Genomic DNA, 224,102 nt, shown 5'->3' on the forward strand with positions numbered 1-224,102 from the left:
AGGATAAGCCTTTCCCTGCCTTGCTGTGGGGCCCCATCCTGGGATTAGTGAGCTAATCTCCCTGCTGTTCTTACAAAGCATCAATTCCTCCTCCCTTGGAGATCAGGGTGGTCATTCCTTTTATAGCTATGATGTCATCAGCCCTGGCTTGAACCTCCCTAGTGAGGGGTGTTTGTCAACCACCGAGACCTTCTATTCCATGACTGATTCAAAAGCAACTGAATGGACTGTAGCCAAGACTGTCACTATCTGGTCTTGATCTGTTATCAACTAGATGTTGAACCTTGGGAGGTCTTCAGCTCATTTTCCCATCTGTAAATGAGATTTATGACCCCATGTAGGCATGTGCTTGTGTTCTCAGCGTCCATCTACCCCTTTCCCATTGTGAGGCAAGCTGCAATCTTCCAGGTGGGTTCTGATTTTAAAGCCCAACAGCCCCACACCACACCTCTTGCCCTCTTGGCCTCAGGAGTTTGGGCATTGCCCTGGCTGTGGTGGTCCAGGCAGAGCTACCCTTCAGACTTTCCTTTCTGCAGGAAGATTTGCTTGCCCTGTCCCCAGATGAGAATGAGGCAGTGTGTTGCCCTGGCTGATGATGTTGGCTGCCTTAACTCCTCGGAGGAAGCCAGCCTGAGACAAGGCAGATACACATGGAGGGCAGAGCCAAGAGAACTGCAGAGAAAGAGACAGAACTCTGATACATTTTAAGGCCACTCTATCATGGAATGTTTCAGTTATGTTTACAGCAAAAAATCATCATTCTTCCATGTACTTTGAGACGCATTTTCTGACACACTTGCCATCACCCATCTTCTAATAGGCAGAGACTTCTTTTAGGGTTCAAAGTGCTGGGATTCCTGATCAGAGATTGATTTGTCATTTCTGCTCAGTGACTACAGTCTTACCCTGTGTGACTCACCACTGGATGCACCCACTGTGTTTCCACAAGAAGGGAGACTAGGAATATGTTTGAAGAGTCCCCTCGTTTCCCACCTATGTCTGTAAGCTAAGAGGAGTAGGAATAGGCTATACAGCAGAAACCTAGCCACAGAAAATGGTGCAAAAGAAGAGAAGAGCAAGTTCCAACAACTCAGTTCAGGGAGCCATACACTCCCTTTCCAGCTGCTGCCAGTTTACGTTGGGTTTCTGTCTCTTGTACCCAAGATAGCTGACTCAGAAAATCATTTTATTCATCTTCGTTTCCCCAGCACCCAACACTGACTGGCACATAGTAGAATTCCAGTTAAGATGAAGACTTTACTTCCCATTATCTGGACCCTTCTACCAATTTCCCCAAACTCAATATTACATTGGTATTTTTAGTTGTCTGTTTGGAGGAGCAGATTAGGTTTTGGAAAGGTAGCTTCAGCAAATACCTACCAGGTGCCATCTATGAGTTAGGTACACTGCTAGGTGCATTCATGTATATTACTTCATTTACTATCCCAAACTGCTCTAGTTAATTTTATGCCCGCTTTCCAGGGAGAGGAACTGAGGCTCAGAGAAGTTAGGTGGAATTTTAAAGTCACACAGCTAGCCAGGTTCAGTGGTATATGCCTATAGTCCCAAAAACTTGGGAGGCTGGGGTAGGAGGATCAGTTTAGCCCAGGAGTTCAAGGCTATAGTGAGCCACGATCACATCGGTTAATAGCCACTGCACTCCAGCCTGGGCAACGTAGCAAGACTCTGTCTCAAAAATAAAGTCACAGCTGGTACTGGCAAAATCAGAAAGGAAACAAATACCTTCTTATACTCATGCTGTTGATAACAAACTTATGTTCAGTTAACAGAATACCAAAGGCCCTGAATGTCCCTTCCAACTTCCATTGTGAGAAAAGCCTCCAACACAGTCTGGCCATGAGTGTCTTTAGGGAGAGGAGAAAGTGGTCTGGTAGCTGGTAGCTATGGAGTTAGCCAGTCAGTCCTCCCCTGGAGTCAGCTTTGAGTCCATTTCAGGGAGCCCTTGGCCAGTGCTGGTGTTCAAGCCTGAAGGACCAGAGGCAAGTGTGCATCATTTGAGGGCAATGGCCATGGGTAGGGTTAAGGTAGGTGAAACCCAGTTCCCATATGAAACCAGAAGCACAAAGAGGAATTACCCAAGGGCAACTCACGTGAGCATCCTATCTCATTCTTCTTGGTTTTTCTTTTTAGACATCTTAATTTATTTTTTTAAATAGAGAAGGGATCTCACTATGTTGCTCAGGTTGGTCTCAAACTCAAGCCCAAGAGGCACAATTCTCCCGCCTTAGCCTCCTGAGTGACTGGAGTAACAGGCACACACCACTGCAGCCAGCTTTAAGTATCTTTACTGAAATATAATTTATAATTTATATACCATAAAATTTACTCATCTAAAGTGTACAATTCAATGGTTTTTAATTTATTTACTAAGTAGTTGTTACAATGATGCTACAATCTAAGTTGAGAACATTTTCATCACCCCAAAAAGAGAACTGCCTATATTAGCAGTCACTCCCAAGTTCCCCCTGAACTCCTCCTCTTACCCTTGGCAAAACTAATCTACTTTCTGTCTCTATAGATTTGCCTATTCTGGACATTTCATATGAATGGAATCATATGTGTCCTTTTGTGACTGGCTTCTTTTTCTTTTTCTTTTCTTTTTTTTTTTTTTTTTTTGAGACAGAGTCTTGCTTTGTTGCCAGGCTGGAATGTGCTGGTGTGATCTCCGCTCACTGCAACCTCCGCCTCATGGGTTCAAGCGATTCTCTTATCTCAGCCTTCCAAGTAGCTGGGATTACAGGTGCCCACCACCATGCCTGGCTAACTTTTTTGTATTTTTAGTAGAGACAGGGTTTCACCATGTTGACCAGGTTGTTTTGAACTCCTGACCTCAAGTGATCCTTGTGCCTCAGACTCCCAAACTGCTAGGATTACAGACATGAGCCACCGTGCCTGGCCGGCATAATGTTTTCAAATGCTCATGTGAGCATTCATCCATATTGTAGCATCAATCAGTACTTCGTTCCTTTTTATGGCAAAAAATAATATCCCCTTGTATAGATAGACCACCTTTTGCTTATCCCTTCATCAGATGATGGACAGTTGGGTTGTTTCCACTTTCTGGGTATTGTGAATAATTATGCTCTGAACAGAGTGTACAAGGTTGTGGGTGGTCACCTCTTCTCTTGATTTATTTATGTGTAATAAATAACTCCCCACTCTCCACCCTCATTTTCCTCCCCACATAGGTCACAACTCTAGTGTGTGTAGTGTATATCCTTCATTTTGCCGCATTTTATGAAAAACATGTATTCCTCTTTTGCCTGCGTGCATTTGTACATTTCACATACATGCTATTGTGTTTTAGCTATGATTCTGTCTTAATCTCTTCACTCAACACCGTGTTTTTAGGATCCACCCATGCTGCCAGGAGTACTCCTGATCCATTACTTCCAGCTGCCGTGTGGCCCCCAGGGGGTGGGCTGCAAGCACGTGTGCACGTCCACTCCCACAGGGATGAATGCCTCATTTCCCCCAGCTCCCTGTCACCACACACAAACCCACAATGGCCATCTCGGCATGTGTCCCCTTCAGGACCTGGGGGAGAATGTCTAGAGTTTATGTTCAGGAGTGGTTTGCTGGGTCATAGAAACATGCATACTTGAGTTGTGCTGGATTATGAATAATCTTTCCCCTGCCAGCAGGCAACAAGATTAGGGACACATGGATTCATGCATTTTACCAAGCAGAAATAATAGCTGAAATGCACTCACTATCCAGGTTGGCAAAGCTTCAGTTCAGTGCCGAGGTATACCGTGCCTACTGAAGGCTAGAGGTAGACTCCTCTTTTTATTTGTCTCACGTCACTTTGCTGTTTCTAGAGCACTGATTCCCTTTAAACATTCTGGTCTCATTAAGGGAGGTTGTTCTTTAACCCTTATGGATAAAGATTATGAAGGGAAACTACTTCCCAAGAACTTTCCTTTGTCTTGGGGTACAAAGCCCTTTGACCTGTAATGAACATTTCTGTGTTTTATGACTGGGGAGGAGATGCTGGGAAATAATTGGTTCCTAAAACACTTCCCAGCACCCAGGATCACCAAGGAGATGAAAGGAAAGGGAGAATTCAAATGATTAGCTAGGAACTTTTACCTCGGACTTCTGGTTGTTTCCTAGAGAAAATAAAATCCTCACGAGCAGAAGAGCCTGAGACATTTCTTTCTTGTGGAAACTTCCTATATTTGGGGACAATCAATCATTCCAGCAAACCTTCGGGTTATCACATCATTGTGAGTCTACTGAAGAGAAGTCATTTCTTTTTAAAGGACTCACTCAGAGTTTACCCTAGATCCCTACACCCAAGGGTGCCTCTTTTTACACAACAGATGGGCATCATCAGAAGTCTTTTGCAAAGAACCCATTTGTATGTCATGTGAATCCCTTTGTCCTCATTTTGATTTCCTAAGTTTGGATTTCTCATAATTGGCTTTTCTTAAAGTGAAAGCCATACTCCTGCTCAACAGGCTAGAGGTGAGCGTGAATTGGGCAGTGTTGGGACAGTCTGGGCAGGTCACTGTGAGCGCCTGGCTGGCGGCTGGGAGGGGAAGCAGGGCTGGGAGTGCCTCAGGCTCCCTCCAGCTGCTGCCACTCCGTTCCCCTCACCAGCTTCTGGTTTTCGAATCCCAGCTCTGTAGAGTGGCTCCTGTGGCTGGCTTTATTCGGAAGTATTTAGGACAAAAAAGGAACCCTGAATTTCACAACACTGAGCTTCATTTCTATTTATGTTCTCATAAACGCAGAGAGGGAGGAAGAGATGACATTTTTGGAGAAGTCACCAGTACTTTCTACCTCTATTTTGCTTTCTACCCAACATTTTGCTTAAGAACAGTATCATGGCAGTGGAGCCAAAGTCAACAGGTCATTGGACCTGAGAAAAGACAGGATTATGATGACAATAACAGCTGCTCTTCCTACCCAGTTCCTACTGGGCATTGTGCTAGGTGCTTTGTGTATGTTTTCACTAATCCACAGGACAGCATTGCAAGGTAAGCCTCGTCTCAACTGTGGATGAAGAAATTCAAAGTCAGAAGAAGAAAGTGACTTGGCCCATGTCACAAAGCAGAGAGTTTACCCTAAGTCTCTGGCTTTAAACATCACATTCTTCCTACTACCTCATGCTACCTGAGACCCCCACTTTCCACCCCACCAAGGCTCTCATCTTTCTCTGACTTCCTACTTCTGCTCTTCTAAGACAACTAAGCTGTGACTCAGAGCATGAGGGAAAGAGGTTTCTTGGCACCAGGAAGGGACTCAGGGCTCAGGGAGACAGTTTAGAGCCAGAATAAGCTCATTAGGTCATGAGAAAGCAGGAACGATGGGAAGACACTTCTTATTCTTGCCCTCTGATCCCACTGTCCCTGGCAGAGTGTGGCACCCTCACCTCCGCAGTGCTTCCTCAGGGGAGTAAGTTTGAAGCAGTCTGGGAAACTGGGCAGCTGAACCCCTCCTGACCCCTAAAGTCACAGTGGGGGCTGAGAAGAAGAAGAAAGACCCTGTAACTGTGGGCTCAGCAAGGGTCCAGGGATGTGTGCTGGGCTCAGGTTTTCCCTCCACCCCAACTTTGCAACAACTTGGGCTCCTGCACCTGCTGTTTGGGGCTAGTTGGCCTGAGGGGAAGAGGGGAAAGAGGGCATTTGGGCAGGGGAGGATGCAAGCCTGCCAGGAGAGCCCAGAGTGTCCTCAGCGTGGGCAGCAGGGAGTGAATGAAGGGAAGGAGAACTGCAGGGTCAAGAACCTCCCTTTCCTGGACTGGCTGCTCCACTGGATGGAGCTTGCAGGACGGTGGCACACAGGTGAGGAGGCACCATTCCTGTGGGCCACAGTGTGGCCTCTATGGACTGCAGACACACACAGAGCAGTTTTGCCCTTGGTTACCCATAGGTCATCTTAGAGCTTCCTGTTATTCTAAACATTGAAGGTGGGAACCCTGGAGCTTGAGGAAAGTGGAGACCTGGCACCAGGAATTCCAGGAATCCAAGAGCCTGTCACCTGCCATTAGGTCAGGTGCTCGTGGTAAGGGCCTGGCCAAGAGATCTTCCTTCTGCCTGTCAAGGACTTGTCCCTGACCCTGTAGGCACCCATGGCTGAAGTGCAGAGTCCTTGATCCATTACTGGATTAGCAATCACCAGAGTCAATTCCAATTAGAACAGAGAGTCTAAGTTATCTGATTGGACACAAATGAGTTAATCCTCTTGAATGAAGACCTAGCTTGGCCTCTTAGACCTGCTGTCCTGGCAATTCCAGTTTATCCAGTAAGTTTGACTTCTTTTCCAAGGAGACCCTAGAGGCACGTTCACCTTTGGTCCTCCACCTTTTCAGGGCCCCCAGCCTTCCTCCTGTCTCCCCTTCTCCCTAGTGCACCAGCATTAGAATCAGTCCAGCCAACTCTTTCCTTCCTTCCAAGTGAAATCCAAGAACTCACCTTTTCCTGAATTCTTTAAGCCACCCATATTGACCCAAGGGATGAAGCGGCAGAAACAGTGTAGTGTGTAGCAGACAGAGGGTCCACACTCCTACCCCTCAGTGATCGCTCAAGCATGTTTGCTGGTCTTAGCAGGGAGTGAGGTTGCCTACTGGACCCCAAGTCAGGAGAGAAGAGGGAGGGCCAGTAGATCAAATGTGACTGCTGACTCAGCCAGCCTCATGAGAAATATGCCACACACCCTGGTTCAGCGGGGCCCCAAGCTTGGGACATCTCCGCGGGTCTCTCCAAAGAAGGACAAGCTGGGGGAGTTGCAGGATTTGGACACCGGCCTGAGCAGAATGACAAATTCATCTTTGTGCCAACTCTCGCCCCCACAGTCAGCCAGACCTGGAACGAGACAGTCTGGGCCAGCTGTTCCACCTATTGGCGCTGACCAGCCTTCCCCACTGAGGCTAAACTTGGCAGCTTCGGCCCATAGAATTCCAACCTAGGCAGCTGCTTGAGAAACAAAGTGCTTGAGTTTGCTTTGAGCAGGGACGTTTAAAACGAGGATAAAGATAACAGGATATGAGCTATAAGCTGCTTATCACAGCTAGTTTAGGAAAAAGACCTTACCAGGACCCAACAGGCAAGAAGGGAACAGCAATTTGAGCCAGTCTTCTTGGGTCTGCAACTGGGCATATTCCATTTAAAACTTGTCCTTTCCTCTTCTGGCCCTTGGGTGCTTACAACTTGAAAGGTCTTCTCCCATTCTAAAGCCTCTGCATACCTAAAACCTAATGATTCAGCTCCCACCCTCTGGTCCCTTTTGTCTTTTCTTCCAGTACCCCAACACGTTCATTGCTTTTCTCTAAAAGTCATCCAAAGGATTCATTTACATCTCCAGGGGGCTGAAACACCAGGACAGCATTCAGCAACCTGGGAGTGGTTAGAGTTGCTAAGCAAGGTGCAGAGACAAGTCACGTTAGTCTGAGTGATGATTTTCTAGGGGTGAGGGTGATCCAAGCACAGCTGACCCTGTTTTTTCCTTTGCCAAAGGCTCCACCCTCACCCTGCCTCCTCACAGACCATATTCAGTTCCTTGCTACTGCTGCATGTTGTCTTCAGAGTCCCCGCTGGAGTCATGCTGGGTGAGGGTGGGGAGGTCAAGGTAAGCACTTCCCCAACCAAGAATCACATCTTAGTGAAGGAAGCAGCAACATGTGCGGAGAGCATAACCTCAAAGGCCAAGCCCAGCCTCTCACTGGCCTTGCCTCTCAACGTCTAAAATGAGGCAGCTGAACTGGGTGATGCAGCTAACCACACCCTCTCCTTCAGGATAAGCTCAGAAATGCTTATTTCGGCCTGGACTCTTCTCTGCCTTCCCCATGTCCCCACCCTTGCTCTGGCTTCTCTTCTGGCAGATGTGTCTTGTTTGAAAACCTTTTTTCCATAAGTATAATTCCATTGCCTCTTTTCCACCAGCAGTTCAAAACCTTCCTCTCTCATTCTGCTGCCTCTCCAAGTGCCGCGCATGTGCTCCTGGGATCCAGGTTCCATCTAGATCTGTCCTGAGGGTTTAGTGGGCCAGGATTGCACTCTGACCCTCCTTCCCCTTGGCCTAGTCAGACTTCTCTGTTTTTGTTTTACGGTTTGGCTTCTTCTTGAATCAGATGTTACCGAATGCATACGTGTGCATGCACACCCACACACCAATCCTGCATGGAAAACTCTGGTCAAAACTTTTCTTTGGCAGAGACGCAGAGCATTTCCATGGCTTGCCACTTTCCTGATTCTCTTAGCGCTGGCCCAATGCCAGATAGGAAACTTTTAGCTCTGAAGGCCGGAGAGAAGTTTGCTGTCCCAGCCTCTGAGGCCTGTCATCTTCAGCACCACCGTATTAAGACTATAGTTTAATAAAATTTGCCACTACTCACCCCAACCCCTGCAGACTTGCAGAAAGTGGAGAGCTGGCACCAAATTCCAGGAATCAATGAGGCTGTCAGGAGGTCAGGCACTCATGGTAAGGGTCATCATAAGCAAGGAGCTGAGAGGCCTCTGTCAGCCAGGCCTGGCTTCAGGTGGAGCCTCTAGACAGTTGGCTCCCCAAGTCGGAGGTCGTGTCCAAGGCCCCAAACTCTGCTTTAGTCAGGTCTACCATAATGGGAATAATTTACTCTTTTTTTTGTTTTCAGGTTAAGACTTACTGGGGTACAGTATCTTCTCTCTCAGAAGGAGAGGTTACTTTCTCAGCAGACCCCATCCAAAAAAGTCTTCTACATGGTGTGCACACTCGTATCAACAAGCAATGAAAGCAAACAAGAGAGAATGTACTAATGATAGCAAACATTTCAGTGCTTTCTAAATAACAGGCATTGTCCCAAGCTATGTATAGCTTATATATATTATATAATTAATCATTGTATATTATTCTATCATAGTTTGCATATTATATAACATATATATAGCATATATATACATATCTGTTCATTTGATCTCTTGACAATGTGCTGAACCTATTTTACAGAGGTAAAGCTTGAGGCTCTGAGCAGCTGTACACTTGCCAAAGATCTTGGCTCACTGGTTCTGGTGGGCACTACAGAGATGTTTTAAGAATGACAGCTCATCAGAGTGAGAGCCAGAGAGCCCTCTGATCCCCAGGAGGGACACATAGAGGAGCTGGAACAGAAGGAATTGGGATTTGAGTTGAGAGGGATTTGTTTCACAGTTCCCAAGAGTCTGAGTGACTTGCCCAAGTCTCATGCAGCAACTCCACGGGAGAACATGCATAGGATCCACTTCTCTTGCTAGTTCAATGCTATTTCCACCTAATTCACAGTTCTCTTGGGAAGAAGAGAAAGGAACAGAAGTTAGCCTTAACTATTTAAGGCAAGGTCTTGGAGAGATGAGAGAAAAAATTGACTCTGAGAAATGAAGAGAAAATAAGGTAAGAAAGTTACAAAAAAAGAAAAAAAAAAAAAAAGAAAGAGATAGGGGTACGACCCAAATATTGTCACTAACCAGTCTACGAGTAGGCAAGCACGTAGATGTATGTTACCCTATGAAAGCCTATGCCAGTCACCAACAACCACACACTCACCTGTTTTAGGAGCATGTTTAAGTACATATGCTGATGTTAGGGCTATAATACAATCCTTTTTTAATGGCATTTATGCATTCTAGCAAAGAGGTCTGAAAAGGTAATTTCTCCCAAACTAATCTGCATTTTTTTCTTCTTTTTTTGAGACAGAGTCTCATTCTTTCACGTAGGCTGCGATCTTGGCTCACTGCAACTTCCGCCTCCCAGGTTCAAGCAATTCTTGTGCTTTAGCTTCCTGAGTAGCTGGGATTACAGGCATGCACCACCACGTCCAGCTAATTTTTGTATTTTTAGTAGAGACAGCGTTTCACCTTGTTGCCCAGGCTCGTCTCGAACTCCTGACCTTAAGTGATCTGCCCACCTCGGCCTCCTAAAGTGCTCCGAGTACAGGTGTGAGCCACCACACCTGGCCTCAATCTTGCATTTTTTGACCTCTATTATTATTATACAGTCCCTGACTCACAACACAATTTTTTGACTTTATGATGGTGTGAAAGTGATATGCGTTCAGTAGAAACAGTATTTCAAATTTTGAATTTTGATCTTTTCCCAGGCTAGCCACATGTGCATTAAGATACTTGCTCATAATGCTGGGCTGTGGCAGCAAGTTTTGGCTCCCAGCCAGCCACTGATCACAAGGGTAAACCACCAATACTCTGCAGTGTACTGTGTTGCCAGGTGATTTTGGCCAACTGCAGGCTAGGTGTTCTCAGCACGTTTCAGGTAGGCTAGGCTATGATGTTCAGTAGGTTAGATGGCTTTTTCATGTTTTTTTTTTTTTTTTTTTTTTTTTTGAGACAGTCTCACTCTGTCGCCCAGGCTGGAGTGCAGCGGCACTGTCTCGGCTCACTGCTACCTCTGCCTCCCAGGTTCAAGTGATTCTTGTGTCTTAGCCTCCTGAGTTGCTGGGATTACAGGCACGCATCAACACACCCAGCTAATATTTGTGTTTTTAGCAGAGACAGGGTTTTGCCATGTTGGCCAGTCTGGTTTTGAACTCCTCGCCTCAAGGGATCTGCCTGCTTTGGCTTCCCAAAATGCTGGGATTACAGGCGTGAGCCAACAGTGGTTTGTTTTAAATGCATTAAAAATTTTTTTTTTTCAGACAGGGTCTTACTCTCTTGCCCAGGCTGGAGTGCAGTGGTGCCATCACGGCTCAATGCTGCCTCTACCTTCCCAGGCTCGGGTGATCCTCCCACCTCAGCCTCTTGAACAGCTGGGACTATTGCTGTGCACCACCACTTCTGGCTATTTTTTTTCTATTTTTTGAAGAGATGGGATTTTGCCATATTGCCCAGGCTGGTCTCGAACTCCTGAGTTCAAGCAATCCACCTGCCTTGGCCTTCCAAAGTGCTAGGATTACAGGCGTGAACTACCACGCCTGGCCTAAATGCATTTTTGACTTACAACATTTTCTTTTTTTTTCCTGAGATGGAGTCTCTGTCTGTTGCCCAGGCTACAGTGTAGTGGAACGATCTCGGCTCGCTGCAATCTCTGCCTCCCAGGCTCAAGCGATTCTCCTGCCTCAGCCTCCCGAATAGCTGGGATTACAGGCATGCACCACCATGCCCGGCTAATTTTGTATTTTTAGTAGAGACGGGGTTTTACCACGTTGGCCAGGCTGGTCTTGAACTCCTGACCTCGTGATCTGCCTGCCTTGGCCTCCCAAAGTGCTGGGATTACAGGTGTGAGCCACCGCGCCCGGCCGACTTACAACATTTTCAATTTATGATGGGTTTATCAGACATAAAACCCCATCCTAAGTTGAGCAGCATATGTACTGGGGGATTTTGGTTGGAGAATCTTGATGACCAAGTGTTTCAGAGGCCAGTCCCGTGGCACATTGAATGCTAGTTCTGTGGATCCAGAAAGTTAATGGACCCACCTAGCACTTTATTTCTTCCCTTGCAGTCTTCCTAATCCCCTTTCCCCCAGATGACTTCCCTCCCAGCTTCCCTAGATAACAAAAACTTCCCTTATGCCTAAGGAGTCTGGGTGAGCCCCTGCATATCTTAGGGGCTTTATTGTCTTTCCTAGCTTTAGTAGGGGAACTCACAAAGGCAGACAGACTTCTAAGCTAGCATTCTGTACTTTGGCTGGAATATTCCACAAGCTCATGGCTTTGGGCCATAAGCCCAAAGGAGTCATTTCCCAACTTCAGTATTTTGAAACATTAGATATCCTATTTCCTTACAACGTGACCGTCTTGCAGATAAGCACTGCTAGATCCTCTGCACATTCGAGTAAATCCTGTTGTGAATTGAACAGAGTAACTCCTCTTCCTTATCCGGGCAATGTTAAATGCAGGGCACAGGGAAGTTTAAGCTATGCCTCTAAGCCTCCATTCTGAGAAGCATCTTACCACCACTGTTCTAACAATGAAATGCAGTTAGGATTCAAACAGGTTTTGGATCCATGTGCACTACTGCATGTGAGAAACATCATTGAGAAATTCAAAATTGCTTTTAACTATTTGAATTCATGTAATTTAATTCCAATATGAGTGCTCAAGGACAACTGAGCACTCAGATCAGAATATCCCACCTAAGAACCACACAGTTTGTTCAAAACCACTACCCTGCTGCTGCAAGGCTGGGACTCACTGAGCCTTACTTCACCTTGGTGTTTCAATCGTGGCATGTTGTCTTGCTTAGGTCATGGGGGAAGGACAGTCTTCCTTTGGAAGCGTCTGTTTTCCTGACAAGCCTTGGTTGGCAAGAATTTTTCAGTTAACTGTAGCAGGCAGCTTTACGGGCAGGAGATACGAGTTTTGCTTTTTTTTTTTTTTAGAAAAAAGTTTGCAGTGCATGCCTGGGGCAAGGCAGGAAATGCAATTTGGTATTTGGAAACATCAGAAAATATTTCTTTGGGAGCCGTTTGTAATGTCACTTCACTGCATTGTTCTCTCTGTTCCAACTAATAAAATTATCAGTTCCAGGGTCTCGCTATCTTAAGTCCCTTTAAACCTGGTAAAGGAGACCAAATAAATACCTTCTCCTATCCTGCATTTTGTTGTCCAGATGTGACCTTGTCCCAATACCTAAAAGTGACAATGACCATTGTCATGGATGTGGAACACTGCAGTTTTTCTTCTAGTTTTCAGCATAGCTTTCAATCAAGTTTCCAACTAGGCAAGAAATAAAACAGAAAAGAAATAAAGGAGAGGTGTCTAAGCAACCAAGTCTTCCCTGGAAGAGAAGAGGAAGACGTGAGAAGTGAATAATAGGTTTATTTGCATATACACAAGAGAAGAGTTAACCGTTGCTGGGTGAGAAGGAGGTAAGGCTTCAGCAGAGGAAGGCACCTTGACAGACAAACAAGAGACTCTCAGCTTATTAAATCAAGCATAGTCACAAACTTCACTTGCCCCAAGCCAACAACTTAACTCATTTACCTGCTGTCCTAGAGAATCATTAACAAAACCAGCTGGAAAATAGAGAGAAATTATTTTATATATCTGGACCTGCCACTTAAAACTTTATGTACAGGATGCAGGAAAAAAACATAAGAGGCACTTCCAAATAGTTCTTGATCTAATCAGTGCCATCTGTCCTGCTGTTAAAAATATCTATTATGGAAGAAATTGGGTATTAAATGCGCCGTCAAAGTTGGGGCCTCAATTCTGAAAGAGTTTAGGCAAAGGTACTCTAGAAGTGGTTCCTGCCAGGTTTCCAGACCCACAACCATAGACACAAAATCTCTGGAGATGAGGGTAGAGCAGCTATAAAGCAAGCATTTCTCACCCTGCTCATGTGTGTGTCTTATGGGGCCTATCACCTGGTGAGCTGAGCCTAGGATGCTGGGAAGCCTCTGCCAAGGATGGAAGGCATACTTGCTAAAAATGATCTTTCTTGGCTTCTCAAGTTAACCAGAATAAACTCTGACTTCTCTTTTGAGTACCCAAATGAGATTAAGCCTTTTAACATGAAAAGACCAAGTTCTGCATTTGGGAACTGTAACTACCAAGTAGCTAGTTCCCAAGGGAACTTTAACTACTTCTTTTCAGGAAGATATGTGGATTGTCCTTTGAGAAGTCAGAAGAGGCTATGTGCTTATTAAAATAAAATAAATAGAATAGAATAAAATAAAGGACTGGGTGTGCTGACTCAGAAGGGGAAGAGAAACACACACTGAGTGATCGTATTTTTTTTTTTTTTGTATATAAAGGATTAAAAAATTCCAATTTAATACATTTTGGAAAAGCAAATGCAAAATGACTTGGGCTTATAAAACCAGCATTTACAATTATCTGTGAATAGTCAAAGACAAATCATAGAACCAATCTGATTACAAATCCAAAGTAATTCTAATGTTGGTTACAGAATCACTTACCCACTCCCCCAGTAAAAGTCCAGGTGTTAAGTTGTACACACCCCCATGCTACACACACTCCTTCATCTCCTTCTCAGTGTTTTCATACCCCAGCCGCATCACACACACCAGGCACATCTTCTCTTTCACAGAGCTTATCAGGATGGTATCTCCTTTTGGCTTAAACCAACCACCTTGTGTTTATAAATAACCCCCCCCCCACCCCCAGTGCCTGAATTCATCCATGTCTTCTGCCTTCATAGGCAGCCTCCCCTTGGCTCCAGTTCCAGCAGGACAGGCCTTCCTCTGAAAGGAAGGCTGGGGCAGTGAGGCCACACTAGTCAGTGTTTGGCCCTCCCTACACCAATCCCAGCTGGGCTCCTAGTTGTCTAGCACCTTTGCACTCAAGAAAGTTATATTATTTTTCTCTCTCTTCCTCATTTCTTGCCAGTATTCTGCCTTTTCATAACATTTATGCCAACAAGATATCTAGTCATTCCTAGACCTTCCTGTTTTGCACAACCCTTCATAGATAACCAAGTGACTGCAACACTGAAAATCTGTTGCTCTTTTCTCTTCTAAACCTGTATCTACCTCAATAAAACTGAGTCTTTTATGGGAACCAGAAGACTTAAGACTAATGGGAACCAGAAGTCATAAGCCAGAGACTCCTCCCGCATACCCTCTGACTCCTAATAGACCTACTCAATAAGAATCTGTTACCTTGAGATGCCTACTGCTCTGCAAAGTCTAGTGAGAACACCACAGCCTCTATCAACTGCAAGTCTGAGGGAAGATGCCAGTCCCACCAATTCTGACCAATGGTTCTGGGTTGAGTTAAATGAATATAGTACCACATTCTGCTCCTCACTAAGCTTCTTCATTAACACACCTATAACAACTACTTTAGTAGCCTGAGCACAAAGCTCTGGAAAGCTGTCTTTGCCCTTCTTTCACTATGCCTCAATCCATCGTGGGAGCCAAGGAAGCACCTGCTGGCCTTGTGAGTGCCTCTTAGGATCTAGCACCTAACTGGTTAAAGTCTGTTATCCATGACTAGCTCTATTTTATGGCCTTCATACAGTACATGTTGCAGCATTGCTCAATTTGCAAACAGTGAAATTTATCAGGAATCTATATTCTCTTGAATCTGATCTTAAGTGCTAAACCTCTCATTAGCATTAAAAATTCTCTTTTTATAGTATGTCCACATTAAATGCTCAATAAAGAAGTGTTACTTAGAGAAAACATGGAAGATTTCTTTAAGAAAGGAACCATGCTTTCCTCTCCAGCGCAGCCAATGGGCTGAAGGCCTGTTTCCATTCTCCATTCTTCCAGCATAAATCTACAACTCACTGGCAGCACAACCTGATTTAACAGGCACCCATCATCCAGACCAGAACACCTATGGCATGTAAACAGGGTGAGATGGCAAAAAGTACAAATTCATAGGTCCTTTCTGATGGAGAACTAAAAGAAAGGTCTTATGAGACAATGAGCGCACACGTGCCATTGTGCGTACACAAGAACAAGTCGAACGTCTCAACAAAGATTTACTTCCACAGAGCCTTGCGCGGCACACTACGCTCACGTCTCACTAGAAAGGAGTCACTTGGGTTGTTTTTTTTTTCCCTTTCTTAACACAGCACAAGCCAACGGCCAGCTAGACATTCAGACCCGTTGTTGAATGTTGGATAGAAGGGAGCAGCATCAGACACAAAATTTCAGGCCCTGGTTTCATGTGCCTTTAATACTTGTTTTTCCTTTCCTCTGTATTCACTAAACAAATTTTTTTTTTTTTTTTTTTGTAAGGCTACTTTTGTAGCTTTTTGTTTTCCCTTTGTATTTATCATGTTTTTAATTTCTTCTCTGAGGAGGAATTCTCTGAATCTGTGTCTTCCAATTCAATTCGGTGCCTTTTGAGGCCACTGTGGCCATGAACAGCCCTGCTACTATCTGTGGCTGGGGTGTCAGTGGGGTCCTCTCTTGTTCCAGCATTGGGGGTCTCACAGGCCATTTCAGACCCGCAACAATCTTTGTGTAGGAGTGTCCCTGTCAGGGACGAGTTATCACGGTCAGTGTCTGAGTGTCCTGGGGAAGAGTAGGCCACCACCTCCAGCTCCCCCAAGGTCTGCCCGTTATTGTGAGGGTGAGAGGGACGAGGGTGTAAGCGTCCATTATTGTGGTTGGCACAGATGGTTTCGAGGCTCCTCTCCTCACTGTCATCAGACTGGGTCCTGGGACAGTTGCCAGACCCGCTGTTGAGAGTGGAGCCAGATGCCTTGGGGACAGGAGGAGAAGGTGGCTCCTCAGCCCGACTGCTCAGGGCCTTTCCATTGAGCTTCTTGGTTTCAAAAGGGTGCTCTACAGAGCCACTATTGCCAGTGTCCTGAGAGGTACCCTCTGGCACCTCTGCCCAAGCATGGCTGCTGTGCTCATGGCCTGGGCCATTGCTGGGAGTTCTAGGAGTCTCTTCTTTAAAAGTGTCCTTGCTGCAGCCTTCAGGTGGCAGGTCCTGATTCCTCTGGGCCATTGCTACGTTTAGACAGGCTTCCTTACTGGAAGAAGGGGCTGGGTTGTCTTTGTGGCTGGTTCCTGCTCTCCCTTCATCTGCCTCCCCGGTCACCAAGGAGGTCTCTCCATCTTTGTTATTTGAGTAGGAGATATAAGAGTAGCGGAGCCACTTGTAAGCTTTATAAATTTTTCGCTCAACTGATTCTATGTCAGAAGTTGGTGATGCCCGGCTTGGTTGAATCTCTAGCGTGGAAGTGCTCCGCTCAGGGGACGAGGTTGGGGAGGAGGAGAGGTCATCCACTTTGATCTGGGGGTAATCATAGTTGTCTTCTCCAATGTAAGTGTTGGTGGGCTTGATCGGGGCACTGGGCTTGTCTTCTCGGGTTGTCTTCTGTCGGCGCCGCATGGCATTCCGCTGCCAGGTAGAGGCTCGGCGTTCATTCAGCTCCTCCTCATCCTCAGAGCTGCTAGAGCTGCTAGAACTGCTGGATTCATCTTCAGGGCTGGGTGACCGTGGCCGGGGAAAGAGATCTGTGTCTAGTTCCACCTCACAGACATTCTCCTCAGAATCGGACTCATTGGAAAGGGCCAGGAGACGTTTGTCTTGGTAGCGCCGCAGAGCAGACAGACGCTGCTGGCGAGAGGCTGCGTCCTCACACGTGGGTGTTGGTGGAGTTGAGGCTACTGCGTTTGTGGTGGTGACCCGGAGGGGCCCCAGGTGGAAGGCGTTGTCGGCAGACTCATCTACTGTGGGAGGCGGGGAGCGAGGCAGTGAGGCTGAAGATTCTGAGTCAGTGTAGCCTGAGCGCTCGCTGACCCCTGCGTGCAGTTGGAGGATAGTACTCTCACTGAGGTCACTGTCTGAGTCAGAGCTCCAGCCCTCGATCTCTCGGCGTACGAGGGAATCAAAGAAGGCCATCATCCGGGGGTCTTCCTGGACCGACTGGTTGGCGTAGTCATGCGACAGGCCACTCCCACTGTTCAGCACAAGGCTGATGTACTCTTCATGGGTATAGAGACAGCGGGAATCGTCCTCAATCCGACCATCGAGGTCTCCAGTACATCCTGGCTGCTTGTATGGGCTCCAGATCTGAACAGAAAATGAAAAACAAAAGCAACAAGGAGTAACTGGAAAGTATTCTTTCACTGGTGGTGATAAAGAACACCAAGGCAGAACTTCCCCAGACCCTCCCTGTAATTTAACTAGGACTTGCTAACCAACTTAAAAATAAGTTCTTTACCAGACTGGATCATGTGGGCTGTGTATGAAAACTGAGGCTTTTAGAATCAGATGTGGGGAAATGCATGCTCTAGAACACAGTATTTATTAGCCTAGTGTCAAGAGACCTACCTAAGTCCTGTCTCTAGGCCCAGGGTAATCACATACTTTCTCCACCAGAATCTTCCTCCCTTTTAGTTTCATCTATTAGTAGTTGGACATTATAATAATAATCCTGGAGGATAGAGGATGACTTGAAGATTGCCCAAGGTGTTAAAGACTTTCAGAAGACCGAAGCTGTGCTCAGAGAGGTACCACTTTTCCCAAATGAAAACAGACCCAGCACTCAGCCCTCTATGGTAGTTAATATCTGAGCCTATAGCTCCACTTCTGCCCAACTGCAACATTCCTATTTTTAACTAATGGGAATTGCTCACTGGAGCTTGATAAGAATAGCCAACTGCCTACACTGCAGTTCCCTCTTGGACATACAGGCACCAGTTACCCAGGAAACTGGGTTCTCTTAACCAGGGAGCTGCTGGCTTGCTCCCCAACAAGTCTGTTAGCTATAGGAGTAGGTAGGACACATGCCCCAAGGACAGGTAACTGCAGCCCCACTCATAATACCCCTCCACTCCATGGTCAGGGACATGGACTCATAGCTAAAAGGCAGCAGAGCTAGGACTCAAACTCAGGTCTGCCTGACTTAAAGGCTTAACTTTACTGTTATGCAAAATCAAGTGCAAGGTAATTAAGCTGTCACTGCAAATGAGAACGATTAGCTCCACCTGACTGCAGACTGGTTCACAGCAGCACAGAGCAGCCCAGTTACATCAGCCTGTAGTCATGGCAACTCAGATGAAATCCCAGGCAATCTTCTTGCCTGACAGGCTGGTGTCTATCTTTAGATGGCATCCAACCCAGAGAACAGTGGCCCCTTAATTCCCCATCCTTCATCTAGACCAAGACTTCATTTCCTCAAAGCTATCTAAGGACAAATGTACCTCCCTGTGGGAATTCTCCTGAGTCCCATTCCTGCCATGCTTTACTTGGCAATTCCTGAGAGGTGGTGTCTCTGCAGAGGAACCCCCAGTTCCAAAGAGGCTGAAGAAACCTTCTAGATTAGCATCTCTCCACCAGTTCCCAACTTCAACTTTGTTCCCTATCCATAACTCTAGATGTGGCTCAGATGTTCTCTCCTCTCCAGCTTCATAATCTTACCCTAGAGAGTTTCAAGGGATTGGTTTTCACTTTGGAGTGCACAAGAATCATCAGAAGAGCAATTATAATGTTGATTCCTCAGTCCCACTCTTAGAGGTTCTGATTCAGTAAGTCATGAACAGGTATCAGGACCATGCATTTTTAGCCACTCAAGGGATGAGTAAGTAGGGAGACCAACTTTTGAGAAACACTAGACTACAGTTACCATAAAATAAGTAGAATAAAATAAAGGGTTTATCTGAAGGTTTAAACACGGTCTCCAGCATGTGGCTTAAGCTATAATTACTATCTCTGCAAACAGATGTCTAAGGGAATAAAAGAGCTTGGTGGCTTAGAAAGGAAGCTGAGTGGTCCAAAAGGGAAAGCCCTTAGGATTTTTTTTTTTTTTTTTGCATCTTATTCGTAATTCTGAGCCAAATCTCTCACCTCTCCAGTTTAAAAGTGGTAAAATGTCATTAACCATGTTCTCTAATATGAAGATAAATCTATTTGTACCTCACAGAAACTCACAATTTGTTAACAAAAGTACAAAATAACAACAGTGAGATGCTGGCTTAACTCCTTACCAAGCCCATTTTTAAGTTTCAGTATATTACTACCCAGCTCCTACATTTTCCCTTCAGGAATGAAAAGTCATAACACTGAAAGTTAGTTTGCATTTGAGCTCTGGAATGTATTAAGCTGAGGTAGACTGTTCATTCCTGAAGCCTGGAGTAATGGAGTGAAATGCAGGATTAAGAGGCAGGAGTCTTGAGTGTGGGTTTCCACTGACTCCTAGTTAGTGGGTGATGCGCAGCTCCTTCCTCTGAACAGTAAATTAGATGGGTCTCATCCAATCCTAAGATTCAGAGCAAAACAAAACCTTCACTCCAGACACACAGTACAGCGCTTCAGGAGTAAGGGGAGCAGGTAGGAACCCCAGACCTGTCATTTCCTGTGGCCCTGAGCAAATGACCTCACACTTGAAAGCCTGTTTCTCATATGTGTAAATGAGAAATGATACCAAAGCCCATACCCAACACCAATAAATGTGATGTTTTCTCTTTCATTTGGCAATTGAATGCCTCAACCAGAATGTTAAAACCCACCCTCAGAGAAACTTCTGAACATTATAAGTACTGACCATCCCTATTATCTTGGTCCTAATCCTTAGTATTAATATATAAATTCCAACCATTTGTGAAATTGGTAATCTCTTTACACTGGAAAGTTAACAACTCAGAAGTGAATCAATGAAAAACCAACTTCCTGTTACATGTTAAATGTGGCAGCCGGGCGTGGTGTCTCAAGCCTGTAATCCTAGCACTTTGGGAGGCCATGGTGGGTGGATCACTTGTGGTCAGGAGTTCGAGACCAGCCTGGCCAACGTGGTAAAACCCTGTCTCTACCAAAAATACAAAAATTAGCTGGGCGTGGTGACAGGTGCCTGTAGTCCCAGCTACTCGGGAGGCTGAGGCAGGAGAATTGCTTGAACCCGGGAGGAGAAGGTTGCACTGAGCCGAGATTGCGCCATTGCACTCCAGCTTGGGAGACAAGAACGAAATCCTGTCTCAAAAAAAAAAAAAATACATATATATATATGGCTCGACATGTCTCATCATCGGGCAAAGTTCATGAGAAAGCCAGGCGTGGTGGCTCACACCTGTAATCCCAGCACTTTGGGACGCCAACGCAGGAGTATCCCTTGAGCCCAGGAATTTGAGACCAATCTGGACAACATGGCAAAACCCCGTCTCTACAAAATACAAAAATTAGCCAGGAGTGGTGGTGTACACCTGAAGTCCCAGCTACTCGGGAGCCTGAGGTGGGAGGATCACCTAAGCCTGGGGAGGTTGAGGCTGCAGTGAGCCATGATTGTGCCACTGTACTCCAGCCTGCTGGGTGACACAGTAAGATCCTGTCTCAAAAAAAAAAAAAAAAAAAAGAAAAAAGAAAAGAAGGAAAAGAAAGAAAAGAAGTGAAGAGACAAGACGAGAGATGAGACAAGTATTTTCCTCTCCATGCACAGTGAAGTTTAGCTTAAGGGGCTGCTGAGAAAAAGGATGCAGTTCAATTCTTATTCAAACATCATAAAAATGGAAAGCAATTAAGTGACAAGTGTTTGAGTTACACAAGTGATCATGATACGCTTTTATTTTTGGGAAAGGGTCTCACTCTGTCACCCACGCTGGAGTGCAGTGGCATGAACACGGCTCACTGCAGCTTCAATCCTGGACCCAAGTGATCCTCCCACCTCAGCCTCCTGAGTAACTGGGAGCACAGGCGGGCACCACCATGCCTGGCTAATTTTTAAATTTTTCGTAGAGATGGGGTTTCCCTGTGTCGTCCCTGACAACAGGGACTCTTCTCCTAGCGGAAGGTGGCAGTAAATGACAAGGACAGAGAGAAGGGGGAGTAGAGAGAGAAAAGCAGGTCTCAGGCTGGACCAGAACGTGGTGGCTAATGCTCTTTGAGCCACTGATCCTCTCAGAAATAGCAGGCAGGAAAGTGACATTTATTAAAATAGGAGTCAGGCACAGGTAATTCACAAGGCACTCCTGGGTGGTAAGGCACTGTTAGCACCCTCACTTTCCAGATGGGAGACAGAACCAAGGGTCGAGACTCAGCGGCCTTTCAGGATAATGTAAGTGCAGGGTGAGGCAGTAATTCCAATTGAGATGAGGCCAGCATGGCCATTGGTCTCATCCTTCTCCTTACCACCTCCCTTCCTGCAATTCTTAGTGCCATGCCATTCCCAGCCAGACTGTGAATGGGGATGACACCTGTGAGACAGCAAAGCTGAGGACTCCAGAGCTTTTTGCTTTCCTTCTCACTATGATCATCTGTACATACTTAATGTTTCAAAGGGCTAAATGTGCCTCCTGGTGGAAGAGGGTTCAGATCCCATGCAAACCAGGGAGCAGTGAGCTCCATAGTTCAGTCTGTACAACCTCACAGAGAAAACATTTTTTTCTCTGAGAACTTGGCTAGTTTGCAACATATGACATTTAGGGCAAGGACTTCAGTTGACTAAACAATAAATAGGGAGACTTATCACAGAAGCATCCCAGAGTGCACACTCAAACAGGAATTCCTCTTGTAAAGGAGATGCCCAAGCAGAAAGCTCTCTGAGAAAGAGAATGACGTCAACAGGCCCAGAGAGGACACGTTACAGAGTCAACCCATTAGTCATCGGCCAAAGGAGAGGGGAAAGCAATGCAAGGGACTAGGCCATTTCAATGACTGCCCTACTGAAAGGATAGAATCTAGCAGCAGAATTGGGCTGCTTGCTGCTTTCCCACCAGCATGGCAAATGTGGTGGTGACTGGGAAGAACAAAGGGCAGGGCTCTATCCTAGCTTTGCCACCAATTAGCTGTGTGACCTTGGACAGTTAATTTGTAATTTAAATCTCATCATCTGTAAAAAGAAAAAGTCAGTAAAAATGATTTCCTCATTCTAGCCCCACAGGGAAATGTGTGCTGCCATGAAAGTCAGCTCTGATCCACAGGACCAGCAAAGCCTAAATCAAGGAAGTTGGACTAAGGCCAAAAAAATACTGACCTACATGCCAATATTATATATATATATTTTTGGAGACAGAGTCTCGCTTTGTCACTCAGGCTGGAGTGCAGTGGTGCAATCTTGGCTCACTACAACCTCTGCGTCCTGGGTTCAAGCGATCCTCCTGCCTCAGCCTCCTGAGTAGCTGAGACTACAGGCACACACCACCACACCCGACTAATTTTTGTATTTTTAGTAGAGACAGGGTTTCACCATTTGGGCCAGGCTGCTCTCAAACACCTGACCTCAGCTGATCCACTTGCCTCAGCCTCCCAGAGTGTTGGGATTACAGGCGTGAGCCACCACGCCTGGCCTCTTTATTTCTGACAGCTGCCCCCTGCCATGAAGTACAACTTGATTTAGCTCTGGATAGTTATTTTTTTTAAGAACAAAAGAAAATGAAAATTATGAAATAAAATAATCACAAGTTAATTTTTATTTTTTTCTCTGAAAACTCTCAGGTTTTCAAAGTCATTTTAATAAAAAAATTGAGGAATTTTTTTTTTTTTTTTTTTAAACAGGGTCTCACTCTGTTGCCTAGGCTGGAGTGCAGTGGTGGGAACATGTTCACTGTAGCACGACCTCCTAGGTTAAAGCAATCCGTCAGCCTCAGCCTCCCAAGTAGCTAAGACCACAGGTATACACTAATTTTTAAATTTTTTGTAGAGACTGGGTCCCACTATGTTGCCCAGGCTGGTCTCAAACTCCTGGGCTCAAGTGATCCTTTTGCCCCAGCCTCCCAAAGTACTGGGATTACAGGTGTGAGCCATCACACCCAGCCAAAATCGAGGTATTTTAGCTTTTGGCAGGAACATCACCTATTCTTACTTAAAAGTCATTATCTCAGGGACCTCAAGAATTAATCATTTACCCTGAATTCTCATTTTCTCAGATGTGGAAAAAATGGTACTAGCAACTGGAATACAAGTGATGGGCAGTGGGTCATCCTTCTGTGGACACAGGCCAGGCTAGGACCCACTTTTGCAGTTATAAAAACATTTCTTGGTAGAGGTAAGTTCATTCAGCCAATGTGCAAATGATCCAAGTATTTAGTGTTCATACCCAAGTAGCCTCAATTACAACCACATGCAGTAGTTTTTGTGATATATCCTGAGACAATTTAACTATGATTCTGGCAATCAGTAGTTTTATCCATGCCATATTAGGATGGCAATTAATGCAAAGTACATACAAAGTAACTGAGGGGATAGTGGCTCTCCTAACCTCCAGATGAGGTTTGGAAAACAGAATTCATTATACTCAAGGCCAAAGGCTTTTGAAAATGTTGCAGCATACAAGGTAGTGTCTAGAAGACAACCTCTGTTTCAAAGCCTAGTGATTAGTGTAAAAAAATGGTTCCAAGCCAGGTACAGTGGTGCATGCCTGTAGTTCCAGCTACTTTGGGGGGCTCAGGCAGAAGGATTGCTTGAGCCCAGAAGTTTGAGTCCAGCTTGGGCAACACAGCAACACCCTGTCTCTAAAAAAATTTTTTAAATGAAAAACTAAATGGTTCTGAAAAGAGTATTTTAAATCACCTTTCTTTCTTCCTTTTTAAAATTTATTTATTTTTATTTTTTATTTTATTTTTTAAGATGATGTCTTGCTATGTTCTCCAGGCTGGCCTCAAACTCTTAGGCTGAAGTGATCCTCCTGCCTCAGCCTCCCAAGTAGCTGGGACTACAGGTACTGTCACTATGCTGGCATCACTTTTTAATATCAGCTTTCTAATATTTTATAATATGTTAAAATCTGAGAATTCTGATAGACCTTTAGTATGTTTAAATATGAGGTCCTACATAAATTGTTCTAGTTTCTTCTAATTATAAATTGTGAGAATTTCTCTAAAAGGACAGAAGGGGAAGGTGCCTCACCTTGATAATCTTTTCTACACCAGAAGAGCAGATCATGTAGGTGTGGGGATTAAATCGGACTTGGTTAACAATAGACCGATGCCCTTTCAGCACCATGAAGGCTCCGTTGACCACCCTACCAATGCCACCTGGGAAAACAGAAGGAAACAAAAATCAGATGATGAAATGAATGAAAGTAAATAGGTTCCAGTAATGGCAGATAAACAGCTCTGAACGGGAGCAAAGATTTTTGGATAAAAGTTGCTATGGAAAGAGAGAAGATGAAACACCTCTCAGCATATGTGCTCTTATGAAGAGCCTTTATTTAGCCTTTAAGCATTGCCCACACTCACCCACTGCAATTCCATTGTCAATGAAACCAAAGCCACTTAAAACATTTCTCAAATTTTTGATCCCCAAGATGGAAGCCAAGTGTTACCTTAGAAAAGGCCAACCATGAGCAAAATGAGACTGAACTGCTTGGGAATAGTTAGGCAGCTGAATCAAGGACATGCAGAACCAGAAGCATATGACTTAAATGTACAAAAAACATCTCTAATCCATTTGCCCTCCGTGTCTATGATGAAGACAGCAAACAAAACAAAACAAAAAACCCCATAAAAACCAAAACCACTGGGGGAAATAATAGAGAGAATACTTTTCCCCCTGATAGCAGGGAGAATTAAGGATATAGAAAGAAAGAAAAATTTGGATCACTTTCATAATAAGCAGGGTCCAAGTAGTGAAAATTAGAATTAGAGAGTGGGCCTTAAAGATATCATGTACAGATTAAAGTCAAGAGGACATTGATAGAAAGCTGTATTTTAAGGACCATCCTGTAGGCTTCCTTCTTCAGTGAATGAGAAAAGTGCCAGAGGCCTGGAACTTGTAACATAGATAAACATGTTATCATTTATGAACTTGGGATAAATTCAAAGGTTCCACTGCACTGGTAATGGTATCATACTCATCCAGAACACATGCACATAAATTCTGATCAAGTTCCTTCTGAGCAATCAGACAACACAGTACACACAGAGAAACATGTGCCCTTGGCTAATTGGCAAAACGTGTTGCATCCAGACACAAACAAATGAGTGTTCATTTATCTACTCAAGGGATCCCCTCTTAATCCCTACGAGGAGCATGGCGCCACTAGGCCACAAAGTATCATTAGACAGTCTCTGCTCCAAGTGCCTCCTTCCACTCCCAACTCCACCTTGTTCAAACACTCACTCCAAATATTTTTCAATGTCTGTGTTTGGAGGGAAAATGACTACAACAATGTCCCTTCCCCAGAAATAATATGGCTCTAGGGGTATCTTCTGCTTTTGGCCCCCAACACAACTCTTCTTTTGTCTCATGGAAGAGATACCTCCTTATTGCCACGTACATATCTTTTTTATGACAGCAAAAGGTTCCAGACTGCACCCATCTGCTCACTCAGCCAGCTTTAGGCGCTCAATCTATTTGGTGGGTGACAAAATTTTTCTCCATATTTGACAATAATATTTGAATTGTCCAGAATGGAAAATATATTTATCATATTCATATCTCAGCCCAACATCAAGTTTGCTAATAAACCATAAAAAAAGAGAGGGACTAGGACACAGGATTAGTGGATTTTTCATGGAGAAAGAGGATGAGGAAAAGTTAGGCACTGACATAGACTGCCATGGTGGGAACCCCTAGCACTGGGTTCCTAAGGTGGGATGAAAGGGAAGCTGGGCCCAGTCAAAATGAAAATAAACTAGAGAGAATTAGGGAAGAGGGATAAATAGGAATCTAAAGAACCCAAAAATAGTTGTCTTGACAGAGAGATCCTACCATCCCCAAAAAGTTCCTTTGGGTCTATTTCTTCTTGTTAATTATGACAAGTAGCATTTCTGCTCATGGGTCTCCTCTGAATTTTACTTTTTTAACATCCTACTTCTACCTCTACTCCCACTGGGGTGGTTAAGCAAAGAAACTTTGATTTAAATCTAGTAACAGTCTCTTGTTTAATCCTACTGCCTCAAAAAAAGGGGGGGATGTAAGGGGATTTAAGTGACTTATCCCAAGTCATAAAGCTAGAAAATGGCAGAGCCAAGATTTGAACCAGAGTCTGGCTACAATGCCTAATATGCTTTCCACCATAGCAGCTGCCTTTGGAAGATGGAAGAGTTTGAATAGGAATGGAGTTAGAAGCTTACATTCAAAAGATTTAGATTTCTAAATCTTTCTGGCAGTTATTAGATAGGTGGTTTTCTTCTGAAGTTCTAAATTAAAAGGAGGGGCACTGTATTCAATGGTATCCTGAGCACAAGCTCTACAGCATTACCATAAGCCGTTTCATCACATCACTGACACTGAGTACACGATGAGAACAGAACTGGATCTGTCTTACCTACTCTTGCATACCTAGAACCTGGGGTGCAATGTCCAAAGTCCACCAGGTGCATAAATACTTGCTGAATGCATAGTGTTTGAAAAGAGAGCAATTTTAGAATAAGTATGTCAAAAGAAGACAGCCAGAAGGTCTCATATTATAAAGAATCAGCTATCATAGAACTAAAGTGCATCAACCAAATCAACCTTTCTGACTTGGAACACAATTAAAGTAACTATCAGATCTAAAGACTAATTGAAGGCTATCAATGCCTGAAAATTCAGACCATGGAAAAACTGTTTATCTTGCACTTTCATGCAATATGACCTCTTTTTTTTTTTTTTTTTCTTCTGAGATGGAGTCTTGCTGGAGTGCAGTGGCTCGATCTCGGCTCACTGCAACCTCCACCTCCCAGGTTCAAGCAATTCTCTGCCTCAGCCTCCTGAGTAGCTGGGATTACAAGTGTCCACCACCACGCCCAGCTAATTTTTGTATTTTCAGTAGAGACGGGGTTTCACCATCTTAGCCAGGCTGGCCTTGAACTCCTGACCTCATGATCCACCTGCCTCGGCCTCCCAAAGTGCTGGGATTACAGGCATGAGCCACCGCGCCCAACCCTGATTTCTCTTCTTGGTAGCAATTTTAACACAAGGCCTTTTTTGCCCTTCTTTCCACCCATGCTGGTACCTAGGAAATCTGAAAAAGAAGAGGAAACCAATAAACCCAGAGACTGATGGTGAAAATAGGTACAGGCAGAATTATAGTGGCCATTTGTTTAAGGTAACCAAGACTGTGTACAATCATAGCAATAAATAGCTTCAGAGAGGTTTTTCATAGTTTCTTTCCTGGTTCCCAGGTTTGAGATTATTGAATATAGCTGCTACTGAACAGTTTACATACAATAATTTTTTGAGATTTGTCCTAGAAATTTGTATAAGCCAGATAGCTTCTCCTTTAATTTGAAATAGCTAAAGTCAAAATGCCAATATCAGAAAGAATCAAAATTTTGAATTTGAAAATACAAAATATCAGAAAGAATCTTTCCTCTGTCATCTAATCAGACCGTGCTGGTCAATAGTAGTATCAAATTGGAAGGAGAGAGGAAGGGCATATTTTTAACCAAGAACTATATAACCCACATAATCTCCCTTCAGGGTCATCTCTTAAGACTGTGGGTAGTAGGATAAGAAGACATGCAAATATTGCTGTTAGAGCAACAGTATTGTTTACTCCAAATTTGTGGTCTGTATAAGAATGCATGAGAGAAATGTATTTCCATGCACCCAAAACAAAATAGAAGCATGGCACAGAAGATGGAAACATTAAGAAGGAATGATCATATGGATGTATATCCAATCATAGAAGCATTTCTAAAAGATCAATGCCACATAAAAATGAATTCAAAAGTAGCCATCCCTTCAAATAAAAGAAGCTACTTACTGCAATGCAAGACTTTAAAATATAGTAAGGATGATAAAAGCCAGCCAGCTTTTATGGACTACCCTTATGCCATTGCCCATAATCTACTCCTGTAATACATTTTTGTTTTCGTATGTTAAAGTTGGCATTAGTTTTTCTGGTTTTTTTCACGTTTTTTCCTTTCTTCTCTTTTTTTTAATTTTTGCTGTTTTAAATTGTCAGCATTAGAAATAAATAATTACCCATGCTATGTATTTCATCTTTGTACCATTTTCAATACTGAAGGTATAAATGAGGTAAAGATGTTTAGAGGATTCTAATTTGTTTTACGTATTTTTTGAAAATTTAACTCTATGGAAGTGCATTATCAGAAAATTGACTTTGCGTATAAGCATTGGGCATGTATATAAAAATGTTGAAACTTCCTCAATATATGGAGATGTCCTTTTTGCACATCTGGATTGATGAAAGATAAAATTTCTGAAGAGTTCAGCTCTTTTAGTGACTGCATATGTGATTGTGACCCATCATAGTTTTTGATCCATCTTGTCAAAAGACTTGTCTGTCAAAGTATTTCAGGTGATTATAGTTATAAAGCTGGGTACATGCAATTACCAACCGCATTCATATGCATTTATATTTTTCATTATTTGTCCTATTTCTTTATGATGTGTTTCATCTGCTTATAACTGTTATACCCATGCAACTGTCATTAGTATACCTGTTTATGCTTGCAAAAATAACGTTATTATTTTCTATTTTATTGCGTAAAGTGGTCTATGAAATGTTCTATTGTGTTTTTGTATGTTTAACAAATAAATCCCCATTTAAGATGCCAAAAAAAAAAAAAAAAAAAGACTGTGGGTAAGGGCCCAGGTAAGGATCAACTTCACCCCCTGGCTGCTGAACTAAGTCCTGACCGAATCGCTAATGATGGGTACCAATAAATAAAATACCACATACCCAGGAAAAAGGATCTCATTCCTGAGCTGCTATTTATAAAATCTGTATAAGCCAACAGTCATTTCTCTGGGCCATCTGCTTTGGTTGGCTTAGCCAAATGTGCTGACACTTTTTTTTTTTTTTTTTGAGATGGAGTCTCGCTCTGTTGCCCAGGCTGGAGTGCAGTGGCACAATCTCAGCTCCCTGCAACCTCCGCCTCCTGGGTTCAAGCAATTCTCCTGCCTCAGCCTTCTGACTAGCTGGGCTTACAGGTGCACACCACCATGCCCAGCTAATTTTTTTGTATTTTTAGTAGAGATGGGGTTTCACCATGTTGGTTAGGCTGGTCTCCAACTCCTGACCATAATCTGCCTGCCTTGGCCTCCCAAAGTGCTGGGATTACAGGCATGAGCCACTGCACCTGGCCAGCTGACGCTCCTTTTTAAGTTTAGTTCCTAAGTTGGGGCCAAAGTCCCCATATATTAATCTTTCTTTGATTTAGAAGAGATGGTAGCGGGGTAGGGAAGACTATAACCATATCTATTGCAAGATCTCAGAAAAGAAAATGAGAACAAGGTATCTCACAGAATTTCAGTATCAGTAATCCACTTACTACCTTAGGGGACCCCAGGATTCCAGGGGAAAACACCTTGCTCAAAATTCAGATAAAGATCTTTCTAAACGCCAAGGCCAAATGTCTCCCTAGAGAAGACTAAGGGAAATGTGTATGTCCTAATTTCCCTCCCTTCTCTACTTATGGCCCACTTACATAACATTCAGCCAGGGGTTTATTGCCTCAGGCCTTTGAAGAGCCAGAATACTATTCCCATTTCTAGTCAATTTCAGTTGCTTTTGTTTAGTGTCAAGTTCATTTGCTTCATGAAGTCCTCCAAGAATGAGTATGTTTTTGACTCAAAAACTGAAAGCAATGTGGTCAAGATTTCTTGATGTCTTGGTCTAATACCAATTTATCAATCATGCTAGGACACTGTCCTCAATACCACTTCCTATCTTCCTCTGTTCTACTTTTTCTATAGCACTTCTAACCTTTTAAACATACTACATAATTTACTATGTTTATTGTTCATTGTTTCCCCTGCTAGAACATAAGCTCCATGATTAGCAGGGCTTCTGTCTCCACTGTATCCCAAGTCTCTAGAACTGTGCCCAGCACATAGTAAGGTTTTTAATAAATATATGATGAAATTTAAAGATGTGAGTGTATTAGATGGTGGAACACAAGTACGCAGGAAAAAAGAAATCTTCACATATGGGTTCCATCACCCAATAAGTGTTTCTTTTTTTCCATCTTCCTGCAGCCAATTTCATATCTTTTTTTTTTTTTTTTTTTTGAAACAGGGTCTCACTCTGTTCCCCAGGCTGGAATGCGGTGGCATGATTTTGGCTCACTGCAACCCCCACCTCCCAGGCTCAAGCAATCCTCCTACCTCAGCCTCCCTAGTAGCTGAGACTATAGGGACATGGCGCCACACCTGGCTAATTATTTGTATTTTTTGTAGAGATGGGGTTTTGCCATGTTGCCCAGGCTGGTCTCAAACTCTTGGGCTCAAACAATCCTCCTGCCTTGGCCCCCCGAAGTGCTGGGATTACAGGTGTGAGCCACCTAATCCAGCCCAGATATTCTTTTTTTTTTAAGACGGAGTCTCACCAGGCTGGAGTGCAGTGGCGTGATCTCGGCTCACTGCAACCTTCGCCTCCCCGGTTCAAGCGATTCTCCTGCCTCAGCCTCCCGAGTAGCTGGGACTACTGGCACGCACCACCACACCCAGCTAATTTTTGTATTTTTAGTAGAGATGGGGTTTCGCCATGTTAGCCAGCATGGTCTCAATCTCTTGACCTCGTGATCTGCCTGCCTTGGCCTCCCAAAGTGCTGGGATTACAGTCGTGAGCCACTGCGCCTGGCCCAGATATTCTTTTACAGCATTTTTACTATAATGTAGTTAAGTAAGAGCAGAGAAATAAAGGGGCTGAAATCCTATCTATCCTTCAGGGTCCTTTGAAATGCTAACTGCATGAGAACTTTACCAATCTTCCCAAATCTCTTCAAGACCTCCTTCATTATCTTTTTTATGGGCCTCAGAAGCCACTTTTACATCGAGTGCATGTGTCTGTGGGTGTGCCCATGCACATCCTTTTTGTCATCTGTTATATTGGAAACTCTTTGAAGGCAAAAAATGTTCATTTTTCAGTGGCCCATAGAGCTTTACATGATGTCTTATCTGAGGATACTCAATAAATGAACAAATTGAAGTTAAAGCCCTCATCATCCTCTCTGGAATAAAGCTTGAAGTTAAAGTTATCTGCTAAAATGAGGTTTGGTAAGTAGATTTAAGACAATCTGTTTCATTCTTGACTCCACTGGTAGAATTAAGAGTTTACTCCAAGGGCCAGATGTGGTGGCTCATGCCTGTAATCCCAGCACTTTGGGAGGCTGAGGCAGGAGGATCACCTGAGGTCAGGAGTTCGAGACCAGCCTGATCAACATGGAGAAACCCTGTCTCTACTAAAAATACAAAATTAGCTGGGCGTGCTGGCACATGCCTGTAATCCCAGCTACTCAGGAGGCTGAGGCAGGAAAATAGCTTGAACCCAGGAGGCAGAGGTTGCGGTGAGCCGAGATCGTGCCATTGCACTCCAGCCTGGGCAACAAGAATGAAACTCCATCTCAAAAAAAAAAAAAAAAAGTTTACTGCAAGGCATAGACTACTTCTTTTCCTGGTACATCTAAAAAAGGTATCCAAGCCTCTTAGCATTTCAAAAAGGCCGAAGTGAACAGTTGCAGGGTCTTCCAGTCTCAAACCATAAAGAGAAGGACCATCAAGGATACTGACAATACAGACAGAGCAGTGACTGCCTCCTGGAGACCACATAACTACTTAAGAAATGAGAAAAGCCAGATGGGGACAGCCAATGCTGTCAGTACAGCTCAAAGAGCTCCACAGGCATCAATGCTTAGTTGCACAAAAAAGTCAGTTATGCTGAGTTCTTCTTTCATCATATGTGCCTCACATGTGTTTATAACCAACTACTTGCAACCAATTAAAAACAGCTGTTTCTTCCAATTACATGGGAGGAAAAAGCAGATACCTAGGCCTAAGTCACTGAGAATGAATACATGTTTAGAAAAAGAAGACAGACAGAGCACACAAACATATGCAGGCCCATAAAAATGCATTTACAGCTGTTTCCAGCCTACTTCATCAGCCTACTGCCAGTGGGGGTGGTTACAGTGACTTGGCAGTAAAACCACATGTTTTTCCCTTCCATTCAGGGAAAAATTTGTCACATAAGAGAACCCTCTTGAACTACTGATGAGTCAAGGGTAGCCTTCATGCAAGAACAACTCAATCAACCATTCCAGGTGGGTAGCAAGGAAGGACAATGTCTTGATCTCTAAGGAGTTATTAAAAGGTGAGTTTAAAAAGGGAGAAGGCCTTCTTTTTCTTCTTTTGTAGACACGGAGTCTCATTCTGTTGCTGAAGTGTGCAGCCTCAAACTCCTGGGCTCAAGCAATACTCCTGCCTCAGCCTCCTGAGCAACTGGGACTACAGGCATATGCCACCATGCCCAGTTTTCTTTCTTTTCTCTTTCTTTCTTTTGTTCTTTTGTTCTTTCTTTTTATTATTATTATTATTAGAGACACAGTCTTGCTGTGTTGCTCAGGCTGGTCTCAAACTCATGGGTTCAACTGATCTTCCTGCCTCAGCCTCCCAAAGTGCCAGGATTACAGGTACGAGCCATTGTGCCTAGCAGCAGTTAGTTTTAAAAAAAATGTTTGTGAAGACAGGGTCCCACTATGTTGCTCAAGATGGTCTCAAACTCCTGAGGCATCAAGCGATCCTCCCACCTCAGCCTCGCAAAGTGCTGGGATTACAGGCATGTGCCACTGTGCCCAGCCGAGAAGGCTTTCCTAGTGCGGAATAACAGTCATTGAGTAGCTACTAAGTACTCTCACAATAATCCTGAGAAGGTATTATTGTTGTTGGTGGTGGTATTATCCTTATTTCACAGGAGTTTGGTAAGATTAGGAAATTTTTCCAAAGCCCCCAGTTGGAAGATAAATGGATCAGGAATTTAAAGCCATTCCCAACAACTCTATCACATTATGTTTCTTTCCATAAATAAGAAGGTCTTAGAGTAAGAGGTAGCTCAGGAAAAGCAACTCGACCTGTAAAAACCCTAAAGCCCTTTCTAACGAGAATTCAGGGAAAGGCAATATAAATATTTTCAAGAGACACCTACCAACCTTCCCCACACACTGCCAAATCCATTACTTCCATACCTAACTTACTAGGGAAAAAATGCTTTGGAAATGATGGATCTACACTGATCTTACTATACATAGCAGTAACAATGTCTTATATTTGAATACACATTGTTTTCAGAAAGCTTCCAAGATTATTAAATCATCACACAATATAAGGTAGAGGTGGGAGACGTTTTATATAAGAAACTGAGGCTCAGACAAATACTATCATGTAACTTGCTAAGAATCAGACATGTAGTTAGTGGTAGTTAAGTTCAAGTTAGAGGACTTGAATCCAGGTATGATTTTAAGTCTAATGCTCCTTTCAATATGTAACACTGGCTCTATATGTAACTGCTGGTCCATTTATTTTATTTTCAGAATTACCACATAAAAACAGATGCCCTTCCTACCTACTTTAGAGGTCTTAGACATATTCCAATGGACTTTTTCTTTGCCACAGCAAAATTCCCAGTTCTAGTTCTATTCCTTCCTCTAACTTTTCTTTTTCTTTTTTTTTTTTTTGTTTTTATTTTTTGAGATGGAGTCTCCTCTGTCACCCAGGCTGGAGTGCAGCAGTGCGATTTCGGCTCAATGCAACCTCTCCCTCCCGGGTTCAAGTGATTCTTCTGCCACAGCCTCCCGAGTAGCTGGGATGATGGGTGTGCACCACTACACCTGGCTAATTTTTGAATTTTTAGTAAAGACAGTGTTTCACTGTGTTAGCCAGATTGGTCTCAAACTCCTGACTTCAAGTGATCCACCCCCCTCAGCCTCCCAAAGTGCCGGGATTACAGGCATGAGCCACTGCACCCGGCCCCTTCCTTTAAGTTTTAAAGGGATTTTTAGAATGAGTTGTTTGAAATTACTAAAAAATTGGACCTGATCTTCCCTGGTAGCAAGTTTTATAGTAGATATAGGTCTTACATCTTGAAATGATCTTGTCAGCCCACGAGGAAGTCCTATTGGAAAGACTTATATAGTATTGTTTATACAGTAAATAAATTTCATCTCTTTGGAGTTTGTATAGCAAAAAAACAAAGACTGATTAACAGTCTTCCTGAGCAGGAGTGTGCAGAAGAAAAAGATGGCCTTGACTTTGGCCCACACTCAGGACCACTCTCCATCTCGTTCTCTCAGCACTCGGCATGCACATGAAACACACAGCAGGCATCAAATAAATGCTGACTGCTTGTCATCTAGAGTCTAGTTCTGATTATGCCATTAGGTATACAATGGCAAACCAGCTTTCCCTTACTAGCCTGCCTTAGAATCATATATCCAATAGGTACACAGAGAATATGGGGGGGGGGGGGGGGCGGAGAGAGAGAGAGAATGAATGAATGAATGAATGAATGAATGTGTACGCACTTATCCTTGGCCCATGATTATTTAAGTCAAAAAGACATTAGGTTGGATTAAGAGTTTCCTGACAAGATTTTCCTCATCAAAGCATTCAAAGTTAGAACTCAAGGGATGCATCCAGCCCACAGATATCTTGTTAGGCTTGCTGAACCTTGCTAAATATTTTTTATAGCTATGCATTAATTGCCAACATTTAAAAATTGAGGTATTACATATAAAAATGAGAGGTACCAAATAGTCCTGAAGCCATGCTGAAGAGGAGGGCTGAAAACAGGGGGAGTTAAAACCATGCACGTGGCCAGGAAACCATCCTTTCCCCATATAAGCAGAAGTCTGGGGGTTGCCAATTGACACTGACCCAAAGAGGTTTTAGATTGGCAATACAAGGCACAGCTGGGGGTGTGATTAAACAAAAGTCTTCATATAGATCTGTAAGACCCACAGCCCCATTTCCCTATTTGGCTCTTAACAGCCATAGTTTAATTACCAGGCAAATACTCTCTAGGTAGGAGAATGAAGATTCCTTTTTTGGGAAACTGACTGATTTCAATAGTAGAAAGTCAACAGAGAATGTCTAATATTGAAAATCCAAAAATATTATGAGCATCTTATAGACAAAGGTAGAGAAAGGGACTGTTGTGCTTTTAAAAAATAAGCTTTATAATATTATTTGATTTAAAAATTATATAGCTGTATTACTTTGATAAAAAGAAGTACTTAATTACAAAAATAGTGGAGGTAATAAAAAAGAACAAGAAGGAAGAATAGAAAGAAAAAGAGAAGATTCATGAATAAGAAAAAATAAAAGAGGCCAGGCACAGTGATGCACACCTGTAGTCCTAGATACTTGGGAGGCTTAGGCAGGAGGATTGCTTTAGCCCAGGAGCTCAAGGCTGTATGTAGTACACTATGATTGTGCCTGTGAATAGCCACTGCACTCTAGCCTGGGCAACATAGCAAGACCCTGACTTTAAAAAAAAAAAAAGAAAAGAAAAAAAATCTGGGTATGATCTGTCAGAATAGTGGCAGAAGGGTTGAATCCCCAAATGAGTCAAGACATGCCAAAAATAATCTTACAAGATATTTTAGTTACATACAGAGCAAGATGATGATCAAAGGGACAGACTTGCTGTGATTAACGATGTAATACTGAAGAGTGATACAGAGAAAACAAACCCTCAATTACAGTGAATCCAACAACAGGGATAGTTATAAGGTCCTGTCCTTGTGCACAAAGAAGCCCAAGTACCAAGTAAAGGATGGGGATGCAGAACCAACCATAGCCCATGTGGAAAGTATTAATAGATCATGGGTTCTGTGGCCTCTAAAACAGCTTATGTGACACTGGGTGTACTTTCTGAAACACTGCATAGTGCATTTTAGAATAAAGCAGCCAAAGATTCTTATCCGGCCTGGTCAGACTAAATCTGCTAGATGTATTCAGTTAATCCATAAACGGGGCAGAACAAATTCAGGAGAGAAAATCAGTACAGCAGAGGAATTGACATAACTATTTTTTAAGGAACTACTAAATAAACTTAGGGGTACTATCTCTGGAGAACATCTAGAAGATGACATGAGAAATTCCTTATAAGAAGGGGAAGGGACACTAGGGATGCACGTGCACAGAGAAAAGTGGGAACACAGTGAGAAGGTGGCCAAGGAAAGAGACATCGAGAGAAACCAAACCTGCCAACACCTTGATCTTGGACTTCTAGCCTGCAGAACTGTGAGAAAATAAATTTCTGTTGTTTAAGCCACCCAGTCTGTGATACTTTGTTACTGCAGCTCTGGCAGACTAGATGGTCGACATCCTAAATCAGTAAAGAAAGCGGCAGGAGGCCGGGCACAGTGGCTCATGCCTATACGCCCAGCATTTTGGGAGGCCAAGGTGGGACGATCACTTAAGTTTGAGGCTACAGTGAACCAAGATCATGCCACTCCACTCCAGCCTGGGCAAGAGAGTGAGACCCTGTCTCTTACAAAAAAAAAAAAAAAAAAGCAGCAGGGAGAAGAAAAAAACCTACAATACTATTGATAATTCTTTCCTATTCTCTCTATTCAAACGTGAAAAAGATTCCAGAGAATAGTCCTGGGGAGAAGAAGGATTATCCACATTCTATTTTTAAAGTCATACTAACAAATTAAAAGCTTTTCAAGATCAGGTAAAAGATACAATTAAACCCAAAGATTACTTCTCAATGAATCAAGCTAGGATTTACAGGGGTGGGACACTTGTATCCACAACCACCTCAAGTGCTAGAACATCATTCTTTGTTCAGGTAGACTACTGCTGTTCCATTTGCTTGTGTCAAAGGTAAGCTGTTTCACTCATGCTTTCTAAATTCTAGAAGGGGAAAAGTCCTTTTGTAACTTGTTTAGTAACTAGACCACAGCAAATGTTGAGTTATGCCAAAAGTAGGCCTCAACAGGTTTTGAAAGGCAGATGTTTGGTAAGAATATTGTTAATTCAGCAACAGCCAAGAACTTCCCTAAACTCTGAGCACTACTATAGACACGTTTTGTGTAATATACTTGGCATAGTCCTCTAATTTTCCTAAAGGCCATTTTCCAGCTTAATGTCATGTATCACCTGGAACAGATGGCTATATTGAGCTGTTTGAGTATTAAAAACAGACATTTTTCTACCATTAGGTAACACTCATTGAGCACATGAAGACACTATTACCATTAGGTAACACTCATTGAGCACATGAAGACACTATTATCAAAAATGAAGAAGATTAAGAAACAAACCATCCTAAGAAAAAAAAAAAAAAACTAAGTAAAAAGAATGAAGAGGTATGATCCACAGTGTTTGAAAGCTCAGATGGCTAAAATACAAATTTATGGAAAGCTGCAGCCTTTTTTCAGAATACAATTATAGCAAATGTAAAAATATTTCTTCCTAATTTCTTTGACGTCCCGGGTCAACAAAGCCCCAGGGAAAATACCTGTCCATCAACAAAGAAAGCCTCCCTTTAGTTAACATGACCACGGAGGACAAAGGAAAGAAAGAGCCCTACTAACTGTTTGTAGAGTAATAAGCAAGAATATGAAGATGGATAATAAAAGCAAAGCATGTAAAAGCAAGACAAAAATATTCCAGGTGTGGGCTGGGTGCGGTGGCTCACACCTGTAATGCCAGCACTTTGGGAGGCTGAGGAGGGGAGATCATCTGAGGTCAGGAGTTCGACACCAGCCTGGCCAACATGGTGAAACCCCATTTCTACTAAAAATACAAAAAATTAGCCAGTGTGGTGGCATGCACCTGTAATCCCAGCTACTCAGGAGGCTGAGGCAGGAGAATCGCTTGAACCAGGGAGGCAGAGGTTGCAGTAAGCCAAGATCACACCAGTGCACTCCGGCTTGGGCAACAAGAGTGAAACTTTGTCTCAAAAAAAAAAAAAAAAAAAAAAAAATCCAGGTGTGAAATAGGAGGAGATTGGAAATAAGGGACATAAAGGAGTTCTATGAAGTCTGAAGAAAGGTTTTTAGGAGGAAAAAAAAATCTAAGCATCATTTATGTCAGATAAGGCTATGTCTGAGGGATATAGTTTAATCTGGTTTATAATTTTTATTTTTAAATTTCCTTTGGTCACAGCTTATGTTAGAAGAGAAATGTTGTCCTCTACTGCTAAAGATCTGTCCCCTCAGGGCACAGCATGCCAAAGGTCAACAGAGCCAGCAATAGCAGTACATTCATGAGAAGGATATACTCGCCTGCTTCTGGATCTGCAGGAATTCTCCACATGTACAGGTTGAAGTCATCAGAGCCTGAAAGGATATACTGTTGGAACAAAAAATATACAGATAACATTATATATTATAATATAGAATAAATACAATATATAATATAACAATAAACATATTAATTTTTTTTTTGAGATGGAGTCTTGCTCTGTTGTCCAGGCTGGAATACAGTGGTGCAATCTCAGCTCACTGCAACCTCCGACTCCTGGGCTCAAGTGATTCTCCTGCCTCAACCTCCCAAGTCGCTGGGCCTACAGGCACACGCCACCACACCCACCTAATTTTTTGTATTTTTCAGTAAAGATGGGGTTTCACCACGTTGGCCAGGCTCGTCTCAAACTCCTGAACTCAGGTGATCCGCTGGCCTTGGCCTCCCAAAGTGCTGGGATTACAGGTGTGAGTCACCACAACCGGCCTAAACATACTGATTTTTAATATATCTATCTGTACAGAGATTTCCTTTAAATAAACAAGACAAATGGGCATATATTTATAAGGCACCACACAGCAAACATCCTATTAAAAATACCTGCAAATCAAAAGGCATGTTAGCTAAAACTCAGCAACAACAACAACAAAAAATGACCTAATTCAAAAAGGGGCAAATTAGACAGCTCTCCAAAGAAATATACAAATGGCTAGTAAGTACATGAAAAGATGCTCAACATCACTAATAATTAGAAAAATGCAAATCAAAACCACAATGAAATACTATTTCACACCTATTAGGATGACTATTACCAAAAAAAAAAAAATGACAAGTATTGGCAAGGATGTGGAGAAAGTGGGAACCCTTGTGCATTGCTGGTGGGAATGACTAACGAAGGGTGCAGCTACTGTGTGAAAACAATATGGCAATTCTTCAACAAGTTAAACGTAGAACTACCATATGATGCAGCAATTACAATCCTAGGTATATATCCAAGAATTGAAAGCAGGGACTCTAAGAGATATCTGCATACCCATTTTCATAGCAGCATTATTCACAATAGCCAAAAGGTGGAAACAACCCAAGGGTCTACCGACAGATGAATGGATAAACAAAATGTGGTAATACATACAATGGAATATTATTCAGCCTTTAAAATTAAGGAAATTCTGACACATGCTACAACATGGATAAACCATGACATTATACTAAATGAAATAAGGCAGAAACAAAAAGACAGACATTGTATGACTCCATTTATATGAGGCACTTAGAGTAATAAAATTCACAGAAACAGCAAGTGGTTGCCAGGAGCTGAGAGGAGGGAGAATGAAGAGTTAGCGTTTGTTGGGGAGTTTCAGTCTGGGATGATGAAGAAGTTCTGAAGGTAGACAGTGGTGATGGCTGCACAGCAATGTGATTGTACTTAATGCCATGAACTGTGTATTTTTAAATGGTTAAAATGGTAAATCTCATGTTATGTATATTTTACCACAATTAAAAAAAATTTTAATACAGAATGTAAAAACTAGGAACTTCCCAGAGATCTTTTATGTAAGGCCAAGTATCCTGAACTTCCTTACTGCCAGCTGATATCTTTGAGCAGGAAGCCATCACTAACATAGCCATGAATTAGTGCCTGGGCATAAGCAGTGGTCTTTTATGTGGCAGCTCCAAACTGCTTGATCTCAAAAAGGACACTGTGCCAGATCTACTCTAATGTGAACTCATAAAAGCATTGTCTAACATTGTCTAACAGCAACCAGAGAGTAATTTTGAGAGTTCATTTATTTCCAACAATTAACGTAAGTGTTTTACTTTAAGGTGAGGTCAGCATTACTTCTTCCTGTCTTTTGCCCCCATCTGCTCATTTCCCTGAAAAAGAAAGGCCTACTGTTTTCCTTTTGTGTGTGTGTATGTGACAGCGTCTTGCTGTGTTGCCCATGCTAGAGTGCAGTGGCACGATCATTACTCACTGCAGTCTCGACCTCCTGGGCTCAAGTGATCCTCCTGCCTCAGCCTCCCCAGGAGATGGATCACAGGCATGCACCACGACACATAGCTTATTTATTTATTTATTTATTTATTTATTTATGAGACAGGGTCTTGCTCTGTCACCCAGGCTGGAGTGCAGTGGCACAATCATTGCTCACTGCAGCCTCGACCTCCTGGGCTCAAATGATCGTCTTGCCTTAGCCTCCCAAGTAGCTGGGACTACAGGCAGGCACCACCATACCCAGCTAATTTTTTATAGAGACAGGGGTCTCACTTCCATTGCCCAGGCTGGTCTCAAACTTCTGGGCTCAAGTGATCCTCCTGCCTCAGCCTCCCAATGTGTTGGGATTATAGGAATAGGCTACATGCCTAGCCAGGTCTAGAGTTTTCTAAAGAAAATGTCATACTTGAAAATGACATCGAATATCCCTAAAAAGTGTAAGTCCAACATACACACAACCTCCTGCCTAACATAAATTACTAAATACTGTGCAATCATTTAAAATCAATTTCCTAGCCTTCAAAACACTTGTAGGAACATGAAAAAAAAGGCAAAGACAGGTAGGTTTAAAGATGAAGAAAATGCTATCTATAGGGATTAGGTAATCAGGGCACAGTGGAAAAAGCAGTGGGCTCAGTTTCTTTATCTGCAAAATGAGAGAACTGGACTGGTGGCTCTGTGAGGCTCATTTAATTCTAAGATTCTATGATTACACTGTGAAGGAATGTTGGAGGCTGGATTAGACCTGAAAAGTCCCTAAGCTGCCAGCCCAAGTGATTTGATAAGTCACTCCACAAACATGCTCAAGACAAGGAAACTCATAAGGCCAGTCTTGTTAAACTTTAATTTAAAAGTTTCCTAAACTACAACAACAACAAAGAAAAAACAACATGATTTTAAAAATGGGCCAAGGACTTGAACAGACATTTCTCCAAAGAAGTAGAACATGGCCATATACAAATGGCCAATAAGCACATGAAAAGATGTTCAACATCACTGATCATTAGGGAAATGCAAATCAAAACAATGAGATACCACCTCATACCCATTAGAATGGTTACTATGAAAAATAAAACAAAGACCCAGAAAATAGTTCCCCCCAAAATTAAAGATAGAATTATCATATGATCCAGCAATTCCAATTCTGGGTATATATCCAAAAGTACTGAAAACAAGATTAGAGATACTTGCAACCTATGTTCATAACAGCACTGTTTATAATGGCCAAGAGGTGGAATCAATCCCCTATGTGTCCATCAACATCATTCAGCCTTAACAAGGAAGGAAATTCTGACACATGCTACAACAAGGATCAACTCTGAGGACATCACATCATGCTAACTGAAATAAGCCAGTCACAAAAAGACAAATACTGTATGATCCTACTAGAGTAGTCACGAAAATTCAGACACAAAGTAGAATGGTGGTTGCCAGGGCCTAGTGGGAGGGGAAATGGGGAGTTGATGTTTAGTGGGCACAGAGTTTCAGTTTGAGACGAAGAAGAAGTTCTAGAGATGGATGGTGGTGATGGTTACACAACAATGTAAATGTACATATATATTTAATGTACACTGTTTTTTTTTTGAGACAGAGTTTCTGCCGCCCAGGTTGGAGTGCAGTGGTGCAATCTCGGCTCACTGCAACCTCCACCTCCGGGACTCAGGCAATTTTCACGCCTCAGCCTCCCCAGCAGCTGGGACTACAGGTGGGCATCACCATTTCCTGTTACCTGTTACACGTTTAAAAGAGGCTATGAACTTCATGTGGAATTCCTGCTACCCTGCCCCCCATACCACTGCAAACTAAACAAACAAAAAATAATATTTAAAAAGAGTGAGCCCAGTGGGCTTATCAGGGGTTTTACTATTTCATCGTGAAGCATCAGTGCTTTCCTATTTGTTCGGCTGTTCATCAGGGCAAAGCCATGAGAAGGGAAAACGGGATTCCCAGACAGAATGCTGACTCAGAAGACTGCCTTAGAAGGAAGAAAACTCTCCCAGAGTTAAGGCCTGTTGGGTTTAATATGACAGCTCCTAAAATACGCAGAAAATGCATAGAATGTACAGGCTTCCTCTTAGGGATAAAGGCAACTCCTGACCTCTCTTCCTCTTGGAACTGTTCTTCCACCCACCACAAAAGAACAGCTCAGGATGATTTTTAGGGAGGGCGTCTTGCCTCGCTGCCGTCTAGTGAGGGCATTTAAGTGTTCACACACTCTGGAATCACAACTCTGTCCTGCAGAATTCATTATGGCATTTCACGGTTGTCTGCTGGATGCCTTCTAGCATTAAAAGTTGGCTGCCTGGGGGTACTGCTGACTATAAGGACGGAAATAAAAGTGAGGTCATTCCTTTATTCATTAAACAAATATTTATTGAATGTCTAATATGTGTTAGGCATTGTTCCAGGGAAGGGAAGGCAGAGTTGATCAAAAGAGACCCTGTTCCTGTCCCATGAAGCTTACATGCTATTAATGGGAAGGGGAAAATATTATAGACATACATAATGTGGGTAAAGCAAAAAAAAGTTAAACAAAAAAATACATATATATATAATGTGTCCAGTGGTAACAAATATTACAGAGGAAAATTAAACAGCAGGTTAACGCATACAGGGAGTGCTGGGGGTTGGGGTGTTCGTTTCCGTTTTACAGAGGGTGGCCACAGAAGGCCTCTTTGATAAAATGGTATTTTGAATAGAGCCCTGAAGGAAATGAGGGAGCAAGTTATGCGGATATCTGGGAGAAGAGTATTCCAGGAGAGCAGACAGAGTTCTGGCTATTTTAAAATATAAAGTAGCTATTAAGAGCTCTTTTGTCTTTTTTTTTAAGCTTTGTGGAAATAAAGACTATTTCAAGTGAGCTGAGTACAGAGATACATTTACTATCATAAGAGCAGCTAGAAAGATTCCTGTCTTCTAAAGCTATGTTGAAAGGGTCATCCCCTCCTGGACTCGGACTGGTTGGGGCCACTGAGTGGGGCCCTGCTGATGGTTAGTGCTTAAGAGGACCACCAGGACACTGCAGGTCTAGGCGGGCCATCTTACAAATATTTGCTGTGGGATACAAGGAAATATAAGCAAGAAAACAAAGACCAAACAGTGCCAGTGGCACTGTTTCACTACCAAAGGAAACAAACCCAAAGTACTTCATTGTATTAAAACTTAAGAAACACAGTAATTATTTCAATTAACCAGAAAACTGAACTTCACCTCAAGTGGTGAAATTGGAGGCACAGGTTTTTCTCTCTGTCTTTTCTTTTTTTATCTTGATGATCTAATTTCAAATAGTACCTGCTCATTCTCATCCAGGAAATCTGGTGTTTGGGGTCTGAAGCTGACCTGGAGTAAAATGCTTCTGGCCTAGATAACAGAAAGGCTCAACAGCAGATACTCCTACAAAAATAGGCAAGCTACAGAAACATAGTAGAAAAATTGGTTACCCAAAATTCCTATGTTTCATATTTTTTATTCCCTTTTATGATGTATGACTTCACAACCAACATTCATATTTAATACACTACTGTGAAAAAAACTAAAAATTACTATTCAACTTTAGAAAGGCAAAAACTAAATAAGGTGATATGAAGTTTGTGGCCAAATGGGGACATGAATATGAAAAATTCATTGCCTTCTCTAAGTTATTTTTTTTTAACGTCATTCTAAACATGACGAGGGGGAAACCACAAATTAAAAACTCACTTCATGTTCTGCTTTTGTACTAAAAAAAGGCAATAACAAATGTAAGAGCAAAAAATATATAATAAGATTTAAAAGAATATAAGAAAAAAATGAAAAACAAAAAAATGAAACTCACTTCGCACAGCCTTTTTTTATCTTATACTCTATTGAGAAGAACAGGGCGGGGCTCCAAGAGGAAGAAAGAATGTTTTAAATACTTCATTATCTAGGCAATAAAGTCCCCATTTCCCAAAACACCCTGAGTTGAGGGGGAGGTAGGAGATCCATAGACTACAATTAGATCAGAGTGGAAGATATATTTAATTTTTGTTTGGTTTTGTGGGAAATTTCAATGCTAAAATGAACATGAGTTGTGTGGATACACATTATCCATAATCTTTCCCAGCTGGCCACAAAGGTTAAAAGTTGGCCACATTCTGATTCACCTCACTTTTCATTCATTCTGTGGTCCAAGAGGGCAAGCTATTTACTGATCTGAATGTTTACTGATCTAGACATTTTAAGTAGGGTTAACCTGAGGTCAGCACATGGTGGTGTTTCATCCAATCCACTGTCAGTGTGGAGATACTAATTTGCTCGAGCATAGGAAGAGATCAACAACTCTTTCAATAGATTTCAGGAAGGAACCACCATCATGACCACCACCAAGAACAACATTGAAAAGATTACTGACTGGTATTTGTCACTGTCTCACTGACCCAAATGTCCTCTGTCAATCCATTGACCTTTATAGAAAATGTGTGTGTGTGTATTTGTGTGTATATGTGTGTTTGTGGTGCATGCTTACACAGGATTTGATCTTCTCCAACATCTGTTAATGAAGAAGGAAACATATCAATCAGTTACTATTCACTGAGTACTGATCAACTTACCCAGTTCTCTCCAAAGGCTCCTTCCATAGTAATTGATTAATGATTCTCCAGTAAATGGCATGCCTGTCTAATTAGCTGTATTGACTAGGACAGAAAAACCAGATGGCTCGCTAGCCTGATCAGTTAACAGCAGAGAGACTGCTATTTAAATTTAAATCAAACACAGCTCTTATTTTCCCCTGACCTTCTGTCAGAAGGGGAAAAACAATGTGATTGGAAACTTTGTGATATGCTCTCTAGATGACTATTTCCAGAAAAAGGTTTGCTAATTGGCATGTAATACACCTTTGATCATACTATTTATAACCAGTGCTTGCCACAAATACCAACCAAAGCAATCAGAGCAAATTTTCTTTGGAAATGGGCAAAGCCGTAGATTTATTTTATTTGTGGTAAGAGAAATTTCATTGCCTCCCAATAAAAGCATACAAATATGCATACTCATAAGATTAACACTATTTTTGCAAGTGAAGTTACATTATTCTTGCTTCTTTGAGCCATTTGCCATTTCAGCTCCATTAGGCTTCTGGAATCTTTCAGTTTATTAAAATAACTAACCTTCATGGGTTCTGTGCAGAAAAAATTCTATTAATAAAGGAATATTCCATAAAGGCAGCCAATAACAGTCAAATAATCAGCAGAAAAGGAAAAAAGTGCTGTAAATTACCAACAGCTGGTTATAACAAAGTGGCCAGCGTTACTTAAAGATGAATCTTTATTTAGCAAACCATTTTGGAAACCTGAGCAAGATGAGGGGCCATTAACAATTAGCCCCCCTCCATGGGCTTCAGTTTTTGTATGTGAGGACTGGGGAGTGAGGAGATGATAGCACTCACTTCAGTCCATATATGAGTATTTATATTCTTCATTCAAGCAAAGGTGTTCCAGCATTCTGAGGAAGTAACATTATTTTTTCTCCAAAGCCACCTCAAAAAGAGGCAAAGCTCTTCTACTAAAAGTAAAATTTCTAAGGAGGAGGATGAGACAGGTTATACTCTGTTCCCCTTCATTAACATCTACCAGGGATTTCCTAGTGGGGCCCAGACTCTTAGCCAGGAGCCATGCATTAAAGAACTGCCATGTCCTGTCACCAGATCACATCAATTCCACTTGTTCCTAAGCAGAATCCAGGTCACCTTGTGTTCCTTTACAGCTGAACGATTATAAACCAGACCATACCTAGCAGGCCTCACATACTCGAAAACCTTTTAAGCTTTTAAGTTCTAAAATTGCATCAGTAAACAGACTAAAAGACAACATAATCCAAAGGTAAAATCTTAATCCAGGATTGGTAATACCTGAGCCTCTAGGTCTCAAGAGTTCCATAAACACTTTATTATTATATGGAAAACAATGTAGATGTGTACATTTTTCTGAGATGACTGTTTCTAGCTTTTAGAGCTTCAAAAACATCCAGGATTCAAAAAGAGTTATAAATGGCTGATTTAATAAAGTTATATTCCGGAACTGAGTAGCTGTACTGTGTGGCACCGTGGTCTAGACACTACTTGGACAGGATGTCTCACCTGCTGATGAAACTCCTACACAAGAAGATCAAGAAGTGGAACCTCAAATTGTGGCAGCGGAACCTAAAGTTGCAGGGGGCCTCAAATCTGATCCTGTCCGAAACTCAAAATAGAGATGTGTCTGAAGAAACAATGGGAGGTGGAAAGGTTAAAAAATCAAAACATTCTATGAATGTGAGCTTATCAGATGCTCAAAATGGAAACGTGTCTCAAGAAGCAGTGGAAAATATAAAAGTTAAAAAATCTCCCCAGAAATCCACTGTATTAACCAATGGAGATGCAGCAATGCAGTCTCCTAATTCAGAATCAAAAAAGAAAAAGAGAAAAATGGTGAATGATGCTGAGTCTGATACAAAAAAAGCAAAAACTGAAAACAAAAGGGAATCTGAAGAAGAAAGTGCCAAGACTCCTGAAGAAACAGAAAATAATGTTAAGAAGCCAGATGATGAAGATGACAGTGAGGTGCCCAGCCTGCCCCTGGGACTGACAGGAGCTTTTGAGGATATTTCATTTGCTTCTTATGTAATCTTGTCAATGAAAACACTCTGAAGGCAATAAAAGAAATGGGTTTTACAAACATGACTGAAATTCAGCATAAAAGTATCAGACCACCTTTGGAAGGCAGGGATCTTCTTGCAGCTACAAAAACCGTCAGTGGTAAAACCCTGGCTTTTCTCATCCCTGCAGTTGAACTCATTGTTAAGTTAAATTTCATGCCCAGGAATGGAACGGGCGTCCTTATTCTCTCACCTACTAGAGAACTAGCCATGCAAACTTTTGGTGTTCTTAAGGAGCTAATGTCTCACCACATGCATACCTATGGGTTAATAATGGGTGGCAGTAATAGATCTGCTGAAGCACAGAAACTTGCTAATGGGATCAACATCATTGTGGTCACACCAGGCTGTCTGCTGGACCATATGCAGAATATCCCACAGTTTATGTGTAAAAATCTGCAGTGTCTGGTTATCAATGAAGCTGATCGTATCTTGGATGTTGAGTTTGAAGAGGAATTAAAACAAATTATTAAACTTTTGCCAACACGTAGACAGACGATGCTCTTTTCTGCCATCCAAACTTGAAAAGTTGAAGGCCTGGCAAGGATTTCTCTGAAAAAGGAGCCACTGTATGTTGGTGTTGATGATGATAAAGCTAATGCAACAGTGGATGGTCTTGAGCAGGGGTATGTTGTTTGTCCTTCTGAAAAGAGATTCCTTCTACTCTTTACATTCCTTAAGAAGAACCAAAAAAAGAAGCTTATGGCCTTCTTTTCATCTTGTATGTCCGTGAAATACCACTATGAGTTGCTGAACTACATTGATTTGCCCGTCTTGGCCATTCATGGAAAGCAAAAGCAAAATAAGCATACAACCACATTCTTCCAGTTCTGCAATGCAGATTCAGGAACACTATTGTGTACAGATGTGGCAGCAAGAGAACTGGACATTACTGAAGTCGACTAGATTGTTCAGTATGACCCTCCGGATGACCCTAAGGAATAATATTCATCGTGTGGGCAGAACAGCCAGAGACCTAAATGGGAGAGGGCATGCCTTGCTCATTTTGCACCCAGAAGAATTGGGTTTTCTTCACTACTTGAAATGATCCAAGGTTCCATTAAGGGAATTTGACTTTTCCTGGTCTTAAATTTCTGACATTCATTCTCAGCTTGAGAAATTGATTCAAAAGAACTACTTTTTTCATAAGTCAGCTCAGGAAGCATATAAATCATACATACAAGCCTACGATTCCCATTCTCTGAAACAGATCTTTAATGTTTAATAACTTAAATTTGCCTCAAGTTGCTGTCATTGGTTTCAAGGTGCCTCCCTTTGTTGATCTGAACGTCAACAGCAATGAAGGCAAGCAGAAAAAGCGAGTAGGCAGTGGTGAATTTGGCTACCAGAAAACCAAGAAAGTTGAGAAGTCCAAAATCTTTAAACATATTAGCAAGCAAACATCCAACAGCAGGCAGTTCTCTCACTGAAGACATGCCTTTCTTTCATCTTGAATAACTTTGTCCTAAAATGATTCTTTTCCTCCCTTGATTTAACAGGATTTTTGTAGCCTTTAGAATTTGGACTTTATCTAACAAGAGTATAAATTGAATTCGGTTGCAAGCACTGAACACTGTTACTTCTATCAAGTCTCTCTTTTATTTTTGGGATATAAAACAGGGTTTAATTTTCTTGGTTGCCCAAGGGCAGAGTAAGGAATATCTGATCTTTCTTGTGATGATATAATATTTTAATTTTAAATATCCCTCCCACATACACACAAATGTATGTTACTGTTTTAATTATTTTTGTACCTTTAAAAAAAAAGTTATATTCCCTCTACCTTCTCTTCACAAAACAGAAAGTCTGCCCCCTTCCTCAAAAAAAAACATTCACGCTCTAAAAAAGACATACAAGGAATTCCTCTGCTACAACATTCTGTGTTCAGTTCTTCCTCACCAGACCATATCATTGCTTGATCTCTATAACACAGTGGGCAGCATGCCTATGAGCAAGAAGGTACAGTCATAAACAAGAAACTGAGTCTAGTCCTGGTTTTGCTAACAATTCGATTTGCTGTTTCACACTACTGTTGGCCTCAGTTTCACGTGAGGATAAAACCTGTCCAATTGCACCCAAAGGTTGCTGGGAGCATTAAAATATAATAGTGGGCTGGGCATTGTGGTTCATGCCTGTAATCCCAGCACTTTGGGAGGCTGAGGCGGGTGGATCACTTGAGGTCAGGAGTTCGAGACCAGCCTGGCCAACATGGCAAAACCCTGTCTCTACTAAAAACACAAAAAATTAGCCGGGCGTGGTGGCGCGTGCCTATAATTCCAGCTACTCCAGAGGCTGAGGCACGAGAATTGCTTGAACCTGCGAGGCGCAGGTTGCAGTGAGCCTAGATGGAGCCACTGCACTCCGGCCTGGGTGACAGAGCAAGACTCCGTCTAAAAACAAACAAACAAACAACGACAGCAAAAAAACATAATAGTGGACATGAAAGTGCTTTACAAGTTAAAGGGCTAAAAATATGTAAGATATAAATGGCAAGGAGATGAAAAAAAAAAGAGTAGCCTAAAATCACAACAAATCAAAGGATGGAAACCAACGGTTGAATTTCCCCCATTAAAAGTATATCTTTATCTCAGATAAAGGAGAACATATGGCATGCCAGGCCCCAAAGTGGGCTTAATCAGGGGTGCATGGAGTTATTTAAAAAAAAAAAAAAAAAGCAAAGTTATAACTTTAGAGGGCCTCTCTGGCCTAGAGAGTACTTACTGGTGCATTCCACACCTCGGCTATACCCATATAGTATCAACACAGAGAGGTTGAGTGGTGATGTAATGTCTGAGGGAGGCCATTTATCCAAGGCCGTTTTGTTGGATTCATAGGGTGCAAGTCAGCTCTTTCCTCCAGGGAATGGGACAGGATGATTTTATGATCACAATTTTTGGGGCCTTGCCATCTATCAAGTTCAAAAAACCAGTATAAGAGATCTCAGTGCTCAGGAACTCCAGTGCTCAGCCTTTTCAAGAAAATCTTATACTTTCTCCTTTTGTGTACATCCTACTTTCAGCAAGATGTAGGGACTATTAGACCAGGCATCATATGAGACTAAAGCAAGAAATACTTTAAATGATTAGACTATCCAGTTCCAGGCAAACATGCTTGCTAGACTGAAAGACTTGCTTACCAGAAGCCTGAGCCATTCTATTGGACTCACAATCTAGGACAAGAGCCATTTAAGGAATTGTGAAAGAGAAGGAACAAGAGCCAAGTGCTGTCTTATATGTGCATGCCAGAAAAGCCAGCAGGTAGAATACTGGCATTCTTTTTTAACCCTATTAAGAGACTGGCTCACTGAGTATGTAGCGAAGTGTGTGAAGCTTAGAAGACAGAATGTACCCAGTCAGGCCTCAAGGAGAAAATAAAACAAAAATCCAAGTAGGAAGTGAAAGCAAGAAGAACCTTTGGGCTCAGGCAGCCTCCAAGAAAAGGAATGCTGTTTTACTGCCCGAGTCCGCACTATATTGCAAGACTAGAAGGTAGGCTTGCTTTAAAAAAAAAAAAAAAGGAAAAAAGTGTAAGCCTTTAGTTAAGGCTAATTGCTTCTGTTGATACCCAGCCAACCTGATGCCACTTTTGTCACCTGATCTGATGCTAGAAGTTATCAAACTTGAATAATTATAATACACTAGAAAGAAACAAACTATGTATTTGTAGCCAAAAGTGGGGAAGACAGATTGTATACAGGGCTTTGAGTGCAAATCTCAAAGAGCGTACCATCTGGCAATGTTATGTGAATGTATCTATCACAGCATCAGGCATACAGTAAATGCTCAGTAAATATATGCTCTCTTATTTTAAAAGATAGAGCGAGGAAAAAGACATGAAGTTAGGAAGCCTTCAGTAGGAAGCAAGAAAAAGGAACTTGTCTCCATGAGTTAGTGACAGACCATGGCACTAAACATGAGAAAAAACATCTTGCTGAATGAAGCACAGAGGTTTCAAACTGGTGGATCTAGAGCAGCATAGGTGTGGTGCACAGATTTGTTTCATCTATACAATAAAGTATGAATTTGTTGTAATATTTTAAAACCAAGAGACCTTACATAAAAATCTTCATTTCTGTCCTCTCTTGAAAAAAATCGGAGGCCCTGACAATAACGGGCTAAAGCTGTATAGAAGCTGACCCATTTAGATGGGATGTGGGCTCTCCACAATCCCCACCACTCCTTAATGTTTACTCCCAGCCCAATCCACTTATTTTTGCTGCCTGTCTTGCTCCTGTCCGCAACAAGTTGTGATCATTTGTACAGTGAAAAGGGGTCTCTATTGAGAGCGCAAAAATCTGGGTTCTAGCCCTGGTTTGCCTACAAACTTGTATGTGTTGTGACTTGTGACCTCTCTGAGACTCAGTTTACTCAACTGTAAAAGAAAAGATTTGTATAAAATGATCTCTAATAGCTCTATAATTAGAATTCATCCACAGTGGTGGCAATGAGCATGAGGGAGACACAAAGGAGGCTCAGATATTTCACACTTTATTCCCCAAGTATAATTTCTTGAAACGTTAATTTTATCTTGAGGCTAATGAATTACCTAGTGAACCTAGGATAGTTTAAAAAGAAGTACACATACTCTGAACAATACCTGGGTCCATCTGTACGGACTGAATAATCTCATAATTAAAAGCCAGATGACTGTCTCAGATAAATAGGATCTCTTACTGCTTTTCTTATCCATGTTCACTCCTATTATGGAAATTCTCAGATTCCTGTCTGGGATGGTTACCCAGTCTATGACTAAATGAAGAGTTCCAGAACACAGAGCCTCAGGCTGTGGGTGTTCTCAGAGCATACAGGAATGAGGTCAAATATAAAGCCCAATATAAGGAAAAGGCAGGCTTTGGAAACTAAAAGCAGAAAAAAAGATTCTGTCTAACTCATCAAAGAATATACATGTCAGTCCTGCAGGTCACACTGTAACTGTGACAATTGCTGCCTTATCCTTGAGTATGGAAAGTCAGAGCCTATAAATCACCTTTGAGACTTGTTCTAGGACTGGGACAGTAAGTCTGACCTCTTGTGCAACACTTAAAAAAAACTATAAGTTCAGTAGATTAGTTCCACTATAAATCCATTATTTAATTCATCCTCCTAATTGGATGAATTATTTAATTCATCCATCCTTCCAGGCCTCTGCAAGTTGAACAGGAAAAATCATACTTATCAATCCTGATTTACACTTAGAGAAGACTTAGGCCCCCAAAGCTAAATACCACACACTGACCAAAGTACTCAAGATTTACTTCAACAAATTTATTGTGTTCTCACTGTGTGCCAGGATTTGGAGACAAGACAATGATGAATTAGCTACATTTCTTAGTCCCTAAGGAGTCAACAAAAAAGCCAGACATAAATCTCTGTATTTTATATACCTCTAACTATTTCGGGAATATGAACAGACTTTTAAGACTTTAACTCTGTTAACTGACCCAAAGTTAGATTCAATGACTTTGTATCTTCTTTCAAGGAAAACCACTTACCCCAGCCAAAAAGAAGTCTTGTCTGTCAGAGAGAATAAAATACCTATAAAACTCTTCCCATAGGACAAGTCACAAATAATAAATTAGTCAAATCTAAACAGAGAAAAATCAAAAGCCATTCAATACTTCTATAATTATATATAAACCGAAAGTCAGAAACAGTAATATCTTTGATGTATATACCTAGAACTATCACAAAATACCTTCTGTGGCTCTGCCTATGACAACACCTGCCCCAATGCATCTGAGCAAAATGGGTAATTATAATCCAGATCACAGGTTCTCAACCAGGGGCAATCTTCCCCCCAGGGGACAATGTCTGGAGACATTTTTGGTTGCCTGGAGGATAACTTAGAATGATATTACCGGCATCTAGTAGGGAGAGGCTAGGGATACTGCTAACCATCTTATAATGCATAGGACAGCCCCACACAACAAAGAACTATCTAGCCAAAATGTTAACAATGATAAGGATGGGAAACCATGGTCTAGGTGCTTACATGTTGGCTAGAGGTCTTTGTTCTGGGTCGTCTAAGGTCCATGAAGATAGGCTTTGTTGCTAAATACAACCTTTCCCTCAGCCTCTGGTTTCTGGAAATAAAGCCTAATAAACTATTAATATCACCTTCACTGCATGCTCTATTATTCAACAAAACAAGAATTACATGCCTAAGAAGTTGATAAAAGATGGGAAATCAACAAAAGCAAGGAAAGAAGGAAAAAAGGAAGAGAGGGAGAGACTTGATTGTCATTTCCACAGCCAAAGCTAAATCAACCATTCTGCATATCTGTTCTATTGAGAGTCTGATCGCCTCTAGAAACTGTTTCTTCCCACCCAAGAAACAAATTCCCTGCAGTGCCATATAGGCATATACAAATTAAGTCATTCAGGTACTGTGGCCACCCCAAGGAGACATCACTGAGGCCACCTAGTGGTCTCCAGTATGGATCTCAGCTAAGTAGGCCCTAAGACTCCAACATGAGTATAAATTCTGAATTTTGATATATAGTCTGTATTTATAAGAGGGGAAATCTCTAGTTCAGAAAACTTAAAAGAACATTCTCATCTATCTACACGCAAGACAATTCAACAGGCATTTATTCCGCTCCTATTACATTTACTAATCCTTAAACTATGACATTAGGAAGCCTCTAGCAACCCCCATCTAGGGAGAAAAATTCTAGCTTTTACTTCAAAAAGCAAGGTCTTGCCAGTTTCTCACAGAAATTTTTCTTTTATGCCGCTTTTATATTTCTTTTGTGCCAAAAATAACTCTAAAGAGGTGGGGTACAGCATATAAGAATTGTAAGTCAAAATTTGACATAGTTGACCCAAAGATAAGAACACTAAACATTAGCAAGAGACTAAGGTTTTTCTTTTTCCCAATCTATATGTGAAGTAGTAATAAGATTTGTTGTGCTTGAGAATAAAAAATTCTATTTGTTTATTTGATCAATCTTTCCTTAGATTTGTCTTTCTTCTGATTTGTCTTTCCTCGGCTTGGTTACCCAGACCAGCCCAACTGGTCACTGACACTTCAGAACTTCTATGGCTAAGACAGAAAGGTGCAAGAAGGCCAAGTATATTCTTAAACTGCCAGCTTTAAGTCAACATCAGCATCTCCATTCCTAGTGAGACTGAGAAAAGGCTGGAAACTCACAGCTTGGGCTCTCCATTTCCAGTTGTGATGCTGGCAGTAAAAAGAAAAAGAGTCAGCATCTGGCTCCCTCTCAAACAAAGCTGCTTACCCCATTTCATCCAAGAAAAAGATGCCATCCCAAGAGGCCATTCAAGATACATGTCTCTTGGATGGTACTTAGGGTGTTTCATTCATCATTGTGTTTTATTGGTTTTTTTTTTTTTCAATGTCTCTCTCACCAGCAGGCTAATTTTCCATGGATTCCCTCTCCTTTCTTCTGAAATGGCACATTCTTAGAATCTTAAAATCTGTTCACAAACTTGGCAGAGCTAGGTGGCTCAGAACCATATTGTGGCCAGCCTTGGTTTATGGTGTGTGCCTTGTATATACCCACTGGCAGCCTTGACGAAAAAACTCACTATTATTAAGTCAGAACATCTCCAGGCACTCACTGTTTCCCCTTAATTGTTTCTACCTGACATAATGCTAATGAGAAATAAAGACCAGTATAGAAAGAACAATCAGAAAGAAAAGCATGAGTGTGAGATGCAGGAGGCAGACAGCACTTACCTGGTCACGATCTCCTGCAAAACAGCAGCTTTTCATGGTGCATGAGTTGAAGTAACCCTGATTGTCAAACTGAAACACAGGCAGGCGGGAATGGATGTCATAGAGCACAGGGGGCAGGCGTCGCCTCAGGGCCAGGAGCTGGGTCCCGTTGCTGTTGAATCGTACACTCATGGCACTTTGGAGGGACAGGTTTCCACCATAGCGCAGGAGAGAACTGGAAGGCACAAGGCACAGGAATCAGGCATGAGATAGGCTAGACAAGAGTCTGAAAAACACATGTCTTCCTAGGACCTCCTGTCAAGCTTGTATAGCTGAACTTCAGCAAAAGGATATTTCTGTGCAGTGGCTAGAATAATGAGGGTAGCAACGCTTCCTTGGTTACTTTAAAACAAGTTACTTCAATTGTCAGTTCTCTTTCTCAGTCTCTAAAAGATGAATTACCAGTAAAGTTACAAGAAAAGGATAACAAAAACATCTTGAAAGAAGAGACATATTAAAATAATGATTTTGTTTACCCAAGCTAACTGCACAACCAAAAACATACTCGTCAAGACCCTGAGAAGTGGGTTGTATCCACTCTAACTGGGTAGTCATGGACAGTGTTTAAGCAATATATTCATCCTTCATATTAGAGATACAAGAACCATCAGTAAAAACAATAGGCTGGGTGCAGTGGTTCCTGCCTTTAATCCCAGCACTTTGGGAGTCTGAGGCAGGAGGATCACTTGAGCCCAAGAGTTTGAGACCAGCCCTGGCAACATAATGAGACTTTGTCTCTACAAAAAAATAAAAAAATTAGCCAGGCATGGTGGCATGTGCCTGTAGTCCCAGCTGCTCAAGAGACTGAGGAGGGAGCGCCACTTGAGCCTAGGGGGTTGAAGCTGCAGTGAGCCATGGTCACGCCACTGCACTCCAGCCTGGGTGAGAGAACAAGACTCCATGTAAAAAAAATGAACAATAGAAACTTGTTTATAATGGATAATTTGTCAATCATAATCATTTTATTACTTAATTTTGAATTTTTAATCTGTTCACAAATAATTTTTATATTCTATGTAGCATGATTAGATAATAAGTATTAAAGATAATTCTTAAATTTAAATGCAGAGCAAGTAGCGCAACAATTAGAAAAGGAAAATGACTTGTTTTCCTTTATAATTCCCCACAAGTTTATATGTAGCTTTAAAATATACTTTGGTTAATACATAGAACTTCATTTATCTAGTTTCACTAAAGAGTACTATGTTCTGGTTCACCTAATATTCTTCTGCAGTTTCGTAAGATTCACATTTTTAAAAAAGTTTCACACAGTATGGTTCTAAATAATTTCTTCTGATGACTCAGAAGGTACTTTCAATATTATAGTGAACCAGGATGGCCATGAACATTAACAAGTATATACAGTACTAATTTTTAAAGGTTGTTGGGGGTGGTAAGTGTGATCTTTCAGGCAGTAAGGATCACTATTTTATTACAGAGGGATGACTGCTCATAGTCCATGTCAAAACCAAGTTTTATTTTGTATGTTGGGTTAATTTTTGGAGCACTGAATTATTGGCAGGAAAGTGAAGTATATATGTTGGGGACACTGTAGAAACAAGTGCCACATCAGAACTCACTCTGTCTCATGCAGACATTATTGTCATGGATAGGTAGTGACCCCAGTAGTTTTAGAGAAAAAAAGTTTATAAATTCTGGAGAATCACAGACCTGAAAAGGGCCTCAAGACGCCTATATTAGAGCCTAACAGATTTATTTGAAACATTTTAAAGAAGTTTTAATTGCATTGTACCAAGTGAAAAAAGAGCTATATATTACCAGAAGAGAGTTAATATTGAATGAAGATAACACATTTTCTTTTTTTGCCAAGAGAATGGTGGGGAAAATTAAGTGGACAAGAAAAGAGCTATCCTATCCTATGGGAAGGGAAGCTCTGAAACCACAGTACAAAGGCAGCTGCCAACCTAGCTTGGTCACAAAAATAGCCTGTACCAACACCAGCCCCAGTCAGTTCTGTGTCCCCCAAAGCAGTCTTCTCACCAAAGGAAGGAATGCTCTGGTAGTGCAGCTATATGTGGAAACAAGCCTTGGGCAAAACAACCTGTAATCCTTTTAGGACTGGAATGAAAGGAAAGAGGGAAGACTTAGAAAACCCTCCCTAGAATTCCAGACATCAAGGAGGGGCCTGGTATCCCTGCAGGCCCCAAGTAGTAATCCCTGGAGAGAAATTCCCTTATAATGGTCCTAAATACAGGCCACACTCTCTCGCATACAGAAAATGAATGACAGGACTGTTAGAGACCAGGCATTTCCTTTACAGGGTGCCCCGGCTGCGACAGGCATGTGGTGTTATCTAAACACTGAACTCAAAAACAATGAGAGGCTTTCAATCCAAGATCAGTATGGAGTGTACAAATAAACCAGCATTTGTAGGACTGACTAGGAGTTGGGGGTTGGAAACAAGAGTCAACAGAAAGAGACTTGGCCAGCCTCACCAGCCATAGCAGCAGGGGTTTGCAGCAGCTCAGGCATCCTTGAGAGGAAAGCTAGAGCCTCTGGCAAACACCCTTTCCATCTGTTAACAGGAACTTCCTCTGCCCATTCTAGTCAGGCCTGTAGAGGAGTCTGCCCAGGACAGGCATGTGGGCCATCCCAACCCCACCCAAGCTCCCTGACCCACCATCTGCAGTCTGATTACACTATAGGAATTTGGTTGTGGGCTCCAGGATAGTAACTAACTTTTCTCTTGCCCATGCTTCTGGGCAGGGAACTCTGACCTCTCACACAAAGAAAGTACAAAGGAATCTCGCTCCTAGAATGCTTAGGGGTGCTATTTAAAGAGCAGCAGCCACCAACACTGAAAACTTCATGTTTTGTCACAAAATTCCATTCCTTCCAGAGGGATGGAATGACACCTGAAATCCAGAAAGTAAGTTACATTAACTATAATTTATCAGCAGGGGTCTACAGCTGGCCACTCCTGGTGAGAATGATAAGGATGATCTGGTTTGCCAGGAAGACAAAGCTTGGAAGCAGTTTGCCCTCATAGTCAAGATACAAAGATAATGTCAAAGATTCTGGCTTCAAGTGTAAGATACATTAAAAAATGTAGATTCTCAGGATTCCCACCCCCTGCCCCCCACAATATTCTAATTCAATCTGGGAAGTGGGCCCAGGTATCTGAATTTAACCAGCAACACCAGTTAATTGTGATACAGATGACTTTCAGACCCCACTGTGAGAAACATGATTCCATTTTGGAATTTCTGGGGCTGGAGGTGGAGAGAAAACAAGGCAGAGAAAAGAGAAATTATCAAAGTCAATGAAAAGCTAACCATACAATATGGCAGTTTTTATGGTCTCATGTCTGTTCGCAGAAGGATCTCCAATTCCTCTTCAGATCAGAGTTATATTCCTGTCCTCAACGCATTCCTTGAAGAAGAAATTTCTCATTTCCTCTTGAAGAAATAGGGGTGCCTCTATACAAACAAGAATGCCTCAATCCTGACTTGTTTTCTGGACACTTACCTTGATAATGAAAATGCCACTGTCTCTATTCCTTCAGAGAAGTGGCTACCAATACGTTCAAATGAGATGAGCAATATATTGAAAGAACTAGCAAAACATGTTAACAATGAGTTCAAATAAAAATATCTTTATAAGAAAAATTAATGAAATACATCTACCCCAACCTATCTTCATCCAAGGATTTGCTATAAAACACAACAAGAACAGGTAGGAGGTGATCCAAGGTGATCCAAAAGACCTAGGACGAAAAGCAAGAACACCTCAGAACATCAGGAAAACATTCCTCACAAGTGTGGTCTCCTGTGGGGTTTATTTTGTTTTGTTTTGTTTTGTTTAAGTACACACACACACACACAAAAACCACTCAATTGGACTTCTTTATTGCTCTGGTGGGGTAAAAAGAACATTTAAAAAAGTACTTAGCCCAGGCTAAAGCCTGGGAACACAAGAGAAACAAGCCAAGGCTGTTTCCAGGGAAAGTGATTGAGAGTATCACTTCTAGCACAACATAGGGAATTGAAAAAGCTTCCAAGATCAGGCTCTGTGGACCTAGATTACTATAAATCCATGATTAACAAATCCATCTGATACACCTGGTGGTGCCAACAAGATTTTCCAAAGACCAATGGCATGAATTTCCTCATTGTTTCCATGTGAAAGTTCTATAAGACCGGTGGAATGCTTGGAGTCGAGGCACTACTATCCTAACTCACAGACATCAGAGCTGGTGTCGTATCCCAAGCAGAGAGGGAAAAGCAAGGTCCTTTCTATGGGAGAAAGTCTCTCCCCATCACAGTTTCTGATTTAAGGCAGGATGATCTATAAGGAATATGGGATGTTTTGTATTTCCTATAATACAACCCATAGAATATGACAAATCCTACAAGATACTAGAACTAGGTAAAAAGTCAGCAAGTTCAGGGAGTCACAGTCCACACTGGTCGCATTCAAGTATGTTTAGAGTCCCAATAATCCATTAACCATTTATTTTATGTGAGTTGGAAAGGGGATGAAGAACCTGGGCTTTCTCTTTTGTTTTCCTAATGCACTCCTCAGTCCCAAGACTGAAACCTCCAGAGGGAACCAGAACTGTCGGACAACCAGCCCAAGGAAGACACATTGAGATCTGTGAATGAACACATTTATTTTCCCCAGAACATGATTCACTGCCACATTTCTCTGGCTTGATATACAGATGAATTCAGTATACTTTTTGAATCTCCATAAATTTAAGTTTGACTGAAGTTGGCAGAAAGGCTTGACTAAATTTCTGTAAAGAAATCTTTATATAATCAAATGGCATATCCAGCCCTTTCATGAAGCACATATGGATGGCGGGCATTGCAGTGTTTCTCATCATTATCTTCCAGAACAGGAACATGCCCAGAGTGGATGTGTTCTAGAGCCCAGAACGCTTCAACTTTTTTGGCCCACAGGTTCCAAAAGCCCCACAGAACCAACCAAGATCTCAAAGCGAATTAAGAGACAGTATAATAACAGATTTATTATTCTGACTTTCCACAAAATAAGAGACTCAACATTTAGTCATTTGAGTTTATCAGATGGCCTGGCTTATTCAAAAACGCCCTCTACCCAAAAGCTGGTGAAATAACAATTTTTATAAACAGCCATTTAATCTTCACCTTACATAGTATCAGCCCTGACCTCACAGTGCATAAAACTGGGAAGAGTTCAATGAATAGTGGTTGGCAAGAAGGAAAAAAGCAAGGGGAAGGAGGGAGACTGAGATGGCAGTTGCTACAGCAACAGTAACAGTGCAGAAGGAGGGGGTGGGAGGATATGCAGGTAAACAGGCAGTCTCTGATGGCAAGACAAGAAGTTGGGGTGGATGCACTGAGTATTAGGTGACAAGGCCACAAAGCTAGAGGAATGCTGAAGAGGAAAGAAGAAAAGTCTGGAAAAAAATCCTAAGCAGAAGAGGGTCTGAAAACAAAAATCGTGATTTGGTACTTTCTAAAAAGAACTCTTATGCAAACAATTGAAAACAAGAGAAGAGAGAAAGGTCAAGGAAAGAATCCTTTCCTCCAACTGCTGACTGATGAGACACGATTACAGGAAAACAGCTTGTTTCATACAGGAGCCACTCATTAAGAACATGTCCAAAAACCAAAATCACCTCTAGTTGGCAATAATATGAATGCCTCAGAACAATAGCTTTAAAATTTTTTTATAGTAACCCTTCATAATAAGTACATTTTATACTGCATCCTCATATACCCACGTTAATTTAGCATAAATTCATTAAACAATAATTAGCACCTACTATATGCAATGCACTTTCTATTCTATATTTTTTATTTAAGAAATACTTGTGACCATCTAAACTGATTTCATCACCCACTGATTATTGTTATTATTATTATTATTTTTTTTTTGAGACAGGGTCTCACTTTGTCACCCAGGCTGGAGTGCAGTGGTGCAATCTTGGCTCACTGCAAGTTCCGCCTCCAGGTTCAAGCATCTCTCCTGCCTCAGCCTCCCCAGTAGCTGGGATTACAGGCAGGCACCACTATGCCTGGCTAATTTTTGTATTTTTAGTAAAGACAGGGTTTTGCCATGTTGACCAGGCTGGTCTTGAACTCTACTGACCTCAAGTGATCTGCCTGCCTCAGCCTCCCAAAGTGCTGGGATTTCAGGCATGAGCCACCACGCCCGGCCACCCACTGGATTATTGAAAGAGCTTCCTAGCTTGTCTCTGCTTTCATTTTTGGCCCATGCTTCAGTTTATCCTTAACAAAGCAGCCAGAGGAGATGCTGAACCATGAATCTAATCCTATCATTCCTTTGCTGAAAACCCTCCAGCGGCTCCCCATTTCAACTAGAGTAAAAACCAAATTCCTTACAATGCCAGCAAGGCCCTAGAAAATACCCCCTACCCTCATCCTTTATGTCTGTGACCCCACCTCCTAGGACTCTCTTCTTACCTTATTCAACTTCAACCACATGGTGCCTCTTCACTGCTCCTAGAACGTGCCAGGCATGCTTCTGCTGCAGAGCCATAGTACTTACAGATCCTGCAGCCTAGAATGTTCCTCTCTAGGTCTGAGCATGGTTCATTCATTTAGTCTTTATTCAAATATCCTCCTCAATTAGGCCTTTCCTGACACCTTATGCAGAAATACAACTTCTCCAATGCTTCCTCCATGGCCCACTTCATTTTCCTCTACTGCATCAATCATCATCTTACATACCATATATTTTTACATATTTATTTTGTTTCTTATTTGTCTTTTCCCACTAGACGATTAGCTTTTATATCTTTTGTGTATCCCATGCTTAAACGGTGCCAGACAATAATAGGCATTTGATAATCAGCTGTTGAATGAACAATCTAATAGATCATAAGCAGCAGTTTGAAAAACACTGACTTGGCCGGGCGCGGCAGCTCACGCCTGTAATCCCAGCACTTTGGGAGGCCGAGACGGGCAGATCACGAGGTCAGGAGATCAAGACCATCCTTGCTAACATGGTGAAACTCCATCTCTACTAAAAATACAAAAAAAAAAAAAAAAATTAGCCGGGCGTAGTGGCAGGCACCTGTAGTCCCAGCTACTCAGGAGGCTAAGGCAGGAGAATGGCATGAACCCAGGAGGTGGAGCTTGTAGTGAGCCGAGATCACACCACTGCACTCCAGCCTGGCCGACTGAGCAAGACTCTGTCTCCAAAAAAAAAAAAAAAAAAAAAAAGAAGAAGAAAAGAAAAACACTGACTTAAAACATTTTTAAAACAAAACTAACAGGCCTGGTGCAGTGGCTCACGCCTGTAATCCCAGCACTTTGGGAGGCCAAGGTGGGCAGATCATGAGGTCAAGAGATCGAGACCATCCTGGCCAACATGGTGAAACCCGGTCTCTACTAAAAATTTAAAAAATTAGCTGGGCGTGGTGGTGCGCTCCTGTAGTATCAGCTACTTGGGAGGCTGAGGCAGAAGAATCGCTTGAACCTGGAAGGCGGAGGTTGCAGTGAGCTGAGATTGCACCACTGCACTCCAGCCTGGCAACAGAGTGGGACTCTGTCTCAAAACACACACATACACACACACACACACACAACTAACAAAGCAAAAACAGGCTCCATCGAGATTCACATGGCTCTTAACATTTGTCTACCCACGAAACCTGATCTCGAGGGGCAAGCAGCACAATAGCATAAAATCAGATAAACAACAGGAAGCTTGGAGAGCATCTGAGTCAAAGTCCTCCTACATAGGTGCATAGGTGGAGATTTGTGGTCCACAGTGATTTGTCAATGACCATCCAGGTCTCTACATCTCACATGAAGCCATGACGTCACCATACATCCTTTAAGTGAGTCAAATTCATCCATGTGCTACATGTAAGGATCCAACAAGATAATTTAACAGGTAAACAAGTATCTTAATTATATCTTAGACTTTAAAGCAAGTTCCTGGCTGGGCATGGTGGCTCATGCCTGTAATCCCAACACTTTGGGAGGCCCAAGCAAGAGAATTGCTTGAGCTTAGGGGTTCGAGGCCAGCCTGGGCAACAAAGTGAAATCCTGTCTCTACAAAAAAACAATACAAAAATTAGCCGAGCATAGTGGCACATGCCTGTAGTCCCAGCTACTCAGAAGGCTGAGGTGGGAGGATCAACTGAGCCACTGCACTGCAGCCTGGGTGAGAGAATAAGACACTGTCTCAAAGAATAAAATAACATTAAAAAAAAAAGTTTCTGATATTTGCAGAAAAGAAGTTCAAAAGGAAAATTAATTAAGCTTTAAAAGGAAGCCAATTACAAGTTAAAAGAAAGTAGATTCATCTATCATGTTTCAGAAAGTGACCAGTGAATTCAGCAGGTATTAAATACATGTCCTACCCAATTATGTTCAAAAATAGATAGTGATATACTATACATACTGATGGATATACAGATATCAATAAGAAGATACATTAACTAGACTATAGAACTTGGGTCATTTTTATTTTCCTTATAGCTTTCATTTTATTTTCCAAGTTTTTCTACAATGAATATAAACTTCTTCTATAATCAGAAGGAAATGTCTTCTCACATATACTCCCTCTTTTAAAAAGGGTCCATGGAAGAAAGCTTTGAGAAAAGTATGAGAATAGGGAATTTAGAGAGCCTCTTAATGGAAACCTCACATAATAAACTGACCCATAGGATTCTGGTACAAATGCTAAATTTGAAATTCAGTCATTATTTTAAATCCATATAATAACACTCAAACAAAAATTTTCAAAGGACTCTGAAAATCTTAGTGTCCCTTACCATCCTTTTCAATGAGGGCAAATAATATCCCTCCTTTGGTAGATTTCTAGATACCAAACAAGTTTCCCTTGGTTAGCATTGGACATAGTCACCAAGTTAGGTCTGAAACTACACTCAGTTTTATTTCTTTCTACAGATCCACCATCCCACTTCCAAAGTATCCATAAACAAATGGGAAAGTTAAGTGATCAGAATAGAAAACAGATTCAAAACACACAAGTATTTTATGCATAATCCAGAAACATTAGCAGTGTTCTTGGAAAGTCTTCTATATATGGGCAAATTCATGGGTAAAAGAAGCCAAGATTATTATTGAGAGTATACTAAGAAGTCCCTATCTAAAATATGTGACTCCCAACACATAAAACTTAAGGTCAAACCTGGAATTACAAGATAGAAAGTTTAAACTACAAAGAATTCACTGAAGGGATTATATCAACATAGATACCCCTGAAGAAGCAACAAGTTCTTCAGTAAATTTAATTTCCAAAATGTTTTCATGTATATCATATCATCTAATCCTTAACAATAATCCTATAAAATAGACAGTGTGGGTAACATCAACCTATGTTAGTGTGGGTAACATCAACCTATGTTACACTGGAGGAGACCAAGGTCCTGAGTAATTATATGACTTGGCCCTGACCACACAATCAAGCAGCCGAAATAGAAGAAGCAAGTTTTTTCTGTTTCTTGGTTCAACAAGATTTCACAGAATATGCTGTGGAGATGGATTATTCCACCTATTAAAAAGAACAGCATCAGACTGCAATGCATCAGGGCCAGAAGGATTCATCTAAGTCATTCACTTCACACCCTTCCCTACAATTCAGTAATTCATTTATTCATGCATACTTTCATTTAAATATTTATTGAATACCTGCTATCTTAGGCACTGTGCCACGCACATGGATTCAAAGATGTTACTGTTTCCATGAACGGTGCTGTAATAAGGGGAAGATGTGCCATGAGAGGACAGAGGAAGAATAACTGCCCTCTACTGGGGAGACAGGAGTGGGAGTAGTCACAGAAGACTTCCTGGAAGAAAAACCTAAGCTGACGCAACAGAGAGTCAAAGGTTGACTCAAATTCTTAACTGGCAAAAGAAGATAAATCTGGATATGTTAATACAGTCATGCATCGCTTAATGACAGGAATATGTTCTATGAAATGTGTTGTTAGGCAATTTTGTTGTGTAAACATTATAGAGAGTATTTACACAAACCTAGAAGGTATAGCCTACTACACACCCCAGCTATGTGGTATAACCTAGGCTACAAACCTGTACAGCATGTTACTATATGTTATTATATGGAACATTGAACGCCATAGGCAACTGTAACACAATGGGTAAGTATTTGTGTATCTAAACATATCTAAACATTTAAAAGCCACAGTAAAAATACAGTATAAAAGATTTTTTAAAAAGGTACACCTGTATAGGGTATCCACCATGAACAGAGCTTGCAGGACTGGAAGCTGCTCTGGGTGAGTCTGTGAGTGAGTGATGAATGAATGTGAAGGCCTAGGATGTTACTGTACACTACCACCATAGACTATATAAATATTATACACTTAGGCTACGCTACATTTATTTAAAAATATTTTTCTTTCTGCAATAATTAACCTTAGTTTACTATAACTTTTTTTTTTTTTTTGAGACAAAGTCTCACTCTGTCACCCAGGCTGGAGTGCAGTGGTGTGATCTCGGTTCACTGCAACCTCCGCCTCCCGAGTTCAAGTGATTCTCCTGCTTCAGCCTCCTGAGCAGCTGGGATTATAGGCACATGTCACCATGCCCGGCTAATTTTTGTATTTTTAGTAGAGATAGGGTTTCACCATGTTGGCCAGGCTGGTCTCGAACTCCTGACCTCCAGTGATCCTTGCCTCAGCCTCCCAAAGTGCTGGGATTACGGGCATGAGCCACCGCGCCTTGGCCATTAGTTTACTATAACTTTTTTACTTTATAAACTTTTTTACTGTTTTAACTTTTTGACTCTTGTTATAATACTTAGCTTAAAACAGGCACATTGTGCAGCTGTACAAAAGCATTTTCCTTCTTTATATCCTTATTCTTTTTTTTTTTTTACTTTTTAAACTTTTTTTTTGTTAAAAACAAAGACACACACACGCGCGCACACATACACACACACACACACACATTAGCCTAGACCTACACAGGGTCAGGATCATCAATATCACTATCTTCTACCTTCACATTTGTTCTACTAACGTCTTCAGGGTCGATAATACACGTGGAGCTATCATCTCTTATGATAACGCCTTCTTCTGGAATACCTCCTGAAGGACCTGCCTGAAGCTGCTTTACAGTAAACTTTTTTTAGTAAGTAGGAATATACACTAAAATAACTATAAGAAACACAATAAACAGGTAAACCAGTAACACAGCTGTTTATTATCAAGTGTTACGTACTGTACATCGTTGTATGTGCTACACTTTTATACGACTGGCAGCACGGTATGTTTGTTTACACCAGCATCACCACAAACACATGAAGAATGTGTTGTGCTACAACATTACGACAGCTACATTACCAGGTGACAGGAATTTTTCAGCTCCATTATAATCTTATGGGACTTCTGTCATATATGTGAGTCCATTACTGACTGAAACATCGTTATGCAGAACACACGTGTATATGGATAAATTCTCAACACATACCCATGAGCGAAAAAGTCCAGTTGTAGAATGATTATATAGTAGCATATTATTTGTGTGAAAAACATAGAAGCATATGGAAATAATGCCATATATTTTTCTACAGGTACATGTATAAGCATATAAAAGCCAAGAAGAAGTTCTGGAAGCATATATTATAAACTCATAATACTCACTACCCCCAGGAGAAAACATGAAGGACCAGGACTAGAAGAGGTAGTCAGAGGGGGCTTTAGCCTGTGGACAGTTTTAAAAGGAGAACATTATTACCTGTTACTTGTATTTTTTTCTTTTTCTTTTGAAATAATTACAGATTCAGAGCAAGACACAAGAAATGTACAAGAATGTCCTGTGCATCCTTTACCCAGCCTCTTCCAACGTTACCACCATCTTGCATAGCCATAGTACAATATCACAACCAGGAAAATTACATTGGCACAATCCACAGAATTTATTCAGATTTTATCAGCTATGCATGCATTCATTTGTGTTGGGTGAATGTGATAACCACTATGCTATGGAAACTCACTTGTATAGCTTGTATATGTACATCATGCATAGCTTCATGTAACAATCACTGCAACTAAGATATTTATCTGTACCATCACAAGACTCCCTCATGCAACTTGTCCTCTACTCTCATCCCTAACTCCTGGCAATTAATAATCTGTACTTATCTTGAGAATTATATCATTAATGAGGATTACATAAGTGGAATTATGCAGCATGTACTCTTTTGAGATTGGCTTTTTTTCAGTCAACAAAATTTCCTTAAAGTTCATCCAAGTTGTATCAACACAGTTAGTTCCTTTTCATCACTGAGTAGTAGTCTGTGGTATGAATGTACCACATTCACCTAATGAAGGACATGTGAGTAGTTTCCAGCTTTTGGTTATAAGGAATAAAGCTGCTATGAACATTCATGTACAAGTTTCTGTATAGAAATAAATTTCACCTCTCCTAGAAATAGATCCAAGAATGAAATTGCTGGGTCATATGGTAAGCTCATCTTTAATTTATAAAGGAACTACAAACTGTTTTCCAGAGTGGCTATACCATTATATATTCCCACCAGCAATATGTGAGTGACTGAGTTTCTCCACATCTTCACCAGCATGGCTTGTATTTTAAAAAGCTAAACTAAGAAGTCTGTCAAAGTATTTCAAAACAAACACAGAGATAACTAGGCATTTTTAATTTCTTTATGGATACACACATCATCAATGAAATATTTTTGTACCCATTTAAAAAAATCAAACCTGAATTTGTTCAAGCTTCTAGATCTAATATCAATTTACGGGAAAAACCTGAGTCACAGGAACATGCTAAATTACAGTATAAGAATGCAATCAGCTTAAGCTAGAATATAAGAAATTTATAAGACAAATAATCCAGTTTCTTCAACACATAAGTTGCACGCAAAAGAAGTGAGAGATGGCCGGGTTGGGTGGCTCACGTCTATAATCCCAGCACTTTGGGAGGCCGAGGTGGGTGGATCACTTGAGGCCAGGAATTCAAGACCAGCCTGGCCAACATGATGAAACCCCACCTCTACTAAAAATACCAAAAATCAGTCGAGTGTAGCAGCGGGCGCCTGTAATCCCAGCTACTCAGGAGGCTGAGGCAGGAGAATCGCTTGAACCCAGGAGGTGGAGGTTGCAGTGAGCCAAGATTGAGCCATTGCACTCCAGCCTGGGCAACAAGAGCAAAACTCTGTCTTTAAAAAAAAAAAAAAAAAAAAAAAAAAAAGTGAGAGACAGGGGTACCTACAAACTAAAAAAGACTTAGAAGTCAAATCATCCAATTGCTTTGTAAGGATTTTGAGTCCTGCTTCACAAAAACCATTGTAACAACTAGATATGAGATGGTATTAAGGAATTATTGTTACTTTTTAGGTGGAATAATATTGTGGCTATGCTTTTTTAAATTATCTTTTTATGGAAAGCAGTTTGGTAGTTCCTCAAAAAGTTTAATATAGGATCACCATATGATCCAGTAATTCCACTCCTAGGTGTAATATACCCAAAATAATTGAAAACCCGTTCTCAAAAAAAATTTGTTCATGAATGTTAATGATAGTATCATTCACAATAGCCAGAAGATGGGACAATCCAAATGGCTATCATCAGATGAATGGATAAACAAAATGTGTATATTCATATCTGTGTAATGTATATATAATAGAATATCATTTAGCCATAAAAAGGAATGAGACACTAATACATGTGGATGAATCTCAAAAACACGATGCTAAGTGAAAGAAACCAGACAGAAGGTCACATATTGTGATGGCCAATATTAGGTGTCAACTTGACTGGACTCAGGCATGCCTACATGGCTGCTGAAGCATTGTTGCTGTGTGTGTCTGTGAGGCTGTTTCCAGAGAAGACTGTGATGTGAGTCAGTGGGCAGGGAGAAGATGACCCGCCTTTAATGTGGGCAGGCATTGTTCCAGTGTAACTAGAACAAAGCTAGCAGAAAAAGGGGGATATTCAGCTTGTTGATGTTCCTTGTTCTCTTTCCAAGCCTGATGCTTTGCTTCGTCTCCTCCTGCCCCTGGACATCAGACTGCAAGTTCTTCTGCCTTTGGACTCAGGGACTTGCACCAGTGGCCTCCTGGGGGCTCTTGGGCCTTTGGCATCAGACTGAAGCCTGTACTGTTGGCTTCCCTGGTTTTGAGGCTTTCAGACTTGAACTGACCACTCTACTGGCTTTTCCCATTCTTCAGCTTGCACATAGCCTATCATTCACCTTTATAACGGTATGAGCCAATTCTCCCTAATAAACTCTCTTTTATATATACATATATCCTATTGGTTCTGTTCCTCTGGAGAACCCTGAATAATTATACATAGTGTGAAATACCCAGAATAGGTAAATCTTATTTTTACTATTCTACTTTTATCAGTTTTTTGTTTTGTGTCACTCTTTTTGCCCAGGATGGAGTGCAATGGTTGCGATCTCAGCTCACTGCAATCTCCACCTTCCGGGTTCAAGCAATTCCCCTGCCTCAGCCCCCCGAGTAGCTGGAATTACAGGCGCCCACCACCACGCCCGGCTAATTTTGTATTTTTAGTAGAGACAGGGTTTCACTATGTTGGCCAGGCTGGTCAAACTCCTGACCTCAGGTAATCCACCCGCCTTGGCCTCCCAAAGTGCTGGGATTACAGGCGTGAGCCACTGTGCCCACCTTAACTGTTTTTTAAATTTTTATTTATTTTTAGTGATAGGGTCTCATTCTGTCACACAGGATGGAGTGCACTGGTGCAATCATGGCTCACTGCAGCCTCAACCTCCTGGGCTCAAGTGATCCTCCTGCATCTCAGCCTCTCCAGTATCTAGGACTGCAGACTCTGCCACTACCCCACCTGGCTAATTTTTAAAAGAATACTTTTGTAGAGATAGGGTGTATGTTGCCCAGGCATGTCTTGAACTCCTAGCCTCAAGCAATCCCCTTGCCTGGGGCTCCCAAATTGCTGGGATTACAGACGTGAGCCACCACACCCAGCCTACTTTTACACATATTTGAAAAAAAGTCTTACCATACAAATTTTTAAGAAGAAAAAGTCAACATTTGATTTTAAAATAAGAAAGTTGGCCAGGTGCGGTGGCTCATGCCTGTAATCCCAGCACATTGAGAGGCTGAAATGAGTGGATCACTTGAAGTCAGGAGTTCAAGACCAACCTGGCCAACATGGTGAAACCCCATCTCTACTAAAAATACAAAAAAATTAGCCGGGCATGGTGGCACATGCCTGCAGTCCCAGCTACTCGGGAGGCTGAGGCAGGAGAATCGCCTGAACCCAAGAGGTGGAAGCTGCAGTGAGCCGAGATTGCGCCACTGCATTCCAGCCTGGGTAACAGAGCAAGACTTTGTCTCAAAAAATAAATAAATAAATAAATAAATAAATAAATAAATAAATAAAAAATAAAATAACAAAGTCCATTTGATTTAGGTTTTGATATTATCTACTTCTGAATAACTGGACTTGGGGAATACGAAAGGAAGAATATGAAATGATACTTGTTTGCAGAGCTCCCCTCCATTTACCAGGCATTCCCCAGATGCTCTGGTCTGAAGCGAAGTCTCTTGTCATAAAAGATATTTGTGTCTGATGAGAAGGAATGGACGCCAGTAATCTCTGGCCTAAACCCCAAAGACCCTGGGTCTGAGTGAACTTGAGCAAATTCAACATGGACCTCTCCGATTAACCAGAGCTTCCATCTTGTAAGACCAACAAAATTGCTAAATCGCCCTGGGTATTTACTAAATAATGGCAGAATCAAAGGTCCCACCCCGAACCAACAATTCAATCGCTAGGTACGGGGTCCAGGAAGGAGTGCTTCGACAAGCTCCACAGGTGATTCTGATGCCCCTTAAAGTTTGAGAATCACTGGGTTAGGAAACCAGTGACCTGGTGCCCTCCAGTGGACAAAACTGATTCTACACCTCCACCTTGTGGCTTAAAAGCTGCAAAGCAACTTCACCAGAATATCTGGCTCTCTGCCACATATCTAATTGACGGTGGCATTCAAAGCCCAGCAAGAAACCTTACACCTCCTCTAAGGATTTATTCCTGAGATACAACATTTGGATTCATGTCATTATGCTCAGGGATTAACAGGTCCATAAACATTATAGAAAGTTAGCTTTGAAAGTATTTTCTAAAAGTTAGCTTTGACTATTTTGGGATGAGTATAACACTATATATTCATTCAATATTTACTAAGTTTCCAAAATATTCCAAGCACTGTGCTAGGCACTAGAGATTAAAGATGAATAAAACACGTACCTACCCTTAAAAATTCATAGAAAAACACAAGTAATAATACAGAGTAGGACAAATGCCTCCTTTCTGTGAAGCAGCTCCTGAGCACTGGGAAGGAAATCAAAGACAAATACTGGCCTACCTGGAGACAAGACATAGCATATGATAACTAATGATGGCAAAAGCAGCAACTGAAATGTGCAACATGAATGCCACAGATCATAAGTACTTTACAGAGATTCTGAATGGAGAGATCCTTTCCTCTAGAAGTTACGGACAGCTGCATTCATTCAACATGCACTCTGTGCCAAAATAGTGCCAGGTGCTGGGGGACATGGTGAGTAAAAGCATCTTTAAGAGAGTATGTAACAGAGAGATCTAGCAAGGAAGTTTTCCCTGATGGATTACCATTTGATCTTGGTAACTATGACGTGAACACGTAAAGAAAAATCAAGAAAACAGGAGAAAGTATCCTCTATGTGTATGTGTTTTGGGGGGTGGCGCAAAGGGAGAAGAGACGCAAGCTAAGGAGCCAGTGCAGTCAGAACCTTATGGAGAGAGGGAAATGGGTCTGAAATGGGGTAGGGATTTAAGGAATGAAAAGAGTGGCCAAGCACTAACACAGAGCAAAGATGTTTATGGCAGAGGGAGGGAGAGGCAGAAGAGGCAAATGGACTTTGAGATTTCAGCCAGGATGATTATAAGACAGACGATGACATTAATAAAAAAACAAAGAAGTTTAAGAAAGGAATACAGTGCTTGGGAGAAAGCAAGCTTTTTATTAAGGAGTTCAGAGGACAGAACACTTGCATGAGTACTGTAAACCTACGTATGGTAAAGATGGGTGAGTAGAAGACAGAAAGAAGGGAGTAGCTTAATAACCAGAAGGCATGCCCCCGACTAAAGCTAATCATTGTGACGAGCAAATCCCAGTTATCTTCAGCTTTTCTGTTGCAGTTTTCTATAATACCGCCAAAATTTCTAGGTCCACCTGACTCTTCTCGCTCTCTCTTTTGTCCCTTTAAGGCAGCTCTGTAAAGAGCCAGTGTTATTGCCACAGCCACTGGAATCGTAGGGAAGAAGATAAATACCCACTTGAAGACAACAGTGGCCTTGGATTCTTTTTTTAAATTTTAAGGTACAACATAATACAGGCCAGGCGCGGTGGCTCACACCTGTAATTCCAGCACTTTGGGAGGCCGAGGCGGGTGGATCACGAGGTCAGGAGATCGAGACCATCCTGGATAACAAGGTGAAACCCAATATCTACTAAACATACAAAAGAAATTAGCCGGGCATGGTGGCGGGAGCCTGTAGTCCCAGCTACTAAGAAGGCTGAGTCAGGAGAACGGTGTGAACCCGGGAGGCGGAGCTTGCAGTGAGTTGAGATCGCGCCACTCCAGCCTGGGAGACAGAGCAAAACTCCGTCTCAAAAAAAAAAAAAAAAAAGATACAACATAATACAGTAAAACGTGCACTAATTCTAAGGGCATTGCTCAGTAAAAATTTATATAAGTATACAACCATGAAATTGTCATCCAGATCAAGATATACAACCCCAGAAGTTTCCCTCATGCCTTCCTTAGTCAATACCTTACCCAGAGGTAACCACTATTCTGACTTCCATAACTTGCCTGTTCTTGAGCATCATGCAAATGGAATCACACAGTAGAGATTCTTTTGTATTTGAATTCTTTTATTCAATATTATGACCGTGAGATTCATCCATGTCAATGTGTATATTTATAGTTTGTTTATTTACGTTTGTGTAATATTCTATTGTATGGCTATTCCGCAGTTTATTTATCCATCTTCCATTTTCTTTTGATGGATATTTAGATTGTTCCTAGCTTTTGGCTATTATAAATAAAGCAGCTGTAAACGTTCTTGTACATGTCTTTGGTGGAAATAGGTACTCATTTCTCTTAGATATACTTAAGAGTGAGATTGCTGGGTCATGGAGTTATGGTGTTTAGCTTTAGTAGATACTGACAAATAGGTTTCCCTAATGGTTGTACCAATTTATACTCACCTAAAATGTATGAGTGTTTCAGTTGGTCCATACCCTTGTTAACACCTGATACCATAAGTCTTTTTAATTTTAAACACTCTAGGTGTATACTGACACTCATTGTGGTTTTAATTTGCACTGCTCTCATGAGTGATAAAGTTCAGTACTTTTCAAATGCTTATTGGGTATTTGGATATTTTCTTTGGTAAAGTACCTGTTCAACATTTCTGCTCATTTTTTAAATTGATTTTTTGTTTTTTACTTACTGATTTGTACTTCTTTATAAATTCTGGATATTCTTACTCAATATATGTATTATGCTTTTTTTTTTTCTGATCTGTTCTTGGCTCATCTTTTCACTTACTTTTTTTTTTTTTTTGAGACAGAGTCTCACTCTGTCACCAAGCTGGAGTGCAGTGGCGCAATCTCGGTTCACTGCAACCTCCGCCTCCTGGGTTCAAGCTATTCTCCTGCCTCAGCCTCCCGAGTAGCTGGGATTACAGGCACACAACACCACGCCCCACTAATTTTCATATTTTTTTTTAGTAGAGACGGGGTTTCACCATGTTGGCCAGGCTGGTCTCAAACTCCTGACCTCGTGATCCACCTGCCTCGGCCTCCCACAGTGCTGGGATTACAGGCGTGAGCCACTGTGCCCAGTCTTTTTCACTTACTTAATGGTGTCTTTGGCCAGGCGTGGTGGCTCACATCTGTAATCCTAGCACTTTGGTAGGATGAGACAGGAGGATTGTTTGCACCCAGGAGATCGAGACCAGCCTGGGTAACACAAAGAGACGCTGTCTCTATCAAAAACATTTTAAAATTAGCCAGGCATGATACCATAAGCCTGTGGTCTCAGCTACTTGGGAGGCTGAAGTGGGAGGACTGCTTGAGCCTTGGAGGTCAAGGCTGCAGTAGCCATGATCATGCCACTGCACTCCAGCCTGGGCAACAGACCAAGACCCTGTCTCAAAAAAAAAAAAAAAGTGGTGTCTGCTAAGCAAAAGTTCTTAATTTTAATGAAATCCAATGTGTCAATTTTTTCTTTGATGTATAGTGCTTCTGAGGTTTTGTTTAAGAAATTTAAGAAATCTTTGTCTACCCTGATGGCCTTGAATTCTGAAAGGAAGGAGGCTAATTCAGGGCAGCCTCATTCATTAAAGTTTCAACAAACATCAGAGCATGAGTGCCTTTTCCAGCCTTTGACATTAAGCCCCTGGGCTTTATTTTCCTATAATGGTACGAGAAACCCTCAAATGCAATGTGGTAGAGATTGTCTGGCTTGTTCAGAAGGCAGAGTTTCATTTAATCTGGTCTCTATAGAAGTAGGATTGGCACAGGCCCCAAAAAACAGACATTTAAGTGAGAGGTCCCCAAACCCAGAGAAGACCTAAGAGCAATTTCCCCTGATAGTAGGAACTTGCTCTCATTGCCCATTTTCAGATGTATCATTTACACGACAAGTGAAAGCACCATCTTGTAAGTCTTTACAGGGATTCTCGGCTTGCCCCAGTTTTATTATTGAGCGGGAAAAAAAACACTCTCTTTATTATCCTTGTCAAAGCAAGACGCTGTTATCTGTCATAGAACTAACAGTTCCTGACAGAAAATAAAGAGATTAGAAGGGAGAGAGGTGGTGAGTAAGCAGACAGCTAAAACCGGCAATGAAAAGGATGAGACAAGTAGAGTGAGAGCGGGGGAAACTTTTGCTTTTCCTGAATTCTCTAGACATTAGAGGATCTCAGTTCTGAAAACTGTTCAGAGGGCACTGCAACAGCCCAAGATAGATATAACTGGGACATTGGCAGTGAGAAAGGAGGTTGCCTGTGAAAACAGCAGAAATCATCTAAATGAAATAAATGAAACCTTGTCAGAACAAGCAATGTACACTTGTAAGTGTGAAATGTTCTCTTATCCAGTCACTTACACTCAAGCCTTTCCTCCCCAGTGACCACTCATCACCACTAAAATCCCTAAAGCAAAACTTTCCAACTCCAATGTCTACAGGGCCAGGCAAGTAATGTAAATGAGGGATACACCTGTATTAAGACATCAAGAAGTGGTGGGACCCTTAACTAACATCATAAAGGTTTTGGCTGACTATTGCCATATGAGAATAAAGGTCCAACAATATCAGATCTTTTGTCTTTTTCAAGAGATGTAAGAAACTGCAATTTTACTTTGTAATTTTTCAAACTCTAGTATATCAGGTAGACCAAAATATCTCTGTGGGTTGAATTTGGTCTATAGGCAGCTAGTTTACAACCTCTTTTCTAAAGTGTTGCAGCAAAATAAATAGTATATGCAGATTTCCAGGGTTATAAAAGGTAAGAAGTTTGAACAGGTTCTAGGCCATGAGACAGTGAAAAAGGGTCTAACTTTCAGGGACAGAAAGTCTAAAGGACTCAGACTTCAGAATATGACAGGTCCATACTGGAAAAATTTGAGAGGAATTCTGAAAAAGTTCTATTGTAAGGAGGCATAGATGAAAGAAAACTAGAATGTACAGGGACCCTATTGGATTTAGTAAGAGAGGGAACTGGGTGTGGTGGCTCATGCCTATAATTCCAGCTACTCGGGAGGCTGAGGCCTAGGCAACATAGTGAGATCCTGTCTCTAAAAATAAAAACTAAAAAAAAGAAAAAGAAAAACAGGGGAAAGGGGAAGGATGATATATATGTATACACACACACACACACACAAATAACACACAAGTTATTTCACCTCTCTATGCCTTGATTTTCTTATCATAAAATAAGAATAAAAGAACCTACCTCATAGGGTTATCATAAGGATTAAATGAGGTAATTATTCATATGATGGTCAATACTCAGATGGCAAGTAATGCTTAATAAATGTTAGTTATTATTTATCATTATGAGACACTGAGAGGTGAAGTAGCTTATTCAAGATCACATGCCTATTAAGGTGTACTACCTGGATTTGTAACCAAGAAGTATGGCTTCAGAGCCTACACTTCCTATACTAAACCATCAAGCTCTTCTTCCTCCCCTTACCTCACTGGGCTAGTTTCTTATTCTTAATCTGTACAATGAGGAAGTCTGATCATATTATAATTAAAGTCTTCTTTAGAGCTGACATTTTTTTTTTCTGCCAGCCGGCCCTCTAATCAGCTTATTTCAGGGCAGCAGTGGAACAAAAGTGACTCTCCTCCTATACCTTCAGGCTACCAAGTGGAGAGGTATAGTGTAGGCTTGGGGTAAGACAGGGAAATCATTCAAGCATTGACTAATACATAGGTTAAGCCAGGAAGGAGAAGGTGTTCAGGATGAGACCCTCATCACTGCTCCAAGGAGATTATCTGTTTCTAGGACAGCAGGCCCTGAATTCACCCACATGCCTGTGCAATTACAAACTAGAAGTCATTTAAAAACCTGATAAGGAACCACAACAGGTTTAAAACCTAGGGTAATCAGAACACCAAGCAACTCTTATCCTTTTGGAGTCAAGGGTCTCTACAAGAACTTGGTAAAAACTTTCTACCATCCCTAGAAAAAATATGACATGTGTTCACTCAGAAACACAAGCCACACAATTTTACCTGCAGTTATAAGGGAGTCACAAATTCCTTAAAATCTCTCCCTACACTTGAAGTATCCCTGAAAAAGTTCTTTCCTGTTCCAGGCCTGTCCTCCCATCAGATTTAGAGTTGCCCCAAAATCTAGGTTGGGGTTTCTAGGCAGCTGTGCTCAAGAGACAAATTATCTATTGCAACTCAGCATAACTAATCCTGCATGGAAAAGAAAAAGGGCGCTCTCTTCCCCCAAACCAACTTGTACTGAGGGAATTCTAACAGAAAAGATCTGTAATTTCATCCCCAAACTCCAGTGGATGCTAAGTTAAGAAGAGTTCCAAGGATATTTCATCCCCCTTTTCTGCCTGACACCCATAAAACCTTGTAGAACCTCAGAAGAGTTGAAATAAATGCAAAAACATCCTAGGCCCCATGGCACTATGCTCCTTCTTTTATTCCAAAAAGAAATTAGTCATGATTGCCAATTAGCCTTACTGGGCAACTTTTCTCCTATATGGGCTCTGAAAACCATAGGTTATCAAAGAAACTATAAAACCTTACCCATAATTGAAGAAGAACTCAAAACAAGACATCATTTTTCCCCCATAATACTAGCAATAGTTCAAGTGTTGGTGAAGGTCTGGAGATACATGCAATCTTATACACAGTTGGTAGATTTGTAAGTCAGTGCAGCCTTTGGTGGTGGGGCTACAATTTGACAGTTTTTATCAAAAATTTAAAAACATGCATCCTTTGATGCAGCAAGTCCGTACGGATATTTTTGCAAAAGTAGGCCAAGATAGATGTATAACCAGGTTAAATGTAACATTGTTTATAATGACCAAAAACTGGAAACAAGAAGCCCTGGTTGTTGGGTACATCATATAAATTGAATGCCATACAGTCATTAAAAGAAGGGGCTAGATCTGTTAGTGTTGGTATGAAAAAAGGCTCCAAAACATATTGTTAATTTAAAAAAGAAATCGAGAACAGTGAGTACTACTACATGCTTCCTTCTGTCTCAATTTTTTTAAAGGATGCATATGCATAGTAGTATATACATTAAGTTCTGGAAAGATAAGAAACTGTTCACTGTAGTTACCTCTGGAGTGACTACAGACACTAGAAAGGAGCAGAACTGTATTGATAGACAAACATTTTAAAAACATACAAGTAACAGAGATAATCTGGAGATGGAACTTTTTTCTTTTTTGTTTTTATTTTATTTTTTTCTGCATAAAACCCCCAAACCAATAAATGTCACTGTAAAAATACAATAATCATCATCACTTACAATTCTTTTAACAAGAAAGAAACTATATTTATTAGTGAGGAGACAAGTGGAAAGTGGGGGAGGGCCCATATAACGCACGGTAAGAAACTGGTGGAAGAGAATGGGAGAGAACTGGGAGAATTAAAATATCCACACTCCCCTCCTCTCTCAAGACACTGCAGACACCATGAATTACTCAAGCTTTCCACTGGAGATGAATAGCTCAGTGCCCCACTCCAGTTGCCAGCTATTCATTGCAATTATAAGTAGGAGAGATAGTAGGCTGAGAGAAGGCTGGTGTAGTTCGTCCAAATTCTGCCTTTTGTAATATGGATGAGGCAGAAAAGTTGTTCCTAAAGAGCCTGAAGTAGCAGAGAACACTGCAGATGAACACAATTGTCTTCTTGGCAGACAGCAAGCCTCCTAAAGTTCATAGTGCAAAGGCACATCAGGGGTCCTGCCACTACACACATCTCAATAGACTGTAAAAGCAAGAACCAGGTGCCTATGCAACAGAGGGGGCAGGAGAAATCTCTGCTGCCCTGAGGAAGCTTAGGGAGCCCTGCTCAATGACAGGGACACCCCTCTGGGCTACACGGATCTGCTACAATAGTTCCAACCATCTCTTACTGCCCCATGGAGAGAATCACCTAGGAGTAAAAATCATCAAGGAAGATAATCTGCTGTACTTAACTACTTCTTTCATCTGAGGCCCATGAAATAAATTATAACATCACTTAGTTTCCATGATATTCTTCTGCAACACTGCTTTACGAAGTGGGAAATTACGTCTATGCAGAATTTCCAGAGGAGCTAGCTAGCAATACACGGAAGTTTTTTAATATAGCATGGCCAACTTTATGTACAGGTGCCATAAAAAGTAGTCCCTCCCCCACGGGACTTAAGGAACATAAAAGAGCCTGCTACTCACCCCCATTCCCACATCCTTTAATGATGCCTGAGATTCCCCCATTAGTGATTCATGCCATCATTCAGGATTGTCTTAAGTATGCTCTTTTCATAGTGCCATGTGGAGAAACACATGAGGTCCTGAACACCACAGTGCAATGGCTCTTAACCTTTTGTTGTTGTCACTATAAAGGTCATTAGTCCTTTTGATAAACAGAAAATGCACTTATTTGAATATACAATATAAAATTTTCATATAATTTTGGCAGTTCAGTATTTTTTAAGCCCTCTTAGGGATCCCCTCCAACCTAGGCTTAAGAACCCCTGGCTCAGCAGCAACAAGTTTGGCAAATCTCCACCTCTACCTCCTCCCCTCCACCCACCCCACACCAAGAGCTCCTGTGCATCTGGGGAACCCTGGGTCTGAAGAGAGAAGGCAATACTAAAAGGATGCTCTGACTACTTCAGATAATTGCCTAAAACTGACCCTGTCTACAGTCCAGATTACTGTTTATGATTCCTCCTCAGCAAGGAGTACGGATTTGTCACTGTCTATTCCTTGGAAACAAGCTCTCCTGGCTTGAGAGACACTATATATCTTAAGAAATGCCCAGCAGAGATAACTGCCAAAGAGGTCCTTACAACACTTACTGGCTGGTCACATTACCTGAGAAATGAGGCAGGGGAAAGTTTTAACACCTTATGAATAAAGGGGGCTCACCTCTGAGGTTTTCGAATATCCCAGAGTCCCACTCCTTCCTTTGAATTGGCTGTGGCCAACAACCTGGGCTCCACAGGGTTAAACATGACACTATGAAAGGCTGATGGATAGTTTGCCAGGCAGAAGGGCTCTGTGGAAAGAAAAATTATAATCAGTTCACTCCAGGTACCTCTGGGCCGCCGGCAGGCAGATAATCAGGAATGTGAATACAGGTCGGAGCACTCTTTAATAACCACTCCAACGGCCTGGAGCCCCAAAACAGCACATAATCCCACCAGTCACCCCTACTCACAAGGTCCCCATGAGTCCTATACATAGCAAGGTAAACACATTTAACCACATTTTAAACTATAACACCCAGAAATACATATAGCAGCTATCAGATCTTGAGACAAAACAGAAATGGCCACTAAAAATGGGAAAATAAGCCATTTTACAGTAAGTAAAACTGAATTCCACATGAGCTGAAAAAATTCACAACCAATTACTGGTAGGATTATTATGCTTTTAATCCAATTGTATTAGTTTAAGAAAAGTTTTTAAACCACATACAGATTTGATGACGATAAAAAAAAAAAAAACAATGACAAAATTAAGACGTGGTGAAACACAATGGTGTGGTTTTTCTCTTCTGGTTCACAATGCTCCCTAACATCTAGCCAGTCTGTAATCAACTTCATCTAGAAACCCTGCATCATTTTACAAAAATTAGCAGGTTCCAAGTGAGGAAGAAACCACTTAGTTACCTAGCAGGATATACTCCTATGGGACCTGTTAGAGTAACACAAAGAAAGCACTTCTCAGTCTATGACCTCCATATGCAGTACTTCACAGGTCTCTGAGCAGGTAAAGCACTCAGTCATCTCTGTCATCAGGCAGTTCAGACAAAGGAGAATTTCACCTACCAAGCCCACAGTGACTCGACCACAGCTGCTACTTTGTGCTACCTTACCTGCCTAACCCTAAAAACAAGCTTCTCTTATAGCCTGAACCTAAATAATGAGCACAGCCCAGAATGTAAAATGTTTAGAATATAGAAAAGTTAAAAGACCCAGATCCTGCCAGACAAAGCAGGCAGGATAGTAAATTTAGGTACACAGCTGTGATCATTACAATCTGCACTAAAGGCCAGGGTGGGTATGGCAGTGGCACTAAGGCTGGTACTAGAGGAAGGGGCCTTTTGAAGTCAGGTAGAATTACAGAAATCTCTCTGTAGGAAATGAACTGAGAAGATGCATTTCCTGAAGAACTTCAGAGAAAGTCAACAAAGCAACTTCTTCATTTTACACATCAGAGAGTCAAAGGGCACATTCAGAGGAGGCACTCACACAGACAATCCCCTTTAAATAGAGTTTATTTGCCATCATTTTAAGATCCTATACACAGGTAATTTGAGATTCGGTGGTTCTTTCAACAAAATAACAAGCCTGAAACTAGGATGCAGGAAAGTGCATAACGCCCCCATTCTCTGTAAATAATCAAGAATAGTTACATGTCAGCACCACAACTTCTGCTCCTCGGGGCACTAAACACCAAGGTACAAGGGTTTATGGAGAGTCACAGGACGGTGGAGAAGGACTGGCGAAGGTGCCTCACTCCTGAGTACTTAGGTGGAGGATAAGGCCTCCAAAGACCTCTTATGCCCCCATGTGAGTGTTTCACATTTCATTTCCCTTGACATCACTTGCACATAGATACTGAGGTAATAAATCGCATCTTCAATGAATCTAACATCAAACTGTTCAACACAGTCCAACAGTCTTTTGCACAGTGACCCTACCTCCATGGGGAGATTCCCGGATGTCCCAAATGAGAACCCGGCCATCATCTGAGGAACTGGCAAAAATGTTGTCATTCACTGGGCTCACAGACAAGCCATATACTGCATCTTCATGAGCAAACACGTCCAGTGTCTCACTGCTGGGAGATAAGAGAGCAAGACAGAGGCACACACATACACACAAGCATAGTGCAGAGTCCCAGCACTTTGGTACCAAGGGTGCCATCTTTTCCATTTCTAGAAGAAAGTCAACCTAGCTAAACCCAAAAAATATTATATTTCCTGAAAGGTAGGTAGTCAACTTTCAGGTTAAAAAAAAGGTACTATTAAGGAGTCTTTTTAGAGATTTTATAATTTTTGTGCTAAATAAGCATATTTAAAAGTGACTCAATAGCTGAGTTTTGTATTTTCATTTATTACAGAATGCATCTGCTTGTGTACAGATTTGGGGGTCGTACTTGATTTTCAAAAAGCAAGGGAAAGCTTTAAAGCAGCCAAGTCTGATGCCAACAGGGTGGAAGAGGGGTCTCCTAGCAATCTGGCATGGTGATGAAGAGCATGGCTCTGAGGCCAGATAGCCTAAGTTCAGGTTTTAGTACCACCTGACCTTCTGTTATCTAACATGTCTGTACCTCCGTTTCCTGATCTAGAACGGAAATCACAATAATATCTCCTTAGAAAATGAGTGTGAGGATTAAATGAATGAATATGTACAAAGCATTTACAATGACGTCTGGCACATAGTAAGAACTCAATCAATATTAGCTATTACTGTTCTTAAATATTATGGTTCCTTCTCTTCTAAACTCTTGTTTTAAATTTTCACCTAAAAAGTATACTCTCATACCAACTTTCAAAACTTTCAAAACCCTTTTTCTTTTTTAAATCAAAACTTTACTTATTTCAAACTATTGTAGGAATATTTTTTAGAAAAGAACAGCTGGTTTCATGTTGTTTTTTTCAAAAAACAAAAACTATTTTAGTCTAAAGAGATATTTGCCTCTTCATATATGAAAAACAAAGTCAATCACCTTCACACACCACCAATCTATTTACCTTTCAACATCATGGAGGATAACTTGCTCATCATTTCCTGCCAAAGAAAAAAGCAGACATTTGATCATTCGTGCAAGGTGGCCCTTGTCCACATTACAATTTAGTATTATTAAGTTTTCAGGGAAAAAAAATATGAACAAAGCCAATGCTAATACAAATCAGAAGTGTTAACTAGAAAAAAGATTTATAGAAATAATTTAAGAAGGATAGGACATTCTTACAGAGAATTTTTTAAAAATAATGGCAGCCAAGTATAACATAGTAACAGTTCCCAACATGTATCATCCAGTGGATGATGTAAAAAAAAAAACAACTGTGGCTATAACCTGGGCAACATAGTTAGACTCAATCTCTATGAAAATAAAAATAAAAAAATTAGCCGAGTGGTGGCACACCCTTGAAGTCCCAGCTACTAAGGAGGCTGAGGTGGGAGAATCGCTTGAGGCCAGGAGTTCAAGGCTGCAGTGAGCTACGATCGCACTCCAGCCTGGGCAACAGAGAGAGACTGTCTCAAAAAAAAAAGTGGAGGGAAACAACACAAAACAAAACTGTGGCCATCAAGGAAAACACTAAATGATCATTGGCAAATCAATTCGCTAGCTTTATTTTTTTTTCTTTTTCAGCAGAACACTCGCTAATCATGAGACCTGCAATAAAATCTTTAACATTTCTATGACCTAACTTTTTAACCTACAGAATAGGGATAATAACATCATAGAGTAATTGTAAGCATAAGAGTACATCTGTAAAAGCATTCAGAATAGGGCTGATCACTTAATAAGCCCCCAATAAATGTTTGTTAGTATTTCTATCCTCATGGTCTTTTAAAAATGTTTCTTTCTTTCTTTCTTTTGAGGCAGGATCTTGCTCTGTCTTTTAAAAATTTTTCTTTCTTTCTTTTGAGACAGGATCTTGCTCTGTTGCCCAGGCTGGAGTGCAGTGGTGCAATCATGGTTCACTACAGTCTTGACCTCCTGTGCTCAAGCAATCTTCCCACCGCTGCCTCTCTAGTAGCTGGAACTACAGGCACGTGTCACTATGCCTGGCTAATTAAAAAAAAAATTTTTTTTTGTAGAGATCTAACATGTTGGGGTCTAACTATGTTGCCCAGACTGGTCTCAAACTCCTAGGCTCAAGCAATCCTCCTGCCTTGGCCTCTCAAAGTGCTGGGATTATTACAAGTGTGAGCCACCATGCCCAGCCTCATCATCTTTTATAGCATTAAAATTTGATGACTGTGATTCCAAATGATGTGAAAGTTTTAATCTTGTATTTCTCCTTATTCTATCAAAGGATATAAATTGTATTCATGATATGTGTAGTCCTGCCTTCAAATGGTTTGTATAGCAAAAAAATTAAAACCTGAATATAAGAAGACAAAACATAAAAAAAGTCCCACTCTATGCTAAAATGCACAACCAACAGTCACTTAAATAGAACGCAAAAGTAGCAGTAAAGATATGCCCCAGGGCATCTTAAACAAACGCCTGGCTGTAAATTCTATTGTGGGTACAAACCAATGAAATCAGTAAACCCATACTAATGCCTTCTAGGTATCAGGCACAGTGCTAGGTCTTGGGTATTTAAAAAGAATAAGATTCTACTCTGTCCTTGAGAACTCCAATTGGACTTGAGAACAGTCCAATTGGACAAACAACTAACAGCAACAAGAGGGTTTGCTTTGTAGCAATATGATCTAGCTATGGGGTCAATTATTTCCTTCATAAGCAGGGTGAAAGTACATGGAGAAGGAGACCTTTGAAGAGAAACTCAAATAACTCAAAACTCTTACCAATGAAAGGCTTAGGGGAATTGGTGGGGACTGGACAATTAAGGTGGAAGAACACCATGAATAAAAGGCACAAGGGCAAAATAGTACCGTGCAGTGCATTCTTAAAATGACAAATAGTTTGGTGGGCTACAGTTTATAACTCAGGGAAGGGAGGTCAGGCCAGACAGATAGATTGGGGTTTAGACTTTATTCTTCAGGCACTGTAGGCTCAATGGTTCACATGGTCCAGTCTTCATTCTTAAAAGTAAACTTGTGTATGCAATGAATTCAAAGGAGGATTAGAGAGTGGTAACAGAAATCACAGAAGGCCATTGCAAAAATCCAGGCCAAACTAACGGATGAGTATGAGAGGTTTTCAAGATAGACCTGACAGGACTTGGTGACAGACTAGATGTGTAAATGTAAGAAAGGCAGGTTTGAGGATGACTCCAAGATCATAGGTAGAATGAACCATGTGAAACTGCTACTTTTTAAAGTTGAAAATGGTTAATTGTCAGCAATTTCTTAAAGTTAAACCTAATAGCTTATATAATTGGGTGAATGGTCGTAACTGAGAAAGAAAATCCAGCAGACAAGAAGAAATTTTCACTCAGAGGACGACTAATGATCTTGGTTTTAGATCTATTGTATTTAAGTTGCTTTTGGAACACAGGTAGATATCCGGTGGGAAAATCTGCAGCTCAGAAAAGAGGTCAGAACTAGAAATGTGGGGTCAGAAGGAGTATGGTTGATGGAAGCCATCACCAAGAGGTTGGCGTGAGCACCAGCCATTCCAATTGTACTCTAACACAACACTTTTCAAACAGGAGCCATCTGTGGGTCATGACATTTATCTGAGTTATGGCCAGCATAATCTTTAAAAACGAAATCGAATAGAATAAAAAACAAAATCAGAGTGTGCCACATATAGGAAGGTTAAGTATTGTTTCAAATATGTGTGTGTGTGTGTGTGTGTGTGTGTGTGTGTCTGGGTGTGTTTCTGTGTACCAGACTGCAATGTGAAAAGTTTTCTGCCAAAGACAAATAAAGAAAAAGACAGGTGAAGAAAAGAAAAAAAAAGAGAAAAGAAAAGAGAAAAGACACACACTATCCTAATATATAATACTGCTGTAATGCAGAAAAGACAAGTTATGAGAAACCAGTAATTCCACAGCTCAATGAAATACAGGAAGAAAAATAAGGAGTTATTTTCACACTCTTTTCTCTAAAATCCCAACCACAGTGACATTCCCAAGGTAGAATCTCCCTTTTTACCTCCGGAGAACACTTTAGTGTTCCCACTGTTGAAAGCGAGGCAAAAAATGTTGGAATGGTGCTCTCCTTTCAGCTGTATGGGCTTGACCCTGGAGTGGATGGCTTGTTCCATGTGCCATAGCAGAACCCGGCGGTCATCTCCTCCTTAAGAAGGAAGTAAGAATCTGTGGTTAAAACAGCTGACATCGCAAGGCTGACAGATGGTTTTGCCAGCCTCGAATCCCATCCTTTCCAAAACTGCACCTCCCCAACTCCATAAGATTCGCATGGAGCACAAAAACCCAGGACTCTCCCTGCTTCACCATCGATAGGCACATGTTCTCTAGGCCATTCATCTCTCCCAGGAATTGAATCTAAAGCAGACATAGAAAATGAAAGGGATAAGCACTGATATTGAGACTCCAAAAGCCACCCTGTTCCTCTTTCCAGAGTTGTTTAAATATTTCTTCATTTGCTACCTAGAATCCCTTCATGGAAGTCCTTTTTCGTTTGTTTAATAGAAACAAACAAACTGAGATGACTTCCATTGCTTGCAATCAAAGAACTTTAAAGTCATATTTCTAGCATAATGGTTTTCAAAGCAATCTTCTTGACATGATCTCATTGACTGTGGGACACCATACAAATGATAACTAAGAAATCACCTGACTCTTACAGTAATAGGATCTAGACAGAATACGGCTCAGCCCAGCTCTTAACTCTGCATAACTTTGGGTCTGAGTTGGTTGTTGTTTTTTTTTTCCCATTTTTACTTTTTACTTTTACTTTTTTTGCATTGACTTTTTATAAGAAGCCTATACTATTTTCCTAATAAAAATTTAATTTACAACAGCAGCAAACCATAGCAAGCTCTACACCTCCACTTCCCTTACTCCATTCAATGAAAAATGCAGCCACAAATGATAGCACATCCATACAAGGGCATACTATAAAGCCATTAAGTTATCAGATCTATACAAGAGCTAATGCAGAAAGATGTCCAAAGATACCCGTTAAGGGGGAAAATGAGGTATAAAACAGTATGCACATCAATATCCATTTGCATAAAACAGAATTTTTAAAAGCTCCATGACAGCAGAAACCTTGTCAGTTTTGTTCACTGGGAAATACCTGGCACCTACATGAGTGCTCCAAAGAATGAACACTGACAGTATGCTTATACTCGCGTATCTATGCTTGTATTTGCATAGCCGTATCTAGATGGCTATAAAAGAAGCTGTTTATAGTGCCAACTATAACGGGTAGGCTGGTGTTGGGAGACCTTTTATGGTGGTAAAATATATATACATGTAACTTACCATTTTACCCATTTTCAAGTGTACAATTCAGCAGCATTAAGTACATTTGTGCTGTTGTACAGCCATTGCCATTATTCACCTTCAGAACTTTTTCATCATCCCAAACTGAAACGCTGTACCCAATAAACAATAACTCCTCCCAGCGCCTAGTCACTGTTATTTATTTTTGAGACGGAGTCTCGCACTATTGCCCAGGCTGGAGTATGGAGTGCAGTGGCGCAATCTCAGCTCACTGCAACCTCCACCTCCCAGGTTCAAGCGATTCTCCTGCCTCAGTCTCCCGAGTAGCTGGGATTACAGGCGCCCACCACCACGCCCAGCTAATTTTTTGTATTTTTAGTAGAGAAGGGGTTTCACTATGTTGGCCAGGCTCATCTCAAACTCCTGACCTTGTGATCCACCCACCTCAGCCTCCCAAAGTGCTGGGATTACAGGCGTGAATCACTGTGCCCGGCCAAGTAGTCACTATTCTACTTTCTGCCTCTATGGATTTGTCTACTCTAGGAACCTCATATAAGTCAAATCACACAATATTTCTCCTCCTAGGTCTGGCTCACTCCCTTAGCATAATGTCTTCAACGTGCATCCAGGTCGTGGCATCTATCAGAATTTCCTTGCTTTCTAAGGCTGAATAGTATTCCATCGTATATATATTTGTATGCATATTTTGTTTATCCACTAATCGATCGATGACCATTTGGGTTATTTCCATCTTTTGGCTATTGTGAATAATGCTGCTATGAACACAAGTGTACAAATAACTTTTTGAGTCCCTCCTTTCAATTTGGGTATATACTGTTGGAAAACTTTTACGTTTTAATTTTTACTTTATACCTTCCTATACTGCTTGACTTTTTGCCCACAGCAAAATAGAAGATTTCTTTTTTATAATAAAAAATAGAAGATACAGAAGCCAAATCATACTTATTCTCCTGCTCCTAGAAAGAAATTGTCTTTGCTACCTGAATTCCTTTGTTTCTTGAATTTCTTCTTCCTTCCATTGTCAGTCCAAATCAAGTTGTCCACCAAACTGATGCCTTAAGTGTGGCCCACAGTGTTCTCTTTATGATTGGCCTATTTCAACTATGATTTCTCTGGCCTAGGATAGTATCTAAATTATGTATTTCTTACAAATTTACCACTCTGTAAAACATCAAGCTAAGGTCATGAAAATCACGGCTTGGGTTTTTGTCACTTTATTTTAATGAAAAATGCACAAATGGTTTTCCACACTACAAACACACATAGGTATGGGCACTTTAGTTCTCTATAGTCTCCACTCCTATGGTTTTCTCCCAATACTGAGGCTGTGAGTCAGTGACTTATCACTGCTTCTGCTACTATATTTTTTTATAATTAGATAAGTATTTCTCTATACTCATGTCTCTAGCAAAAGCAAAAAGTTAATAGAGAGGCGCACATGTTTCTTCTACTTGCTCATGTTTCTGACCTAATCTCCCTTTGCCTCAGTTTCATCAAACATAAAATGGTCATCATAATAGTTCTTCTACCTCGTTGGTTTTATAGATGATAAAGCCAAGTACAAAAGAGTAATATGCCAACATCACACAATAAAGTCATTGAGCTAAGATTCAAAAGCAAGCAGCAAAGACTCTATAGCCCCGACCCTTAACCACTATTCTATACTGCCTTATTGAACAAAAAATGAACCATAACTGACAAAGCAAATTCATTCTGATGGACAGTTGAAGGGATTGTCTGCCTTAGTAGCATAACTCAAAAATGTTAAGTAAGAATAAAGGGAGCCCAGGAGTAAAAACAGAAGCTGACTTAACTCCAGCAAACTGGCCCCTGGAGTAAACTGAAGGACCAGAACAGGACTGCCTGAATTTATAAGAATTCTTGCAGTGCACAAAACTGGTAATGGCTTAATATCTAGAAGATGCAAAGAATTTCTACAAATAATTCTTAGAACTCCAATAGGAAAAGAGGCAAAGAATATAACCATTCAGAAAAGGAAACCCAAATACCAAACATATTATAGAAGATCTCAAATTCTATACGGTATCAGGGAAATGTACATTATAATTTAGACAGATTCTCACAAAGTGGCACAAGGGAATGTACAAGAAAGTTCACTGAAGCATTGGTCATAATATCAAGAAAACCTATATACAACATAAATATCTAACAATTCAGGAATGGATAAATTCCACTGGAATATAAAATAGGTGGAGTCTAAACACAATGGAACATCATACAGCAGTTAAAGTGAACAAGAAACATGTAAACAAACATGAGTAAATATTGAAAACCTAATGGTAATAAAAGCAAGTTTCAAAAGGATATGAAAGGGATAATATCAAAGCATGTATTTTTAAATATACAAAACAATACTTTATATTGTTTATGGATAAACACACATAGTAAAAGAGGCTTTTAAGTGTATCTGTAGTGTTTCTTTAAAAAAAAATACAGAAGTGATTTTAGCAAGATTGCGAGATATAAGGTTAATACACAAAAGTCCATCACTTTCCTATATACCAGCAATGAATAAGTGGAATTTGAAATATAAAATATTTAGGTATAAATTTAACAAGATTTTACAAGAGCTATATAAGAAAGATTATAAAACTCTAATGAACAAAATCAAAGAACTAAATAAATGGACAGATATTCCTTTTTTTTTTTTTAGACGGAGTTTCACTTTTTTTTTTTTTTGGCCAGGCTGGAGTGCAATGGCGCAATCTCAGCTCACTGCAACCTCTGCCTCCCAGGTTCAAGCAATTCTCCTGCCTCAGCCTCCCGAGCAGCTGGGATTACAAACGCCCACCACCACACCTGGCTCATTTTGTATTTTTAGTAGGGACGGGGTTTCACCATGTTGGCCGGGCTGGTCTTGAACTCCTGACCTCAGGTGATCTGCCCACCTAGGCCTCCCAAAGTGCTAGGATTACAAGCTTGAGCCACTGTGCCCGGCCAAGACTCAGTATTTTTAAGATATCAGTTCTTCCCAACTTCATCTATGGATTCAATGCAATCCCACTCAAATTCTCAGCAAATCATTTTATGCATATCAACAAAATGATTCTAACATTTATAGGAGAGGCAAAAGGCCCATAATAGTCAACACGATTTTGAAGAACAAAGTTGGAGAACTGACATTACCTGACTTCAGGTTACTACAAATATACAGTAATCAAGACGGTATAATACTGGCAAACAAATACACAAATAGATCAATGGACCAAAATAGAGAGGCCAAAAATAGACCCACATAAGTATAATCAACTGATCTTTGACCACGGAGCAAAGACAAAACAATGGAGCAAAAATGGTCTTTTCAAACAAATGGTGCTGAAACATCTAAATATTCACATGTATAAAAAAGAATTTAGATACAGACTTTACACCCTTCACAAAAATTAACTCAAGATTGATCATAAATCTAAATGTAAAACCAAAACTATAAAATTCCTAGAAGATAGTAGGAGAAAACCTAGATGACACCAAATGCTGGTCACGATGTGGAACAACAGGCAATCTCATTCATTGCTGGCGGGACTGCAAAATGGTACAGCCACCTTTGAAGATAGTTTGGCAGTTTCATACAAAACTAAACGTACTCTTATCATGCAATCCAGCAGTCATGCTCCTTGGTATTTAACCAAAGGAACTGAAACTTATATCTACACAAAGACCTGTACATGGATTTATTTTACAACAGCTTTATTTACAATTGCCAAAACTTGGAAGCAACCAAGATGTCCTTCAGTAGGTAAATGGATAAATCAACTGTAGTACAACCAAACAGAAACTTTTTCAGTGATAAAAAGAAATGAAATATCAAGCAGTGAAAAGACATGGAGAAACCTTAAGTACACATTACGAAATGAAAAAAGCCAATCTGAAAAGGCTACATACTGTATGACTTCAACTCTATGACACTCTGGAAAAGACAAAATCATGGAGATAACAAAAAGATCAGTAACTGCCAGGGCTTGGAGGCAGGGGTTGAATATATGGAGCAGAGAAGATTTTTAGGGCAGTAAAAATCCTCTGTATGATACTGTAATGATGGATACATGTCATTACATTTGTCCAAACCCATAGAATATACAATACCAAAAGTGAACCCTAAGGTTCATTTTTTGAACATTGGGACTCTGAGTGTTTATGATGTGTCAGTATATGTTTATCAATTTTAACAAATTTACCACTCTGGTGGAAGATGTTGACCATGGGGGAGGCTATGCAGGTGTGGGAATAAGGGGTACATGGAAAACCTCCGTACCTTTCTCTTAATTTTGCTGTGAACCTGAAACTTCTCTAAAACAAATAATGTCTTAAAAACAAAACATCATAAGTAAATCCTTCTACCAGTAATAATAATAATATTGGAAGTAAATTTAACAAATCATCAACATTTTGTCAAATCCGATTGGTATCTCTCTACTTTGTTTAAATACTTCATATTAAGGAAGTATTGTTACATCTCTTAGGTATTATAATGGCATTATGGTTATGTTAAAAAAGAAAAAAATCCTTATCAATTAGAGATGCATACTGAGGTGAGTGAAATGGAGTATGTCTGGAATTTCCTTTAAAACGTTCCAGAAAAAAAAGTAGAGGGATAGATGATTAATATGGACAATCGCTATAGATGCATACACTATACTATTCTACTTTTGTGTATGCTTGAACAATTTTTTCTTCTTTTTTTTTTGAGAGTCTCACTCTGTCACCCAGGCTGGAGTGCAGTGGCATAATCTCAGCTCACTGTAGCCTCCACCTCCCAGGTTCAACTGATTATCCTGCCTCGGCTCCCTGGGTAGCTGGGAGTACAGGCAAGCACCACCACACCCAGCTAATTTTTGTATTTTTTTTAGAGACACGGTTTCACCATGTTGCCCAGGCTGGTCTCCAACTTCTGACTTCAAGTGATCTGCCTGCCTTGGCCTCCCAAAGTGCTGGGATTACAGGCATGAGCCTGGCTGAACATTTCCATAATAAAGAGTTTTGGATTATGTTTAATGTTCATGATAGAAAAAGAAAAAAGAAAACAAGACTCTGCAGGATGGGCTGAGATACTCATGGCTCACTAAGACCTACAGCATAGTCTCTCCTGAATTGAAGCAGCTTAAGTAAAAACAGAATATTGTGCGCCTGTAGTCCCAGCTACTGGGGAGGATGAGGCAGGAGAATCGCTTGAACCCTGGAGGCGGAGGTTGCAGTGAGCAGAGATCGTGCCACAGCACTCCAGCCTGGGTGACAGAGCAAGACTCCATCTCAAAACAAACAACAACAAAAAAACCAAAAACAGAATATCTGCCAGGCCCAGTGGCTCACGCCAGCACTTCTGGAGGTCGAGGTGGGAGGATCCGTAATCCCAGTACTTTGAAAGGTTGAGGTGGGAGGATCACTTGAGCTCAGGAGTTGGAGACCAGCCTGGGCAACATAGCAAGACCTTGTCTCTACTAAAAGAAAAAAAAAAAGAGAAACCAGAATATCTATACCTTTGTGCCCAACTCAACCATTCTCAGCCTAAGGTCTCCACCCATCACCCAGACAAATAATCTTTAATGTTCATTCTAGGCATTTATAGGATGATTTCATTTTGCCTAATACTCAGTAATTCAAAATTCATGGCTATTTGTTAAATGCCTTGGGATCATTTTAAATGATGTGCCCTTAGTAACTAACATGATGATGACAGCCCAAGTCCACGGGAGATTGGAATCACTGAGGCAAAAATCATCGCTGTGATGGGGCCTGCTTCTTGACTTTGCCCTCAAGGTTAGCATCAGAAGATGTAAGCTAAACACACCCCCTTACTCCACTCAACCCCTCATTCCTTTAGGCAAGGTATTAAGAGCCCTGTGCAAAGGCACTCTTCAAGTATGCGTTGGCAGAAAAACAGCCAGCACAAATTGAGGCATAATGTAAAACCGTTATGCGGCTTTTCATCCAGCAGAGGGCGCTAAATAGCTGTGCCCAAGCCTCTGATTCAACAAAGCAAAGGAGGGCTGGTGAAGCAAGGGAAAGTCAGTTCAGACGCAAAAGCAGCTCTACAGTTGTCTCCCTTAATCACCTAGTCAGTTCAGAAAGGCAGAGATTTATTGTTTAGTTCCACAGAGAGAGACTGACCTGCAAATAATCCAAGTGAAGAATATTTAGCATCATTTCAGACCATTTAAGCCAGCCCCATGGGCCTGGCAGTTGGATGAGAATGGGGTCAGCCTCAGGAGAGGGAGCCCAGCCCCAACCTCTCTGGGGCACCAGAGGTGGAGCACAAGGACTTCTAGGGAACGCAAGGCCTTTCTTCTCAGTGCCAGTGCCAGGCAAAGACAAGCAGAGGCCAGGCCTTCTAAGCCTGGTTTCCTCACAAACAATTGCTTACCTTCAACTCATCTGAGAACCCCAAGAAAATACAACTACATACTCTGATTTTGGTTTTTTGGATTGTTTTCATTCTGCACTAAAATCACTAATTCATCAAAAAATGTACTATAATCACATTGTGGCAGCAGCTTTGTAGTTACAGAAAACCTTTATACTTAAAGAGTACCCTTTCCCAAAGGGTCCCAAGCTATAAGCAGAAACTAAGCAAGCCCTTACAACACACTATAACAAAAGTAATTATTTAACATTCTTTTTATTTTATTGCTCAGAAAAGCTGAGGTAAGGATTTGCTTTGGGTTTCCTCAAAAGCCAGCCAAGCACAGGACTTAGAAAGCAGTCTGCAATTCTGGATCGAATGCTCCTGGAACTTATCATTGTTTGAGGAGCGAAAAAATAATAATTTAAATGTCCATCAACAGAAGTCTGGTTAAAATTATTGTTTAATAAAATAAGCCAGACATAAAAGGACAAATATTGTATGATTCCACTTATATGAGGAATAGTCAAATCAGAGACAAAGTAGAATGGCAGTGGCCTGGGGCTGGGGGAAAAGAGGAATGAGGAGTTATAGTTTAATGGGTAGTTTCTCTTTTGCAAGATGAAAAATTCTAAAGATGGATGTGGTGATGTATTAATTACATGAATGTAATTAATACCACTGAACAGTAAGTACACTTAAAAATGGCTAAAATGGTAAATTTTATGTTGTATATATTTCACAATAAAAAAGTAAGAAAGTTTACTACTTATATATGTACAATGCAGCCTAAATAAATAAAAGCATGAGGCAGCTCTGTCTATACTCACATGGAACAATTTCTAAAATATAATGTATTAGTGACTGTATTAATTATTCAAAACATTCTTTTAACAAGTAACTCAATGGGATTAGATACAGAGCTTGGGGTTTCATCTTTGAGAGGCAGCAAAGATGGTGCTATAGAAGGGTACAGGAAGTGCAAGCTCTGGAATAAAAGAACTTGATTCAAATCTTGGTTTCACCATTCATGTGTCCTGGTTACTCTACTCCTCTACCCTAATTTTTTTATTGTAAAATGGAGAAAATACCCACTATTTCTCAGGTTGGTTGTGTGTGGTGAGATAATGTTTGTAAAAGCACTTAGCCCAGTGTGATATATATTAGGTGCACACAGCTCTCAAAATGTCCTTGTATCCCTAAAGTATCATCCATGAACTTGTCCTAATTTTTCAAACCTTGTTTTAGGTAGCATTAAGAATATCAATAGTATGATACAATTACACAAAAACATACACAAATTTATACATACAAAGACAGATACAAAATGGTTAGCAGAGGTCATCTCTTGCAGATAGCAATTTTACTTAATACCCTTTTATATTGCTGAAGTGTTTTCTTTTCTTTTTTTTTTTTTTTTTTTTTAACTGTGAAGCCTAAAGGAAAATCATTCAGCCTTGCTTTCTTCTCAGCCCATTTATTCCTCTTCAGTGAGTGTACTGTGTAAGACCAAACCTCCTTTTGTGTTAACCATACCTCTCCTAAGCTCCAAGAAGCTGCAGCGCATTACAGAGGCACAGTCTGTGTGACACACAGCCCAGCTACGTCAGTGGATGGAAAATAAGTCTGTTTTGTTATTTTTCCAAAGTTGAAAATAATTGATATTTGTACAGAAATTCAATCACATACATATTTCATTTTATTGTCACTTGTGAGGTAAGGATTATGTAGGCCCTTTTTCTAGACACGTATCAGAGAGATAAAATGACTTGCTAATAATCCAAAGAGCTTGGCCTGGAGCCTAAAACTAAGTTGTATCCATTCTACCAACATGCAGAGGACAGAACAGCACCTGGCATTCCAAATGAGGAATGTTCTGGTGCTTTACACAAGGAAGAAAAGCACTTTCCAGGCTTTTTTTTTTTTTTTTTTCATTTTAATGATTTTATCTATTTTTAAGTATAGAGTTTTGTGGCATTAACTACATTCACATTTTCATATTGTTGTGCAACCATCACCACATTTTATCTCCAGAACTACCCCTTCCCGCTGACAACTGCCATTCTCCCTCTGGACACCATTCACTTAGCACAATGTCTTCAAGGTTCATCCATGTTGTAGTGGGTGTCAATTTCATTCCTTTTTAAGGCTGAATAATATTTCATTGTATGTACAAACTACATTTGGTTTATCTATTCATCCACTGATGGACCCTTGAGTTGCTTCTACCTTTCAGCTATTGTGAATAATGCCACTATGAACATTAATGTACAAATATCTGTTCAAGCCTCTACTTTCAATTCTTTTGGGTATATAACCAGAAGTGAAATTGCTGGATCCATATGGTAATTCTATTTTTAACTTTTTGAGGAATTGCCATACTGTTTTCCACAGTGGCTGCCCCATTTTATATTCTCACCAACAACGTACAAGAGTTCCAATTTCTCCATATCCTTGCCAACTCTTTTTATTCTTTGCTTGTTTGGATAATAGTCATCCTAATGGGTGTGAAATGTTTGCTGGCCTTTTTAACCTTCAAATAATAGCCTAAAATAACTCTCAAGTCCTTATTAAATATCTCAAGAGCGCATCATTCTACAAACAGTTTGAGTTATCTTTCTTCATGAGTACCTACCCTGAAATTCAGTTACCATTTTTCTATTCACTCACCCCATCCAGCCCAAAAGAGTTTTCTGTAGTTTATTTATCCCCTATTGTTTTGCATTTCACTGCCTCAAGGAACTAATATCATATATAAATTTGGGAAATTTCATATTCATTCTCTCCTCAAATCACTTACGAAAACATTAAGAGCGCTAAGCTCTATTTACTCAAGCCAGCCACTTCTGTGATTAGACCTATTTTAGAGGTGGATATAATGTGGGGCAGCATAGCACAGCACAGCATTCAAAACCACAGGCTTAGTCTCCATGTAGTAAGACATAGGAAAAAATAATAAGAAAAAACCCACAGGATTAGGATACACAAACACAGGTTCAACTCTCAATGTCACCGGCTCTTACTAGCTGTGTGCCTTTAGACAGGTTACTTAACTTCTCTAAATTATAGTCCTTCCATCTGTAAAACTGAGAAAACAACACTACCTCTTTCACAGTGTTACCGTTAGGATTAATGAGATAGATGTGTGTAAAAGACCTGGCCCAGTGCCTGATACATATTAAGAGCTAGATAAATGTCAGCTAATTATTATGCTATTTGAACTCAAACAACAGCTAACATCAGTTAAGTTTACTCTGGGTCAGGGACTATCCTAAGGGTCTTATATGTAGTGGCCCTTCCAATCCTTTTAACAACCCCACGAAGTAGGAATTCACATGAAACTACAGAAAAGCTACATAATATGAAGGGGTACACAGCTACCAAGAGTCATTGTTGGGATCTGAATCTAGGTAATGTGGCTCCAGAAACCATGCTCCTTACCATGATGCAATCCAGCCTCGCAAATATGAGGCCAGCAGCAAAGTAAATGAGTCAGACTTGCCAGATTAAGTGACACACTGAAGAATATATCTGTATTTTTAAAAGATAAGCCACCATTCAGCTCTAGCCAGTTGCTGCCATAGAGAAATACAGACTCAAGGTTGCCAGATCTCCCAATTTTTGGCCCATGGATAAGTTAAGGTTGAGTGATTTGCCCAAGGTCACAAAACTGCTGTTCAATGGCACTTCCCAAATCGAAACCAGTAGGCAGGGAAGAGGGAGGGGTACAGGCAGGTCTGGAGAGATAAGAGAGGTGGTGTCACACAAATTTTGCTCTTCACTACAGAAGTAGCTATAGGGATAACATCTACAGGCATTACTTCTGCTGACACCCTGTTTTTACCTAGTACCCTTCTGCTAAAAGCTGAGTCCACTTATCTACCTATTATCTCATTTTTCCATGTCTCTAATGAGGTAAGTAGAAAAGAAACATTATCCCCATTTTAAACATGTTAAAAGTGAGGTCCTGGCTTGCCTTAGCTCCTACCTAGAAGCACTTTACATTAAATAGGAAGTATTAAGCACCAGCAACACCCTAACTGGACAGCTAGAGCCCCATAGAATGAAATGGTTTCTCCAAAATCAGATGACTAATAGCAGTGGAGTTTAATAAAGCTAGGGTTTTGAAATACTAACCCTAGCCAATGTCTCTAATTCCTGATCAGAAACAGAGAAAGAAATCCACAAACATTCAAATACCCCTTTCTCCTTACACCAGAGTCACAGAGTAGAGATGGAAGGCACCTAAGAGTTCATCTTCTAACATCCCCATTTTGCCAGTGAGGAAACTGAGGCACAAAGAGGTTAGACTCACCTGTCCAAGAGCACACCGCCAGTTACAGGCAGAGTGGGATTCAAATCCAAGATGTCTGAGTCCAAAGCCCCTGCTCTTCATAAAGTGTGGTAAACATAGGCCACTGGATGATTTTAGACAGTAGAGAAATGATTTTAATAATTACGTATTTTAAGGTGTACTAGAAAAAAACAACTAGCACATAAAACCCGTGACTTAGACTTTATAGTAATGTCAAGTTTCTTTCAAATACTGTTTATAAGGAAAGTCAACTTAGAAAAAAATGTTAATAGCACAGGTGACACTCCTTATATATAACAAAAATCAAAAATGTGGGGCTCAAACTTCTGAAATTTGGAGAACAGGCACATTTACGACCTCCTTAAGAGAGGGACTCTAAATCAGAGGCTGCAATTTGATATACACCCAGATGCAAACAGGGTTAACTAGGGAATAATCTCAAAAGGAATTAGGAGAATGTGACTGTTTTAACAAAGAAAGTTACAACCTAATGAGTTGCACTGTAATCAGTCTAAAGGAAGACTACAAAATGGCCAAAACATTAAAATATTCAGACTCACTAGTAATCAAGGCCAGTTGTACGAGAAGTCGTAATACACTTTTTAGATGATGCCAATATTCTGACTGAATTGGTTAAGATAAAATAATGCCCAGCAGTAGCCACGATGCAGTCTCATAATACATTGGTCCAAGTGTAAATAAGTTGGTTTAACCATCTTGGAGGACAATTGGGTGATAAATATCAAATGTATCTTAAAAATATAAAAAAATTCACACCCACTGACTCAGAATTCCACTTCTAAAGATTTTATTCTAAGGGAAAATATTTTTTCCCTTGGATTTAGCTACAAGGATTGTGATAAAAGCAAAAAATAAACAGAAGAAACAAGACAGAATTGGTTAAATTCTGATGTAGACACTTGAAAGGATATGATGTCATGATATCATGCTTCAGAACAGTTGTTCTCAAAGTGTGTCCCATGGACCCCAGAAGGTCTGCAAAGTCAAAATTCTTTTCGCAATAACACTACAATGTTATTTGCCTTTTTCACTGTTTGAAACTGTACTGACAATGCAAAAGCAATGGCGGGTAAAACCACTGGTGCCTTGGCGCTAGGGCAGTAACGGCAAATTGTACTATTCATCAGTTTATTCTTTAACTGCCACTCATTCACAATAAGACACAAATGCCACATTCACTCAGGAGTGCCTTGATGAAGCAGTAAAAATAATTGTATCAAATTTCAACCAGAGTACACACCTAAATACTCTGTATGACAAAACAGAAAGTACACATAAAACACTTCTGCTGCACACTGAAAAGCAATACCTATTTTGTGAAAAAGTATCTATGAGATAGTTTGCATTGTGAGCTGAACTGGCTGCTTTTTTCACAAATAACATTTTTACTTGAAATTACTGAAAAAGTATGGTTATTCAGACTTGGATATTTGGTAATATTTTCTCAAAAATGAATAAGATGAGCCTGTCACCTCAAGGAAAATAATTGGCAGTATTTGTAGCCAATGATAAAATTCAAGCTTTCAAGTAAAAATAAAAATTTTGGAAAAATTGTATTTACCATGGTGAACATAACCACTTCCCAATACATAGAGGCTTTTCTGATGAGACTGGTGGCAATGTCAACAAATGTGACTTTTTAAAATATACAATGAAATGTGTCAAGATTTGGAAAACCTGAAAAACTCAGTGAACCAGTATTTTCCAAATGATGGATGTATGATGTTATAAAACGATGCATGGGAGGAAAGACCCAAAGTTTAGGACAGATTAATGGATTTTAATGTAACAATGTAACAGGCTATGACAAATTATTCGATATGGTTTTATATTCTACATTGCAACTAATCGTTAAGAAATTTCTACTTGTTTTGATACAGTATTAAGGAAGAATATACAGTTATCTAAGACATTAACATGCTCTCCCCTTTTATAAATACTGATGTGTAAAGCTTTTTTTTTGGATACAGGGTCTTACTCTCTCACCCAGCCTGGAGTGCAGTGGGGCAATCATAGCTCACTGCAGCCTCAACCTCCCATGCTTAAGTGATCCTCCTACCTCAGCCTCCAGAGTAGTTGAGACTACAGGTGCACATCACCATGCCTGGCTAATTGTTTTCTTTTTTGTAGAGACAGGGTCTTGCTATGTTGCCCAAGCTGGTCTCGAACTCCTGGACTAGAGCAATCCTCCCGCCTCAGCCTCCCAAAGTGCTAGGATTGCAGGCATGAGCCACAGCACCCAGCCTATAATTTTCTTTATATACTTCAGCTAAACCAATATTTTGCAAGATTAAATGTGAACGCCTTTTATTATGACAGATACACACAGATTTGAGAAAATGTAACAATGACACTCTTCTTGCTATTTTTTTTTAATTTTGGAAAATATACTGTTTTTACTATTTAATGTTTTTTCACTTATGAAAACTAATATTTTTTCAGTTTGAGAACTGTTACTTTAGGACAGTGGTTTTCAACCCAGATGATGTTTCCCCCCAGGGAAAATCACCCTTGACAATATGTGACACTTTTGGTTGTCACAACTGGAAAGATGCTAATGCTAATGGCATACATTAGGTAGACGCCAGGGATGTTCCTAAATATCCTACAGTGCACGGGACAGCTCCTCATAACAAAGACTTATCCAGCCCAAAATGTCAGTAATGTTCAGGTGGAGAAACCCTGCTTTAAAAGAATATGCAATGATATATGAAAAAATATTAAGTTTTAAAATATTAATCTTAATATTACAAAATATCAGAGGTGGCCTACTTTCAATTATATGTTTAATATACATATACTAAATGTATCAAAAAGGCTACATGTTCCAAATATTAACAATGGTCATCCTGAATAAGTGGAATTACTTCTTTTTTCCTCTAAATATCTATTTTCCAAATTTCCTATAATTAATACATAATAGTTGTTTAAATTATGAATGGGAGGGAGGCCTATCTTGTAAGTACCATATGCTGATGACTTGTATGATTTCAACAGGCAATTCTCCATAGTCAAGTATGGAATTAGTGACATGTCAAAGAATAAAAGTTCCTCAAATAGAGCTGGGGGATACTAAAAACGGGTTCTTAGGCCCTCAAAACCAGTAAACTTATTAAGTTAGTGGACGATGCATTGCCAGGTACTTCCAGATCACAGATTGTCTTCATCTCCAGCCTTACCTCTTTTGCCATAGAGAACTAACCTGGATAATATGCTCTCCTGATTATATCACAAATACTCTTCATCCATTCTATGAGCAATTTCTGATTATTCTTTTTTTAGTTTTGTACATAAGAACACTGTCTGCCTGGACTTTTGCAAAATTCCTTGTATACACAAAATTAACAACATAATAAAGCTTTCTTGTCTCTTCTTTGGCAATTCTAAAAAGACTGAATCAGTGAAGGCCCTAACACTTCTAGGAATGCACACTACACCCAGCCACCTACCAGCAGATGTAAACAGAGGTGTCAACTCTGAGACTAAATCAGGGGCTAGCTGCCAAACACTCAAACTTCACTTGTTTCTCTCCAGTACAGTAAGCCCCTTTGCCCATGATTTCACTTTCTAGTTTCAGTTACCGTTAGTCAACCAGGGTCCGAAAATATTACAGTCAAGATATTTTGAGAGAGAGAGACCACATTCACATATTTATTACAGTATAATATAATAATTGTTCTACTTTATTACTATTGTTAATGTATTACTGTGCCTAATTTATAAATTAAATTTTATCATAGGTATGTATATATAAGAAAAAACATAGTATACATAGGGTTCAGTACCATCTGCAGTTGCAGGCATCCACTGTGGGGCTTGAAACTCATCCCCCACAGATGAGGGGGGACTACTGTATGTCTAAGGCAAAGCACACACTTGAGTCATCTGTGGCAGCAAGTGATATAAATGACGTATCTGTGCTAAGCCATCAACATAGTCAAGACACCTATTTAAAAAAAAAAAGGAACATAGCAATCCTCAAAGGTTCCAATTAGTCACTTAGCTTTAACTTGTAACACCAAGATACAACTGGAATTTAGATACAAGACTTGAATGGAAATTCAGCATGGGGGAAGTTGTGTAACAAGATTTTGACAGGCATCTGGATTTGCAAAGAATTCCTCCTCCTGAGTAATGTTCTTGGAAGGAAACAAAGACTTTCCAAAGTAAGGAAGTATAGCTCAGCAGGCTAAGAATTAAAACTGGAGACTCAACCAGAGTGACAGTGGGCCTCCACCCTGGAAAATCTCTACCTACTCATCTGTAAAATAATAGGGCATCACCAATTTAATCAAAACCATGTTCAGGGCAATCACACTGCTGACAGAATGTACTGGCAGAATAAACCACTTAGGAGTTTAACCCTTTACTTGAGCAAGTCCTTTTTAAATGCAGAACCTCATGACTTTCCCTATTGAGGGAAAAGGTCAGAAGACCCAGAGTTTAATCCTGATTGTACTACTCACTAGTTGTAACCTACTGAGCAAATCATTTTACCTCTTTGCTCCTTTGTTTACTTATATGTAAAATTAAAGACTTCTATTAGACAATCATTAGTCCTTTCCAGCAACAAAATTCTGTGATTCTACAGAGACATCAGAAGCCTAAGAGCACAAACGAGAGTGGTGAAAACAGGACTCCAACCAGATCACTTAAACATTTCACAACATGAAAGACATTCTAGGGCCAGGCACAGTGGCTCATATCTGTAATTCCAGCACTCTAGGAAGCTCAGGTGGGTGGATTGTTTGAGCCCAAGAGTTCAAAATCAGCCTGGGCAACATGGTAAGACCCCGTCTTTAGAAAAAATAAATTTAAAATATTAGTCAGGTGTGATGGCACGTGCTTGTAGTCCCAGCTATTCCAGAGGTTGAGGTGGGAGGATCACTTGAGCCAAGGAGGCAGAGGCTGCAGTGAACTGTGATCACACCACTGCACCCCAGCCTGGGCAACAGAGTATAATCCTGTCTCAAAAAAGGAAAGAAACAGAAAGAGAGAGAGAGAAAGAAGAAAAAAAGACAGTCTGGCCAGGTGCAGTGGTTCGCACTTGTAATCCCAACACTTTGGGAGGCAGGGTGGGAAGATCGCTTGAGGCCAGGAGTTCAAGACCAGCCTGGGCAACATAGAGACCTTGTCTCTATGAAAAAATTAAAAATTAGGTGGACATGGTGACGCACACCTATAGTATAGTCCTAGCTACTTGGGAGGCTGAGGCAGGAGGATCAATTAAGCTTAGGAGGTCGAAGCTTCAGTTAGCTATGATCATGCCACTGCACTTTAGCCTGAGCAACAGAGCAAGATTCTGTCTCACAAGAAAGAAAAGACAAAAAGAGAAAAGGAGGCTTGGGCATGGTGCCTCATGTCTGTAATCCCAGTACTTTGGGAGGCTCAGGCAGGTGAATCACTTGAGGCCAGGAGTTCGAGACCAGCTTAACCAACATGGTGAGACCCCATCTCTACCAAAAACACGAAAAAATTAGCTGGGTGTAGTGGCACAGGCCTATAATCCCAGCTACTCAGGAGGCTGAGGCAGGAGAATGGCTTGAACCCAGGAGGTGGCGGTTGCAGTGAGTGAGATCACGCCACTGCACTCCAGCCTGTCAGCACCACTGACAGAGTGAATAAGACCCTGTCTCAAAAAAAAAAAAAAAAGAAAGAAAGAAAAGAAAAGGAGGAGAAGGAAGGAAGGGAAGGAGGGAGGGAGGGAGGGAAAGGGAAAGAAAGAGAAGGAAGGAAAGAAGGGAGGAAGGGAGAGAAAGGGAAAGAAAGGAGGAAGAAAAGAGAAGACAGAGAGGCCAGGCGCAGTGGCTCACACTTGTAATCCTAGCACATGGGGAGGACGAGGGGGATTGCCTGACCTCAGGAGATCGAGACTAGCCTGGGCAACGTAGAGAAATCCCATCTCTACTAAAACTACAAAAAATTAGCTGGGCATGGTGGTGCACACCTATAATCTCAGCTACTTGGGAAGCTGAGGCACGAGAATCGCTTGAACCCGGGAGGCGGAGGTTGCAGTGAGTCAAGATAGCGCCATTGCACTCCAGCCTGGGCAACAGAATGAGACTCTGTCTAAAAAAAAAAAAAAAGAGAGAGAAGACAGGAAAGACATTCTACAGCCATATACCTGAAAAATTACAATCCCTGAAAATTCTTCTCCGGGCCACTTGAGGGGGAAAACTTTTACTCCAAATATACTCTGGTGCTGGATAGCTATCCCAAAAAATTAAGCCTATAACATTTTTTCTTGCTTATTTAATTCTTATTTATCATTCATATTTTACAGATGACTGTAACATGGTTTTAATATCAATATCACATCCACTTTTAGTTAAACACTCCTCAGAAAAAATTTCAACTCAGTGGAGAATCATTCCTCAAAATACCTTGTCTCAAAATCAACTCTACAAAGAACAACAACCCATAGGAAGACTGTAAAAACAAAAAAAAAGTACAAGTAAACAGTATAATAAGAACTATAAGATGATGTATATAGAAAGGATGGAGTAACATTAGCCTCTGGACCTGGCATGTTCATAACGGTTTCAGCCTTTTTTTTCCCTTTCAAAAGGCAAGTGACTAACTAACCACTCTGCTTCTCAGCCTCTATCTGGTACCTCAAAAGTGGCAGCGGAGTCCAGGAGCGGTAGCTCACACCTGTAATCCCAGAACTTTGGGAGGCTGAGGCAGGCAGATCACCCCCGCCTAGGGACTGAACTCTGTCAGGAGTTCAAGACCAGCCTAGCCAACACGGTGAAACCCCGTCTTTACTAAAAGTACAAAAATTAGCCAGGCATGGTGGCGGGCACCTGTAATCCCGCTGGGATTACAGGCAGAAGAATTGCTTGAACCGGGGAGGTGAAGGTTGCAGTGAGCTGAGATCATGCCACTGCACTCCAGCCTGGGCCACAGAGCGAGACTCCATCTCAAATTAAAAAAAAAAAAAAGTGGCAGTTGAAAGACCTGAAGTAGGGAGAATGGATGCTTAAAGGCTTTTCTACTAGAGGCATCCCACGGTGAATGTAAGGAGCTAAGAGACTGGGGTTTTGGTTTTACTTGCATACCAGACAGTTCAATGATTTTAAGTAGGTGACCATATAACTTATCCTTTAAACTGGGACCTTTTTTTTTCTTTTTCTTTTATTATTATACTTTAAGTTCTAGGGTACATGTGCACAACGTGCAGGTTTGTTACATATGTATACATGTGCCATGTTGGTGTGCTGCACCCTTTAACTCATCATTTACATTAGGTATATCTCCTAATGCTATCCCTCCCCCGTCCTGCCACTCCACGACAGGCCCTGGTGTGTGATGTTCCCCTTCCCTAAACTAGGACCTTTTTAAGAATGAAAGGAACACTAATATAATTACACTAGGACAATGGGGGAGCTTCAGATGTTCTCAAGTAAATCAGGATATATGATCGGCTTGGTTACAAAGGATCTCAACAGTCAACAAGGCAGGCAGGGGACGTAGAGTTACCTAATGAACCTTATTAGGTAATCTTGCCTCATCTTATCAACTGGCAGAAGCCCCAGCAGAGGCAGAAGGGAATATGGGAATCAGTCCTCCTGCCAACATTATCTCTGCTTTGTGGATCCATTATAAACCTGTCAATTTCCTCAGACGCCATTTTCTCAATGACTCCTACATAATCCCAGCCCTCTGGAATATTAACTTTCATTTTTTAAATTGGCCCTAATAGAAAACAGTACTAGAGCACATTGACTTGATCTATGAATTATCAACTCTGTATCCCGAGAGGTATATGATAGAATTTCTGGTATTCTGGCCAGGCATGGTGGCTCACATCTGTAATCCCAGCACCTTGGAAGGCCAAGGTGAGAGGATCACTTGGGCCCAGTAGTTCAAGACCAGCCTGGGCAACATAGTGAGACCCTGTCTCTAAAAAAAAAAATTTTTTTTAATTAGCTGGGCACGATGGTGCATGCCAGCAGTCCCAGCTACTCGGGAGGCTGAGGTGAGAAGATCACTTGAGCATGGAAGGTCGAAGCTACAGTGAGCCGTAACTGCCCCTGCGCTCTGGTCTGAGCAACAGAGCATGATTCTGTCTCAAAAAAAAAAAAAAAAAAAGAAAAAAAGAAAAAATCTCTGGTATTCAACAATGCAAGGAATGAATAAAGTGGCAGGGAAAGTGAACATGAAGGCATGGGAAGATCAGGTAACTAAAGTGACAAACTACTATTGTCAAGTCTTTCCCTAAATCTCTGATTTAAGAAAACTGATAGGAAGAGCAAACTGAGTCCAAGACCAGAACCAACGGAGCAACCTTCCTTTTTACCCATTCAGTGAATGGCCATTAAAGTGAAATGCCTTCTCTTCCACAGAAGCAGAGTGACGTTGTGGTGACAGAAGTAAATTTTACTTACAAGAACACTATGCTTCAAGCTCATTAAGGATTAAACAGGCTTATCATCTGGTCTAGCAGTTACACCTCCCTTTATGATACTGTGTGTGTGAAAAAGTGCTTCCAAATGACTTACTAGCGCTCTCTGGGCAAATCAGCCCATATTAGGTTTACACTTTCTTCCAAAAAGCACTTTATTCTGAAGCACAGTATTCATCTGTGGCCCAGACAGGTATTTTCTCCCCATGTATAACTATATGAGGAAAGACACCTATTTGTTGACTGAAATTCAGACAGATGTAATCATTCAGCATGACTTGGGCAGATATTAAACTCAAATTATAGGTTCAGTAAATACACATGTATTGTTTTTACTTTTAATTGGGCTAACAGACAAGAGAAACCAACTTGATAACTAGAGTATACCTACTCCTAATTAGACTAAAGTAGGGAGTTAAACCCAGTGGGAATTAGTCACATGGTTATGTATGGAATACAGAGAGTGTGAGGAAGAAGGAGACTTTAGATAACTGCAAACATCAGAATCTAGGTGAGGTGAATGCTAGCACCAAGAGATATCTGCTTGAGAAGTAAGTACTGTGGCTGTGATGAGAACCCTGCTTACTGGCTCCAAGCCCACTCCCATCTTCGCAATCCCACCCGTCTTCCTCCACTTACATATAAAAGTGAAAAACTGCAGATAGCAAAATATAAGAGTGATAGCATCAAGAGAGGAGAATGAAGGAGAAAAAAAAATCAGATCCTTTAAAAATGCATATAACATTGTAAAAATTTCAAAGCAGTTAGCATGTCTCAGAAAACATTCAGACCCAGCCTGGAAATCTAGCTCCACCATAAACCATGGGAGCTTTCATAAGTTACCTAACTTCTGTAAGCCTCAGTTCCCTCATATGTAATATAAGGATAATAATACTACCCTAACTTACAAAAGATTCTTTTAAGTGTTACATATGCCTGGCACATGAAATACCCCCAAATAATATTTGATAAATAAATGACATCAAATATTAGCTATTTAAAAAATCTGTTAAACTTTTTTTTTTTTTTTTTTTTTACAAACAGCAATGTCTCAGCTGAACATTGGGCAAGGCATTCCTTCTTAATTTGGTAGGCACTGGGGAGTGCTGCAGATCAGCAGGGGATGTGAAACAATGAGTTGCATTTTGGGAAGCTTATATTATAATGGCAGTGGTGACTAATAAGTACTAAACCTGAAAAGAACAAAAACTTGAAAAGCAGTTATTGGAACCAAATTTTCTATAAAGTAATGGATCATGGTAATAAAATCTTTTTTCACCCCTAGAATTATGTTTCACTTCATTTTTTTATGACTAGTCAAGTGAAGCAATAGGAGTGGAGAAGGAACAAAGAAATCTGTAACTGGTTGTGATCAATTATTAGTTGTAAGCACCACTGCATTTGGACCGGCCATATTTAACTTCATTTTAACCACAAATAATGAATTCTAATATCTATTTTTCCACTAATGCATTGCCTGTTCTCTGGATTATAGAACTCTCAGCAGTAATTTATCAATGTCCTTCCTTGATTCTTTAGCACTCACTTATGACAATTAATACAAAACCTTCAAATCTCCTTGCCTTTCTACACTACAGGTAACACTGGCTATTTTCCAAGTGGCAAATAAGACATGTAAAGTGCTTAGCAGAACGCCTGGCATATGTTACAAGATAAAAAAAAAAAAAGTTAAATAATAATTTTAATTGTTATTAAGATTAAAGGGGCACAAGGCCAGGCACGGTGGCTCACGCCTGTAATCCCAGCACTTTGTGAGGCTGAGGTGGGCGGATCACAAGGCCAGGACATCGAGACCATCCTGGCTAACATGGTGAAACCCCATCTCTACTAAAAATACAAAAAATTAGCTGGGCGTGGTGGCGGGTGCCTGTAGTCCCAACTACTCGGGAGGCTGAGGCAGGAGAATGGCATGAACCTGGGAAGTGGAGCTTGCAGTGAGCCTAGATCGCACCACGTCACTGCACTCCAGCCTGGGCGACAGAGCGAGACTCCATTTAAAAAAAAAAAAAAATTAAAGGGGCACAAAATTGGTACTCAATAAATATTTTAATGAGTAAATAAACATACTTAAGTAAAACAAGTTAACCTTATTTACAGCAAAACACAGAGATATAATTTATCATTTAAGAGAAGCAACCAGAGTTGTACATGTGCTCCAGAAACTGCTAACATTCAGCTTTCAATTCTTTAGGACAGATCCAGAAAATGTGACCTGCCTACAAAGGGAAAAGAGAGAAACAGCACCTGCCTGGGAGCAATGAGTCCTACTTAGAGTCCTGACAGCCAGAGACAATGCAGACAGCTCTGGGCAAGTCACCTGTCTAGATCTCAGCTCCCTTTCCTGTAAAATGAAAATCCTTCCATTTCTCCGATCCCATGCAGAAAAGAGAAGATATAAAAGGGTTACCTAATGCAGTATTTCACAAGCTTCAACCTTGATCATCTTTTCATTTTTGCCATGTCCACATAACACCTTTATTGTTTTTCTTTAAATTGATTTGCATGATGATGGCTCACTGCAGCCTTGATCTTCCAGGCTCAAGCAATCCTCCCACTTCGGCCTCCTGCGTAGCTGGGACTAAAGGTGCACGCCACCATACCCAGCTAGTTTTTAAATTTTTGATAGAGATAGGGTCATGCTATGTTGACCAGGCTCATCTCAAACTCCTGGGCTCAAGTGATCCTCCTGCCTCTGCCTCCCAAAGTGCTGGGACTACAGGTGTGAGCTACTGCACCTGGCCTTAATTTACTTAAAAATTTAACCTTACCTTAAGTAATAAAATCATTAAAAATATTTTATTCATGTTAGCTAATTTTTCTAATGTGTCTAAAGATAAATTACTCAACTTTAAATATTCACTCAAAGATTATCTAAATTCATCTAACATACCCAAACTTTGGCAAATGGTAACCTAATTTTTATAACGGAAAATAAAAAAAAATTTTTTAATTTCCCATACTATAGCAACATAAGAAAATCAAAAAATTTAAAGGACAGGGAATTGAGTAGAAAAGAAATAGAATTTCATATTCCCACAATAATGTAAGGGTTAATTCAAATTAATATTCAGTTATTTTATAAGTAAGAATATTTTTTAAATAATGTGAGGCAACAAAAATTGAAAACAGAACTGATTCCTTCTTAACTTAGGTAATCTTCATCTGAAATAGGATTTTACTTCCTTTAACTTTAAAAGACTTTCATTCCAGCCTTGAGTATCTAAATTCAGACTAAAATAAGAAAAGCAATTAGTTTCTTCTTTCTTAAGACCATAAAAAGAAAACAGAGATTAAAATTAAGTGCCATGTTTATTAGCAATGGAAGTGCTCTTATAAACTTATGCTCTCTTTGCCTTGATCCATGCATGAGAAAATAAATGCACCTACTTCTTAACTTGGAATTCAGAGAGCGGTATGCATTTGTGTGACAACTTTTACTAGTCAATAGTTTCCCTGATCTAAATGACTCCAACGGTACTTTACAACCAAATCCATCAATAATCAGTGAATAAGCACATGCTTGTACCTGGGCTGACACTTCCTTTCAATGTGGTGGCCAAAATACATAACTGAGGACTACTGCTCTTTTTAGGAAATCTTAGCTATCAAAAACACATTGGCATAAATCAAATTAAAAATGATCCTTTGAACAATACTGAGCACAAGGACAACTTTTTGATGTATTAATAACAATGTTTAATGTGACTAATGATCATCAGCTAAACCTCACTAGGTTATTTTAAAGTAGAAGTGACAAACCCAGGCATAAATCTAAATTTGCCAGCCTTTGATAGGTATCAATTAGCTGACTAAAGAACTAGTAGGACAAATAATGTGTATCTATAAATATTCACATTACTTTATCCTTATGACATGATCTTTATAATTTATCATAGCAAAGTTCCTCAGGGCCATCTCTACAGGCCTTCTTTCTTTCCCACCAAATCTCACACGCAAGAGCATTTTTGCTGTATTAAGTATAGCAAACCAGAGAAAAAAATGTCTATTAAAGTATCATAAGGTAGAGGGGATATATTTTAAAAGGTCATGAAATGTTACAAATGAGAACTGAACACTCCTAAAACACCAGCTTTTTGAAAACATAATTTATATCTGATTCATTGTCCCTGTTCTCATAGCTCCTGTTTTACAAACAGTATGCACTCAAAAACTATTTGTTGAAATAATAAATAGACCAAATAATAAAATACCTTCACAGCAATGAATTATCAGTAAATAGAAAAGGCCAGAAGAAAATTTGAAAATTGATTCCTCAATTACCTTGTAAAATGTCTATACTATGAAAGCTTTTCAAAGTCAGAAACCTGCTCTACCACTGGCCATATTTCTCCTGATAAGTAACTACCGAACCAAGAAATTCATTCTAATTAAATGAACAGCTTTAATAAAGTCAGGCTTTATTTAACTGGCTAAAGCCAAACGCCTTACCTGCAGATAATGTGCTTTTAGACTAATTTATCTACAAAAAACTGATTTCATAAAATGTGATATAAACTAGTGACTGGGAAACAGGAAATAACCATTAATTAATAGGTTCAAATTAAGCATATAGGTGTAATCATAGCTATTATTCAATGCTTAAAACTACTCTTTGATGACAGTACTGGTTAAGCTTATTCACAAAGTATTTTGAACAGTTCACCTCATGGAGATCTTTCTCAATATTTCATGGTGTACTGTGCCATGTGCAGTATATGTTAGATGTTGAAGGTATCAATCTCCTAAAAGCCTTTTGTGACATTCAAGGGAAACAACAACAATAGTTGCAGCAGCAGTATAGCAACAGCATGGGTTAGGCCCTTGTGCTAAGAACTTTACAAATGTTATTTCATTCAATCTTTACCACAACGCTGTAGGGTATTATTATCCTTATTACATGGGTGAGGAAACAGACAAGAGAGGATAAGTGACCTGTCAAAGGCAACCCAGGTACCAAGCAGCTAGGCTGGTGTTCACCCCAGGCAGTCTGACTTCAGACTTCATACTCTACAATCTCTCTATATACATTATGGATCCTTATAATGATCAATATGGTCAGAGACCCATTTGAACTAGAAATAGGCTAAATAGTTACCCCATTTATAAGTATTATGACCAAGCAACTAAATGACTCTCCCCATTCACAACTCCTACATAATTAATACTTTGAAACATCATAGTTGCTCATGCTATTTGAAAAACTTCTGAAGGTACTTTTCCTATATTTAGTCATAAGCACACAAAAAAGATACTAATCTCTCAATATAACTCAAAACTTCATACTATGGGTTATTCTGCTACCTCTATAAGTTCCAATGCCTTAAACCTCGATTCAGGGGAAATAATATTATAGCCACTCTTATTCCAAAAAGCCAAATCTTTGTTTTTGTTTACTACTAAGATGACTTGCACAAACCCTTTACAACATATAAAAAGGCAGAGTAACAATCCAAGTCAAATGCACATAGAGATACATTCTGATTGGTCATCCAATCAGAGCCCTAAAAGATGTTCATTTTCTTCGGAAAAAAAAACAAAAAACAAACTTTAAACAAACATATAAAGGACCCCATTCTAAGAAAAAGGAAAGCATAAGAGGAGGCAATGAGAGCAATTTAGAGTACTAGATGCAACCAAAGACCTAAAAGGTAAACCCAAGATATCCCCTAAATATGCATACTACTGTAACCTCATTGATGTTGTTAGGATCTCTTGTAAGTGGCACTTCAACATACAATGTTGTTCCCCATCCCTCAAAGGACTAACACACATAAATATTCTAAGAAGAGACTACAATCATCAAGTATAAGCTAGTCTTTATAAAAAGTAATGTTCACGGGCCGGGTGGGGTGGCTCACACCTGTAATCCCAGGACTTTGGGAGGCTGAGGTGGGCGAATCACGAGGTCAGGAGTTTGAGACCAGCCTGGCCAACATGGTGAAACCCCGTTTCTACTAAAAATACAAAAATTAGCCAGGTGTGGAGGCATGCACATGTAATCCCAGCTACTCAGGAGGCTGAAGCAGGAGACTTGCTTGAACCCAGGAGGCGGAGGTTGCAGTGAGCCAAGATCACGCCACTGCACTCCAGCCTGGGCGACAGAGCAAGACTCCATCACCCCCACCACCCAAAAAAAAAGTAATGTTCACTCAAAACCAAGTTCATAAAGCACCTTCACATAAAACATTTCACTGACCATTCACTACCCCCATTCATCTGCCAGTGAGGGCAAATCTGTTATCCTCATTTTACAGATGAGTAGTGAAGGGACTTCCCTAAATTCAAACACTTTGTGACTGGCGGAGCCTCCAACTCAAATCACATGACATCAAATCCCAAGCACTTTCCACACCACATTGTGCCTCCACATTCCACATCAAAAAGTCACAAAACTATCATGTCTGCCTAATCTGCACTGATCTATTACCAACACTGTAAGAACAAATGTCTGTTATTAATGACACCATGTGTTATGAATACAAAAGAGAAAGAAAGCAAACTCAGTATTTTCTCTGAAAGGCCTGGCGCTCTGTTCTGCACCCAACCTATACTTTGACTAACATAGTTCTCACAACAAGCCCCTCAGGTAGGTGCCGATATTCCAACTGTATACCTCAGAAAACACATTCAGAGAGGCTTAGTAACTTGACTAAAGTAACAGATTAAACAAATGACCCAGCAATGATGTTAACCACATATCTGCTATACCACACTGCCTAACACAGTATCACAGCGATGCCCTTTTCTGGTCATAAACAAGAAAAATCAAGTACTTTTTAGGTTAAAGTATCTTAACGTGTCAAATAACCATTTCTCCACTTGTTGCTGTCGTAATTTCACTTCCAAGCACAGCACCTTTTCTCCTTCCTGATTTTCTCTGGTTTACTCAATATCTGCTGGCCTCACTGTGCCCTGGAAAAGGGGATAGCTGTTGGAACAGAAAAGTGATGTATTATTAACTAATAGTATTTTACCCAGCCACAGGAATCATGCAAATATTATTTCTGCCCTGGGTCTAAGTTAATTCTATCAAGTAGTATGTGTCAGTTATCAGAAATGTGAGCCTGCCCAAACAATTATGAAATGAAAACAATGAACAAACTATGAACAATCTATCATTTTAATCACAGCTCTCTAAGGGCTTTCCAAACGAGACAAGACACAAGAACAACAAAACGCACAAAAGTAATCTCATTACCATCCCAGAGTCTGGCATCCCACCACATTACAACATTGTGGACACACAGCATTAGCCTCAGAATACTGTGCTCCCCCACTCAGGTGTTGACTGCTAATGAGAGACAAAGATAGATAAGAAAAAAATATAAACATGACACTAGTTTTAAACTTGAGAAAATTATTGAAGGACTTCCCAGAACAAAATTTAATTAGCTTTAACAAGTTAAGTCATATTAGGACTCCCAAAGGGGACTTCCTTATCTGAAGCAAACAGGAGGAACTTTCTGTTAACACAGCTGTATACTCATAATGGAAGGTAAATAGCTAAAAAGGCTTTAAACCAAAACTCTATGTTCAAGGAACAAATAGGAAAAGCTAGGTGTATCTTAGCCAAACTGGAGGAGCGGTGGAATAGCCTGCTGATAGGACTAAGAACAGGAACAGGAGTAGATAAAAAGGAAACAGGAAGAACTGAGCTAGAGGGAGTATGGGGGGAAGGAGGAGGAGCAACGGGCAAAGAAGGCTGGAACCCAGGAAGTACTGATGGAGATGGGCAACACAAGCCTAGAAAAGTAAGGAAATAAATACCCAGAATCGAAAGGTCTGCCAGAGCCTCCTCTGTGGAAATGACCCTCCTCTTTTACAGGCTAAAATTAAGATAAAGGAAATGACCTGGCCAAGACTAGAGAAAATAGAGTTCATTTAAGTTACAGGGGAGCGTCCTGCCCAAGGATAAAAGTAGTAATAACTGGTAGAGAACGGAGGGAACTTTTTAGTGTTTTTTAAAATGTAACTTCAAATAGATAAATTATGTGGCATGGAAATTATCTCAATAAATTTGTTATTTTTTTAAAAGTGTGAGCTAGGCATGGTGGCTTATGCTTGTAATCTCAGCACTTTACGGGGTGAGGCAGGAGGATTACTTGAGGCCAAGAGTTCAAGACTAGCCTGGGCAACACAGGGAGACTCCAACTCTACAAAAAAAAAAAGTTTAAATTAGCCAGGCATGATGGCACCTGCCTGTAGTCCCAGCTACTTGGGAGGCTAAGGTGGGAGGTTAGCTTGAGCCTGGGAGATCAAGGCTGCAGTGAGCAGTGATAGCCCACTGCACTCCAGCCTAGGCAACAGAGTGATACCCTGTCTCAAATAAATACATAAATAAAGGTGTGTCAAGCTGGGCAACGTGTGACTACTTAAAATTCCGTTAACATGATTAGTTCAGTTATCTCTAAAAAAGAACCCCCAAATTCCCTCACTCGGTAGGTAAAGTTTACTTGTGTCTGGGAACTTCTCTGTTGGAATACATCGGGAGTTTTATGAATACATAAAAAACAACAGCAGGGAAACTGGGAGCTAGGTCTATAAAGAAGAGGTCTTCCCCCATTTTTGCTCTTCAAATTTATTTGATAAAATTTTATATGGTGGTGTGGGGGAAGGAGGCTTTTGTCTGAAAGATCAGGTTTCTTCAGAGGATCATCTAGGGCCAAAATCTACCTAGTCAAAGAGAAAACGATCTGGGGTCCAAAAGTCAAGTCAGTTCTGGACAGACCCCAGAAGGTTTATCATAAAATGATCACAGAAGACCTTTCTCTTTGCTACCCCCAAATTGGACTGTACGCCCCATGTCACTTCCGACGGTTACTCGCGAAGACAGATGCTTTGCCAAGATCCCAGAAGTTTCTGGCGAGCTGCTCACGGACACAAATTAGCCATTCGGGGACCGACCTGGGTAAAGCTAAGCGCCACGTCCAGTGCTGGGTTCCCCTTCATTCCTCCCAATATAGAAAAAGGGACAGAAGAGGGCAGCAGCCAAGCAGGAACGTCCAATCAGCCGTCTTCACCCCCCCTCCCCTGAGCCAGGTTTCGGGGAGCCGCCCCCTAGCCCTCACGTAGGCCCATTCCCACCCATCCCTGCCCTGGGCCCGCGACCCCAGGGAGGAGGGGACGACGGCGGCGAGCGCCCCCACCGGCAGCAGGCGCACCTCCCCAGGGGCAGCTGTCGCCGAGGCCCGCGGGGCCCGGGCCTCCCCGGGAGCAATAGGCTATCGATTCAGCTGCCTGTCGCTAGGAGCCCCGGGAGAGCGAGGCCTACACCGCCCGGCCGGAGCCCCGGCCTCGATTTCGCCACTTTCCCCAAACCAGAAGGAGAGCCCGGGGGCAACCAGGCCCGTCTGGGCGAGAGGGAGGAGAAGCAGAGACCACTTGCAACAGCGGCCGCGGGAAACGGGGTGCGGGGCGCCGGGCTCCCGCCAACAAGTCTCCCGGGGGTCCCCCACCCTACCCCCTGCCTCGCAAGTTGCGCATTCAAGTTCAGGCTGGTGCCCTTTAGCCTCCACAGCCCTCGCCACTCTCGAAACCGTATTAAAAACAAGACGCAGAAGAGGCCACAACCGAACGAAATGCGATGGTGCTGGGCCTCTAAGAACGCCGAGGGGGGCGGCCCACAGCGACCCGACCGCCCCAGTCACTTCCCCTCTGCACACCCCGCCAGCCCCCGGGTCGCAGCCCCCGGCCCCTCGGCGTCCAGGTCTGTCACCGTCCGCTTCCCAGCCCCAAGACCCCTTTCCCTTAACGTCGGCGACGGGGGCTCCAGCTCCCCCTTGCCTCCGGCGCTCCTCGGCCTCCTCCCCCTCCACATCCCCAAAATGCCCCCAGCACCTTTTAAAGTACGCGGAGGAAGAGTTTGCCGTCAAACTTTGTCGAGCGGTAACCTCGCCCCCCCTCCCCGGCCTACACTTTCAGGGCAGGCATCAGGAGAGATCACTTTGCACTTGGGATAAAGCGAATTAAGGAGCTGTCAACCATTTTAGGTCTTTTTTATAGAAGACATCCTCTCCTTCCCCTCCCCCTGCAATGGTTTTAATTTGACACCAAACCTTCCCACCGCAGAAGGGGGTAGAGAAAGGGAGGGGGTGGGGACAGAGGGCAGGAGGAGGGTGACGGGGGAGAGCGAGAGGGGGAGGCTGGGAGGGTGCGGGGAGGGGAAGGGGGTTGATTTACCTGAGACCAGCCACTGGCCTCCATTGTTGGAGAATTCAATGGCATTGACACAGCCGAAGTGGCCGAGGAGGTCCTTCTTGTAGAGGTTTCTGCAGCCCCGCAGGCGTCTCCTCTGAAAGTCCTGAGTGAGCAGGGGGTCCCCATGCAAGCCCCGCTGGGACAAGAAGCCCACCACTGACCTCATGCTGCCCCCCAGGCCAGCTCTCCTCTTCATGCTGGAACCGCCGCCGCCGCCGCTCGCGCCGCCGCCCCTCCCTCGGCCTCACGCGCGGCCGCTGCTCCCCCCACCCGGCCCTCCCCCCGCGCTGCGATCCGGATGGTTCTTTAACCAGCCATGGCAGGCAGAGCGAGGTGTGCAGACACTCGGCGGCGTTCGCGGCTTCCTGACGGTCCCCTCCCTCTCCTTCCCCCCGAGGCTCCTCCCTCTGCCTCTCCGCCTCCTCCAGCAGCTGATCCTCAGCTGCCGCCGCGCTTCCGCGATGCGCGGCCCTTCCGCCGGCTGCGGGGCCCCGAGAACGCGGCGTCGGCGCCCCTCCCCTCCGCGGGGGGCTGGCCGGAAGAACGCGGGCGGCCGGCCCTGAGACCACGGGCGCCGGCTGGTTTCCCAGATGAGCCGCTTCCCGCCTGGAGACCTGGGTGGCGCCGGGCGGAGACGCCGCTGCATCCCACGCCCCGCACTCCGCGGAGTTGAATGCGCGTAACAACCCGAGTGGCCGCCGGGCTTCGGCTCGCCTTCCTCCCGTGGGTACCCGTGGACCGGCTGCTGCCCGGAGGCCAGCGCCCGTACGAGTTCGGGGAAAATGCGGCTGGAGTGGGGGAAGGTGCGGGCGGGGGCTCCGGTCCTCCTCCCTCTGCTGGCCTCTGCCTTGGGCAGTCCGGCCCTGCCCGAGGCAGGGGAACCGAGAGGTAGGGCCGCACACTTGGAGGAAGGTTGCCTGGGGGTTTTGTTCGCGCACCCGCCCCTTCCCCTCTCCCGGTAAATGTTTAACACCACCGCTCCTCCCCAAGTCCAGTTCTCTTAACTCTCCCTTCCTCCGGTCCTTTAGTTGAAAAAGGCTAAATTGTTCCGTCTGGCAGATTAGAGTGGTACATGGGGAGAAAGAGAAAGGGATAAAGAAGTAGGAAGAAAATTGCCAAAACCGAGTTGATGAAGTCCCGAGAAGTACAAGGTACTTCTCTCCGTTTCAGATAAATTTGCACGACACAAGAAGCGTGATTTGAAACAAACGATATATGTTATTTAACTGGGTGCGGTGAGCTCCTCTTAAAGGTCTCGAGTGGGGAGCGCTGAGGTTGGACAGCTGTTAACCAGCAGCTGCGCTCCAGGCCAGAAGTGGCTGCACTTCAGTAAGATGGGAGTCACCGCTTTGACCCTAGTGGGTGTTAAGTGCTTTGGAATTCTACCAGATACAGTTAAAAGTCCCCTTTTCAATGTATTATAGTATTTTTCCTGGAAGCTATCCTCTGTCATTAAGTGGTAATAAGCTACTGAAATAGGCACTTGTCAGTTTTGCCCTTTCAAGTTAGCAGGAATTATATCCTCTGGACCAGAGATGGCACAGGAGCAGTTGAGTAGAATCATCATTGAAAGATGGGCTGTACATCTCTGATCTGGGGAAGATAATAATAATTTTTTAAAAAAAAAGATCGGCTGAACATGGAAGAGGTTTACCCGTCAAACAAAATTATTTACTTCTACTTTTTGTTCAGTGACAATAAGATTAATCGTACTAATAACAAATATGCAAGTGTTTCATATAAAAGTACATATTCTAGCAAACATTACTAAACAGAAACCAAATTCCATCAGAACTTGGGGAAAAAGGCAAAAAATACATAAATTTTTAAGAGAAAGAAATCAAATTCCAAAAATGTGAATTTTAATGGAATATTGTTCCCCTAAATAGGAAACTATGTGGTACTTAAAAGGTTTTATCCTCAGGATGCCTTCTAATAATCCTTTGTGTTAATTCATTATAATCACCACCTGAAAATTAGTAGCAGTATACCAGCTTTATTAAAGATGTATAGCACCAAACATCCTCCTGTCATAGCAATGTCAAAATGTGTAATTAATCATTTATTTTTGTGATGATATGAGTCTCCCCACTCTGCTGTAAGTTCTCTGAGAGCAGGGACTACGTCTGTTCTGCTCAAGGGTGTATGCCTGGAGCCAGCACTTGCTGGCGCTAGTGGCCGCTTTAATACTTGCTGAATTCATGAATGAACTTAGGGAGTGGGGAGGAGTTTGAAGGGAAAGGTCGTGCTTTCCGGTTTGGATATGTTGAGTTTGACCTGTTTCATTCCAGTGGAATCCACTTGTTCCAAGGCCAGTTTTTCTGCTTACTGTTCCTTTGCTTGGCATACTCAGTCCATACGTTCAAAACCCCCTCTGACTTCTTCCAGTTAATAGGCCATCATTTACATCTATTTGCCTGGGGTGGGGGAGAGTTGTTCGAAGTGGCCTTTACTGTGGCAGTGTATAATACGCATCCTCCTCTGCCCTCTTAAGCACATACCCCCTTCTTTACAGTTTTTACTGAATTCCTGGAAAAATTGTCCCATTTACCTCAGCATAAAAATAGACCAGCATCTGGTCACATGCCAGCCCAAATCTAGGACTTTGCTGGAAACTTCCTTAACTGTTGGGTGACCAACAGTGACAGAAAGGTAGGACCACCTACTCTGTTTATATCCTACTGCTAGTCTGGCCAGATTTTTATAAGCCTGAATGAAATATCTTCCTATTCCTATAATTAAGAGTTGTCAGATAAAATGGAGGATACCCAATTTGGTATGAATTTCAGATAAACAATGAATGTGTAAGTATACCCCATGAAATATTTGAGATATACTAATTATTGTTTATTTGAAACTCGAATTGGGCATCCTGAATTTTTTATTTGCTCAATCTGGCCACCTACTTATAACCAACTTCAAAAGATCAAACTCCATGATATCAATTTGCTTTTATTAGGAATTTAACATAGTCCCTTGTGTCATTTATTGCAAACTAATAATATGGTACATAACTACATACCGCAAACTTTTTTTTTTCACCACACCTGTAACAAAACTGCAATACCACAAACATTTAATCAGCTTTGATGACCACATGAGCTTTGTCTTTTTCATATAGGCATTTATAAAGGCCAGTGTACTTAGCTTTAAAATAGCAAATGAAATTACTACTGAGTAAATTGAACCACTGCAGAGAATGTGTGGAGGAAGAGGGAGAAGGGAGAAGAGTGAAAAACTCATATTTTTCTTTCCTAAACCCAGAAACTTATGTGTATTAACATTCATACTTAGGAAGCCTTGAAACACTGATTTGGAAATTCATTCTGGAAAAACAAAGATATGGAAATTGCTTAACCCAAGAACTCTTAATTGCTTCACCATGGGTTGAATACTGGTCAAATGTAGAATTCCCAGAAATGTATTTACTCTTTGACTTCTATTTTGTTTGACTCCAATATTGCTGAAGAAAGAGTAAGGAGTCTTTAAAAACGGATTGAATGCTAAGGAAATGCTCAAACATTAGAAACTGTGTTTTTAAAATTTATTTATTTATTTTGAGACAGGGTCTGGCTCTGTCACCCAGGCTGGAGTGCAATGGTGTGATCTTTGCTCAATGCAGCCTTGACCTCCCAGGCTCCAGTGATTCTCCTACCTTAGCCTGCTGAGTAGCTGGAACTACAGGTTCACACTGCCACACTCAGATAATTTTTGTATTTTTTGTAGATGGGGTTTCTCCATGTTGTCCAGGCTGATTTCAAACTCTTGGCTCAAATGATCCTCCAGACTTCACCTCCCAAAGTACGGGGATTACAGGCATGAGCCACCTAGCCTGGCTGTTTGTTTGTTTGTTTTGTTTTTTTAACTGAGAAAATACTAAGCCCTTCTGAAACTTTTATTAAACCTCAGCATATTGAGTACCACATATGGATACCAATATGCTCAGAAATGTTTTATTCACAATATTTTCAACTTTAAAATAAACCACTATTCATAAAAAGAGATGTTAATTCGTGCAGGGATCGATGCCTCAAATATATATATGATTTAACTGTAACATTTATTTTTAACTTTTTAAAGACAGGGTCTCTCTGTTGCCCAGGCTGCAGTGCAGTGGTAAAATCATAGCTCACAGCAGCCTGGAACTCCTGGACTCAAGTGATCCTCCCACCTCAGCCTCCTGAGTAGTTGGGACTACAGGTGTATGCCACCATGCGTGGCTAATTTTTAAAAAAATGTTTTACCATTTTGTTGCTCAGGCTGATCTTGAACTCCTGGCTTTAAGCTGTCCCCCTTGTCCTTCCAAAGTGCTGTGACTACAGGCATGAGCCACCCCGGCCTGTCAACATTTAAATTTTAAAAGGTACATTATTTATTGGTCATCTCAAATAGACAACAGTCACTTTTAATGTTGGGGAGAAAAGAAACTGATTTACTTAAATTCGTATTCTTCAACAAGATCCATAGGACATATAGCTTTTCACTTTTTAATAACTTTATTGAGATATAATTGACATAAAATTCACCCTTTTACAGTGTACAATTCAGGGTTGTTAATATATGCACAAAGTGGTATAACCATCACCATCTAATTCCAGAACATTTCACCACTCCAAAAAAGAAACCCCATATACGTTAGCAGTCGCTCACCATTCCTCCCTCCTCTCAGCTGCTGACAACCACTTATCTAATTGCTATCTCAATGGATTTGCCTATTCTGCATTTTTTTTTTTTTTGAGAGAGTCTGGCTCTGTAGTCCAGGCTGGAGTGCAGTGGCATGATCTCAGCTCACTGCAACCTCCACCTCCCAGGTTCAAGCGATTCTCCTGCCTCAGCCTCCACAGTAGCTGGGATTACAGGTGTGCACCATGACACCCAGCTAATTTTTTATATTTTTGGTAGAGACGGGGTTTCACCACGTTGGCCAGGATGGTCTCAAACTCCTGACCTCAAGTGATCCACCTGCCTCAGCCTCCCAAATTTCTGGGATTACAGGCATGAGCCACCATGCCTGGTATATTCTGCATATTTCATAGGAGTGAAATCATACAATATGTGTGGTCTTTGTAATCTGGCTTCTTTCATTTAGCATAATGTTTTCAAGGTTCATCCATGTTGTAGCATGTATCAATACTCCATTTTTTTTTAGACCAAATGATATTCCACTATATGGATATACCATATTTTGTTTATCTGTTCATTAGTTGATGGGCATTTGGGCTGCTTCCACTTTTTGGCTATTATGAATAATAATACCACTATTAATATGTGTGTACAACTTTTCTGTGGGCATATGTTTTTATTTGTCTTGGGTATTTTATGTAGTAGGACAATTTTGGGGTTATATGGTAACTTTATGTTTAACTTTATGAGGAAGTGCTAAACTGTTTTGCATATCAGCTGACCATTTTACATTCCACAGGTTGTATGAGGGCTCCTATTTATTTATTTTTTTTTATTTTTATTTTTATTTATTTATTTTTTTTTTGAGACAGAGTCTCACCCTGTTGCCCAGGCTGGAGTGCAGTGGTGCAATCTCGGCTCACTGTAACCTCCACCTCCCAGGTTCAAGCAATTCTCCTGCCTCAGCCTGCTGAGTGGCTGGGATTACAGGCACGTGCCACCACGCCTGGCTAATTTTTGTATTTTTAGTAGAGACAGGGTTTTGCCATGTTGGTCAGGCTGGTCTTGAACTCCTGACCTTGTGATCCCCCTGCTTCAGCCTCTCCAAGTGCTGGGAGTATAGGCATGAGCCACCGCGCCTGGCCGAGGGTTCCAATTTTTTTACATCCTTGCCAATTATTGTTATTGTCCAACTTTTTAAATTATGACCATACTAGTAGGTGAAGGACTTTCTCATTATTGTTTGATTTGCAATTCCCTGATGTCTATTGATGTTGAGCATCTTTTCTTATGCTTATTGGCCATTTGTTTTTGTTTGTTTGTTTGAGTCGGAGTCTCGCTCTGTCACCCAGGCTGGAGTGCAGTGGTATGATCTTGGCTCACTGCAACCTCCATCTCCTGGGTTCAAGCGATTCTTGTGCCTCAGCCTCCCAAGTGGTTGGAATTATAGGTGTGTTCCACCACACCCGGATATTTTTTATATTTTCAGTAGAGATGGGGTTTCACCATGTTGCCCAGGCTGGTTTGGAACTCTTAGGCTCAAGTGATCCACTTGCCTTGGCTACCCAGAGTGCTGGATTACAGGCATGAGCTACCAAGCCCAGCCTTATTGCCATTTGTGTATCTTCTTTGGAGAAATGTCTCTTTAGACCTTTTGGCCACGTTAAAAATTGAATTGTCTTTTTATTGCTGAGTTGTAAGAGTTTTTTTACATATTCTAGATGTAAGTCCTTTATCAGATATTTGATTTGCAAATACTTTTTCCCATTCTTTGGGTTGTCTTTTCACTTTCTTGATTGTATTCATTGAAGCACAAAAGTTTTTAATTTTGATAAGCTCCAGTTATCTTGTTTTCTTATGTCACTTGTGCTTTTGGTATCAGATGCCTAATCCATGGTCAGTTTTTTTAAGGAGAAACCACTGCCTAATCCAAGGTTACAAATATTTACTTCTATATTTATTCTAAGAGTTTTATACTTTTTAGCTCTTACAGTTATGTCCATGATCCAGTTAATTTTGTGTATGGTGTGCGGTAGAGGTTCAACTTCATTATTTTGCATGTGGACATCCAGCCATCCCAGCACCACTTGTTTAGGAGATGATTCTTTCCTCCATTGAATTGCTAAATGTATAGAAATACAACAAATTTTTGTATATTGCTCTTGTACCCTGCAAACTTGCCTAACTCATTGGTTAATCTTAATTGTTTTTTATGAATTCCTTAAATGTCCTATATACCAGATCATGTCATCTGTTAATAGAAATAGTTTTACTTCTTCATTTTCAATCTGGATGTCTTCTTTCTCTTACTTAATTGACTTGGCTAGAAACTCTAGCACAATGTTGAACAGAAGTATCAAGAGCAGACATCTTGCCTTGTTTCTGATATTGAGGAAAGTTTTAGTCTTCTAGTTACCATTATTATATTAGCTTTTGATTTTACATAGATACCATTTATTAGGTTGCAGAAGTTTTCTTCAATTCCTATAGAATTTTTTTTATCTTGCAAAGGTGTTGGATTTTGTCAAGTGTTTTTTGTGTATAGAAATGAGATGATCATATGATTTTTATCCTTTATTCTATTAATATAGTACATTATGTGGATTGATTTTCATATACTAAGCCAATTTTTCATTCCTGAAATAACCCTATTTGATCATGGTGTATAATCCTTTTCGTATGTTGCTGGATTCACTTTGCTAGTATTTTGTAGAGTACATTTTGTGACTATATTCATAAGGAATTTTGGTCTATAGTGTTTGTTTCTTGTGATGTCTTTGTGTGGTTTTGGTATTAGGGTAATACTGGCCTCATAAAATGAGTTGGGAAGTCCGTCCTCTATTTTTTGCATGAGTTTGTGGAGGATTAATGTTAATTCTTTTTTAAAATTTGGTAAAATTCACAAAGGAAGCCATCTGCCCTGGGCATTTGTTTGTGGGAAATTTTTTGATTATTGATTCAATCTCTTGTTATACTTCTGTTCAGATTTTTTATTTGTTTTTATTCTGTTTTGGTAGTTTGTGTGTTTCTAGGAATTTGTCCGTTTTATCCAGGTTATCTAATTTGTTTTCATGTTCACAGTGTTCCCTTATAATCCCTTTTATTTCTGTAAGGTTAGTGGTGGTGTCACCTCTTTTATTCCTAATTTTAGTAATTTGAGTCTTCTCTCTTTTCTTGGTCAGTCTAGCTAAAGGTTTGTCAATTTTGTAGATATTTTGAAAGAACCTACTTTTGGTTTTATTGATTCTATTGTTTTTCTTTTCTCTATTTCATTTGTTTCTGCTCTGGCCTTTACTGTTTCCTTCCTCCTGCTCACTTTGGTCTTAGTCTTCTTTGTCTAATTACTTAAAATGGAATATTATGTTTACCCTAGAGTAGTATAACCATGGAAAATATCCTTCAAACATGAAGGAGAAATTCTTTCCCAGGCAAACAAAAGCTGAGGGATTTCATCAACACCAGACCTGTCCTACAAGAAATGCTAAAGGGGGCTGGGCGTGGTGGCTCATGCCTATAATCTCAGAACTTTGGGAGGCCAAGGTGGGCAGATTGCCTGAGGTCAGGAGTTGGTGACCAGCCTGGCCAATGTGGTGAAACCCCATCTCTACTAAAAATGCAAAAATTAGCTGGGCATGGTGGTGGGCGCCTGTAATTCCAGGTACTCAGGAGGCTGAGGTAGAATTGCTTGAACCTAGGAGACGGAGGTTGCAGTGAGCCAAGATCATGCCACTGCACTCCAGCCTGGGCAACAGAGCAAGACTCTGTCTCAAAAAAACAAACAAACAAAAAAACCAAAGAAATGCTAAAGGAGTTACTTCAAACAGAGAGAAAAGGATGATAATTAGCAACAAGTAATCACCTGAAGGTAGAAAACTCACTGGTAATGGTAAGTACACAGAAAAACACAGAGTATTATAACACTGTAACTGTGTTGTGTAAACTACCCTTATCCTAAGTACAAAGATTAAACAATGAACCAGTAAAAGTAATAACTACAATAACTTTTTGAGACATTCATAGTATAATAAGATATAAATAGAAACAACAAAAAGTTAAAAAACGGGGGGATGAAGTTAAGGCATAGAGTTTTTAGTAGTTTTCTTTTTGCTTGTTTGCTTATGCAAACAGTGTTAAGTTGTTATCATGTTAAAATAATGGGTTATAAGATAGTATTTGCAAGTCTCATGGTAACCTCAAACCAAAAAACATGCAATGCATACACACAAAAGATAAAAACAACCAGAAAACAAATACCAAAATGGCAGGAGTATGTCCTTACTTATGAATGACAACTTTGAACGTAAATGGAGTAAACTTTCCAATCAAAAGACACAGAGTGGCTGAATGGATGAAAAAACAAGACCCATTGATCTGTTGCCTACAAGAAACACACTTCACCTATAAAGATACACTAAGGGGATGGAAAAAGATATTCCATGCCAATAGAAACCAAAAAAGAGCAGGAGGAGCCAAACTTATATCAGGCAAAATAGATTTCAAGACAAAAACTATAAGAAGAGACAAAGAAGGTCACTACATAATGACAAAGGGATTGATTCAGCTTGAGGATATAACAATTTAAATATAGATGAACCCAACACTGGAGCACCCAGATGTATACATAAATATTATTAGCGCTAAAGAGAGAAATAAGCCCCAATACAATAATAGTTGGAGACTTCAACACTCCACTTTTGGCATTGGACACATCTTCCAGACAGAACATCAACAGAGAAATATTGGACTTAATCTGCACTATAAACCAAATCTAATAGCTATTTACAGAACATTTCATCCAATATCTTCAGAATACACATTCTTTTCCTTAGCACATGTGTTATTCTTAAGGATAGACCATATGGTAGATCACAAAACAAGTCTTAAAACATTCAGAAAAACTGAAGTAAGATCAAACATCTTCCCTGACCACATTGGAATAAAACTAGAAATTAGTAACAAGAGGAATTTTGGAAACTACACAATGCATAGAAATTAAACAACATGCTCCCAAATTACTGCGGGTCAATAAAGAAATTAAGAAGGAAATTTTAAAAAGTCTGAAACTGGGCCAGGCACAGTGGTTCACACCTGTAATCCCAGCATTTTGAGAGGCCAGGGCAAGCAGATCACTTGAGGTCAGAAGTTCAAGATCAGCCTGGCCAACATAGTGAAAACCAATCTCTACTAAAAATACAAAAATTAGCTGGGCATGGTGGCAGGCACCTGTAATCCCAGCTACTCAGGAGGCTGAGGCAGGAGAATTGCTTGAACCTGGGAGGCAGAGGGTGCAGTGAGCCAAAATGAAGCCACTGCACTCCAGCCTGGGTAATGGAGTGAGACCCTGTCCCAAAAAAAAAAAAAAAAAAAAAAACAATAAAAAAATTCTTCAAACCAATGATAGTAGAAACACAACATACCAAAACCTATGGGATACAGTAAAAACAGTACTAAGAGGGAAGTTACTAGCTATAAGTTCCTACATCAAAGAAGATAATAAACTTAAACAATCTAATGATGCATCTTAAAGAACTGGAAAGGCAAGAGCAAACCAAACCCAAAATTAGTAGAAGAAAAAAATAATAAAATCAGAGCAGAAATAAATGAAATTGAATGGAAGAAAACAATTCAAAAGATAATGAAACAAAAAAACGGTTTTTTGAAAAGTTGAACAAAATTGACAAACCTTTACCCACACTAAGAAAAAAAGAGGACAAGATACAAATAAATTCAGAAATGAAAAAGGAGACATTACAAATGATATTGCAGAAATTCAAAGGATCATTAATGGCTACTATGGGCAACTATATGCCAATAAATTGGAAAATCTAGAAGAAATTGACAGATTCCTAAACACACACAACCTACCAAGTCTGAACCATGAAGAAATCCAAAACCTGAACAGACCAATAACAAGTAATTAGATTAAAGTCATAATAAAAAGTCTCCCAATAAAGAAAAGCCCAGGACCCAATGACTTCACTGCTGAATTCTACCAAACATTTCAAGAAGAACTAATACCAATCCTACTTAAACTATTCCAAAAAATAGAGGAGGAGGGAATACTTCCAAATTCATTCTACGGGGCCAGTATTGCCCTGATACCAACCAGACAAAGACACATTAAAAAAGGAAAACTACAGGGCAATATCACTGATGAATATTGATGCAAAAATTCTCAACAAAATACTAGCAAACTGAATTAAACAATACATTAGAAAGATCATTCATCATGACCAAGTGGGATTTATCCCTGGGATGCAAGGATGGTTCAACATATGCAAATCAATCAGTGTGATATATCATATCAAGAGAATGAAGGATAAAAGCCATATGATCATTTCAATTGATGCTTAAAAGCATTTGATAAAATTCAACATCTTTTCATGCTAAAAACCCTCAAAAAACTGGGTATAGAAGGTACATACCTCAACATAATAAAGACCATGTATGACAGACCCACAGCTAGTGTCATACTGGATGGGGAAAAACTGAAAGGCTTTCTTCTAAGATCTGGAACACAATAAGGAGGCCTACTTTCACCACTGTTGTTCAACATAGCACTGGAAGCCCTAGCTAGAACAATCAGACAAGAGAAAGAAATCAAGGGCATCTAAATTGGAATGGAAGAAGTCAAATTATCCTTGTTTGCAGATGATATGAACTTATATTTGGAAAAACCTGCAGATGCCATGAAAAAAAACTGTTAGAACTGATACATTCAGTAAAGTTGCAGGATGCAAAATCAACATATAAAAATCTGTAGCATTTCTATATGCCAACAGTGAACAATCTGAAAAAGAAATTTAAAAAGTAATTCAATTTACAGTAGCCACTAATAAAATTAATTACCTAGGTATTAACCAGAGAAGTGAAAGATCTCTACAATGAAAACTATAAAACACTGAAGAAAGAAATTTCAGAGGACACCAAAAAATGGAAAAATATTCCATGTTCATGGATTGGAGGAGTCAATACTGTTACTACCCAAAGCGATGTACAGATTCAATGCAATCCCTATCAAAATAAAATACCAATGACATTTTTCACAGAAATAAAAAATAATAATTCTAAAATTTGTATGGGACCACAGAAGACCCAGAATAGCCAAGGCTATCCTGAGCAAAAAGAATAAAACTGGAAGAATCACATTACCTGACTTCAAATTATACTACAGAGTGATAGTAACCAAAAGAGCATGGAACTGGGATAAAAACACATAGACCAATGGAACAGAATAGAGAACCCAGAAACAAATCCACACACCTACAGTGAACTCATTTTTGACAAAGGTACCAAGAACATATACTGGGGAAAAGACAGTCTCTTCAGTAAATAGTGCTGGGAAAACTGGATGTCTATATGCAGAAGAATGAAACTTGACCCTTGTGTCTCACTGTATACAAAAATCAAATAAAAATGGATGAAAGACTTAGATCTAAGACCTCAAATTATAAAACCTACTACAAGAGAACATTAAGGAAAATCTCCAGGCCATTGCTCTGGGCGAAAATTTCTTGAGTAATATCCCACAAGCACAGGCAACCAAAGCAAAAATGGACAAATGGGAACACATCAAGTTAAAAAGCTTCTGCACAGCAAAGGGAACAATCAATCAAGTGAAGAGATAACCTACAGAATGGGAGAAAATAATTGCAAACTACCCATCTGACAAGGGATTAATAGCCAGAATATATAGGAAGCTTAAACAACTCTGTAGGAAAAATTCTTATAATTTGATCAAAAAATAGGCAGAATATTTGAATAGACACTTCTCAAAAGACATACAGATGGCAGACAGGCATATGAAGAGGTGCTCAGCACCACTGATCATCAGAGAAATACAAATTAAAGCTACAATGATATATCATCTTACCCTAGTTAAAATGTCTTATATCCAAATGACAGGCAACAACAAATGCTGGTGAGGATGTGGAGAAAAGGAAACCTTAGTAAACTGTTGGTGAGAATGCAAATTAGTACAACTACTATGGAAAACAGTTTGGAGGGCCGGGTGTGGTGGCTCATGCCTGTAATCCCAATACTTTGGGAGGCCAAGGCAGGTGGATTTCTTGAGGCCAGGAGTTTGAGACCAGCCTGGCCAAATAGCAAAACTCCATCTCTACTAAAAATACAAAAATTAGCCAGACATGGTGGTGCACAGCTGTAAACTCAGCTACTCAGGAGGCTGAGGCACAAGAATCGCTTCAATGCAGGAGGCAGAGGTTGCAGTGAGCCAAGATTGTGCTACTGCACTCCAGCCTGGACCACAGAGTGAGACTCTGTCTCAAAAAAAAAAAAAAAAAAGAAAAGAAAACAGTTTGGAGGTTCCTCAAAATACTAAAGGTAGAGCTACCATGTGACCCAGCAATCCCACTGCTGGATCTTTCATATACTGATTTCCTTTCTTTCCCAAAATAAAAGAAATCAGTATATGAAAGAGGTATCTGTACTCCCATGTTTGCAGCAGCACTGTTCACAATAGCTAAGATTTGGAAGCAATCTAAGTGCCCATCAACAGATAAATGGGTAAAGAAAATGTGGTACATATATACAATGGAGTACTATTCAGCCATAAAAAATGAGATCCTGTCATTTGCAATAACGTGAATGGAACTGGAATCATTATGTTAAGTGAAATAAGCCAGGCACAGAAAGACAAACATCGCATGTTCTCCCTTATTTGTGGGATCTAAAAATCAAAACAGTTGAACTCATGGACATAGAAAGTAGAAGGATGGTTACCAGAGGCTGGGAAGGGTAGTAGGTGGCTGGGAGCAGGAGAGGTGGGGGTGGTTATTAGTGAGTGCAAAAAAAAATCATTAGAAAGAATGGATAAAACCTACTATTTACTAGCACAACAAGGTGACTATAGTCAATAATAATGTAATTGTACATTTTAAAATAATCCACATTTATAGATCAGGCATATGGAAATGAACTTGAAAATGTAGGTAAAACTGGCTTCATCCCACTGTAGGAGAGGCAAGTCAATTCAACTGCCACTGGACAGAATTTACTTGCATGTCTATAGATAAGAATTATTTTGCACTCTGCTGTCAGTTATTTACCATTTACAGAGTTGTAAAATACCTCACAAGCAATAAAAGGGTAGAATCAGATACCTTGGAAAGGTGTGCTCTAAAGAATGTATAGTTTTCCACTGGAAATGCCAGTTACATTTTTGCTTATTCCAAATTTCCTTACACTTCTCATCCTTGAGGTATGTGAAAATTGAGCGCATAAAAAGCTACCATTTAGGTGAGCAAAAGAGAAAATGTCTTTAAGAGAGTGCCAGATTTTAATAAAGATAAGAAATTGGGGGAAATGCTTGAGAATGGCAGGGGCTTTTGCAGGTTATGGATCATTAGTTCCAGAGAACACAGTGGAAGAATTTGGAAGGGGAGGGAAGGGAAGGTAGGATGAGGCTGGGAGAGAAGTAATGTTGTAGGGAATATTATAGGCATGATAATTCATTCAGATGGCAGTTCTTGAGCCAGATGTGGTACATGCCTGTAGCTCCAGTTACTAGGGAGGCTGAGGCAGGAGGACTGCGTGAGCCCAGGAGTTCAAGACTGCAATGCATTATAATCACACCTGTGAATAGTCATTGCATTTCAACCTGGGCAATGTAGTGAGACTTCATCGCTTTAAAAAAAGAAAAAAGAGGCTGGGTGCGGTGGCTCATGCCTGTAATCCCAGCACTTTGGGAGGCTGAGGCGGGTGGATCATTTGAGGTCAGGAGTTCAAGACCAGCCTGGTGGCCAATGTGGTGAAACCCCGTCTCTACTAAAAATACAAAAATTAGCTGGGTGAGGTGGCACACACCTGTAATCCCAGCTACTCAGGAGACTGAGGGAGGAGAATCACTTGAACCCGGGAGGCAGAGGTTGCAGTGAGCCAAGATTGCACCACTGCACTCCAGCCTGGGCGACAGAGCATGACTCCATTTCAAAAAAAAAAAAAAAAAGAAGAAGAAGAAGAAGCAAAAAGAATGGCGCTTCTCAATTAGGGAAGGATGTTGCCCCTCTTCACCTCTCCTTCAAGGTTGTCAGATAAGACATAAACCAACCAGTTACATTTGGAATAAAGAAGTTTTTGGCTGGGTGCGGTGGCTCACGCCTGTAATCCCAGCATTTCGGGAGGCCAAGGCGGATGGATCACCTGAGGTTAGGGGTTCAAGACCAGCCTGGCCAAAATCGCAAAACCCCGTCTCTACTAAAAATACAAAAATTAGCCTGGTGTGGTAGTGAGCACCTATAATCCCAACTACTCGGGAGGCTGAGACAGAGGGAATTGCTTAAAACCTAGGAGGCGGAGGTTGCAGTGAGCTGAGATCACACCACTGCACTCCAGCCTGGGCGACAGAGCAAGATTCAGTCTCAAAAATAATAATAATAATAATTTTCTGTAAATGTGTTCTGATTTTTTGTTTTTACTTTGTTAAATCTGGCATTCCTAACCTAAGGGAACATTTGTCAATGTCTGGAGACACTTTTTGGTTGTCAAAACTGTGTATAGGAGGGGGTGCTGCTACTGGCATCTAGTGCGTTTAGGCCTAAAATGCTGCTAAATATCTTACAATGCACTGGAAAACTCCTCACAAGAAAAGATTCTCCAGCTCAAAGTGTACATAGTGCCCAGGTTGAGAAACCCTGCATTCGAACAATGATCTCTACATTATTGAATCACAAACTTTCCTTTAAATATTTTTCAACATGCACCCTAAGTTATTCATACATTAGAAGCATGTAATACAGTCCTAATATGTTGTGTACCTTTTAAAATGACAAAAATGTTTTAAAGTTAAAGGACAAAATGATGATGATGCCGAAATAAACACAGTATTTTAAAATATAACATTTTGTGTATGATGGCCCTGTCCTGCCCTACAAGCCAGGCCCTACTTTGGGAATAGGCGTCATCCATTGACTTGGGGTGGCAGGGCCCAGTGGTCTGCTTCTAATTAGATTTCTTTGTCTGACACCTACTTTGGAGTCCATAGGTGTTTGTCAAGCCAAATACCTGTTTTCCGTACTTCTCAAACTTGTGGAAGAGGCCTCAGGCACTTATCTCCTCAGGTTTCTCTAATCCAAGTATTCTTTGGCCCTGCTGGAGCCCTGGAGGGTCCTGTAGATCCAGCTGGAACTGGCCAGAACAGGCTTACTGAGGACTGTGTAGCCTTCAGTGTCGGAGGTTCATTTTCCTGGCCCCCAAAATCCTCTAGTGGCTATCAGTGCAGTCTAACCCTGGCCTGACTGTCCCTCCAGCCTGGTACCATTTTACCCCACCCACACTCACTCTGCCCCCAGTATATCCTGAGGCCTCAGACCTAGCCTTCCTTCCTCTGTACAGAAAGCCTCTTCTCCACTCACCCGAACTGGGACACCATTGTATGGACCCACCTGAAGTGTTCCAGAGAAGACCACCTGTACTGATTGACAGATCTAAGAGAAGTGAACAGCTTTCCCACTGAAGGGTGATGCCACCTGGGCTGGTTCTAGTTAAAAGCCGGTGGCCTCGTGTTTGCTAGCAGCATGGGGTCACATGGAACTGACAGAGAAAGACTCCTATGGCCATTTTGGCCCCCTTCCCTGCCAGCGCGTGGCAAGAGAGCCCCTAGTATAAATGTAAGTGCATCTGCATGTGTGTTGGTGTGTGTGTGTTTGTTGCATTATGTTTATTTTATTATTTATTTTTTGAGACAGGTTCTTGCTGTGTTGCTCAGGCTGCTGCAGAACTCCTGGCCTCAAGTGATTCTTCCATCTCAGCCTCCTGAATAGCTGGTATTACAGGTGCCAGCCACCCTGCCTGGCTATATTTTATACATATATTTATGTATATTACTTTATATATACATATATGTAATTATATAGTATATATATTTATTTGTGTGTGTGTGAATATATAGATAGATGTATGTGTGAAACATATTTATATACACACATACACACATATATATATGTTTCCTTCTTGCCTGCATGAAGAACCACCACCACAGACTGGCAGACAGTGCTACAACATTGTGTGTAAAATCATCTATATTCTAATTTTTATTTCTATGTTGATGCATATATTTGTTACCTGTTTCTTTAAATACTTAAAATATACACACTTATGGATGCATATAAAAATTACGTTTATTATCTGTACAAAGAAAACCCTCTTTTTCTAAGACAGAGTCTCACTCTGTCGCCCAGGCTGGAGTGCAGTGGCGTGATCTCGACTCACTGTAACCTCTGTCTGATGGGTTCAAGCAATTCTCCTGCCTCAGCCCCCTGAGTAACTGAGATTACAGGTGTGTGCCACGATGCCCAGCTGCTTTTTGTATTTTTAGTAGAGACCGGGTTTCACCATGTTGCCCAGGCTGGTCTTGAACTCCTGACCTCAGGTTATCTGCCTGCCTCAGCTTCCCAAAGTGCTGGGATTACAGGCGTGAGCCACCTGCCCAGCCTAAGAAAACCTTTTTTTTTTTTCTGCTCTTACTAATTTATTTTTAAGAGCAACTTTATTGACCCTGCTTTATTTCTGAAATCGTGGTTTAGCACATTACGATATTATAATTTGTGGCCGGGCGCAGTGGTTCATGCCTGTAATCCCAGCACTTTGGGAGGCCGAGGCAGGTGGATCACTTGAGGTTAGGAGTTCAAGACCAGCCTGGGCAACATGGTGAAACCCCGTCTCTACTAAAAATACAAAAAATTAGCTGGGTGTGGTGGCACGTGCCTGTAATCCCAGCTACTCATGAAGCTGAGGCTGGAGAATTGCTTGAACCTGGGAGGTAGAGGTTGCAGTGAGCCAAGATCGCACAACTGCACTCCAGCCTGGACAACAGAGTGAGACTCAATCTCAGTAATAATAACAATAATTTCAAAGGCGTGTTTCTATGATCTGTTTAGTTTATTACTTGGTTTTGATGGAAATAAACCTGACAAAAATATGAACTCTAAATTGAGGAATTATTGTCTAGGCTTACTCAACAATGAAATTAGTTTTTCAATTTCATTCACCAATTTGTGAAGGTTTTTACTGAAATTCACCTAATTTTTATCCTCCATGATAGTCAGCTGTCTTTGCAATTAATCAGAAAACACTGTATTTTTATATATGAGCATTTCTATAAGTTACATACTTATATAATTTTTAGCAAAAAAGTCACACCAAAATGGAAACGCTTCCAAATATAATTTTTTGAAATACTCTTTTGCAATAGCTTTCCCAAAAAGCAATTGTTTCCCCACTTGTCAAATTATCAACCCTACCTTAAAGAAATGGAATTTTAAAATATCGCTTATTAGTATCTGTAAATAGCATACTACTGACAGCCACCTTATTATCATCAAAAAAGGCAACACAGTTTGAATGCTTGTCTTTTTGTCAAAGAAAAGTGCAAGTTATTTATAGATTCTATTTTTAATACTCTGACAAGAAAGACCAAGCAAACCTCTGAGTGAAGTCAAACATCTTCATCATCAATCACCATTTCATCATAGACTACTGTATTATAGATTCTGCTACGTAAAAGTCTTTTTTCTACAAAATTAGCATATTGATGTCATCCCTTAGGCACAAAAAATATAATATGGGGAAGCACCACTATCATTCCATCTGTGCTGTGGAACTCCTATGTCTCTCTCAAGATATTGAAATGACTCATAACCAGCTGGCATCCAGACCAAATAAGGATGCCAGTGTCTATCTGCATATTAAATACTAGCAAAGCTGAACTTCTTTTAGATTTAAAAAATATAAATAGAAATCTAACATTGCCTTCCAGTGCCCTAATGGATCATCATGCATACCCTGGACATGCCCATTCCACTCTGCTGTGGGACCCTTGTGTTAGAAAATGGGGTCACTGGACTATTTGTACTTCATTGTGGAGGAACATGAAGCCTAAATGAGGTCAGTAAATTGAAGTCAGAGAGGCCTGGGTTAGAACTTCCTAAAATGGCTCCATCATTCATCAGCTGAGTAGTCTTATACAAATTGTATAATCACTGTGCTTCTGTTTTTACATTTGTAGAGTAGAATAATATTGTAAAGTAGAGATAATGACACCTCATGGAACTGAGCAAGGATTACATAAAGTAATTTTGTTAATAGGACCATAATAACTTTTCTAAACCCTCAGAAATTGAGCATACTACCGAAGCTCTAGCCCTTAGCCTTGACCTCCCCATCTGCTTCACAAGGATCATGGAAGCCATGAGTTGAGGACTCCAACCAGGTCTCTCTGAGGCAGGGGGCGGGACTCAATTCCAGAGATAGGGCTTAGACACTGGACCAGATTGAGGGCTAGCTGAAATGGGGCCAGGGTGAAAGCAGTTTTCAATCAGACACATCCACCAGTATGCCATGTCAATTTACTGTTGCCATGGCAACACCCTGACATTACCACTCCTTTCCATGACAATGACCCAATGACACAAAAATTACTACCCCTCCCTTAGAAATTTCTGCATAAACCACCCCTTAATCTGCATGCAATTAAAAGTAGGTATAGGCGGGGCGCCATCATCCCAGCACTTTGGGAGGCTGAGGTGGCAGATCACCTGACGTCAGGAGTTTAAGACCAGCCTGGCCAACATGGCAAAACCTCGTCTTTACTAAAAATACAAAAATTAGCCAGGCGTGGTGGCGGGTGCCTCCCAGCTACTCGGGAGGCTGAGGCGGGAGAATCACTTGAATCTGGGAGGTGGAGATTGCAGTGAGCCGAGCTTGCACCACTGCACTCCAGCCTGAGTGACAGAGTGAGACTCTCTCTCTCCCCCCGCCAAAAAAAAAGTGGGTATAAATATGACTGCAAAACTGTCCTGGGCTGCTCCTCTGCCTGTGGGGGTAGGCTTGCTTGGAAGGAGCAGTCACAGAGCTGTAACACTGCCTCTGCAATAAAGCTACTTTCCTCTATCTCTGGCATGCCCTTGAATTCTTTCCTGAGCAAAGCCAAGAACCTTTGCAGGCTAAGATTCACTATGGAGCTCGCCTGCCCTGCGTCATCTCCACTGCAAAACTCCTTATCCAAGTACCATCTTATCCAAGAACCATCTCATGTTATTTTCTCATTTTATCTTTAACTCCTTCCATCAGTTATCCCCACTTTCTACTATACATTAATCCACTCCAGTGCTACTAACCTTTCTCCTTAAGTTGTTAAGTTTATCAAGTGTCTCCCAACATTGAAAAAAAATTTTTTAACTTAGGTAATAAGTTAAAATTCATATTTACCCCTTCTCCCAATCCCACATGTCCTCTGAGAGGAAACCATGATTAACAGTTTAGCATTTATATATTGTATTAGTCCATTTTTACACTACTATAAAGAGACACCCAAGACTGGGTAATTTATAAAGAATTTAATTGACTCATAGTTCCACATGGCTGGGGAGGCCTCAGGAAACTTACAGTCATGGCAGAAGGGGAAGCAGGCACGTCTTAAATGGAGGCAGGTGAGACAGAGTGTGTGAAAGAGGAACTGTCAAACACTTATAAAACCATCAGATCTCGTGAGAACTCACTATCATGAGAACAGCATGAAGGAAACCACCCCCATGATCCAATCACCTCCCACAAGTTCCCTCCCTCAACACGTGGGGATTCTGGGGATTATAATCCAAGATGAAATTTGGGTGCAGACACAGAGCCAAACCATCTATATCTACTTCATTGTTTTAAATTCCTGCATAGCATAGTGTCCCATAGTCAATAAATATCTCTTGAGCACACTGTTTTATGCCCTGATGATATGGCCTTGAACAAAGATGGATAATATTCCCTGCCCTTAAGAAGCTTATATTCTAAAGGCAGTGGGATACAGAAAGCAACTAAGGTAAACAAGTAAAAGTATATAATTTTTTTTTGAGACAGGATCTTGCTCTGTTGCCCAGGCTGGAGTGCAGTGGTGTAATCTCAGCTCACTGCAACCTCTACCTCCTGGGTTCAAGTGGTTCTCCTGCTTCAGCTTACTGAGTAGCTGAGATTACAGGTGTGTCCCACCATGCCAGGCTAATTTTGTATTTTTAGTAGAGACAGGGTTTCCCCATGTTGGCCAGGCTGGTCTCAAACTCCTGACCTCAATTGATCCACCCGGTTTGGCCTCCCAAAGTGCTGGGATTTCAGGCATGAGCCACCGCGCCTGGCATATAATATGTTTTTCCTCAGTCTCCCCAGTAGCTGGGACTACAGGCCTGCACCACCGCACCCACCTACTTTTTGTATTTTTAGTGGAGTTGAGGTTTCACCATGTTGGCCAGCCTAGTCTGGAACTCCTGGGCTCAAGCAATCTGCATGCCTCAGCCTCCCAAAGTGCACCACTGTGCCTGGCCTATAATATGTTAGATGGTGATAAGTACTATGGAATTTAAATAGGGTGGTTATGGAATATGTCACTGAGAAAAGTGACATTTGAATAAAGATTTAAGGGAGGTGAGGGCGAAGCACTCATGGATATCTAGGGAAGAGTTTTCCAAGCAGAGGAAACATTGAGTGCAAATGTCCTGAGGCAGGAGAATGCTTGCCATTGAGTCACAGTTGCAGTATCCATATATAGGCAATGCTAATACTTCTCAAATTCAGTCAAGGTCCTACCTGAATATATTGAAACCTAAAGACAAATTGTCAAGTCAATCATCACCAGCAATCACTACTATAAAACTATAAGGGAAATCAGAAGAGAGATTACCTTTTTTGTACACACATAAAAAGTTGGAAGAACATATGCATAGATGTTAGCGTGCTCATTTCTTTAAGCGTTCATGATGTCATAGTTGACATTTATAACTGTTGTTTACCACTATTCATTATTTTTTTTTTTTTCTTTTTTGAGATGAGGTTTCATTCCTGTCACTCAGACTGGAGTGCAATGGTGCGACCTTGGCATTTCCTTGGCAACCTTCACCTCTAGGACCCAAGCGGTTCTCCTGCTTCAGCCTCCTGAGTAGCCCATGCCCAGCTAATCTGTGTGTGTGTGTGTGATATATATATATTTTGTAGAGACAGGGTTTCACCATATTGCCTAGGCTGGTCTCCAACTCCTGAGCTCAAGTGATTCGTCCGCCTTGGCCTCCCAGAGTGCTAGGATTATAGGCGTGAGCCACCATGTTTGTTCTGCACTTATTATTTTCTTTATCTTCCACAAGAACCTCTTTTTCTGGTCTAGGTTCTTTACCTGGTTGGGGAACCAAACCTTCATTCCTGAAGGATCTAAATTTTCTTCAGCATTCTGCCTTTTTCTGGTTGCCTTAATTTTCCATTAATCTTTCCTGTTAAACATGGAAGTGCTCAGAGGCTTCCCAGAGAATCTCTTAGATTCAAGAGACACTCTTGGGTGCATGTCCTCATTGTGTAACAGAGACTCAATTCCCTTTCGGTAATTAGGATCAATCACTTCAGCCAGCTGAGCAATATCTTCTTGGCTATTGGTTTAGTGGCTCCTCAGAGCCCAAAATGGCCAGGTGGTATCTCAACTTCTCATTCAATGGAGCTAGTGGTGTGTTTCATGATAGAAGCATTTCTCTGTGGAAACAAAGTTCATCAAACCTGCAGAACTCAAAGTTGCAGAGGTGGGAAGTAAAAATCCCACAAGTTGGTTATTAGGTGTAAGAATGAGAAGTCACTTACATGTCCAACCATTTATTCCTGGACCCATGCATTCTGGCTGTGGGAGAAACAGCATGATATACGGGAATATATATGGAATTTTGTAAGACAGAACTTCAGTCTTTCAGGATGCTATCTCTTGACAGGTGCTGGTGCTGAAACCAAGCCATCAGTAGGCTAATCCATCATTCCACCCGGCTAGATGCTTCTGGGTAATGAGGCATGTGGAAAGATCATTTTTTCCTTTACATCATTGAATGTAGTTGCAAGATCTGCTTTTAAATCTTGACAATTGCAGCATTTATGTCATATCAGTGTCAGTCTCTGTTGATTATCTTTTCTCTTGAGAAGATGTGCTACATAGTTTTGTTTCTTCATATGTCAAATAATTTTGTTTATTTCTGAGACAGGGTCTCCCTCTGTCACCCAGGCTAGAGTGCAGTCATGCAATCATGGCTCACTGCAGCCTCAAACCACTGGGCTCAAGTGATCATCCCACCTCAGCCTCCTGAGTAGCTGGGATTACAGGTGTGTGCCGCCATGCTTGGTTAATTTTTTAAAATTATTTTTAGAGACGAGGTCACCCTATGTTACCCAGGCTGGTCTCAAACTCCTGGGCTCAAGCCATCCTCCTGCCTCAGCCTCCCAAAGCAGTAGGATTACAGGTGTAAGTCACCACACCCAGCCATTTGTCAAATAATTGAATTGTTTTCTGAACATTGCAAATGTTAAGTTGTGAACACTGGATACTATTACATTCCTTAAAGAGTTGAAACCAGTTGCAGTGGCACACGCCTGTAGTTCAAGCTACTTGGGAGGCTGAGACAGGATGATTGCTTCAGCCCAGGAGTGTAGTGTAGTGCACTATTATCACACTTGTGAATAACCACTGTATTCTAGCTTGGGCAACATAGGGAGACCCTGTCTCTAAAAAAAATAAAAAATAAAAAAAAGTGTTGATTTGTTGTTATATGTTTGTTTTAGCATGCTATTAATTTGGTTGGACTCATATTGCAAACTCTGACTCTGGGCTGCAGAGTGAATCTCAGCTCACTTATTTTATCTTTGGTTGGGTTACTTGCAGTGTACCCAAAGCATGTATGGCTCAGGGGTTCTCCAGATCTCCAGAAAGTTGAATAACTTTTTCTTCTTTTTCTTTTTTTTTTTTTTGAGACAGTCTCACTCTGTTGCCCAGCCTGGACTGCAGTGGCGCAATCTTGGCTGACTGCAACCTCTGCCTCTCAGGTTCAAGCAATTCTCCTGTCTCAGCTTCCCAAGTAGCTGGGATTACAGGCATGTGCCACCACACCTGGCTAATTTTGTCTTTTTTTAGTAGAGATGGGGTTTCACCATGTTGGCCAGGCTGGTCTCAAACTCCTGACCTCAGGTGATCTACCCGCTTTGGCCTCCCAAAGTGCTGGGATTACAGGTGTAATCCACCACACCTGGCCTGTTAGGTGTTTTTGTTTGTTTGTTTTTTAGCATGCCATTAATTTAGATGGACTCAAATTGCAAACTCTGACTCTGGGCTACACAGTAAATCTCAGTTCAGTTCTTTTATCTTTGGTTGGGTTACTTGAGGTGTACCATAAATATGTGTGTCTCGGGGGTTCTCCAGAAAGTTGAACAGTATTAAAATGCAAATAATATGGCTCTCCTTCTCTGGGTCTCTCCTTTCTTGAATTCCTTCTCACTGTCCAGCAGCTAGTTTTCCCCAATTCTTGCCTCTGTTTTTTCTGGCCAGAAATACTGTGGATTTTTTTAAAAGCAGTGTTTTAGCACCACAGGTAGCATTGACTGAAGCCTGCCCTCAAGCTAAAGATGGTAAAAGATGGAAAATTCACCCCATGCTATTGCTTTCTTTTAGATGTTAACTCCCTGTCAGAATCTATCTACTTTGGCTCATTCTCCGGTGCATTCAGAGAGTTATTTTCTGGTGTGTTTTGTCCAGTTTGTATTTGGTCCAGCAGGGGCTTAGTAGGACATACCATAAGTGAACTCCAGTAACATTTTCTCAAGCTGTCCATTTAACTACGGACACCAGGATCAATCAACACTGCCAAAGAGTCTCATATATTAGAACTTTCTGAATGCCACTTCATTCCTTTTGCTCATTATGATGCCCACATTGTATTTTTAATTTTTTATATGAAATTTTTATTTGAAAATAGTTTTAGGTTTACAGAAGACTTGCAATGAGAGTATAGAAAGCTTCCATATACCCCCACACCCAATTTCCTCTATTTTTTTTTTTTTGAGATGGAGTCCACTCTGTTGCCCAGGCTGGAGTGCAATGGTGTGATCTCGGCTCACTGCAACCTCTGCCTTCTGGGTTCAAGCAATTCTCCCGCCTCAGTCTCCCAAGTAGCTGGGATTACAGGCACCCGCCACCATTCCCAGCTAATTTTTGATTTTTGGAAGGATGGGGTTTCACCATGTTGGCCAGGCTGGTCCTGACCCCAGGTGATCTGCCCACCTCAGGCTCCCAAAGTGCTGGGATTACAGGCATGAGCCACTGTACCCGGCTTCCTCTATTATTAATATCTTATCTTAGTATGGTACATTTGTCACAATTAATGAACCACTATTGATACATTATTATTACCTAAAGTTCATACTTTACTCAGATTACTTTATCTCTTACATAATGTCCTTTTCCTGTTCCAGGATCTAATCAAGGACGTCACATTACATTTAGTCATCATGTCTCCTTAGGTTCTTCCTGGCTGTAACCGGTTCCCAGACTTCCCTTGCTTTTGATAACTTTGATGGTTTTGAAGAGTGCTGGTCAAGTATTTGGTAGCATGTCACTCAACTGGATTTTTTTTTTTTTTTTTTTGAGGCAGGGTCTCGCTCTGTCGCCCAGGTTGGAGGGCAGTGGCACGATCTTGGCTCACTGTAACCTCCTCCTCCTCTTCCCAAGCTCAAGTGATCCTCCTGCCTGAGCTTCCCAAGTAGCTGGGACTACAGGCACACACCACCATGCCCAGCTAATTGTTTTTAAAATTTTTTTATAGAGAGGAGGTCTCACTCTGTTGCTCAGGCTGGACTTGAACTCCTGGCTTCAAGTGATCCACCCACCTTTGCTTCCCAAAGTGCTGGGATTACAGGTGTGAGCCATATCTGACCTCAATTGAGTTTTGATTGATATTTATTTGATTGTTAGACTGGGGTTATGTGCTTTTGGGAGGAAAGCCATAGAGGTGAAATGCCATTCTCATGAAATCATATCAACTACACATACTGCCAGCATGACTTATCGCCTTGATAAGTAGTGTTTGTCAGGTTTCTACACTGTAAAGCCACTCTTTATCCCCTTCTTTTCATATTATACTCTGAAAGGGAGTCTATACATTGTCTCTTGACCCACATTGTCTTTTTCCTCTGTTACCCCAGGATCCCATCACCGCCATCAAAATCAGGGAACCCATCTCAACTATAACGTCTTCCTTTATCATATCTACCTACAGAAAACAGCGACCATAGCGTTTACAAGGACATTGGTGCCCATCCGCTAATGTATTTCTCAGTGCTTTAGTGAAGAGCATGTCCTCTGGGATCTCTTAGGTGATATAGTGAGAGGGTGGCCATTCATATATTATAGATTCACTCCAACATTTCTATCTCCTTAAACTTTGGGATTGCTTCTTCTAAATTATGCCACTAAGTTCTTGCATCTCAACACTACTGAAAGTAGCCTACTGCTGAAATAAAGTTTCAGGCAACCAACCAAGTAACTATTAGAGAGGTTTCCAGCTTCACAAGCTACACATTAAAACCAGAATTTGTGGTAAAAGCACCCATGCTAACAATTCAACCAAATCCAGTGTTACATTCTGTCTTCTTGGTCTGTTTCCTTCTTGGAAAGGAAGAATCCTCCCTTTCACATGTTCTTCACATTTCTGCAGATAAAAATTAGCAAAATATTGAAAGAATAAGTTATTTCTTCCCAGCCACACTGTGGAACATGCCGGGATCTAACCCTAGCTATAAATGTGGAGCTGTGGTTCTCAACTGGGGATGATTTGTTTCCCACAGTACATTTGGCAATGTCTGGAGACAATTTTGGTTGTCACAACTTGGAGGGGAAGGTGCTGCTGGATCTAGTGGGTAGAGGTCAGGAATGTTGCTAAATATCCTACAACACATGGGACATCTCCCACAAAGAATTATCCAGTCCAACATGTTGAGAAATCCTGATCTACAGTTAACAATGGGTGGTTGGAGTTAAAGTAGAGGAAAGTAGGCCGGGCGCCATGGCTCACACCTGTAATCCCAGCATTTTGGGAGGCCGAGGTGGGTGAATCACCTGAGGTCAGTAGATTGAGACAAGGCTGGCCAACATGGCGAAACCCCGTCTCTACTAAAAATACAAAAATTAGCTGGGCTTGGTGGTACACACCTGTAATCCCAGCTACTCAGGAGGCTGAGGCAGGAGAATCGCTTGAACCTGGAAGGCAGAGGTTGCAGTGAGCTGAGATCGCGCCACTGCACTCCAGCGTGGGTGACAGAGTGAGACTCCTTCTCAAAAGAAAGAAAGAAAGAAAAAGAAACTAGAGGAAAGTAGACATCCTTCAAATGATTAAATTTTTTTTTCTTTTTTATTTAGAGATGGGGTCTCGCTATATTGCCCAGGCTGGTCTCGAACTGCTGGTCTCGAACTCCTGGCCTCAAGGGTCCTCCCACCTTGGCCTCTCTTAATGTTGGGATTACAGGTGTGAGCCACCATGCCTGACAGAAATAACGTTATTCTAGTGCCTTTAAGGGAAGAAGGACTGCTTCTACTGGCCTTGTAGAAGTTTAGAGAGATTGGACATCGTAGAACTTCGACTTTCTTTGAGTCAACCCAATACTCCCATTCCCAGTTTCAGTGTTATGCCCTTCCCAGTCAGTGCCCTATCTTTCACTAGAGATATCTGGCAAGGATGTGAGATCAAATTATATTGTAACTCTGAAAATTGCACAATTAAATTTTATGTTTGATTTTTAGAAAGATAAGTCTGGAGGTACAGGAAATAAGGAATTCTTTTAGGGCTGCTGTAGAATTTTTGTACTCTGTGACTTGAACTGAATTTTGTTTGTTTGTTTGTTTGTTTTGCTTCTTTGCGACAGGGTCTCACTCTGTCTGTCGACCAGGCAGGAGTGCAGTGGTGCAGTCATGGCTCACAGCAGTCTTGATCTCCTGGGCTCAAGCGATCCTCCCACCTCAGCCTCCTAAGTAATGGAGACTACCAAAGAGTCTGGTACAAACCGGCCACCATGTGCAGTTAATTTTGTATTTCACTATGTTGCCCAGGCTGATCTCAAACTCGTAGGTGCAAGCAATCCTTCTACCTTGGCCTCCTAAAGTGTTGGGATTACAGGAGCGAGACACTGAGCCTGGCCTGAACTGAATGCTTAATAACCTGTACTTTTAATTTATAATAAGTTCCTCGGTGCATTCAAATAAAGCCATGAATAACCTAGAGTTGTTGTAGATATCATTGTCAAAGTCAAATGTGGCTCCTAATTACTTGCTTTAGTAGGCACTTTGACACAGTTGATTACAGATGATAAGTTGATTATTTGTGATGCCACTACATTCCATTTCCCATTGACAAGTGGCTCAACATTGCATTTGAGTTTAAGGATATGACCAAATAAACTCCTATAATAAATCCTATATCTGAAAGTCTGTTCCCTGGAACAACTCCTGGAAAACCATTTGCTGTATTAGTCAGGATTCAATGAAGAAATGGAAGCCATAGGAGTTATTTTTTTTCAATATAAAATGTATTAATTTTCATTGTGGTAAAATTCACATAATAAAATTTATCATCTTAACCATTTTCAAGTGTTCAGTTCAAGTAGTATGAAATATATTCATAGTGCTGTGCAACCATCACCACCATCCATCTCCAGAACTTTTCATTTTGTAAAACTGCAACTCTGTACCCATTAAACAGTAACTTCGGCCGGGAGTGGTGTCTCACACCTGTAATCCTAGCACTTTGGGAGACTGAGGTGGGCGGATCACAAGGTCAGGAGTTCGAGACCAGCCTGGCCAATATGGTGAAACTCCATCTCTACTAAAAATACAAAAATTACCCGGGCGTGGTGGCAGGCACCTATAATCAGTCCCAGCTACTTGGGAGGCTGAGGCAGGAGAATCACTTGAACCTGGGAGGCAGAGGTTGTAGTGAGCCGAGATCGTACGACTGCACTCCAGACTGGGGGACAGAGCAAGACTCCTTCTCAAAAGAAAAGAAAAAAAAACCCCGTAACTCCTCATTTCCCCTCCCCCAAGTCCCTGGCAACCACCATCCTACTTTCTGTCTCTATGATTTTTGACTGTCCTAACTTATATAAGTAGAATCATATAGTATTTGTCTTTTGGTAGCTGGCTTATTTCACTTAGCATAATGTCCTCAATGTTCATCCATGTGTCAGGATTTCTTCCGTTTTAAGGCTGAATAATATTCCACTGTAGGTATATACCACACTTTGCTTATCTGTTCATCTGTCAGTGTACACTCGGGTTGTTTCCACATTTCAGCTATTTTGAATAATGCTGCTATGAACACAGGCATGACAAAAACAAACATCTCTTCTTTGAGACCCTGCTTCTGACTCTGAATATATACCCGGAAGTGGAATGCTGGAAGGAACTGCCATATCATAGCAGTTATCTTTTTTTCTTTTTTTTTAAGATGGGGTCTTGCACTGTTGCCCAGGTTAGAGTGCAGTGGCATGATTACGGTTCACTGCAACCTCTGCCTCCCAGGCTCAAGTGATCCTCCCACCTCAGCTTCTCAAGTAGCTGTGACCACAGGTGCACAACACCACACCTGGCTAATTTTTTGTTTTTTTGGTAGAGGCAGGGTTTTGCTGTGTTACCTAGGCTGGCCTCGAACTCCTGGGCTCAAGCAATCCACCCGCCTTGGCCTCCCAAAGTACTGGGATTCCAGGTGTGAGCCACCCCTTCCCCCTGGCCAATCTTAACTGAGAAAATTAATATAAAGAATTATTAGAGATATCACAGGTACTGGAGAATTAAAAAGGGAAAATGGAACAAAGAAGTAGTGACTGTAAGAAGTAGACAGGGGAAATAAAAGGTCAAGATTGAGATTACTGGGACCAAACACTTGAAGGAGGAGCCCAGCTAATTTTTGTATTTAGAGTAGAGACCGTGTTTCACCATGTTAGCCAGGCTGGTCTTGAACTCACAACCTCTGGTGATCCACCTGCCTTGGCCTCCCAAAGTGCTGGGATTACAGGCATGAGCCACTGTGCCCAGCCCAGAACAATTTCTTTATAACCAGCACAGTTAGGCAATCATTGTTCAGATTACATACAACGACATGAGGGAGAAGCAAGAGTCAGGACATTTCACAGGTCTCTAGCTTTAGTAACAAAATGAAAAGTGGAGAGGGGGTAAAATGTATGTGGAGTAGGGAAGAGCTAGTTTGTAGGGGTTGTAAATATACCAACCCCAACAGAGTTGATATATTTAGAGAGCCTGGACTCTAATATAGCACAATTCAAAATGTGGCCTCTTTACTGGCCAGTCTGCAATTAAAAAAATTGTAGTAAAATACACATGAAGTAAAATTGTCCATTTTAACTTTTTTTGAGACAAGGTCTCCCTCTGTCACCCAGGCTGCAGTGCAGTGGCACGATCATAGTTCACTGTAGCCTCCTGGGTTCAATCAATACTCCCACCTCAGCCTCCTGAGTAGCTGGGACCACAGGCAGATGCCATCACTCCTGGCTAATTTTTTAAATTTTTTGTAGAGATGGGATGTCCCTATCTTGCCCAGGCTGGTGTTAAACTCCTGGGCTCAAGTGATCATCCCTCCTCAGCCTCCAAAAGTGCTGGGATTACAGGCAGGAACCACCATGCCCAGCCCCTTTTAACTATTTTTAAGCATATAGTTCAGTGGCATTAAGTACATTCACATTTGTTGTGCAACCATCACCACTGTCTCCAGATTTTTTTCATCATCCTAAACTGAAACTCTGTACCCTTTAAACACGAACTCCACCCTCCAGGCCCTGGTAATCACTATTCTACTTTTAGTCTCTAGGAATTTGTCTATTCTAGGTACTCCATATTAGTAGAATCATACAATATTTGTCCTTTTGTTCCTAGCTTATTTCACTTAGCATAATATCTTCAAGGTTTATCCATGTTGTAGCATGAGTCAGAGTTGCATTCCTTTTTGAGGCTGAGTAATATTTCATTGTGCATTTATTCCACATTTTATGCAATTTGTTACCAGTCCTCAACAAGATAAAAGCTTGTCGCAGAATGTAAAGCAACTATGTCACTAAACACCAGGTTTAGTTCCCTTAGCATTTTTGTAGGAAGATTTTCTTTTTCTCAATGAAGGAAGCAGAATGCTGAGTTACATTCTGGAGTGAGGTCCTTATCTCACTTTATCCTAGTACTCTGAATAGCACTGGTATAGTAAGTATTTAGAGATACAGCTTTGGACTGGAGATTTGAGAGTCATCATCCTACAAAAGAAAAAAATTCCAAACCTGGACTAGGATGCAATCTTTTTGCATGATGTAATTGAAAGCTTCCTTCTAGGAAGAAATTAGGATTTCTAGTAAAATGCCTACACAAATTTCTAATAAATTAATGGGATTAAAACTTCTAAGAAACCAGTCATCCACCCACTTACTTTTCAGTTAAGAGTCCAGTGAGTGACTTACCAAATAGTCTTTTCTTTTTTTTTTTTGAGTCGGAGTCTCGCTCTGTCGCCCAGGTTGTAGTGCAGTGGTGCGATCTCGGCTCACTGTAAGCTCCGCCTCCTGGGTTCACGCCATTCTCTTGCGTCAGCCTCCCGAGTAGCTGGGAATACAGGCACCTGCCACAACGCCCGGCTAATTTTTTGTATTTTTAGTAGAGACAGGGTTTCACCGTGTTAGCCAGGATGGTCTCGATTTCCTGACCTCGTGATCTGCCCGCCTCGGCCTCCCAAAGTGCTGGGATTACAGGCGTGAGCCACTATGCCCGGCCTTTTTTTTTTTTGAGGCAGTCTTGCTTTGTTGCCCAGGCTGGAGTGCAGTCGTGCAGCCTCGGCTCACTGCAACCTCCACCTCCCAAGTTCAAGCAATTATCCTGCCTCAGCCTCCCAAGTGTCTGGGATTACAGGCGTGAGCCACTAGGTCTGGCTAATTTTTGCATTTTTAGTAGAGATGGGGGTTTCACCATGTTGGCCAGGTTGGTCTTGAACTCCTGACCTCAGGTGATCCACCCCTCAGCCTCCCAAAGTGCTAGGATTACAGGTGTGTGCCACCACACCCAGCCTCTCTCTCTCCTTCTCTCTTTTCTCTCTCTCTCTCTCTCTCTGTCTCTCCTGCACCCCCCACCTCTCTGACAGGGTCTTGCTCTGTTGCCCTGGCTGCAGTGCAGTGGTGCCATTATACATCACTGTAACCTCAAACTCCTAGGCTCAAGCAATCCTCTCACCTCAGCCTCCCTAGTAGCTGGGACTACAGGTGCACATCACCATGCCCCGTTAATTAAAGTTTTTTCTGCTGTGATGGGATCTTGCTACGTTGCTCAGGCTGGGCTCAAGCAATCCTCCTGCTTTGGCCTCCCAAAGTGTTGGGATTATAGGCATGAGCCTCTACACCCCACCTGAAATCAACGTTCTGAATAGAACAGTGAGAAAGGGAAGTCAACAGAAACTTCTCAGAACAGAATTTATTTGTATATCTAAAGACGATAATATTTATTTATGTTACTCTTAGTTTTCTACAAGTTAGAGTCTATCTCTTCAGAATTGTTAAATACCTCAAAGACAATGAAAGGTATAAACCCCACAGAATCTGATAAATTGGAAAGGGATACTTAAAACAATGCAATTTTCCATTTCTCAATAATCTTTTGGTCCATTTCAAAGTCTTTTAGACTTTTCCCCCATATGCTACTATAGGCCTTGCTATGAGATGGTAATGAAATTTCCCCACAGGCTTATAGCAAAATTATCTGAAAAACTTTAACACTTGGCTTCTAACATTGGCTGTTGATTTAGGGGAGTCAAGCAGGAGTCTTGAAAGTAGGTATTTTCACTGAATTGGCATGTTTGTTATGGCACCCCATCCTTAACTAGACAAAGAACTATCTACCCTCTCCAGGAAATCAATCCTGAGTCTTCTGCACCAGGTAGTCATTTGGGAGCTAGGGAAGAAATCCAGTGGTCTAATGCTTCTGAAATAGACTTTGAACCAACTGTCCAATTTCAGCCCCCTCTTTATCCCTGCTTCTGGGGGTACCTGGTGCTGCCAATTCTTGAACCTTTGGTGGTTCTCTGGGGCAAATCTGGCTTGCTTTTGGCTATCCCCTTTGATAGATGGCAAGTCTGCTAATTCAGTTCACACTATCCTCCTGCTTTCCAGCTTCCAAAATGTTAATAATTTGATCTCCTCTACTGTCCTCTGAGAGACGGATTATATAAACAGACAGTAGCCAGACCATATATGACAATAGAACTCTGACCCACAACCTCTGCAATCAGCCAGCCTGGGCAGGGCTTTGTCAATGAGTCAGCTTCCCTATATTTTGCCCCTATTTTCAACACAGGACCAACCAGAGAAAGCCAAACCATTACACAAGAAGCCCAGCCTCTAGTTAGCCCACCTGCAGTTTCCCCATGACAATGATCTCCAGTCAGAGCATACCGAAGCCTTCCCCTTTTTTCACTACAGCATAAAGTGTTTCCACTCCCTGCCTGCCTTCAAGTCTCACCAAAGTATGGTGGTATGGTGGTGGACTCCCAACGACAGCAGCCTCTGCATAAATATCCTCTCTTCTTATCTGAGTGGTTTTCATCATTTTCCTTATCTTTTTGATTTTGAAGTTTTATGTGAAAGTACTTTTTTTAAACCATTGTTCTAGAGGGATTTTAGAAGGAGGTGGGTTGTGTGTGGTTCAATCTATCAGCTTTAACTGGAGATCTCTTTCTGTGTTCTTTCCTCTGTGACTAGATGTCAGCTGTCCATCCTCTACCCTCCACCTCCAGCAGGCCCAGAAGTCACCTTTGTATTTTCCTCTTGCAAACCTGGATGCAAAATCCAATATGTATTCAAATTCTTCCCAAGAATCCGCTGGATCAAAAGCATTAGAGAATGACATAGACTTTGCTGAACCTTACCTGTGGAAGATAGAAGATGAAGTTACATAACATTCACAAACCCCGTAGCAACTTAAATTCAACTCCCCAAACATTTTAAACATTTCTTTCTCCCCTAAAGTCTCTCCTCTGTAGATATCTTCTTTCCAATAATTTTGGAGCCTTGCTGATTCCTTTCTCAATCTTTGATTGACTCACTGAGCTTTCTAATTCCTTATCCTTTTACCCTACAAAGCAATTCAGCTCGGCACCTCATTTTGCCCCAAACACACCACTTATTACAGAAACAAAGAAGTTCTCTAAACCACCAAAAACCCTTCTCATTTGCTAACAAACATTCTTTCTTGTGTTTCCAAGTAGCTCCAGAGCTTCTTGAGTGCACAGACAATAGCTATATATTTTATAGTCTGTGTAGTACCTAATAATATTACCCAAATTTATAGACGAAAGGAATCAGTGGGTAGAAAGGATGGATAGAGTATCATCAGAAGGGCCGGGCGTGGTGGCTCACGCTTGTAATCCCAGCACTTTGGGAGGCCGAGGCAGGTGGATCATGAGGTCAGGAGATCGAGACCATCCTGGCTAACGTGGTGAAACCCTGTCTCTACTAAAAATACAAAAAATAGCCGGGTGTGGTGGCGGGCGCCTGTAATCCCAGCTACTCGGGAGGCTGAGGCAGGAGAATGGCGTGAACCCAGGAGGCGGAGCTTGCAGTGAGCCGAGATCGCGCCACTGCACTCCAGCCTGGGTGACAGAGCGAGACTCCATCTCAAAAAAAAAAAACAAAAAAAGAATATCATCGGCAGGGGCCAGGCACAGTGGCTCACACCTGTAATCCTAGCACTTTGGGAGGCTGAGGTGGGAGGACTGCTTGAGGCCAGGAGTTTGAGACTAGCCTTGGCTGCACAGCAAGACCTTGTCTCTACTAAAAATTAAAAAATTAGTTGAGTGTGGTGGTGCACTCCTGCAGTCCCAGCTACTTGAGAGGCTGAGGGGGAGGATTGCTTGAGCCCAGAAGTTTGAGGTTGCAGTGAACTAGGATCATGCCATTATACTTCATTCAGCCTGGGCAACAGAGCAAGACCCTGTTTCTTAAAAAAAAAAAAAAAAATCAATGGAAGGAAAGATTTTTCAGAAATAGTCTATCAGGCAGCGATTCCTCTAAATTTTGACCTCCATCATTATCTTCTACCTTTTTTGTGTGTCTTCAGTGCTGGGCATTGTATTAAATAGGTTTTAGTTGACTGGTGTGGCATGCATTTATCATTAATATCTTTTGTTTTCCATATCAGTTAGGGATTGGATTCTACCACTAGTAACATTGACTGCAGTGGCTTAAGAAAATTAGAGGTTTATTTTCCCATGTAAAAGAAGTACAGGCTGAGTGCGGTGCCTCACGCCTGTAATCCCAGCACTTTGGGAGGCCGAGGCAGGTGGATCACGAGGTCAGGAGTTTGAGACCAGCCTGGCCAATATGGTGAAACCCTGTCTCTACTAAAAATATAAAAAATTAGCCAGGTGGGGTGGCATGCACCTGTAGTCCTAGCTACTCAGGAGGGTGAGGCAGGAGAACCACTTGAACCTGGGAGGCAGAGGTTGCAGTGAGCCGATATTGTGCTACTGCACTCCAGCCTGGGCAACAGAATGAGACTCCATCTCAAAAAAAAAGAAGTTCAAAGTTCAGAGGTAGGTTGCTCGGGGTTAGTATGGAAACTACAGAAGGCATCAGGGATCCAGGCTACATCTACCTCTCCACTCCGTCTTCCTAAGCACCTGGATTTCATTTTAAATTGCCACTGTGATGGCAGAGAACTGTTGGAGCTTCAGCTATCAGGTCTTAGTATAAGCAAGGAAGAAGGGGAAGGGCAATGACAAAAGGCAAAAGAGGCCTTGTGGGAGTTGTCTCTCCCCTCATTATTTATGAGACAGAATCTCTATCTACCAGGCTAGAGTACAGTGGCGCAATCATGGCTCACTGGGAGCCTTGCCCTCCCCGGCTCAAGCAATCCTTCCACCTTGGCCTTCCGAGTAACTAGGACTACAGGCACACACTACCATGCCCAGCTAATTTTTTACTCTTTTGTAGAAACGGGGTATCCCTATGTTGCCCAGCCTGGTCTTGAACTCCTGGGCTCAAGTGATCCTCCTGTCTTGGCCTCTCAAAGTGCTGGGATTGCAGGCATGGGCCACCACACCCAGCTCTGTCCTCTTCATCCCCTTTTTCTTTTCTTTCTTTCTTTTTTCTTCTTTTTTTTTTTTTTTTTTTTGAGACAGAGTCTCTCGCTCTGTCACTCAGGCTGGAGTGCAGTGGTGCAATCTCAGCTCACTGCAACCTCTGCCTCCCAGGTTCAAGTGATTCTCATGCTCCAGCTTCCTGAGTAGCTTGGATTACAGGTATGTGCCACCACATCCAGCTAATTTTTGAATTTTTAGTGGAGATGGGGTTTCACCATGTTGGTGGTCTTGAACTCCTGACCTCAAGTGATCCGCCCGCCTTGGACTTTCAAAGTGCTGGGATTACAGGAATAAGCCACCGTGCCCAGCCTGTCCCCTTTTTAGAAACATTACCAAAAGTCCCATGCAAAAACTTTTGCTTATAACTAATTAGCCAGAACTTAGTCACATGGCCACACCTACTCCTAATGAAGACAGAAAATTGTATTTTGTAAATGCAATTGTTTAATGCCCCCTAAGTGGAAAGGGAGAATGGATACTAGGTGGGCAACTAGCACTTCCAGCCACAGTTCCTCATGAATTTTCTGCACATGATGTCCTATGAATCCCTAGCCCAGTGCTTGACATCAGGTTGTCCTTGGAATGAATAAACAAATGAATAAAGTATTTTAGATAGTTCACACAATAACCTTTTTTTTTAAAAAAAAAATCAATTGACTTTATTTCTAGAGCAGTTTTAGGTTTACAGAAAATTTGAACAGAATGTGCAGAGAGCTCCCACATACCTCCCCTCACCACATGCAGTTTCATCTATTATTGACATCTTGCATGGGTGTTGTACATTTGCTACAAAATTATATTGATACCTTATTAGCCAAAGTTTATAGTTTACATTAGAGTTCACTCATCATGTTGCACAGTTCCATAGGTTTTGACAAATGCGTATTGTCATGTATCCACCATTACCGTATCACACAGAATAGTTTCACTGGCCTAAAAATCCCCCCTTGCTCCAGCTATTCTGCCTTTCCTCCTCCCCTGGAATCCCTGGCAACCATTGATCTTTTTACTATCTCTACAGCTTTGCCTTTTCCAAAATGTCATATTGTTGGAACCATACGGTATGTAGCCATTTCAGACTGACCTCTTTCACTTAGCAATATACATTTAAGGTTTCTCCATATTATTTTTTGCAGCTTGATAACTTCTTTCTTTTTAGTTCTGAATAATATTCCATTGTAAGGATGTACCAGTTTGGATATTCTTTCACCTACTGAAAGACATCTTGGTTGTTTCCAGCTTATAAATAAACCTGCTGTCAACATTCATGTGCAAGTTTATGTGTGGTCCTAAATTTTGGTAAATACCCAAGGGTGTGGCTGCTGGATTGCATGCTGAGACTATCTTTACCTTTATAGGAAACTGCCAAACTGTCTTCAGAAGTGGCTATACCATTTTGCATTCCCAACAGCAATGAATGAGAGTTCCTGTTGCTCCACATCCTTAGCAGAATTTGGTGTTGGCAGTGTTTTGGATTTTAGCCATTGTTTAACCTCTGCTCCCGAGACTCAAGCGATCCTCCCACATCTGCCTCCCGAGTAGCTGGGACCACAGGTGTGTGCCACCACGCCCAGCTAACTTTTGTATTTTGGGTAGAGATGGAGTTTTGCCATGTTGCCCAGAGCGGTCTTAAACTCCTGGGCTCAAGTGAGCCACATGCCTAAGTCTCTCAAAGTGCTGGGATTACAGACGTAATTTCCAAGTACATGGAGTTTTAAAAATAATCCTTTCTTTCCCTTCCTTCATTTCCTTCCTTCCTTCTTCCCTCTCTCCCTCTTTCTTTCTTTCTCTCTCTCTGTCTTTCATTCTCTCTCTCTCTCTCTCTTTCTTCTTCTTTTTTTTTTTTTTGATGGAGTCTCGCTCTGTTGCCCATGCTGAAATGCAGTGGCATGATCTCGGCTTACTGCAACCTCCGTCTCCCGAGTTCAAGCAGTTCTCCTGCCTCAGTCTCCCAAGTAGCTGAGATTACAGGCATCAGCCACTGTGCCTGGCTAATTTTTGTATTTTAGTAGAGACAGGGTTTCACCGTATTGGCCAGGCTGGTCTTGAACTCCTGACCTCAGGTGATCCACCTGCCTCAGCCTCCCAAACTGCTGGGATTACAGGCATGAGCCACCGCACCCAGCCTCATTATTGATTTCTAACTTAATTGCAATGCAGTCAGAGAATGTGATCTGTATGACAGCAATTTTTGCAATTTGTAAAAAGTTGCTCAATAGCCTACATTTTAAAAAAATTATTTGATTTAAAAAACAGCAACCTGTTAATCAATGGCCTAAATAAAAATTAATTTTCTTAAATCTTCCCTGTAAATGTGAGAACAATTTGTGTTTTCACATCGTTGAGGACATAGTTCTTTCCTTTGTCTTCCTCAGGAATGGAGGGTTCTATACATAGTTCTATACATGCTCCTTAGAAAAGGTTAATTAATTATGTCAGACATTCCCATAATGACTGGTGATTCTTGGATGTCTTCTCATATTTAAAAGTGAGAAACTGTATTTTAAAAGCTGATTAGAAATTCTGTATGCACAGATGAGTCATGTTGACTGGGCCTTAATGTAGAGTGATTGCTTGTGAATCCAGTCAGCTCTTTATGAAATCCTCCAAATGTCAATATTTTGCTATTCTTTTTGTTTTTAATTTTTAATTTTTGTGGGCGCACAGTAGATGTACATATTTATGGGGTACATGAGATATTTTAATGCAAGCATACAATGTATCTGCCATTCTAATCTAATTTCTATCTTTTAAAATTGTATCTTTTTTTTTAGTTTGGTATTATGTCCTTTCCTGTTCTTTCTTCTTTGGGTTAACAAACTTTTCACTCCTTTACTATCATTTTTAAAAAACCCTTTTATCGAAGTATATATGAATCCAGAAAAGTGCTCACAAATATAACCTGAACACACATGTAAAGCCGCACTCAGATTAAGAAATAGAACATTATCAGCACTTCGTGAACCTCCTCATGTTCCCTTCCAGTTATTACTACCCTAAGATTAATCACTATATACAGTGACTTCTAATAGCAGGAATATTTGGGTAGTTTCCAGTTTGGGGCTGTTGAAAGTATGGGTATGAGCTTTTTTTTGGTACATGTCCTTTTGGTGAATACATGCAGACATTTCAGTTGGATATATATAACTAGGAGTAAAATTGTTTTTTGTTGTTTTTGTTTTCGAGACAGAGTCTAGCTCTGTCACCTATGCTGGACTGCAGTGGTGTGATCACAACTCACTGCAGCCTCAAACTCCAGGGATCAAGAGGTCCTCCTGCCTAAGCCTCTGGAGTAGCTGGGACTACAGGTGCGCACCATGATGCCCAGCACTTTGGGAGGCTGAGGTGGGAGGATCGCTTGAGGCCAGGAGTTCAAGACCAGCCTGGGCAACACAGTGAAAATCCCTAAAGTGCTGGGATTACACATTGAGCCACTGTGCCCCAGCTAGGGGTGAAATTGTTGGAACAAAGTCTTCACATATTCAGCTTCAGTTGATACCGCCAAACAGTTAAACAAAGTGATTGCATCAATTTATGTTCCCTTCAGGAGCATATGAGAGTTGTGGTTGCTCCACAATCTTGCCAATACTTGATATTTTCTCTTTTTCATTTAGCTATATCTCATTGTGGTTTTAATTTGCATTTCCTCTTTATCTTTTGTTTTTTAAGTGTTTCAAGATGGAGCAGATAAAAATTCAGGGAGTTAATCCTCTATAATAGCTGGAAATTTCCCCCATGGGTACTCATTCAATGGAATTTAAAACATTTGCCCCTGTATTGAAGGCAATATAGTATAAAGGATGGGGCCACATGCTCTGCAATCAGACATATGAGGTTTGATTCCTAACTCTGGTGCTTACTTGCTGAATTACCTTGAGGAAGTTATTTAACCTTTTTCTATTTTATGTAAAATGGCACTAATAATAGTACTGCCTCACAGGATTGTTATGGGGATTAAAAGAGAAAAAATAAGTAAAATGCTTTGCAAAGTTCCTAGCAACAGGTGAGCACAAAGTCAACAAATGGTAGCTATTATTATACCTTATATTGGTTATTTATGCACATCTCATTTCTCCTTCTGTTTTACACATTCCATGAGAAAGGAAAAGCATGCATGTAGCACACATTAACTGCTTCACATATAATTGCTAATAAAGACTGATTGGATGAACGATTTAATATATAAACAGAAAGTACTGTGGTTATCGCTATAAAAGATGGCATAGGTTGGGCATTCACGCCTGTAATCCCAGCACTTTGGGAGGCCGAGTTGTGAGGTTCGCTTGAGCCCAAGAGTTCGAGACCAGCCTAGGCAACGTAGGGAGACAGTCTCTACCAAAAAAAAAAAAAAAAAAAGGAGGGTACATAAAATTATTATAGTGGCTATAGGATAATGTGTACTGCTAATGAAGACTACATTATTTAAATACAGTGTCTTTCCTTCTATTTACTGTTATCGTTTAACAGAAAAACAGTACGCAGGATACTAAAGAATGAAAATTCGATGTCCCATATTACATTTGTGAGAGTTCTGGAGGTTTCTCCCTTCAAAGCCAAAACCAAAACACAAACATACCATCCCAGTAACAAATGCGTCACTTTTCCGAGGAAGACGTTAAGCCCTTCCAATTTTAACAGATCCTTTGTTCAACAGAGGAGAGAGACTGGGTAGGCATCACCTGCCCCAGTAGCTTCCGTACAAGATGGCGTTGCCCGTTCCCACACCCCAGCTGGGATTACGTCCTCCAGGCCTGCCGCAGGAACGGAAGTGGTTACGGCTGTAGTGAATCCGGGTGGGTGCGCGCAGGCGGCCGCACAGGTTCCAGGTCTGTAACGTGAGTCCGCTGCAGGTGTGCGGCCCAGTCCGAGACAGCAGGTAAGTGAGGCTCAGAAGCCGGCGAGGCCTTGCACCAGGATTGTGCGCGGGGCAGGGGGTGCTTCAGTGCAGATCAAGAGGGGTCGTGGAGCGGGGGGATATTACCGTGTACGGGGGTGACATTGCGGGGACCCCGCTGTCCCGGAGCGAGTTGGCCCTGCCCCTCTCCCCGCCCCTCGGCGTGACCCCCTCGCCCCCGTTGCACACGGCGGGGCGGTTCAGCACCCAGGTGCGCAAGGAGGGCCTCACGCCTGCCCGCGTCCTCCCACGCCGTCCTTGGGCCTCTCCTTCCGACCCCCTTACCCTCTCCCTGGGAGACCCTACCAGACCTTGGAGGCTGCGTGTCCCAGTCAGCTAAAAGGGAGGCCCCGCCCGCGGCACCTGGTAGCTCCTCGGGCGCTGCGGGTTCGACGCGGCCACAGCTGCTGTTTTCTCCCCTGGATTCGTGTGAGCCGCCACCCCCGCTACCATCCCTGTCCTCCCAGACCACACCCTGCTCTGGGCCTTGCCGGGAGCCACCCCTTTCGCTTTTCACATCCCTGGATGGATCAAAACTAAGAACCTTAGTCATTATTTATTACAAAATTGACATCTGCTCCTTAAAATACAAACAAACCCATCCCTCGATAAGCTTTTGATATGATTCCAACATTCAAACTCCTTTATATACCCTCTCCTCAAAAACACAAAATTGAAATTATACTTTATTTATTTTCTTAGTTCTGTTCCAAGGATAGAAGGAATTGAAAGGTTTTGTTAATCATAGGAATTAGGAAGTGCGGGTCGGGGCGCAGGGGGAAGATGGATTAAATTTGGTCAAGTTGAGCTTGTTTTAAAAATGTATTTTTAAAATATTCTAGTTATAGTCCGTGCATAAAGCCTTGTAACAAAATTATGTAAAAATTTTAAACAAGACATCTTTCTTAGCTTGATGTTCTTGGTGGTGAGGGTGGGGAGTGTGGAAGACAGATCCTCTTTGATTTTTTTTTTCCATCTCCACCTTCTTTACCAGTCCCTTTCCCACAAAATAAGAACTGTTGTCAGTTTGTGTGTATTTTTCTTTGCATTTATTTGACAAGTGTGTGTACGTATAAGATGTATGTTTGTAAGATTTCGCTTTAAACTTTTACAAATATGTGTGTTTTATGCATTACACAACTTGACGTTTTATGCTTAAAAACGGGTCTTGGAATTTTTTCTTTGTCAGTACGCAGAGATCTACCTGTTCTTTCTACTTGCTGTGTAAATTCCAAGGTTATGTAAGATTCCATAGATTGTTTCCAGTTTTTCATTGTTAGACACAGTGTGGCGGAGAACATCCTTCCCACACACCTCTGTGTGCCCATGTGAGAGCATTTCTCAAGGGTGGGTACCTGCAGGTGGAATTGCTGGGTGGGAGAGTATGGGGATTTAGGAATGCCAAACTGCCACCCACGGTGGATAATAGTTTCCTCCATGTTCTTTTTTTTTTTTTCTTTTTTTGAGGCAGAGTCTTGCTCTGTTGCCCAGGTTGGAGTGCAGTGGCGTGATCTCGGCTAACTGCAGCCTCTGCCTCCCAGGTTCAGGCGATTCTCCTGCCTTAGCCTCCCGAGTAGCTGGGATTACAAGCACCCGCTACCACGCCTGGCTAATTTTTGTATTTTTAGTAGAGACGGGGTTTCACCATATTGGCCAGGCTGGTCTCGAACTCCTGACCTAGAGTGATCCGCCTGCCTCGGCCTCCCAAAGTGATGCGATTACAGGCGTGAGCCACCGTGTCTGGCCCCCCTCATGCTCTTTTGATCATTTAATGGTATCAGTCTTTTTTGTTTTTGCCAATCTGATGGATGGAAAAGTGATTTCTCATTGCTGTTTTAATTTGCATTCCCCTGATTACTATTGAGATTGAACATCTTCATGATTGTCAGCCATTTGTATTTCCTCTTTTGAGAAACATCTCTTTCTATTAGATTGTCTTTTCCTTATTGATTTATAATAGTATTTTATATGTTCTGGATTTTTATCTTTTGTTACTTATATGTGTTTATAATATTTACTCCCTGCTTATTGCTTTTTTAAGTTGTTGCTTGTCTTTTAACTATATGGCATCTTTGTTGAAACAAAGTTTAAAATTTTAGGTTTTAATTTATCAGTCTGTTCTGTGTGTGTTTGTATTTTGTGGCTATCATTCCCAATCCGAGTGGGTCTTAAATCGCAGATTTTTGCTCTTGGGGTTATTTGGCAATGTCTATAAACGTTTTTTGTTTGTTCCTCTAGGATGGTGCTGCTATTGGTTATCTAGTGAGTAAAAGCGAGGGGTGCTGCTAAACATCCTACAGCACCTGGTGAACATCTTACAGCGCACGAGAAAGCTTTCCACATGAAAGAATTTCACCAGCCAAAAATGTCAATTGTGCTGAAGTTGAAAAATCCTTCTCTGCTTTTAGAGAGAGGAGGGTTTTCTCCTAAAGCTCTGTTTTCTCCTAGAAGTTCTTCTTGTGGGAATAGTTTTTTTTCTTTAATTCCTCTGGAATTGTGTGTGTGTAATTGTTGTTTTCCAAACACTGTCACCTCGAATAGTCAGTCCATTCTTTTTTTTTTTTTGAGTCGGAGTCTCGCTCTGTCGCCCAGGCTGGAGTGCAGTGGCGCGATCTCAGCTCACTGCAACCTCCGCCTCCCGGGTTCACGCCATTCTCCTGCCTCAGCCTCCCGAGTAGCTGGGACTACAGGTGCCCACCACCTCGCCTGGCTAATTTTTTGTATTTTTAGTAGAGATGGGGTTTCACCGTGTTCGCTAGGATGGTCTCGATCTCCTGACCTTGTGATCCATCCGCCTCGACCTCCCAAAGTGCTGGGATTACAGGCGTGAGCCACCGCGCCTGGCCTAGTCAGTCCATTCTTGAACCATTAATCCAAAATGCCACACTTACCATGTGCTAATTTCTTTTTTTTCTTTTTAATTTTTATTTGTAGAGATAGAGATGAGTCTTGCTATGTTGCTTAGGCTGGTCTCAAACTCCTGGCTTCAGGAGATTCTCCCCACTCAGCCTCCCAAAGTTCTGGAATTACAGACATGAGCCATCTTGCCTGGCCTCATGTACTCATTGATCATACAGGATCTGTTTCTAGACTGTTTTCTGTTCTATGGCATACTTTTCTATTTTGCTGGACCAATACCACAACATCGTATATTAAACTATATGTTATATGTTGACATCTAATAGGGTAAATACTCCATCATGATTATTATTTTATTGGAAGTCATATACTATATCAGCTCATGTACTCTCATTTAAAAAACAATATTTTTGGTTATTATTATTTTCCAGATTAATTTTACAGTCAACTTGTCAATTTTTTTTTCTTTTAAGAGATGGGAGCTGGGCGCGGTGGCTCACTCCTGTAATCCCAGCACTTTGGGTGGCTGAGGCGGGCGGATCACCAGGTCAAGAGTTCGAGACCAGCCTGGCCAACATGGTGAAACCCCATCTCTACTAAAAATACAAAAATTAGCCGGGCATGGTGGTGTGTGCCTATAATCCCAGCTACTCAGGAGGCTGAGGCAGGAAAATCACTTGAACCCAGGAGGCGGAGGTTGCAGTGAACTGAAATTGCACCACTGCACTCCAGCCTGGGTAACAGAGCGAGACTCCGTCTCAAAAAAAAAAAAGAGAGATGAGGTCTCACTCTGTCACTCAGCTGGAGTGCAGTAGCAGCCTTGACCTCCTGGGCTCAAGTAATCCTCCTGCCTCAGCCCCCCAAGTAGCTGGGACTACAGGTGTGTACCACCACACTGGCTAATTTTTGTATTATTTATAGAGATGAAGTTTCACCATGTTGCGCAGGCTGGTCTGGAACTCCTGGGTTCAAGTGACCCACCCGCTTTGGCCTTCCAAAATGCTGGGATTACAGGTGTGAACCACCACGCACAGCTTTATGGCTTTATTGAGATGTAATTCACATACCATACAATTCTTCAAAGTGTACAATTTAATGATTTTAGTATATTCATAGAGTTGTGCAAACATCACCATAGTCTAATTTTAGAACATTTTTATCACCCCAAAAAGAAACCCATACCAATTAGCAGTCACTCCCTATCCCTGATTCCAGCCCTAGGCAACCACTAATATTTCTGTCTTTCTAGATCTGGGTGTTTTGTGTAAATGGAATCATACAATGTGTGGTCTTTTGTGACTGGCTGCTTTAACTTAGGATAATGTACTGAAGATTCTTCCATGCTATAGCATGTTTCAGTCCCTCCTTCTTTTTATTACTGAATGAAATTTCATCCTATGTTATATTTGTTTTGTAGGGCTGTGGTCAAAGTAACACAAACTGCTGACTTAAAACAACAGAGGTTTATTCTCTCACAGTTAAGGAAGCTAGAAGTTCAAAATTAAGGTCTCAGCAGGGTTGTGCTCTTCCTGAAGGCTCTAGGGGAGAATCCTACCTTGCCTCGTCTAGTTTCTGGTGGTTGTCGGCAGTCCTTGGCATTTCTTGGTTTGCAGTTGCACAACTCCAGTCTCTGCCTCTGTCTTCAAATGGTCACCTTCCCTGTGTGTCTGTCTGCACATTGGATTCCCTTAGTGTAAGCCTGTTTCTTCTCCTCCTCCTGTAAGGACAGAAGTCATAGTTGATTAAGGGCCCACCCTACTTGAGTATGACCTCATGTTAACTTGATTACATCTGCGAAGACCCTATTTTCAAATAAGGTCACATTCACAGGTACTGGGGGTTAGACCTTCAACATATCTTTTTGGGGAATACAATTCAACTCATACGGAGCTACATTTTATTTATCTGTTCATCAGCTAATTGACATTTCGGTTGTTTCCACTTTTGGGCTATTATGAATAGCTATGAACTTTAGTACGGGCATGTGTTTTCATTTCCCTTGGGTATATACCTGCCAGTGGCATTGCTAGGTTATATAACTGCCAGACTGTGTTCCAGAGCAGCTGCACCATTTGACATTCCCACCAATAATGCATGAGATTTCTAATTTCTTCACATTATTGCCAGCACTTTTTTTTTTTTTTTTTCCAAGAGACAGGGTCTTACTCTGTTGACCAGGCTGGAGTGCAGTGGAGTGATCAAAGGTTACTGCAGCCTCAAACTCCTCAGCTCAAGCAATCCTCCTGCCTCAGCCTCCCAAGTAGCTAAGTCTATAGGCACACTACCACTCCTGGCTAATTAATTTTTTTTTTGAGGCAGGGTCTCACTATGTTGCCCAGTCTGGTCTCAAATTCCTGGCCTCAAGTGATCCTCCCACCTTGGATCAAAGTGCTGTAATTACAGGTGTGCACCACCATACTTGGCCTTATTTGTTTTTTTGAATAGAACCATCCTACTCGGTGTAAAGTGGTATCTGATTGTGGTTTGGATTTGCATTTCCCTAACAGCTCATGATATTGAACATCTTTTCAAGTGCTTATTGGCCATTTGTATACCTTCTATCAGGAAATGTCTATTCAGTTAGCTGGACTTGTCTGTTCAGTTAGCACACTTGTAGTCAAGAGGCTGAGGCAGAAGGATCACTTGAGCCCAGGAGTTTGAGGCTGTCGTGAGCTATGATTGCACCACTGCACTGCAGCCTGGGCAACAGAGACAGATCTCGTCTCTAAAAAATATATTAAAAAATAAAGAACAGAAATACCTATTCAGATTCTTAGCCAGTTTTTAAATTGATTTGTCTTTTTATTATTTGGTGGTAAGAGATTTTTGTATATTCTAGATACACACCCTTCCCGGATTTGTAAATATTTTTTCCCATTCTGTGTGTTGTGTTTTCACTTTCTTGATGGTCGATTCATTCTTTTTTTTTTTTTTTTTTAATAATTTCAACTTTTATTTTAAATTCAGGGGGTCCATGTGCAGGTTTGTTACATGGGTATATTATGTTATGCTGGAGTTTGGGGTATGGATGAGTCCTTCACTCAGGTACTGGGTATAGGTAGTTTTTCAGCCTGCGGCCCCCTTCTCTGTCTTCCCCTCCCCTCTAGTAGTCCCCAGTGTCTGTTGTTCCTGTCTTTATGTCCATGTGTACTGGATGTTTAGCTGCACTTACAAGTGAGAACACACAGTATTTGGTTTTCTGTTCCTGCATTAATTCACTCAGGTCGTGGCCTCCAGCTGATCCATGTTGCTGCACACAGTCAATTCATTCTTTAAAAAGTTTTTTAAAATGAAGTTTGTATTGAATTTACATATTATTTTGAGTATTTCTATAAAACAATCATTTTTTCTTATCAAAAATAGGATAATTATAGTACCTCCCACATAGGGTTATTGAAAGGATTAAATGAATACTTTAACGTGAGTATATATGTACATGTAAAGTGCCTGGCACATGATTGATCCTGTTTGACAGCTGCTATCATAGATCTCCACTCTTCTGGTCTTCTTCTAGATCTTCACTAAAGTTTTCTGTTTCTCTTTGTATTGATCTGACACATTTCTTGTTGAATTCTTTCCTAGACTTGTGTATGTGATTTTGTGTTTTTTTATGTAGTTTTAAAATAGTGTACAGATATATTGCTCTTATGAATGAGATTTATTTTTTCACATTTTTATAATAGGTTTGGAAAGCTATTGATTTTGTACTTATCAGACTTTCTGAATTATCATATAATTTCTAAAAATTGGTTGATGACTTTGTTGTTTTTCCAGGTGGTTGTGATGCAGTCATTCTGTTTAGGAGTTGTGGTTCTTTTTCATTCTACTTTCCTGTGCCATAATTCGAGTATTCTTTGCCTCTCAGCTCAGCTTTATGCTGCTTTATGCTAACAGGTCTCTCTGCCTACAGCCTTGCCCTCCTCCAGGCTAGCACCCACATTAGTACCATGGTGGTCTCATCCTGTCACTCTGCTTATAAGTCTATTATTTGCTCTCCGGTGTCCTGTAGGATAATGCATGGCCCCCTCATGACTGGTCCTGTATCTACTCATTCCAGCATCATCTCTATTTCCTTACTTGCACATTATATTTTAGCACAGTAGTGTCCATTAGAAGTAGAATGTGAGCCCCAATTTAAAATTTTCTAGTAGCCACATTAAAGATATAAAAAGAAACAAGGTGAACTGTAGTAATGGCATCACTTAATGAGGATCTGTTCTGCGAAATGTGTCATTTTATGAACACGATAGAGCACACTTACACAAACCTAGATGGCATAGCTGACTACACACCTAGGCTGTATGGTACAGCTTATTGCTCCGAGGCTATAGACCTATACGGCATATTATTGTACTGAGTCCTGTAGGCAGTTGTAACACAGTGGTATTTGTGTATCTAAACATACCTACGCATAAAAGTACAGTAAAAATGTGGTATAAAAGATAAACAGTGGGCCGGGCATGGTGGCTCACGCCTATAATCCCAGTACTTTGGGAGGCCGAGGCGAGCAGATCACCTGAGGTCAGGAGTTCGAGACCAGCCTGGCCAACATGGTGAAACCCCGTCTCTACTAAAAATTTAAAAAATAGCCTTGTGTGGTGGCACGCGCTTGTAGCCCTGGCTACTCAGGAGGCTGAGGCAGGAGAATCGCTTGAACTCGGGAGGCAGAGTTTGCAGTGAGCTGAGATCACGCCACTGCACACCAGCCTAGGCAACAGAGCGAGACTCCATCTCCAGAGAAGATAAACAGTGTTACACTTATGTAGGGTATCTACCATGCATGGAGCTTGCAGGACTGGAAGTTGCTCTGGGTGAACCTGTGAGTGAGTGGTGGGTGAATGTGAAGGCCTAGGACATGACTGTACACTACTTTAGATCTTATAAACACGTGTGTATTTAGGCTACACTCAAATTATTTAAAATTTTTTTTGCAATAATTAACCTTAGTTTACTGTAACTTTTTTACTTTATAAACTTTTTAATTGTTTTAACTTTTTGACTTGTAATAACACTCAGCTTAAGACAAATATGTTGTACAGCTGTATAAAAATGTTTATCTCTTTATAAGCTCTTTTCAACTTAAAAAAATTTTTTTTTTACCTTTTTAAACTTTTTTGTTAAAAACTAAGACACAAACACACACATTCATGTTAGCTTAGACATACAAAGAGTCAGGATCATCAATATCACTGTCTTCTACCTCCACATCTTGTCCCACTGGAAAGTCTTCAGGGGCAATAACAGGCATGGAGCTGTCATCTGTGATAACAATGCCTTCTGGAATAACTTCTGAAGGACCTGCCTGAGGTTGCTTTACAGTTAATTTTTTTTATAAGTAGAAAGAGTACACCATAAAATAAAAAATATGGTAAATACATAAGCCAGTAACATAGTCGTTTATTGTCATTATCAAGTATGTACTATACATAATTGCATGTGCTGTAATTTTATACGACTGGCTGTGCTGTAGGTTCGTTAACTCCAGCATAATTACACACATTTGTGAGTAACGCATTGTGCAGCAACGTTAGGACGGTTAGGATTGCTATGATGTCACTAGGCAATAGGAATTTTTCTGCACCATTGTAATCTTATAATTTTGTAGAACTATTGTATGTGTGGTCTGTTGTTGACTGAAACATTGTTATACAGCACATGACTATATTTAACCCAGTATATTCCAAACATTATTTCAACGTAAATATTAAAAAATCAATATGGAATTCATAGTGATAGAAGGTATAATAGGGCTTATCAGGGGTTAGAAGAGAATGGGAATTCTTGTTGAATTACAGTTTCTATTTGCAAGGATGAAGTTGTTCTGGAAATGGGGGATGGTGATGGTTGCACAGCAGTGTGAATGTACTTATTGTCATTGAATTGTACACTTAAAAATGGCTAAAATGGGCCAGGCGTGGTGGCTCAGGCCTGTAATCCCAGCACTTTGGGAGGCCGAGTCTAGAGGATCGCTTGAGCTCACAAGTTTGAGACCAGCCTGGGCAACATTGCGAAACCCCATCTCTACAAAAATAATACAAAAAAGAAATTACCCAGGCATCGTGGGGACTACCTGTAGTCCCAGCTACTTGGGAGGCTAAGATAGGAGGATGGCTTGAGCTCAGGAGGTGGAGGTTGCAGTGAGCCAAGATCACGCCACTGCACTCCAGCCTCTGTGATAGAGCCAGACCTTGTCTCAAAAAAAAGGCTAAAATGGTAAATGTTATGTTATATATATTTTACCACAATAAAGAAGTCACCATAAAAATCAGTATGAGGCCAGGCGTGGTGGCTTACGCCTGTAATCTCAGCACTTTGGGAGGCCGAGGTGGGTGGATCACCTGAGATCAGGAGTTCGAGACCAGCCTGGCCAACATGGTGAAACCGTGCGTCTACTAAAAATACAAAAATTAGCCAGGTGTGGTGGCGGGCACCTGTAGTCCTAGCTACCTGGGAGGCTGAGGCAGGAGAATTGCTTGAACTCGGGAGGCAGAAGTTGCAGTGAGCTGAGATTGCGCCATTGCACTCCAGCCGGAGTGACAAGAGCAAAATTCCATCTCAAAAAAAAAAAAATCAGTATGGAAATTATAAAAAGTTTACATTCTTTTTTTGTAGTAAGTATTCAAAACTTTGGTGTATATTTTACATGTATAATACATCTTATGTTGGTTTTTTTTGTTTGTTTTTGTTTTTGTGATGGAGTCTTACTCTGTCCCCCAGGCTGGAGTGCAGTGGTATGATCTCAGCTCACTGCAACCTCCGCCTCCTGGGTTCAAGTGATTCTCATGTCTCAGCCTCCTGAGTAACTGGGAATACAAGCACACGCCACAATGCCTGGATAATTTTTGAATTTTTGTTAAAGGTGGGGTTTCACTATGTTGACTAGGCTGGTCTCAAACTCCTGATCTCAGGTGATCCTCCCACCTTGGCGTCCCAAAGTACTGGGATTACAGGCGTGAGCCACTGCGCCTGCCTACATTTTACATTTGTTTAAATGTTTCACCTATCCTGTGGTGCTTCCTGCCCTTCTCATTTGTGCACAAGCTATTCCCTCCACTTGCAATGCCCTCCTCCTGTCTGGCTCCTGCACCTGGACAACTCTTGCTCCTGTTTGAATGCCAGTCTCAGACACCATCTCTCTCAGCAAGTGTTTTCTCTCTCTCTCTCTTTTTTTTTTTTTTTGAGACAGAGTCTTGCTCTGTAGCCTAGGCTGGAGCGCAGTGGTGCGATCTTGGCTCACTGCAAGCTCCGCCTCCCGGGTTCAAATGATTCTCCTGCCTCAGTCTCCTGAGTAGCTGGGACTGCAGGCGCACGCCACCACACCTGGCTAATTTTTGTAATCTTAGTAGAGATGGGGTTTCACCATATTGGTCAGCTGGTCTTGAACTCCTGACCTCAGGTGATCCACCTGCCTTGGCCTCCCAAAGTGCTGGGATTACAGGTGTGAGCCACTGCACCCAGCCATATTTTCTCTTAATAATACCCCAACTCGGCCAGGTGTGGTCTTCATGCCTGTAATCCTAGCACTTTGGGAGGTTAATGTGGGCAGATCACTTGAGCTCAGGAGTTCAAGACCAGCCTGGGCAACCTGGCGAAACCCCATTTCTACCAAAAATATAAAATATTAGCGGGTGTTGGAGCTCAGGAGTTTGAGACCAGCCCGGGCAACCTGGCAAAACCCCGTTTCTACCAAAAATACAAAATATTAGTTGGGGTGCTGTCATGCGCCTGTGGTTGGTCCTAGCTACTTGGGGGGTTGAGGTGGGAAGATCACTTGAACCCAAGAGGTCAAGGGTGCAGTGAGCTGAGATCATGCCACGGCACTCTAGCCTGGGTGACAAAGTGAGGCCCTGTCTCAAAAAAAATAAAAATAAAAACAATATCCCCACTCTTTCCTCAAGTCCAAGCCATTCGTGTACTTGTATGTGCTTCACTTGTTGGTTTTATCTCACTCTTTGCAACCTGTTCATTATGTGTATTTTTCCTTGACTAAATCATGAATTTTTCGAAGGCAGATTGTGTCTTTCGACTCTTTTTACCTGGGGTCTATCAGTGTCTGACTTATATAATGTGTTGTGTAAAAGTTTGCTGAATGAATCCCTTGGCTGGGAAAGAAAAAAAAACATGCAGTTCACAAAACCTCTCCAAATAAAAATGAATTAATAAAAGCGTATGTTAGGAGATGTTATTTTCTCTGAAAACAAATATTCAGTTTTGTATATAAAATTATGTTTGAGAGGGAAGCATAATCAAGATGCAGATTGGCCTCAATAGATGAAACATTTGGCTGAAACAGACAAGATGAAATTTAAAAGAAGGATTTTTGATTTAAGTACAAAATATAAATTACAAATATATAAAATGGAGAACTTGATTTGGCATCAGTGAATTTTAATTTACTACAAGCTTTATATGACCCAACAATGAGATTCTGTTACTAAAAAATACATCATTTCATACAGCATTAATATAGGGTCCAGCTGCTGGGAAGTAATAGTATCACTGTAGCCTGCATCAGTTAGACCGTGTCTCAAGTTTGTTTGTTTGTTTATTTGAGACAGGGTCTCACTTCTGTCACCTAGACTGGACAGCAGTGGCATGATCACAGCTCACTGCAGCCTTGACTTCCCAGGCTCAGGTGATTCTCCCACGTCAGCCTCCTCAGTAGCTGAGGCTATAGGTGCGTGCCACCATGCCTGGCTAGTTTTTTGTAAATTTTTTTTTTTTAAGTAGAGATGGGATTTCACCATGTTGCCCTGGGTAGTCTTGAACTCCTGGGCTCAAGCAGTCCGCCTACCTCAGCCTCCCAAAGTGCTGGGATTACAGGCCTGAACCATCATGCCTGGCCTCAAGTATTGCGTATAGACCTGAATGCCACATTTGAAGAGATACATTAACAAACTTGGGACTGTGCAGAAGGCCTTGGCCAGGAGAGTCTATAAGCCAGGTCACAGGAAGACTATAGGGGGAGTCTCAGAACTCTCTTCACCTATTTAACAGGCTTTAAGGAGGGAGTAAACACTTGTCATTGCAGAGGCTGTCAAAGAGGGCAATTTGTAAGTAGGCAGCTTTTATAGAACGCAACGACTTTCAACAAAAACTGCCTCTGAAGGTGATGAACTTAGTTACCGGAAGTATTCAGTCAGAGACTAGGTCGTGATCTGTCGGGATTATCATGGAAAGGATTCTTGAATTGGGTGGGAGCTGAACTTGACTCCAAAATTTTAACTCTGATTTTTTGATTTCCTTTAATAGAAGTTCTGTGGTTTTGTAGTAATAGCTAACATTTATAGAATCCTAATGTTCTAGCCAATATACTAGGTGAATTTTATTGATCATTTTACTTAAGCCTCACAGTAATCCTACGTAATAGGTATGCCTGTTTCACAGATGAGGAGACTGTCCTTCCTGTTTCGCAGATGAGGAAACTGAGGCTTAGAGAAGTTTGGCAAATTGCCTAAGTTCCTACAGCTAGTGAGTAACAGGCTGGATTTAAACCTAGGCTATTTGATGTTAGGTCTTGTGTTGTCTACCATATACTACATTCCAAACACTTTATACATAATCATTTAACTCATTAAAGTGTGATTTATTCCAAGAATATGATTATGTGTTTTGTCAAGTGGGATTGCCTATCTCTAAAGAGCACCAGTTTAAAAAGAGTGTATTTTTCTAATTACAAGTGTGTACATATTCGTATAAAATTTGAAAAATAAAAGTTGTTCATAATCCTACTATCATTAGGTAGCCATTGATATTTAGCCAGGCATATGGCTCACACCTATAACCTGAGCACTTTGGGAAGGTGAGGCAGGAGGATCACCTGAGCCTAGGAATTTGAGACCAGCCTGGGCAATATAGTGAGACCCGCATCTCTACAAGAAATCAAAAAATGTGCTGAGCGTGGTGGCGTGCACCTGTACCCCCAGCTACTCAGGAGGCTGAAGTGGGAGCCCAGGAGGTTGAGGCTGCAGTGAGCCGTGATTGTGCTACTGCAGTCTAGTCTGGGCAACAGAGTGAGACTCTGTCTTAAAAAAAAAAAAAGTTTTATGTTCAATTAATTTATATAAAAAACTTAAGAATGACAGATTGTTTCACTGATGAGATTTAGTGAGGGATTGAAAAGCTTGGATTCCAGAGCAAACTGTTAGCAAAGTTTGATTTTTTTCTGACTCCCAACCCAGTACTGAACCATACTACCTTTTTATAACATCAAGGCTTGATAAGGGGAAAAACTTTTTCATTTGAATAAACAGAATGTTGTAATCTGGTGATTGAATTAGAGACATTAATCATACAAATGTTAACATATAATACCTTGAGCTGAATTTCATTCATTCAGTAAATATTTACTGAGTATCATCAGCTCCGTGCTAGTCACTGGGGATATGGCGGTAACAAAGCCAGTTAAGGTTCCTGTTCTCATGGACAGACAATGAATGAACCAACAGTCACACATTAATCATTCAGGCCAACAGGCTGTTTCCAGTTTTTGGCTGTTACAAACAAGTAACTGCTATGAACATTCTTATATGAGTCTTTTTGTGAATAGATTTAATTTATCCAGCTTGGGACTCAGAGAATAGTACCAAATCTGACCCCCTTCATACATTCCAAATCTTTATTCCATGAATATTGGAGTTTCTCAGTCCATTCCCTATGTCTCTGCTTTGTTGTGTATTCTTTCTGTTTTAAAAATTTTTTAGTAAAGATGGGATCTCATTATATTGTCCAGGTTGGTCTTGAACTCCTGGGCTCAAGTGATCCTCCTGCCTCGGCCTCCCAAAGTGTTGAGATTACAGGCGTGAGCCACCATGCTCGGCCTCAGTATGTTTTCTCCCTCTTTATCTGTCTACTACATTCTGGTGACTTCCTCAGATTTTTTTCTTCAATTCATTAACTCTCTCTGTATGTCTGGTCTACATTTTAACCTGTCTATTGAGTATTGAGTTTTTAAAAATTTTTAATAAATATTTTTCATATCTGGAATGTATATGTTTTTGTCTTTGTTTTAGTTATTATTTTCATTAATATCTCTGAATATTCTTTAAAGTCCTTTTCAGATCTCAAGTATGGAAATCTTTGTTTGATGGCTGTATGCGCTATTTTTATTGGCTTTAGGATTTTGTTTTGTTGTGATTCATTGTGAGCCCCCTTCTAGGGACTGATCTTCATGGTAGTCCTGTATGTTTCCTATGTGGGGGGTGTGTGTGTGTGTGTGTGTGTGTGTGTGTGTGTTATGATAGACTCTGCCTGGTTCCAGTAGAATTTACCAGTTCTGAACCAGTTTAAATTCAGTTTCTTGGCTTAGGGTTCCCTTTTATGAGAATATTGTGAACTTGGGCCTTGTATCTGCTTGAGCCATAGCGAAGTGTAGGCTTGAGGATTTGTCTTTTATTTTTTAATTTATTTTTTATTTTTATTTGAGACATGGTCTCACTCTGTTGCCCAGGTTGGAGTGCAGTGGCATGATCTTGGCTCACTGCAATCTCCACCTCCCAGGTTCTAGTGATTCTCATGCCTCAGCCTCTCGAGTAGCTGGGATTACAGGCATGCACCACCACACCTGGCTAATTTTTGTGTTTTTAGTAGAGAGACGGGGTTTCACTAAGTTGGCCAGGCTGATTTCGAACTCCTGGGCTCAAGCTATCTGTCCGCCTTGGCCTCCCAAAGTGCTGGGATTACAGGTGTGAGCCACCGCACCCAGCTGAGGATTTTTCCTCTTTCAAGGGACTCTGTTCATGCCTTTGGCCTGGGGCAGGTGGCTTGCCCAGGCCAAGGTGGGTAAAGACTTCTGGTTTGTGGATAGGGTGGCACTCCCCTGGATTCCAGCTGTGTCTTGGGCCTGTGGCCTAGAGTTCTGCCTCTGGGTTGCTGATATACTCCAGCGCTGCGGCTGGCATGAATTCTGGTCTCTGCCCAGCTTCATCTCCCACCCACCCACTTTTTTTTTTTTTTTTTTTTTGAGACAGGGTCTCACTCTGTCACCCAGGCTAGAGTGCAGTGGCACACCATCACAGCTCCCTGTAGCCTTGACCTCCCCGGCTCAAGCTATCCTCCCACCTCAGGCCCCCCGAGTAGCTGATACTTAAGGCATGTGCCACCACGCCCAGCTAATTTTTTATATTTTTGGTGTAGATGGGGTTTCACCATGTTACCCAGGCTGATCTCAAACTCCTAGGCTTAAGCCGTCCACCTGCCTCGGCCTCCCAAAGTGCTGGGATTACAGGCATGAGCCACTGCGCCCAGCCTTCCACCCACTTTGGGTTTCCTCCTCCCTTTCTGGCACCTGATGATTTCTTTCTTTCTTTTGGGGGCTTAACTGTGTTTTACATTTTTATCTTTTCAGTGGTTTCTCCAGCATTTGCATTGTTTAGAGTGGAAAAGGGAAGGACTTCTATGTCTTCTCAGATTACCTTAATCAGAAGTTTCTCTACACAAGTTATTTAATCTCATTAAGCTTCAGTTTCCTCTTCAATAAAAGCACTGGAGAAAATACATATGAAATTCTTAGCACAGTTTCTGGAATAAAGTAAATGTTTTTAAAACAGCATAACTATTACCACTTTTCATTATTACTCTAATAATTGTTATGATTCAGTTTTTCTTCTCTAATACTCACATGTCTCTATAGGCATGATTATAATCCAGAAGTTATTGTAAATATGAATTTTTTTTTTGGCCCAGTGCAGTGGCTCACACCTGTAATCACAGCACTTTGGGAGGCTGAGGCAGGTGAATCACTTGAGGTCAGGAGTTCAAGACCAGCCTGGCCAACATGGTGAAACCCTGTCTCTACTAAAAATACACAAATTAGCTGGGTATGGTGGCATACCCCTGTAGTCCCAGCTGCTTGGGAGGCTGAGGCAGGAGAATCGCTTGAACCCAGGAGGCGGATACTGCAGTGAGCCGAGATGATGCCACTGCACACAGGTCTGGGCGACAGCGAGAGACTCCATCTAATAAAAAAAAAAATTTAAAGTTACTGATGAAACTTTTAAAAAGTAATAAAAACCATACACATTCAGTGGGAAACCTTCAGCCATAGAGAAGTGTAGGCAGGGTGCAGCTGATTGCTCTGTCTTTGGGCAATTTAGCTTTTAGGCTAGAGGCCACAGATGGGTAGCCTGGTGCGTACCTAGGGTGTTTTTGTTTGGCTGGCGCAATATTTTTTAAAACTGTAAATTTATTGCCAGCATTCTAAAATGGTGACATTTCATATAAAATTCAGATACCTGACTTACCTTAAACAAGCAAAGTATTTGACCACACTGGGCCTTCTTCCTGCACAGGATTATCAGCTTGTGCTGAATGGTCGCTACCCCATGTTTTCTCCCTGGCCCTGAGACCAAAGGCCATTTACTTTTTTTTTTTTTTTTTCTTTTTTGAGACAGAGTCTTACTCTTATCACCCAGGCTGGAGTGCAGTGGCACAGTTTCGGCTCACTGAAACCTCCGCCTCCCAAGTTCTAGCGATTCTCCTGTCTCAGCCTCCCGAGTAGCTGGGATTACAGGTGCCCACCACCACGCCCGGCTAATTTTTGTATTTTTAGTAGAGATGGGGTTTCACCATGTTAGCCAGGCTGGTCTCAAACTCCTGACCTCAGGTGATCCACCTGCCTTGGCCTCCCAAAGTCCTGGGATTACAGGCGTGAGCCACTGCATCTGGCCAGGCCACTTACTTTTTTTTTTTTTTTTTTTTGAGACGGAGTCTCACTCTGTCACCCAGACTGGCGTGCAGTGGCACGATCTTGGCTCACTGCAAGCTCTGCCTCCCGGGTTCATACCATTCTCCTGCCTCAGCCTCCCAAGTAGCTGGGACAACAGGCGCCCGCCACCACGCCCGGCTAATTTCTTGTCTTTTTAGTAGAGACGGGGTTTCACTGTGTTAGCCAGGATGGTCTCGATCTCCTGACCTCATGATCCACCTGCCTCGGCCTCCCAAAGTGCTGGGATTACAGGCATGAGCCACCGCGCCCGGCCCAGGCCACTTACTATTTACTGTTGCACTTTTACTCTTATTTTAATAGTACAGAAATAGTGCCGTATACTCATTTCTTTCTCACATATAGGAAAACAGAAACTACATGGAGAAAGCCACATGTTACAGAAAAATGAAAAAGGGACTATTTTGTGGCTTGCTTCATTGATTTACATTAACCTGCCTGGCGCTGTGGACACTTCAGTTTGCATCCGCCTTCTATACACCTTGGATATCTCTCTAAGTTCTACCTTTTTCTTGTGCTCTTATGATCCTTTCTCTTTTGTACCCCCCCTGCCTTACCCTACGATAACCGAATCAGTTTCTATGGAGAACTACTGAGCCTTCTGGAGCAACAGAAAGTGTTGAGTCAAACCTGTTTCCTCCACTCCCTCATTGCTGCACCTTCCAGAGAAGTAAAAAAATTCTCCCTACCAACTGACTGATGATTACAATTTTTTTTTAATAGAGAAGCAGAAGTTTTCCTTCAACTGTTAGGTGATCAAAGGTTTAAAATACAAAATACTTTGAAGAAGATCCATTAACTAAAAAATTCATTCATTAATCAGCAGTTAGAGGTGAGAGTCTAGCTTATTGTTTTTTTTTTCTTCCTAGATCACACTTCGTGTTGCAGATAGCCTGTTGTTTTGACTGATACGATTTTATATCATTAAGAGAGCCATGGGGAACTGTCAGAGGGCAGGGAGATTTCCTGGGGTGAGGATGGAGATAGAGATGGAATACAGAGATTATAAAGATGAAGAAATTCTGCCATTGCTACTATTTCATGTGGAAATTTATAGCAGTTGTTTTCGTTTGTGGGCACAGAGATTATAAATGGGACATTTCTTAGAGGAAAACTTGTTTATGTAAAGGTTTATATTCTGTATATAAATATGTTTTTGCCATTTGTTTTGCAGATTGTGGGATTAGTGATATGCTTTTCTAAAGAGTAGAAAAGTCGAAGATGTCTAGACAGAACTTAGTGGCTTTGACAGTGACTACCCTTCTGGGTGTGGCTGTAGGGGGGTTTGTCCTCTGGAAAGGCATCCAGCGCCGCCGAAGGAATAAAACAAGCCCTGTGACCCAACAGCCACAGCAGAAAGTGCTGGGCAGTAGAGAGCTGCCCCCTCCAGAAGATGATCAGCTGCACTCCAGTGCCCCCAGATCCTCGTGGGAGGAACGGATCCTTAAAGCAAAGGTGGTGACGGTGTCTCAGGAGGCAGAGTGGGATCAAATCGAGCCCTTGCTTAGAAGTGAATTAGAAGATTTTCCAGTACTTGGAATTGACTGTGAGTGGGTAAGTTAAAAAGCAAAAGTTAAAAAGCAAACAAAAAAAAAACAACTTCTGCTTTTCCAACTGGGACCTTGGACAGTCAAGTAGAAAATAAGGTTAAAGGAGAATGAATTAGCTTGTTCTCAACTTGCTTATAAGCAGATTTTAGCAGAAGAAGCAGCTGCTGTTCCTCTCAGGATGGCGGAGTGCTTACAATTATGGATTACAATTATGTCAAACCTATATGAATTCTGTTTTCCCCACTTATCATTCTGTGAACTTGGACAAGCTATTTAGCCTGAGTCTTTGTTTGTTTGGTTGTTTGTAATAGGAACGTCACGGTACCTACCTCCAGTAGCTTTTCTAAGCATTCAAATAGATCACCCCCATAAAGGATTCAGCACAGTGTGAACATATAGTAGTAAGTGTTCATGAAATATTAGCCACTGTTAATATTTGTAGTAGCATTTTCATAAGGATGCCATGGAGAAAATAGCTAAGGAATTCTATTTAAATGGAAATTATTACTTAGGATTTTAAAAGGTAACAGTTAAAATTTGAAACACCATTTACTCTAAGCCATGCACTGTATGTTTTGCTTGCATCATTTTATTTAATTTTCACCATATGGGCATAACTTGGAGATATTGCAGGTTCGATGTTAGCCATGGCAATAAAGCAAATCTTGCAATAAAGTGAGTTACATGAGTTTTTTGGTTTCCCAGTGCATATAAAAGTTATGCTTATGCTGAGTGTGGCGGTGGCTCATGACTGTAATCCCAGCACTTTGGTAGGCTAAGATGGGGAAAATCAGTTGAGGCCAGGAGTTTAATACCAGTCAGCCAGGTCAGCATAGCAAGACTCCATCTCTACAAAAAGAGAAATTAGCCAGGTGTGGTGACACCCACCTGTATAGTCCCAGAAACTTGGGAGGCTGAGGCAGGAGGATTGCTTGAGCCCAGGAGGTTGAAGCTGTCGTGAGCTATGAACACACCACTGCACTTCAGCCTGAGTGGCAGAGGGAGATCCTGTCTCAGGGGGAAAAAAAAAACGTTGTGTTTATACTATACTATAGTTTATTAACTATGCAATAACTATATCTTTAAAAAGTACATTAATTAAATAGTTTATTGCTAAAAATTGCTAATAATTATCTGAGCCTTCAGCAAGTTGTAATCTTTTTGCTGGTCGAGGGTCTTGCCTTGATATTGATGGCTGCTGACTGATCAGGGTAGTGGTTGCTGAAGGTTGGAGTGCCTGTGACAGTTTCTTAAAATAAGACAACAAAGAAGTTTGCCACATTGGTTGACTCTTCCTTTCATGAGAGATTTTTCTCTGCTATGTGGTGCTGTTTAATAGCATTTTACCCACAGTAGAACTTCTTTCAAAATTGGAGTCAGTCCTCTGAAACCCAGCCATTGCTTTATCAACTAAGTTTATGCGATATTCTAAATCTTTTGTTGTCATTTCAACAGTGTTCACAGCATCTTTACCAGGAGTAGATTCCATCTCAAGAAACCACTTTCTTTGCTCATCCATAAAAAGCAACTCTTCATCTGTTAAAGTTTTATCATGAGATTGCAGCAGTTAATAACATCTTCAGGCTCCACCCCTAATGCTATTTCTCTTGCTGTATCCAGGAAATGTAATTAAAAGAGTACCTAAGCAGAATGGCTCCACAAAATCAGTTCACAGGTTGATAGAAGAGGCTACTAGATGCCAACACTGTGATGACCAAAAAGAGAACATCTGACAGTGTGGGGAAAGCTTTGTAGTCACAAAAGCCCTTACACCACAGCTACTGAGGGTGTTTCTTTATATCAGCAATAGTAGTAGTCATTTATACCAATGACCTTGGGCCATCAAGAAAGGATCAGTGATTTTAATCTATTCTGTATAAAAAGTTACATAATTTTAGAACTGTTTACATCAGCAACAATAAAAGAAAACAGGGTTTAAGTGGTAAGCTGTAGCAGATTAGGAAAATTCACCTGTGCCAAGCACCTGGATTATTCCAACTAAACGAAGTATAGCTTGAGCAACAGCAGGGTAGACTGAAGTGAATAGTAATTGATCTGATAATAATGCACTTTAATTAATATAGCAGAGGCATAGATAAGTTAAAGTGGCAAATAATCTAACCCCACCTCATTTTGACTTTTGATGTGTATTAAACTCAGGTTGGATTCCACATTTCCCTTTAGGCATGACTGCATTTTCCTGATTGCTGTCATAAAAAAACTCAATGAAAAAGTCATTCATGGCTTCCTTCCTTGTAAAAATAAGATAGAATACATTTAAGAGATGAATAAAAAACAAAAATAGGCTGGGTGCGGTAGCCCACACCTGTAATCCTAGCACTTTGGGAGGCCGAGGCGGGCAGATCACTTGAGGTCAGGAGTTCGAGACTAGTCTGGCAAACATGGTGAAGCCCCCGCCCCCCCACCACTAAAAATACAAAAATTAGCCCGGCGTGGTAGCAGGTGCCTGTAATCCTAGCTACTTGGGAGGCTGAGGCAGGAGAATTGCTTGAGCCCAGGAGGTGGAGGTTGCAGTGAGCCGAGATCACACCACTGCATTCCAACCTGAGCGACAGAGCAAGTGAGACCCTGTCTCAAAAAAAGAAAAAACGAAAACAAAAATGAAAAATCATCCATTCTTGCTCTATTTATTCCTCCATTCCTGTTTTGCTTTCCTTTTCATTCACTTTTATGTAAATGTTTATTCGATTATTATTTTTGTTCTTCTTTATTGTTTTTTTTTTTTAGAGACAGGGTGGTGTCACTCTGTTTCCCAGGCTGGAATGCAATGGTACTATCATAGTTCACTGTAACCTCGAACTCTAAAATGATCCTTCTGTCTCAGCCTCCCAAGTAGCTAGGACTACAGGTATGTGCCACCACTGTCACTTGGTTCCAATGGTTCTTGCTTTTTTTTTTTTTTTTGAGACAAGGTCTTACTCTGTCACCCAGGCTGGAGTGCAGTGGTGGGATTTTGGCTCACTTTAGCCTTGACCTCCCTGGGCTCAGATGATTGTCCCACCTCAGCCTCCCCAGTAGCTGGAACTACAGGTGTGTGCCACCACACCTGGCTAATTTTTTTGCATTTTTAGTAGAGACGGGGTTTTGCAGTGTGGTCCAGGCTGGTCTCAAACTCTTGGACTCAAGCAATCCATTCACCTCAGTCCCACAAAGTGCTGAGATTACAGGCGTGAGCAACCGTGCCCGGCCTGTGTTCTTGTTTTATAGTCAATATTTGTTTAGATTTACCAAAGTGTTTACCTTCCTGTATTCTTCTTCTTCTTCTTCTTCTCTTTTTTTTTTTTTTTTTGTAGACAGGGTCTCACTCTTTTGCCCAGGCTGGAATGCAGTTGTGCGATCACAGCTAACTGCAGCCTTAACCTCCCAGGCCTGTGATCCTCCCTCCTCCTGAGTAGCTGGGATTACAGGTGTGAGTCACCACATCCCATCTCTTTTTCACAGAGACAGGGTTTTGCTGTGTTGCCCAGGCTGGTCCCAAACTCCTAGGCTCAAGTGATCCTCCTGCCTTGGCCTCCCAAAGTGTGCTGGGATTAAAGGTGTGTGTGAGCTACCATGCTGGGCCCTTTTTTTTTTTTTTTAAGAGATGAGGTCTTGCTTTGTTGTGCAGTTGTATGATCGTGGCTCACTGCAGCCTCAAACTCCTGGGCTCAAGTGATCCTCCTGCCTCATCCTCCTGAGTAACTGGGACCACAGGCATGTGCCACTGCACCTGGATAATTTTTTTTCTTTTTTTTTTTTTGTAGAAATGGGGGCTTGTTGTGTTGCCCTGGCTGGTCTTCAACTGCTGGCCTCAAGTGATCCTCTCACTTGGTCCTCCTATAAGCATAAGCCACTGCACCCAGCTGTATTTACCTTTTTTTTTTTTTTTTTTTTGAGACAGAGTCTCGCTCTGTCACCAAGGCTGAAGTACAGTAGTGCAATCTTGACTCATTGCAACCTTTGCCTCCTGGGTTCAAGTGATTCTCCTGCCTCAGCCTCCTGAGTAGCTGGGACTACAGGTGTGTGCCACAATGCCCATCTAATTTTTTGTATTTTTAGTAGAGACGGGGTTTCACCATGTTAGCCGGGGTGGTCTCGATCTCCTGACCTTGTATTTACCTTTTTCTTTGCTTACTTTTTCTTATATCTCTGACCTTCTTTTGGGGATCATTTTCCTTAAAATCGTTCTTTAACAGTTTAGGGCCCATTGATAATAAACTTTGTCATTTTGAAAATGTCTGTATTTTGTTTTTATCTTAAAGAGATTTTCTCTGGGTGTAAAGTTCTGGTTTGGCAGTTTATCATTTTCAGGATAGTATTCCATTGCCTTCTGGCTTCCATTATTGCTGTTGAAGATAACTGTCAGTCTATATCTTGATTCTTTGTAAGTAATGTAATTTTTTCATATCTCTTCTTAAGATCTTCTCTTTGAGTTTATGGTTCTGAAGGTTCACTATGATGAGTCTAGGTGTTTTATTTCTAGCTTGGGATTCAGAAAAATATCTGGATAATAGGATTGATGTTTTATCAATTTAAAATTTCTCTTTGACGATTGTTTTTATCCTTTCTTCTTTCTTGCTGGAATTTAATATTTAACATATCTTAGTCTCTCTAGATTCATTATATACGATTTTTTCTGGTCTCTTTTACAATTCCTTTTTTCTCTATTTGGCTTTGTCTAATCTGTTTAACCTGCCCCTGAGTCTTTTTTTTAGACTTTTTTATTGTGAAATATAACACATCAAGAAAAGTGCCTGGAACAAAAATAAACCCTGAATGATTTATGTAAAGAGAACAGCTCAGCTGTGTAACTAGAAACTAGGTCAAGAAACGTAAGATTGCTAGGACTCCAGAAGCTCCCGTTGTGCCCACTTGCAATCATTGTCCCCTCACTGCCCTCTGAGGGTTACCATTATCCTGTCTCATGATATTTACTTTCTTGTTTTCTTTATACTTTTACTGCTTAGGCATGCCTCCCTCAGCGCTGTAGTTTAATTTTACCTGTTTTTTAAATTTAGTATGAATGAATCATCGAGTATGTGCTCTTTTTTGTCTGGCTTCTTTTTCCAAACATTGTGAGATTTACCTGTATTGGGTGTGACTATGATTTGTTGCCATATAGTATTCCATGGTATAAAGATACCATGACTTATTTTTCCATTCTATTACTGATGGACATTTATATATATATATATAAAATACAGTATAGGCCGGGCGTGGTGGCTAACACCTGTAATCCCAGCACTTTGGGAGGCCGAGGTGGGTGGATCACCTGAACCTGAGGTCAGGAGTTCAAGACCAGCCTGGCCAACATGGTGAAACCCTGTCTCTACTAAAAATACAAAAATTAGCCAGGTGTGGTGATGCATACAGGTATAATCCCAGTTACTTGGGAGGCTGAGGCAGAAGAATTGCTGGAACCCAGGAGGCAGAGGTTGCAGTGAGCTGAGAGTGTGCCATTGCACTCCAGCCTGGGTGACACAGTGAGACTCCATCTCAAAAATATATGTGTGTGTGTGTGTGTGTGTGTGTGTGTGTGTGTGTGTGTGTATAATACAATGTATCATTTACGTTTGGGGGCTCTTGCAAAGAATGGTGCAATTGAACATTTACACTCATTATTGGGCATATGTGTCTATGAGTGGAGTTCTGGGTCAAGGAGTTTGTGTGTGTGCACGTGTACGCACAACTTTAACTTTTATAGATGATGCCAAACTGTTTACCAAGATCTTTTTATGAATTTACCTTCCCATCAGTAGCATATGACTGATTCCATTGTTTCTAGCTGTTTTCAGAAGTGATTACACTAATTTAACCTCCCTATATATGAAAATTGCCTTTGTTTTACACCCTTGTCCACATTTGGTACTGTCATATTTTAAAATTTTATCCATTCTGTTGGGCTTGTAGTAATAGTTCACTATTATTTGAATTTGCATATTCCAGATTACTAATGAAATTGAACATCTTTTTGTATTTTATTGGTCATTTAGATATCCTCTTTTATGCAGTGTCCATTCAAGTCTCTTGCCTCATTTTCTTTTTTTTTCTTGCCTCATTTTCTATCGAGTTGTCTTTATAGAAGTTCTTTACATATTCTGCATATGAACCCTCCAGGAGTTAAATTTGTGTTGTAAATGTTTTCTCCCATTCTGTGAATTGCCTTTACATTCTTTTAATGTTTTCTTTTGATAAACAGAAGATCTGTGTAGTACAGTTGATCAAGTCTTTCCCTATACACAGTCATGAACATATTCTCCCCATGTTATTTTCTTGGAGTTTTATGGTTTTAACCTTGGCGATTCAGATTTACAATCCACCTGAAATTGATTTTTTAGGTGTGTTTGTATATGATGTGTGGTAGGGTTAAGTTTAATTTTTTCTCCTAAAGGGATAGCCAATCTGCCTAGAATCACAGATTGAACAGATAAACCTTTCCTGATTGCTCTGCAATGCCACTTTATCACAAAATGAGTGTCTGTATATGTCTAGATCTGTTTTTGTCTTCTTAATCGTCTATTTTTCTATTGTTGCACCAATTATTATATACTTTCTTATTTACCATTGCTTTAAAATAACTCTGGATATCTGGGGCAGCAAGACCTGCCATCTTGTTCTTTTTCCACAATATCTTGGATAATCTTGATACTCTACATTTTCTTTTTTGTGATGGAGTCTCACTCTGTCATTCGGACTGTAGTGCAGTGGCATGATCTCGGCTCACTGCAGCCTCCACCTCCTGGGTTCAAGCCATTCTCCTGCCTCAGCCACCTGAGTAGCTGGGACAATAGGTGCCTGCTACCACACCTGGCTTACATTTTCTTATACGTTTTAGAATCAATTTTCAGGTCCTATAAAATTTTCTTGAAATTTTGATTGAGATTGTATTGTATAGATCAGTTTGTAGGGAACTGACTTCTTTATATTATTGAAGGGTTTTTAAAAATTGACATGAAATTGTATATATTATGTATAATGTTTAATGCATATATACATTGTGGGATAATTAAATCTAGCTGATTAACAAGTGCATTACTTCACATAGTTATCATTTTTTAATGATGAGAACACTTAACTTACACTGTCTTTGCATTTTAGTAATACAATATATCATCATTAACTATAGTCACCATGCTGTACACTGGATGTCTTGAACTCATCCCTCCTATATAACTGTAATTATATATTCTTTGATCAACATTTTCTCATCCTCCTCTCCTCCCAACCATCTTGGCCTGTGGTAACCACTGTTCTACTCTCTACTTCTATCAGATCAACTCTTTTATTTTTTATTTTTATTTTTTAGAGACATGTTCTCGCTCTGTTACCCAGGCTAGAGTGCAGTGGCGTGATCATAACTCACTACAGCCTTGAGGTCCTAGGCTCAATCAGTCCTCCTGCCTTACCCTCCCAAGTAACTAGGACTATAGGCAGACACTACCACCACTGGCTAATTTTTATTTTTATTTTTAGAGATGAAGTCTCACTGTGATTCTTAGGCTGGTCTTGAATTTCTGGCCTTAAGTGATCCTTCCACCTCAGCCTCCTGAGTGGCTGGGATTATGGGAGGGAGCTACTATGCCCACCAAGGTCAACTTTTTTAGATTCCACATATGAGTGAGCTCATGCAGTATTTATCTTTCTGTGCCTGGCTTATTTCACTTAACATAATGTCTTCCAGGTTTAGCAATGTTGTCACAAATGACAAGATTTCATTATATTTTATGGACAAATAGTATTCCATTTTGGAGGGAGAGATTTATATATCACATTTTCTTTTTTTTTTAATTCTACTTTAAGTTCTAGGGTACATGTACATAACATGCAGGTTTGTTACATATGTATACGTGTGCCATGTTGGTGTGCTGCACCCATTAACTCGTCATTTACATTAGGTATATCTCCTAATGCTATCCCTTCCCCCTCCCCCCACTCCATGACAGGCCCCGGTGTGTGATGTTCCCCTTCCTGTGACCAAGTGTTCTCATTATTCAATTCCCACTTATGAGTGAGAACATGCGGTGTTTGATTTTTTGTCCTTGCGATAGTTTGCTGAGAATGATGGTTTCCAGCTTCATCTATGTCCCTACAAAGGACATGAACTCATCCTTTTTTATGGCTGCATAGTATTCCATGGTGTATATGTGCCACATTTTCTTAATCTAGTCTATCATTGTTGGACATTTGGGTTGGTTCCAAGTCTTTGCTATTGTGAATAGTGCCACAATAAACATACGTGTGCATGTGTCTTTATAGCAGCATGATTTATAATCCTTTGGGTATATACCCAGTAATGGGATGGCTGGGTCAAATGGTATTTCTAGTTCTGGATCCTCGAGGAATCGCCACACTGTCTTCCACAATGGTTGAACTAGTTTACAGTCCCACCAACAGTGTAAAAGTGTTCCTATTTCTCCACATCCTCTCCAGCACCTGTTGTTTCCTGACTTTTTAATGATCGCCATTCTAAGTGGTGTGAGATGGTATCTCATTGTGGTTTTGATTTGCATTTCTCTGATGGCCAGTGATGATGAGCATTTTTTCATGTGTCTTTTGGCTACATAAATGTCTTCTTTTGAGTAGTGTCTGTTCATATCCTTCACCCACTTTTTGATGGGGTTGGTTTTTTCTTGTAAATTTGTTTGAGTTCTTTGTTGGTTCTGGATATTAGCCTTTTATCAGATGAGTAGATTGCAAAAATTTTCTCCCATTCTGTAGGTTGCCTCTTCACTCTGATGGTAGTTTCTTTTGCTGTGCAGAAGCTCCTTAGTTTAATTAGATCCCATTTGTCAATTTTGGCTTTTGTTGCTATTGCTTTTGGTGTTTTAGACATGAAGTCCTTGCCCATGCCTATGTCCTGAATGGTATTGCCTAGGTTTTCTTCTAGGGTTTTTATGGTTTTAGGTCTAACATTTAAGTCTTTAATCCATCTTGAATTAATATTTGCATGAGGTGTAAGGACGGGATCCAGTTTCAGCTTTCTAGATATGGCTAGCCAGTTTTCCCAGCACCATTTATTAAATAGGGAATCCTTTCCTCATTTCTTGTTTTTTTCAGGTTTGTCAAAGATCAGATGGTTGTAGATGTGTGGCATTATTTTTGAGGGCTCTGTTCTGTTCCATTGGTCTATATCTCTGTTTTGGTACCAGTACCATGCTGTTTTGGTTACTGTAGCCTTGTAGTATAGTTTGAAGTCAGGTAGCGTGATGTCTCCAGCTTTGTTCTTTTTGCTTAGGATTGTCTTGGCAATGTGGGCTGTTTTGTGGTTCCATATGAACTTTAAAGTAGTTTTTTCCAATTCTGTGAAGAAAGTCATTGGTAGCTTGATGGGGATGGCATTGAATCTATAAATTACTTGGGCAGTATGGCCATTTTCACAATATTGATTCTTCCTATCCATGAGCATGGAATATTCTTCCATTTGTTTGTGTCCTCTTTTATTTCGTTGAGCAGTGGTTTGTAGTTCTCCTTGAAGAGGTCCTTCACATCTCTTGGAAGTTGGATTCCTAGGTATTTTATTCTCTTTGAAGCAATTGTGAATGGGAGTTCACTCATGATTTGGCTCTCTGGTTGTCTGTTATTGGTGTATAAAAATGCTTTGATTTTTGCACATTGATTTTATATCCTGAGTCACATTTTCTTTATCCATTCGTCTGTTGATGAACACTTAGGTTGATTCTATATCTTGGCAATTATGAATGGTGCTGCAGTAAACATGGGTGTGCAGTTATCTCTTTGACATACTAATTTTATTTCACTTGGGTATATATCCAGTAGTGGAATTGTTAGACCACAATATTGAGTTTTTGAATCTAAGTGTTTGTTTAGACCTTTAGTTTCTTTTAATAATGTATTTATAGTTTTCTGTGATTTTTAAATTTAAGTATAAATGGAGATTTTAAACATTTTTCTGTTTCTGGTACATGGAAAAATGCAATTGAGTTTTACATATTTCTCTTGTATTAAGGAATCTTTCTAAACTCACTTATTCTAATTGCTTGTAGATTCTTTTGGATTTCTATGTAGACTATTATCTTTGAAAATGACAATTTTCTTTCTTTCCCGTCCTTGACATTTTTTCTTTCTTTTCTTTCCTTGGTGTACCTGGCTAGGATCACAGTACAGTGTTCAGTAGATGTGGTGATAGTGGACATCCTTGACTTATGCCCTATCTCAAAATGACAGCTTTTAACATTTCACCTTGAAGTATAATATCTGCAGTAGGTTTGTAGATCCCTTTATCAGCTTAAATATGTTCATTTCTATTCTTGGTTTGCTAAGAGTTTTTTTTTTTAATAATGAATGGTTGGTGAATTTAATAAAATGTTTTCTGCACTTCTTGAGATAATTATATATCTTCTCTCTTTATTCTGTTATTGTGTTGAAATACATTGATTTTTGAATTCCTGGGATAAATGCCCTCCTCCTGTCTGGCTCCTGCACCTGGACAACTCTTGCTCCTGTTTGAATGCCAGTCTCAGACACCATCTCTCTCAGCAAGTGTTTTGTCTCTTTTTTTTTGAGACGAAGTCTCGCTCTGTCACCCAAGGCTGGAGTGCAGTGGCAGGATCTTGGCTCACTGCAAGCTCCGCCTCCTGGGTTCACGCCATACTCCTGCCTCAGCCTCCCGAGTAGCTGGGACTACAGGTGCCCGCCACCATGCCTGGCTAATTTTTTGTATTTTTAGTAGAGACGGGGTTTCACCGTGGTCTCGATCTCCTGACCTCGCGATGTGCCTGCCTCGGCCTCCCAAAGTGCTGGGATTACAAGCGTGAGCCACCGCGCTGGGCCTTTTTTTTTTTTTTTTTTTTTTTTTTTTTTTTTAAGAGACAGAGTTGGACTGGGTGCAGTGGCTCACTCCGGTAATCCCAGCACTTTGGGAGGCCGAGGTGGGCGGATCACGAAGTCAGTTTGAGACCAGCCTGGCCAACATGGTGAAACCTCGTCTCTTCTAAAAATACAAAAATTAGCCGGGCTTGGTCGCAGGTGCCTGTAATCCCAGCTACTGGGGAGGCTGAGGCAGGAGAATCACTTGAAACTGGAAGGCAGAGGTTGCAGTGAGCCAAGATTGCGCCACTGCACTCCAGCCTGGTCAACAAGAGTGAAACTCTTTCTCAGTCAATCAATCAATAAGAGATAGAGTTGTCCTTTTGCCCAGGTTGGAGTGCAGTGGCTCAGTCATAGCTCACTGCAGCCTCAAATTCCTGGGCTCAAGCGATCCTCCCACCTCAGCCTCCCAGGTAGCTGGGACTACAGGTGCACACCACCATGCCTGGCTAATCTTTTAATTTTTTTGTGGAGATGGGAGTCTTGCCATGTTGCCCAGGCTGGTGTCAAACTCCTGAGTTCAAGCAGTCCTCCTGCCTCAGCCTTCCAAAGTGCTGGGATTACAGGTGTGAGCCACTGTGCTTGGCCATTGTCAGGCTTTGATTAAAAAAAGTTATGCTAGCTTCATACAACAGATTAGGGGTGTTTCCTATTTTTATGTTCTCTGGAAGAGTTTGTATAAGATTGTCATTCTTTTTTACTTAAAATGTTTAGTTTGAATCTACTGGTGAAGCCATCTGGAGTTCTCTTTTAAGGGAAGTTTTTGAATTATGGATATAATTTCTTGAATAGTTATAGAGCTATTAATATTTTCTATTTCTTAATGTCTCAGTTTTGATGTTATATATTTCATCTATCATCTAAATATGTTATCTTTAAAATTTTTAAATTATTGGCATAAACCAAGCATAGTGGCTCATGCCTGTAATCCCACCACTATGGGAGGCTGAGGCGGGAGGATCACACTTCAGGCAAGGAGTATGAGACCAGCCTGGGCAACACAATGAGAATCTGTCTTTACAAAAAAATTAAAAAATTAGCCTGGCATGGTGGTGTGAGTCTGTAGTCCCAGATACTCAGGAGGCTAAGGTGGTAGGATGGCTTGGGCCCAGGAGTTCAAGGCTGCCGTGAGCTATGATCACGCCACTGCACTACAGCCTGGGCAACAGAGTGAGACCCTGTCTCCCCCTCCAAAAAAAATTATTGGCTGGCTGGGTGAGGTGGCTCATGCCTATAATCCCAGCACTTTGGGAGGCCAAGGCAGGTGGATCACGAGGTCAGAGTTCGAGACCAGCCTGGCCAACATGGTGAAACCCTGTCTCTACTAAAAATACAAAAAAAAAAAAAAAAATTAGCCAGGTGTGGTGATGCGCACCTGTAATCCCAGCTACTCAGGAGGCTGAGGCAGGAGAATCACTTGAAGCTGGGAGGTGGAGGTTGCAGTGAGCCAAGATCGTGCCATTGCACTCCACCTAGGTGATAGGGTGAGACTCTATCTCAAAAAAAAAAATTATTGGCATATATTTGTTTATGATATCCTCTGAAAATTTTTACCCCATTTGGTAGATATCTAGGAATGTCTCTTTTTTCATTCCTGACTTTGCTTACTTGTGCTTCTTTTTTCTTCATAATTCCTTCCATGGGTTTATCAATTTTATTAGTCTTTTCAAATAACCAACTTTTTGCTTTGTTGATCTTCTTTATATTTGTGTTTAATTGATTTCTACTCTTATTTCTATTGTTTCTTTCCTTCTGTTCTCTTGGGTATAATTTCTTAGTCTTCATTATTCTTCAACCAACTTTAATCTGACATCTTTCCATATTACTCCACTGAAACTGATCAAGTTGATGGCTTTCTTGTTTTTTAGTCCAGTGGACGCTTATTTGGACTCGTTATTCTTGCTCTCAAAAGCATCACACTCACATTCTTCTATCTCCTATCTTATTATCCTTTCTACTTTTTCCTTTTTCTGATTCCTGTTTTACCTGATATCTAAATATTGAAATGGGTCAGGCTTGGTCTCTTCTGTATCCACCCCAGATATTGCAAACTCAGATGCCTACAAGAGCCAAGCAGGTTCTGTAAATGAATGATATAGAGTGATTGTTTGCATTTTTTAATACATAGGAATGTTCTTAAATTCATAAGGAAATGTATTACTTTTCATTTTTTCTTTAAACATAAAGCCTCTAGGGTCTATCTTTCATTTTTGTAGCTTTACTAGCAGTATGGATCCTGAGAAATATTTCTTTGTATTAGAAAAATAGTGGTTACAAATACGATGGTAAGTGGAAGACGACATTTGGCTTCAGTTGAAAAGACATTATGGTGAATTAGAGAATTCATGCCTCGTATAAATGAAAAAGCTGCCATATAGTTCAAACCAACTGTTACTGGATTGTCCAGTTCTTTAAAAAGAAACTTGGAGTATGGATTCTTTAAAATGTGAACTCTACTAATTTAAAAATTCTGGCATAAGTTTTTAAATACGTGGAGACCAAAAATAATATTATAATAAAAGCATGTCTGTGAGTCAGCAGATGGATCCGTGGGCCACTAATTTATGTCTTCTAATTTACATTCTTTTCCTGTATTCCCATCTAATTGTATGGCTTTAAATACCATTGATATGGTGATTACTCTCAAAATCAGAATGCCAGCCTTTCATATTCACCTGCCTACTTGACATCTCTCCTTGAATGTCTAATAGTCATCTCAAACTTAACACATTCCTAACAGAATTCATTCTTGATTTTTCTTCCCAAACTTGTTATCCCTAGTCTTCCCCACCTTTAAGATTAAAATCAGTGAGACATTCGTCTCTCAGTGGGTTGTCCAACAGGATGGTGATATGATTGAAAGTCAGAAATAAACAGATAGTATATGTTAAATTTCTTTAATGGCAAAATATATGCAAATCCAAAGAAGTGGTTATACAAAGCAGGAAATAACAGCATGCTATCACAAAGAGGTATAGATTTCTTTGAGTTACCTATAATGAGGTGTAACTGTGGATAAATCACCTGTACAAAATGAATATTCTGTCATCTTTTTGGAGCTATTATTGCCCTTCTCCTGAGGCAGGTGGAGACATTAAATACCTTTTTGATCTCCTGACTCCTGCCTGGTCCTTTCTGGAGACTCTGGCTACATATTTCCTTGCATAACAGGTACAAATAATTGGTGCAATAAAGGCTGAGCAAGGTGATTTTCCCAAAACCATCATCCTGTAGACCCAGTGTATTAGTCCATTCTTGGCCTACTATAAAGAAATAGCTGAGACTGGGTAATTTATAAAGAAAAGGGGTTTAATTGGCTGTGCAGGAAGCATGGCCGCATCTCCTTCTGGTGAGGCCTCCAGGAGCTTTTACTCATGGTGGAAGGCAAAGCGGGAACAGGCGTCTTACATGGCAGGAGCGCACCAAGATGGCGGGGAGGTGCCACACACTTTTTTTTTTTTTGAGACAGGGTCTCACTCTGTCACCTAGGTTGGAGTGCAGTGGCGCATTCTTGGCTCACGGCACTCTCCACCTCCCAGGCTCAAGCGATCCTCCCACCTCAGCCTCTGGAGTAGCTGGGACTACAGGCGCATACCACCATACCTGTCCCCATGTTGCCCAGGCTGGTATCAAACTCCTGGACTTAAGTGATCCGTCCACCTTGGCCTCCCAAAGTGCTGGGATTACAGGCATGAGCCACCATACTCAGCCACCACACATTTTTAAACAACTATATCTTGTGAGAACTCACTCAGTATACAGTAACAAGGGGGAAGGGTGCTAAACCATTTATAAGAACTCCATTTCATGATCCAATCATCTCCCACCAGGCTCTACCTCCAACATTGGGGATTAGAATTCAACATGAAATTTGGGTGGGGACACAGATCCAAACTATATCACACCCCTACTACCTCCTGAGTCCAAGCTTCAAGTATCTCTCACCTATTGCAAATCTTCCCCTGACTGGCCTCCCTGCTTTGACTCTTGCGCATGTACAATCCTTTCTCCATACAGTCACCAAAATATTTTTTAAAAATGCAAATTAGATTGTGTCAGTCCTCTGCCCAAAACCCTTCCATTGCTTAGAGTAAAATGCAGATGGCCAGGTGCAGTGGCTCATGCCTGTAATCCAAGCATGTTGGGAGGCCGAGGCGGGTGGATCACGAGGTCAAGAGATCGAGACCATCCTGGCCAACATGGTGAAACCCCGTCTCTACTAAAAATGCAAAAATTAGCTGGGTGTGGTAGCGAGTACCTGAAGTCCCAGCTACTCAGGAGGCTGAGGCAGGAGAATCACTTGAACCCGGGAGGCGGAGGTTGCAGTGAGCCGAGATCACACCACTGTGCTCCAGCCTGGCAACAGAGTGAGACTCCATCTCAAAAAAAAAGAATAAAACGCAGATGTCTCAATTACCTACATGCTCTTAAGGTCTTACTTGCTGTAGCTTCTTTCAGCATCTCTGATTTTGTCTCCTCCTGCTCTCTTTTCATCCTACTCTTATCAGCATCTAGCCACATTGGGCCTTAGTTCTGTTGCCTGAACAGGGTAAACTCATTCCTATCTCAAAACCCTGGTCAAAATTTAACTGATACATAAACTCCACAGACTAGGGGTGCTCATTAGTTAACCTGTTCCAGCCCAGAAGATGGTCCCATGTCATTCTTTACTCTCTGCACCCTTCGTGAAGTCATTTAAAGAATCACAGGCCATTCCAGAAATTATTTTTTATGAATACTGTTTTATTTTGTTGTTTTTTTTCTATTTATTTATTTATTTATTTATTATTATTATACTTTAGGTTTTAGGGTACATGTGCGCAATGTGCAGGTTAGTTACATATGTATACATGTGCCATGCTGGTGCGCTGCACCCACTAACTTGTCATCTAGCATTAGGTATATCTCCCAATGCTATCCCTCCCCCCTCCCCCCACCCCACAACAGTCCCCAGAGTGTGATGTTCCCCTTCCTGTGTCCATGTGTTCTCATTGTTCAATTCCCACCTATGAGTGAGAATATGCGGTGTTTGGTTTTTTGTTCTTGCGATAGTTTACTGAGAATGATGATTTCCAATACTGAAGCCAAAATGGATTATCCCCTGGCTCCTGGAAGGAGGACTCTAACCCAATGTTCTCTAAATGAATCACTGAAACAGCAGAGTGTTAGAAATTGTATCTGTAATGATTGTTGGTATTGTTCAGTTAAACTTTGTACTTTTGTGTATATATAACACATTAATACAGTATTATATGTGTGTAATTTATAAATATATATAGTATATGTCTCAAACATTTTCATATATTTTGACTAATTTTAAAAACCCTAGATTAAATAATGCTAATAAGACCACTGGTTTAAATAATGCTAATGAAATTAAAACGTGTCACTTTTTAATAATGTTGATAAACCAAGGGTTTCTTGTTTCCCATGAGTAGTGATGTCAGGGCAAAAAGAAATTAGCAAAAAGGGGGAAATATGAGAAATAGAGACTAGATATCTTATTCTTTAAGCTAAACTGACTCTCCTAGAAACATTATTCTTCCAATTATATATTCAATATAAGTTATGTACCTAGTGGAATCATAAACATTTGGATTCCTAGTGAGAAAACTTTGATTATAGTATATTGGATCTTAAGCACAATCCAGAAACATTAAAGACAACTCAGTTTACCTATCTGTCTATTTATCTAGTTATTTATTTAATGTATTTTATCTTTTTCTTTTCTTTTTACTCACCACTATATTAACAAGGAAATTAATGTATGGTAGACAAATGAGACCTGACTCTAAAGAGGTACAAATATCGAACCTTAGGAATTTGTAGTGAGTTTTATGTCAAATTAGCAGTACTAGTTATTAAAAGTAGAGATTTATAGCTTTTTCTTGGAGAAAGCTGATATCACAGAGGGAAAGAACTACTCATTAATTTTTAAAAAGGTGATTTGGTCACATCCAGATGAATTATTAGAGAACAGGAACCCCAGTAGTCATGTTTTTCATAGGTCTTTGTAACCTTGGCTGAGCCTCAAGAAATAGACAATGAGATCAAACTGGCGCGCTTTCGTGTGAGGATATGAAAATAGCCCTCATTGGTAAAGCAGTGCCTAAGAAGGAAGCCTAAGTCTTTTGTGAGTTAGATCATGGTTTTACTCCGCCTTAGAAAAGAAGTTGAGGGCCAGAGGGCCGGGCATGGTATCTCACGCCTGTAATCACAGCATTTTGGGAGGCTGAGGTGGGTGGATCATTTGAGGTCAGGAGTTTGAGACCAGCCTGGCCAACATGGTGAAACCCTGTCTCTACTACAAATACAAAAATTAGCTGGGTGTGTTAGCGGGCGCCTATAATCCCAGCTACTCGGGAGGCTGACGCAGGAGAATCGCTTGAACCTGGGAGGGAGAGGTTGCAGTGAGCTGAGATTGCGTTACTGTACTCCAGCCTGGGCAACAGAGCGAGACTTGGAAAAAAAGTTGAGGGCCAGAGCCCTCCCCAATTTTTTTTTTTAACAGCAGTTCTTTTGTGATCTTGACTGTTTCCTCTGTGTGATTTTGGTCACTTCAATTATGCAATGTACCTCCTCTGATTAATTGTGACACTTTGCTTGAAACATTCCTTTGGCATTTACCATGTCATTTTCTGTGTGTGTGAGCTTCTGTTTATGTGTATCCCTCCTACTCCTCCTATAAGATTATAAATTCCTTAAATCAGCACGCTCTCTTCCATTACTTTGTATGCAACTGTGGCACTGCAGGCCCAGCAGGTAGCTAGTACAGTAGCGAAAGGACCACATTGCCCTAGAGCAGAGTTTCTCAGCCTCCTCGCTGTTGACATTTTGGGCAGATGATTCTTTTTTGTACATTGTAGGATGTTTAGCAGCCTTCTGGCCTTTACTTACTAGATGCCTATGTACTTCCTCCCCACTTGTGACAACCAAAAATTTTTCCAGATATTGCCAAATGTCTCTTGGGGTACAAATTTACCCTCAATTGAGAACTACTATTCTAGGGACTGGGAAATTTAGGTGATAGTGTGATAGTCCTAGCTTTCCCATGATCTCACCATATTTGGTCAAACTGATTCACCTATATTCCTCTCCTGACAAGTGAGAAGGATTGGAATTTATTGGGTGCTTAATCTGGGTTCTGTGGATAGCTTTAGGGAAATTTTAATCCCTTGAAAATGTATGTGAGTTTTGTGTGTACATTTTTCTAGGAATAACATCCTTAGCTTTCAGCATTTTTTCAAACTTATCTATGACCCCAAAAAGATTAAACCTCAGCCAGGCACAGTGGCTCATGCCTGTAATCCCAGCACTCTGGAAGGCCGAGGCAGAAGGATCACTTGAGGTCAGGAGTTCGAGACCAGGGCGACATGGTGAAACTTCATCTCTACAAAAAATACAAAAATTAGCTGGGTGTGGCTGTGCGTGCCTGTAATCCCAGCTACTCGGGAGGCTGAGGCAGGAGAATAGCTTGAACTCGGGAGGCGGAGGTTGCAGTGAGCCAAGATTGAGCCACTGCACTCAAGCCTGGGCGACAGACCCAGACTCCGTCTAAAAAAAAGAAAAAAGATTAAACCTCGATCACTTATTGTATAAAGTTTTTTATATCTTTTAAGATTTAAAGGCCCTAACATGCTCAATATACATTTTTTTTCTTTTTATGAATGCCATTTGTGACTAGAAAATGCTGAGAAAGCACTTTGTGCTACCAGGATTTATTATATTATCAGGTACCACTTATTTACAGTACTCTATCTTCTACCTCTTTTTAAAAATTGGATCTTGAGTCAGTGATGATAAGGTAAATGACTAGAGTTATCTGCGTGTACATTAGAGAGGCTGGATTAAAAAAAGAGGATGTTTATCATTTCGCACTCTACTCCTTGGCCTTTTTTCCTTAGCCTTTTTTTTTTTTTTTTTTTTTTTTTTGAGACGGAGTTTCACTCTTGTCGTTCAGGCTGGAGTGCAGTGGCGCAATCTCGGCTCACTGCAACTTCTGCCTCCCAGGTTCAAGCGATTCTCCTGCCTCAGGCTCCCATGTAGCTGGGATTACAGGCACATGCCACCACGCCCAGCTAATTTTTATATTTTTGGTAGAGACGGGGTTTCGCCATGTTGGCCAAGCTTGTCTTGAACTCCTGACCTCAGGTGATCTGCCCACCTTGGCCTCCCAAAGTGCTGGGATTACAGGCATGAGCCACCGTGCCCGGCCTCCTTAGCCTTTTAAAACCAGCATGTTCCATATGACTGCCAGTGTATGTCCCAGAGCTCCCCTGTGTCGGCTGGTCGCTGTTGATGGACTTATATTTCAGGCCTTGGCGTTTGGGGTTCTAGGTAACCTTTGTTTAGGCCGCTGCTTCACAAAGTCCATTGCATTTGTTACTGTAGGCTTATCTGTAGATGCAAACCAAAACCTGGTCAGATGCTCCCTTTGGGAAGTTAAGGATGTACCTCTTAGACTTTTTTGTCACAGTTATATGTTATGCTCGCTGCTGTGCTCAGGTGTGAACCACCACCTTGTCTTCCTCTGTTGCAGGTAAATTTGGAAGGCAAAGCCAGCCCTCTGTCACTTCTACAAATGGCCTCCCCAAGTGGCCTCTGTGTCTTGGTTCGCCTACCCAAGCTAATCTGTGGAGGAAAAACACTACCAAGAACGTTATTGGATATTTTGGCAGATGGCACCATTTTGAAAGTTGGAGTGGGATGCTCAGAAGATGCCAGCAAGCTTCTGCAGGATTATGGCCTCGTTGTTAGGGGGTGCCTGGACCTCCGATACTTAGCCATGCGGCAGAGGTGTGGTTTGTATGAATACTGGGATTCCTGTAGCTGCGGGACAAATATTTTAGCCAGATTTGTAGATGCCTGGGACTCAGTAGTGAAACATGTGAAATTGTATAGGAGCCTAGAGTCTTCTAAGATGCATATTGAATTTGTGAGGAGACATTCCAACTTCTGTGAAACTTTGGTTACCTAGAATTGGCCTTTTTAGATCAAACATTACTGAGGTATCTCTCTAAGCTACAGGCTAAAAGCTGGTGGTCCCACTGGCTAAATTATGGCTGCAAAGGGTTTTTGGTTTTCTTTTTTCCCATATGATATTTTTGGAAATTTTTATTTAAATCAAGAAGATTTAATGTAAAAATCTGTATTTCTGGCTTCTCTTGAAATTAGGTAATCTGACTACACTGAGTCTACAGTTCTAGATGGCAGCATTTGGCTGGGTAGCATATGTGCCCTTTAGACGAGCATGCTCTGTTTAGTTTGCCAGAGTCCCCACCATTCCCATTGTAACCCTGGCTCCTCCTGATAAGCCTTTGAGTTTGCAGAGCCTGCTTTAGGCCAAAAATGATGGTAGACCAGCCCTTATCTGGGAGGAAGAGAGATTTCCTTTAGAATTTTATTCCTATGGAAATTTGATTTCAGCTTGTCTTTTCGGGGCGGGGGGTCATAATTACCTCCTCATGTTTATGTATGGGTCCTCATTTATAACAACATGGACTGAAACAGCCTCTTGCCCTGCCTGAAGTGACACAGTCACTAAAAGTTTGGAGATTTGGTAAACTAAGAGAAGTCCTGATTAAAATCTGTACTTATCACAATTTTTTAGTATAAAATGAAATTTTATTTTAGTTTGTTAGTTTGGCTTATATAAAGCTCTTATAAGTGAAGTATAATTTTTTAAAGTAATACATTAAGATATTGCTGTGAAAATTAAAACTCTGTGAAAGTCTATGGAGTATAACAGTAAAAGCCTCCCTTCATCAGGCCCTCCTTTCTTTGGCACCAGCTCCCCAGAGTGCCACTGTCGCTGTGTGCTGTTAGAGGCAGTGTGGATAGAGGCTAAAAGCTGACTCGGGAGCAGACTGCATGGGTAGGAGTCTCGGTGCTGCCACTTGCCAGCTGTATGACCTTTGGCACAGTACTAAGCCTCTCTGTTCCTCAGTTTCCTCATCTGTAAAGTAGAGATGATAATGTTGCCACCTCACAGGGTTGGTGTGAGTGTTAAATGAGTTAAACTACAGAAAGGATTTATAAAGTGTTGCACAAATAGATAACAAATTATCATTTTCTTTGATGTCTAGTGAGATTCAGTATGTTATCTCTGTTTATTGGCCATTTATATGTCTTTTTTGATTTTCTTGTTCATGTCCTTTGCCCGTTTTTGATGCATGGTTTTGTTTGTTTCTTTCTTTTAGAAACAATTTGCTCTGTAATGGGCTTAGCCTGAAATCCCTCGCTGAGACTGTTTTGAACTTTCCGCTTGACAAGTCCCTTCTACTTCGTTGCAGCAACTGGGATGCTGAGACTCTCACAGAGGACCAGGTACTTCTTATCAGAGTAGTTGAAGAATGGAAGGTCATTGTTTCTGAAGTATAACTGTTTATAAAATTCAAATTCTCAAATATAGTATAAGTATTGGATGGAGATGCCTTAAAATAGATTCATTCTCTGGTGATACTCCAGCTAACTGGTCTACAATAATCACTTAAATAAAAGATAAGAGTCCTGCTTGTTTTATTTTTGAGATGGAGTCTCACTCTGTTGCCCAAGCTGGAGTGTAGTGGTACCATCTTGGCTCACTGCAACCTCTGCCTCCTGGGTTCAAGCAATTCTCCTGCCTCAGCCTCCTGAGTAGCTGAGATTACAGATGTGCACCACCACGCCTGGCTAATATTTTTGGATTTTCAGTAGAGACGGGGTTTCACCACGTTGGTCAGGCTGGTCTCGAACTCCTGTCCTCAAATGACCCACCCACCTCAACCTCCAGGTGTGAGCTACCATGCCCGGCCAAGAATCCTGATTTTTTTGAGCATTTACTATATGTTGGGCATTTCAGAAAAAGGGATTTTTTTTTAATGAATACAAATGTATAATTTAAAAAAAATATAGTGTTATAAGTGTGTAGGAGTTATAACTTATTTTAAGAAGCAGTAAGTAGTTCCCTGCACTACCTTTCCCCATTCCTAATCCTTCTTCCTTCTCCTCAGAGGCAACCACTTTCATTTCTTTCTGGTAATTATCATTATACTTCTAAATTACATGCATGCGTTATTCTTTCTTATTTATTTATATTATCTTTTGACATCATACTATGGAAGATACGGTTTAGTACTCTTGCAGCTCCCCTGTCCCTAGACAAATACTTCTCTTTCCCATCCTCCCAATTTAGGTAAATCATCATTTTTATCAGGTTAATATCCAGTATTTATATTGTTTATAGCTGAGTCACATAGTAAACTGCAGTTACTTTTATTTCCCAGGATTAATAATTAGTATTTTGTTTGCATAGTGTTCCATGTACCTATTGTTTCCACCCCAGACTCCTTATCAGAACTATGGATCTCCTCTGGGCTGGTTCAGACACACGTCAGGTCACTTGTTTCATTTTCCCTTGGAGCCTTCTCTCCTAGAGCCCTCTATCATCTGGCTCCTCCCAGGACAAACTGCACTCTAGGCCTGCTGCCCAACTCTCACCCTGGAATTTGCATTTACCATCAGCCTGGAATTCCCTTCACCTTTCTCTTTCATAGTAGATCCTCTGTTTTTTAAATTCCATGTCTTCTTCCTTTCTTGCCTTGGCAGAGTACATTCAAAACAGCTTCTTGAGAAAGGGAGCATGAGCAGTAAAAAAAAAACAAAGTCAGTAACTGTGTCTTTTCTCTTAGGTGACTTAGTTTCTCCACAGATGAATCTTCTAGTATTCTATTCAAGAAGTCTAAGTCCCACTGCCTATATTCCAGTCACTGAGTGGGGGAAAGGTGCCAGTGGTCTTAACATTCAGTGTGTAATCTCTCCCTTAATCCCCCTTTCTTCAGGTGACATTTTGTCCCTCCCTTCAGTTTTGCCTGGTATTACCAGGTCCAGATCCTCTGTGGTTTAACCATTATATGATTTAAACTTTTACTGTCTTTTGGGCTAGGGGAGGGATAGTTGTCTGGCCCTGTGCTGTACAGGAGGAGATCAGGGTGTAAGTGTTCTCTATAGAGATTTCACCTTATCCTTCTGTTTTCGCCCTTGCCTTCACAGATACCTGGTGTCTCCATTCCTTATGCTTTCCTGGTCTCTGTGGCTCAAACTCATTTGAACTTAGGCTTTTTGCCATACCACTTGCATAGGCCTAGTTTCAACCTTGCTTGCCGAGTCAGTTACCACTTGTTCATCCTTGAGAAATGTTAACTGGTTTCCAAAGTAGCTACACCATTTTGTATTCCCACCAGCAGTGTATGAGGGTGTCAGGGTTCTGCATCCTTGCTGACATTTGTTATTGTCAGTCTTTTCCATTAGAGCCATCCTAGTAGGTATGAAGCAGTATTTCATTATGGTTTTGATTTACATTTCCCTTGTGACTAATGATGCTGGGCATCTGTTCATGTGGGTATTGGCCATTTGTATATCTTCCGTGGAGAAATGTCTATTCATACATATCCTTTGCCCATGTTTTAATTGGGTCATTTGTTATTTCATTTTTGAGTTTTAGGAATTCTTTGTATATTCTAGATCCTTTTCAGATAGATGATCTATAAAGTATTTTCTACCACTGGTTGTTTGAAGCACAATAGTTTTTAATTTTGATGAGCTCCAGTTATCAGTTTCTTTTTAAAAATCTTTTCCTTTAATTGCTTATGCTTTTGGTGTCATAGTCAAGAAATCATTGCCTCACCCAAGGTCATGACGATTGGCTCCTATATTTTCTTCTAAAAGTCATATAGTTTTAGCTCTTGCATTTAAATCTGTGATGCATTTTGAGTTAATTTTTGTGTGTCTTGTGAGGTAGGGGTCCACATTCCCTCTTTTGCATGTGGACCTCCAGTCATCCTAGTACCATTTGTTTCTTCATCATTAGAAAATAATGTGTTAAAGAGAACTCTGAAGTCTTCTCATTCAAGCACACATTCTTCTGTGGGAAACAGTCTGCTAATAGATAATGTAGATTGTTGGATCTAGGTGGAAAATTTTATCCAAACTTGTTTTACTCTAAAAGTATAAATGATCCTTACTAATAGAATTATTCACTGGCTTGGTTATTAAAGGTGAACTAATAGAATTTTAAAGTCCTTACACTTTTTGTTGGGAAAAGCTATTAATTTTAGTTTTTTTAAAATTTAATTTAGTTTTTTTTAAATTTAATTTTATTTATTTATTTATTTATTTTGAGATGGAGTCCCACTCTGTCGCTCAGGCTGCAGTGCAGTGGTGCGATCTCAGCTCACTGCAACCTCTGCCTCCTGGGTTCAAGCCCCAGGTTCAAGCGATTCTCCGGCCTCAGCCTTCCCAGTAGATGGGATTACAGGCGCGTGCCACCGCGCCCAGCTGATTTTTTGTATTTTTAGTAGAGACGGGGTTTCCCCATGTTGGCTGCGCTGGTCTCAAATTCCTGACCTCAAGTGATCCGCCCGCCTCAGCCTCCCAAAGTGTTGGGATTACAAGCGTGAGCCACCGCACCCAGCCGAATTTTAGTTTTGACCACAGTACTTTTTTTTTTTTTTTTTTTTGAGATGGAGTCTTGTTCTGTTTCCTAGGCTGGAGTGCAGTGGCATGGTCTCAGCTCACTGCAACCTTCGCCTCCTGGGTTCAAGCGATTCTCCTGCCTTAGCCTCCCGAGTAGCTGGGATTACAGGCGTCCACCACCACACCCAGCTAATTTTTGTATTTTTAGTAGAGACAGGATTTCACCATGTTGGCCAGGCTGGTTTCGAACTCCTGACCTCAGGTGATCCATTCGCCTTGGCCTCCTAAAGTGCTGGGATTGCAGGTGTGAGCCACCATACCTGGCCCACAGTACTTTTCTTTATGACCAGCTTGCCTATCACCAGTTGCTTAGGAGAATGACTTACCACTATTAAATAAATAAATTCCAGGAATGGGCCCTGTGACTTTGATTTGAGGCCCATGTTTGAAACCTATTTGTTTTCTTTGTTTTCAATATCTTATTAATAGATATGGCAGGTCATTTCTGATTGACAGTCACACAGGCCTCTTAATGAATCATGATTTCAGCCATCCCAGAGGATGACTGCCTCCAAAGTGAATTTCATGTACTAGTTATCAGGCCTTTGTTAATTACCCTTCCCCCAAACTTGAGAGAAATCTGTCCAGCAATTTGGTAGCAGATAGAAACTTCACTGATTTATATAGGTGAGGATTTTCCAGCATTTAGAGTAAGTCATTATTTTAGCTATTTTAGTTAAAAACATAGGGAACATGAGAGTTAATCATACTATTCAATTTACTTTTGTGTAGTTGGAAAATTTCTATAATAAAAAGTTTTAAGGAAGTATATGGTGCCCAGCTTGTCGTACATTTTGAATTAGGATCCTAAGAGTTATCTATTTCTTTGTGATTGACTTTGAAGTTGTTCTCTCTGGTTTGCCTTCCAGATTCCACTGATCTCTGACTTTTCTCTTTAGGTAATTTATGCTGCCAGGGATGCCCAGATTTCAGTGGCTCTCTTTCTTCATCTTCTTGGATACCCTTTCTCTAGGAATTCACCTGGAGAAAAAAACGATGACCACAGTAGCTGGAGAAAAGTCTTGGAAAAATGCCAGGGTGTGGTCGACATCCCATTTCGAAGCAAAGGAATGAGCAGATTGGGAGAAGAGGTTAATGGGGAAGCAACAGAATCTCAGCAGAAGCCAAGAAATAAGAAGTCTAAGATGGATGGGATGGTGCCAGGCAACCACCAAGGGAGAGACCCCAGAAAACATAAAAGAAAGCCCCTGGGGGTGGGCTATTCTGCCAGGTAACTGAGTCACTCCCTGTCTAGTAAAGAGTCAGTGGCCCAGCCTTAGCAAAGGGTGTGATGCTTCCCTGGGGTCTGGGGAGAAGGCTTGTAGTAGGGGAGCAGCAGCTCTCCAGGGGTTAATCTTGCTTTTTCTTTCCATCAGAGACGTTTGATCTCTCCTTTGCTTTATTTGTGTATTTTTCTCCTTTTCCCTTCTTTTACTTTTTTATTTATTGACAGTTGGAGTGGAAATGAGGAAAGCTTAGCTTAGTTCTGTCATTGACCCTGATGTGACCTTAGGCCTTAACTTCTCCAACTGTAAATGGGGATATAATTATCATTCCTTCCTTGTTTCAGGCTAGCTGTGGAAAATAAATAACACATAGTGCCTTGTACTTTTCAGGAGAAATGGATTATCTGATTTCTTGTTCATATGTTATTTGATTATTTAGAATGACATCCAGCTCCAAGAAAATGTTACCCTCTAGCCAATGAAAAATGTCCTGTATAACTTATTCCTCTATTGTAGGAAGATGACTAATAAGTACTTTGGAGCATAAATTTGGTCCCTGTAGCAAAGTGCCTTTAGGAATTAATTGGATGATTAAATTGAAGGAAGTGTTATTGCATGTGAGTTAGAAGTAAATCCACATGGCCCTCATTACTTTGGCTTGAACTTTTAAATTTTTAATGTACTTTGTTTAATCCAGTGATTTGGCAGTTTTCTTGTTGCTTGGTTCTTTTTTGCATTCACAGCAGAGCTGTGTGTAAACCACCCGACACACTCCCTAATGTCCTAGTCCATAAGTGTAAAAATTAGAGGCATAAACTCATTCATTTTTAGTTCTGTTTCCTAGCCCAATGCAGGTGAGGATTAAACATGGTTTCTCACTCTGTTTGTTTTTTCCATAGTGGTGTGTTTGACCTTAGTGTTGAGAAGTTTGGGTAACTAAGAAGAGAGCATGAGAAGGCAACATTTTGACCCACAGTTAGCTTCTGGTTTGAGAATTCTCTTTCCTTTCCCTGCAGAAAATCACCTCTTTATGATAACTGCTTTCTCCATGCTCCTGATGGACAGCCTCTCTGCACTTGTGATAGAAGAAAAGCTCAGTGGTACCTGGACAAAGGCATTGGTGGTATGAGATTCAGCTGTCCTTGTTTATCTCTAATTAGGTGCATTGGATGCTGGAAGGAGTGGGGAGTGAGGTAAGGAAGAGGGAGGGATAGAAGAAGGCAGAGAGACCGTGAGATGCATGGGACTGGGTAGACACAACCCAGAAATCGTGTTCTCTGCCAGGCCATAGCAGAGAACAGTGAAGGTAGTGCTGCTTCTTGGGTGTGGTGGTGGGGGCAGGGGGAACAGTCAAACACTGATGTCTCTTCTCTTAAGAGCTGGTGAGTGAAGAGCCCTTTGTGGTGAAGCTACGGTTTGAACCTGCAGGAAGGCCCGAATCTCCTGGAGACTATTACTTGATGGTTAAAGAGAACCTGTGTGTAGTGTGTGGCAAGAGAGACTCCTACATTCGGTGAGTGTGGCATTGGGCCACCCTGGTTGTCTGTGGCAGATGGAAATTGCTTTTGTAGCCATATGCAGAGCCTTTGGGGGCTGTGGCTGTCTGTCCACTTTGGCTGAGAGGCTTGTTCCTAGCATCCAGCTTCCCCAAGAGCTTTGGTATTCTGCTGCCCTTGCTATAGTGGCCCTTACCCCTCCTGAGCCGTTTCCCAGTTTCTGGAGTGCAACATCATACTCAGTAATGGTCTGTCATGGGGACAGTGGTTCCCTTTTGCTCATGAAAGACTGAAGACCAGTTCCTTCAGAAGTTGTGTCCTTCTCATCCTCTCTTGACTGGCTCACCAGCTTTTTGAGCCATGGTTTTATTCATGGAGTATCCAAGTGTCCTGAAGCCTGCTCTGTGCTGTAATACTGTTTCACATCAGGGTCCCTGCACCGTGAGGGTGAGGCTGCCGACTACGTCTGAGTGCCCAGACACTTGGGCTTTCTCCCTGGCTTCTGTGGAGTCACTCACTTTCCTCCTTTCTCCCCTGCAAAGTGAGACAAAGTCATTGCTGCCAAGAGTTTTTCCTGAGAGCTTAGTTCTCCTTAGAAAATAATGATGAACCTGGTGAACCAGGGAAATAGAGTAAGGTATTCCTCAGATGAAGGAAATTGGCTTTTTCAGGTTCCTAGGCCTTCTTGAGAGAGTTGTTTTCCAGGTGTCAAAGGCCATTAGAGTATCTTTTCAGTTCTCTGAGACTTTGCCTTCTGGGAGCACAGCCTTCTCAGAGGTTGTTATTAACCTCTCACTATGCTGGCCCTCCATTGAAGCCCACAGCAGGTGGTCTGTATTTACTTGGCAGAAGAGAGGAAGCTAAGACACAGATGGGCTGAGTGGAATAGGTGATACTGCCTTTCTGTGATCTGTGTTGGGCGGTGGTGCCCAAGGCTTCCCAGTCATGGTTGGGCCCCAGTTAGAACCCCAATAGCCTGTCTGCTGTCTTTCCATGTGCTCTGTCATACACTTATGAGCGCTGCCTTCCGGCTGGGCTTGTTCCAGGAAGAACGTGATTCCACATGAGTACCGGAAGCACTTCCCCATCGAGATGAAGGACCACAACTCCCACGATGTGCTGCTGCTCTGCACCTCCTGCCATGCCATTTCCAACTACTATGACAACCATCTGAAGCAGCAGCTGGCCAAGGAGTTCCAGGCCCCCATCGGCTCTGAGGAGGGCTTGCGCCTGCTGGAAGATCCTGAGCGCCGGCAGGTGCGTTCTGGGGCCAGGGCCCTGCTCAACGCGGAGAGCCTGCCTGCTCATCGGAAGGAGGAGCTGCTGCAAGCACTCAGAGAGTTTTATAACGCAGACACAGTCACAGAGGAGATACTTCAAGAGGCTGCTAGCCTGGAGACCAGGTACAAAGCACAGGAATTGTGGGATGTACCAGGGACATTAACCCTCGTTACTTAGTGAGAATGCTTGCCAGGGAGGGGGCATTGGCTGCTTAGGCACAGTGCCTAGCCTCATGCTTCACCTAGTAGGTGTCTAGTAGTTTAAGATACCTTGGAAGTGGAATAGAACAATCTACTTGAGGATTTCCTTTCCATAGGAAACTTGCTTTTTGTGAGGTGCCTATCTTTGACCTTTTTAAAGATCATACACTTAAGTTCGGTCATTTTTGTGATTAGCATGAGAGTGCAGTTGTGGTGGAGCTGCATCTTACACATTCTATGCAGACGTAAATCCTCATGCCAGCACATGAGATGAAATAATAGTCCAATAACACCCTCAAAGTTCTGAAGTTCCCCATGAGATATAGTACATTCACCCCTCAGTATCCATGGGGGATTGGTTCCAGGACCTCCCTTGGATACCAAAATCCACCAATGCTTAAGTGCCTGATATACAATGGCATAGCATTTGCATATATCCTACACACATCCTCCTGTATACTTTAAATAACCTGTAAATTACTTATAATACCTAATACAATGCAAATGCTATGTAAGTAGCTTTTGTATTTTATTCTTTATGAAGTAATGAGAAAAAGGTTTGTACATGTTCAGTACAGATAGTACAGATAGTTTTTTTTTTTTTTCCCCAAATAGTTTTGTGGTTTTTTGTGTTTTGTTTTGTTTTGTTTTTTTGAGATAGTATATGGCTCTGTCATCCAGGCTGGAGTGCAGTGGCACTATCTTGGCTCACTGTAACTTCCACCTCCCAGGCTCAAGTGATCCTCTCACCTCAGCCTCCCAAGTAGCTGGAACTACAAGCATGCACCACCACACCCAGCTAATGTTTGTATTTTTTGTAGAGATGGGGTTTCACCAGGCTGCCCAGGCTGGTCTCAGATTCCTGACCTCAAGCAATCCACCCGCCTTGGAAGAACTGGGATTACAGGCATGAGCCACTGTGCCTGGCCCCAAATCGTTTTGATCTGAGGTTTGAATCCACAGATGCAGAACCCACAAAGATGGAGGGCCAATTCTATGTGTGGTTTTGTGTCTCTGACTTTATACAGGTCTGTGAGAACTGTGACTAATGAATTCATAGTTCCTATCTCACCTGCACTACAGGGTATCGGCTCACTGAATGGAATGTTGAGCAGAATTGCGGTTACTATGTAAATTACTTTTCTTTTTTCCTTCCTTGCTTTCTCCCTCCTTCTCCGTGAGTACATAGTTGAATTCTTGTGACACAATGCAGTATTCTGAAATGAGAAATGAATGGGCACATGGCTCAGATGGTAAGAGCTCTGGGCTACCATGCGCAGTTCTGCCTCCCAACTGTCACTTTTTCCAACTGTACTAGGAGTTGAAATAAGGGAACTGATAAGTTCACAAAACCTTGAGAGTGATGCTGGTTGCCTATAGGGTTTTGTTAACTGAAAAATAAAAAAGTAACTCCAATTATAAGCAAATATTTAATTTTTTTAGAAAACAAAAAATTTTTGTACTCTGATCCATTACTACTGATCCATTACAGATACAGCAAATATTTATTGAACAGATATTTATAGATATACTATATCTTGCAGCAAACCAGCTAATAAACTTCACATAAATTGCCTTAATTGTTTCTCATGACAACCTGACAAAGTAGGATTTAGATTTCTTACTGGTTAACTGCTATTATATCTTAAATTTAAAAAATTTTTCAGAGTTTTAAAAGAATTATAGAATTTTATCCCCATAACTATTCTGTGAGGTTGTAGAATAGATGTTGTTTTGTAAGTAGCTGGGATTACAGGTGTGTGCCACCACACACGGCTAATTTTTGTACTTTTAGTAGAGGCAAGGTTTCACCTCGTTGGTCAGGCTGGTCTCGAACTCCTGACCTCAAGTGATCCTCTCGCCTTGGCCTCCCAAAGTGCTGGGATTACAGGCATGAGCCACCACGCCCAGCTACCAATATGTTTTCTAAAGCAGCTAAACCTCCCCTTTCAGCCACAGACTTTTCTAACAAATTCATCTTGCTGAATTGGGTAGATGAATGCTGGACTTGTGACTGAGAAGAACAGTTGTTTGGAGACAGGCAAGTTAGTGGGAAGCACATGAGCTAAATATTAATAATAAAGTGTCTGCAGATACCCAGAGACGCCAACACTGCTGGGGTGGTGGGCGTCTTGGGAGGGAGGATTGAAAGTGGGGTATGGATGTAGGGAGAGGAGAGTGTGTGTGGGCAGGGTACTTCCTTGAGGAAGGTCATCTTTATTCACAGGAGGTGAAAGCACCATTCACACGGCATCGGAGCAGTTTTTAAGGACTCTGCTTAGGAAGGAGGGAGGGATTCATCTTCTCATTTAATGGCACCATTTGCACAACTGAGCAACCATAGTAGCATTTCACTGTGACCGAAACACTTCTCACCACTGTGGCTTGGCATCTTTTTGTGAGAAAGAAGGCTCTAAAGAAATATGCAACCTTGCATTTTACATTCGGTTATTAAATTGTGTTGTGAAAAAGTGTAACATGTGGGCCGGTTTAACAGCCTCATATAAATACTGTGTCCCAGAATGAACAACTTAAAAGAGGGGTGAACTGGTCACTGGGTAATCCTGGAAGAAATGGAAGACCAGCATTCTTCATCCATTATCAGCTGGATGGTAGTGCCCCTCTCGTGGGAGCTGAACATTATGAAGTGGCTTTCCTGTCAGTAGAGCTCAGAACCCTCAAATACATTCTGTTGGGATTGCGAGTCGTATGTTCAGACTATAAAAAGGGCAGAGATAAGAAAGAGGATGTTTCGAAAACACCAAAGTAACTAACCCTTTAGGAGTCCTTCAACCTCCCCATTTACCCTTGGCCCGCAGCATTTGAAGCTGTCTGTGAGGCCATCCTGTGCTTGTTTCCCTCAGACCCTTTGTTTTTCATGTCTTGGCAGAATCTCCAACGAAAACTATGTTCCTCACGGACTGAAGGTGGTGCAGTGTCACAGCCAGGGTGGCCTGCGCTCCCTCATGCAGCTGGAGAGCCGCTGGCGTCAGCACTTCCTGGACTCCATGCAGCCCAAGCACCTGCCCCAGCAGTGGTCAGTGGACCACAACCATCAGAAGCTGCTCCGGAAATTCGGGGAAGATCTTCCCATCCAGCTGTCGTGATAGCTGCTTTCCTCCCAGTTAGCACAGGTGGGAAGCTGGAGCCAAGGTTGAAGAGTCGCCTCTTCCCATTTTAGTACATCATTAATTGGCAAAGCCTGGGTGACACAACTCAGAATACTAACCTAGACTAATCCCAGGATGTTTCTGCTGGAGCAAAGATATTGTTTGAAGGAGAGTTTATGGTTTTGGATTTTAAACGGGCAGGGTCTTTTTTCCTCTCTTATTTTTGTGGACAAGAGAGGCCTTCGCCTTTATTTTTACTCTCCCTCTTCTGCTGTCCCTGTGCAGAGGAAAAATGAAGAATTCTCCCAGAAGTGACTTGTCAAGACTTTAAAAAAATGTTTTTAATGCATTTCTTCCTTGTCTAGTGCCTCGGTTTATCTCTAACAGGGGCTGTCCAGTATATCGGTACCGTTAGGAGGGGAGAAAAAGTTCTTCCAAAGGCTGGAGATGTGAACAAGGAGTCAAATTTATTTTCCCAATTCAACTTCATAATTATCATTTCTTTGGCTTCATACTCTCCCATAACTCATGTGGTTGGGATCCATCCCATCTGGGTCACTTCAGTCTACTTCACATACTTGAAAAGGCTTTCCTTTACACTTCCAGGACCAAACAGCAACTTCCTGCCACACGCTTCCACCCTATCACTGGGAGAAATCCTTTTCTGGAAATGAGCCTTTGACCTGGGTGGGGCAGAAAGAACCACAAACTCCATCTCCCAATAGAACTTTGAAATTCACTCAGCTTTTCCTTTCATGCTGTTTGTTGCCTGCTTGTTGCACTCCTCCTGCCCCAGAACTGCAAGATTTTTAGCTTCACCCCTTTCTGAGAGGAATGTTATCTTTTATCAGAATCAGTATCAGTTCCCCTGTATTCTGTGCTTCATCGAATTTGCAAGACTGACCTCTTTTAAGCATTTAATTCACTCCCAGAGTCATCTGGTCAGGTTGCAATATGAGGACTTCTCTGTCTCCTCTGAAGCCTGGGACACTGAGCTTACTTAATACATTAGATGTTCAAAAGAGGAGTGTTGTTTCATCTTTCAAAATGTTAGGCCATCACTTTTCTGAGTATAAAATCGACTTATTAATGATTAGTAATTTTTCTAAAGTATTGGGAAAACTTTCTTATTTTATAAGATCTTAACAAGCTTAAAAAAGAATTTTATGACCAGAATCCAACAAGAGCTCTATTTTGGAATTGTGCCCAAGTTGGTGATGTTTACTCTAAAATTGATAATAAATCTACTTGTAAGCACAAGGCTCACTGGATGTAAATGTAAAACTTCATGGCTTTATAAAACTGGTAAGCGTTCCTAGGGGAGGGGCTTTTTATCCTACAGGCCCCTGCCTCCTGGCAGTGCCGTGGTATGTGTGCATGGATATACCACACACAGTCACCATCGGCCATCAGTAGCAGCCCATGAACCCACGTGCACATCCTGCATCTTGCTCCTCTGACCCTTCATTCCCACTTGTCTTCAAGCAGGCATTTCTGGGATCTAAACTAGAAATCCTTGAAAACAAATAGTATCAGCCACTTTGAGGAATGTGCATTCACTATAGTGGGTTATTATGGGGTCTCTGCCTCCTGGCTGTGTTATGCGGAGCCCAGGAGTGGAGGAGAGCCGTGGAAATAGACGGGGAGAGGCTGGTACTTGGGTTGTGGTAATAGTTAGGTTTGCCACAAGAGGGCACTCATAGATTTGTTTTTATATTCATTCTTGAGAAAAAACGACTGGTTACTGAACGTAACTCATGACTTATGTTTCAAATTTTGCATAGCTGATTTTAAGTCATTTTGATAGCTTTGCAAGAAAAATTTTTCCTTTGAAACAAGGGAGTAGGGCTGTTTCATTTTCTTTCCTTCTAATCCTCATGCCAAGAGGTGAGAAACACTTAAGGTCATTTAAGGTGCTAAGGAAAGAGTTTTCTCATGGAGCTTTCTGTGAGGCGCAGTGAAATAGAGCCAGCAGCAAAGTAGAGGAAAAAGCCAGACTGCGTCACACAAGATTTCTCATCCTTTTCAGGAGAGAGTTACTGTGTAGATTTGAATCTTTTTTCTTTGAGTCTGCTTTGAACTTTAGCAGGCTTTTCCTAAGACTGACAATTGTCGTCTTAAATCAGAGATTTGAGGGTAGACTTATTTTATGGTAAATGTCTATTTTTCTGATATAAAAGTAACAATGCTCATTACAGAAAAGTCTAAACAAAGAATAAAAATTAGCCATCATCTCTCCATCTAAAACAGAGCTAAACTTTGCTGATATATTTATGAATTTCCTTTCAGTATTAAAAAGTGCATATAAGGTGTATGATATTTACACAAAATTGAAGGTCATACATAGATACAGGTTGGTATCCTAACTTTACCCTCTCACTGATTAACATGGTATCATGAGTAACTTCCTATGTTTTTAAATCTTTGAAAATAGATTTCTAGTGGTTCTACCTTATCCATCCCCACACCGTTGAAAATTTTGGTTGTTTCAGATACCTTTATTATCAATGATGATGTGATGAAGTTTCTTGTATATATCTCTTTGGCTCTATCTTTGGTAATTTCTTAAGAATAGAATCTTAGAATTGGATTGTGAAGAGGGGGACTCACATTGCTGGGCTTGAGTACAAATTGACATCACCTTTTAGGAATGAAATGCTTCTCTTTGACCCTTTAGCTCCAGTGTCCCAGCATAGTCACTGGGCTTCATATGAGTAGCAGTGAGAGGACAGTGTCACAGCAAGGGCCTCTCTGCATGCTCCCTGATCATTGTGTTTGCAGGTTCAGCATCTCTTCTTGAGTCCTTCCCATCTTCCAACCTTATTGCCTCATTTCCCCCTTGTAGTCAATGTTTTTTGGAAACACTGTTTATATTTATTTTAAAATAAAAATGTAAAAAAAAGGTAAAAAAATAAAATTTTAAATTTTAAAATATAGACTATAGGCAGATGTTTTTTCCCTGCTACACAAACAATTAGTGATTTGCTATCTCAAAGTGAATGAGGCACAATATTCAGGGATTTGTTACCACTTAAGAGCACAGCCATAAGTTACTTATTGTTATCCATGTCACGGATAGAGATCAGATGACAAAATGTGTTCTGTTGAAATAAAGCCATTTTAATCCTGCATTTTAGACTCTTAAGAATCCAGCAGGCAGAAGGAGGTTTTGTTCACCTTCCTATTCTGCCTATTAGTTTGGGGCCCTAACATTTGTCTGTAAGTTAAGTTCTTAGTTTACCCTGCCTCTCAATTTTTCATTCATTTATTTATCCTTTCTTCCTTTTTTTCCCCTTCCTTATGTCTCAGCCTTATAAGAAGTATCATTTTTTCTTTTAAAGGAGATAGTTTCTCAGTTTGCTAGTTTACTAATTATTATGTATTTTAAATGAATCTTTCTTTCTGGTCTTTTATGTTTCCTATTATAAGATGGTCATTTTTCAAGAGTACCTAATCCCCTTAGGAGTACACTGAGAATCAGTTTCTGTTGGAAGAGATAAACTAAAAGAGGGTATAAGAATGATTCTTGTTTTGATTAACTATTGATTGATCTGAATAACATAAAAATAATACATAATCTCCCCAATACTTTTTTTTTTTTTTTTGACAGGTTCTCACTCCAGACTGGAGTGCAGTGGTGCAGTCATGGCTCACTGCTGCTTCGACCTCCAGGGCTCAGGCAGTCCTCCCATCTCAGCTTCCCAAGTAGCTGGGACTACAGCCTTGTGGCATCATGCCTGGCTAATTTTTTAATTTTTTTGTAGAGATAGGGTCATGCTTTGTTGCACAAGCTGGTCTCAAACTCCTGGCCTCAAGCCATCCTCTCACCTTAGCCTTCCAAAGTACTGGGATTACAGGTATGAGCCCTGTAATCTGTGCCCAGCCCCCCAGATAGTTTTGTTTTGGAATTCAGGTATAATTTTCAGGCATTCACCAAGATGCCCCTGTGCAAGAGCCCAGCACCTTCTGCCTGTCCCAGTCCTGGAGCAGTTTTCTATCAGGCAATGGAGCAGGGATGACGTGCAGCCACACAGCCCATGCATTCAAAAGTACCTATTCCACCAGCCTGCTAGGAGATGTATTAGTCACTCCTTTTGCTTGAGGAAGCAAGGCCTTGCTTAAATGCTAACATGTTATTTAGAAAGGTGGGAAGTACATTAGACCATTGTTTTTTTTCTAACCAGCTTTATCTGTGGCCAACTCTGGTTGAAGGCCCCTAGAAACTGGGTAACTGGACCAAATGGTTAATCATTTGAGAGATAATCAAGAACTGCCTTTGCAGAGGAATAGAGTTGTCAAAGGACCTAGTTCATGCATCCTGGGTTGTACCCCTTTCTGATATGGTGCAGGCTGCCTCAAAGGTCATTTTGTGTTGTGACTGAATGGAGATAATGTCATACCCTCCAGACTGAACTCAAAGCATTTGCTTTTTGCTATTTGTTATTCTCAAATTTTTCTCTCTTGCTGGACGGGTAGCCTGTTGCCTTTCTCCCAGCATAAGCTTCAAAAGCTGCCGAGTTTACAGGCAGCATTATTATAAGCGTGATGTTTGGGTTCAGACTATTCCTGAGCTGAAATGGCTACTTAGAATCTATTTCTGCTGCTGCTGCTGTTTTTTTTTTTTTTTTTTGAGACAGAGTTTTGCTCATGTCACCCAGGCTGGAGTGCAGTGGTGCAATCTTGGCTCCCTGCAAACTCTGCCTCCTGGGTTCAAGCGAATCTCCTGCCTCAGCCTCCCAAGTAGCTGGGATTACAGGCGTGCACCACCACACCCGGCTAATTTTTGTATTTTTAGTAGAGACGGGGTTTCACCATGTTGGTCAGGCTGGTCTCGAACTCCTGACCTTAGGTGATCTGCCCGCCTCAGCCTCCCAAAATGCTGGGATTACAGGTGTGAGCCATCGCACCCGAGCCCTACTTCTGCTTCCTAAAGATCTCCCTTCTCAGGCTGCAGCACGCCAGGGCAGAGTTGAGATTCTGGCCACTCAGGCCACCAGGGTATCTGTTAAGTCCTGGGTAAGAAACAGAATTTTGAGCTTAGTAAGCTACAGGGGGCTGAAAAGGAATGAGACTGAAACATGGATAATTTTAAAGGAGGTATGTTTATTTCTTTAGTGGGGATGGGGTGGGCTGGGGGCTTGTTCATGAACTGAACTTTAAATTTTGCTCTTTCCCATACCTAGTTCTGTCATGTATTGGAGGATCAGAAAAAAGTGTGCTGGTGACTGAGGTTCTGGTTCCAGCCACCAGCTGTGTGCCTTTGGACAGATCACTTTTCTGGGCCCCTTTCTGTATCTACAGAGGTTTGAATTAGATGTGCCATAAGGGCCCTCCTAGCTGTAGCATTCTATAATCCACCCCACTGTTTCCTTATGTGGCCCTTTCCCTTGAGTACTGTGTACTTTCTGCTTTGTTGCACACTCTCATCCCACCTCCAGTGCTGGGAATGGAGACTGCATGGAAAGAAGGGTAATGAGGGAAGCAGGGTGCCACACCATGGCCTCATTGACTAGGGAGAAGCCTGCTCTCTCCATCTGGTGTCAGAATACTTGTCTTACCAGAGATGTCTGTGTGTGGCTCTAGGGAACTCACATTTCCCTATCGCCCAGTTCACTGAATAATCAGAGAGAGAGAAGGGAAATCTGTATGTTTAACCACATTGCCAGTGTTGTAGGATTTAATAGGAGATAAGTGTAAAAGGGAAATGAGGCAAGTGTGCCAGGTGTTGTAGATGGGAGGATATTGAGTGGGGAAAGACTGTTTCTCATTTTAAGGATAAAGAAATTAAGATTTATATATATATATATATATACACACACACACACACACACACGTATATATACACATATATACATATATACGTATATATACACACATATATACATATGTGTGTGTATATATGTATGTATATGTGTGTATATATGTATGTAATGGAGAATTGAATTGGGTACTTTGAAAAAAAAAACCTTAAACCAATAAGTAAAAATACTCTTTCTGTGTTTTGTGTGTGGTGTTGTGACAGCCCAAGAATATTGGAGGCATCCAAAGTGTTAACACGTTCTTACCCATCCATGAGTGCTAAGACATGAAGAACTCACAGGGAGACAGGGAAGCATCTCTGGAGCCTGTCTTGTATAACCCTGACATGCCTTGGACTTTGTCCTGCTTGCCTTTGCCTTTGCCTGGGCATCAGCTAGACAGACACGTGCAAAATGTAAAGTTTGCATTTTATAAGCTGCTGAAGACATTTCTGTCTATATATCCATCCCCTGTGATCTGACAGAAAACACAATTTCTAGTCCATCCTTGTGCTTAGTTTCAGTCCCAAAGTGGATTGGCTTTTCATTGTGTAACACAGATTTGTATCAAATGTGTTCATCTTGGAGCTCTTTTCACAATAATCACCTAGATCTAGACATGAGCCCCTGCTTTCTACCAAATTGGGGTCCTTTTGTTGTTTGTTTCAGAAAAAGTAGGCAGCTAGCCAAACAGGAAGCTCAACTACATTTCTCTGCCCTCTCCTTGATGGACCCTAACTTTATCTAAAATTCTAAAATTTCTCCTTATATCCCATGGAATCAACTAAAGCCCTGTTGGCTGGCTTCGTTTCTTTTTAATCAAGATATGTATGTCTGGCCCTGGAGGTTTGGTAAGCCTGAGCTGTTGCACATATGGCTCCCTCTGAGTTCTTGGACACAATGAGCAGGACTAAAGTTGGCTACAAAAAGGAACAGAAGATGACTTAGGTTAGTTTTTCTTTTTTAAATGTTATACAAGTGCAGAGCACTTGGCTGCCATCCCCCTCTCAGACCATCAACAGAGCTTGACCTTGGCCAAGATTTTGCCTCATCCTCTCGGCATTTCAGCATAGAGTTGCGTTTCAGCCATGGAATGCTTAACCAAAAGCACATGCTGTAGTGGTGGTTTCCAAAGAGTAAGTTTTTGCAAAAAGTCCACATCATGTTTCCTCATAACAGCAGCTTTCTCTGAACCATCAACCCAACAAACCTCTAAGTGGTGATTTTTTGGCTTATTTGTCCACAAGGACTGTGATTTTTTTTTTTTTAGCAATACTTTGTTAAAGTGCAGTATAAGTAGCATATGATAAAGTGCACACATCTAAGAATACAACTCAATGAATTTTGACAAATGCATATATCCATATAACCACCAGGGCTGGTGTTTTTAATATTATGTGAAGCACCTATTCTAATGATGTACGTTTTGGGATTGGAAGGTTGTGCATTCTTCTAGCTGAGAAAATTACTATAAAACAGTAAATCCAGATCAAAATGTGATGAAGATCCACCTGCCACAGAGAAAGTGTTAATAGAATATAAGGCTAGGGTGTAGGAGAAGTGGCCCAGGAAAGCCATCTATGCAAATTTTGTTTCCTTCCTACTTGAGAGGGTTGGAGATGAGAGGTCCGTCCTTCCCTGGCATAAGCCCATGAGTTGTGTAAAACACTGTTCAAGAAGGCAGAATATAAGCCCTCTTACATATTGAATCCAGGCTGTTTTCCCTTTTGTTACATCTAGTGGATTTGGTTATTGCAAAGCTTCATATTTGTTTTTAATAAGTTAATTTTAAAAAATAGGTAAAATGTGCACATAGTATAAATTTTTTAAAAAACATATAATGAAAATCGCTCCTGTCTTTCTGCCCTCCTTGAAAGCAACCAGTGTTACTATTAATTTGCATCCTTCGGAGAGATTGTATGTGTGTGTGGTTTTGTTTTGTGTTTTAATTCCCAGGTTTCTTATTTGGTTGCGAACCAATAATATTCTCCACCCCTTTGTTTCATACTTTAGGCTCTAGTTTAGGGCATTTATGCAGAAACGTTCTGGATACTGCAGCCTCAGTAGGACTAATTCTTTTTGTTCTGTACCACGAAGTTCATCCCCTATATCTGTCAGCTGGTTCAAAAGTTCATGTTTCTCACAGGATTGGCCATGGGTTGAGAACCATTGAAGCTGTGTGTTTATTATATTGGGCCCTCTCTATATATATATTTGAAATTTTCCATTAAAAATGTTTTTTAAAAACTCAGTCTTTTGTTTGTTTTAAAGTAATGCTTAGTTGCAACCTAAAAGCAAACCGTAGATTAATCTCTAGACAAAACCCCCTGCCCCACCATCCAAGTCAGACATTCAGAGTTCCCAATTTGCAAATGTGACCTAGGATGGTTATTCACCTTCACAAGCCATCCTTCTGTTTAAACATAGGATTGACTTCAAATTTATTTTGAAAAGCCAGCTTCTCTGGCAGGTAAAATTTGATTTATAGACTAATTCTTTCAAGAATATGAATCTCATGCACAACAGAGGGCTTATATTCTGCCTTCTTGAACAGTGTTCTACACAACTCATGAGCTTATGAGCCAGGGAAGGACGGACCTCTCATCCCCAACCCTCTCAAGTAGGAAGGAAACAAAATTTGCATAGATGGCTTTCCTGGGCCACTTCTTCTAGACCCTAGCCTTATATTTTATTAATACTTTCTCTGTGGCTGGCGGATAAGGAGTCAGGTCTTCTCCAAATTAGAACTTCCCGAAGATACACAGTCCAGAGAAAGGAGCGAGGCTGTTGGTGTTTTCCAATTCAAGTCCCGTATGGTTTCCCTAGGGCCATTTTACCCTTGATGCCCTTTCATGCTCGCTCCTTTGTCTTGCCATAGTCTTAACACCCAAGGCCTCTCAGTCATCATTAAGAATATTCCCACTGGTCAGGGAGTGCCCTTTGAGCATGCCCTTAAGAGCAGCTGTCAGATTTGAGCAGCATCTGCTTTCTGACAAGTTTGAAGACAGGATGAAGGAAGCCATTGAGTATTTCCCAGTGGAAATGGTACCACAAGCTGCCTTTGGGACTGTGTTCAATATGCGAGGAGTTTAGTGGCCTGGCAGCTTGGGTGGGGGTGGGGGATGTAAGTGTGGATCATTCAGGATGGAGCAGGGATCTTCCCCATCCTGAATGGTCTCAGCCATGTCATCCGTGCAGGGTCCTGATGCTGGAATCCTTCCCTCAGCCTTTGGCTCCAGCCTTTTCTGGTCAGGGAAACAGAACGAGGCAAAATGCCTGGTGTGTTTTAAATAGATTCTTCTTGTGGCAGCCAATGAGCCCAACAGCTTGGAAGGTGAGTGACCCTTCCCGAGAGACTTACGTTGTGCCATTTCTCTTGTCCCTAGCCCCTGGAATACTGACCATCTGGGCCCCTCCTGCCGTCCTCCCCTCCGACCTAAACTCCAGTGATGTTAGCCATCCTCCTGCTGCTCCCTAGATGGACTGTCTTCAGGCTTTTCTGGTTTTAGTATTTATTACACTTCCCACTTGGCTTTTTCTGTCCCCAAAGCTGATTTTCCTCGTGCTATTTGTCCACTCCACCCAGTGCACATCCCCATCTGCTGCTGCTTGTCTGACTGTCATGGCTTCCCAATGATCTTCTTGCCTCCACCTTCCCGTGGCCTGCTAGGGGACAGCCCAGCCCTACCTGGGCCTGTGTGCAGTTGGGGAGGCAGGAGAGGCTGCTCATTGCAGTGGCAAACACTGGGGCCTGCAATGTGAGGTCAGCAGTCAGTGCTCCAGCACAGCCAGGACACCCCAGATTGCGCATGGGCAGCGTGCAGAGCCATTTTCAGAACAGTATCTTTTAGCAAAGAGGGTTAGGACTTCAGAGGACCAATGTGGCCTCTTCCCACCCTATCCACAGAGACCACTTACAAGACCTAAGCATCATGATCTCTGGATTCCCAGTAAGGGTCACACAAAGGAAGGACATGAATATTTTTTATTTGCTAAGGGGAGATTGGCTGTGTTGATTCTGGAAAGAGGTAGGGTATGGGGAATGTGAATAGAGGGTAGAGGCTCCTACTTCCAACAATCTTGGTTGTGGGGCAAGTGAGAGCTCCAGACTAGGAAGCAGACCTCAGTGATGACGGCTGTTTCTTGGCAGTGTGGCAGTGCCATAAGTCGGCGAAACAGGTAATGAGGGGGATCAGAAATCCTTGGAGGGGCATAGAGAACATAGGACACACAAGTGATGGGCCAGCACCCATTAAAGGTTAGAATCAAAAGAGGAAGGTCAGGTGGAGGTTGGATGTCAGGAGGAAAAGTGGATGAGGAGCCGGCACTGGGGATACCAGGGCAGTGGGACCCTGCCAGAGACCCTGCAGCTCAGCTCTGCCACATGGAGGCAAGCAGTTTGGGGATGAGGCCAGGAACAAAGGGATCTGTGAGGACCCTGTCTCCTACTCATCTCTCGCCCTTTTATTCTTTTTTATGAGCCTGTCGTCATGTTATATTAGTAGTAGAAAACAAACAAAGGCAGTCTGCATTTGAAAGGGGATGGCACAGCCTGGAGAATTTAAGGCTGGATGTACTTCCCCCTTTGCTAAATTCTTAGGCCTCTTTGCCCATCTGGTGCTGGAGCTATGGGGCCAGCACCTTACTGGAGCACTCTGAATGGAATCCCTACACAGCTTGACAGCTCAGATGAGTGCTAGCGGCAGGGGTAGCCAGCAGCGGGTGTGCACCCACAGAACCCCTCCAGGCCCATGGGGCAGCCAGGGGAGCAAGGCTGTTGGCCAGCCTGGCTAGAGAGGGATGTTTGCCTTAGGAAGGGCCTGGTCTGAAGGCAGCTTCCAGTGTGTGACTCCAGCTCAGTCACTGGGCTCCTCTTCCCCTAGGCACTGAGCTGCAGAGAGGCCTGAGGTAGAAGAAAGAGGAAGGAAAACTTTTTTCTTGCTGGAAAAAAATTTTAGGTAAAGAGGTAGAAAAAATTGAAAAGGCACAAAAAGGTATACAATGAAGGTCTCTCTCCTACTCATGTTCCCCTCAAATTCCCCTCCTCAGAGGCATCCCCAGATGTACCAATTTCTTGTACATTCTTCCAATTTCTCCTTTTTTAGTCTGCTGTAATCCAGAAATTTCCAGATTCTTGAACAAATGGACTATTTTAAGTTGTTGGGATGTGTGTGTGTGTGTGTGTGTGTGTGTGTGTGTCTGTGTGTGTGTAAGATATAGAGGGGGGAATCAAATGATAATAAAGAAAATTGTATCCTAGTTGATCGCCCATCATTCTTGCTGAGGCAGGGAATGGTTTAAAACATTAAAACAAGTAAATAGAATTCTAAAATGCTAGCACTTGAAAGGACGTTCCAAGTACTTTTCTTTCTTCTTTTCTTTTCTTTCCTTTTTTTTTTTCAAAGCCCTCCCCATAAACATGAGGAAGAGGCCCAGATAAGTGACTTTTCCAGGGTCACCATGCTAGCTGACAGCATATCAGCTACTGAAGTGGAAATTAAAGCAATGTTCCTGGAATTGGTATATATCTTGAAGCTCTCAGCAAGGCTGAAGATATCCATCGATATATTCTGAAGTGTCATTTCTAAAACCCAGGTTTCCCATCTCCCAATTGTCCCAGTTGCCCAAGAAAATACTGTGTGCTCCATCTTTAGGTAGTGGTCTTTGTAAAGATAAGTGATTCAGAGGTGGAAGGAAAGACAAATGATCAGACATGGATTTAGAAATTTCCTCCGGTGGACACAAATAGGAGGAAAGAAATGAGTAATTCCAGGAAAAGCCTGAAGTCAAATTCCAATTGAAAACAGAGCATGCACACACATGCACCCGCCCACCCACCCATACACAAGTACTGGCAGAAGACAGAAGATGGCTGCCGACAAAGTCTATTGTCTGTCTATCCTGCTGGGCTCCGGGCTGAGATTCAGGGTCCAGGCAGAGGCTGTGAGAGGCAGCATAGCGCCATCCCTCTGCCAAAAAACTTGCAGCCCTCTGGCTTACTGTCACTGGGCAGGTATTTTCTTGTTGGACAAAAGGGATAAATGTCAACTTAGACTAGACAACTAAGAAGACAAGCTGTGTGTGGGGAGGATGTGCCTGGCCATGCCACCATGGAGCTCTGCCACCACTGGCTCCATGAGCACTGATAGACAGCCCCAGCTGTTTCCTACCACCTACCAGGAGGAAACTCCATAAAATTTACATGCTGATAAAATGGCAGGATGATATTTTAAAATCCTCCCTGTTTTGGCATCAGCTCCAGACACTGTGAGCAATTTCAGTGTCCAAACCAGACTGATGGGCCTTTTGATGGCTTCAGAAGGTGGCTTCAGTGAGAAGGGGACATGTAGGACTGTAAACATTGGCTGTAAAAGCCTTCAATTGCTTTGAAATGGTAAATTTCCAGGCAATGTAGATCTGATGTTATATGCCTCCTGCATTAACAGCTTTTTCTTCCCGTTCAATTATTTTGACTGGTAAGGGAGTAGAAATTACACTTCAAAATATATCGATGGATATTTTCAGCCTTGCTGAGAGCTTCAAAATATGTACCAATCCTGAGAACATTGCTTTAATTTCTACTTCCCAGTTTCACAAGGAAAATGGAGATATCAATTGTAAGCACCATTAGACTGAAGGAAATGCAGGACCAGGATTATGGGTCTCTCTTCAAATTCTCTTTGGTCTTGTCACCTGACCTTTTTGATATGGAGACAAATTTTATTCAAACCCTAGGTCAAGGGGTCCATCCTGATATGTACCAGATGAGATTCCTGATAAAGCAATGAGTATTCCTAAGAGACTGGGTCCAGGGACTTGAATTAAGGCATCTGACAGAGGCAGAAAAAAATGCCAGTTTTCTGTCTCTCCATCTTCACACGAGGCATCCAGAAGCCCTCATCTCTGACAACATGGCCTTTCTGCCATGCCTAGGTGCTGGGGACATAGGCAGCCACCCAGCAACATATTTGCCCCAGCTGTGTTTCTGGCTTTCTCATCTCTACCTGACTGGCGCCGTCTACTCTCCCTGAGCTCCAGATCTGGATTTATAGATGCCTTCCTGGACCGACCACAGAGAACTCAAGTTCACTGAACACACCTCCCAAATTGGCTCCTCCTTCTATATATATTCCCCATTTCAGTTAATGGTTACATTACACCCAAGCACTAGTCTCCTAAGCAAGAAACTTACATGCTATTCTCAAATCCTTTCTCTCACATCCACCTCAAACTGACCACCAAATCCTACCCTCTTTCTCTCCTGCTTCAGTGTTACTGCTCTAATCTGTGCTTCTGTGGAGCTCTATTATATCATCTTGTGATTTTTTTTTTCCTCTGAGGCAGGGTCTTGCTCTGTCACCCAGGCTGGAGTGCAGTGGCATGATCATAGCTCACTGCAACCTCAAACTCCTAGGCTCAAGCTATTCTCCCCACTAACCCTCATAAATAGCTAAGACTACAGGCATGCACCACCATGCCCGGATAATTTTTAATTTTTTAATGGAGATGAGGGCTCACTATGTCACCCAGGCTGGTCTCGAACTCCTGGTCTCAAGCAATCCTCCTGCCTTGGCCTCCCAAAGTGCTAGGATTACAGGCATGAGCCACCACACCCGGACTCATCTTGTGATTATCTATATGTATTTCCCCATTGTCAATTACTGGACTCTTCAGAGGCTACAACCAGATTCTATTAATTTTTGTATCTCCAGTACCTAGAAGTGCCTGGCATGGTAGGTGTTCAAGAAGGAAAGGAAAGGAAGGGACTGGAAATTCCACACCAATGGGCAATCAAGCACTGGCTTTACAGTCTGAGTGGGCTATTTGGCATTTTCATGGGACAGAATGGGGAGTAGCAGCAGCTGCCACCCTCAATATTCATTCATTCATTTACTCTGCCTAGATATTTAGCGAGTGCTGCCAAGATGCCCAACACTGTGCTAGAAACTCATGATACATAAAAGGAGGCTGCCAGGCTCTGCTCAGAGGAGCTCCCATTCAAGGGAGAGACAGGCATGTGGTAGGCAGTAACCTGGCATCTTGGGCCATGTAGTCTGATCTGAGGACCTTGGCCACCCAGCTCTGCAGAGACTACGGAGAAGGGGAAGGGGCTCAGGAGAAGTTAGTGGAGATGGGAAGGTCAGAGAGGCCTTGGAAAGGGCTCTGCCTCTGGGATCAATTCTGCTGAGGAGTGGTTTTATTTATGTATTTCTCCTTTGTACAGATTCCTTGCTTGTTAATGAAAATCATTTGACACGTTTCTAATTAGCCTGCAGCCTCTGCAATCCTATTATTCCCAAATGCAACACCTGGGTTATTTCATGATCCCTAGTAACATTTATGGTTCTTGCAGTTGTCCACCAGAATTGGGGTCATTCCTTCTGCTACTTCTCATGGGACCACAAAGGACTTTCTCTCCCCCCTCATCCTGGGGCAGGAGGGTTTGGCCCTGGCTCCATGACTTGGGGAGGAAGCACCGGCAGGGGACTCATTACACTGGCCCGCCCTGACCCTAGATGAGTCACCCCGTTTGTCTGTGCTCTAGTCCTGTATTCATTTCTCAAGTGCTTAAGAGAGAAGTGCATTTTTTCATAGAGCTACACTGCCTTTTTTCCTCCCTCCCTCTTCCTCTCCCTTCCTTCCATCAACAAATACCTATGCGATCGCATTCCAAGGGCTTCAGACAAACAAACAAAAAAACAAATACTATACACTAACAAGCATGTACTATTTGCCACTACTATAAGCACCGGGGAAACAGTGGTAAAGAAAATATACAAGAACCCCAGTCCTCTTGGAATTTAAACTCCAGTGGCAGAAACTAATAAGTAATAAACCAGGGTTATCAGACAAATAGGAGGAGGAGGATTGACAATAAGAAAACTGCCAAGTTCCTTTCAAAGAGCTAAGTCCTTTCCTCCATCTATAATGGTTTATAGAAACTACCTTATAAATATCTTTTCCTTAGAGACGATTGGTGCATTGAGTGCGCTCAGCTGGCAGTGGGCAGCGCATGCTCCACTTTATGCTGGCACCTCCGTGGGCATCAGTCTCCTCCCCTGTGGAAGGGGGATGATTGCGCCTTCCTCACAGGGTCGTTGTGAGTATTCTGAGATCGTGTATCAGCACATTGCCTGTTGCTTGGTAACATACATTCTGTCCACCATCCCTGCCTTCTTTCCTGCTTAGAGCAGACATGGACCAGTAAGGGTATCCAATCAGGTCCCTTCCCTACCTTCTGGGCCCTGCTGCTGCGGACAGAGCAAGAGCTTCTGAGCTGGCCCAGCACCTCAAATGGGAGGCTGGGGCCCTGCTCTGTGCCTCTCCCCTGCCTTGCCTCCTGCCTGCTCAGCAGAGGCTCTGGAAGAGGCAGCCACCCACCCACGGGCAGGACAGTCTATGACTGCTGGACATTAGCCATGGCCAAAGAGGCTGGCATCAGGTCTGTTCTTGGCAGCAATAGTGAGCAATCCCTTTCAGGAGGCCACTTTCACCTCCAGCAGCCAGCAACAGCCTGCAGGAGAGAGCCCCTTGGGGGTGCTTACGAGGCACTGGATTTTACATGACTTTATTTCATCCTATCTTTCCCAACAAAGTTGTGTGGTAAGAGCTGTCAGTGCCCCATTTTGCAGTTGAGGAAACTGAGGTTAAGAATTTGCCCAAGCCACTCTCTTAATTTGTGACAGGATCAGCATTCAAGTTCAGGCTGTCTAACTCCAGAGCCAGGGCCTTACACTGAGCTGTACCCTTTCCCCCTCAGTTATCCACTCCTCCACAACCCCCACACCAAAGGCCCAGAGGCGGAGAGCTCCCTGGGGCATCTGGGAGCCCCAGGGGCATGTGGAACTTTGCCCAGCTTACCCTGAGTGCTGGCTTTGACAGCTTTAAAACAATGTGAACTGTGCCTAAGATAAATCCTGAAAAGGAGGAAATGCAAGTTCGAAGTGGCACAGTTGGTGAGACCCCCCCCCCCCCAGGACATCTTGTATCCCTCCTTTTATGGATGAGAAAATGGAGAACTGTGGGCAGGGGAAGTGAGGCTCCTGCATACAGAAATTCAGACCACACTGCAGATTTCCCAGTGGCCTCAGAAGCCCTGTACTCGTACCCAGACACAAGCGTTGAAAATGGCACAGGACTTAAACCGAGCTTCATCACTTACTTGCTGTAGGATTCCAGGCAAGTTGAGTAGCCTTTGAGCTTCAGTGTCATCATCTGCAGTTGGGGATATGATCATCCTTAGCTCAGGGTTGTAGGGGCTTTAGAGACAGTATAGGTGAAGTGGTGGCACAGTGGCTGGCACCTGGTAGGTACTGAGTAAACTGTAGCTATTATGATGACTCTTGTTTTCAAAGTTCAAAGTATATGAAGAAACAGTGAATTCCTTAGGTGTTGCTTTGATTCTATGATGCTGCTGGAGTCCATTCCTAGTACCAGAGAGGAAACAACACTCATTGTCATTTCTGACCATTGAAACCTATCCCAGGGAGGGCCAGTTCTGCACCCACTTGGGATTACAATCTGAAACAAAGACCACAGACTGTAGCCAAGGTGGCAATTCCTGGTCTTTAGCTCTGCCAGAGTGCCTATGGCTTCAGGCACATTACTCCACCTCTGTCTATGTGGAATTCCTGTCAGTCAAATAAGCATGGTAATTACTTGCTGTCTTACCCCCACCCCACCCCCATCATCCCCCAGGGAAGTGCCCAACTAAGGAATAGTTGTGGTGAAGTCATCTAGAGAGGCTACACTTCACTTCTGTGCAGTCTTTCTGGTGGTGGGGGCCAAGCAAACCTTCTCTCAGGGACAGAACTACCAGGAGTGACCATTTGGGGCAGATATATAGCATCCTCACCACTGAGCCCTGGGCAGTAAGTGGTGAGATGTGAGAAACCCTGCCACATTCCAGCCCATCCCACCCCTCCCTCCTTCCCCCCATGGAGCCTTCCTTTTGGAGTCACCAGAAGCCCCATCTGCCTGGTTTCAGTCAGCATGGTCCAGCTTCATCCCTGTGCCGAGGGGTGAGTTTGGAGCCTTTTACCAGGAGGTGATAGGTGATGTGATGTCTTTGGATCCCACATCCAAAGGCAACTAGATATGCACAGACCAGGCTGGGATGAAGGGAGCAGCCTATGACAACAGGGCTACTCCCCAAGTTTTCACCTGGCTCACCTGAGAGATGTGTGAAAATGGGGGCACCAGGAGGGTAGTTCCCTTACATTTTCTTGGTTGACCTGAGAGGCCTGTGGAGCCTGATTCCCAAGGAGCAAGGTCTTTCCTGGCCTCCCACAAATGGCATGACCACTGGATCTGCCCCGTGATTCCTGTGGAAACCAGACGGTGGCTTGGCCGTGGTTTTCTCCATCTATGCAAACAAGCCCTGGCCCCTGGCGCAGTCTTATTAAACTCCCCAGGGGAGAGAGACCTGGAAGAGCATCTGGCGTCTCCACACTCCTGCCCCTGTTGTTTGTGACTGCCACACCTTATGCCTGAAATTCCCTGCTACTTGTGTAGACCCTTTGTGAGGCCCTCTTTTGTGCATTCTCTTCTTTCTAGGTCCCATTGCTGCTTGGGTCACTTTTGGACTTGTCTAAGTGTCCTCGTCATTAGTCTTCTGAGTGAGGATATCGTATTGCAGTGATGACCCTGGGTTTTCACAGCAAAAACCCAACTAGGGGTTTCTTCACCTCAACAGAAATGTATTGAGCATCTATTATATGTGTGGTTCAGTCTTGAGTGCTGGAGAAATGGAGAAAAGCCACCTGATTTTACTTCTATCTGTCAAGGTGGTGCTCATGGGATGCTTGTGGGGGGCATGATGCTGTGACTTCAGTTTGCCTGATTCCCCAGGTGGCTTCGTTTAGAGGCTGGACCCTATGTGGGTCTTCGGAGGAGCCATGGTGTCCAGCAGTGCCAGCAGGAAGCAGACTCCTCAACAACTCTGCCCCGGCATTCAGGGACCTCCTGAGTTCAGACTCACCCAGCTTGGCCAACCTCAACTCCTGTCAAATCCTAGGCCCCCTGCAACGCCTGGCAGCTCTCTCTCTTGAACACACCAAGCTCTTCCATCCTCTGGATCTTTGCAAGGCCTATTTCTGCAGTCTCTCCCCATCCTCACCTCCCGCATCCTTGCCTCTTAAGTGATTCATCCACCTTTCTGAGAGCTTTCCCAAAGGCCACCTTACAATAAATTATTTCTTCCTCTGTTGGATCCCTGCTTTGTTGTTACACATCTATTCATTGAACGCTCTGTGCCCCACACTGTGCTGGTCTCCTAAAACTCATCTAAGTCACTT

The 224,102-nt window shown here is 41.5% G+C and overlaps 2 protein-coding genes and 1 pseudogene across 14 annotated transcripts; 2 read left to right on the top strand and 1 right to left on the bottom strand.

The window, feature by feature from the left end:
- Positions 1 to 15,372: 15,372 nt before the first annotated feature.
- DCAF5 (DDB1 and CUL4 associated factor 5) lies at positions 15,373 to 116,167 on the bottom strand. 7 transcript variants are annotated; one of them, XM_009249193.4, is made up of 9 exons: positions 115,734 to 116,167; positions 85,153 to 85,296; positions 82,107 to 82,143; positions 81,051 to 81,187; positions 79,271 to 79,400; positions 54,576 to 54,789; positions 38,266 to 38,332; positions 24,203 to 24,330; positions 15,373 to 17,440 (listed from the first exon to the last, which is right to left on the bottom strand). In XM_009249193.4, the coding sequence occupies exons 1-9, from the start codon at positions 115,945 to 115,947 to the stop codon at positions 15,686 to 15,688; spliced, it is 2,826 nt and encodes a 941-aa protein (XP_009247468.3). In that variant the 5' UTR covers positions 115,948 to 116,167; the 3' UTR covers positions 15,373 to 15,685.
- On the top strand, positions 46,309 to 48,342 carry LOC100454240 (ATP-dependent RNA helicase DDX18-like; annotated as a pseudogene).
- Positions 116,168 to 116,184: 17 nt separating the features above from the next.
- Positions 116,185 to 207,268, top strand: EXD2 (exonuclease 3'-5' domain containing 2). 7 transcript variants are annotated; one of them, XM_063715597.1, is made up of 11 exons: positions 132,085 to 132,166; positions 134,149 to 134,276; positions 155,985 to 156,206; positions 173,981 to 174,360; positions 193,723 to 193,979; positions 195,383 to 195,509; positions 199,595 to 199,926; positions 200,938 to 201,044; positions 201,299 to 201,434; positions 202,464 to 202,820; positions 205,789 to 207,268. In XM_063715597.1, the coding sequence occupies exons 4-11, from the start codon at positions 174,028 to 174,030 to the stop codon at positions 206,003 to 206,005; spliced, it is 1,866 nt and encodes a 621-aa protein (XP_063571667.1). In that variant the 5' UTR covers positions 132,085 to 132,166; positions 134,149 to 134,276; positions 155,985 to 156,206; positions 173,981 to 174,027; the 3' UTR covers positions 206,006 to 207,268. The 7 variants fall into 7 exon arrangements, with proteins under 7 accessions (XP_054386210.1, XP_063571668.1, XP_054386212.1 ...); XM_063715598.1 differs by lacking the exons at positions 132,085 to 132,166; positions 134,149 to 134,276 and adding an exon at positions 116,192 to 116,474; XM_054530235.2 differs by lacking the exons at positions 132,085 to 132,166; positions 134,149 to 134,276; positions 155,985 to 156,206 and adding an exon at positions 116,185 to 116,639.
- Positions 207,269 to 224,102: the final 16,834 nt, after the last annotated feature.

The sequence above is a fragment of the Pongo abelii genome, chromosome 15 (assembly GCF_028885655.2).
Source record: "Pongo abelii isolate AG06213 chromosome 15, NHGRI_mPonAbe1-v2.0_pri, whole genome shotgun sequence".
Classification (NCBI taxonomy): Eukaryota; Metazoa; Chordata; class Mammalia; order Primates; family Hominidae; genus Pongo; species Pongo abelii.

Coding starts and splice junctions, on each gene's coding strand:
- DCAF5 (XM_009249192.4), bottom strand. CDS start 115,947: ATGAAGAGGAGAGCTGGCCTGGGGGGCAGCATGAGGTCAGTGGTGGGC. Junction 82,144..85,152: donor CACTAAAGTGTTCTCCGGAG/GTAAAAAGGGAG, acceptor TTTCTTTGGCAG/GAAATGATGAGCAAGTTATC. Junction 81,191..82,106: donor ATCCTCCATGATGTTGAAAG/GTAAATAGATTG, acceptor CTTATCTCCCAG/CAGTGAGACACTGGACGTGT.
- EXD2 (XM_054530235.2), top strand. CDS start 174,028: ATGTCTAGACAGAACTTAGTGGCTTTGACAGTGACTACCCTTCTGGGT. Junction 199,927..200,937: donor GGGGTGGGCTATTCTGCCAG/GTAACTGAGTCA, acceptor CTTTCCCTGCAG/AAAATCACCTCTTTATGATA. Junction 202,821..205,788: donor GCTGCTAGCCTGGAGACCAG/GTACAAAGCACA, acceptor ATGTCTTGGCAG/AATCTCCAACGAAAACTATG.